The 247106-nt window shown below is 41.6% G+C and overlaps 5 protein-coding genes and 1 long non-coding RNA gene across 18 annotated transcripts; 5 read left to right on the top strand and 1 right to left on the bottom strand.

Annotated features, from left to right (window-relative positions):
* The first annotated feature begins 12208 nt into the window (after positions 1-12208).
* Positions 12209-91761, top strand: TMEM131L (transmembrane 131 like). 5 transcript variants are annotated; one of them, XM_088056998.1, is made up of 35 exons: positions 12209-12358; positions 12637-12707; positions 19839-19882; positions 46009-46080; positions 46996-47119; positions 48186-48302; positions 50324-50434; positions 56409-56486; positions 58321-58474; positions 60517-60575; positions 60931-61039; positions 61999-62104; positions 62723-62876; positions 63541-63711; positions 63977-64046; positions 66044-66161; positions 66742-66880; positions 67884-67993; positions 69602-69674; positions 71708-71850; positions 72475-72617; positions 72942-73128; positions 74210-74395; positions 75271-75423; positions 75970-76586; positions 78696-78850; positions 80065-80189; positions 81737-81894; positions 82765-82950; positions 83963-84041; positions 85097-85179; positions 86572-86692; positions 88807-88895; positions 89729-89871; positions 91349-91761. In XM_088056998.1, the coding sequence occupies exons 1-35, from the start codon at positions 12235-12237 to the stop codon at positions 91625-91627; spliced, it is 4851 nt and encodes a 1616-aa protein (XP_087913124.1). In that variant the 5' UTR covers positions 12209-12234; the 3' UTR covers positions 91628-91761. The 5 variants fall into 5 exon arrangements, with proteins under 5 accessions (XP_087913124.1, XP_014116296.1, XP_087913123.1 ...); XM_014260821.2 differs by having other exon boundaries at positions 85094-85179; XM_088056997.1 differs by having other exon boundaries at positions 66739-66880.
* Positions 91762-95853: 4092 nt separating this feature from the next.
* On the top strand, positions 95854-115174 carry LOC102104379 (toll-like receptor 2 type-1). Of its 7 annotated transcripts, none has more exons than XM_014260837.2 (4): positions 95854-95962; positions 107503-107786; positions 110556-110627; positions 112423-115174. In XM_014260837.2, exon 4 carries the CDS (start codon positions 112427-112429, stop codon positions 114806-114808), a length of 2382 nt encoding a protein of 793 aa, XP_014116312.2. In that variant the 5' UTR covers positions 95854-95962; positions 107503-107786; positions 110556-110627; positions 112423-112426; the 3' UTR covers positions 114809-115174. The 7 variants fall into 7 exon arrangements, with proteins under 7 accessions (XP_014116312.2, XP_087913125.1, XP_087913127.1 ...); XM_088056999.1 differs by having other exon boundaries at positions 110265-110627; XM_088057001.1 differs by lacking the exon at positions 95854-95962 and adding an exon at positions 96286-96357 and having other exon boundaries at positions 110265-110627.
* Positions 115175-116371: 1197 nt separating this feature from the next.
* On the top strand, positions 116372-124350 carry TLR2 (toll like receptor 2). Its single transcript, XM_005517567.3, has 2 exons — positions 116372-116551; positions 119702-124350. The coding sequence occupies exon 2, from the start codon at positions 119710-119712 to the stop codon at positions 122059-122061; it is 2352 nt and encodes a 783-aa protein (XP_005517624.2). The 5' UTR covers positions 116372-116551; positions 119702-119709; the 3' UTR covers positions 122062-124350.
* Positions 124351-133373: 9023 nt separating this feature from the next.
* LOC148184159 (uncharacterized) lies at positions 133374-138023 on the top strand. The gene is made up of 2 exons (XR_015772752.1): positions 133374-133511; positions 137378-138023. It is a non-coding gene; the product is annotated as an uncharacterized LOC148184159 (long non-coding RNA).
* A 15946-nt stretch (positions 138024-153969) lies between these two features.
* On the bottom strand, positions 153970-158223 carry SFRP2 (secreted frizzled related protein 2). The gene is made up of 3 exons (XM_005517568.3): positions 157608-158223; positions 156898-156978; positions 153970-155499 (listed from the first exon to the last, which is right to left on the bottom strand). Exons 1-3 carry the CDS (start codon positions 158098-158100, stop codon positions 155195-155197), a joined length of 879 nt encoding a protein of 292 aa, XP_005517625.2. The 5' UTR covers positions 158101-158223; the 3' UTR covers positions 153970-155194.
* Positions 155658-161378, top strand: LOC148184158 (uncharacterized). 3 transcript variants are annotated; one of them, XM_088057122.1, is made up of 5 exons: positions 155658-155902; positions 156960-157030; positions 158400-158512; positions 160029-160135; positions 160252-161378. In XM_088057122.1, the coding sequence occupies exons 2-5, from the start codon at positions 156985-156987 to the stop codon at positions 160508-160510; spliced, it is 525 nt and encodes a 174-aa protein (XP_087913248.1). In that variant the 5' UTR covers positions 155658-155902; positions 156960-156984; the 3' UTR covers positions 160511-161378. The 3 variants fall into 3 exon arrangements, 1 of the variants encoding a protein (XP_087913248.1); XR_015772838.1 differs by lacking the exons at positions 155658-155902; positions 156960-157030 and adding an exon at positions 157815-157944 and having other exon boundaries at positions 160029-161378; XR_015772839.1 differs by lacking the exons at positions 155658-155902; positions 156960-157030 and adding an exon at positions 157824-157923 and having other exon boundaries at positions 160029-161378.
* Positions 161379-247106: the final 85728 nt, after the last annotated feature.

The following is a 247106-nucleotide window of genomic DNA, read 5'->3' as shown; positions in this document are numbered from 1 at the left end:
TATAGGCATCCACTGCTCAGTAAAATTCCCTTTTTGCTTGAACCCTGTTTGCCTCTAGGGAATCGGGATTCTTATCTCCATTCACCTCCACCAAGTGTGCTCAAGGTTTCACCCCTGCAATTTCCTTCTTCAACGCTGGAATAACAGAATAACTGTTTTTGGAGCTGACAGTAGTCTCATGTCCTTTTCCAGTTTGGGGAATCTGCTTGGAGACTGGCCCATCACCAAATCTCATCCACATTTAATATTTTTGAAAGATGGATGCATAACCTTCAACTATTTAAAGCAGAAATTGAAATAAACCAGATTTCAAGTTTAATCCATTACGCTTTTCCCCATGATTTCTTGATTGGAATGGGAGTGTTTCCCAGGAGACTTAGAGGTGAGTTAGCATTATTTTCCTTGAGAAAGTTGCATCAAGCATCCTCTGTTTTCACGTACTTGTCATGCTAGATATAATAAAGAAAATCTTTTGAATTTTTCCCAAATGGCTAGAATTGGATGCTTAGATTTGGATAATGCTAAGGAAGATAGCCTAGCTCTCCAGCTGAAGACTGATGAGTTGGCATAAAACCTAGATGAGTTCTTTTGTGGATGGAGTTAGAAGTTTGTATGGACATAGTCTAACCTCTGATTCTTAGGACTATGAATTGTGGTGAATATAAGATTCTGGCTTTTTACTTCATGTTTTTCTGGTTACTTGCACAAAAAAAATGACCTTTTAGAAATATCAACCTGTCCTCCTTGGTACTGTATGTCATATTAGAAAATAAATATATAAATAACTTCAAAACATTTTCTCCTGTGACTTTCTTTTTGGTGTTTTGTTGGGTTTTTTTTTCCTGTTGCTAAGGTGATTACTTAGTGAATGCAATTAATTGATTTTGATCATCCATAATTGTATGGCCACAGACAAGTCCAAGCAGTGAGGCACCAAATCAGAAGTCTACATTGAGTAGTGATCTGTTTCTTGATATGCTCAATTAAGAGCAAATAAAATACGCCAACAGACAATGTAATTCCTTTAAGGAGTATTTCTAGCTTGAGTGGTAACATGCTTTTACATCTGTGTGATTTACTGTCCCTCTCTGTCTGTGTAAGCCCCTAGTTCATGCTCTTTATACATGGCAATTACTAGACCACAAACCTATTTTCAGGCTGAACCTTTCACCCTTTTTTTTTGCTGTACGAAAAACAGTTGCATCCCTCCTTTTGGTGTTTCAGGGAATCATGATAGTGATTAAATTGCCTCTTGAGATTCTTATGCTACCAGTTTCTAGAATATCTGTAAAACAATATTCTTAGCATCAGTTCTACTTATTTATTCAAAGTCTTCAACCTAATTGTGAATCAGGGAAAAAAGTCAGTTGGTAAGGTTTTGGGATTTTTTATCATACTGATGAGTGCACACATGTTCTTCTGGACATTAAGAGCTTGGAGACTGAGAACGAGGTACTGGGGTTACCCCATGTGTTTGCTTTCAGTACCTCGACCTGGGAACGTCAGGTTGATGAACCCTTCTTCCATAGCAGGAAACATCTGAAGGAAAAACGTGGGCAGATGTTGGCACTGTGGTGTTTGGGCTTCTCCTCGAGTCCGATATGGGGCTCTGTGTGGTGGTGCAGGCTGCTGAAGCAATGCTGGATAATGCCTGTGGGGAGTCAAACCATCCCCTGGGATTCTCTCCTGGTTTTATTCTTCTGGATCTTAGATTAAACTACTAAACCAAGCAATATTAGTGGTGGGTGAAGAAATTCCCTGTCCCACAGGCTCCAGCACGCAGGTCTAACAAGCCTACACTGTATTTCTTGCTGTATTTATTTTGAATTTGCTGCTCAATTTTAATGACTGAATAGGTCTCAAAGTCGGAACAAGCCTGCAAGTGACAGAGCCCTCAAGGTGCCCCAGAGCTTCAGCAGCAGTGCTCATCCATGGCCTCTCACTTGCCAGCTGGCTCCCACGTGGCCCAGGGGCAGGGTAGAGGGGACTCCCACCAGCAGGGACTTGAGACCCTCTGGGACCTGCAGTGGGAGCATGTGCCGTGTGTTGGCAGGGCAGGAGCGCGCACAGCCGCAGGAGGCTGGCCCATCACCAGGCAGCCTCCACACGTACATCTTTCTCCTACTTCTCCAAAAGTTAATACGCTCAAAAGCAGTTTAGCTGCAGGGATGCACTGTAAATTTCCTTAGTTTAAATGAACTGGTGCAGGGACTATATCCCCAGCTGGGGTTAAACAGGGCATGTATTGTTGCCTGTCTTTTTACATCTGGGAATAAGCTAGTAGCTTGTTAAAGGTACCTTTAAGAAAAGTGGCCTTAAACCTGATTCTGGCAAGGAGAAAAATCAAATGGAAAATATGCATTTTTAATATGCCACTGGGTAAGTATATAATAGCAGAACAACATTCGTTGTAACCTGATATCCCTCAGGAACGAGGGGAAAGCTGACTGCTTGCTCCACTGAGCCAAAAAATAAGAAAACATGTAAGTGCAAGTGTGCAGTCAGCAGCATAAGGAATAGTGCTTCAGAGAGCTGAGAGCAAAGCTGGAGTTCTGAATGCTAAAAGGCTAACAGTTTTACATAGCAACACAAATTATTATTGGTAACCTCTTTGTAGGGCAGTCTTCAGTGTCCTAAAGAAAGTCTGTATTCTTGTGCATTTATCCAGACATCAGATAGCTGTTATGGCAGAATCTAAGGAAATATTTCATGTTAGCCATCTTCTGATTTCTTGCTGGAAACTAAATGGATTTTGGACATAAAAATGTAATTCATTACAATAGCGAAAATGTATTTCCTAGGGCAGATATGTTGTTTTCAGAGGTCTGATGTTTTATCAAGGCCTGTAGAGGAGCACTGTAGTTGCATTTCATTTGAATGCCACTCAGAATATACCATAGGTTTGGAAAAGCAACCCTGCAGGCCCTTCAGGCACCTGGCAGAGTACTTTTTTGGCACAGCAGGCAGAAAATGAGGCATCCAGCTCCTGTGGCTGACAATGTGCACGCCTTCTCATCCAAACTCTGCTGGAGCTGTACTGCTTCCTGTCCAGCTGTGAGTGCCATGCCACTGAGAATAGCTGGTGAGCAAAGGGCCAGACCACAGCCCTTGGGATGTCAGTACAGCAGCTGAATGCTTGCACATCCCAGGGGAAAGGGCAGAGGTGCTGTGAGGTGAAGACCTGTGCACTGAAAATATGCTCCCCTAATGAACAGAAAGTTCCTGCAATTATTTGGAAGAAGGCTGTACAAGTGTCATTTTTGAAAGACAGTGATAGAAATTATAGTTGCAGGGAATTGCAGATGTTCTGTGAAAAGAAGTGAACAAGCCCAAAATTGCTCTCTGGAAAATAAAATAAGACTTCAAAATGTCCAGATCACCTGATTTTTCTCCAGCACTTTTCTAGGCAGCATTTGAAAGTGGATTAGAAAGTTGTAAATATCTAGGCTGATTCCTGACTATAGGAATAAGAGAAAAAAATTCCTCTTTCAGCTCTTCCCAGGACTGCCTGGGCCTCCCTTCTCCCTAAGATGTTCCGGAGTCTTCCATAAGACAAGGGCTTCTGCAGAGACTCCTTCAGCAACCAGACCATTTCAGGAGAGGGGAGTCATGTGGCTCCCATCCCAGGCCAAGGCATTGCCTCCCCACCCGTGGCTGAGCTGTCTGTGGGTACCACTCAGTTCCAGGTCAGCAAGGTGGACATTCATGTATGTTTTGTGCCTTGGAGAAAAACTTGTCTGTAACTGGGCACCCATGCCTGCCAGCCCTGAAGAAGCATCCCACATTTACATGTGATGTTTGACTTCGGTGGTGATGATCCCTGGAGAGGACTTCAGTACTCTGTATAGCAGAAATGCCATGAGATACTCAGCTCCTGCCTAGGATTCTGCTGTTCTGTGGGGTAGGTATCCACAAAGGACTGTTCGTGCTGTGGGTTGAGTATGGGAACCATCAGTTTTCTTCTCTTCATGTCGTTTGAATTGTACTGCTCTAAGTACCCTGTCACCCACGCCACTGCTGCCCATGCAGCCTGGGTGCAAGGCAGTAATTCTCCTCATCCCACATTAAAACCTGACACGAAGCTCTGACATGGATGCTGTTAAACACCAATGCTTTGGGGTGGTCAGAAAGGCTTTGTAATAGCACCCCTTGTCCTCAGGGAGAGATTTGTTTTCTCCTTTGTTATACTGTGGCTTTTCCCTAAAGCAGGAAAGGGCTAGGTGCTGGGGGAAGGCACTTGGTGAGAAAGTGGTGGCTGCAGCTACACAAGTTTTCTGCACATAGGTGAACCGAGAAGTCAGGCCATGCCCAGAGGTGATCCCTCCTCATGACAAGTCTCACACAGCAGGCAGGAAACCCGGCTCCATTTGGAGAGCTTGACCTGTGTGTGCATCATGAGCCCTGGCACTGAGCTGGGCAGCAACCCTGGATTCTTTGGGTGTGTAAAAAAACGCGGTGTCCTTAGGTCTGTGGCATGAAAAATCCCTGGTACTTCACAGACTGTGCACATTATGTTGTTCTGGGTTACCTAAATTTCCCTCTCAGTTTTGGATGGAAGTGAAACTCTTACGTGCTGTCAAAACCGGCAGGGAGGTGGTGGAGGGGGGAGGATAATTTTGCACAGCAACATCTTTTTTTCAAACAGATTATTCAATCAAGTAACTGCAGCTCACAGGTTTCCAATTGCTCCCCTAACTGCCCTCTGGCCGGTACCATGAAAGAAATAAACACATTCAACTTCTTTTTGTAAAGGGAGAACATCTGTGACCCATTAACATTGGATCCTGGGCTGTACAGCCAGTTCTGGAAGCACAGCTCTGGCAAATTTGCCATTCACTTCTCCAGGAGTTTGGCATTGCTGTTCTTTTGTATTTCATCAGCATGTTTATTTTTGTTGTAGTAACACTTCAGGCCTTAAAAAAAGAGCTACAGCAATACTTTACTGTGTTTTCATAAGCTTCTAACAGTACTGTTTCCAATTTGGGTGTATTTTGAAACATGTTTTACTTTTGTGCTATGTTTTTTCAATGTCATTCATCAGTGCATCTTCCTCTCTCAAGAGTCTCTGCACACATGTGGAAGGGCTGCATTCTTAACAGCTATGCTTTTTTTCTGACATACTGTGGTACTAAACTGATTCTGGTTGCTTTGCACTTTGTCCAGGGTTCAAGCCTTTGAGCTCAAATCTCTCATGCCCATTATTTGCCTCCAACTAGTTTATGTTCATTATTTTCAATTGCAGTGAAAAATGGCTCCACTGCACTGAGGACTGAGGTTAAATAAGACTACATTTTACCCCCATTAAAACCTTCTACAGCTATTGAAATTGAAAATTAAGCACGTGGTGACTCTGCCGTGGCTCATGCCATGTCCTTTTCCAGCCCATCGAGCTTTGCCTGCAGCTGTGCCCCAATGAAATACTGTGGTCTTAGGAATGAAATGCAGCCTGCAAGACACAACATGGCTCTCTGCATGCTGCTGAGGTGTGCTCAGCTATTAACTGAACAGCATCTGACATGCTGTGAAATCCTACTTTACTGTTTTATTTCTAAACCTGCTCAGGCACCATGGCTTTTTTACAAAGCTGGTATTTATTACACCTGTTTGCTTCAGACTATCCTTTCAATCTACTTACGGGCATCCTGTACCTGACTCGATCCACAAGGTGCTGTTTTTACATGGATCATTGCAATCTTTGTGTGTGTCTCCCTGTCTTCGTCATTTTCCCTGGTGATCAAGAGCACTGGGGGGTTTGGCAGGGAAGCCTGACAAGGCAGGTATGGGGAATTTATGCCACTGCAGCCCAAGAATACCTGTAACCTTCACCAACTGAGTGAGGAGGCATGGGTAGGGTGGATGCTTATTTTTGGGATTCAAGAGGAGCTTTTCCTCTCACCTTGAGATGTTACCAATGCTGTGGTAATACAAATTGCATGCCCTTGCCTATAAATGGTGACAAGCAGGGCTGTACACTGAAAAATGAGTGCCTGTTTGGGAAACCAGAGTTTTACTGATGCCTGTTTTACTGCTCTTTCCTTTAACCTGTAGGTAGTGTAGTTCTGCATTAAATGCTGCCTTTTGCACAGTCCAGGGGTGTGCAAACCGCTTAGACCAAAAGCTGAACATCTCGTGGAAGCATGGCTGCTGCATCCTCCCTTGTTTTTATTGTGTGGGCTCTGGCTGTTGTTTTCTTTTATTCATAACAGCTTAGAAGCACACATAGCAATGGCTTAGAAATCATTCCAGAGCAAGAGAATAAATATGCATAGGTACAAATCTCAAAGGCAGAAAAAAAATATAGAATGCTTTTCTTCCCTTTGGTCCAGGAGTGACCTTCAGTGGTAGAAACTCAATGTGCACCCCTGATTTTCTGCTCCCCCTCCTCTTTTGTGCCTAGGTACTGCCAGGCTCTCAGAGCAGCGTGTCATGTTTTCTACATGATGCCATCACTTCAAACCGTGCAGTGAACTCATGGGTTTAGGGAGTCCAGCGTCATTGTCTCTGAAGCTTTCAAAGCTTCGCTTTAGTTTTAAATGCCTCTTTAAGCACAGACAATGCTCCAACAGGCTTGCTGAAACTAAATGAAGCTTATAAAGCTTTGAACGCTATTGTAACATGGTGGGTCCCGCAGGAGACTGCAAAATCCTGCTGTGTGCAAGGATCCACCACGCTTTCAAGTGGATGCAGTGTATGTGCTAAAAAATGTAGGCAGAGCAGGGCAAGGAAAGGACAGAGCACGTCAGCATATTTTTTTAATTACCTAGCATTTGATTGATATCACAATGGTAACATTCCTTTTTAAAATAAAAATATTTACTATCCTTTCTTCTTCATTACACAGAAGAGTTTGGGATATATATATATATATATATATATACTTGAGATTCCAGAGCAAGCAGCTTTTTATTAATAGATCATTTAGCCATACTACTTTTCTTGTCAATGTTTCAGAAGTTGCACCATTAAAATCACTTAATATTGTCCTTTGTTCATCAAGTCTTCTGTCTGATAGTATAGATGCTTGTTTTACCATGCAGATTTTTTCAATCAAAAATGCATGAGAAGAGGGAAAATGAAAAAAAGTAGGCCAGGTAAGCACCCTATTTTTCTGTGTGTGTTTAATCACAGCCTAGAAAGTCAAAGCGAGCTGGCAAAAATTCTGCTTAGAAACAAGATGTTTGTTATCCGCGGTAATGAGTGCGGTGTCATTAACAGCTTATTGGGGCAGTGCCGCTGCCTGTTCGCTTTCCAGTCCTCAAAGAGGCGATGGATGGGCTGCTGACCCAGATCGGGCGCGTAAGACGAGAGCGATTCCTCCCTGACAAGCCCCAGCAGTGACAACTGGTCATTAATTGTAAAAATTCTGCCAGCGTGTGGTTTTAGAAACAATTTGTACTTCTTTAATTACGCTGTCAGGGCAAGCTTTGTCCCAGACACTCTTCAGGCTGAATTAGTCTTTAGAAGAATTAGGCTCGGCTCAGCTCAGCTCGGGCTGCACTCACCATCTTCGCTAAAAATCTTTGCTAGGAATGGGGGAGCGAGCAGCGGTGGAGAGCATGGCAGTAATTGTCACCAGAAGGACGAGAGAAACTCCCGTTCCCGTGCTGTTTTATTATTCTAATGATGCAGAGGGGCCCCGGCGGAGCTCGTAGCCCCGCTCTGCTGGGAGTTACACAAACACTGAGAGGAGGGAGAGTGCCTGCTCCCAGAGCGCTGGCTGGCTGAGCAGGGCAGCGGGGCGAATGCCAGGGAGAAAAGGGAGGGCTGCTTATCTTCAGCTGTCACGCGGGCAACCGAGTGGACATTTATGGCTGTACCCTGCCAGGTCCCCTCTCGCCAGGGCTCTTCCCCGCCTTGTGCATTCACCCGTGAGCACATGGTCCTACGGCTCGCGTTTGGAGGACCTGGCCTTCCCCGAGTGGGACTGAGCCCTCGGTGAACTGTCTGGGTGTTTGGGGAAAGGCAGCCCCTCTGGGGAGGAATGAGCTTAGCTGGGCGAGGAGATGGCCCGAGGCAAGGCGTTATCACCTCTCAATCTCTCTTTGGGATTTGTAGCCTTATCAGAGGGGGCTGCCCCGTGCTGCACTTGCTGATAGGGCTGGCCCCGGGCGTGAGGAGCGGGTGTGGGGATGTACAGCCGTGGGGCTGATAAAGAGGAACTTGGCAACGGAGGGAGGCCACCGGGGAGGGTGAGGAGAGGCCCTGAGCTCCTGGAGCCTGACACAGACCCCAGGATGGGCTTTTGTCAGCTCATTCCAGTGGGGCTTATCACTGCCGATTTCCTCGCAGGGGATGGCAAGGTGAAGGTAACACTCCAGAGTGAGCCGACCACTTTCCTGGGGCTTTTAAAAGAAAAATGTCACCTTCAGTGCATACTGTCTCTCAAACTGCACCTAATGGAAATACCTAAATATGCTCAATTTATGTTAAGCATCGACAGCTTATGGCGCAATACATGGCTGCAAATGATATGATTTCATCCTATAAAGACTTCCACTGGGCTCAGTTCCCCCAGAAATTAATTTTGCTTAGTGTTTCTGTAAAGTCACATCTCTTTTTTTGGAAAGGCAAGTAGCTATTCCCATGCTGCAAGTAATAGGGATTTGTAATGACATTTAGGGCTGGATTAATTTCTGTGTGCTTTATGATTTGCAGAAGTTTACAGCAGTATTTCCAGACTGCTGTAGGTAAAACCCAGCTCCTTTTCCTTGTAGTTCAAGGACAAGGCAAACAGTAAAAATAAATATTTCAGCAGCATATCCTACTCCTGAAAAAACAAGTCAAAGATTTTAAAGTATGACAGTGCAGGGATTTGCTTTGCATGAATACTAAATGTGTCTACAGCCTCCAAAAAATTTTTCTCTAGCTGGAAAACAGCATCATCAATAGGTCTGTGAGCTTTGAAGAGCACTGTCACATTTGCAGATAGCAGCGGGTGCTGCACCACCACACCAGGTTCACAAGCTGGACCATGCCCTCCCAGTGCATCGTCCCAACAAGTTCCTCATCCAAATATTTTAGCAATTGTTTGCTTTGTCCGGTGAGTGGGCTGAATCCATTCGCTCCCGATTAGTCAGTAGTTTCTGAGGAACAGAAAAGTACCATGATAGCCCATCAAAGAGAGCCGGCGGGGACTTGCCGGCAGCCTTTGTTTCCCCTTTCACTCCGAGCTCCTTCTCACCGATGGGTCTGCAGTCAGACTAGAGGAGCGAGACTGCTCTAAATAAAATGGAGCTGTGACAGCAAGAAGGTGTTAAATGTAGGTCGGATGCAGTTGGAAAGCTGCTGGTGGCGGTGCCGATGTGCACACAAGCAGAGGGCGAGGGATGGGGTGTCAGGGATGTCCAAGCTGCCTAGGGAGCAGGGTTGCGTGTCACATGCCCGCTCACTGCAGGCAGCGCTGTGGATGAGGAGGAGCACCGCAGCCCCCGCCAGGTTGGGACTGGCACCCGCCATGCTGGAATATTCTGTAGAGAAGAATGGGTAGTGAGTACTCTGAGACACGGGGCTCTCGAGTATCCCACTGAGCACCCGAGGCCAAGAGATGCAGGTGTTTCAGCCTAGAGGAGCCCAAATATCCTTTCTCATGGTTACTGAAGTTACTTGGAGCCTTACCTGGGAGGAAAAGCTTCCCCCTCTGCTTCCCTCCTGCTCTGCCCACCCACCCTGCCCTGCCCTGCCCTGCCCTGCCCTGCCCTGCCCTGCCCTGTCCTGTCCTGTGCTCTCAGTGGTTGGTGACATTCCAGGGCTGCCTGAGGAGCATCTCCATGTACATGGCATCAGTTACATCTCATCTCATCTCATCTCATCTCATCTCATCTCATCTCATCTCATCTCATCTCATCTCACACGTGAGGAACAGTCCCAGGCATATTTTGCTGGTAAAGGGATGCACAGAGGCACAAGAGCAGCAATATAATTAGGCTGCCTGCTCCTGTCTGATGTCTGTCACACAGCATGTATCTCCCCGTGCGATCGTAACATCTGTATCATGGCCCTGCTTTCCTCCCAGTCTTGCCCATTGCATTTGAAAAAGCCTCCAGAAAGCAAAGTGTTCAGCTGTGCTGTTTGGTAGAAGTGGCTCTACCACGACTGTAGAAAGCCTCACTTCCCCTGCTCCCCAGCCCTTTCCAAAACTGCGAATGTTGCTTTACACAGAGGAAAGGGCAAGCATTTCCAGGGTGAGTCTGGTCCCAGCCTGGACTGCAGCTCAGGCCAGCTCTCTCACCTGACATTTTTAAACCTGCTTAGCTAAACCAAGACTGTCTAGGAGTTTCCCTCTAAACCCCTACCTATGTCCAGCCCCCTTCCTGCAAGCACTGAAAATTGAGTTGACTTTAAGACAGGCAAAAAATCATCAGCTCATGCTGGCATGATGTCTTAAAAACCCATCAAGAAAAAGCTAGTAAATGAGAACTATTAGTCTACAGCTCTAACTGGTACTCCAACTGGAACCAGTTGCAGAAGTAATGGGAACTATTCCCTACTGAATGCACATGCATGGTGCCATGCAGCTCCTGGGTGGGGTTGTCATGTAAAGTTTTCGCCACTGTAACTCTCTTTTCTCTAAAGCACGTATTCAAGTGTCTGTCCAAGCGTAGACACTTGTTTGTCGACAGAGAAACATCCAACCATTCCTATTTTGAAAGGCTGTGTTTCTCTGCAAGCCCTGGGGTTCTCTGGGGCACAGGTGGAGAGGTGCCACAGTGTTCCTCTGCCCATGTGTGGGAAAACCCAGGCAATGAGATTAACGACACAGACAGCATGGAAAACAAGACCCGTCTAACCATTAAGGAGCAGGAAAAAGAGAGAAGACAGAAAGAGGAGGATGCCGACAGGAGACAAGGCTGCATTGCATTACTTTAGCGGTTGTGCAACACTGAATGCCAAAATCTTCTCCTTTAGGAAGGAAGTTAGCACCTATTTTGTAGAGACCCACCTGCACCTCCAGTCAAACCTGAATGGCCTCCGGATGGGAAAAGCTTTTCCAAGTGCTGAGCAGAAAGGGCATTGTGTAGGTGACCCACTGCCGCTGGGGAACAAGGTCCCAAATGTCCTCATGTGTTGTCTCGATTCAGGGCTAAAAATGGTTTTTGTTGTTTCTTTGGCTTTATTTATGAGCCTTTGCTGACCAAGTCCCATGCTGCCAGTGTTTATGTGAGTTACTATGTGTGATTGGTAAGGGGAGAACCAGATGCAATTTGGGGGCTGTGCAAACCTTGTTAGCAGAGTATTCGCTTTATTTTTCTCCTCGAGGTTTGCAGAACTGGTTTAAAAACTGTTTTTTCCTGTAATTTAAGCATTTGAGGGGGCGCTTGCTACTTTTTTTTTTTTCATAAGCAGAAGGGACTTTTAAAAAAGCACTTTAAAATGCAATTAGAAGGGTATGTGAGATACATGTTAAAACCGTGCGACCCTCACAGCTATCTCTGGGCTCTGTTCTGCACTTCTGTTTTACAAACGCCATGTAATTCCCTGACAGATCCAACGGGCACCTGAAGAGTTGCTTAAGACTGAAACGCACCTGAACAGCAGCAGCGACCCTCAACATACAACGCTGCCAAGCAGTCAAGGAATACTGAGGCAAATTAACCAGACTGGTGGTACTGGAAGAGGGAGATCGGGGAGTCACCCCTCTCTAGAGACCTTCAAAACCCATCTGGAGGAGTGCCTGTGTCACCTGCTCCAGATGACCCTGCCTTGGCAGGGGGTCGGATCTCGACGGTGTCCAGAGATCCCTTCTCTGTGTAACGATTCTGTGTGATCTGCAGTAGGACCACCAGATCGCTGGGACTTTGATTGTCTCCCCCCCTACGACACTCCCCGCCTTCCTCGCTGCGCTCTCCCCTCCCCCTTCACGCGGCAGCCCGATTTCTTCCCTTCGCACTCTTCACGTTTTGTTTCTAAAAATCACCGGGGAGCCCCGGGCCCGGCGCGGTGACATCCCACACGGGCGTAAGGGCGGGCAGACCGCGGTCCGGCCGCACAGCCGAGCTAACAACACCGACTCGCCTATTCCCCCGCTCCCGCCGCGCCTCCCTCCCGCGTTGGGGAGCACCGTGCCGGGCTCGGGCGGGCACAGCGGGGCCATGTGCGCGGCTGGGGCGGGCACAGCGGGGCGGGGCGGGGCTGGCGCAGCCGCGCTGCGGGTGGGGGCGGGGCCCGGTGGCCGCGGGGCCGCCCCCCCCCCCGCCCGCCCCGCCTCAGCCGCAGCTCGGCGCGGCGCGGCTCGGCATGGCGGGGCTGCGCTTCCCGCAGCACGGCGGCTACTGCCGCGCGGCCGCGGCCATGAACCTCCTGCTCGGCGTCTTCCACGTCCTCCTGCCCTGCTTTCGCCCCGGGGAGGCGCAGGGACAAGGTGAGGGCACCGGCGGGGCGAGGCGGGGCGGGGGTGCCGGCGCTGCCCGCTCCGGGCTTGAGAGCGGAGCCGCCGCCCCCGCCGCCGTCCCTCGGGCGGCTGCCGCGGTGGCAGCCCGGGGACACAAAGGGAGCCGGGACGCGGCTCCCCTCTTCCCCCCACTCCAGTTCCCTTCCTCCCGGCCCCGCGGTGCCCGCCGGGCCACGCGTCTGTGCCGGCCCGCCCCTGCGCGGGGAGCCCCCTGCCCATCCGCGCTTTCTCTCTCTCTGCCCCCGCAGCCATCGAGCCCATCCCCGGCGTGGTGGAGCTGTGGCAAGCCGAGGAGGGGGAGCTGCTGCTACCCGCTCAGGTGAGGGGGCGCGGGGGGTGGGGGCGGCGGAGGGGTCGGGGGGCGCTGCGGGGCTGTGCGGGTGCGCTGGGGCCCGGGCGGCGGGCGCGGGGCGGGGGCGGCCTCGCCCGCTGCTGTCACGGTGCAGCCCCGTCCCCGCGGCCCCCCAGCCTGCGCCAGCGGCGTGGTTGTTCGGCTTCATTTATTTTCTGTTTGGGGTTTTCCTCCCACACACCCCCCCGCCCTTTTTTTTTTTTTTTTTTTTTTTTTAACCGGTGCATTTGTGGTCGGAACGCATTAGACGTGTGCCTGTCGTGAATATGCATATATTTATATCTAAGGCCTACTCAGGTGAAGCCATTTTCCCCCCCCTCAAATGACACATCATTTATGGTGCCGTTCCTCTTGTTCTAGCGCAATTTTTTTTTATTTTTTTATTTTTGTCTTGTTTAGCAGCTTTTATTAGGCAGTAACAAGGTTTGATAAATTCTGTGTTGGTGAGAGAAACCAATATGGTCCACTGCCCGGCGGGGCTGGTGAGTGAGGAGGGGCGCTGGAAGCAGGGTCTGGAGTTTATGGCATTTGAGGCAATCATTTAACTCGCACTGACGGACTCTGCCATATGTTGAGCTCGGCCTTCTAGACTTCAAGGCACCAGGCTCATAAACGGGAAGAAGCAGTCCTTAGGGAGATCATCTTATACGAGGGGCAAAAGCAGGTAATTTATTTGTCTTAAGCCCATATATCATTCTCTGTTTAGTGCTCGGCCATTGACACCCATTAATGTAAGGAAAACCAGCAGAAGTGCTGTTTCTTAGCTAGCTAACAATTGATGCTGCTTACCAGGACCCAGCATTTTGTACTGTGGTGTAACGAAAGTATTATCTATTGTATGTCCAGATAATTTTGTAAGATACATTTGTTGTATTGTACATTGAGATTTTGCCTGTTGCAGATGTGGTAGTAGCTAAGGAAAGGTGTAGGGTCACTGTGCAGAGATGCTTGAGGAGATCAGCCTTTCACGTCTGCGTTCTTTACATTGAAGATATTAAGATGCATTAGATGTAGAACTGTGTAATGTAGTTGTTTATAGTTGCTTCTCATAGCGAAGCTGCAATTGAGTGATGATGACGTGATGTTTACTTCCTGAGGAGATTAGATCCTCTTGGAAAACACTTTGTTCTTGAGCATCCTCATAAAAATAAGCTTTAGCTTGGCTAAAGAAAAACCAGGCATGAATGACCCATGAATTTGGCATAGTTGAGCGCATGTTCTTGCGCAGTTCTTGCAGCAGTGAAGATGAAGCTGAGCCTGCTGTTCCTCCATCAATTCCTTAGAGGCTATGTTAGTTATGCAGGAAAGAAAGAAGTCTTCTGGCTTCAGCTGTGACAGAGTGAGAAGTAAATCGCAATAGGCTTGCTGATTTTAGAGGTTAAAAGTCAGGTGAGCTGGTCTCTTGGGTACTACTGGTTCATTGATTGGTTTGCATGGTTTTCCCTTCTGAGCTTGAGGACTGCAGCAGTATCTGATGCATCAGTGACTACTCAAGCTGAACAAAAGGACCTGGGTTCCTCAAATGGGTTTTAAGACCAAAAGTTAGTTACAGGCCCGACATTTGCTCTTTCGTTTCCGTGTAAGCTTGGGCTTTACCCAGCTCCTGTTGGGCTTGGGCCCTGTGGCCACATTTGAAACCACCTTTTCCATTTGTTGTGGTGAGGAGGCAAAGCGGCTTCCCTAAATCCCTGCGGATATGGTGAGGGACCCTTTCAAACCTCTTTTATGGAGTGGTGGCACTGGTCTCTGGTGGCTGGTCATGGCTCTTTCCTGGATGCCCAAAGAGTTGAGGGTTGCCCATCCAGCCGCGATCCTCTGCTGTGTTTGTGAGGTCCTGAAGGCATGTCAGCATGTTGCACTCCTGGGTGACTGCTGGGTTGGTGAGGGGCACCAGTGGAGACACCAGCATCAGTTCCTGAGATCTAGAAAGTTGCTACATGTGTTAATTTCTAACTGCCCTTTGGTAGAGAGATGCTTAAACTTGAAAGAGATTTATTGCTTGTTGATCACTTTTCACTTAAAAAAAATGGTCTGACCTACTGCTGCTACAAGGATGTTTTCCATGCTCTTGTTCTTGCAAGAATAGACTTTCTTGGTTAAACCCTTGATGAGGGTTGTTGCCCAGTGTTCATGTATCCCAGCAGTGTGATGTGATGGTGTAACAGGAAGAACTTCCTTGCTTTTGAGTGGATAATAAATGTTGTTTGGTAGGGAATATCCAAGAGTTGCTTCATTCCAGTGTTCGGAGATGGGTCTTGATGAAGACTTTGGGAATAGGATTGTTCTGGCCCCTTGATTTTGTTTTTCCTGCTTCTTTTTGGAGGGAGTGTGGCACCAGTGAGGATTTCACCTGCAGAAGTGAAAAATCCAGGGAAGGAATTGTGCACAGTCCTCTGCCAAAGCACCTCCTTCCCACTGCTCTCAGCAGGAAAATGGATTAGGTTGCCCTGTCTGCCAGCCCTTTAGCCTGTTTCTGGCGGGTTACCAATGCTGTCTGATGGATGTTTTTCTCTTTCTGTCATGGCTTTACACTATTATCTTATTTTTCATGCATCATCAACTGCCTGCCTGTGACAGAGCAGTTTTGAGCATTCCTTGCTGCCTGCAGAATTTGAGGATGAAAGTTGGGTGGATTGGTAACCCATTCAGCCATCCAGCTGCCTGCACATGCTTTTGTTCCAGGAGCATGTAGCGAATAAAGACATCGCTTTAAGGGGCGAGGGAGGGGAAACAAAGCGTTTTAATATTTGTAGTTGCTTTCTGGGCCTTTCACAGCATCGCTTTGTCTACGTGAACTGCATGAATTTGCATGCTGGAGCGCAGCCGCCCAGGGCCCCCGCGCCTCCACCCCGCTTGGTTGTTCTACCTTCTGTTTCCTCTTGCTTCCCTTTCATTGTTTGTGCTTCTCGTGTGCCCCCTCCCAGCTTCCCTCTTACACATATTTGTGCTTTTCCTTTTTTCCCCTCCCCTATAGCACTTGTGGGCTTTGGATTCTGGCTTCCTCTGAAGCTGCAGAGCTGTTTGGGGATGGCTCACCTACTGCTCTCGCTCCGCAGCCGATCCCGAGGGGTGCCCGGAGCGCTGCAGTTGGTGAGGGTGTGCGTGGGCTCCTGCGCCGGGGATGAGGGGGAGCTGGCTGTATCTCGCCAGCTGACTGGCTTCCACTGGTCTGCTGCTTCCTCCAGCATTTCAGTGTTTCTTCCTGGATTCCCTTTTTAGCTCTGAGACCAGCTGGTCTTCCCAGTCGGATGTGGTGGCTGTATTCCCTTGTGGCCGTTTCTTCTTTCTTGGTGAAGGTGGTGTGAAGTGTGGGGTAACCACGGAGCACCCACTGACCTTGCTCACCTTGCCCTTAACCTCCCTTTTATACCAAATGTCCCTGGCATTTTGGCAGCTGGATTTTTCTTTGAAAACCAGTGGGATTTTGATGTGGAAAATCTTGAATGTGAGAGACTTGATTAGAGCAGTTGTGGTTTTTATAGACCCCTTATAATTTTGTGGTTTTGTGTGTTTGTTTGCAACTTGTTAATACTTACTTAAATAAAATGCTTGGGAGAAAAGCTCCTTTATGTAAGACTTGACACCCAAGCCATTCACCACTGAAGGCTGAAAAAGCTCCAAATATTGACAGCCAGGTTGTAGCACTTCAGTGCAAATCTGAAAGGCAGTTAGTTATGTTTTATTTTTGCTGAAAAGGAAAGAGTACAAGGAAAAGCACAGTAAGGGTATCAGGCCAGCTGTTTGCACAAGTGTATGAAAGAAACACAAATGACAATTGTTGTTCATGGCCTACACTGCTTAAAAGAGGTGTCAGAGGGTCATAGTTGCCTGTTTCTGTCAGTCAGAAACCATGTAGGTAGTTACTGGGAGCATCTGAAGGCACAGGCAGGTGGGTTGGGTACCTGCAGAGCACTTTCCCTTCTGCCCCTTCAGTTTGGAGGGAGGAACTACCTTGAAATGACATAATGAAGGTTAACTTGTAGTTCTTGTTATCACAACTGAAAATGACAGTAAGTCATCAAAATCAGTGTAAACCAAACTTTATTTTTATGTCAGTGCAGTGTATGACTGATGTGATGGGTTTTCTGCTGTTCCTGTGTCTCACATGTAGGAGATGAGCCAGATGTTTCTTTAGAGGAGCAGCTAGTGAATGTTTCAAGTTGCTTGCAGATGTTAAAGAGGTTACAGTAACTTGTTTCACTTTACTGTGACAGTGTTTCAGGTGCTTGAATTTTACAGAAAGATACCACAGTATTTACTGTATCATGGTTATTATAGGCACTGGACAAATACAGAGCTGCTGCCTTAGTTTTCACTTACAAGGCTCTGCTCGGGTCTGAAATATTTTATTTTTTTTCCTTCTCCCAAGTAGTAGCAGCTTGTCTTCAGTTTCTGTTCTTCAGTGCAGCTCAGGGGCTAATAAGGTTAATTGTTCTACTGGTTTCGAAAGCCGATGAAGACCTTGATCTTACATATATTCATCAGAGATACGCGGCACTGCAGTGTGTCATTAACGATCCCATCAGCTGTGCCCAAATTAAATGTACAGAGTCACCTACTTCAAAGCAGGGTTTGTCTGAAGACACACAATTTGAGACAGACTTGGGCTGGGAATTGTGTTCCTCTTTGGGCTGTTAAAAGGCTTCTCCAGACTCCCAGCTGAGCTTCTGGATGGTGCTGATAGGACTTGGGGCTGGTTGGCCATGCAGATTATGCAGTAGCTGTCAGCTCAGGCTCTTGAGACTTGTGTGACACAAGAGGGGCGCTTTCAAGGGCTTTCCAACACAAGATAAGCACCTGCCCCATTTTCAGGATAATGTTTGGAGGAAGGGGATTTTTTTTCTTTTCATAGGTAGACTGCTGGGAATTGCATTTTAACTTTCAGGAGGTGTTCCTTCCCACTGTAGTCCTGTAGTTTGAGAATGCTAGCTCTTTCTTTTTCCTTTATTTCTTTTTTTTTTTTTTTTTTTTTTTTTGGTAAATCCTCAGTGTAAATCTGCATGCACATGTAGCCTGGAGCACACAGAGGAGTGAAGATAGGAGAAAGCTGGACAGGGAGGTCTGTGTGTGAGAGTGATTTTTAAATTTTTGTTTTTCCTTGCATAATTGAGATGTGCCGTGGCTGCACTGTAGATTGGGAAGTTTGCTTCATTACGGCTTGGTGAAAAGTGAAGAGGAGAAATAGTAAGGTGGCTAGTGTTAAGGGTGAGCACAGTGTAATGACACAGACCCAGGGTTCTGATGCCTGGCAGATGCTAAGCCATTTAAAGGAGGAACTAAGCCATTTAAAATGAGGATAGCATGCTGTCTGGCTGTGGCAGAGGAGCTGTTTCTGGAGAAGATGCATAAAGAGTCCTCTGGTTCTGCTTGGTATCATACTGAGGTCCTAGAAGTAAAAAAACAGCTTGGAGAAGCTGGAAAACATGATGGATTTGTATCATGCCGTCCTGTTGGGGTCTAACAGCAAGACTTAGCAAGGTCTCTAGAGGACATGACTGGGTCTTCATGGAGGCTGGGTGCTGGGACCTCTAGGTAGATCTGTGCTGAAGAGCTTTGTGGTGTACTGCAGATCCTGGACAATTACATGGTGTCTCCAGCCTCTGGGCAGGCATACAGAAAGATTGTCAAGTCCTCAAATTAACTTATACTTCCCTGTCAGTCTTGTTCCAGATTTGGTTATGTTATGGTGGAGGCTGTGCTGCTTCCCTTGTAGGAGCTGCTTGTGACAAAAGACAGAAGTTCAGATCCATCTGGTAGCTTTTGGCAAGATCTGTATTAATATTAGCCATAAGGTCATTATTTTAGACACGATAATGTTAATTATTAGTATTAATGTTAACTTTAGTCATATTTGCTGCCATAGTGGTTGCCATTTTTCCTAACATCGTGAAGCTCAGGTCTTCAGAAATCCTGCTGCCTGTCCCATTCAGTAGGCAGGTAGGGCTGCCTGATCTGTGTAAGCATCTGAAGCCACTAGAAAAATGTTTAGTGTTTACAGGTGTTTTTTTTTTCCAGTATGTAAGTCAAAGCTGGTGGCTTGGGGCCTGTTCTTTGGTATGCTTACGTGGGAAACATGTAGGAGGGGTGGTGGAAAGTACAGTCTTTTAATTTAAAAAGATTTTTCCCCCTTACCTTTTCATTGCTAAGGTCTGTAGTTCGTGTCTTGTAGAACCATCACCTGCAGAAGGAGAAGCTGGGAAAACTCACCAGCTGTTCCTGGCAGGATGACTGTGACCTCCTCCTGAAAAATGTTAATCTCCCTAAAGTTGTCCCTGGTTTCATCAGCAGGGGTTGAGTGGCTGTAACACACTTCATTTTTAGTTATACCTAAAGCTTTCCTGGAGATCTGGACCAGTTCAGAGTTGCTACCTCCTTGTTTTAAATGGATTTCCTGCAGGGAGCTCATTGAACCAACAGTTGAGTTCATTTCTGTAGACAGGTCAAAGTGGTTTGTGGTGAACTGCAAGCTGACACAGTGCAGCTGCATGTCTTGAAAATTACCTGAGTGCAGCAGCTGAGCTAAGATGATGTGTTCAGAGCTTCTCTCTCTGCTTTCTGTGTGTGCTGCTCATCAATGGTAGGATCTGGGTTTGGGACCTCACCATGCCAATTGGAACGTGATACTTTGCCTTTGCTTTTGAGATTGACAGGTGATCTGCATTTCAAGGCATTCTGCATCCTATTTCTTCAGATACTAGCTATTGAAATTTACTGGTGGGGCAGAAAATTTGAAAGTGGAGGAAATAGTCTTCCTCTAGTTGGAGGGCAATTGATTGCTTTGGGTAGAAATTCTGTTTGTGAGTGGATTTTGTATAGATGCATTTGCATAAATGGAAAATGAGTCTGTTCAGTCAGCATTTGGGAAGGAGCAGCAGAGTAGCCAAGTTAAGTCACCATTTATCTTTTGCTAGATGAGCCGAAACCTCAAATGGGATATCCATCAACCACCTTACCTGACTCATAAAGGAGTTGTAGGAATTTTAGATTTCTGAATTTGTTTTGCAAACAAGTCACCTGATAATCCATCTGTGATTGACTTGAAAGTGATACATATGTCCAGTCCTGAGATTCTTACATGGTATTTTCTCTGTTTGTCAGGCTGATTCGGAGGAGGATGTGGAAGAGCATCCGCAAGAGCAAAGGTAAGCTAACCTCAAATGGAAGCAAGAGGTCCTTGAAATGGACTCAAGTTCATTTTGGTTTTTGCTTTAGGAAACACCAAAGCGTAATTGGGCAAACTGCTAAAAAATTACTGTTTTCTCCTGCATGTTAAATTGTTTTTTCTTACTTGTGGCTTACAATTTTCTCAACTTAATGTTAATATTGATTTATTAGCAAAATCAAAAAATGTGTGCTCAGTGTATGCAAGCACAAAATACCTTCTTGCATCTCTCTTAATCCTGTCTCTAAGATGGATTTGCTTCTCATTGCTTTCACACACACAAAAAAAATGTTTTGTTGTATATTTTGTAATTGTAGCCACAACTCTGCTGTTTCTGTTAATATCAGACCTTCTGTATTTTGAAAAGTTGGGTAAATAGCATTACAGATTATTTTTTAAATACACATTTTGTTTCCTCTGAGTGTCCAGGTTAAAATGCTTGGACATCTACCAGGGAAACACTTCCTTCCTTTGGTATGTGTTAACGTAGTCACGGCTTTCAGTGCCATGCCAGCCAGAAAGATCACAAGACTTAAAATAAACATGTGTAACAGCACTGTTTTCTGATGGCTGCAGTTAGCCACAAATGCTTTTCTCATCTATCTCCAGTCTTTGCCTTTAGCTAAGGTTTGAGAGCAAATAGATCTGATAAAACACAAACCTTGCTGGGAGCTGGCAGAAGGAGTAAGCCTGGGGGGTGGGAATGGGATGGTTATGATGGGTCAGTCCTGCCTGCAAGGCTTCTTCACATGGCTTTTCCCCTTCTGTCCCATTGGGAGCCTTCTCATCTGAACCCAGCATCACATTGAGGCTCCTGTGCCTCATCTCTGTGGGAATTACAAAGATGGTTTGGAAACAGGATGTGAGAATTACTGCGGCTGCTGACAGCTGGTGCTGATTACTTGTGCTTGCCTAAGTGCCCCAATTCCTACCTGCAGAGGGGATTTTTTTTCTGCCTCCTCTTGTGAAAAGAAGTGTAAACTACTGAAAGCTGTATTTCCCTGCACAAAAAAAAAAGGTTCTGATTTTTTCATCTGGGAGCTATTATATTTTGGATGCAGAATCTTTACTGTGTAACTTTATTGCCTGCATGCTTTCTTTATTGAGAGGTAGTCAGAAGGAAGTAGTCTCTTACGCTGTTCTTTAAGATTGTTTCTGATTGTTTCCTTAGTAGGCAGAGAGATATAATTTAGGTGAAAAAAAAATCTCTACTTGCCTATTTTTCTCTGGAGGTGGCTACTATGGCAATATTAAAAATATTATTGAAAATAATTAGTTCTTGAGACTCAGAGAGGAAAAAGTGATTTGACTGGAGTTTTTTTTAGGTCATTCAGGTGCTTAAAATTTTTTCTAGTAATTATTCATTTTCAGAAATGAACTTGCTTTTTGGGAGTAAAGTTTGTAGAGGTTTCACATGCATGGTGGAAACATCCTTCTATTGTTATACTGAAATGCTTCAGGAAACTTGCCTAAACCAATTCTGGCTTGTGTGCATCTTCTAGACTGTTTTGGTTTGCTGCTGTATGTAAACACATACATAGACCTGTGTGTGCTCTATATATTGAAGGAATGTTATAGTGTAGATTTCATGAGGAAGAGCCAGCAAAGGTACATTGGAAACACTAGAATTTATTAGTTTATTTCCAGATTAATTTTCATTCCCTTGGCTTACATTACTATATGGTGAAATCATGGGGATTTCCTTTTCCTGTAGCAGCAAAACCTGAAGCTTGCAGCACCTTCATCTCATTATCTGACTGCATGCCCTGGGGAAATCAGTTGAAGCTACTGTAATTGGATGTGAAGCCCCTAGAAGCAAAGCACCTTAATGTAGGGGTATTAGCAGAAGTTAAAGGAATAGAGAAATCAGAAATTTCCCCAGAGATGAGGGAAGTAGAGAGGGTTCGTCATCTTGGGGCATAATGGAGAAAGTCTCTTTCCAAAACATTGTTTTATTCCGTTTTTAATTCTAGGTTAGTGGGTTCCCTGGGAGCTTGATAACCTACTTTGAAAAAACCAAACACAACAAAAGCAGTAAAGTATTAACAGTTTTCTAACAGACTTCCTGTGCATGTGCATCATAAGATCTTACTTTTGGGGTGGTCTTCTTGGTTTGCTGTTCTTGTGGCAAGTGCACAAGGGAGCTGGATGTGGTCTTACAGTTTCTGCCTTAGGGTTAGCTTTAACAAATAGAGAAATTTGCATGGAGGTAAAAGACAAAATTGTCAAAATAGCAATTTTTGCGATGAGCTGTTTCAGAGGTGAATGAGAAATGGTTGATTTGTAGGTCCATGGGTTTGCAGCTGCCCCGAGTGTGGAGATCATTATCATCCCCTTGATTTCTACCCTATGATTCCTGCTATTCTGATTGCTTGGTTGCTTTGTGCTGTTTTGTGTCTCTCTGGCTCAGAAAATAAGAAATACAGCACAGTAGACACTCGAATACTGCTTCAGGCCACAGACTTTGAGAGAATTAAAGTCATGTGTATTTGGACTAGCCTATTAAAAAGCTTCCAGTTTCCTTAAAAACTTTTCCTTACATTTGGAAGTTAGGAGTGAAAAGACGCCTTTCATTACAGTCCATGACAGGTGTTAACAATAAAAGGTTTTGTTGTTGTGTTTGGAGGTTTTTTTTTTTTTTGTACTTTTGCCCCTTCATCCTGGTGAATCCTTTGGTTGCCACAACTGGCAGTAGTAGATTTTTAAAGTTTAGGTGCTTGCTGAAGCAGCATAATGAGTCAGCACCCAGGGGAATGGCCTGAAGTTGTGTTGGGAGGTTTAGGTTGGATATTAGAAAAATTGTTTTTCACCTTTTCTTGTTGGGCACTGGAACAGGCTCCGCAGGGAAGTGGTCACAGCTCCAGGCCTGGCAGAGCTCAAGAAGCATTTGGACAATGCTGTCAGGCACATGGTGTGACTCTTGGGGATGGTTCTGTGCAGGGGCAGGAGTTGGACTTGATGATCCTTGTGGGTTCCTTCCAACTCAGCATCTTCTGTGGTTCTGTGAAATGCAGAAGTCTGGCACAAATAGAGACAGTACTGTCAGGTGATGTGCACAAATCATGCTATCAAAATTATTAGCTTTCTACTTCAAGGAAGTAGTCATTGGGCTACAAAAAAAAAAAAAAAAAGGAATTTCACTTGTATGACATTAATAGTACTTAGGTTTTGAGGGCTTCTGCAGAGAGGCCTTTGAGGACGCAGTTTTGCAGCTGGCACTTTAAGGAACATTTGCACCAGAATAAACTGCTGTACTCAAGATGTGAAACATATATTCTTAATATGAGATACACAGTGATTGCCTATGAGAAAGGAAATACATAAAATACTAGAAGGATGGAATGAAATTAGCCAGGAATTTTCCAGCCTTTTCCTATGGTGAGGCATATTTTGCTTTGAGTAGATAGGTATCAACGGCTAGGAAAATTCTGAGTGCGATGCAGTTGGCTCAGTCAGGCATTTCTGCTGAACCTTTGATCGCTGGAGAGCGTTTGACCCTGTGGACTGGAGCTCTTGGGGCAGTAGATGGTATCGTCTCCCTGTGGGTTCCTGCTAGGGTGTCAGTGCAGCATGGGAGTGACAGCTGATGCCCAGCACTTTGACCTCTCCTGATTGCTTGGTGGAATTACTCCTAATCCTATTGTTTTTGCTGTGTCTGTGAAATATTGCTCCAGATGTGGAGGAGGAATTGAAGGTAGAGGCAGCAAGGGAGTAGCTTACTAGCTGCCTGAGAAGAGAGCAAAGCAGCTGAGGCGCACAGACTGCAGAATTGCTGGAGGGTTTAGGGAATACTTAAGAGCTGTAGTTACAACATTGGCTTCAGGAAGAATCCAGAGTGGCAGTGGGAGAATGAAGAATGAGCCTGCTCCTCATTGCGAGGCTGTACATTGCAGTTTCTCCCTGGCCATGACTTTGTCTCCAGTCAAGAGGCACAAATGAGGGCTGGCGCTGTAGATGGAGTATTAAGACACTTTAGAGTTGACTCATCCTTCCAAAAAGCCTTCGGTCTTAGTGCCATAATTCTTGACAGTCCAATTGGAAAGTAGTGGCATGGGACTAGTGGTGTGCCTGCGCACCAGATAGCTTGCTTGGGTGGTAGCTAAGGCAGGAAAAGAAAGATTGAAAAATAGGTTAGGATCAACCAGATTTTCTTTTTCCTTCTGCTTTTTTTTTTTTTTTACTGAAATGAATAAAAACTGATTTTGTGCCAGCAGAAATGTCTGAATATTAAAAAAAAAATAAGTTTGTTGCATTTATTTTTAAAATGTCTTCTATTAAAATCAAAGTGAGTATCCATTGAGAAAACGTTTCAAAATGAAAAGCTGAAAAGTAGTTCTGAGAGTGTCAGTGAGTGCTTAAACTATCTGAAAGGAGCTATCTTATTATTTTCAATCTAAGCTTGTATAGAGTACCACTGATCATTTAAATTGTTACTAAACTTACCCCAAAAGTAATCCTAGAATATGCTTGGTCTTGTAATAGTGAAAGCTACTTTTATTAAGTTTTAGTGTTTTTTAAAAATTTTTGTTTTACAAAAGAATCAAAAATCCATGTACATGATAGAAAAGAAAAAGCTGACTTTCTTGGGAAAAAACGTTTTAGTCCCTTACTGTAAGGACTTTTAGTCCCTTTAGTCCATTACTATGCTTGTATAAGATAGCAATTTTTGCAATATGCGCATGTTTTTAGTGGTTAGCACTAAAACCTTCTTCAGTATTGGCTAACTTGTTTTTAGTTGATAAGTCGTGGCTGTTGTGCCCCACTTCCACTGTATCTAGATCACCAAGGGACTACTAATTTTAAATTTTACTGGATGCCTAAAGAAATTAAATTTACTTAACATAATCCTTAGAAGTAAAGGAGGAGAATTGAGATGGACACACCCACCTGTAACACATGGGTGAAAATCCCTAAGGAAGCACTGTAGGGAGCACAGGATATTGTGAAACTGGACTAAAAGCAGTTTACTGAAAAGAATTGCAAGAGGTCAATAAAATTGGAAGTTCTCTTGTAGATGAAGAAACAGATAGTTCCTTCCAAAATAATCAGTTTTACTCTTCCTCTCCTTCCTTATGCTTTTGCCAGGCACAACTAGGGTGGCAGGCTGAACTCCTGCCGCTTTAATTGTTTATCTCTGTTTTATGTGGCAGTTGATTCACTGATGAACTTTGCCTCGCTGAACTTTGTATTAGATGCTGTTAGGGACAGCTCTTCCTCTGTGTGCATTGCTTCTTCCAAAATACTGGTCCTTTTACAAAATTACATTGCTTGCTTGATGGTAGAGGGAGTAAAAATGCTTTGTTTTTTTCCCCGGGACATTGTATGGCAGTGCTGTGTGCTAACAAATGTTTCAGCTGTTATTTGTTTCTTTATTTCTAAATTGTTTTTAGACATTTCATAAATGAGAGAAGTTGCCCAGGCCTGTGTACAGCAAACTGAGAGGTGACCCTGTGATCATGACATAATGGCAAATGACAGTCTTGCACTTGTTTGCAAAGAGCTGTCAAACTTCTGTCCTCAGTGTATGTCCTACTTGACCATGATGGAAATACTTCAAAGGTGATGTGTGGCCATATTTAATTACTCTTAGACTTGCTGTTGCAGTCCCACTCATCATGAAAATCTTGTCTTTTTGCACTGAACGAGCTCTGCTGGAATGTGTATATTTTTCTCACTTGTGTGCGCCCTCTTGGGCTGGAGGATGTTCATGGTTGAACCAGAGACTCTTTGAACTGTGTCAGCTCGCATGCTGCCTAGAATGCACTTTCTCATCTGTGGCTGACAACTCAGCTTTGAGAAATGAAGGCAATCTTGGTATGGTAGTTGCAAATTGGCACTTCTGCATTCATATGGCTCACGGTGCCTTGAAAAGCCACACAGGCTTCTATGGAAACAGCAGTTTCTGTACTGGTAAGAATAGCAGGCTGGGGCTGTGAGGTCATTGTTTGCACAGGGATTAGTGTATATGGAGAAACTGTGTTTGTGGTTATGTGCTACTGGAGGAAACTTTCTCACATGTAATGACCTGTTTTAAAAGGACAAGTAAACTATGCTTTACATTTTGGTGCCCTATGTAGTTCTTTCTTTGTCTTCCTCTGTTAATTTCTTCACTTTCTGTTCTCGATATCTTCTGCAGATATCTTGCTTACTGTCTTATGGCATCTCTACTATTTTTTTTTAAGCTTCTGTCTGGGCCATGCCTGAAATGATTGTAGTTTCTCTACTGCCAGAGGATGAGGATGTCTTTCACTCTGTTGCCTGGTGCTGTCCCCTGCCTTGTGCAGCCCTACAAATTCTCTGGATTAGAAGAACTTGTTTTATTGCCAGGATAACATTTACTTGTGGTCATTGTTGGTTTGGTTTCCCTGTTGCTCTCTGGCAGAATCAGCTGAAAATGTGCACGGAAGTTCTCCCTCAATGTCTACAGCCTGTTGTGTGGGATGGGTGCCCTGTATCACCTGCAGGATGGGGTTTTGTGTGTTAGGAGTAACGCCTTTGGGGCCGTGGCTGTGGGGTGGGAGTGGGGTAAAGCATTTGCACTGCGATGATAGCTAGCCTGGGGGACAGCTCATGGGTTTTGGGTGGATGGCATGGCGAATCACTCAGTGGCAGCATTGTGTAGACAGTTGCAAGCTGGTGCACACATGTGTGCATTATTTGTTGTGCAGGATTTTTTCTTTGGCACTTGGTAAACTCCTCATAGCCTGTCCTGTGCTTTGGGACAGAACCCACCCAGAATGCATGGCCTTTCGAGTCAGGACAAGCCTGGTCTGAACAGGTGGGACAAGGACATATGGTGTCTTATTTCCCATTGTGTTTGGTTCAGTACTGGCTGCGGAGGCAGATCTTGTGGCACAGCCTGTTGGTGTTTGCGTTCAGCAAACACATGGGGAAGGTCAGCTTTTAATGCCGGGCCAGTCGCATGCTGCGAGGGCTGTGCAAGCCTGCTTGGGAACAGGGCATTTTTCTTGTTAAACTTAACCTGACTTGTTTTGAAAAAGGGGATGTTGGGACACATTTTGTGTGTTTAGAGAAGAGGGGGGAAAAAAACCAAAGAAAAACAAAAGTAAACATCTGCTATGGCATGTTTGTCCATGTTCATTTGTAAACTTTGTGTCCCCCTAGCCTGCACCTGCTGCTTCTGTAATATAAGTAGTTCAGAATAGGAACTTTCTTCTTATGCTTTTACATTTTAATACACTAGTAATGGATTTCAGATGTCTGTTAATCTCCGGCTAATCTCTGATTTGTGGGCAGTGGGACACAAAGCATTTAGCCTTTGGTCTGTGCATTTATTATTAATAAATTATTTTCACCTCCATAATAGCTGTTTCTTAGTTGCCCATAAAAGGACTCAATTTGCAGTAATGTTACCATTTTACAGTTAAACAACAGACATCTGAAATTGTAGACGAGTGTCAGCAGTCTGAAAAATTGACACCCTGTAAGAATTCAGCTTTGCAGTTTTTCTACTGTTGCAGATTGGCAAATTGTGACAAAATAGAAGAAAGCTTAAACAACAGTTTGCTCACTTGTAGGAATTTGTGTAGAGTCTGCTTCTGAATGATCAACCCCACAACTCTGGTTTGATTATTATAAGCAGAGCATAAAGTATCCTGAAATCTATCTAATGCAGTGTAATAAAGAGCTATAGGTACTGCTATTACCTAGCTCACATCTTCGTAGATACTCAAAGGTGACATAAACCTAACTTCTAATGACTCACATATTTTCATTTGATGAGGAAACATGCTCTAGGAAAGCTCTGCTCATGCCCTGGCAGTGGCTCTGACTGCATGACTTGTGGGCAAGTAGGTGAAGGAGCCTTTTCAGTAGTTTTGGTGTTTGTCATAATAACGTAAGTGAAAAGATGAACAGGAAAACAACATCAACACTGCTTGTAGTTTAGTACTGGTTATAAATAATAAATTTTAAAAAACATCTTAGATTGTCTTAGACATCATTCTTTATCCACTTTCTTCAGTATCTGCTTTGGGAAGATACTTTTTCTTTTTGGTGGTTATTGCAAAATGACCAACTCCCTTCTTCATCAGGACAGAAGGGCCCTGTCCACTTCAGGGAGGGGAGCAGTATATATAAAATATTATTCTAGCATGTGGCAACAGTGTGTATTAACTCTTTTGCAGAGTTCTGAGTACTCACCGCAAATATTTGCTTTGTATTTGTAGAAGGGTTTGCTTTTATCAAACAAGCTAATCACCTGAGAGAAACATGTGATCAGTATGAATAATTCAGGTGTCTGCTTGTTGTCTCAGAGGTCCACGGTTCTATGTTATGTCCAGGCTGCCAGCTGAGATAAGGAAGATAGAGAGCAAAGCTGGTGGTGTTGTCACCTTATCTTCTTCTCCACCTCCTGGCCTCAAAGTGGTGTACAAATGAAGCTGAAGATTATTTTTTCAGGTTTTTGTGCGCGTGTGTGTGTTTGTTTGTCTTAGTAACTTTTATAAATAGTAATGGAAATATAATTAGACAAGGATAACTCGGGATATTTTGTGTGTGTGTACAAAACAGACCTTACTTTCTGTAGAACAACTGGACTTTATACAAACATGGGAATTTCTCACAGACAGTGAAGAAGCTTTTTTTGCTCAGAATTATGAGGAAAAGAAAAAAGAAAAAAAATATTTTCTGAGAGGAAGGTGAGAACTAGGTCTCTGTTCTTACTGTGACTTAAGTTTTCATCTTCCCATGTGTGCTTCAAGATGCTGTTGCAGAGCTCTAGCTGGTTGTTTACCATCTGACCCACCTGCATACCAGAACTCTGCAGATGGCAAAATCAAGAAATTTGGAGTGCAAAATAATGCTTTTAGTTACTGCTTGATAAAAGCCAACTTCAGCTTTAAAACTTTGTGAAGACACATGAAGAAGCTGTAAAGACTTGGAAATAAAAAAGGGAAAGTTAAGATGGTGTATCCTGTTCAGTGCTATTGAAAGCATGAGCTGTGTTGACTGGTTCATGGTCATATATATATGAGTTATATTTTATGAGAAAGAAAAAGTTCTGTTTAAAATATTTGTTTGCAACAGCATGTTCTGTAAAAAAATATGAGAAATGTAGAAAAAACCTCAATATTTATTAAGCCTAAAACTGCTTTTTTGCCAATGTGATAGTAACAGAAAAGCAGTAACATAGCTGCACTTGCATTATGAAAGAACTCGCTTCCTTTGCAGTACTAAAATTTGAAACTGATCTGGCTTTTGGAGACACTTGTATATCAATAGCATGATAATTTGACACATATCAAAATGCTTGGGAAGACTTCCAAAAGGCTGGATTTTAAATGTATCTATATCTATGTACATAAGTGTGTGTGTGTGTGTGTGTGTGTATGTGTGTGTATGAAAAAACAGCGACCTTAAGCCCAAATTGTTCTGGCATAGATTTTTGCTAACTCCTTTGCATATAAAAGTCATTATATATTGCTTTCCAGGTTTTTTTTTAATTGCTATTCATTATTTTAGTGTTTCTCTCTGGATCCTGTTTATTTTCTTTGAAGCATAATTCTTTTGTTACAGACATATGCACCTCTCAAAACAAAAAGCTAACTTTGAATTAAATAGGCAGTCTCAGCTTTACAAAGTAGATAGAGATAAATGATGACTATCTGCCTTGTTGGTAGCACATTTACATTTATCTCCTGAGGAGAATTTCCCAGCTATTTTTAATCATGTGAATGCTTATATCTGATCTAATAGAAAGTTATTAATCTCTCTTTTTTTACTGTTCTTTGTTGTACTCTGGGACCCCTGAGTTCTGCGATGTTCTTACAGCCTGTTTCCCCACCTGAATTAATGGAGGGCTTGATTGAAAAGCTTTTGCGGGTCCCAGAAGGGAATTGTGATAAGAGACTCAGATTTCTAGGAGCTCTAGGGACTGGTGTTGAGTCACTTCAAGTGCTGCTGTTGACTCCTGCACACTTCTTTCAGAACTGATAGTGGCTGTCAAGCAGTGAATCCAAATGTTAATACTTAACACTTTTTAAAGCTTGTTGGTGCACTGAGGTCTGGCCTTTCTTGTGAAGCTGCTTCAATTATTTCTGTGATTTCTGGTTATTATCAAAATTAAAAAGAAAAGATCATCCTGCTTCCTGCTGGTATTCTTTTTCTGGTGAACGTTTTCAAAGAGTTCCTCTGTGGGCAGCATGTGGGGTTGGTGACGAGGCAGCTCCTTGCAGTCCTTCAGCTGCAGGTATTTGTTTCTTATCAGTGAGGACAGAAACAGGTTCAGCAACCACGTGTAAGACCAAAATTGTGCTCATAAATGTGTATGCACTTTAATGGCATCTCTTGGCATTTGTTGGAGCAGTGTGTTGGGAATACACTTGGAACAAAGTGGGACTTTGGAGCCTTCTTTGACTCTGAGCCAGCAGTCTCAGTATGATGTGTTTAGCACCGGAGAGAGAAAAAACAGATGCATGCTTGTTTTTTTTATTATTTGTGAGGAGGATCCTTTGAATGGCTTCCAAGGTCTTGAGGTTCCTGCATGTTGTGCTGCCTTTTAACTCCATGGCTGTAGCGCACTTGGACGAGAGGTGCAGTTTACACAAGCAATTGAAATCGCACGTGCACCGGATTTTTTAGGCTCTCGGACTTCCTCGCTGCCTGTGTCAGCGTGCCAAAGTGCACCGTGTTCTCAAGGCTTTTCTGGGTGGGAATATATAAGAGCTGTCAATTACTCCTCTGTTCCAGGCTGCCTGTTTTATAAACAGGTGTGGTCCATGGGGACATTTCCCTCCTTTAAAACCCATCATCTTCATTTACGCTTTAATGTTAGCTGCTGTCATTGCACAACACAGCTAAATCCTGAGAGAGTTGTATGATAAAAAGCTAAACTAGGTGAATTCTACTGAATTATCTGACAATACGGTTGCTTAATTTTCTTGGAGGATATATCACAGTGATTCATTAATAAAATGTTGCATTTGGTAGAAAATAAAAACTGTAATTTTAAAGTTTAAAGTAAGGACTTGACTACTGCTTAGAGTATGAAGAGGTACATTGCATGAAATGTCATAGTTGTAGGTACTAGGTGTCCTGAAAGATTTGGTTGCCTTTGCAGTAGATAATGCAGAAATTACTGTGTAAAGTTGTTTGCTGTCTACTTGAAACATAGGGACAGTCTAGCAAGGATTATTAGAAGGATTCAAAATTAAAATATAAAAGGTTTGTCTTTTTACCTTGGAACTCTACCAAAGTTACTGACAAGTGGCTGTCATCATGCACAGAGATGGACACTCATGGTTTTGGTGCAGTCTGGGCATCAAGCACCAGATCCTGGCTGATACAATGCCATAGCAGGCCAGCTCCTGCACCATGCAGTAGCCACAAACACTGAGCATTTTGGAGTAGTGATGCTGTCACTGTACATGAGCGCTGCCTAGTGTGACGATCACACCGGTGTCTTGATATTAAATCTCTGGGTGGAGGGGGCAGTGGGGTTTTGCGGTGGGATGTGGCAGGAGGAGAGGGGTGGTTTAGTTTCCCCTCATTGAGTTCCCACTGTCTGGCTAGGTGCCTGTCAGCGTTTGTCTCACAGCAAACTGCACTGTGAGGTTGCACTGAGTATAGTTTGTTCCCCTTTTCATCCCCTCTGTGCTCATCAGTTTGTGTTCTTTGGGGGCAGAGGCTGTGGCTGCACCTTGGGTCCCACTGGACTTTCTGCTGTAGGAACAAAAGGCACTCTGCAACTCCAGGCCTTTCTCTGGGAGGGCTGCTTACAGATCATATCTTCTTTGGTGCACAGGGCTCTCCTCTTTAGACTGATGCCTCTTACAAAGCTCAGAGCAGTGTGTTGGGTAGGGCAAAACTCAGCTGAAACAGCATGCCACCATCCATGCACGGTTGCCTGGCTGTGGGGAGAGGGGCTGGGCAGCCAGCAAGTTGCACATGGCTCTGGGAACTGCTTGGATGTGATGCTGAACATGTCTGGGCTAGAATTTGGCAGCAGGGGAAGGACAGGGTGTAATTGCCGAAAAGGCAAAGGCAGGGGCAAAGTATGGTAACAAGTGAAAAAACGCTAAAGATTGTGAACAGAACAAAGAAAGGCAAAAAGCTGTGCCCTGATAAAAACACGAAGTGAACAAAGTTACTGGTAGGTAGGGAACAAATGAGAGCTTGCTCATTTCAAGTGATTGGCAGAACTGATACGGGACAACAGCAGATTTCCATCTTAACAATGAAGGGAAAGATACACAATAACAAAAGGGAAGTGCAATGAGAGTAAGGAGGGAGTGAGTGATTCATAACTGCTTGCACCTTGGGTAACCACCACCTCTGTTCATGTCAAATGATTTTAAAGGTCCGTGCAAAACAGAATCAAGTCTCTTGACTGTGGCTGGCAGATGTGTGCAGCAGTCCTGCTGCACACTCATTTGGTGTCAGCTATTACGCAGTCAGCAAGTCAGACCTCGCTAGTGACATTGTAGGTCACCTCTTAGATTTTGCCTACATAAAACATTTTGCCTATATTTTGTGCTGAATTACATTGTCCTATTGATTGCAGTTGTGGGTTAGCATTTTAAAGTTAAGGTGTCTGCACGTCAGTAAATGTACAGCAGTAAAGACCTGAACACAGCGCTGGTAAATGCACACACCATATATGAGCAAAAATAGTGTAATTCCTGGTTTTTTGTTGGTTTTGTTTTTTAATGAAACTGGAAGAACAAGAAGCACTGTGCTGCCCTCAGCAAGTGTGCAGCCCTGTAACACTGTGGAATGGATTTTGCAGTTCCTTGCTGCGTGTTGGATTTAACATGCCTGCTCAGTTTCTATGCCTGCCTGCTGGTGCTGTGGGCCATGTACATCTCTGGTTTGTGTCTAAATCTTGATTCCTGGCAACTGAAGAAGGGTAGAGAGCTGAAGGGCCTGTACTTGACCGACTCCTTGACCCGTGCTTTACGTGCTTTGTTACTATTAACTGCCTTTCTTCAATAGCTATTGTCTGATTTCTGTCTTGGTGTGTTCTGTTTTTTATTCGAGGCCTTTGCTGCAAGCCTGCTGCCTGCAGCTCACGAGGTGCCTGCTGCCTGCTTAGGTATTTCTGTGGCCTGTCGCTGACCCAGTTTCTGCAGTGTTTAAACTGCCCTTTTGAAAAGGGGACATTTCTGGCCTTTGTGAGCATTCTCAGTGTTGCTGGGATAATGTGGCTGATCCCGCAGATGCGGGTAGTGGCTTTAAAACAAACACACACCCCTGCCCTGGTCCCCATGCTTTCAGTCTTGCTTGGATTTTTTTTCTCGCCTTGTAAATAAAAACAATTATTCATGCTTTCTGGTCGTTGAAGCGATGGGCTGTGTTTTGTTGTTCCTGAAACAATTACTGAAACGTTTGCTGTGCAGGGAGGGCAGGGCAGTGCCCAGCTGTATAGAGTGTATGCTTCCAGATTTTAAGATGAGAACCTTTGCCTTTGTTCCCAAGCTGAGGAAGCTTGTTTGGGACTTGGAAAACTACAGGTTGTCCCATGTCATCTGTGACTTTCCCATGCTGCCTGACTTGGAGGTTAAGTCGTTCTGGGTGCGTGTTCTGGATTGGGGACAATGACACTAGGTTTGAGCACGCAGATCATCTTTATTTTTCCTTTATCCACTGACAGCTTTCAAGTTGTGGAAGGGTAAGATCAGGTGTTGAAAATGTGACTTTGTGGTAACTGCAAATCCGTGTTACCTACTTCTGGCCGTCATTTGGGCAGCACCTTGAGTTTCTTTATTTCCTCTGTGTTTTTGCCATATTCCTGCCAAAAGCCACATCTTCCATTTTGTCGTCATCGAAGATCTGCCTTACAAAGCCACGTTGCTCCTTTTCTGGTGTAAATTATTGCCATGGAGTGACAGAAGGAGCCTCTTCAGAGGCTGGATGCACTTTGCCAAGCTTTGTCTTGCTCTTGGTTCAGATGCAAATCCATCCACGTATCCAAATGCTCCCATAAGAAGGGGCAAAGTGTTGTGTGTCAGTCCTACTCCTCATTCCACCTCAGCTGCCCCTCTGCCTATGAGAAGCCCGTCTGGCTTCAGTGGGACCTTTCTGTGGGTTCCCATGTGGGACCATGATATTTATTTGCTTATCTTGAAGAGCGAGAAGTATCCAGAGATGTATGGCCAAGACCAGATAAATACACCTTTGGGCTGCAGAGGGTTCTTAACCATTTCTGGAGGAGCTTTTCTTCTCATGGGCAGCTTGAGAATCCCTATGTGGGGCATGCAGAAGCAAAGTGCATCCTTCATTGCAGTGGAAGCAGATGTCTGGTTAGAGGCTTGTCAAGAAACTAAAAATAGCATTAGTGATGCTTTGCCTTTGGTTTTCACAGGTGAACATTTCCAGTTGGTGAACTCTGATTAGCTTCCTAGCTTTTAAATAAAGGAGGAAATGCAAGAATCTAGGGGAGGTGGAGTTTTGACATTGTATTTAATTGCAAATAGTTTTTTTAGCGGATATAAAATAATCAAAAGCTGACTTCCTGCTGGTTTTTTTTGGCTAATTTTCCTCCTTTTCCTTTCCTCACAGCTATCCTGCTGAAGGAAGCAAATGTTAACCTGTGGACTTTAGGTGCCTCTTGCTGGAATTCAGAGCCATAACATACCTGAGGTTTCTTTGGTGGTAGACATTTTGTTAATAAACCTGTGAAACAGGGTGTGTTTCATATGGTTCTGTTTCGTATAATAGCAGGACGCTGCAGCATTTTGTACATCAGAAGAAATTGGCTGAGAGCATATGCTGTGCATTGGCTTCAACAGATCCCAGATGTTTTGTAAGGACCTGGTGGTTTCTGTGATAAGTGTTGCAACTGCTAATCCTGGTAATGCCAATTTTTTTTTGTCGTCATTTTTTTGCCAATTTGAATTTTCTGGTATAAATTTTTTCATATCTGCGTGTTTCCTCTAACAACGTAATCTAGTGAACTATAAATACACAGTGGTACTTAGGAGTAGGTCACAAACACACCGTGAGCATGCTTGTTTTTATTAATAGTCACTAAGTCATGGAACTGCCTTTCCATTTTGCACACCCCAACCCAGAGTGATGAGTGACAGAAGACAGGAGAGCTCAGCAAGCTGCGCTTTTCAAAAGGGGCGGGCAGGGAAATTTTGCAGGCTGTCTGCGGTGGTGTCACCATGGGGGTTCACTGGCTTTAGGTGAAAAAGTGGAAATGATCTGACTGATTTGGCTGTGGAGGATTCCCCTTTCTTTTTCTGACTGCAGGAGGGGATGTACTTTGAAGTATAACCAGTTTTGTATGGGAAGCTAGAAGACAAGAGCTCTTCATTTGAGAGTAGGTTTATATGACTGTGCTATTGAAGAGCAGAGATGATAATGAAAATGCACAGTGCTGTCAGGTAATAAAATGCCAATGAACATTAAAAATAGTCTTCGTTTTTTTTTTTTATTGCTATTTTTAAGAGGTTCTTCATAAGGTTCTATATTTTGTGTCCTGTCTAAAGAAAAAAACACACATCGCATATGCCATAGATTCAATGAATTAGTGCACTAGAACAGAAAGCTTTGTCTAATGATGCTGAAACATTTGGAGGAGGCCTAAAGAGGTTGTAATACCTCCCAGCTGGGAGGGATGGAAAACAAGAACAAGAGATTGATGCCCCTGTGAGATAGTGGTGGTGGTTTGGGGTTGAAGGTACCTTTTCAGTGTTGGTATTTGGGCTAGTGACTTTAACATTTCCTCCTGAAGGTTGGTAGTGGCCCCTGGGGCGTGGGGGAGCAGCTCAGTTTCCCTGCTGTGCATAGGATGACTGTGTGACCACAGCTTCCCCCTGCAGCACCACACTTACTGTACCTTTAAAAAAATTGTAGCCTTGCTTCTTCTCCTTATATTTTTATTTGCATCATATTTTCACATTCATGTAGTACAGCTTGTGAAAATGCTTTTCAATCACATGAAAAACTAGGTATCTTTTTAGAAAACTTATGTAGTTTAAGTTTGTGGTAACAAATTTGAAGCATTGAAGACTTCAGAAAGTCTTGTATGAAGTTTCATCTGCTAGAGGAGATAATTAAGTTGTTAATAAATTTGACAATCAATAGTGGCAATAACTTTTGTCCTTATGAAACTGAAACAGCCCTCAGAAAGTTGGTCTTGGTCTATTACTCAAGCAAATGCTTGGTAAAAAGATTTTGCAAGTGGTGCATAGTTTCAAGTTTTTGAGGGACTTCCCCAGCATCTTATCAGTTTGTAAAATAAATTACTGCCAATGCAGTGAAACTGTATATCAGAATGTTTAGCTTTTTTTTGTATTGTAGCATTTGAGGCTACCTCTTAAAGTACTGTGGAGGTAACTTGCACAGTTTTTGGCACTGAGCTAATTTTGGTTGTCTGTCTTGACACTGGCTTGAACAAGGCATGGTGTTGAATGCTCATGGGTGAGCGAATACTATTCTTAAAGGCTGGCGCTCAAAGGTTATACTTTGCTTTTAAAAATTTGGCCTGAAATTCACAAAAGAGGAAAAGCGAAGTCCAGATTGATGTTTTTTGCTATTGGGTATTTTCTTTAGCTTTAAGAGGTGATCTTAGTGACTTTTCCATAACTTCTTTTCAGGGAAGCACTACCTAGATCAAGGGGAATAAATTAAAAGCAGAAGTCACTACTTTTAAAATCCTAGGTCTGACTTTTCTTGTATTTGCTTGGCTTCCTTTTTAGTTAGCGTGTTGGGGTTTTTTTGGTTTTTTTGGGTTTTTTTTCTTTTTTTGTTTGTCTGTTGTTGGGTTTTTTTGTTTGTTTGTTTGTTTGTTTGTTTTTTCCCAGGGAGGGGCAAGGCACAGGGAAGGATACTGGGATTTTTGGCACTTAATGGGTTCAGTGTAAGGTTTCCTATGGGCTGCTGAGCTCCAGCAGGCAAATACATGCTGTCCTACAGGCCTATACTCTTTCATTATAAAAAGAAACTAAAAGGCTTGGATTAATGTAGAAACAGCAAAAGGCAGCTCCCATAGGAAGATGATCACTCTTAATTACTGTAGGAAGATTATCACTCTTAATAATTAAGCAGGTCAAGCTTATCAGTGACCACAGAGCTCTTTCATGCATTTTGCTGGACTCCTGTTACTTAAAATGGTTTCTGTCAAGATAGAAATTTTTGGCTGTGCCTGATGTAGAAAAAGGAAATGCTTGGGTGCAATGAAATTTGACAAGAATGTAACTTCCTATTGCTGTGAGCTTTGCAGTCCCACAGTGCTTCCTGTCTATGTGTCCTGCTTTTCTCAAGGCAGAAGCCAGATTCTCAGAGCTGGAGGAAGACTAGTTTCCCTGGCATGTGAAAGTGAAACACTTGACGAGGGAAGGGTTGCTACTTACTTGACAGAAGTTGGCCCTTTGCTCTTCAGCTTGGGGAGAGTTTTTGAGTAAACCTGGGTGTGCTTGATGAAATGAATTTTTATTTTTACTGTGAAAACCAGAATTGCAGTTGGTGTGTGTAAAAAGGTGAGGTCTTGGTGAGGTCACTTGGATCTCTTCTTTCTTTACTGGTAATTGTTCTGTAGACACGCTGCAGGAAAAGCAGATACGTTCATTGTTACTTTTGTGGGAATTAATTTGGTTGAGGCAGGTGTGATAGAATTGCTTCTTCTGAAATACCCACCTCTTGTTTTGTTCGGTTTGTGATTATGTTAGTACAGGACTGTGCTTAAAAACTGCCCTTCCCACCTAAATTTTCTGCTGTCATTTTGCCATTGCAAGGACAGCAATGAAGGTTTTGCTACCTAGTAAGTAAAAATAATTGTGCTCTTCTTAGGTAAAAGGCAGGTGGATTTGTGACCTATCTTCTGACTTTTTAAAGGTTCTTTTATCCAGTCTCTTTCATGGGGCTGTGCTGTGAATTTTGACTGCTTTCAATAAAAGGCTATGAAAACTGTGTGTAGGGAACAGTAATTTAAATTTCATGGTATTTCAGCTCAAGGCTTGCATTAGTGCTTTGTTTTTAGCCAGAGAAGGCAGTATGGTGACACTGTGGAAGCCTTTTCTCTAGGTACTTCTCTGTGTACCCTTTCTTTAGGGTTCACGTTTTCAAAGTTTCTGAAAAGGCTGTGAGCAGCACATCTCACTTGAAAATATTTTATTTTCAGTTAAGAGATGCTGGGCAGGAGTGTGGCTGGAGGACCCAATCTTTCAGAGGTGTGGAGACTCATAGCTTCTCTTGTAGGGGTTTAGAGTTGGGAGAGGGAGAGTTGAGCAGCATTCTTCTGAAAGCAGCCATTTCTGTACATGTATTAAATAGGCCAGGGTGCTTCAGGTTTGACTGCTTTTTTTCATTCTGGTTAATCGAGTGAGATAGGAAAAAATTAACATCTCAGCAATTATTTGTGATCTTAGTGGCAGTTTGTGAAGAACAAACCTGTGTTATGTAGGCAGTTTAAATGTTCTTCGGGGGTTTTTTGAGGGTTTGGAAACTTGAGGGTAAGCAAATTAAGCAAAAACAAGTGAATTTGGCTAAAAAGTTTTGAGGTTTAAAAAGGAAAAAAATAGCATGAGCTGCCTTTGTGATTTTTTTGTTTTATTTTGGAAACTCCTGGGCTAGAAGCAGTCTTCAAAGAGACATGAAATGCAGCATTTTCTTAAAACCCCACAAGTCCAGGACCTGGTAAAGACAAAACTTCAAGAATACCAAGGTGTCTGATGACGCCAAAGTTGTGTGTCTGTATCAAGCAAGTGGCTCTTTTAAATTTGTCTTGGTAAGAACTTAAGAGCAAATTGTATTGTTTCTGCATTTTTAGTTTTAATGGAAGATTGCTGATTTTTTTTAAAAAGATAAATTGTAAGGAAGCTTAAAAAAGAGAAAGGCAAGCTAAAGGTTTTATTTGAGAGGAGTTATCAGAGTTTACCTTATGAAGTATTGCAGAATGTAAAGGCAGTTGTTGAATTACATGAAGCCAAAAGTAAAATGAAGGTAAATGTTCTGCCTGGCAGGATATTTGGGATTTGCTGGCAGCAGCAGAGGTACTTCAGAGGAAAATGTGTTTGATGTACATTTTGGACTAGTGGGCCCTGTACAGTCATCCAAAACAAGTAACTTAGTTACTTAGTCTGTCCAAGATGCATACAATATACCTGGCACCCCTGGAACATCTCTAGAGAGTGCTGTTGTTGCTTGAACTTCAGGTGAGTAAAGGATCTCAAAGAAGAGATTTCAGAAAATAATTTTAATTTAATTCAAGTCATTGTGGATTAATGTCTTAATTTACTACAGATTTCAGTTATTTCAGAAGTTGGGGACTGATTTATGTGAGGGAGTAATTCCACTTTGCTCTCAAACATGCTTCATTGTGCTGTTCCTGCTACTAAAATGCAAACCACAGCTGCAGCTGGGGAAGAAAGCCTTTTATTTTTGCCAAGATGTTGAGTATAGCACTTCGTCTCCCTACTGATCATCACTCCCTTAGATTTCTTTACAAATCTCGATCTCATTTTTATTGTGGTGTGCATTTAACTTCTTTGGATTTGGTTGTGAGGGTAGAGAGAAAAGCCGGTTTTTAAAATTTGTGTCCTTCCATTTAAGCCCCACTGAGAAAAGTGGCTTTAAGGCCCATAGGGTAAGATACTCTTAAGTTTGATCATTGCAATTTTGTTGTTTTTTTGTAATGAACAAAACTGAAGTGCTGCTGGCTTAGGTAAATGCTGTGCAAATGGTGTTTGTAAATGCTATTGCAGAACTGGGTAGGGAAGGGCACGACCACAGGCAGTGAGAGGAGAGAAGGTTGCCCAGGAAGGCCACCTGTGCCTGTGGAAACGCCAGGGCTAGAGTATGGAGCAGAGGAGGTTGCTGGAGAGGAGCAATGCGTGAGGGACCAAGTGGAAGTGTCAGAATAGTTTGTTTTACACAGGCTAGGCTTACCTACCATTTTATTTCACTGCCTTTGTAAATAAGTTATCAGCACATCGAGACTTTTGTGTGTAGGTCTTAGCTATGTAATCCTTTTCCAGCCTCAGTAGTTTAAGAAATAAAAAAGAAAGAAAAGGTTGGTAGACCTGCTTTCCTCTTTTATGCCATAAATGATGGGGCTTGTTTTTAGAGAGCTTGCCTCATCCATTTCACTGGTTTCTTCTGGTTTAGCAGCCCTTGCTTATTTTCCTGTAGCCCAAACATGTGAAATAGCAGGTATGCATGCACATGTAAGTTGATAGGTAACACTGTTTTGGCCCTTCCTGCTCTCCGCAGTTTGGGATTCTGTCCTTGATGCACGTAGTGTGCTTCAGAGGAAATAAAGGCAACCATCCTTCTTACAGAATTACAGAGTGCATCAAAAGGGACCTCAGTCTAGTTCAAATACCCCTGCCATGGCAGGGATGCTTCCACTAGACAGGATTGCTCAGAGCCCCTGTACATTCTGGCTGTGAACGCTTCCAGGGATGGAGCACCCACAATTTCCCCTGGACAACATGTTGCAGTGCCTCATTACCCTCACAGTAAAAAAAAAAATAATTTCTTCCAGGAGCAGCACAGCTCTCTGGTAAAGCATGTAAGTGAATTCCTAATGATGGGTTACAAATCCCAAGCATTCAGAAGCAGTGAGTCAGTCCTCCCTCTCTTCCCTAAAAAATGCGGTGCTAAAAATAAGGGAGAATGTGGGACTTCTAGGTTTCCAGTGTTCAAAATTCTCATTTGTGTCCTTTTATGTGTTGATCATTCTTTTTCTTCAAAAAGTTAAAAAAAAAAAAAAAATCCAGAAATTTGGAATGGTTCATGTGTTGCTGCAGGTTGGTACAGGGCTTCAGGAGAAGTCCTGTAAGTCTCTGGAGCTGAGGTGGTGAGTGTGACTGCTCTTCTGCAGGTGCCAAAGCTCCACAGGGATACACCATGTACAGCTTGCCCATGAACAGTGCCAGGGGTATTGCAAGCTGGACAATTTCCTGGTTTCTGCAGACTCTTTCTGTCTCTAGGAAGGAGGTAAAGGTTACCACCCCCCCCCCCCAAAAAAAAAAAAAAAAGAAAAATTAGAACTGTTTCTGGTTTTGGCAGGGTTGCCTTGATAGTAAACTCACGTTTTAATTTTGTATTTCCTGACACCTTCATGATCACCATCAGAGGCACTGTGTCTCTTTCAGGAGCTGCAATTTAATGATCCTAATACTGGTTTCTGCATTTACTGCCTTTGGTAAAGGGGAAGTTAAGAGAGGGATGTGACAAACCAAGGCTTTGTATTAGCTCTATGTAAGACTTCGATTCAGCCGCTTTTTCTATGTCTGTTACCTCTTAATTACCTGCTTTCATTTGTCAAAATAATTTCTTTTCATCAGTTGCAATCAGAACGATTAAAAAGATCTGGGGGGTGGGGGGGTGGATTTGGTTGTTTCCCTATGTGCTTCATTCTGTGTTTTCTTTATCAGGTGTAGTCTAGAGGAATGAATCTAAAATTAGTCAGTAAATGAGGGGTTTTATTTCCTTTTCTCTATTTAAATTTGCATAAAGAATGTGCTTTCCTGTACAATACATACACACTTCCATATCTCAAAACCTCATCTTGTGGGTTCATTAACATCACTGCACTGGTGCTGCAAAGTTCCAAAGTGCTCAACGTAAGTAGAATTTTACTTTTATCAGTATCCTGAGAAATAAAACAGGACTGCCTAAACAGCTACACTCAAAAAAGACCTCTTGTATGTTCAAGAATCCAGTCCTTTTTGCCTGCTGCTTCCAAGCTGTTCCCTGCAGCCATAAAGCAAAAGACCCAACAATAAAATGCCTTTCCCTGACTTGCTTTTTTCAGCATATGCTGTGAACAAAGCGTACAAAAAGGAAGGAAGAAGAAAGGGAACCAAGTAGCATTTGTGATTATTTTCAACTACAGATGTTGCTATCTGAATCATCAGATAACATGCATGCTAAGATAGTATGAAGTAATCAATTCAAGTGAGAAACTAAAGATACAAGGAAGACTTAAAGGAGCTAATAGAAGAAAAAGTAACATTGAGATAAGCTTCCTTCCAGGAAATGTCCTTCACTTCTGGTCAAATGCAGTTTATTCTGCAGATGGAGTGGTTTTTTTGTGTATAATCTGATGAATTAACTCAGTTGTAAAATTTAATTTAAAAAAAAAAAAAAAAGCACAAAACCAACAAAAAACCCCAATGCATTCTCCAGCAATTTATTCTGAATGCTTTTTTGTTCGGGTTTTTAGGAGAAAATATTTATTTTGTGATTTTGACCAGTGAAGTAGGAATAAATGTCCTGTTTAAAAAGATCTGTTTCTGTTGGACTTTGGGGGGAAGCATAAGGCTTTTGCGTATTTCAAACAAATGTTTGTAATATGCATCACATAAAAATATTAGGGTTTGGGACTGTGAATGCTGACCTGGTTGTTTACCTATGTTTACTTCATACATCACAGACTAACAGAACTGAAAGAAGCAAGGGCAAAACAATTTCAGTGCTATATTTAACAGTGCTCTCAGCATCCCTGTATTAGCATATCCTTTCGTTAGTCCCACATCAACAGGACACCAAAACGTTCTTTCCTGAAGCGGGAAACATTGTGAAAGGATGGAACTTCTCCATGTTCAAGCACCCCTGGGGCTTCTTAGTGGATGGAATATGGTAGCTTAACATTTTACAGCTCATGCGCCTTTTAAAAAAGAACAACAAAATCCCCTAAAAACGCTGCCCTGGAGTTACGTGTTCCTCTGCTTGCACAGTGGTGCTTGCCTTCCTCCATCCTGCTCTTCTCCCTTGGTGTCACTCCTCTTCCTTACCCCACCTCCCCTCCAGCCTGCTTTTTCCACTCCGCATCCACCTTTCTCCCCAGTAGGCATTCCTGATGGTTGTGTGCACATTTGGGATTTGTCTGTCTCTCTACTGGGTGTTTTCTGCAAGAGGGTGATGAGCTGAGATTTTCATGGGCTCACCCTCACCTTGCCTGCCAGAACCTGTCCCCAAATCTTCCTGGTGCTCTGGGTGACCATGTGGTGTCCTCCCCAACCTGCTCAGTGTTTCCATTTTTCTTACTGTTTTTTCCTGGAAATGGATGATGCAGGGTGTCAGGGTTTTAAATGTATTGTGTGGACAGAGAGGAGGAAGGGCATGGAATTGTTGGGCTGGGAAGTGATAACAGCACCATTTAAACTAGGTTTTTGATGCATACTGAGTGTTCAAAGAAATTGCCAAGAATTTCCTTCCCCTCTTCTATTTCTTCTCCAGTTCACTTGTGCTTAAAAGTGTCCTCTGAAATGTTAGAATTGAACTACTCTATCAAAATCTGCCACTCAGAAGATGTTCAACTGGTCTGTCAAAAAAAAGAGATTCCATGGAGCATGGGTTCCAGCTGTGTTAGGTGGCATGCTTAATGGGATGTTTAAATATTTTAAAAGCAATGGAAGATTAGCTGGAAACCAGGCTTCCGTTGTGAAGAGGCCTGTTTCTCCATATTTGTTGTTTCAAGGCTTCCATTCTTAGGCATATATTTCTGACTTTCCAAGCCTATGACATTCTCATGAAAGGATCCGTGTACATTTTTTGGACACGTCATCTGTAGCTAAAAGAGCAATTTTGGCATAATTTGAGGTGAATCTACTGGTGAGATGATGTTTTCAGAGAAAAAAAAATAGTTTTTTTTGTTAAAAGTGACTTCAAATTTTAAATGTCTCAGTAAATTGCTGTGGTGTTTATTTCAGTGTCAGATTCCTCACAGAGATCTGAATTGTGTTTGGAGCGCAGGGATGCAGAATGGTGTTCTGCCAGCTTCCTACTTGAAGGAAGTGTTCTTGCCAGCCATTTAGAGACAGTAACTGGAGAAGTACACTTCTAATGTAGATGGGCCTGTCTCTTTCTCTGTACAGCAATGCACTTCAAAGTGCATCCTAGTTGTTTGAGTGTCAAGAGCAGAATGTTCTCCTGCCCGTTCCCTTTATTCCAACCTGTCATCTTTTCCCTTGGGGGAAGAAAACCAACCCAAAGGTCTCTTTCCACCAGTTCTGTTGTTGAAGAGTCAGCTCTCAGGTTATGTTTTGGCACTGCTTCGGCGCCACTGATAAGCGGTGCAGACGCCCCGGAGCTGGACAGTGGGCTGGGTGATGGGCAAGATGCCACAGGAATGTGGCTGTTCTCCTTTTGGGGCCAGGCTGGAGCCTGAAGTGATTTGGCAGCTTTTGTGGGGTGCAAAGCAGAAGCTGGATGTCTTGTAATCACAGACCATTCCTGGTCAAGCAGGGATGCTCCAAAGTTGTCTCCATGCTCAGGAGCCAGCTTGGAGCCTGCACAGGTCATTAACTGAGTCTTGGCTCCAGCCATGCAAGATCCAGGCTGCCTTCTCCAGAAGGAATAAATGGCACCCCTGGGATCCTCCTGCTGCTACTCTCATAGGGCTTTTCCCATTTTTTGACTAGTAGAGGGTTGGTTGAACAGCAATACATTTTTAAGAACCAGTGCTACAGGAAGGCTATATTCACCTAGAACAAATGAAATGCAGTCTCCTACATCCACTGCTGGATTTGCACCCAGCTGGTGCATTTGGTACCTGTTGGAAAGAGTGAGAATTGAGAGGAAAAGAGCTGATACTGATAGAATTCCTCAGACTGAGGGTAAGTCTTGGAGAGCTACTTCCAATTACATGAACTGGCTGAGAGCGGCACTCAACTTCTTGCTGTTGTCAGCAAAAATTTTTCTGGTGAGAAAAGGTAATTCAGCAGTACCTGTAAGATGCTAGAAACTTAAGCAGTGGTGAGATTCATGGTCATATTGTAGTGCATTAACCAGTGGCTTAACTTTTGTTCTGCTGTTTATGTGTATGCATACAATAAAAGGATCTGAGATCCTTTAAGAGACATGTCTTTCTCAAATATCTGTGGCTTTTACTGTAGTAGTAATCTCAATTTGTATGTGATTACAGAAGTACTCAGACTTAACTTCAGGGTATGTACCTGAGGCTGATTTTTGGAAGGGGAAGAAGGTGCTTGTTGCAATGAAGGTGCAATGTTTCTAGGAATGGAGCAAGAGCTGGCTGCTGCAGAGACAAGGTGGTTGGAAGGAGACTGTCACTAGCAGCTCCTCAGGAATGCTACGTGGATATATTGCATTCCACCTGCTATGATAGTGAGAGAGTTCTCTCTCCCTTCTGTGATTCTATGTTTTCGTAAGAGTTGTTGGTTTTCATGATAATAAGCATTATTTTTCCTGACTGGTAATAAATTATGATGTCTGTTGCTTTGGAATACAACAGCAGGATTATGTACACACTAAGAGCTGTTAAAGGTATAATGTCACAAAGCTACATTTTAAAATTGGGAACCAATTGACTTACTACCACAAATTATGCAAAGCAGCCAGATAACTAATGAGACCACAGTCCTTCCCTCCCTTCTAGGACTCATCCTTGCTAGGATGCTTATTAGCATTATCCAGTAAAGATTAAACTTTCTACTCTTGGTAGGTTCTGGCTACTCAACGTGCAGACTGCTTCTGGGGAAGCTTTTAACAGAGTAGCACTGGGTATGCAAATAAAATAAACAAATGCTGGGCTTTTCTTTTACCACTGTGGTTTTTGAGACTTGTGGAGGACAAGTCTTAATTGAGAAAATGGTGAAGATGTAATGTAATTTTATGTTACAGGGTATTGAGTCATGTTGAAATAATCTAAAAATGTGCTAGAACTGATAGGAACTTTATTGTTACTTTTTGTAGGGCAAAGGAAAGATGGTGATGTATGTGCTTCAGAGTATTTCTTACTCTCTTCTGCGCAGAAGAAATGAGCTGGCTGTTGCATTAAAGCCACAGCTATACAAGCACTTCTTTTGATCTCTGCTTTTGCCCAAGCTGCTGTTTACTCCTCTACCTCTGCATCTGTGTGTGCTCGTACCAGTGCTTGCATAGATACCTAATTGGTGAGCCTGAGGATCTGCTGCATGCTGATGTAGTTTTCATTCCTCAGGACTCTTCCCAGTTGTTTTCCCTCTCTACTCCACTGCACAGCCCCATCTCTCTACTCCACTGCACAGCCCCATAAACAGACGTGCCAGCATGACTGTGGAGACCTGTGCAAGGAAGGGAGGTTCAGAATAGAAGGAGTTAACAGCCTGTAATGTATCTTCCTTCCCTGCAGATTGTAGCATTGTGCCCACTAAATATTAATTGTGGCTTCTTTTCCCTTCTTTTCAGCTTCTCAGCAAAGATGCCTCCAAATGGGAAGGCCTTACATTTTCACCCATCAGTTCTGCATTTTGGAATGCAGTGAGTATCTTGTGTTATTTTTATTTTGGTTAATAATGAAGTGTGGAGGAACAGCTATACTGGGCTCCATTTGGGTGAAAAACATTAGCTGGGATCATGCCGTCATCTGAAAAACAGAGAAGTAGTAATTGCCACAGAGCTGGAAGTGCATTTCTTGCCTTGCAATGTTTTGTAGGTTAAAATCAGAGTAGTTCTGAGAAGGAGGAAAAGCTAATAGGGAATATAACGCTTTCTGGGTGTACATTTCAGGTGATTCTGCATGGATGTCAAATAATTGTTTCATGGTGGTTGTTCATTATTTGAAAGCTTACCTTTCTAGTGGAGGAAGAGCTTGCTGTTTCCTTGAAATTCTGATAACAAAATCCAGAGAGTCCCAAGCAAAACATACTGGTAGAATAAATTAGATTTTTCTTTGTTCAATTTTAAGGAAACTTAAAAAATTGTTCTTAAGTGATAATTAGCCTTCAATCTATCAATAACCAAAAAGAAACACAGTCTCCTTGTGAGTTAAAGGAGTATTTCAGAGGATGCACTGGAGGAATGTCTAAGATGTTGGGATTTAGGATGTAGTAGCTTAAGCAAAAGCCTTGAGACAATTGTTGCTTTAGCTGACAAAACAAGACTTCAGTTATATAAGTCTTTTTATCCAAAACTTTGTGCTTTGTAAGAGTCATTTTTTTCTTTTACTTCTAGTTACTCCAATGGGTTTTGGCTAAGTGTACCTCACATCACAGTGTTACATATTTGCCTTTGTACACTAAATGCAAAATTTATTTGGTGTGTTTCCACAGATTAATTACAACTAGGTAATTGTCGATCACCATGTTTTAGGGTGATTTGTGTTGCTTCTTTCCTGTGTTGCCTGTGCTTATAAAGTGAATAATGATTTCTCTTTTTTTTTTCTCCCTGCTTTAGGTTGCTGGGGTTACCCAGAGCTAAAATGCTGCATGCCTACAACCCTAGTAGAGATAGAGATGTTGTAGTCAATTCAGTGTTTACAGCTACTAGACAGTTTCATGTGTCTCCTGCTCATAGCCGGGTGAGTGTTGATGTACTTTTGGAAACTATGTAATGGCCCAGAGCCAAGCCTTCGTGCTTCCTTTGGCATAAGCTCTTCATTCTGTGTTTTATTGCTTTTTTGTAGGACCTCCAACTCTTTTTCTGTTTTGCTAGTGTTTTTTTTTGTTCACTTCTACTTAGACTTGTTTGGGAGAAGCCATCCAAAACCTACAGTAGGAAATGTGTTTGACAGTAACAGAGGAAGAGAAGAATTTTTCAGTGTTAGAGAGGCTGTTTAAATCTCATTCTGCTTTAAACAGTGTTATGCAGTAATCCACAGGCATGTGGGTGTTCTACAGCTATGAATTTTCAGTCTTTTGAATGGTCTTGCATATTCGTCAGGAAAACCTGCTGTGAAATATTTTATGTATTTTGTATTGCAATTATGGGCATAATTGCCTTTTATGATCTAAGACCATTATTTTAACTCTGATTTTTTTTAACTATGTACAGCAATATAATGGGTGTTAAGAATAAATTGCAGTGATCTCAGTTGGATGAAGCCCGTTTTTTATCCTCCGCTGATGCGCAAAGGGGTTTTATTATGTTTCCGTCTTATTTTTGCTTTTACTATAGCTGAATGGCTATTACTGTGCAGACATAAATGTCATTGTTCCTCCAGCCAGACTATTTAGTTACTGAGAGCGCTGCCCAAGTTCAGCTTTGACTGGCTGGCCTGTGTATCACAGGGCCACTGATTCCCTTTGCAAGAGCTGTCTCTCTCTGTGCGGGGAAGTGTTTCTGTGCACTCGCAGCCTGTCGGTGCTGTGTGGTTAAGATCTTGGGCAAAAAGAAGCCTTGAGTGGTGAGGCCCCATGCTAGCTGAGAAACTCCAGCCATAACTTGGCAAGGTGCTGTGTGATCTCAGCTCTTTGTAGTAAGAGTTGAGAGCTGTGCACAGATGAAACTTCTGAGTGCTGAGGTTCTGCATAGTGGGATTTACAGGCAGGGATGTACCTGTGGAAGTGTCGTCTGGGCCCTGTGACGGAGTGGTGAGTGTGTGATCGCTGGCACAAAGCAAGCAAGCTTCTTTGTGGTCTCTGCAGGTGATTCCAGCGATGGGAAAGATGTCATTCAGAGTACTCTTCCTGCCCACAGAAGAAGGCAGTATTGAAAGCTCATTATTTATAAATACCTCATCTCATGGAGTACTTTCGTATCAGGTAACTGCTCTTATTTTTCATATCAAGGCATTACTCCTATTTTTAGCTTGGGTTTTGGACTTACTTGTGTTTTAAAAATTGATTTTCATAATTTTAGGGTATCAATAATCAATAATATTTGAATTCCTGATACAGATCAGGTGGGGTAATATTAACGGTTCATCCCTTTTACTAGGTAGTGCTAGTGTCATGATCACATGCCTGTATGAGGTTAAAATTAGTGCTGTTAGTGGGGCTAGTTGTGGTAGTAAAACCAAGTGTATTTGTATGTGTGTAGTTAAAAGATCATGGTCTAATTAGTTTTATATATTAGTGTAATTTCGACTGCACTGTGCTGAAATGCATTTGTTGGGGGAAACCCACTAGGAAATATTTCAGGTGGTTTTCAGCTACTCTTCAGGATTTTATGTAAACATATTGGGTAATGAGAGGGACACAGGGTGAGAGGTTTAGGCCCTTAAAACATAAAAGTTGAAGTAATGGTTCTGCCTTAAACCTGTCTGTTTTCTGACTAACTGGTGAATTCGGGCAGATCTTTAGCTTTGAAAAATTTTTATAAGGGACACTATAATAATAAGCCAAATTCTTGGTTGTTATTTTGATGAAGAAATTTCTTTACTCTGAACTTAGTGATTTAAAAAGTGATGGCTTTATTCAATCATCAAACTGTTTCATTCCTATACTTTGATATTGTGCTGGAAAACAAAGCTTCTTTAATAAAAGATTAGGTAAGTTCAGTTGAAATACAAAGGATTTTAATACAAATGTTGCATTTATCTAGTATTTATCAGAGCTAATGCCACATTTGGCAGGAACATTTCATCAAGAATGAGGAAAAAGTGCATTGTAGAATGATTGACCATTTCTTTTTGACATTTCACCCCTCTCTGTGCTGTTCATTTATTGCCCAGTCAGCTCAGCCTTTTATCAGGAGGTTTCAGGGAAGCAGTTGTCAGTGCCACCTCAAAATTGGTTTGTTTCCTGTTGGACTGATGCAAAAATCAGTAGCAGAGAGGTTTACATGGACATTTTCACCAGCCACCTGAGACAGAGGAAGTAGCTGTCCATGTTTTCAGCTCGCATTAGGTTTAAGAGTTTCAAAAGGAGGCATGACTTGAGTGTTTTATGCACAGTTACAGTCCTTTTGAGAACCCCAAAGCCTTGAAACATCTGATGTTTCTAATGTATTTATGTAAGAGTATGTACAGAAGAATCACCCAAATGGAGATCAGGTACCATTGTATTAAAATGTACTTTATAAAATACCTGCATAAAAAAAATAAAATATGTATATATTCCCTTTGTTCTGGTATTTTCTATATGTAGTCAGAGATGTTCAGGAACATAGAATGCATTTTGTTATCCTCTTAATTAAAAAGATGTGGATTTTTCCTATTAAAAACAATAAATCTTTGCATACAAGTGAAAAGTCCAAAGAAATTTTAATTAGCCTCTAATTATCCCTTGTCTCCTTGATCCCTCCTGGCTCCAAAGCCCCCACTTATTGTGGATCTCATTGTCATAAACTAATCTTGGTGGAGCAAAATATGAATATGGTAGAGCCATCAAAATTGCAAATCTTAGTGTTCTGAAAACCAAAATAATGAGAAAATATTTTACTCAATTTTTAAGGCAGAGCCATTGAATTCAGTATTCAGTGGGACTAGTAACAAAAGTTTCTCAGAAATTACCATGCTTCCAAATGGTGATACGTGCATTGTAATTGCCTGGAGAATCATAGGAGAATGTAGATACTTGGTTTTTGGGGTTACCTGATGCTCTGCTGGTGAGTGCTTTGTTTTTGTAATAGTGCCTGAAAGAGTGATGATTCTTGAGTGCCATTTATGTCTATGATAACTTTCTACATTGGAACTTTATGTTTATTGTCTTTTAAAAGAATTTAGCGTGAAAAACGGATTTGTTTTTTGAGAAGCTTGTTGTTATTAGCAATATAGTTTTGGAAGTTGCTGTTATAACTGAAATTCTAGATGTTGGTGTAATGACCTTTTTTTTAATACCAGGTTTTTGGAACAGGAACTCCGATGTCTTCTCCAGAAGAACCTAAAGTGCAGCTAGCAAATGCCTACTTACTGCTTCCACACATTCAGAGCATCCAGGCATCACACACACTGGTACAGTATACATTTCAGGGGGAGAAACCTAGGTCTGTTTAACCACAACAGGCTTTTGACCTCAGGTTTTTGGGATGCAAGAAACATTAGCAAAAACTCCAAGTACCAGTTACTGCAGGAGAGAGATTGCAAAATACAGGGTTATACTGTGATCAGCTGCTTTTGTGAGACAGTCTTTGGCATTTAAACTATTCACACTTGTTCTTCCTTGTGCCCCTGTGGCGGGGTGCCCTCTAAATTTTGCTGGCAAAACCATTTGTCAGGTGGCTGTGCTCTGGCTGAACTTGAGAATTGGTCTGCCTTAAACAAAAAAATAAGCTTTATACCATAAAATTGAGAAGGGCAGGAAGCTGTATTGGTTTGTTCTGTTTTTTACTTGGGGCCAACTCCCCATGTGAGTTTACAGCAGGGCTGCACCAACAATTAGCCACAGTTAAAAAGCATGGCTTGCTGCATGGATGAGATTGGGAGCTGGGAGTCAGGCTGCAGCATCCCCTCCTGCCCCTGTCAGTGCTGAATATACCAACTTTGCTTACCTGATCTTCACAAGGAGCTCTGGAGAACACAGCAAGTTGAATTTATGAGGAGTAAATATTTGAGTTGAAAGAAGTTTAATGATTGCTGTCATTTGTTTGCAGTTGCGGATATTTTCATAGTCTTCCAGTCCATACGGAACCTCTCAAGTGAATAACTAATTTGAAAGATTGATCTTTCAGATTTCCTGTCGTATTATGCACAGACATTGTTTTTCTAAAAATGTAATACCTTAGCATGTAACAGAATTTAATACTTTATCTAAATGTAAGCTGCATTAATTGCCTTTGTGATGCCTTCTATTCTACCTGAGAAAAATACCACCATAGATTGTATTTTTCAGTGTGCTGTATGTTAGGTTAATCTTACCTCTATCCAATGTTAATGCACAATTTCCTTCTCTCCCTTTCTTTTCCTCCATACCAGTCTCTTCCCTGTAGTCAAACGGTTGAGCTTACTTGTGGACATACAAAGACAGACTCTTGGAAAGGAAGCAAAAATCTTCAGGTTTTGTAATTTGGGGTGCTAGAGGTAGAACTGACAAGGGTATTTTTGATGCTGTTTATGTCTGCATCTTCCCATCTAGCTCAATGGGTTGTTGTCGGGTAGTATCTGAAAATTGCAGACATGCTTTTTTGCAGTTCAGTCTGAATTCTTGAGTGGAGAAGTTTTGGGGAACATTTGACGTTTTCCTCACTGTAGAGTGACAGACATTATCGTAAGCTTTATTTGTGTGGAGTACACGTTTGAGGTCATGTTAGCAGGGCAGCATGGTACCACCTGGCACTAATCTTGTAGGACATGAGGTGGGAGAGGGTGTTGACTCAATTCTCCAAGCTCTGGGTGTAATTTTTTCTGTGCTGTGCTGTAATTGAGGAAACACTCTTCATTGCATGCTATCAATTTGAGCAGAAATGCTTCAGCAGTGGGATGGGCTCCTCAGCTGTTGAAGGTGATAGACAAGATCTAAATACTGGAGAGGAGTTTACGGTTTGAGTTTGGGTTCCTCTCAGAAGGATGTTTCTCTGCAGCTAGCTGTCCTCTCCAGAAGTGCCTTCTTCAATTCATCTTCCTTATGTTCTAATTCAGATCTCATTAAAAAAATTGTATCATTCTGTGTTGTCCAGTTTCTGTTTTAAGCTCTGAAGATGTTGAATTCTGTTGAATTCTGTTGAAGATGTAAAAGGAAGGGACGTTGATGAGGTTAAAGCGAGTGACTACACAAGGGCAAACTGAAGGATACATAGCTATTACACATAGAATGGAGTCTTGTAGTGAAAAAGCATTTAAAACAAACCAGTCATACTCACTTAGCTGTGCACATTTATTTTCCCCTGTTTATTTTTAACTGACATAAAATACCAGGATAAAGTCAGGATAGCATGAGCCTCATTTGTGCATCCATTTTCACCTTGGGATGATTGAGTTCTAACCTTGGGCGACAGCTTTTAGTTTGAAACACAGAAGGTGTCCTTCCCTGTGAAGTCCACTGATACTGCTTGGAAACCTCAGACAGAGAGCTACATGCTGTGTGTCTATTTTTTGCCTTCTGTTTTAAAGGTGGTTGTGTTTAAATTGTTCAGTAATACTGACATCCTTGGTCGACAAGGCCAAAAGAGCTTTGTCATCGTTTAACCCCATCATGTGCCAGTAAAGTGACTTACCAGAATTGCTGGAGGCCTTGTTACCCCAAATACTTACTCTTACTACTTTGATGGTTGGAAACCTACACCTGACTTCCAATTTAAATTGCTTTGTGGCCATTTTATATATTGAGATTTAATTTATGTAACTCTTCCTGCTTCTGATGCTTATACTCAGAAGCATTTGTAGGTGGCATCAGAACTTTCAACTTCCACTTTGCCAAGCTGAAGACTCCATGCTCTGTAGTATCTAATGTAAAGAGCTGTCCATTTCTTCACCAAACTGACGACCCCTTTTTGTAACTTCTTCAGTTTGCAAACATTTATTTGGCTAGAAATGTAAATAGGGGTTTGGGTAAAATTGTGCCACTGTAGGCTATTTGTGTTGGAAATAAAACATTTACCTGGGGATTATAGATGGAAGTTTACTGTAGTGTTTCCCCTGGAAATGCAATATGCAACAGGTTTGTGTTTGAATTTTTTGTGGAAAATTAACTCCCGTGGATTTCGTGTGTTGTTTTTATCTTATAATGAGCAAAGCACAAAAGCCTTTCTTTTTTCTCCTTCATTCCCGCATGTTTTTAAGCAGAAACTTCTGTGCTTAATAAGAAAAGAATAAGGCAAACCTGCCTTTCTTACTGTTAAATGTCTCCATCTTTCTGTTACTCTTTTCAACATTTCAGCTTTTGAAGGGTTGGGATTGGTGTGCTCTCTCTGCCTGTGGTCCTGGATCCCAGGATTTCTGGGCTCGTGGCTTGCTCACTGGGAGGAAAGAAGAGCTGTGTTGCACACTGTGAATTCGTAGTACGTCCACATGGCCACTCATCTGTGGCTAGTTACCACTAAGCCGTAACAGATGGTGGAGCCCATATAGGTCATCTTTGTTTACCCAGCTTCTGGGTGTAGTCTTCACTATAGTTGCCTGGTTTTTGGCATTGTTTAGTATTTGGGCAGCTACATCACTGCCTCTCTGTGTTCAGGATGGTGGAAATGTCAGTGGAGGAGTGGCATGCAGGGTGGAGGGTCTTATCGTAGGAGACACAGATACTGCTTTGCTGACTTCCCAGAGGAGTTCAAAGTCTGTGAACTGATAGCTTGGGAAATACTGCAAGTACTGGCAGGAATGTAACATTCCTGAAGCTATGTTTTGCACTGGTGGGCAGAGGATCAGAGAAGGAAATGTGCCCAAGTGTGGTGCTTGAGTGTGGAGAAGGAAAGAAGACAGTAGAGCTTTCTTGGTGTGCTATCCTGATAACTGCCTAAAAAGAACCTGATGAGACTGCTGAATCGTTATTACAGGGGCAGCTTATTAACAGCACTCAGTGTGGAAGTACCACTTTAGGGCCAGGGTCTGTCCAGGACAGGAGCTTTGAGGGATCAGCCTACAGAAAGAAGAGGAGGCTTGTTCAGTCTTGTTCTTTTTCGATGATACTGTAGCCAAACTCCAGGAACTGATTTGAGCTCTAAAGTCCTGGTAATGATGCAAGAATATATCCAAAAATCTTTTAGAGAGCCATGTATGATTGAGATCTCATTGATGGATGAATTGTTTTCTAAATAATTGCCTACTCTGCTGTCTCCAGTGAGCCCTTTACCAGGAGTGGATGGTTCAGGATTTTATGGTTTTATTGGAAGAGGCCTCTTATTTCTTTAAAATTTAAACTTGAGAACTTACCGAAGCTGTCAAGAATTTGTGTGGCTTCTATCAGTTGTCTTTGTTCAGTTCAAAGAGGATTTGTGACTGCTGAGTGCATGTGTACATTCAAGTATGTATGCCTGAGTACCTAATACAAAATAGAGGCACCAGGTAATTAAGTGGCAATGCTTTGCAGAGCTCTTTCTGAGATTTCCCTGCTGTGCCTCTCCTTTTTAATTTGCCTCTGGTTCAAACATTGGCTGCATAACTCAGCCCTCTGCTCTGATTCATTAGCAGTGATATTTACAGTATAAACAGAGTGCTTGCACTGCTGGGAGATGGTCCTGGATTTGTCTGATTGGAAACTCTGCTTCTGACATTGTTTCCTTCACAGATGCATTATCTTGTCTTTACGGTTAACTCAGAGCCATCCTGCTGGCACTGTAAGATACTGGGCATGACAGTTATGCATTATTGTCTGTCTTAGAGAAATGCAAACCCGTTTCCTGTTCTGAAGATAGCTTCACAAAGAAATAAAAATTTCCCCTAGAAAACAGATCAACACCAAATACACCCCACTAGCATTTTTTTTTCCCCCTTCTGTACATTAGAAGCTTCAATTTTAACATGACAGTAGTTCCCGTGTTAGATCTATGCCAGGTCAAGAAAAACAAAGGCTGGAAAAATATCATGTAGCGGATTTCTTTTAATAGGGATGTAGGGTCTTAAATTTTAATTACTTTAAATGACAGTGGTATTAGATAAGGGCTAACAAATCCTTATTTAGGACCATGAAAGCAGTACTGTTCTTCAAGAAGTGCTGAGAAGGGAAGCCTAAGCAGCAAGTTCTATCTGATCAGAAAATTACCTCAAAAGTTGTAATCTTACTGCCTTGTTAAAACTCCACTAGCAGTCATGTGGTGTTCTTTTTTGCTCTCACAATTTGATACAGACAAAAACATCTGTAAAAAAAGGAAGTACTTTGCAGGGGTTTGAGTCCCCCAGAAAGCTGTGTTGGGGACAGTGTTTGGGTTGCCACTAACCACCTTTGCAGGGCTTACATCGCCCTCTTGCGTGAAGCCTCTGTCATTTTGGTATGAAATCCAGCTGAACTGGGAATGCAAGTATTGTCTTCCTTTTGGCAGTGCTTTTATAAAACTGGACCCCATGAAATGCCACACATGTGCTAAATTTCTCTAATCACATGCCCCTGCCTGTCCCCTTTTTCTTGTCCTAAAAAGGTATGAAATAGCTAGATACCATCCAAAGTTTCTTCAGTTTTGCTTTTCAGCATTGAATTATTGCAATTGTTCAAAGTCTCATCAACACCTTCAAAAACCTGAACCTGCAGATTCCCTACTCAGATACTTCAGTATCACAAGCGAAATGGAGGGCAGGGGTTCCACATCAGTCTTAAAATTAGCATGAAATTTGGCTGTAAGAAAGGCACTGGCAGAGTGACAGGTCTGCCATTCTGATTCTGGCTGGTTTTTGTTTTTAATTTTTTTTTTTTATTTAATTCAGAACTGAGATATCCTGGCTGTGCAGTTTGTGCCAGTAATTTGGCAGTGCAGATTTCCAGATAGCTTTAATGAACTGTACTTGGCTTTGTCAGTGCTGTTTCCCCATTAGATTTATGAGTGCTTTACAAGCTGGCACAGTCAATGTCATCTTTTCTTTTCTTTTCCCATTCTAGTCGATAAAAAGGCAAAACAAGTATTTTCTGTCTGTCCATTTTGGCATGAAGCCTACGTATCAGACCATGTCCAAGAAGCATTATGTTCTTGGCCTAGATACTGTATTTCAGTATCCAATCAGCAAAGAAAATACACAGAAAACAAGGAAATAAGCTTTTATACTGCACACAAAGGCCCTGTTAAATACAGTTTTTTGGTATAATTTGTTAGAGTTCTCATGCTGATGCTGTATAAATATTTAATAATCATGTGTAATAATAGTTTGTTAAGTAGGTAGATACTGATGGAGTCCTGAGATTTGGAGATTGATTACTGGAGTAATTGTATGAATTAAAATTTCCTTACATTGCTGTATTATGTATATGAAGAAGCAGATTATCTTTATAAATCATGGCGTGTGAATTGGATTTATATAACATTTAAAGCAATGTGTTTAATGTTTTCTTCACTTTTCTTTCTTACAGACAGAAACAATGAATGCCAGTCTCTTACGGGTTCACCTTGAATGCAGTTTACCTAATGACACATATCAGCTAGTTAAGGTATGCTTATTATCATTTAATACCTATGTAACTCTTCTTATTTTAAACCAAGCTTAGAGGGACACTTTCCACAGCTCTAGAAGTTTCAGGAAAAAATGTGGTTTCAAGTGTGTCAGTTTAATGGGGAATTGTGCTTTTATAAAACTGTACCATATCACACTAAAATCTTCAGGAGAGAAGGAGGTGAAAAAAGATACCCAGCACCCCATAAACCTCCCAAGAAATCAAACCAAAACCAGTCCCTCAGGCTACGCATTCTGATGTGTAGGTATTGCACTACTGACATGGGGCACAAGAATGATAGATTTCTGTAATATCTTTCCTCCAGAAACTTCTCAGGAGTGTCTGGTTCGCAGTGAGAAGTGATCAGTGAGCTGACAGGCTGAAGCCTGGGCTGCTTGGGCTGTTTCTGAGGGGAGTGTGAGGGCAGCCATGGTGCTGGGCAGAGCTGGGGTGGGGCAAGTGTCTTGGCAGAAATGCTCCTCTGAAAGCACTGAGCCTTCAGGACTGTAGGTTATCTTCTTGTCCTGAGTGGTGCCATCCGAGTCCTCTTGCCATTTGTTCTCCAGTGTCCTTACACGGGGGGTGGGTGTTGCTCTGTGGTCACTCCGTGGGCGTAGCGCTGTGTCAGACTGAGACGGCGCTGTGGCTGACGGCACCTCTTTCCCCAGGAGTGATGAGGGCCGGGCTCCATAGCTGGATTCCTGTATGGAATACATGTTGCACACAGCAGCATTCCTGTGCTGCTTCGCTTCCCCAGTTGGTTCTTGCAGTGTGTTGAGGTGCTTGAGGTGAACATTGGTGGCTGCGTGGAGTGCGGCTGTCTGCCCTTTCGCCTGAGCTTCCCAAGGGCACACCGTGCCTGTGCTCCAGGCTCCATGGCAGCCTCCTCTCCTGCTCCTGGCAGCCATTTCAAGTGCTGAGCGTCTCTGATGCTATGTGAGCTGGCATCCCATCCTCAGGCTCTTCCCCACTCCTGCTGTACTTGCTTGTGTGACTTGAGATTAGCTGGAAGTGTTCTGCTGCACTTCAGAGAGCACTTTATGTGACAGTTTTCTCATCCTCCATCCGGGGCAGATTAGTCCCCCTGATAGGGCATTGGAGCCTGAATTTAGTGACTTTTGTGGTTTGATGCAGAACTAATTTATGTTATTTGCTGTTGATTGTCTAGTTCTGTTTTGCTTTGTTGGCTTTAATTTTTTTTGTGAAACGGTGTCTGTGTCTTTGTAGTTGCTATGACTTAGCTGTGTTAACAGGAGCCATTACTTAACAGATAGAAATAAGATCCTATTTGTATTTTTCTGAAGTATTCTAGCCAGACAACAGTGTTTTCTATTAAGAATTGTACATGTATGTTTGTTTTTTTAAAATTACTTCAGTGAGAAATGGAGACAAAAACACAGGATTTGGAAAAATTAACTATAAACAGATCAGTGAACATGAACTGTCTTCCTACCATTAAGACACATGCATCAGTCTGTTTATGGCACATTTTATTGAAGGCAGAGGATTTAACAAAGGAAACTGTTTTACAGTCCCTGAGGTGAGACTGACTAAGACAGTATATAAATTTGCATTCTCTCAAGGTTCAGTGTCTTTTTTAATTGTTTTTGTCTTTGTTTTTGCTGTGCTTTCTGTACCTGCACTGTGTTTGGTTTCTGCTGAGATTTTAGCTAAGGTCCTAATTACTTCTGTTTTGCCAGCACTTTGGTGCTGGAAACCTTGTCTCTTAGATAATACCTTTGATTAATTTCTCAAAGTTCCTTAGTGTAATGAATTTCTTCTGTTCTGTCCCCCATCACACACACACCATTATCCCTTTGTCTTGCTCCAGAGTTGCTGTTTTATGTCCGATGACCCAATGCTGCTAGAAATGAGCTTAACTGTAAGAGTGGAAAATGGCCAGCAAGATTTTGTGGAACACAGACAATACTTACTGGAGAATCTTTTTATAGTTTATGTAGCAATGGAAAGAACAAAGACCTCAGGTAAGTCCTAAATCTACCTGTTAAATGTAATTAAACTTTTTATACGTGTATAATACATAATATGTAATTTGGCATCCTAAATTGAATCAAATTCAGCGACAGCTTGAAGTTTCACAAGTAAGGGAAACCAAGTAAGTTCAGTTAAACACAGCTTGCAGAGAATTTGTGTTGGGCAGAGTTACCATAAGCAGTTTTCTTCATAAAGGTAACAATTGTGAAGTCGTAAACTAGATCTCTTTCATTCTTTAGTTCCCCATGCTTACGCATCTGCTTGAACAGTATGGAAAGATGACATGGTCCTTTGAATTCTACAACTGCATTTCTGGTTTCCCATTAATTAAATTGACCGTAATGGGATTGTGAAGGCAGAGTGGTTTATACAGTACTGGGGATAGTGGCCATTATGGAAAGTAGGGTAATGAGATAATACAGATGTGCACATTATTTGTTCTTGTAAGCTAGAATTCCACAGGCAAAACAACCAACTCCTTGCAGTTTCTTTATGCTGCAAATCCTCTAAATCCAGGGGATTTTAAGTTATTTATAGAGCCTTGCAGTCTCTTAGAACAGCTTTTTTTAGACATTTCTGCCAGTTTTCCTTTCTGATTGGAGAAGAAAGTGCTTAAGAATCCAGATTAAAATAATATTTCTTAACATACTTGTGGAAAAGGAACATGACAGTTTTGTCTTTCGAGAAATTAATTTCAGAATTTAGTCACAAAACAATAGGTACAATATACACAAAACAATATCTACAATATGTGCTGTTTCCCTTGTGCCTGTTCTGTGATTTGGTATTTCAGAGCTGAAACTGAAATACCCACTGTAAACCTAGTTTCCCTGCCAGTGAGATGCCAGGGCTTTGTTATGTTGAATTGTGGATGTACATTTATTCTGAGGCTGGTAGAAAATTGTTCCCATCTGTTCTGTCAAGGGTGCTTGCTGTTAACACTTTCGATGGTTGAAGTACTAGAGTATCTTCTAGGACTGTTTTCTGTTAATTATAGTGCAGTTGTAAATCCTGTCTGTGCTAGAGGTTGGTCCTATAAGCCTTTTGGATTAGCTGCTGGTGGGAAGTTAGCACCTGGAGTGGGACAGGCAGGGTCTGCACAGGGGAACTAACCAGCTGGAGGAGAAGTCTGCTTTAATCAGCTGTGGGGTATATGGAGCTCATAATCAACACCTTGAACACTTTTGGGAGTGAGCAAAGCACACACATTATTAGAAATCGTGGCTGGTCAGGTGGGAGAATGTCCTTTCATGTCAGCCTGCATACATTAATTTAATACAAGCATAAGCAAGGGCAAAAACTCAAGTTATCTTCCTCATGGAAGGACTGTAGTATGGTGGTCAATTCTTACTCTGTCCTGTTTATTTTGATCCTCTACATCTTCCTACTGCCCTGTGGGTGAGCACATAGCTTTGCCAGTGACCAAGGGTGGCTCCCCAACATAGCTGTACCACCTTACCAGCAGGTGAAAGCTGTGATTCCCCTGTCTCCTGCTGATTGAGGCAATGGTTTGCTACCTGCCAGGTGACAAGACCATAACTGATTCAGCCCTAAGTGCTGAATCTGACTTCATATTATTTCCTGGGAATGCTTGCATTTTAAAGCAGGTGAGACAGGATCTGGTTCAGCTGTGTGTGATACAGAACAGTTTTAACTGGACTCTCTCTCCTGCTATTGATAGACTGGCCCTTAGAAAGTTACTTCATAGTCAGCTGTTTTTCTTCCCTTCAGCTGTTAACTCCTGTCTCCCTGCCACTAGGAGGAGGAGTTGTGTGTGGTCTATGATTTAGGGGATTATGAAGGTTCCCTCTTAAAGCTTGCCTTTTTGTTTGTGGCTAAAACTCTTGTTGAGTGGATTTTTACTCCTCTCTCAAATGTTTGCCAGCTCAAGATGTGAATAGTTCCTCCTGTTTACAAGGGTATCTGTCACACAAAGATTTTAAAATTTAAATGGGGATTGCTTCTCCTATGAGGACAAAACAAGTGTTTCTGTCCTTGGTAAATTTACCTTGGTGTTTATTCTTTTGGACAGGTCCTTCATCAGTAGATATGTATATCATGCATTCTGGAAGCAGCCTTGTGCATATACAGGTAATTGTGGGCTTCAGGAAATCATAATTTAGGGTGGTGAATTTGATTAGAGAATTATCTTTCTCTAATGGCAGATTGATTTTGCTGGTGGCAAATGTCACACTTATAAGTTTTTAAAGTGTGCCCAAATGTCTAATAGATCCTTGAGATGACATGTTGTAGTTCAGTGATGGATTTTTTTTTTTAAGATGTAAATACTGCAAACTTGAATAAAAATTCATGTGTTGATTTAGAAGATATGAGAAAGTGGCAGATGGTGACATGCAAATTTGACAAGAAGATAGACTAATACAGGAGCTGCAACACTAATAATGGTAGTACTGCTGTAAAGATCATTTGTCTTGTCTTCATGCAGGAAATACGGCAGTTGTCACAAAAGGACACATCAGCTGTGGAGTTTGAGCCAGTATTGTTATCCTCATCATCTACTAACTTCACAAAAGTTGCTTCTATTTCTTGTAAAGGTACGGGTTACACATATTTAGAGATATGATTAAATAGGATTTGATTGCTGAAAAAAGGGTATTTTTTTCAGCAGAGACCCTGAAAGATCTCAAAATCAGCTTGTCTAGACTTTATTGAGAAAGAGGATGAATTCTTTTTGCTAATAGTTTCCATCCTTTTTGTGTGTATGTGGTTCCTCTTATGCTGGTGAAGCCTCTAAGCTATACATGCTTGAAAAAGGGGAAAAAAACAGTTGCTAAAACGTTAGCTGATTTTACAAAAAGCATAATTATTGAATATGCTTTTTCAACATCCTTTTATAGTTTATGGGTTTTTTTTCTGTTTCAAATATGTTTTCTAAAAGGCTATTGTGCTTGGGTGGTCATTTTCTATGACATTCCTTGGCAGACCAGTGAGGAGGTTTGCCTGAAACCAGACATGTTTGTGGAACAGCAGAGAGTGGCATTTAAGCGTTCCTGACTCCAGCCTGTTTCCTATTCTGACCACTAGACTGCACTGTACAGGCTTTAAACATTAATGAAACAGGCTGTTTTCACAGTGATATTAAGACATTTTTTTCCTAGAGAAAATATGGATGAGTAAAAAGAAAGAAGGGACTATTACGTTAAGTGATTCTCTTTTTCAGAGCAGTTTTTCATTTGTTAAAAGGAGGCAGCATGCTCTGATTAGTAAGAATGCTGTGCCAATAACACATGGTTAAAATTGGTCAGGCTGCTCTTCACAGCCTTTATTGTGTGTGTATTTTTTTAAGGTGTTCAGCATTAATGAATACTTTGTAAGGCAAGGTTTGAAACCTCTGAAAAGATTGAATCTTAGGATTCAATTAGATGCTTTACGCACCTGTGTGAGGATTGCACCAGGAAAGGTTCCCCTTTTTCGTGTTCTTGCAAATCTTTAGATGAAAATAATTTTGGATATGCTTCTGGCTGATGTATTCCACGTGTTTACTCTTTTCTAGCTGCATCCCGTGACAGTGAAAGTCTTTATTCTGACAACAACAAGAACAATCTTTTGAAAGGCACTACAACACTCAAAGCCTGTCTTTTCTGTCCTGTGATGGAAGGGTAGGTTGACAGTGGAGTTTTGTTTGTTAACATTCACTGATACTGTAATGAAAATACTGTACCTTACTTCTAAGAGATGAAGTTAACTTCCTTTGTCACTTTGTGATTCCAAGGTCAGTGAAGAGGCTTCTTCCTACTGTTTTGGTGCCATTTGCCAAAACAGACCTGTCACATTTAAAGTAATAATTCTGTATTTTATCCCAAGAGGAATTTTAGGAGCCAGTAAAAAGATAGCAGCTCATATTGTATAAATGTTGCTCAGTCTATGATAAAATCTCCAGCACCTTTGTTAATGCAACGCCAAAGGTGGATAGGCTTAGAAAAAATGTGAAGTCTTTTCTTGCTTCAGTCATCTTTTGCCAGTTTCATCCAGCCTGCTGTATCACAGAGCATATGTTATGCTATAGCATAACATGAGGGTAGATACTTTCCCTGTCTCTTTTACATGGTTCTTATGAATTTTTAATCTCATATGTAATTATTCCCAAATAAATAATTTGGTTTTTTCTCTGGGAGACCTTTGAAGGCCCTCATCATACAAGAATGCTATGGTATCATCTCTTGTGTACTCAAGGACAATAGAAGGTATATATGCATTTTTTCTGTATTTACTTATAGGTATTTTGATGTAGATCCTTCTGCAGCACTGTTTCATATAGAACCACATCATAATACTTCAGGGTATTGGTCCATATGGTTTACAAATAATTTTTACTTCAGCATTGAATTGAATGAGGTCTTCGTAGCCAGAGAAACAAAGAACATAGTAAAGGTAAGCTTTATTTCTTCTTCATACAATTTTTTGTCTTTGATTTGAAGATTTGGACCTTTGACATACAAAATAGGTTCTTTGAAGAACTCTGTGTTCTTAGAGCTGGCTGGAATCAGTTGTTTTAGAAAACAACTTTAGAAAAAACTTTCTAAAAAGAAAGTTTTAGTACATTTGTAACTATTAGGTTAATGTCTCAAGAGGCATTATTCACTCTCCAGCTTACTTTTGTGTTGTTTCATTGACAGCTGCTCTTTCATTTGAGTTGCAGCTAAAGATGCATCAAATTACAGACCATTGCTCTGTTCTCAGAATTGTTGAATGTGTGTGTTTGTGCTCTCTAGGATTCAGCATTTCTTCATAGTGGAAGCCTTTAGTACATAGATGAGCTTTAAAGCCAGTAATTTATTGGCACAACTCCTTGGTTCAAATCAGGCAAGTCTGGTTTATGAATGAGCACATGATGTAGGCATCTAAATGGCTCTTTTTATGTTTTGATATTGAGATTTTCATAAGTGCACTGTATGGATTAGGTATGAGCACAAATGACCATGTTGTAGTAACAGCAAAAACACAAAGGATGAGAAAGTTTGCATTTTTCAAGGTACCACCTGCATCAGAAAGTGCTGTACCAATTTTAATTCAGCTGTCATTTGATTCTTTTCAGATCCTGAACTTCGCTGAACCTCTGACGCTACCTCCAGGCTGCTGGAATGTATTTTCTTTGAAGCTCAGTGTGAAAGACACTGTAACGAATGTGCTCTCTAGTATTTGTTTGTCCACAAATGTGGGAGTGATGTTTGAAATACCTCTGCAGATATATTCGACTGTGTCCAAGGTATTGTGTTCAATTGTGTGTGTTGAATTATTATTAGGCCAGAAATCTGCTCTTAGTCCTGAAAGAAAAGCTCAGTACCCAACCACTCTGTTAAACCATTGTGTAGCTTAAGTCCCCAGAGTTGAACAGCAATGTAATTATAGTTCTCTTGGAACTTAATTCTCTTAATTCAAGGCTTTAATTCTCTTATTTGACTCTGAAATTATGCACTGGGAAACTGAAATTTGTTCTCTCGTTTTGTCATATTTTTATTTTATTTTTCCAGCTAGGAGACCTTAATTTTGAAGCAATTGCCCACTGTGATATCCAGTGCTACTTGGGAAAGTCTGATGCAGGTAGGCTCATGTACAGCTTTTTTTGGCTTCTGACAGTAGTTTTATTGTAGAAAATTCATTTTATATAGCAGGACTTGTAATAAGAATATTGAGATTGTTCATGCAAATACTTAGTTTTATGTTTTTTTAAAAACATCCACTTTTCTGGGGGTGAATAAATGGCTGAGTACACAGTGCAATATTTCAGACATCTAATTCCATAGCACATGCTAAGCTATTGTTCTGTCTTGAAACATGTTTTTTTAATTTTAATATTAAAGACTCTCCTGTAAGTTCTTATTGGTGATGTATTGCCCTTTTCTTTTTCCATACACAGTTCCTTGAGAGATATTGAGGTAGAATGGTAAAACTGTCCACTAACTCAAAGTTACTAGAAAATGTGCACAACCTGGGCCCAGATCCTGGGAATTCTTTGATGAAAAACAAAAAGAAAATGTTGACCAATATCTGCCTGTGTCCAGAGTTAAATTTGAAGGCCTTCTCTTTACCTCTTTCCCACAGCAATCATTCTATAGATTTCAGCAAAAGATGGTTTATCAGGCTTATAGAACAGCATCCTTAAAACTGTATCGTATGAAACAGAAAGAAGGGGTCTCATTTTTTCTGGAACTGAGGAATCTATCTCCACATACTGTGACACTGGTAGCTGTTTTAAGTACCTGGCTGGCATTTACCAAAATACAGTGAGCTAGGTATCACATGGATGATACTGCTTAAAGAATATTGAACCTATTAAAAGCTGATTCAGAATAGTTTTTTTTTATTCTCTGTGCAGTAAGGAGTTTCAGAAGGCAGCTGGTATCATAGGCTTTAAATGTTTGAGTGCTCTCCTGGAAATGTTTTCAAGACGATGTTTCATAAAATGTATTTTTGTGTGAGGATATGAGGAAGGCAGTGGTAGTCAGTCAGATATAAAAAGGAGAATTGAGGTGACATATAGAAACATGTGACTTGAACAATTACTGAGACACTTGCATGCTAAGGTTATGTATCCTAGAAGGAAATGTTTGCTATTTTTTATTGTTGTTTTTTTTTTAAATCTCAGTGAAGGAATATGGCTGATACTACCAAATAATTGTTGCTTACTTTATTTTCATTCTAATAATACACACAATGAGATCTGTACTTACAGGTATTCTGCCTTCTGCTTTAGGATACTAGTATTTCTTATGCAGAAGTGTGTAATGCATGATCCTGAAAATACTGACGTAAAGAAATTGTAGTTGGAGTATTCCAATAATCACCAATCTCTATTCATTACTTTAAACATTAAGGATTATGTAAAATAAAGTACATACATTTTCAAATTAAGTAATTTTTGTTTCCTTTCTAAAGAAGTTTCCTTTTCTAACTACTTTCTGCTGTGTGAAAATACTTGAACCAATATGAGTGTAACTTGCTAAATTGCACTCATCTTTAGACTGATGTAAAGCCTTGCAATTCACTGTAAGAAGAATTTGAGAAAATTACCAGCATCTAGAAAAGCAGCTAAAATTAAGACTGTTTTTGCCAAACTGTGGGAATTGTTCTGTTCCCTGCTGTGCCATGCATTTTTGTACCACTATGTAGTATATTATCTTGATGCTTTACTGCCATCAGTGGAAAGTACTGTGTAGACTACATGGTTACTCTTCAATGGCATCTATTAGAAATAACAGCAGTAAAAACAGCTTACTAGGGCATACACAGCCTGTGCAATACCCATTCTCTTGTTTGCATATACAGTTACTTTGGTTTTGCAGATGTATTTCTTTAAGCAAATCTGATACGGAAAGTAATATAGATATAAAATAGATATAAGATATATATAATATATAGATATATGTAATATATATATACACTTTTGCATATTCTCACTTTGAAGGGGAAAAGTGGGTGGACTTTTTTATTTGGGGTCTGGACAATTTGCAGATACTGATTACTCATGTTCAGAAGTAGATTGATGGAAGGAGCAAATATTATCTATGTAAAATATGAAAAATCTATTATCCTTTTAGCAAATCTGCTTTGGCAGAAGAGTCTCTCTCTGGACCGTTCTGCCTGGGATGTGGATTCTGAGCTTGCAAGTGACCTTTATGAAAGATGGCAAAAAATCAGACGTGGGGAAGCATGCAGGTCTGTACAGAATCTCTTGAGGTTCTTAGTTCAAGCCAGTACAGTGTTGTAAGAAAGACTATTTCTGTTCTGAAGTATTCTTAATTAGAAAAAAATATCTTGGACCATTTTCTGCACTTTAGTTCTCTTGAGGTACATGGAGTTTCAGAGCACCCCAGACACCCTCAGCTTTCATTTCAAGGCACTGCCAGCCACGAGAAAGCTTTACAGCATAGAATGTAAATAATATTCTGACTGTAGTTATCTCACTGGGGCTACCTGGCATGAAAGCAGTCCAAGTATGTTTTACTAGCTCATTTATGGAGTTGCCTGAATCCTTCATCAACAGGTCGTGTAGCAGTCTTCTCAGGGTCTTTGAATGGCTTTCAAGGTTTTTAGTCCCTGGCCTACACACATTCACAAGTTATGCTGACTCTCTGCTATTAGGCTACAGCTTTATGGACTATTTTGTAGAGACCATTTTCAAGGAAAGATAAGTTGATGGAATTGTAGGTCCTGGCAAATCATCTTGTTGTTGTTGTTCTTTGTTTGAAAGAAAAAAAAAACCTAACTAAATTTTCTGCTTTTGTCAATAAAGCAGGAAAAGTATTTTAGGATCATCTCGCTTTACTCAGCAGAAGAACTCTGAAGAGGAATCCTTTGCCTTTTACTTGCCACGATTGACTGCAGAGCCCAGCCTTACACTCAACTTTAATGCCACGGCTGTTAAAAGTAGTATGGTGAGGATGGTTGTTACTACCCTTTTTTCTGAGTTTATGTATGTTTAACTTGTTTAAGTATCAAAGTCTGTGGTTAGTATTTGGTGCTGCTTAGCATTTTCATACTGCTTATGAACTGGTGTTTTGGTCTCAGTTAAGACACTAAATTTGTATCCCTTTGGCTAGTTGATAACTTTTCTAGCTTCCTAGTTGTAATACTTTAGTACAAGGAGAGGAGTAAAGCAGTGTAGATTTTAACCAACCATTTTTTGTAGTTGTTAAAACTTTCCTTGTGTTCATTGTATAAGTTACATGCTTGTGGTAAAATAATTGAACACGGGACTAGGGGTAGGGGGTGTTGTCATTAGTGATGCACGTAGGGCTGCACAGGATGACCTTCCTCATGCCACTGCCTTGTGTAACAAGTGTGTAAAACGTTTATGATAGAAACAACACTTGCAGAGCAATGTATCTTCCAGCCACACTGACAGTAACTTCTTCCTTGTTTGTCAGATTTAGGTCTCTACTAACCAAGCCTAGGCCAGAACCAGTCATGTGGAAATAGTTTTCATATGCACATATTGTGAATTACCTTAATATTCCATTTGTCCAATTTAATTGTTAGTCATTTCAAAAATTTTTATAACCTGCTTGCATTCAGACTTCTCTAAGAAGGGGTGGCACCTCACTAACTTCACTTTCTTCTGTGCGAGAGCTTTGTTCACATCCTCCTACATAAATCAAAACCCAAATGAAAGGGTTGTTTGGGGAGTGGGGGCAGTCTGTATTTTCATACATGTGGTTCAAAATGCACTCTTAGCTGATTTTACAAATTATGACATTGTGGTGACATGTCCTGCTGTTACACGCAGTCACGTACAATTATGATTATCCTGCATTGAGACAGCAGCCAGATTGAAGTCCCTTGAAAATGCAGATTGTGTTGCCAGTGCTGAATTATTTTACCAACCAGTTCTCAAATATGTAGTTTTTAACTCTTTCTTTTCCCCTCCAAACTATTTAGGTAAACTATTTCGTACTAAGAAACCCTTCATCCTTCCCAGTTACGTTGCAGCTTCTGCCTCTTTCTTACTACCCTGATCCCCAAGCTTCACTGAGTCTGCTGAACAAATGGTAATAACTATCTCAGGATACTGTTTTCCCTTTTAAAAGGTCTTATTTGCTATGCTTTATGATTGTTACTTACTGGGTTTTATTTAGTTTTTCAAACTGTAACTTGGGGATTATGTTCTGACCCATTTTGGAAGATACAGCCATGTTTGGGGCAGCTCCCTGTATGGTGCATGCCTTTGTAATGTACCTCATCATTGATAAAACACAAATTGAACATGTTTTAAGCTGGTTTGTGTCTTCCAGATATAAATTATAGTTTGTCATCTTCTAGGCTCTTAGTGCAGGCTGCTCAGTTGAGGTGAACAACTTAGAGTTGGGGTTGTACATCTCCTCACAGTGCTAGTTGGTATCTGTAGAGTCTGTAGACAAGAAAAGAAAGTATCTGAACCATTCCCACCTGGAATGGTTCTTAGCCTTTTCTTAGGTAATTACCCAGGTTGAAGAGGAAACAGGAACCAGGAAGAAAAATGCAGGTCCAGAGGGAGCCTCTGGACATTGAACATAAATGTTTAGAGTCAGCTAAATAAATGTTTCTGCATTGTTTTAGACTTTCTGTTTTAGAATTGAGATAATATAATGAGAAATCTAGAGAAGAGGTATTTGAACAACAGAGGGACCTGGTGATTGAGCTGAAGTTCACCAGAATAAGCCCTGTCACACTTACGTTTGAAAAACTGTAGTTGGTAGGACTGTGTGGTTAGAGACAGTGGGATTACTCCTGTGGTTAGGTGTAACTTGCTTATTTGGGGTCCCAGTCCCTGTGTAATTGCTTCCTTAACCTCATTTCTTTACATAGGTATATGCCTGTGCATATATATGTCTCTGTATATATATGCATGCTGGTAACTTCATCTGTTTGCATACTAAATGATTTCCACATAGACTCTTTCTAGTGGTTTGCAATTACATTTTCTCTGTATTTGCACACTTTAATTTCTGCAGATCTTGTAAATTCACCAGAAATCACATCCATTAACTTCATTTTAAGCTAATGTCATTGACAGTTGTGACAAGTGAGTTTTCAGTTCAGTGGCTGAAGGTCCATTAGTCCTCTATAATCTACATTTTACATATTGGTTTTCTGATGTCGCTTTTTAATACCTAATGTCAAACGCATATAATTTGCATTTGTGCAAAAAAAAATCAATTGCTTTAAGTGAATTTGATTTGCAAATTTTGTGATGGAAAATAGGAACTTTTCCCAAATAAATCATGAGCAGAAAGAAGGATATTTGAATAAATTATATGAGATTTAATAGTGATTATTTCCTAGCAGTTATGTGAGCAAAAAGAGCTTCAGGGAATCTGTGTTTGTGTGGCTTAGAAATCCTATTTCTTGATTGTGATCTTTTACAATAGTCTACACAGACCAGCCTAAAATGCCCAGCCATTTGTCTGTTTTACAAATGCATGGAATCCACATAAAACTGATTTGCAGTGTATTCTGTTGAAATGCAGACCCACATTTCCACCATATTTCACATTGCCAAAATGCAATTGTAAAAGTAGTCCTTTATTTAAGAACAGGTGCCAGCATGTAAAACTAAGTCAATGCAGTTCTGACAGGTTGGGTTTCAAGTGCTTAACTTTTTGTTTTGGTTTATTTAGGTTCGGCATAAATGTGCAAGCTATTAATTTCACCACCACCGAATTCAGGCTAATGGATGAATGTTCTCATGGGGTAAGATGGCTAATTTTGGTAGACGTGATCTGACACACTAGAGAAAGAGTTTTCTAGCTGTGCTACTTCTGGGTTCTTCCCAAACGCAATTTAAAGCAGTTTCATAGTGTTTTCTTGATTCTTCATCAGGTTTGTATCTTTGCAGTTAATTATTTTCAGAATTGGAGTCAGTTTTGAATACAGCTGTAGGGAGAAAGTGCATGCATGCCTGCAGGTGTGTGGGTATGTTTTTGGGGCTTCACCCTTGGCTCCAGGCTGACCATGGAGGGTCAGGAGCTGGCTGGTTATCTTCTCAGTAGAGGGAAGTAGTGTTGGGTAGTTCAAGGGAGGAGGAGCCGGGATTTCTGCATCTCAGCTTCATGCCATTGCAACTTCTGGATTCGGATTGCCATGGTGCTCTCTGGTTCCCACTGCCTAATTTTTGCGTGAATGTGGTAACTCTTGACTGTGGCACACCAGTGCTGAGCTGTGCTTAAGGCCTGAGATGTTGTGTCCTGGATAACAGAGGAAGTGCTGTATCAGAGAAGCTGGCATATTCTGGTGACCAGGGTACTATCCAGAATACCTGGAGAATTTCTTCTTAAGACTTCTGGTTTGTGCAAGAGCCCAGAATGAATGTATTTTTTTTTGCTGTTGTGGCATGCTGCATCTTCATCTTTAATGTCCTGTGTAGATATATGTTTCTGCACATATACTTTAAGATCTTAATGAAATATTTGTATCTTGTAAAAAGAAAAGATTGTTTGCTATGCTAATCAAAGCTGACCTTTCCTTTCTGGCAACAGTTGTAAGAGTTATTGTAAAAGAGAGGAGACAGCAGTTCATAAATCCTAGCCTGTAGGCATACTTTGGAAAAGGGAAGGTTAGCACAGGGCTGGGAGTGAGCTTCCATAATCCCACACACCATACTCTTGGCCAAATGGAGAAATAGCTGTAGATCTTCACTTCAGTATGTGCAGTACATGTTTTTCATTAGATTTGAAGAGCTATGGGAAGTATGCATGGTTAGCTAGATTTTCATCCAAATGAGATGGATCTTGCCTCGTTAACCAAATCAATAGATGTTACTATTTCAATTTCTGCTTGGTCATCATTTCCCTAATCAGTTTATGTGCAGTGAATTGTTTGGCTCATCTTTGTAGGGAGTGACATGGGGAAATTAGCAAATGCCATACATGGCTTGCTTTTAATAAATGTTGACGATTAAATGCAGGTTCTGATAGTTTTTGTGTGTTATTTTTCATAAAATAGACTAAGAATAAAAAAAATTTGAACTGAAAAAGATCAGAAAAGCTGTTGTACAACACCCATAAACTGAGAAACAACCAAGTGAGAGCCCATTTTGGAATGTTTTTGGGTTTTTTGACTGCTGTAGGTGTCTGATCACCCCTTTCTAAGAGGGGACCCCCACTTCTGGAAGAGCAAGTTACAGGACTATTTTCATTTTTCAGAGGCAGAAAGAATAAACAACAGTATTAAAAAAAAAAATTACATTATTTCCAGACTAAGTGAACTTCTGGTAGTTGTGGTTTTCAATTAATGTAGTAGAGAATTCTCTTTGGCTTCTTTCCAGTGGCTCAAATGATCAGCATATTTGCCAGCAGTCGCTTTCTCACTTCAATCAAGTTGTAAGTCATACTCTGAGGCTATAATGGTTGCCACATTTCCCTGTGCAATCAGTACACTGTCAGTTTTTGTCTTCTGAAGTGTTTCAGGATTCCTTGAATATGAAAGATGCTATATAATTTCATTTCCATCTGAGCAAATAAAAGCTGTTTTGAATAATGAAGTAATACATTCCTCATAATAAGTGCAGTAATATGAACTTTTGTTCAAATAAACAATTTTATCTGATGTTTTATGTTGTCAAAAGGAAAGACTATGGTATAACAAGTTAGTTAGCAGTTTCTGCAGAAATGTTTCTTGCCAAAAATATTCTACATGGTGCTAAGTAGTGGTACAGTTCTTTCTTGACTGACATCTTTAAACACACATGTTTTCTGTGAGTAAGATGTGCATTTTTTGTTCAACAGAATGCACATCAAGAGGACCTCATCAGCAAGAAATGCAGTTCTGAGATGCTTTGGTTAAGTTTACAGCCACTGGAAACCAGGAAAGTTGGTGTAATTTTTACACCTCTTGACTACAAAAGAGTAGCTTCCCTTATTTTAATCAGGTAAGCCAAGTTCTAGCTGTAAGTGAGAATCAAGCAACTCAATGTAAAAATGAATTTGCAAAGTCCTGGCACATAGACAAACGGTCAAAATTTGGAAGTCATAATACGTCTGGTTTAATAAAGAATGTTTGAGCCTTATTTCTCAGTCATTAATTTTCTTGATATGTGGTCAGAGGGTTATAAAATGCATGTGGCTATACTGAGGCAATTTTAAGAGAGAAACACATTGCATGGCTTTGCTGTTTTCAGTCTGACTTCATAATGATAGGAGTTATGGATCCATCCAGTGAGTCTTTTAGGCAGCCAAACATTGGTTACCTTTGTAGGAAAAGGGAGTTCATTGAAGAAGCAGCCATTCTAGGCTGCTTCTAGAAGCAACTGAGTGGTGCAGTTGTTATCTGGTGGCACTGGTCGCTAGACTTGCCTCCTTCACTGTGTGAAATTCACTACTGTCTGGTCCTGGAGCAATCCTGTCTCTGTTTAGGGGAAACCTGTCCAGGTTTGGCCACTGATTCTGTTCCTGAAACGTTTTTGTCTTGGTTTGGCACCTAGAGAGCAAAACCATGATTTTTAAACTTAATTTGTGCTTTAGTGGCTGATTGCTTGATTTTTATTTTATGGCAGAAACAACTTAACTGTTCTGGATGTGGTCAATGTAGAAGGCTTTGGAGCCAAGGAATTGCTTAAAGTAGGGGGAAGACTGCCTGGTGCCGGAGGATCCCTTCGATTTAAGGTGCCAGAAGCTACACTAATGGACTGCAGACGACGTGAGTAAGGAGACACAGGTCTCTGGTTGTGCAACTGGCTGCTTTGTTCTGCACTGGTAATGATACACAACATTAATGTTACATAAACAGAATGGTAAAAGCTGAAGAGCTTGGCCATGAGAAGTGTAGATTCTGTTTTGTCAAAACTCTGGAAATAATTAAAAGTTTTAGAAATACACTACTGCATGGCAGTCTGTATTAAATCTTGGTCACTTACTTTTTTTTTTTTTTTATTCAATTGAAAGTAAAAATATAAATTTATTTATGAATATAAGAAATCATTTTATACATTGTAAAATAATTGTTCTCTTTTTTCCCTTTAAGAACGGAAAGACAGCAAACAAATTCTATCCATTACGAAGAACTTCAAAGTAGAGAATATTGGGCCTCTTCCTATAACAATTTCATCAATGAAAATCAATGGTTACAGTTGCCAAGGATATGGATTTGAAGTGTTAGACTGTCAAGAATTTTTCCTGGCTCAGAACTCATCACGAGAAATCAGCATTGTGTAAGCACTAACAAATTTGTTGACAAAATAACTGAAGTGGAAATTCGAAATAATTAATTTCAGAAACAGGCACTCCAATAGCATACCACACACAAAATTTTGAATAGAAATTTAGTAAGCATTTCCCTCAGGATAATACTAACAAATGGATAATACAATACTGGTTCTTAATATGACCCATTATTTTTAAAAAGCAGCATGACGTGCTTTTATCAGTGCATTATGAAGTAATAAATTAAAACAAAAGAGTTGGCACAATTTATTTGCTTGTTATTCTCTAAGCTTGTTCCAAGTAGCCTGACAACAATCGAGTCATGTTTTCCCAACATTGCACATAGTCTAAAACTATCCTTGAGTGAAAGATATTGTGATGTAAACAAAAGTAAAGTAAATGTTACTGTATTCAAGTAACTGTGATTTCCCATACAACAAATTTCACCTCTACTGATTGGAAAGGCAAGTTATACCTTCTAGCAATCAAGTAGAATAATGAGATGGGTCAGGGAAGTGGAAGAAGAAAAATCTGGTGTTTCTTCTGCTTTCTGCATCTTTCCAGTACCTTTTTGTATCCTAGTACCTAGCCCCTTCTGAAATCATGCTGGCTGTATGCTAGACAGCTGTGCTTTTGTTACTTAACCTGAATTGATGATGTGCATTTCCTTAATAAAAGGAAAACATGTCACAGAGTGTTGTGAGTAATAAGAGTATTGTGAAGAGTAACAATAAACCCACACATTTTGCCAATTTAAGATGACCTAATGCCACCTGCACAGTTTAAGCAGATAGCGGACTCTTTAACTGTGCTTGAAAAAATATTTTAACATCATATTATTTCATGTAACTCAACTAACTAAATAAATTTATTATTAGATGACTAAATCAATAATTCATATTAATAATGAGGCGATATTTTAGTAATTTTAAGAATAAATTAAAATATTGGTAAATGTTATTAAATTAGTTTTCATACCTATTACTATTGTTGTCATTCTTTTCATATTTTTTGGTATCAGTGTGACTTCAGAAAATAAAATTCAGCCCAACAATGAAAAAGTAACACCACCTCTGTTTTTCCTGACAGATTCACCCCTGACTTTACATCTTCATGGGTAATTCGTGAGCTCACACTAGTGACTGCTGCTGATTTGGAGTTCCACTTCACACTCAATGTGACTCTCCCTCACCATCTGTTGCCTCTGTGTGCAGATGTGGTGCCAGGACCCAGCTGGGAAGAGTCTTTCTGGAGGCTCACTGTCCTCTTCGTAAGGTAGGGCTTTCCTCACAGCACCCTGGAATTCCTGCAAGATGCAGTGCATGTGAATGTTGTGGTGACAATGCACACATGCTGATGCATCCCTAACTGAGATCCATCCCCATGCACACTGTGCTGCTGCTTCCATGGTTTGGGTGCTGGAAACAGGGCACAAGTGAAGCAACAGCAGTGGCCACTTTGCCTGGTTCTAGATGCAACAGAAGAAGACTACAGGGTTCTGAAAAACCAGGAATTTTTCATTCCGTTTTCCTGCTAACAAAATTTACACTGTGTGATTGAGAAGGTGGTTTGATGAATTAGAAAGATTTTTGTTTTGATCCATATATGTTTGATGCAATTAATACACCATGGAGAGAGAGGATATTTTGCATCTACATTTTTAGTTCAGAAGTGTGATGGCATTTGTAGCTCATTGTATGCCAGCATTTTCTCTAGGAAAAGAGACAGTATTTAATAAATACCAAAATAAAGACAATGACTATCATAAATGAACAGCAGGCTGATAGGTATTATATTATGATATGATGTAAGACTCACTACAGCAAAGTTACTTCTAAATTATCTTCAAATCAAGGATTATCTCTGTTAAAATGAACTTTTTCTTTGTTCTGTTTCTTTTCTTTGTAAAGTTCATGACTGTATTGTTTTATAGAGCTAAGAACTAGTAAGGGCTATAAAGAAAAACAGGAAAAGAAAATACTATTACAACTATAATTTTAAAAGCTGTATTTTGAGTTTCTTGTCTGTTTCTTTACTTAGAATTTACGAACAAAATATTTGAGAAGTGTATCTTGTTAGAAGCTTTTTACCTCTTTCACTGAATATTCTTGGAAGTTGTAGAAACCAGTATCTGTTGTTTTCTTTGGCAGTTTGTCCCTGCTTGGAGTGATTCTGATAGCCTTCCAGCAAGCCCAGTATATTCTAGCAGAGTTCATGAAATCAAGACAGAGGCCCAATCCTAGTGCTTCAGTGCCACAGCAGAACAGCAGCTCTGTTGACGTAATCAGCTCTGATTCCTACAAGTAAAAATATTTTTTTTTCTTCTTTTCTACCCTGTTTATTATGGAGTGGTGCTTTCTGTCTGTATTCTGATATTACTGTGGGCTGGTTTAAAGGAGACAGTGTTCCAAGCAGCCTCTTTTAGAGAACTTCCACCTCAACCTAGGAGGAATGGAGGAACTCGGGGGTTTATTAATCTTGAATATTGCCAGTAATACATAAGGTAAAAAATTGCATGATGAAGGTAAAGGGTATACCACATGTGGTAGCCATGGAAAGAACGGAAAATACACTGGTGGTTCTCAATCTGACCCTCTTGAGTGGTCAGTTAGGTGCTTTCTCACTGAAGCATGGAAGTGTGTTGAAAGTCTGAGCAAATACTTAGTCTTGCTGCATTCTCACTGAAATCAGAATGTGCTTAGCCGGTATGGTAAATTGAAGACCTAAAGCAATTTCATGGCTTGCGAATATGCCCCCCTTTCTTTCTTACAACAGTATCTCATAAAACAATTCATGATGGCTTTGTGAAGAAGAACAAATCCCAAATTATGATTTTGTTTTTTCTTCAGGGGAAGCTGCAAGACATTTATGGATTCCTATAGTTCCTCAGATAAAGGTAAAGGGAAGGGCTTCCTGTCTGTAGGCACTTCTTCCAGCCGAAGTCAGAGTGCGGCCAAGAGAAGTCCTGCAACCTACAGCCACTCTCAGAAGAAACACAAGTGTTCAGTTTATTACAGTAAGCAGAAGCCAAACACAGCAGCTGGCAGTGCCATTGCAGCTGCTGATGAGAAGCAGAATCAGATTGCAGAGAACCAAATCTCAGCACCAAAAGAGGACGTTTGCACTGATGTTGTCAGTGAGAACTGGGTAACTCTGAAATATGCAAATGGCATAAATGTTAACAAGAATTTAACTCTTCCAGAAGACTTTCTGGGTAAAGAAGAAAGTACACTGAAAAATACAGTTCTCATTAAAAATACTTCTTCAGAGTGTGATCTGAAGGAAGATCTTCAAACATGTATGTTTCCTAAGGAAACTAACCTTAAAACTTCAGAAAATCTAGCTGAGCTCAAAGAACAGGACTTCTGTTCTGTGAAGATGTCCAAGAAGCTACCTGAAAGTCACTTGTCCAGAAATTCACCTCAACAACAGCCGGAACTGCAAGAAATTTCTAGGAAAATTAGTGGTAATTTTTTTCTCAAATTCTATCAGTCTAATTTACTAAGTGAAATCTTCTGATGAGTTCACTGTGATCAAGGTTTTGTCTTTTTGTGTGGGACAAGTGAATGCGGTGTTTCTTATGTGTTCACTGTGATTTGTATGTTTACATTCCAAAGGAAGCAGCTTACATTTAAAGTTGTTTCATAAATCATAAATTTGCTTGGTTTACAGATTTCAAGCTTGTTGCTGTAGCATTTTAGCTGTTAAAATAATTGATGTCATAGATCTGTTTAGAAGACATAAATTGCCCTTGTCAGATATTCAGAAGGATCCCAGTTTGCTGTTTTCAGGTCCACTGGAAATATGGTGCTTGAATCAATAAGCAGGCACATTCAGAAGCAGTTATATAGAACTCCTGTGATAAAACCACCCAAAATAACAAAAACCTGACATCAGGATGTGAATTTTTATTTTCTAGGAATCTGCAAATCAGTGTTTTCCTTAGTAATTGCATAGCTATATTTTTTTATCTTGTTTTCCTTTTTTTGAAATAGAGGGGCTAAGCTGCCTGGGAAGTCTTACCTCTTAGCTTCACAATTCAAAATTTTAAGAACAGGAGAAGAACACCTGTGAGAAATCAAAAGCAGGATAGGAGAATGTATCCTCTGGAAGCTTGGCTATACTGAGGCACTTGGCAAATTGAATTGTGAAAACTGGCATTTGCTATAGCTGTGGCAGTTTATTTAGGGAGCGAGCCATCAGAGAGGGATTTCAGGCCCTGCGTGTAGTTGTTACCACAGTCTTGTTGCTTCTTGTGTTGCTATCTGTGAGCTATAGCAGGTACAAGTGTGCAATATCAGGTGAAGGCAAGATAGTTTCACTCAGTCTTACAAGATATTTTGAGATTCTTCATATGCTCCTAAAATGCACTGTTGCTTATTGTTTGGTTTGAATTAGATCATTCAGTGTATTTGGTAGTAAAGCACTAAATGTAATCTCCCTTGTTGTCTCTTAGTAGTTGTGGTTTTCTGCACTATCAGGCATGTGAGTATTTCTGTATTCAAAGATGTTTAGTAGGATATGATAAGCATGAAAAGTACCATGTTGCACTGTTTGCATTTTGATTATAGTTACAGACCTGGTTTTGTGCAAACAGGGAGTTTTAGGACCTCTGGTACTCCCATGCTGGAGAGCAACACAGTGTTATTTAGAGCTATGTCTGTCTCCCTTGCCTGGTGTTTCATTTTCATGTGCTCCTTTTGCAGTCCTCATGGCTGCCTGCTCCAGAGAGGGGACAGTGTCTGACTCAGAGCTGGGATGTTGTAGTTGGTTGGTAGGAAACTAAAATGTTTGGGTGTGCCTTTCCCCATTGAGAAGGCCAGTTCAGTTCAGTAAGTGATGACATTTCTCACGCAGAGCAGCTGAGAGCTTCTGTAGCAGATCACTGTGGATATAGTGTAGATCTCTGAGATACCTGGAACCTAATTAACAGAAGTTAATTCTGTCCTGGCCCAGGCAGAGGAATGTGACTCATCTGAGCAACTGAGCTAGTTGTTGAGGCTGGCCTCCTCTTGAAGCTTTTGTCTTTCAGACTCTTAGATCAAAATAATTCTTCTTCCTCACAAGCCTCTCAAGTAAAAACTTTTAGTGTGGAACCCGTGCTAAAGAAAGGATGGCTTCCCTTTGTCTTCATAGTGAATGCAGAGGACACTTCAGAGGTGTCAAGCACCAAGTAAAGGCTGTCCTTTCTCCCCATCCAGCTTGCAGGGTCTTTTTCTCTTTGTTTTTTAGCCCAGTGTTCTCTAGCTTCAGACTCTACCTTACAGACCCATGGCATTTGAGCCCCAAGTAGCTCAAATTCAGATGAGATGAGCAAGATTTGGGTAATCTGTGCATGTACTAGGAGTGGTGTGCTCGTGACCATGAACCAACACAAAGCTACTTTTTGCAACTGCTGTAAGAATTTTTACACAGCATTAGCTTTTGATTCTGAAATTTTCAGTATTATCAGCCTAAATGTTAGTCTTGTAGTGTTTTAGAAAGCAACACAAGGCTGTTTTTAAAGGAAGGTATGTGGTTATGATTGGGATCCCCTTCTCTTCCCATGCAAACTGTTGTCACTGTTTAATTGTAGGGAACAGCCAGCAAGTGCCTCTCAGGAATGAAACAGAAAATTGTGAGACTTTAAAAAAGCAGATCAACCTAAAGCCTTCCACAGAGAAAAAGATAAATAAGGGACCTAAGGAAGAGACTCCATGCTGTGCAAAAGAGGAGATTACTTCTTCTGAGGTTGGTATTGTAATCTTTCTTCTTTTCAAAATTAAAATTATCTTTTTATACTTTATGTACATATATATACACATACAGGTATGTATGTATGTATATGTAGGGACTATTATGTAGAGTCACAGGTCTGAAATACCGTAAATCAGATGAATGAGGAAGTTCTACTGATGTATTAGTGCTGCTTTATGGAATGGTGAACAGTGGATAAAAATCAAGACAGCCATATCACAGCCAGAGATTGTTACTGTCAGAGCAGGCAGAAGCATAAAGATGTGGGAACATTCTCTGGAGGGGAGGTAGGCTTATCAGGCCTTCATTTGCAGGCCTGATCTCCAAACCTGGGGCTTTGCATGAGAACCTTGAAATTGAGAGTGCAGCAGGGAGAAGCTCTTTAGCAGATCTTTAAGTTGCTGAGAAGGATCATTCTTCACCCCTGGTTTCTGCATATGATAAACACATCGGACTGTACCTTTGTTGCAGGCAGCAACACTAAAAGAACTCCATCAGGCAATTAGTAAACCTAAGAATTTGGGTTATGTTTGTATTCTGTCTACTGGATAGAAATCCCATGGCAAAACAGTGTAAGGAAGGATTGCTTACATTTCTTGGTGAATATATCAGAAAAGACACAGTCTAATCTTGCTTTGGGAACTGTTGTTATAAACTTTCCATGTGTGGCTAATGGTGCTCAGTTTGTTTCTTGCATTTTTTGAAATGACTAGAATTTGTTGGTAACTTACTCCATAATTTCCTCAGCTGTAATTCAAATGAATGCCTTCCCCCACCTCCCCCAGCTGCTGAGGAAAGGGAGGATTTATTGCTGCTGAACTTGCACACCAGCTGATCATAAATCTGGCAGATGTTTTTTGTTTTTAGCACATTGGGAATTTTATTGACTGCTTTACTTTTTGTCTCCCCCCCATTTTTTTATTTCCCTGAAAGTCAGAGCTAGATGCTGTGAAAGGGAAAATGCTAAGTTTGGGAATTAAAAAATTTCTCTCTCATTGTCTCTTGCTGTCTTGGAAAGGCTGGTTGAATTGATGGTGCTGGAAAGAGGATGTGCTATGGAAAGCCACTAAATCATGAAGTAACTATGTATTTGGATTGGGTCATTTTGTCCAGAGAAATTTAGCTAGGAAAATCCAATGGAGTTCATTGACTAAGTTAAGTTCATTTTATAACGTATGTATTATCTCAGCTTGTATTTTTGCCTTTAGCAAGAAGATTCATATAGGAAGAAGAAACCTCAGGAGAAAAAGGAGGTAAATGTACCAAATATGAATTGGAATAGAAATAGAACATCTAGGAAAAATAAGAAGAAGAATGTAAATATATCTACAAGGTATGTATTGCCTCACTAAATCATGAAAAAACCCAGAGTTGCTGTAATGTTTCTGCAGGTTTTGCATAGTACATTAGGCAGGATTGCTTTATCTATTTAAACAAACACACTTTAATCCTGGCTTGTGAATTTATTTTTAGGAATGTTCAGTACTAAGTATCACCAGCAAAACAAAGAATTTAAAAATATTCAGTTTGTAAATCTGCATGTGTACAAATGCAGCCCATTCTGCATAGCAGTGGTAGCTCTCTGGTAGAGTCAGGAATGTGCTGTCTCTGAAGTTCAGATGGTTAGCTTCCTTCCCCTTGTGTACTGTCTGGAGAAGTTGCAATCGTGTATTCTCTTCAGCGAAAAAAGGAAAATAAAATTGTTGAAATGATTCCACCTTCAGGACAAGGAGAGTCATCTGCTATATTGAGTAACTGGGGGAATGTTGTCCTCTACTAGTTTTGGAAGAGAAATGTGTAGAAATGAGACAGAGGTTTGAATTTTTGCTGTAATGATTAAAAAAACTGGAGCAGCACTAGATTCTAAAGAATATTGAGTGAACACTTTCCCCCCCCGCCCCGAGAATTGTTTTAATGCATTTTAAAGTCAGTTGTAAATTACTTCTAAATATATATATTTTTTTTCATATATTTTAAATTTAAGTTGTTTGGATTGTTAAAAAATACTGGTTACAAACTGCTTCTAGAATAGAAATACATCTGAGGAAAAAAATCCTAATTCTTCCCTTCCCCCAGCCCTTTGAATTAAGGTCACAATCCTACAAAGCCTTCACAGACTTAATTTTTATTGCGAGTGCTTCTACTGAGGTCAGTGGACTTTAAAAGGAGACTGTAAATCTGAAAGGGCTGTTATAACTCATTGTGCACAAATTTCTATTCATTTTGTGTGAAGTACATGTGTAAATCTTTGCTGGATGCACACCTTTATTGGTAGGAAGGGTAAAAAACAAGCAGTGAAATACTGAAGTTCAGTATTTGTTCCTTGGACCAATTCAGCAGTTGCTACTTTCTGAGTTAAAATGGAACTGTTCCATTTCTGCAGAAATTTGACAGCTGACTTTTAATAATTTTTCCTTAATACTCTCTGATTATGACATTGGATACAGACGTTTCATTTCACTTGTACTAGCAAAAATTTAAGATTGCTTCAAATTGTGATTTTACTCTAGTTATAATTATGCCAGTGAAATGAACACAGGGCACATTTTTCTTTGTATCTTGATCTTTGTACACTGCTAGACTGTGCTTATCACTGCAACATCTGATTTTCTTCAGCCAAGTGCATTAGAGAATGGATTTAAATATGCACATCTCATTTTGCCTCTCCCCGTGACAAGTAGTAGTCTGTGTGGTAGGATATTGCATTTTGGGAAAGGTTTTTTAAATTTCTGTAAAGTTGGGGAATAAGATTCCCCAAACTTACTGCTTCCTCTACTTTGCCTTGATAGCTGTGTGAGTCAAAGTGTTTAATGCCTGAAAAGGAAAAATGCAGATGAAATGTAAAATGCAAACATGTATTTTTGGGTGTGGTTCTATTAGGGTTCCTGAGCAGAGTGAGTTGAAGCATATGTGCAGTGAATTTGAAAGGCCGGATCTGAGAGCGAATATTGGAATAAGAGCTTGGTGTCCTCAGAGTAATGGGGAAAATTGTAAAGCAGACCAGAAAGCTGGGAGCTTGTCCATACAGGGAGAAACAGGTATGCTATCTTAACTGTCTTAAAATGGGAAAAGAAACACAATGTGGATTTTGTGGCAGTAGAGCATTCCTTGCTTGAGAGACCTGTGCTTTTTTCCATTTTGAACTCTGATGTGCAGATGACAGGACTGGTATGATGCAGTGCCTGAAATAATAGCTGCTCACTTCTGAAGGGCTCTGCATGCTTCTTCATGGGATTGGTTGGCGGTGCAAACCAGAAAATGAATCAGTCTGAAGCAATGATCCATCAGTTCTTGGTTGAAGGAAAGACACACTGATAGTCTGCTTCTGTGTTGAAAAGAAAGCCACTATTAACTGAAGCAACTGTATCACTTTTAAAAAACACCACTAACTTGTGTACCTACTTTCTGTCTTTTCCATCAGGATTTTAATCATTTGTTTTCCCTGACTTCAGGAAAGAGGAGATCTGAAGAAAGATACCAATCTCTATATGATTGTCCTTTGCATCTCTGATGAGATACTAAGAAAAGAGAATCTAACATTCATGAATTCATCACTTGCAACATTTTGTCATTGCTCTTAGTATGCATGTTTCTACAGCCAGGATATGTTTCATGCTTGAAGTATTAAGTGTATATTTCAAAGGACAGTATGCACATCCTCTTTCAGCCTATTACCTATAGCAGCACTGTATCCTCACTTGCATTAATTTTACTGGGATGTCATGTAGGTCAGAAGCTCTGTGTGTTAGAGGCTGGTTTAGTTACTGAAGCTATCAGTAAATTCTTTCTCATTTCAGTAAATTCAGAGAATTCATGTAAATTCATGATTCAGATTACTTTTCCCTGACAAAACTTTCTTAAATGTTGTGTTGGTTTTTTTTTTTTTTTATTTTACCCAACTTCTCTAGAAAACTTTTATCAGCGGTCCAAAAAGAAGTGTTTGGAGAAGTTTTGTTCTGATTCAAGCTCAGATTGTGGAAGTTCGTCAGGAAGTGTTCGTGCAAGTCGTGGGAGCTGGGGTAGCTGGAGCAGTACCAGCAGTTCAGATGGAGATAAAAAGCCAATGATTACTACCAGGCATTTTCTTCCATCCAGTAAGTTTTGCAAACAGCACCTCCTCACAGTAGTGGGCAGAGTTTCAGCCTCCCTGCTGAATGGAAAGACCTGCCATGGCATGGGGCACATAACTTGTCTTTTGTAGAGCACCTCTTAGACACACAAGGAGAGATGTAAAGAACTTGGTACTTGACAAGAAGTACCACACATTTCGTGGAGATGAAGATGACTGTGAGGCTCCTCAATGAGCAATATGCAGAGTTAGTTGTCATGGAAGGATGGGAGAACTGAGAGTCACTAGCCAAAGCAATTTTTGCCTTCAAATTCGTTTCATCACGTTGTTTGTTTTTTTTTAAACATTGCACCAGTGAAGAATATGTGAAAACAGTAGAAGATCTGAGGATGCTGGGTTTGCATGGGTGTATTTGAGGCATAGGTAGCCGGAACACCTGAGCCACTTGACTAGTGTGAGAAATGTTAGCTGTGGTTCATTACTGCAGTTCTTGAGTACCTGAATATCGCTAAAGTACTTGAAACTCACTACCATAATTATCTGGAGAGATGTGGCACTAGAAGAAAATTTTAAAGTGCTGAAGTGACACCAGCAAACTCAACTTTGGATACCTGCAAAAAGATGGCTTGAATTATTTAAAAATATGCAGAAACTTTAATGTGTATTTGTGTATGTATAAAGCTTTACATTACTAAATGCTAGTGTCTGATCTCTCTGAATCTGTGGTCTAATAGATAACAAATAGTGTGTTTATATGACTTTCCTGTTTGTTCAAATTATAATGCCTCTTAAAAAAAAAAGAAAAGAAGTAATTCTAAATTCAGACTTAATTCGATAGTAACAAGGAACCTCTCTGTTAAGACTGTGGTAATCACTTCTAAATCATAAAATACATGTTAAGACTATGGACTAGTGATAATCCAGTGTGAGAGAAAACTTGATTAATACCATTGCTGATTCTATTTGTGTGTATGTATATTCTGTGCGTACTTCTTTTTTTAAGGATCTTTGATTTTCACAGTCATTCTTTTCTTTAGGAGAGAATATTTCACAAAATGATTTTCCATCTGAAACTCCTATCACTCTAAATCTGTCTCATAACATCTGCAATACCAGGTAAAAAAATTGAATCTACACCTGTAAGGCATTAAAGAAACAGCATCAACTTGAAGTCTTGTCTCAGTTTGATAAATAATACCTACCTGTTATCTTGTAACTTTTTATGATCATCTGATTGTACTTACTAGTTGGAATAAGAATCTTCTTCAGCACTTGAAAAGATATAAGCAAAATAGATTATGCTGCATAAGTACAATAAAAGCTTCCAAATGGAAAAAAATGGAAATTGGTTTTCCCCTTTCACTTCTTCCAGATCCTAGCAACTTACTACATTTACATTACTGTTTAGTTGTATTACAGTAGTAATGTTTCGGGTTTTTTTTAAAAGGTGAGAATAAGACTTTCAAGTTGATGTTATTCTTTTAATGGGAATAATGTTCTCCTAGGGTACACAGCATGAAAATTGATTCCTCCCTCCCCCATATTCTTTTCTCCCTCTTTACTGTAGTAGAGATAGCATCTACAATTTTTATTACTATGAATCCTTATTTCACTTCTCATTCACCACTCTCTGTTTTCACTAGGAGAAAGAATCCAGTCCTTTTTCTTTAGGATTCTGGTGCTTGAAAATGTTTCGTTTTATTCATTTTTACTAGTTTTTTTGACGGGTTTTGATGAATATCAAATTCATGCTCATGTGTGTCTATGTGTCTTCATGGACATAAAAGTAACATAAAAGTAAACAACCTGAAAGTTTTTTAAACATTATAAGAGGTCCTTACTGATCTTCATGAACTATAGCTTGTTTTTCAGTTTTAGAGAAGAGCAGTTGAATTAATTTGCAATAGGTTGATACTTCAGTGATAAAAATAGGATAATTAAGGTGTATTAATTTTATTTATTTTGCATGTGTGGTAAATAGCTGGCTTCTAATTGGGAAAAAAACTTTAAAAAATTGCACAGTAGTAATTCAGAAATAGGAAAAATCAGGACAGTGGGAAAGCAATAGAATCATGATGGTTGTTAGAATATTTTTTACATCTCTGTATATTTCCTTTGAAATGGTTTGGATTATGAGATTTAAGAAATTAAATTTTCTTTTCATTCAGCAGAGACATGAACAGCATCCCCCAATATCCTGAAACCTTATGTCCCAATTTCACTGACATAGCTGCAGATCCTGACAAAAATAAAGGTCAGTATTAACAGCTGAAGCTGTTTCTTTTGCATTTTGTCAAGCAGTTTTAGTGATGTTGCTAATGACCATGCACCAACTTGATAGACACATCGTTACTAGAACTTGATTTCCTTCGAAAAAAGGCACAAAGTTAGCAAATTTAAGCAAAATATAAGTTTATCTATATTACAAGCAAAATATAAGCAAAAACCTTGACAGTTTTTGCTTATTACCTTTATGATTTTTGCTGCATCTTCTCTTGTGTAAAGGTAGCATTTAGCTTTCAACTCATGTTCTAGGTATTCTTTCTTTTTTCATCTTCTTGCTTTGCACAGATTAATGTCCAGAAGCAATGCAGCTGGGAGATCAAGAGCACTGCTTGCTGTGTTAAAGTGAAGCTTGGCATGAAATCAAACATGACCGTTTTTGTCTCTAAATTTCCACAGTTGGGACTTGCTCTCTTTGAAAGTAATAATGAGTGAGGTTGTGTAGCGCTGTTAAAATTGTTGAATTTTCATAGTTTCCATCTCAGAGGGAAATAATACTAGCTTTTTGAGTGGGATTCATAAAGGCATCATGCTACACTGTGAGGTGGAGTTTAAAAGCTGGTCAGGACACATGATTCTTTGGGCAGCAGCACTCTCTGCCTTTCTGCTGTAGGTTTAACCTGTGTCTGATAGGATACAAATGGTGATTAACCTTCTTCCATGGTTAATCATTCTTCCAGCAATATTAGTATGTATTATGTGAAATAATGAAATAGAGCCAACTTTGCAACCCTTATCTCTTGGAAATTGCTAGTTTGGAATTTGGATTTTTTTCTTTTCTCCAGCTGCCCGTTCTCATAGAGTTGATAGGAACCAAGCATCTGTGGACAGTCAGGACACTCAGTCCATGAAGGGCAGCACAATGAATATCTGCCATAGAGAGTAAATTCAGAATTTAATGAGTTCACTAATTATCTTGTCAGGAATGGCTCCAGTGTGTTAGAAACCTGACCCTGTTCTTGCTGGGTTTATGTAGTTGAACTTCAGAGGTGGTTACTGACTGAGGGATGGGGACAAGGAGGCCAGTGGGGATTGCATCCCTGCTGTCTGCCCTGCTTTGTGGAAGGATGCCACCTTGGCACTGGCAGCTGAACACTTAAAGACCCTCAGCTGGAACTTCTTGCCCTGTTTAATTGAATTCCAGTTTATCAGTTCAAGTCTTATATGTATCTTTTTTAAAAACCAGAAATTTTGAGATGTGTTTAAAGATGGGTCTTCATCACAAAAAAAATTGCTTAGTAACTCTGGATTTTTTGCTCTAGCAGACAGTCCTTATTGGGGATCTGAGAATAAAGTGTCAGTGTGACCGAATCTGCAGTCTCCTTCCTGTTACTCTGCATTTCATGCCCCTTTCCTTTTTTAGGTCTTTACCCAACAGGAGACTTGTGGCCTGCCCAGCCGGTCTGTGTGACAAACAGCTTGAACTACAACCTTGAGAATAATATACCATGTATGATCCAAGAAACCCCCTCTGTCCACAACAGGCAAGTTATGTTTTGTGTAAAAAGTACAGTTAATGCTTTGTTCAGGCTTCTGTAATGCAGAGGACTGTACTTCACTCATGATATTTGTAAAGACAGATGATAATTAAAATAAAAATCTGCCACTTCAATCTTTAGTTGTTAATGCTCTTCCATGAGTACATTCCTGTTTAATTTTACTAAGACAAATTCACTGCTAATGTATAGATATTCTAGAACTTTTTTCAAGTTTAATGAAATACTTTTTGGAAAGTTATTAATTCCTTTTACTTCTTTTGCAGGCAGAGGGCCTGGCTCTGAAACCAGTTGCCCTCTTGCTAAATGCATAGCTTGTGTACGCCACATGGTGTATTATGCAGTGTGTACTTGTGTTAATTGGCAGGAACAGACATTATTATAAAGACAAATATTCCAGTATAAAGGTGGTTTAGAGATACAAGTTGGTATGTTTCAGGCTCTGTGTATATCTGGGTTGATCTTCCCTTAGTAATGAACTCGGTTAGTTCTTCTATTTTACACTGCTCACACAGCAAATTTCAGTAATGAAAGATGTGCCGCAAACTACTGAGTAGAAATACTCTGCCATCACATAGCAGTGAAATATGGCCAGTTCTTCAGGTTGTATCCTGTCATCCAAAATGATGGGAGAAGGACCTGGGGGTCCTGGTGCACAGCAAGCTGTCTCTGAGCCAGCAGTGTCCTTGTGGCTAGGAAGGTCAGTGGTATCCTGGGATGCATTAGGAAGAGCAATGCCAGCAGGGAAAGGGAGATGATCCTGCCCCTCTGCTCAGCCCTGGTGAGGCACATCTGGTGTGCTGTGTCCAGTTCTAGACTCTACAGTCAGTGCAACAGAGATAGAGAGCTCATGGAGCACGTCCAGCAAAGAGCTACAAAGTTGTTTAAGGGTCTGTAGCATCTCCCTTACAAGGAAAGGTTGAGGGAGCTGGGTCTGCTCAGACTTGAGAAAGAAAGACTGAGAGGGGACCATGTCAATGTCTGTCAGTATCTGCAGGGAGGGTGCCAGGAGGATGGAGTCAGGCTCTGCTCAGTGATGCCAAGCAGTAGGACAGGAGGCAGTGGGCAGAACCTGATGTACAGGAAGTTCTACCTGAACATGAGGAGGAACTTCTTTACTGTGCAGGTGACCATGCAAAATGCATGGGAATGGATGGCCCAGAGAGGTTGTGGGGTCTCCTTCACTGGAGATATTCAAGAGCCCTCTGGACACAATCCTGTGCCAGGTGCTCTGGGATGGCCCTGCTTGAGGAGACTGGACCACTCTGGTCCCTTCCAGCCTTACCCATTCTGTGATTGCTTTCATACACCTATCTCGATTTGGATTTCATATGCAAAAATACACACACATCCATACAATTATTTATTGATATTTAATAGTGACAAGATAGTTGCTTAGCTGAATAGTAAAATTGAAGTAAGGCAGCTTCACATGAAATCCTTTTATATGTCTACCTTGTGCAGATTGATCCAAAGCTGGGCTACTTCAAACTTGCTGTATAGTAGGGCCTGTTTTACTATGTGTCTTCAGGAAATACTTTTGAAAAAATCTTCTTGGAATTCCGAAATTATTTCAATTTGAGAAATATAACCCCTAGAAATCTATGTGTAGCTTAGAAAATTCACTGTTTAACAGAACTTTAGCACATTTGGTAGGGAAAACAGAAATCTCCATTTTAATTGCTATGCTCAAGCAATTAAATGTATTATGCCTTCTTCTGCTACTTCAATACTTCATGTATTATGCTACTTCATCTGCTACTCAATTGATGCTACTACATCAATTATCCATGATTGTGGGGAAGAAGTACAGTTATTTTCTTTTTGCAGGGAAGAAAGTTGAACCCAGTTAGGCATTGCAGGATTCTGGTAGCATCATTACAAGTTCATTTTCCCAGAGGAAAAAGAGCTCTGTGAGAGAGATTGTTGCAGTTATGTAGTGGTACAGAGTAGATACCGGCAAAATTGACAAGTGGAGTGTGAAAAGCCTCATGATCAGTCACAGGCATTTTGCATGCAATAGCTCTACATTAAATAAGTATTTCTAAATAATTTTCAGAAGTTCTGCAAGTTGTTTCAGACTCTTGTTTTTCTTGAGACAGCTTCATTGACTGGAATGCAGCTTGTGACAGCCAGTTTTCCAACATGTATTGTCCACTAGAGATGAATGAATATGGTGCTTTCCCAGAAGGTAAGATGAAATAAAGCTTATTAATTAGAACAGAGCATGGTTATTTTCCTCACCTTTTATAGAACAAAAGGCTGAGCTGGTCTGTACACACACGGGTGTTCACTGCTTAAGTGGACTTCACGTTTTCCAGCTGAGTGCTCTGTTGTAATAAACAATGGCTGCATGTGGTGGATGAGAAGATTGGCCTTTGTATAGACTTATTAAGCCTGAAAGGGCAGTATGCAGGACTCTCAGAGGGAATAGAGAGAAATGCTTGTGCCTACAGTATTACACATATCTTTTTGCACAGTCTTCCTTGTTTCCCCTCTGGCAGGCTTCTGCCTTCCAGTGTGTGAAATACAAGGTCTCTTGTGACCAATTACATTTCCAGGCTAGAGTTTCTTGGCTTGGGAAGCACACTGGCAGCAATCTAGAATTCTTTAGCATTACCTACCTAAGTAATAATGAAAAGTCAGACTGCAGTATCCCAGGCAGTGCACTGATCCCTTGGGTGCTTAGAGCTGAGACATGTTGGCGGTGAGGCCTGGGGAGGTTCTGCCGTGCATGCTCTGTCTAATAAAGACTCTGTTCTTCAGTAGAGGGATTGCCAAGTCTTTATCCTGTCCTCCTGGTAACAATTTGTTAGTGGGTCCCTAACAGAGAGTGGTAGTCCTGTTGACAGAAATTGATATGCTTCACTGCTGTGCTACCCTGACGCTGCATGAAGTCACTGAAGGATTAGGTCAGTCCCAGCTGGGCTCACTCTCAAGAAGATTGTGTTCCTCCACAGAAACGTTAGTAGTGTTTTATGTTGTAAAAGCCTTAGTTTGTCTTCCTGATTTTATAAATTGCAGAAAACATGAACTACCCCAGTGGCTTCCCAGGTACTGCAGCAGTGCAGAATACAGCCTTCATTGACCAGAACTGTCCCTCCACCTGGAATGCTCCTCCCAACATGCCACCTGCCTGGGAGCCTGCCAGCTATGTCAACTCCACAGTGAGTATTGTCACTGTGAGGCACTGCCTTTGCATGCTCTCAAAACCTTCCTAATGTATTCCTGTCTTTTCTCTATGTGTTGCTTACATGAATCTTCTAAGCAGTGTGATGTATGTGTTCAATGCTGGCCTTGGTAGCCCAGGTTTTTCCCAGCTGTTTTTCAAGGATGTTATCAACCTTGTCTGCAAAATTTTAAGATGATCCTTTTGCCTGAAAATTGACTAAAATCAGCTAACATATGGAAAAATGTTTGGGGTTATGTAGTCTACTGAGTCTCTTTTCTATCAAAATCAATGTGTGCAGTTGAGGGCTAAACACAAAAAGTGCTGACAGGAAAACCCAGAGAAATTTGAAAATTGAAGAACTGAATGGGCAGCTGCTCTCAGTGACTTTGACAGGGATTTTTTTTTTGGTAGGAAATCCAAGTGATTTAAGCTGGATTTGTGCAGATTTCAGAATCCAAACTTTGACCTGTTATATTCCAGACTAGCCATGTTTATGTCATCCCATAGTGCAGTGTAGTAACTTCAGTTCAAGGTGGTCTTTAATTGTAACCATCTTCTTTCTGCTCATATTTCAAAATCCTCTATTTTAGAATTTTGATTTTTTTTTTTCATTTACTGTAGGTTTATTTTGAATAAAACTAACCAAATAAAGTGAGAAATATTTTCAACTGTTAAAATGAAAATTCTTCTGTGTTAAAAAGTGGCAAAACTGGTAGAAGACTTTTTCCTAAAATAAACATGGCTTTATTTCATATTTTATTCAGGAATGCCAGGAAACACAGAAGGTAGAGATTGGAAAATGCATTAGATAATTCAGTTCATTTCCCTGACGAGCTTTTCTCCACAATACATTTCAATGTTTCATTCAGTTTTAAAAGTCCCAAGACTTCCATGACCTTCGCTGGGAGATTTCCTTGCAGACTAACACATCTTGCCCTCCAGGAGGTTCTTTATAAGCTTTCAAAATTTTCTAGCTAAATTCCCTAGCTCCCAATTATAGTCTCATTTTTCACACTGAATATCCCTTTCTGCTCCCAGCATGCACAGTCTTTCTGGACTGACGCATAGTTCAGCCCTTTTCTTGTCATTTCTAGGCATCCTTCTCTTTTAATTTTAACTCTCAAAGTATGCATGGTGATCTTTGTGTGTCTTCCATTTCTCCTCTATTTTCCTCAAGTCTGACCAGAACTGAGTAGTATATTGTTGTTAGAGTAATATCTGTGCTGTGCAGGGAGGGCTTCATTCAGTGAAGGGCCTTCTTTCACCCGCACCCACACAAATTAATGCTGCTGTAATATTTTTGACAGCCATATTTCTTTGTAAACTCCTGTGTAATTTTCTACTTGTGGATTTCTTAAGTCTCTGCATAGATGCTGCTCCCTCCCTCCCATTTAGCACTTAGCATTTCCAGATTTCCCGTGGCAAATGGTCCGTGTTGCAGTTTCCCATGCTGGTTTTATCTTGCTCTGCAGCCCTACCTCTCAAGCACCCGAAGCTTGTCTCCAATGTCTGGACTTTTTGGTTCCATCTGGGCACCTCAAAGTGATGTTTATGAAAGCTGCTGCCCCGTCAGTGCCACGACTCAGCATTCAACCCATGTGGAGAACCAGGCAGTTATGTGTAAGCAGGAATATTATCCGAGGTTTAACCCTTTCCGTGCCTACATGAACTTGGACATATGGACTACAGCAGCCAATCGAAATGCAAATTTCCCACTTTCGAGGGACTCGGGTTATTGTGGAAACGTGTGAAAGGAATTTGATTTAAAAATGTGAATAAAGATGCTTGCAATTTTGATTACTAGAGTAAGCTGGTTGCTGAATAGATTACAATGTTGGTGAATATTTTGGCACTTTTATATTGAAAATAAATTTTTTTTACTGAAGTCTGAGCATTCAGTGCATTTTAAAAAGCACAGCATATTCATGATGCTATTGTCAGGTGAAGGCTATAAATTTAAAATTAAAATTTTTTATCATGATTAAGGACAGTATTAGTTCTTAAGAGCATCCATGGTCTGCGCATGTTTCTTCTGAAGTTTACATTCTGTGATATAAACTACGAGTGGTTTAGCAATTGTAGGTGCAAACTTACATCCATAAGTAATTGCATCTGTACCAAATAGTAACTGGGGACCTACCTGTTGATGCAGATCAGAGAGTTCCAAATGGTGCCACTTCTAGTGCTGATATAATTGTTCGTGAGTTTGCAGACTTCTGGCAGTAGGAAAAAGGCTGAATTGTGGCTTGTTTATCTGACTTCAAAATGCAAGCTGTCACTTGAACGATGTTACGCTCGTGCAGTGTGGGTGAGTGGGCATTTCTTCCAGGAGCTTTTCTTGTGAGTGACTCCTGGCATTTTGTGTTTTTATTTTTAGCCTTTGTGTTGCAGTAGCATTTTCAGTGCATTTAACTGCACTTGTTTAAAATGCCAAAGCTTGAACTGAAAGAAATGTTATTTTGGGAGCAGAGTTCACACCACTCTCCAAAACAGAATGATATTGTGCTGGTTCATGTTAGGAGACTAAAACTCTGTAGTGGGAAAGGTAGCTGAGGAAGTGCTGCCACCCATTTCAGGACTCAGTCCATCATGCAAGATGTCTCCTCTTACCCTTCCTGTAGAACTTTTTCTTCTGCATGGCAGAGCATGTCTGGACATCAAAAGGAGGGGGAGGCATCCCTTAGGTCAGAGATATCCTTGGCACAAGGGCACTTGTTAGGCCTGAATAGAAAGTGAAAGCGGTTCCAGTAGCAGTCTTGTACAACTGCTTAAAGAACAGCCATAGAGATGGCAGAACCAAATTCTGTGTTGCGGTGGCCACAGGCATTAGGGCAAGTGGCAGTGGTCATGGATTGCCACGTGGGAAGCTGAACGTGAAGAAAAACGTCATCCCTTGGAGGGTGATGCTGCAGGAGAACAGGTACCTCAGCAGGTGAACAGATCTCTGCTTCATGTTCGTGGCGTGGCTGAATGAAGCCACACGTGATCTGCTGTAGTGGAGGTGGCAGACCTTCTCCTCATGGGAGGTCAGACTGGAGACCATCCAGGTCCAGACACTATTTTGAGGATTCTGTGAGCTTCAGCAAGTTTCTTACTTTTTGCTACTTAATTTCCTCTTACCCTTTGTTCACAGAGTGACTAGAAGTCAAGAGCTGTTTGACAATAAGAAATCAAGGCACTTTTTATTTGTTTTTATTCAAAGGCAGAGGAGAAGAGACACTGCAAGATAGTTCATAAGACTGCATGATCAGTAATCTGAGCTCTCAGACCTAAATTCTGGCCCTGCTAGTCTCACCACATTGCTGAGCTATCAGACCTGCTCCCTTATCTTACTGGTTTCATCCAGAAATACCATTCCATGGCTTGAAATATTTTAGCAGAAACAGTGCAAAAGATTTGTTTCAGCAAATCAGCAGTTCCTGCAAAACAAGCTTTGCTGAAAGTTCCCCTGCCAGCTGTGCTTTCACATATGTGTTTGGGTTAGCTCAGAAGGTGGCCAGGGACTGATTGGGAAACTCAAAAGCTGCTACATTTACCTGCTCTAATTGCTCAGAAAGTGCTCCAAAGCCTTCCCTTGGTTTCAATGTCAGAAAAATGGGATCATCACTGAATGCTTCTCTGAACTGTGTTGTTTTAATTGCTTGATCAGGAATTAGCACCTGGAGTCTACGGCTGCTTTCCATGATGTGTTGTGCTGGGCAGGAATCTGTTTGACTTGAATTTAATCGTAATTGCACGTGATTTTGAAGGAAAGTTCACATGTTCCTATGAACTTTGATGCTCCTGAAAATGGTACTAAGCCATGAGAAGTAGTCATAACCACTGATGTGCTTTCTGTGCACCTCTTGCCTATGGTAGGAGACTTCAGGAGGAATAGAGTGGGAGTATAAACACAATAAATACAGACTTTAAAAAAAAGTGATCCTTTGGTTTGAAATTGAATGAAGTTCTTTATTCCCTGGATAATATTGCTTGTTGTATAGCATGCATGGAGTTTGGATAAAAAGGCGCAGGACAGGATATGGAAAGCTGTGCTTAGTTTTCTTACTTTACTCTGTTAATTCCAGTCAATGTTTCAAGGAGATCCTTATTTTCTGTGCAGTGAAGGGAGGGCTTTCCTCAAGTTCCAGTGTAAGAACATGGATTTCTTATATCTGCAACAAAATGTAACAACAACCTCAAAATCCCATGGAGCTCTGATAGGCTCCAAGTCCATGTTGTAAGTAAAGTATATGTTCTAAACGGTGTCAATCACTGGAAGAGAGAGGAAAAAGTATGCAATAAACCTAGCAGAGGCACTGGAGAATTCAGGGAGAGCAAAACCAGATAGAAATGTTTGGAAAAGAAGACCTGTGTGAAAAATTCAGTCAGACTTGTTCAAAGTGCCAACAAAAGACAAGGGGAATAAGCCACAAAGAGCTTGAGAAATATTGCTAAGAAAGGAAACAATCATTCCCTTTAACTGAACCAGAACAGATCAAGAAGTTATTCCCTCAGGAGCTGTAGTATTAGGAAAAATTTTTCGTGTAACTTTTCATAACAATAACTAAGGAATGTAACAAGCTTGTTAAGGTTACTAGAAATAATTGCTGCCATCAGGAGACAGCTGTAGCTTAATTAGCAATCCCCTTGAAGCAAGTGGGATTTGGGTTTGGGATCAGTTAAAAATCTTTCCTCCTACAGTAAAGGGAAAGATGGAATAAATAATTGCTTTGTACTAAAGTGATTATAATTCTGCTGGAGTGAACTGGAGGGGCTGCTCTAAAGACATCCCATTGTCATGAGCAAAGTAATTTCTAACTTCTCACCTTGTGTCTGTAGCAGCATTCAGAGCTTCATTGATCTCTCTGGAACTGGTACTGTTTTAAGAGACTTCAGCAAAAGTTCTTCTTGGTTAACCAAAGAAATGCTTCAAATTGGAAAGGGAAGACCAAAAATACCAGTATAAAAGAGCAGTAGCTTGCACAGTTCTCTAGAATGGCTGATGATGAAGTGGGGGAAAAAACCCTCATGGGTGCAATTCCAGGCATTCAGTATTGACTTCTGTCACCATGTGAGCACTTCACAGTGTCCAGGCATTGACTGTTTTCCCAAGGAGAGAACTGGGAAGAAGTGACCGCCACCCCTGCTTTCTGCTCCCGGCAGGTTTGTGGATTACATGTGGATTGTGAATTGGGGAGATACCACTTACCACTGTCCTTGATTTTCACAGGGTATATTGGCCAAGCCTTCCTGCTTGGGCCAGTATTTCCATTATGGAGCCAGAGAATATTCCTGGCACATTTCCTGAAGGTTGGTACTGAGAGACAGCACTTGGACAAAGCCAGAATCTGTGGTAGAGCATTTGCCTGCCCTAGCCTTGTTGGGCTGCAGCAAGCCCCTCACAGCATTATGCTGCAGAGCTGTGGGAAAGGGAACATCCAACGCAGCTTCCCTGTAGGAGAGAGGGGCAGTGCCCTGCTGGGACCCTCTTGGTGGTAGGTGGGGCTGGTACAGTGTTGAACTTGCAGGGTGGGATTTGGAGAGCCCAGCAGTCTGGCTGCCACAGGTCCAGCCTGGGAGCCTGGTTTGAACTCCATGGGAGCAACAGGTGGGCTAGGCCAAGCCGCAAGTACCGCCTGCAGGGTTCAGAGCTGTGGGGACACTGCTGTCCCTGAGTCGGGCCCAAATGAGGAGCACCATCATTACTTGCTCATCTGAATTTGTCACAAGCACGGTGGCAACTGGCAGATGTGGCCTGCAGCTGTTGCAGGTGGATCTGGGTGTGCAGCACTACTGCTCCAGCAGCTCGAAGAAGCCAGGACTAGCAAGCAGCAACGCTGGCAGAATGAGCCTGAAAAGCTCAGAGGGCAGGTGAGAGATCTGATTGCCGGGGGGCAGATGAGTTCATTGGAGAGCTGTTAACTTAATCTTCTGAAGAGAGCGGAAGGGGAGGAAGCAGGGGAGGTTTCCACCACTTACACTAGGGCTGACAGTGCCTGCAGCTCCACCACCCAACTTCTTTCCGCCTCTGGAGAAGCCTTGGTGACTCCTGGGAAGTCGTGGCTTTCACAGCACCACAGGTCCCTGCAGAGCCGTCCTACCAGGTGAGCTCCTGGCTGATAGGTTGGTTTTTCCTTTATGGCATTTGTTTTCTTCACTTTCATCCTTGTGAAACACAATTGTTTATTTTTCTTAGTCACTGAGTCACCTCCCTCTGCTTTTGCCCTTTTCACATACTTGCTGTGCTTTCAGCAATTACAGGAAGAAGTGCACAGTGGCACTTCCCTGTCACCATGGGCACGTTTTACTTCTGCCTTTGATTGCCCTGTCCTGTTGTTCAGTCTCTCTGACCACTTCTATGGAGAAAAAGGCTCAGGGCAGGGCTTATCAGGTCTGCAGTACTCTGGGTGGAGCAAAGGCTCACTGTCTCCCCAGGACTACCGTGCTGCCGTGGCCCTACCCTGTTCCTATGGCAACTCACCCTGCCTTTCTGACAGAGGTTGGTGTCCCAGCGGGAGAAGGAGGTCCCTGGTGTTGCTTGGAGCAGTTGCCCCATCCTGCACTGGAAGAGGCTTTGCTGGGCAAGTCCCAGTGACGATTCCTGTCTCTGCAAGCTGAGGGATGCGGAGGAGTGGAAGACAGTGGGTGAGCTCTGCTCTGCTCTTTTGAGCAAATGACAGAACAGAGCAGGGGAGAGGATTTGTCATTCCAGCTCTATAAGGTGGTATTGTATCTGAGGTCCTGGGGGCTTGCACCCACCTCTGCAGCTCACTACTGATGTGTGGATGTAGGCACTCCTGGCCTGCTGCGAGCTGAATCTTGCTGTTCCCTCTTCCATCTTCAATGTGGATTTCCCTGCAAAATCTGTCTTGTCTGTGCCAGCTTGACAAAAGCACCTCTTTTGTAAATGTGGGCCACACACTGTGCAGCTCACTTTTTCTGCTCTGCTGTATTTCCTTTCCTACTGAGTTCTTCAGCAACAGCAGCAGCACAGTCCCTCAAACAACTTTACCCCTGGGATCGCTCTGAAGGATTTTTCTCCTGGTTGTATGTGGGAGTTACTCCTGGGCTAGGGTTTGGGGTTTTAGCAGTCTAGTTTAGAGGCAATGGAGGTCTGGGTGATTCCATATGGCCCCCTGCACCTCTCTGCAGATTTTATTGCTTGGAGGCTGCCAGCAGCCTGCACATGCAGAGACCATGCTGGCTTGTGATGCAGGACCTGCCCAGTGTACAAACTAGTGCCAGATGAACTTCTCTGGCTTTTGTGGACTAGCTTCTCATCTAACATGAACTGGTTATTTAGTCACTATTTTAGCTGTCAGCTAAATTGCCAGCAGCCAGGCTTGGCTTGAAACTGAGCACAAGTGTATGCATCTCTTGGAAGTACAATGTTACCCTCATGAGTGACCAAAAAGGCCCCATCCTCTTCAGTAAACTCAGCTCTTCTGCAGGGATTTTGAGAAGGCAACAGATCATACCCATGACTGTGCCTGCCATGTTCTGGGCTATGACTGCTGAACCCATGGGCTGACAGGCTGTATTTGACAGACCTCTTCTCCAGCCACTCTGGAAAAATGCTCCATTTGCTAGGAGCCATTTAGTTTTAATTTTGACTGGATGTACAATTTGTGAAGGAAAGCTAATGCTTTCACACGTCTTTGTTAGCACAGATGTGCAGGGAGCCTATGCTTGGACCCTGCTCCAGCTCTCAGAGACAGCAACGTAGAAGGTGAGCTGCCTTCCCTGGGCTGGGTGTCAGCAGGTGCTATTTCAGTATTAGAAATAATAATCAATAATAGTGTAGGGCTATTTCAAAATCGTAAATAACATTTTCATGCAGTGCTGGGGTGCTGCAGCAGTGCACTTGTCCATCAATGCCTTACAAGAACCTGCTACCATATCTGGTTCTGATTTAGTGTGAAAAATGTTTCACTTCATTCACTGAACACAGCCTTGTTAGATGAAAGGTGATGTGCAGTGTGGTGTAGGAGATGCTGAACAGTGCAAACCAGATGTTGAAGATGATAAGGGAAGTTTGCAGAAATGTCAGGAAATGCTGTACCATTCCCGCCACTCTCCTTAGACCTGTGAGACAGTGGAGCTGTTTCCTCTCTTATCAGCTGCATTCACATGAGAAAGGCAGCATGCCAGCAGTGTTCCTCCAGCTGCTTGCAGGCAGGCTGGCTCATTCTGCCCCCACCTCATCTCACGATGGCACGTGCACGTCCTGGACAGGGCACATGACACTTGTGAGGGAATGGAAAATTACCTCATTGCTGCCCTGTTTCCAAACCATAGTGGGAAGCACTTGCTCCTCCTCGATTTCCACCACACTTCTCAGCCACGTAACCCACAGTCTGTGGTGTGAATGGCTTCTGGAGCTCAGTGGGAGTTTCATACTGATCAGCTCTTTCCAGAGCTGCCTGCAAGTCAATCAGTCCCTCTGCGGACAAGCAAGCAGCTGTTAACAAGAGGAGATTACCACTGTTGGTAAAAGCCTCTGCTTAATCCCAGATTGTCTTCTTCCTTTGGTTATTAGCTTCAATTAGGCACCTTCCAGTCCCGCCTGTTGGCTAAGGACATGGGGCATTCACTGTACTTTATTTCAGGCTCTCCCTGTTAGCACGGTGTACAGTTTGGGCATTTGCCAAATGCATACCAGATTTCAGTTTTTCCCATCTGTATGTCCCTGTAATGCACTGCACTTTCCAGGGTTGCTAGAAATCAGACCATAGATGTCATTTGCTTAATCAAAGCTCAGCTGTCTAATTTTCCCACATGGGCCCTCTGGTGAGCACAGATGTGGCTGAGCCATTTTCTCCTGACACTTTGCTATCACTTTCACCACTCACACCTCACAGCAAGTGCAGCTGATCTCCCTGTCTCAGCTTGCAGGGTTTGCTTTTGCTTTTGATTGCAGTCTGGAGCATCACAGCTCGGCATGGCCTGGCCTGAGCCATCTGTGGCTGGCAAGGTGGGATGCTCCTGATGGCAAGCAGAAACTTGGGACACAAAGACCTGATGGAAATCCCTGGGGGTGGACAGCCTGCTTAGCTCACAGTGACACAAACTTTTCTTGTCTGTAAGTACTTCTGCCTTCTGAGTGAAGTTCACAGGCAACATTGAGTTTCTTTTGTAGCAGGTGAATTTCATGACCCAGTTTGATACCTCACAGTAATGTGCAACTTGAGATTGCCCTTAATTCACAATAGCATTAAGGAGAGGTATCTTTGTGCCTTTTATGGATGACCTGCATAGTCACTGTTTGGTGGAGGGTTTGTTAGGACTTGTTTTAAGAAAGTAACATTTCTATTTACTTGAAAGGTTTTTAATAACAGTTCTGTTTAAGTACTGATAAATTGCAATTAGTTGAGGACCAAATAATGGCTTATACAAATGCTTCACAATTCTTAAGTGAAATATTTGTTTACTCTTTTTTATTAGTTTCCTTAGTAAAATGTAAGCCTGGGTGCATCTTCCAGAATGGCAGATGTGACTGATGCTCAGTAAGTTGCAGGTTTGATTTTGGCTGCAAGAACCTCATGTGTCATTTCCTGTAATAGGAAAATTTAACCAGGACAATATTATTCTTTCTGAAGAGCTAATTTGATGGGTGAGTAAAAGGACATGGCCTTTGTTTTGTCCTTCTCCTTGCTTCCTCTTGTCTGAGTAGTCCTATGTTAGTTGAACAGCCCCATCAGAGAACCTGTCAAGCAGAAGTTTAGCTGTCTTGGCAAGAGCATCATTCATATTTCATACAGAGAATTTGTTAGAGAAGCCCTCAAAAAACTGAGTACTGATTTCTATGAATAAAAATAGGAAACAGATGGCATCAATTCCAAGTGGTCAAGTGGTTTTTAACTAGTCCAGTAACTCATGTTCTCAAATGCCTACAAAATATTACAGTTTTATCTTAGCAAAGATCAAAATAGCAACTTTAAAGCTGTTGCCAGGCATACACAGCCATGTGTTCTAATAGATGATAGACCAAATATATCCTTACAGCAATGGGACTGACTTGCCAATTTCAAATTCCCCCTTGTACTCCTGCAGTGAATAATGCCTAATGACTGCTCTGGTTGGGTTTTTTTTATTATTATTTTTATTACTACTACTGTGGACCCAGTGTTGTCTCAAACATGCTTCAGGTATTAAGAGAAGTCTGCAAGTCTGGGATCTGAGAGAGAGCCTGGTTAGGAAGCATTTCCTGAGAGGAAGGAGTAGGAAGCCTCTGGAGCCTCCCAGGTCTTCTTAAGTGTCTGTCAGCATCTACTGCTGTTTATCAGTCTGCTTACTCATATGTATCTGTATTAGCTCTTAGAAGAATACAGGGAGAAGACAGACTATAGCATGCCCAACACAGATGTGCACAAGCAGGCTCTGCACTGCAGCACAGTCTCTCAGACGGGTTGTATATATGATGTCTAAGATGACTGAACCCACGGGAACTGCAGCACTGCCTAGCAGCAGGTGGAAATGTTGTGTGCCAGCTGCTGCAAACTCCAAAAAAAAGCCTCAGCTGTACAATTTTTTCTGATGGCAGAGGATACCATTTGTCACAGGCTGGAATAAACCTTTCAGAGTCCACACTGTGGAGTTACAGTTGAGCTAATGCTTGCCCTTGTGCAAGATGCTGACTTTGATTAGTTTGTCTGCACAACAGCTGCTTCTGCTTTCTGCAAACACTGCATGCTGGTTTACAGTCTGTCTCTCTCTGGTGCCTTGCTGTTCTGCTCTGAGAGCCAAACTCTGCCAGGGGAGAGGCTGGGGAGTGCTGCTGTGTGTGCTGGGACTCTTTCGCCCCTTTTACCGCACTGAAACTTGCCTTCCCAGGACATGGGCTTCTCTTTTGTTTCCCTGGTTTGTGTGTTACATGAATCGTTGTTCTTAAAAAGTCTAACCTTTTACTTAGCTTGATTAAAAAGAATATTTTTGGCAGTGGAGATGGAAATATAAGCACACTTGAGAAATCTCTGGATCTGGTAATGGTACCCCTTCCCTGCATTCCCCATCAAAACAGCCTGGAGTTGAAGCTTCTGTGTATGAAACTGAATGTCAAGGTCACCTCAGAAAATTATGCAAAAAGTCTGTAGCAGGGATTTTTTTTCCTTGAATTTCATCTTAGCCATTAGACTTTAATGTATCTCCTGAAACAAAGAGAGAAGGAAAGAATGTCAGCTCTCTTCTGGTAGGTAGGTGTAGGTTACAGTAGATATATCAGCAAGTCACAGTTAGTGACATTTGTGCAGAGTTTTAAGAATTAGAAATCAGTCCTACCACAGTGACAAGCAAGAGAGAGACTTGAGCAAAATTTGGGATCCTGCTGCCTCTTTAGACACATCAGTGTTTAGCTTTTGATTCTTGGACGTGCCATATTCAACCAACATTGATATCTGGAGACCCTGGAGTTCGATTACCATAATTCCTGTTGGATTTCTGTGTCTGCTTCTGAGTGTGCTCAGGATGTCTCAGCACAGCTGGTACTCTGACAATATCATCCATCTCTTGACAGTATCCTGTGGTTAGGCACTCACTCGTGTCTTCTTTGCCCACATTTTCTGCAAGGCTAAATCCAGTTCCTAATCACCTGCCTCCTTCAGAAAGCTTGTCCAGGAGAAGCACTCCTTTTGTTCTGTATCTCAGTTGTAGCAGCATTTACAGAGGTTTAGGGAGTCCATAAAAAAAAATTCCCTCTCTCTGCTATGAAACTGGAGCAAAAGTCTTCCCTGAGTGTCCTTATTGTCCTGCTTATTGCAGGAAAAGGAGCAGTGGTGGCAGCTTATCTCAGTGATTTCCTCCTGCCACAGGACTCTTGAACAGAGGGTTACACCCTCCCAGAGCCAGGCAAAGCCAGTCCTCTGTGTGCAGGAGCAGTCCTCTCCTGCTGCCTGCAAATGTATAGGGTAGATTGTATGTATGCAATTGTAGGGACCCATCTCTCAGCTGCTTCTCCACTGGTGGGGACTGGGAATTAGAGGATCTTGTTGCCCTTCTGACTTTCCACCCTGGAAGAGAGAACAAACAAGCCCAGCTCCTCGACAGGTGGCCCTGCAGTGCCTCAGTAAGTTCACTATCTGATTTTCCCTCTAAAATGTGTTAGGAGTTCATCTAATTGCAGAGTACCTGCACTGCTAAAGGTGTGGCTTTATCTACAAAGTTGTTTTCTTGCACACCAGAAGTCACAGGGAAAAGCAAAGGTTGGAGAGGAAGGAAAACCCGTGGCTGAACTCTGGTGTGAGAAGCTTTTTAGGACAAACCAGCTTTGAGGCACCATGGGCTTGCCACTTCTCCATGCCTCCAGGGCAGCTGGGTGAGGCTCTTGTTCTGCCTGTGATTTCCAAAGGCCTGGTGAGCCGGTCCTAGCATGGTTGCATGAGACCAGCAGCTTCCCTATCCCTTCCTTCCCTGCTAGAGGTGTCCTTCACGCCTGATAGGTTACCAGGGAGGTTTTACTCCTCTTTGGATGGTAAGAACCTGATCTGAGTAAGGCAGATCCTTGGAAAGACAAAGCAAAATTAATCTATTAATCATCATCCGTTTCTTTATTTTGGGCATTACCTGGTTTCAGTGTTGTACAATGTTTACCAAAGACGAGCAGCCAAAGTAAACCACACAAATGAAAAATTGCAAATGAAAGAGGCAGCCTCACGGCACAGCTGGTCCCATGCCTCCAAAGGCTTCAGTCATTTCAGATTAGGTGCACACTTGGCATTCTCTGGCAAATATGCTTGTCATCCTGGAAAAAAATCATTCTGGAAAAAAACCTGCCTCCATGCACAGCGACTGACAGAAAGCTGAGGCAGGTCTGGAATGACTCTCTAGCAAGAGGAGGGATTAATGTGTCTGCTTGTTAACTCTGGCAGAGTGTGCAGTCGTCATTGTGCCAGAGTTAGGGAGAGCAATTGGAGAGGGATTATTTTATGACTGGTGGCATTCCTGGGGGATGGGGAATTTATTTGGGGCCTTCCTGCAAGGAGTAAAAAGCAGAGGGGAGCACAAAGCAGTTCCTTCACAGATGGCAAGCTGTTTCGACATAAGGAGCCAAAACTGATGGAAACGTTCCCTTCTCCCTTAATCCAGTTGCAGACCTGACTCACCCTGACTGAGTTACTGGTATCAATGTTGTCCTGTTACACAGTGAGAAGTTATGAGCTCATGGATTTCTTGTCCAGCAAACCAGCTTGCCAGCTCCTTGCTGAGTTCCCCCTGAAAAGGAAAGGGCTGCCCAGCCTGGAGGCAGGATTTCTCCACCTGCAGAAACAGGGAACAAGCCAAACTCATTCACAGGCTGTGCTTCATCACAAGAAGTGTGAGAAATACTTATTTTACAGAAAAGTTTAGACCACTGAACAGTAGGGGAGAATAATCTGGCCAACCTTTACTTTATCCATCCCTTCTCCCATTACTCATTGCATTTTTGTTAGTGACTCTTGAAAAATTCTGTTCAGCTGGAAGATCTTGCAAATATCAGAGAGGACACTGTCACAGGCAAACATGGAAATACCAGAGAGATTACAAAGAAAGATGCCTCTCAACAGAGGGTTGCACATCTCAGTATGTTCTGCCTGGCCTTTCGGTCCCAGATGTGAACTGGGAACAAAGAGTTCAAGGAATGAATCCCAGAGAAATAAAGTACTCTAAAGAACAGATTTTAGAGAAATTTCTTGACACTATTAATCATGGAACATTCAGGAAATTAATTTTAAATTATGTCATAAAAATAGCACATGAAAGAAGTGTAAATATAACATAATTTCTATAAATAGAAAAGAATATTTATGCTGTAAATGTATGTGTAAATTATAAGCTGTAAACAAACCAGGCGGCCAGTCTGCTGGGTAGATACTATATAGTAAGACCCAAAGAAACAAAGATCTTCTGCCCACAGGTGGAAACTTCATGGTGAGTTAAGTGTTGAAGGAGTATCACCAGATTGATACAAGGTAGGATACTGCATCTAATTTGATGGTCTTTCCCCTGGTAGAGCAGATGTAAGGTAGATAAATTCTATTATGGTATGGCTATCTCTCAGCCAGCTTACTCTGATCCTTTACTTCAGACCAACGGAGATCTGGCTATGGAGCTATGTAGTTTCAGCTACGGAGATGGAGTTTGGATGTTGTTTGCTGGCTTTTTACCTATATTTTCTTTGATTCCTCTTCCTTTGACAACTCTTCAGTCCAAAAGCTGTGAAATGCAGAGCAAGTTAATTGAAAGCATGAGTTACCATACTTTCTGTACTTACTGAGATGTACATGAGTCTTTTTTTGGCATTGCTACAACCCTCTCTTGCATTGCATGGCACTCCCATGCTCTTCCTGGCACATCCATGTAACTTGGGATGCTAGAGAGGCATTCAGCTCAAAGTTTGTAAATACAGGTATTTCACAGCTGTAGAAAATGCCTTAGTTTTGAGGTTGATTATCTGGTTTGGTGTGTTTCTTTCTGTAGATCCTGTGATAAAGACAGAAAGGCATCTGGCAGTGCAGGCACAAGTGACATGGTCTTTTCTGAATCTGTCATTACTAAACTGGTACTGTTACAGTCAAGAAAACTTACAGAAGACCAAGAAATGCAATCTGAGGATAATTTAGAAGGAATGATTGAAATAGCTGAGTGTGTGCTTGAAAATCATCTTGGGCTGTGTGTCTACAATCATATTCAAATTCAGAAAGTCAGAGAATGGTCCAACACTGGAAATAACCTATTATTTGAAGATGGTTTGGTGGCTCTATCAGAAACCACACACACTTTTAAAATACTTACTGACATCTTTTTATGATCAGGCTTCTAATTTTCAGAAAAAATTATGTTTTCATGCATGTTTATGGCTCGGATGAAGTCAAGCTTCTAAAAAGTTTGTTTAAAAAATTATACAGTTGCAAAAGAGGACAATAGAAACAATCCCTGCAAGAGATTCACAAAACATGTTATTTTTCCAGTGAGTGAAGAAACTCTAGGAAACAGTACCTTAGATACTTCAGTATTTTTAAAAAATGTGGACTTTTGATAGGCTATAAAACAGAAAAGCACCTATGCTCAAGACAGAACTTCTGAGGTCTTGAATAGCTGAGAAAAATAGATTTGGAATTGACTAGTTTTCTCTTCCTGAAATCCACTGTCATGTCTGAAATATTTTATGGTATCAGATACAGAGGGAGTCAGCAGCTGAATGCAAAGCCTGAACTACCTGTAAAAAATACATCCTGACATTCTCTGTTTTGGAACAAATACAAAAATCTTGGTTTTTTTATGGTACTTGATAATGATCATATCCTGCTCAGATTCTTGCCCAACTGTTAAACACAATTTTTTTTCTATTGTATAACAAGCAGTTAAATATGTATCTCTTCATCCCAGCAAAGTGCTTTCTACCTCCATACAGGAAACAAACTCTAGCTGGGTCTGCAATGACTTGGTCCTAGTCCCAGGAATGTTTCCCTTCCATTAAAAAACCTCCAAGAAACAAAAACTCAAAACAAAACAGGAAAAATAAAACACTTTTTTCAGCCTATTAGCACTAGATATGCATAAGTACAAAAAATGTCCATGCATTCCTTTGAATGAGGCAAGACAAGGTTTGCTGGACCTTCCCACTCTGGAATGCAGCAACATGCATGTCCCTTTGCTCAGCCTCTCTTGAAGGACCTTTTACTTGGAGCTGAGCGAAGCGTTTTTCCTCCTTATGGGAAATTCCAGTGCCAGGATGTTAAACCCTGACTTCCTCACAACAGCCTGCCAGTGATGACTTGCACCCGGTGGGCTGTGACAGGGTATTTTCTCTCCTGGTGAGATGAAATGAAGCAGAAGCTGTCCAAACAGTGAGCATAAGAGGTCCCATTCCTCTTTCTTCCTGAGCCTGCCTCCCTGGTAGTGCAGCCTGTGCTGGGAACCTATAGCCATAGGTGTTTGTGGCTCTGTCCAAAAACCTACAAAATCCTTGTTTGGAAACAGGAATGGCATGTCTTTTTTTAAAAACTGGAAATGTGGCTTAGATGTCCAAATACCATTCTGGGCAGCCTGTAAGAAATTATCTCTGTCATATAGTCTGGGATACAGCAAAGCAAACTGAGAAAAACAAGAGTGAGATAGATATGGAGCAAAGAAAAAAGTCCTTCAAAATACTCCGTGAGTGGTACTTGGGAAAGCTACACAGAAGTATTTCCTGAAGATCTCTAAAAAAACTTAAGGACCAGCTTTGTACTTTGATAATGCTGAACCAGTTAACATTTTGAAAATTGTAGAAAATATTCTAAAAGAAAATATGATTTCCAGATTATGTCAGTTTTTAGGGGATGTATCCCCGGGGCAGTGAGCTGGGAGCCTATCTGCCCAAGTACTGAACTCTGAGGTCCAATACCATGTGTATGTTTCAGGTTTCTGAGTCCTGCAACCTGAGTAGGCTCTCCCTCTGGCACATCTGTGGAGGTCCAGGGTTGTGAATATGGCATGTAAAAGGGCTGGTGTAGCCAAGCTGGTCTGTCAGAAAAGCTGAGGTCAGGGCTGCTCTGAGCAGCTTGGGTTTTGGACACCTCTCTCCATGTATGGTTCCCATCCCCACATCTTCTCTGGGAGCTGAAGATCCCCCTTTCACAGGGATTCAGGAAGCTCTGGGAGGTGCTCAAGGAAGTTGTACTCAACCAGATATACTTCCAGACAAACCTCTCCCACATGTGCATCAAGGGAGATCATCAGTTGCTGGTATCAACTTTATATTTTGCCTTTCTCTCTGCAGCATGCCAGGAAGCCTCATGCCAGACATGGGTCCCATTGTCCCCCCTGTATGTCCAGCATTTGTGTGTGGCTGAGCTACTCATCAGCGCACTTGACTGGTGTCCAGCCCCATGCAGGCTGGGGGAACAAGCAGCAATGTCTGGGGGGACCTGTTCCATGTGAGCTGCCTCAGAGTTCTCATCTTGGAGTAATAAATTTGTATGGTGCTGTATGGTGATAACAGGATTTTGTGTGCTTAGCACGGTCATCGTCAGAATAGGGTATCAAAATGTGCCTTTTTTACTGTGTATTGCTGGAAAATATGTATTTGCTGTGTATCCTAGTATTCCTGTCAGAAAAAAGATTTTTCACTGTACCTAAAGGAACAAGTAAGAAAGGAGCTGTGTTGTCCATGTAGGCTGTTTCCTGTTGGTGCAGTTTCCTTGGAAGTCAAGAACTCATCAAAAATACTTTGGCAGAAATTACATATTTTCTCTTGTTGAGTCATGCTGTTAAAATTATTCTAGAAAAATTAAACTTTCCATATCATTAAGATAAGCTTTGATGTCTTAGCCTGCAAACTTCCCTGCAAGATACTCCTCAGTTAAGGTAGCAAATCAGTGTTGTGTTTTCTCACTGAATGCTTTCGGAAAGGATATGACAAAAATAAATCCACGACTCTGCTTCCTTGGCAGAGGCAGTGCTGTAGGCTGGCTGCTGAATGACTAACCACTTATATATCATTATGCTCTGCCACAACTGCAGGGTGAGGATTGCCCAGAAAGAAAACAAAGGTAATGGGTAACCTTTGCATTTAAACTTTCAGTCTGAAGTTCTAAGGGATTGAGCAGCTGGCAGGGTAGGCTTGATATGGAACACAACAAAGTTAAAATGGTTTACTTTTTTGTTATCGTGTACCTTTTTGTTGTAGCTTGAAGATGAATACCTGAAGCACTGCAAGACAGATTAAAGCACAGGCACCAGGAATGCATGCAAAGAATCTGTTCCCAGGACCATGAATGGATGCCAAGCCACTCTGTTTTCAATTACATGAGTATTATACCTCCTGCTCCAAAGACTGCAAGGACAGATTTGACTTTTGGCTTTTCCTTGCCATCCTCTTCTGGGGGCACTTAGGGTAAGAGTATCCTGGGTTCAGCCTGCCTGCTACTGCTGTGGCCAAGCTAACATGCTGGCACACCCTGGTTTCCAGTGGTAAGTATGAGGAAGTAGTTTTGTGCTGTTTACAATGATTTGGAAAGTGTGCTTTCTGCTTGTGTCACAGGCTGGTCAATGGGTTCATGCCTCCCTCCCTTTTCTATTGCTTCTGCTTTTTCTTTGAGGCAGGGATCTGGGCAGGGTGTTGCTGGGGTTGGGTCCCTTCTGAACTGCTCACTTGTCCTTTCTCAGCAGAAAAGCAACAAGCAGCTCTCAGAGTGGACACTGACATACAGAAGGAAAGAGAGGAAGGGGGGATGGGCTGCAGGAGTCTTCCGTGAGAGACTGGGAACGGGAAGTGCTTAAAGAGTGCATCACACCCAGTTTGGGTACTGCTTGTGCTGCTGTTGGATAAATGGGAACATTTAAAGCAAGACAGCTTCACAAATAATGACCACATCTCTATCTTATCCCCAGCCACCCGCTGGTAAAGGCCTGTGTGGTGTCTTGCTTGGAACATCTGCAGTTACAAAAGCACAGGCTTGTTGCAGATGCATTTGCTTCTCTTAGGAAAGTGTAATGTAGGTGAAGGCATGTGACTTGTTTTAAACAGCATAAAAGGTGAAGGTTAATCATGGCTTAAACTTGGAAGAGGAAAGAAAGCACCTACAAGGTCAAGAAAGCATCTTTGTTCAAGGCTAAACATGCGGTTACTCTGGAGAAAATGCAGTTGAAGAATATTCTCATCTAAAAAGAGAGCAGCTTTCTCCTACTTCAGAATCTTTGATTTCAAAAATTGTTTTGAGCCATGCTGAAGCTCAGTTTGAAAGCTAATGCTCTGGGAGACAGGTGACTGGTACTTTGTGTGTGGAACAGCTTGTGGAGAGCATTTTTACATCCTCAAACCTTCCTGAATCTGAATAATGTGATAAACCCTGACAACCACGCCCATTTCTAGGCATTTTAAGCAGCTTGCTGAAATGGACTGCTTAGTTTGTGAACTGTGGCATGGTCACACCAGTCCTCTCTTCCTGAGAGAAACCAGAAACTTGGCCCAGTGTAGATCCATCCATGATGAGAGCTGGCTGAGTCTGGATGTTAGAAGATAGTGATTTCTTCTGAAAAAACCAGCTGGTACCTACCTCAATTCTCCACAAATGCATGGTGATGAAGCTGTAACAGACAGAAGGGTGTGCCCATTTCACACTGAATTATGCACGTGGTCTTGTTCCCCAAAACTCTTCCCAAATTAACTAAATTTTTTTATTGTATCAGGGAGGTACAATTTTGAAGACAAAAATATACAGTAGCAAGTCTCATTGAACCCAGAGTTAATATTTTGAAAACTGAATTCTTCCCTATTGAAGAGCAAGAACCATTTCAGCTGAGAGGTGCTAGAGGGAAGAGGTAGCTTTGGGGAAGCTGACGACATCCTTTCACTAAAAGACTATTTCCCTTCTCCGCTCTGCCCCACAGCTGCTATGTTTTTATTATATATTTTTAAAATCTAATATATTAATTATATTCTATTAATTATATTATATTATATTTTCTATTTTACAATGTTATGTTTATCAACTATCCTCTGTAGTAGACAGAAAATACAGGGGTATCTCAGTCTTTCAATTTCTTTTTCTCTCAACCTAATGTGCAATGCTAATGTCAGTGCAGTGGGACTGAAGGTTGCTATGAGGTGTGTTTGGGCTCTCTGTGGACTTTGCCACCCTTGATCACACAGATGCTGTGTGGGCCCTCTGACATGTGGCAGGAATCAGTCTGTCTGTCTGCTTTCAGGCAGGTACTTCTTTGTGCAAGATGGCGGTAAAATGTGACAATTTCTGAACACAGAAAAAAAAAAAGGTAACTGCAGTAGGAATGTTAGTGTTTGAATTTCATGGGCTTCCCTTTCAGAGCTGGTAGTCCCTTTATGCAGGCAGCATACTTGGCTATTTGACCAACCGTGTATTACTTCAGTCAGGTTAAAATGAATACCATCAAACCTCCTTTCTCAAAATTGCCTTTGATGTTTACAGAGAGATACTTTGCTTCAGGCTGTGTCTTGTGCTTCAGACAGAATATAATTCCCATTCTTATTCGTTTTCTGTTGACAACATATGACTGTAGTGTGCTAGGAGACTAAAGGATGCTGAGTGTTTCTATAGTACTCTCCTTGACTAAACAATTTGACTCCAACAGTTAATATATATATCACTCTATATATTGACAATACTTTACAGAACTTACATAATTTGATTGTGCTGAGATGTTCTGTTTCTCAGCAGAGTGAACAACCCCTAGTGCCTACCAGACAAAAAGTATAAAAGTAGGAATACAGGGAGGTAAATGCAGTTCTGCCTGGGAACTATTTCTGCACTTAATAGTGGAGGAAGTGATTATGAAAGAATGTCTTGCGCAAAATGGTTGCATCAGCCTTTCCACAATGAGAGTTGACTGACTAAAAGAAGGGACTGACACTAAATTTTATCTCTCAAAGAAGAGTTCAACCACAACCTGTTCTCATTTTTGTGTCCCCAGTCAGCAGCAACGTTAGAATTGGTTGAAATGTGATTTTGAAGGGTGACCCATACAATACTGGACGATCCTGGACTCTTCAGAAGCCATGGTTTCCTCAGGGGAGCCACCACTAGGGAGAAAAGATGCAAACTGGTATGATTCACTGGCTGCATAGTTAAAGGACACTGGGAAACTTGGAACATGAAGTTTTGTTTGAAGAGAACAATATTTTCAGGCTGAAATATTTTCTTACTTTGGGACTCTCACCTCATCAGACCTGCCAAAAATTTCCAGCTTTTGTTGTGCTTGCAGGTATGAGGTGACTATTCAGATGCCATGACCAGCACACGAAGAGACTGAAACACAGCATTGTGTGTACACAAGGTAAGTAAGTACTTAACCTCTGCTTATTCAGGGTTTACGGGTACTGTTCATCTGGAATTGTTTATGGTTCAAACTTGAAGTGTTCTTTGGCACCTGTGCCAGGAAACACAGCCCTTCTTTACATTAAAGTCAATATTATTCTAATTACATCCACTGTTTATATGGTGGCGGTAACATCCAATTCCCGTTGATTACTGGTGTTGTTTTACAGAAAAGTCTGATAGACTTCATTGCATATCAGCTTGTTCTGCCTTTCCAGTAAAGCACGTGAATTGCTTACACAGTGTGCAAAAGGGTGTGGCAGGAGATCCGCTTTTAGAAGCACTGAGGCTGGTGAGACTCCATGCAGGGGACCCCCAGATCTCTTCTAGGAAAGTTTGTGACGTTGGAAACCTCAGCCCACTGGAAGGGCTGAGAGCGGGGAACAGGCTCTGTTTGGGCTTCTGCCTGCCACCATGTAGCCATACAGAATGGGCCAGCTGACACTGCAAAGGCTGTGAGTGTTTGTAATCATAGAATTACAGAATCACTTTGGTTTAAGACCATTGAGTCAAACCATTAGCCAAATACTGCCAAGCCTGCCACTAAACTATGTCCCTAAGCACCATGTCTGCATGTCTTTTAAATACCTCCAGGGATGGTGACTCCACCACTTCCTTGGCCTGTCTAGCCAGTGCTTGACTGCTCTTTCTGTGATTTTTTTTTTTTCCCTAATATCCAATCTAAACTTCCTTGGTGCAACTTGAAGCCATTTCCTCTTTTCCTATGACTTCTTACCTGGGAGAAGAGACTGACCCCCACCTGACTGCAGCCTCATTTCAGGGAGTTGTAAAGAGTGATAAAGTCCCCCTCTGAGCCTCTTTTTCCTCTAGGCTAAACAACTATAGCTCCCTCAGCTGGTTCTCCTAAGACTTTCATTATAAACCCTTCCCCAGCTCTGTTGCCCTGCTCTGCACATACTCCAACACCTCAATGAATGTCCTTCTCAAAGTGAGAGGCCCAAAACTGAACATAGAATTTGAGGTGTGACTTCAGCAGTGCCAGGTACATGGGGACAATCACTGCCCTGCTCCTGTTGCTCTCACTGTTGCTGATATAGGCCAGGATGCCATTTGCCTTCTTTGCCACCTAGGCACAGCTGTCTCGTGTTCAGCTGCTGTTGACCAGTGCCTCCAGATCCTTTTCTGCTGGACAGCTTTCCAGCCACTCTGACCCCAGCATTTGGTGCTGGGCGAGGTTGTTGTGACCCAAGTGCAGCACATGGTGCTTCATTTTGTTGAGTCTTATACAATTGGCCTCAGGCCATGGATCCATCCAATACAGATCCCTCTGTAGAGCCTCCTTACCCTTCAGCAGATCAACATTCCCACACAGCTTGGTGTTGTCTGCAAACTGGATGTGCACTCAATCCCCTCATCCAGATCATTGATGGTCTAACTATCTTCCACTACTTGGGGCTGAAACATCCAGCTGTAGCTTTTCTGCTGAGAGGAGACATAATGTAAGAGATGAAAGAGGTGAGAGCCATAGCCAATGTGCATATAAAAAACCAGGACACTAAGAATGGTCCATGGTGGCTCTTGACAAGTGATATGGCTGTACTCCAGGGATGAGCAACACACCGTGGTTACAGGGTTGAGAAGCTCATGTAGGAGAGGAAGACTGACATCACAGAATAACATTTTTAAAAAAAGTAATCCTAGATTACGAGTAACATGGTGCAGGATTTCAAGAGTTTTCAGCTGCTGTTCAAAATTAATATTCAACCCTACCTTCTGTTCTTCGTTTCCTACAGCAAAATGTCCTTCCAAGCAAAACACAAATCAAGAACTATGCACACCTGGCAAGCGTTGGCCATCTACATGGTCTTAGCTGCAAACCTCTCCGAACAGCAAGCACTGAAGCAGGCTTGTCCTTCATGCGGTGCCAGTCAGCTTTGCCACTGCTCCTCCATGAGCTTGGCCTTCATTCCCCCTGGGCTCACGGCCAAAATCACAGTGTTAAACCTGGCCCACAACAGGATAAAGCGCATCCAATCCCAGGACCTGCAGCAGGCTGTGAACCTGAGAGCCCTGCTGCTGCAGTCCAACGAAATCAGCTCCATAGATGAGGACTCCTTCCAGTCCCTGGCAAAACTGGAGCTCTTGGACTTATCAAATAACAGCTTGGCTCACTTGTCCCCTATGTGGTTTGGGCACCTTTTTTCACTCCAGCACCTCTACCTTCAAGGCAATTCCTACAGAGACCTGGGACAGAGCTCCCCCTTTTCTAGCCTGAGGAACCTGAGTTCTCTCCACCTGGGCAGCCCGCAGCTCTCCGTGATAAGGCAAGGGAACTTTGAGGGCATTGAGTTTCTGCACAGGTTGTGGATTGATGGCAGCAATCTCAGTCAGTACGAGGAGGGAAGTTTGAAATCAATTAAGGAGATAAATCACATGATCATAAACCTAAAAGATAGTAATATATACTCAGAAATTGTTAGGGACCTTCTGCACTCTGTCACTTGGCTGGAAGTGACAGAAATCAAATTACCAGTTGAAAAAAAAAGCTTGGTGCAGAATTCTACATATCCTTTTAGGTTACAAAAACTTACGGTTAAGGAAGCTTTCTTCACAGATCAAACGATTAGCCAAGCAATAGTGTTACTGAAGGAAATCACCTCTTTAAGACAGTTAGAGGCAATCAATTGTGTGCTTGAGGGGAAAGGAATATGGAACACTGACGAAATTGCAAAGAGTGGGGAAAATTTTGTTGAAACAGTAACAATAATAAAGATAATGATTCAGAATTTTCATTTGTTTTTTGACCTGGAAGGCATGGAGTCACAAATAAACAATCTAAAAAGACTCACTATTGCAAGCTCTAATGTCTTCATGGTGCCATGCAAACTTGCAAGACATTTTTCATCACTTCTGTATCTGGACTTTCATGATAATTTGCTTGTAAATAAGCGTTTAAATGAGACAATCTGTAGAGGTTCCTGGCCTTCATTGCAAACTTTAAATCTAAGTCAGAACTCTCTAAAATCTCTGGAAGAGACTGCAAAGTATACATCTCGTCTACCCAATTTGAATAATCTTGATATTAGCCAAAATAATTTTGGTGAGATTCCAGATGCGTGTAAATGGCCAGAAAACCTGAAATATTTAAATCTGTCCAGCACTCAAATTCCTAAAGTAACAAGCTGCATTCCTGAAACGCTGGAAGTTTTGGATGTTAGTGGAAACAACCTGAAGGAGTTTGGACTGCAGCTCCCACTTCTGAAAGAGCTGTACCTCACAAGAAACCAGCTGAAGGCCCTGCCGGGTGCTGCACCCATTCCAAATTTAGTGGCCTTGTCCGTCAGAAGAAACAAGCTGAACAGTTTCTCCAAGGAGGAGTTTGAGTCGTTCAGGAGAATGGAGCTGCTGGATGCCAGTGACAACAACTTCATCTGCTCCTGTGAGTTCCTCTCCTTTGTCCAGCACGAAGCCGGGATAGGCCAGGTGCTGGTGGGGTGGCCGGACAAGTACGTGTGTGACTCTCCGCTGGCGGTGAGAGGGGCGCAGGTTGGCGCTCTGCACCTGTCCCTGATGGAGTGCCACAGGTCCCTGGTGGTGTCGTTGATCTGCGTGCTGGTGTTCCTGGTGATCCTGCTGCTGGTGGCCGTCGGCTACAAGTACCACGTGGTCTGGTACCTGCGGATGACGTGGGCGTGGCTGCAAGCCAAGCGGAAGCCCAAGCGCGCCCCGCCAAAGGACGTCTGCTACGACGCTTTTGTCTCCTACAGCGAGAACGACTCCGACTGGGTGGAGAACACCATGGTGCGGGAGCTGGAGCAGGCCTGCCCTCCCTTCCGGCTCTGCCTGCACAAGCGGGACTTTGTGCCTGGGAAGTGGATTGTGGACAACATCATCGACTCCATTGAGAAGAGCCACAAAACGCTCTTTGTGCTGTCCGAGCACTTTGTGCAGAGCGAGTGGTGCAAATACGAGCTGGACTTCTCGCATTTCCGCCTCTTTGATGAGAACAACGACGCGGCGATTCTTGTCCTCCTGGAGCCCATCCAGAGCAAAGCGATTCCCAAGAGATTCTGCAAGCTGCGGAAGATCATGAACACAAAGACTTACCTGGAGTGGCCTGCTGGGGAAGAGCAGCAGCAGATCTTTTGGGAAAACCTGAAAGGAGCCTTGAAGTCATAGAAGTCAACAGCCCCCATTTCTACATATTTCCACAAAAGGCCGTATTACACTGTTTCTTGCTGCCTGGAATATTTTCTTTCTTATTTTTCTTTGTAACTGCAACTAGCTTTGTTGTGTATAGGGATAATTGCGATTTTACCAACTGGAAAAGACCCGTTTTAGGCTTTCCAGTGTTTTGATACTCTGGTCTTTAAAAGCCCCTGCCAATAACTATGATATTTGGAAACCGTGTTGGACTTTAAATACATTTTACTGAGGGTGAGGTATTTCTGTACTTTTTACTCTTGTTACTATTATCCCAACTAGTTTCTAACAATGCCGTTGTAATTTGCAAATAAAATTAAAAGCCATGGGCTTCAATCAGTATTTCCCTGTGTCCATTTCTTCCTGGGAATGCTTGTTTGTGTCTTCATGATCTCCACCATTTCCTTTCTACCCACCCACAGAAATAGGTGAAGCCTTCTATTTTTGGGTGTGAGACTGTGTTTCTAATGCATGGACTAGATGGTGTTGTAGACTGGCTCAGTTCTTGGTTTTGTTCTTCTACTTTGCAGAGCATATTTATGTAATCACTGGGCCATGCACCTCTTACAGCTCTACTTATCTTCCTTTGTAGTCAGTGAAGGAAATCACAGGGATAAGAGGCAGTTCATCTCTCTGCTTCAGTGTGAGGTATCTCCCAGAATTACATATTGCTCTTCACTGATTGCAAAGGGAGTCTAAACAAGCAGGTAGATGTTTATATTAAGGTAGTTAGTCCCATGCTGAGTGCTTGGATTTCTTGGGTTTTAGAGGTTCTTATGGGAACATGAAATTGTCTCTGAGGGGATTAAGTTGTGTGTTTTCTCTAACTCAACATTTTCATGTTCCCCTTTGCTTGTTTTGCTGGAGTTTAAGTACAGAAGAGTAGGTCTTGATTAAGTTTTAACCATGAAATTATTTTATAGTGAAATACTAAAACCTTGGCAGATGGGCTATTTGAAAATAGCAAAATTTCTATACCTTGTCTGTTGCTATATTTATACATCTTCATCTTCTTGTACATATATACATATATATATATATATATGTGTGTGTGTATATGGACTTTTGTAAATATGTATCTATTCACACTCCTGTGTATGTGTGTGTTTACATGTGTCTACATGAGATAATTTCTGTAGGTGCAGCCTGCAAACACCACTTTCAGTTCTGTTTTCTTATAACAATGTTAGCTCCAGGGCTAGTCCAAAGTCTGCTACAAAGCAGTTTTTCTATTAACTCTCTTGGATAAATATAGCTCATGGTTTAATCAAGGCTGAACTCCAGGTAGGTGCGGAGTGAATCATCCGAGAACAAAAACTGAGCGCTGATAAAACAAATTAGGAGAAATGTGTGCCTAGAGGTAAGAGAAGAAATAAATTTTGCCAGTCAAGAGAGGGTCACAGAGAGATGAAGGAGAAGCCTTAGTTTTCACACAGTACATTCTTACCCTAGACCCAGACTTTTGTGTGTTGGCACATTTAAAATTACTGATAGCATTACTGTTCTTATGCCAATCAGATCACCCAGGTGGGAATTCCCCTACTTATATTGTCAAGGTTGAGAGGCTAAGAGGAAACAAAACAGCAGCGTGAGAGGAAGCTGGGCAAAGAATGATCAGCAAGAGAGAGACGAAACACAGCATAGGCTAACTGGCATGCAAGCACTGAAGCTGCAGGTGGCATCTCTGGGAATCTTTTCGGCGCAGACGTGAGTTTTCAGGTAGGTGAATGTTGGAGATGCAGGAAAAGGCAGTGGAGCTGCAATGCCAGAGCAAGAAGCAAATAGGGGGCCCTGAGAAGAGGCAACCTAATCTTTGCCATCAGTCCTCCTCTGCATGGGGGATTTGGGGTGCTCAAGGCTGCTGAGCAGGAGTGTGGGGTGGGGAGGGATTTCTGGCTGCCAGCAGAGGTAGAGCAGGAAGGTGCAATCACAGGCATCTGGCAGGGATGCATGACAGGCAAGCAGCAAAGGAAAGTTCTCCTGGAGAGCTGTGATATGCTGATGGGACCAATGTCCTCTGAGAAATGGGAGAGAGGAAAACCGCAAATGAAAAAGAGACAAAGACTGTGCCATTTCTGCTCAGTCTCCTCGTGGGAGGGTGCCTTGCATGTACTTTATCCTATTTGAATGTCATCTCACCTGGGTGTTGATGGCGACTGCCATGGGAAGGCTGGGAGTGAAGGTGGGGTGCCTTGGTTTCAGGAATTTGACCAGGAAAGAGCTCACTGAACAATGGCCTTGGGACATCAGCTGCGTCCTCACCTAACTCTGACCTGCTGCACATCCTCTGTGTCAGAAACAAGCAGAGGCATGGCCATGTGGATGTGTGGCTGTGCATACATGCTGTTAGAGCAGTGCTGGAGGTGAGAACTAGGACATGGGCAGCCCACACACTGCCGGGTGCAGAGCAGCAGCTTTCCCCAGTCTGCTTGTGGTTTGACCTTTTCACCAAACGGTGGTTCTCCCTCTGCAGGCTCCACAGCACTGCTCAGATTTACCAGCCCATATTTGGGTTGGTGCTCCCCAAGCTAGAATCAATTTGCACACTACTGGAATGCTTTATTTTAGCCCTTACATTAACCTTCCCCATTTGTGAGCATTTATAGAACCTCATTCTGTTGTCAGTCATGGTTTTGTTTGATAATACGTGCATGTTTCCTCAAATACTTCTACTCATGTGGGCCAGGGAAAATAATCTTGAACGTGCCTGATGTCTTGGACCCTTTTTCCACAACTCAGAAATAGTTTGCATATCTGGTTCATCACAGCACCTTATGGTATAAGGGCATCTGTGCAAATGTATGTATTTTTAGTTGCATTTCAGTTTAATTTTCTTACTGTGTCTTTTTAGTCCCCAGTACAACAGGGAGAAGAGATTTCTTGATAAGACAAAGATATCATGGACTGGGGCAATATTTCAGAGTGGGTGTGGAGAGGCCTGAAATGACCTTGTAAGGGTCTCAGGCAGGATCATTAGACAGGAACTGGAAGGGGAAGAGAATGGCTGAAAGTGAGTGAGGGTGGAAATGGGATTCCTCTGAGTGTTCAGATTACAGATGAACAAAAAACCTGGAAAGTAAGCATTCTGAATCACCAAATGCAGTTCAGTCCTGCAGTCCCTGAATGGTTTCAGGTTGGTGAGGTGGAGAACCATTAGGAATTTCCTGTGCAACACCTGCCCAGTTCCCTTGTGTGCTGCCAATTTTCCACCTATGAATAACCTGCCTATAGACAGCTTTTGATTGATCAGGTTGCCTGTTTGTTTCATCTTCTAAAAGTAAGTATTTTGATGACAAATTTAAAAATACCACCTAAATCTGTTGCTAGTGAAACTAGCAACACTACTCCTAGATTTACTCCTTTAGCCTACAGCACTGCATTATCCAGTTATTCTTGGGATACTAAAAAGCCCTGCAAAAGAGCCTTATCTGGACAGCAGATGAGTCAAACTACAGACAACAATTTTTTGTTTGGGATTCATGTGGACAAATATCTGAGTATCTGAACTGTGATACTCCATTTTAAGGCAATAGGATCATTTCTCTTGGAATCATCACATCTTACACTGAGCATCCAATACACACAATATTAATTGCTCCTAAAAGATGTTCTTTCTCTCCATTGGCTTTGGAGGACATGGTGGATGACCAGTTCAGCTGTGGGTATCTACAGACAGGGAAGAGAACCTTATCCTTCAAGATCCATGGTCTACATCAGAGACAAACAGAGATAAAAGGAAGGTTACACAAGGGATCAAAATGTTTCTAGTCCTGCAGGTGGGAAGAGATGGAATGACTGAAAAAATTATCCATAATTTTTTCTTCCCTCCCCATATGCCCAAACCATCTCAGTCAATTCTGCCCCTTTTGGATAATCTTAAGCAGTTATGACTAAAAATAATGCAACTGGAAATGTGGGATTTTTCTGTATCAACTTGTATACCTGGGTCAACTATTGTAAAACAAATCAGAATATGGATTCAGAGTAGAGTAGGTCTTCTGCACAGAGTCTCAGGGGGATGACTGAGGGAGAAAGCAGTTCTCAAGGAGCCAGTCTAACCTGATTTACCTGATAGAGAGCCCACAATGATTTTGTGAACTCATTGATTGACCCCTTTGGGCATTGTTCACTCTTTCCACCCTCAGCAAGATACCTACTGAGGTACTTGGGTTTTGTGGCACGTTGGGGAAAACTACATTTTAAAAAAGCTCTTTGATCCTTGTCAAGAAAGGTTATATTTCAATATACAGTAAAGGTTTTAAAGGGAAAAGACCTCTCTTAGGCTTCAAAAATTGTTCTTCCAGCTCCTCAGAAGGACAGAGGAACTGAAGATATACTACTGAAAGTAAAGACAAGCTGGATATTGCAGGAAGCTTTTAACCCTGTTCACAGGACATTTACAGTCGGAGTAGGAAAGGCAGATAAAAAGAAGAACGGACTGAAACAAATGCATTCATTTTTGCCCTATTTTCAGAATAGAGATTAGACATATGCTTGAAGTAAGTATTACACTTGAATGTTACTATTTAGTGTGAGGTGCTGACCCTTCTTGATGTAACCAGGACTTGAAACACTTAGAGGAGACTCCCTGTGGTAAAAAATGAATATGCAAAATAATATTCAGATTCAGAAGAAGGAGACCTGAGGCGAGATTGAAGTATGAAGGCTACTTACTAAACAGGAGAATCAGAGTAATAACTAATCTGTTTCAACTCTGAACTGTGTTAAAACAAAATATTTTAACAGTGCCTTCAACAAGACAGAACAGTAAAAATAATATTTTAGATTTATTCAAAATGTACCTTCTTCAAAACAAGATATGCATCTTATATTTGCTCTGACTTTCATATTTCATGTTTCATATTTTAGGCAATATAATGACTACGCCCACCTGGCAAGCGTTGGCCATCTACATGGTCTTAGCTGCAAACCTCTCCGAACAGCAAGCACTGAAGCAGGCTTGTCCTTCATGCGGTGCCAGTCAGCTTTGCAACTGCTCCTCCATGGGCTTGGCCTTCATTCCCCCTGGGCTCACGGCCAAAATCACAGTGTTAAACCTGGCCCACAACAGGATAAAGCGCATCCAATCCCAGGACCTGCAGCAGGCTGTGAACCTGAGAGCCCTGCTGCTGCAGTCCAACGAAATCAGCTCCATAGATGAGGACTCCTTCCAGTCCCTGGCAAAACTGGAGCTCTTGGACTTATCAAATAACAGCTTGGCTCACTTGTCCCCTATGTGGTTTGGGCACCTTTTTTCACTCCAGCACCTCTACCTTCAAGGCAATTCCTACAGAGACCTGGGACAGAGCTCCCCCTTTTCTAGCCTGAGGAACCTGAGTTCTCTCCACCTGGGCAGCCCGCAGCTCTCCGTGATAAGGCAAGGGAACTTTGAGGGCATTGAGTTTCTGCACAGGTTGTGGATTGATGGCAGCAATCTCAGTCAGTACGAGGAGGGAAGTTTGAAATCAATTAAGGAGATAAATCACATGATCATAGGCATAAGAAATATTACTGTGTTCTCAGAAATTGTTAGGGACCTTCTGCACTCTGTCACTTGGCTGGAAGTGAGAAGAATAGCATTTGGTATCACTGCAGAAATGCAAGCACTGAGAGTCATGTCTTCATCTTTTGTAAAGAAGCTTTCTTTTAGACAGATCTTACTAACAGATGCTACCGTGCCTGAGATTGCCAGCATTTTAGAAGACATGCCAAAATTAGCAGAGCTGGAGCTGGTAGACAGTAGACTCTTGGGAACCGGACAATGGAAAATGCAAATTCAAGTAAAGCAATCACAGACACTTAAAGTTATCACAATAGAGAAATTATCTATAGAAGAATTTTACTTGTTTACAGATCTTCAGCCAGTGGAAGGTCTACTATCTCTTTTTACAAGAATCACAGTTTGGGAAACCAAGGTTTTTTTGGTACCATGCAGAATTTCCCAACAGCTTCTGTCATTAGAATATCTTGACCTTAGTGCAAATTTGCTTGGAGACCAGAGTTTAGAACATTCAGCCTGTCAGGGTGGTTGGCCATCCCTACAAACTCTAAATTTAAGTCAGAATTCACTGAGTGACTTAGAAATCACAAGTAAAAGTTTGTCTCATCTAGGAAACCTAATTGTTTTAGACATTAGCCAAAATAATTTTGGTGAGATTCCAGATGCGTGTAAATGGCCAGAAAACCTGAAATATTTAAATCTGTCCAGCACTCAAATTCCTAAAGTAACAAGCTGCATTCCTGAAACGCTGGAAGTTTTGGATGTTAGTGGAAACAACCTGAAGGAGTTTGGACTGCAGCTCCCACTTCTGAAAGAGCTGTACCTCACAAGAAACCAGCTGAAGGCCCTGCCGGGTGCTGCACCCATTCCAAATTTAGTGGCCTTGTCCGTCAGAAGAAACAAGCTGAACAGTTTCTCCAAGGAGGAGTTTGAGTCGTTCAGGAGAATGGAGCTGCTGGATGCCAGTGACAACAACTTCATCTGCTCCTGTGAGTTCCTCTCCTTTGTCCAGCACGAAGCCGGGATAGGCCAGGTGCTGGTGGGGTGGCCGGACAAGTACGTGTGTGACTCTCCGCTGGCGGTGAGAGGGGCGCAGGTTGGCGCTCTGCACCTGTCCCTGATGGAGTGCCACAGGTCCCTGGTGGTGTCGTTGATCTGCGTGCTGGTGTTCCTGGTGATCCTGCTGCTGGTGGCCGTCGGCTACAAGTACCACGTGGTCTGGTACCTGCGGATGACGTGGGCGTGGCTGCAAGCCAAGCGGAAGCCCAAGCGCGCCCCGCCAAAGGACGTCTGCTACGACGCTTTTGTCTCCTACAGCGAGAACGACTCCGACTGGGTGGAGAACACCATGGTGCAGGAGCTGGAGCAGGCCTGCCCTCCCTTCCGGCTCTGCCTGCACAAGCGGGACTTTGTGCCTGGGAAGTGGATTGTGGACAACATCATCGACTCCATTGAGAAGAGCCACAAAACGCTCTTTGTGCTGTCCGAGCACTTTGTGCAGAGCGAGTGGTGCAAATACGAGCTGGACTTCTCGCATTTCCGCCTCTTTGATGAGAACAACGACGCGGCGATTCTTGTCCTCCTGGAGCCCATCCAGAGCAAAGCGATTCCCAAGAGATTCTGCAAGCTGCGGAAGATCATGAACACAAAGACTTACCTGGAGTGGCCTCTCGAAGAGGACCAGCAGCAGATCTTTTGGTTTAATTTGAAAATTGCTCTAAGATCATAGACAGGGAAATTAAGGAACAAAAATGTAGTGAATCTAGTCTGGATTTGTTTCAGTTGCCTGGTTGTCTCATTACTTATTTTCATCTCACGTACAGAGAGCTGGGCTATTGCAAATTGTAACAGTTGCTATGAGATAATTACTTTTTGTAGCCATTGTTCTGAATAGTTGTACAGGTTTGGGCTGGAATACAGTCAATTTTGTTCAGAGCTCCTTCTGTGGTGCTGTGGTTTGTATTTGTGGCCAAAAGAGTGTCCATAACACAGGGGCTCTTTAGTTATTGCTCAACTGTGCTTGCACAGCATCAAGGTTTCCAAAAGCACAAGCATTTTCCATTTCTCATGCCATCCTGCCTGTGAGCAGGCAAGGGTTGTATCATAATTTGGGAGGGGACACATCTAGGACAGCTGATCCCAGCTGACCGAAAGGGTGTCCTACACATAATGTCATGGCCCATGACAACATAATCAGCACTAAAAGTTGTGTGAAAGAAAGAGAGGATGTTTGGAGTTAACATATTTGCCTTCCCAGGTAAAAGTTCTGTGTCATGGAGTTCTGCTTTCATGGCAAAGGCTAAACATTTTCCTGTTGATGCAAATTAATTCCTTCTGGTTTGCTTGTGAGCACAGTTTTTACTTTACCTGTTGAACTGCCTTAATGTGAACTCCCAAGTTTTCTCACTTTTACCCTTCAGATTTTCTCCCTGGTTTCACTGAGGGGAGAGAGAGAGTGGATTTGTGGTGCTGAGCTGCCTTCTGAGTTTAAACAGCAATAGTTATCTGCACATGTTAATCAGCAATACCAGCAAAAGCTGTGTCATTTAAATATTTAATGATGAAAAGTCGAATAGATACACAGCTATGTAGTTTATATGTCCTCATCTTTGCAAAGGTTTCAGGACAGAACCTGCCTAGCCAAGGGTTTTTCTGCATTCTTTGTATAAACTACTTCTTATCAAATGCTATAAAAGTCAGTTTCTGCAGCAAAGAATTTTGTCCTAGCGCTCCTAGTCAATGGATCTAAGGACTGATTCTCTGTATTTCATTGTTACAGAAAGTTTAATTCCCAGATCTCCTGAAAATCATGTCTTCAAGTCTTAATGTAGAAATATGCTTTCTCACTGCATTTCTGTCTGTTGTAGCTTTTAGGTTCTATAATTTCCTTTATGAAAGACATCTATGGAGGATGATTTATGTCTAATTTTGTTGTACTGTATGTGGCAATAGATGCTCCAGAGTAGGGTTCAAATACCCTTCTGACTAGCACAAGCGGAGTTTAAGCTGCTCTCAGCTACAGTGTGGGAAACACAAATATATTGTCCTTGAATCCAACACTATGTTCATCCCCTTGTTTAGCAACCTTAACATAGTCATGAAAAGAACATTTCCTACCTTTTACTCTCTCTGTAAATGTAGTCCACAAAACCAGAGTGGGTGGAGAACATCCCACATAGGATATTGTGTTTGCTGTGAGGTGGGGTTGTGTTTTCCTGAGAAGGTTACTGGGACAAGGGTCCTAATTGGTGGAAAAATTGAACAAATGGAAGACTGTCGCCAGATTCATCCTTCAGAGCTGATGTAAAAAGAAAGGGATGTCTTTGTGATATTCTCCTTGCAGCCACGTAAAATTTTGGGTGAACTCTAATAGCTTGATTCTGGTAGGCCAGAAGGACCATGAACTTCTGGATCAGTTCAGGACTTAGGCACAGCCATTTCCAGGCACATACTGAAGTATGTAGTAAGTAGGTCTTAAAAACTTTCAAATGGAATCACCTACAACATTTGGCTGTACCTGTGATGAGACCATGTCCAAATTAGTGGTTTTATTACTGTTTTGATCTTGGGCATCTAATGTGGTACAAAAACCCTGTTCAAACACCTCACTGTAACTGAGTTGATTGCATTGGAAGTTTCCTCTCACTGCTGGTTACTTGTTGTGTTACTCCTTTTAGCCACTCCTCTGCACAGCCAAAGTGTCAGTGAGAGCAAGCTATCCCTGTTTTTTGCTAGTCATTGAGAGAGCTGAGGATATACCTGCTTCCACAGGTGTACACCCACAAGCAGGCAACTTTGACAGCACATTGAAAATTAACAGTTTATTTATATGCATTTTTGCATTTATTAATGCAGGCATAACACATAGTACGGATTATTAACTTTGTTACTTTATCTAAGCTAAAAAAGCCACCTTCTTTCTATTTATTCAAGATTTGCTCTTTCTTTCATTTACTTTGCTTTTTTCTTAAGCACATCATTTCCCATTTTTAGCATCTAGACCTTATTTTCACCTATAGATGGCTTCGTACAATATCTGCTTTATTCTTATATATATTATATATATATTAGCATAATAATTTGTATTATATTATATTATATTATAGTGTAGTGTATCTTTGATTTCTAATAGCAATGTAGAGATTCTTAAAATACTGATCATGTTTAATCTGAATTCAGAAGCTACTTCTGCTATGTATTTTTTCATTCTAGGAAATCTATTTTTTTTTCTAGCATGAACTTCCCATTAAAACCATCAATTTATTTTAATTCTTACTTTGAGAAAATATAATATGTTTTCATAGCAAGCTGCATAGCCTCACTGTACTGCAAAAAGAGGCAAAAGTGTTTCTAGCATACCACAATTCCACCCATTGCTACTTTTTCTAGTCTTGTAAAATTAAGTACAGAATATGCATATTATTGTAGAGAGGTAAATGTCCAACACTTTGAATTCTCGCCAATAATCTGCACCCTATTCTAGAACCAGTGAGTAAGTAATGCCTTGAAGGATGCCTGTAACAATTGACTGCCAAACCACCAGATAGCAGAGACAGTCCAGAAGTTGTCATAAAATATTTGGGTGTTCCCATGCAATCTGTTCATAAGGAAACTGGAGAGAATATCTGCAACAATAGGTAAATCTTTTATTTATTGTATGTATTGTATAAAATCTTGTATTTTTCTTAGTCAGAATAAAAGATACAGTATTGGGTTAAATTTTTGAAATAACATTTTTTTTTTAGTGCTTATAATTTACTTTCTTAATGCCCTTAATTTACTTTCTTTCTTTCTTCTTTTTTTTTTTCTTCTTTTTTATTTTTTTTTTAGAGGTAAGGTTAAAATTAAATATCCTACGGTTAAAATAGGCTCCAAGAAAATAAGCCAAACCTTGCTTGCAAAACTCAAGCAGTTTTCTACAGATACAGCAGCAGATCTTAAAGTATTTTTTTACTTGCTAAAGGAAAAATCTTGTTTCTTAACTACTAAAAGGGAAAAGATAGCTTGTTCTGGAAGTGCATTACATAATTTTTTTAAAAAAATTTGTTAAAGAACAAAATGCACTGTATGGTCTTTCTAAAATTGTGATTTATAATGTTCCTCTCATTATAAAAATTAATTCTGGATGTCTTGAGATCAAGAAGCAAAATATATATGTACTTTTCCTAGCTTGCTCAGGGTCTTAGATAAGGTAAAGGCAAACAGAACTATCATCTTCCCTAAATATAATTTTTCCTTAATAATAACAGGTTTTCCATTCATTTAATGTGGCCATCTCATCCCTCTGCTGCAGATCAAAACAAGAATTAGTAAGCAATCAGGCTCTGGTTTACAAAACCCAGATGAAAAGCACACTCGTTACACAGAGGGTTTGGGTTGCTTAACAACCCCTTCAAATCAGCTTTCTCAGGGCAGTCTGGGCAAGTTTGGTTCTTTTCAACAATGCACTGGCTGTGGATGAAGGATTCATGAAACCCACTATCAGGTGTATTGTTAAAGCATCTTTCAAATGCAAAAAAACGCAGCGCTTACATCTGCAAACCTGGCCAAAGCATCAGCAGATAATTTTAAAAACTGAGTGTGGACACTGCCTGGTTTTATAACCAAGCAGTTTCAAATCACTTAATATATTTGGACTATTTGGAGTTACTGTAAAGCTGAATCCAAAGTTCTGAACATCCAGACTGATATTTGTATTTTCCAGCTCACAGGGAGCCAGGATACTTTTATGACGTGCAGAAGTGGGTGATTAGTAACATTGTTCCAGCACATATTCAATACTTTTCATTTTGATTTTCTGAAATGCCAGGTGTGGAGTTGTTTGGTATCCCTGGGTCACTGGCTCTTCTGTCAGGCTCTAGGGTACAGGACATTGGTTGAGAAGGGTTCCATATCTGCCTTAAAACTACCTGGCAAACTGCCCCAGGCACAGCTGGAGGAAATCCTCTGCAATACACAGGAGTGGAGCCTGAATTAGCAGACCTGGGTCAGCATGCCTGGTCTAATGTCCTGCCAGGCACACCCACAAAGGCTGCACACCAAATACCTGCATGGTGGATTTTAACCTTGACCCATAGGATTATAGTCACTCTTGCATCAGTTTGTCAGCCAGAAATCTGCATGGCCTCAGCTAGTGTTACAGAACTGAAAAACAGTTTGTGTTCCTATTTTTACCTCTGCACAATGTTATTTCTGAATGTGGTTTTGGTTCCTTCTTTTTCTTGGTATTTATTGTCATCATTATTTTTTAATACAACATAAAAGAGGAGAAAACAACGGTTTCATAATTACATGGAAAGGACGTCCATGATTACAGGACAGCTGTTAGGTATTTTCAATGATCCCTTCTTTTTTTATATCCATGAGGATTTTCTTGACACAGACTGCACAGATGTCATTGGACAAATTCCTTGTTGGTATGCCACTGATGTTGTAAAACTGTCAAGATCAAATTTACAGGAAATAAAGAAGCCAAATATTTGCTTAGTGTCAAGGATGCATAAACACATTTCAGCTGCCATCAGAGATAAGGATAGCATGAAAATGGCTACAGTTGTCTAGGTTTACTAGTGCCAGGATTCACAGTTACCAAAGAATAATTAAAATCTTATTGCTGATGCAAGAATTTTAACAACCATCTGCTTGATGTTAAGTAACTGGACGTAAGGTGATTATGTCAGCATAATTCCCTTATTTGAAAGGGGCAGATAGGAGCTATAAAAAGGAAAGGACAAGAAGAGTCTTTCACAGACTTTGGGGAAGGAAGAAACTTGCCTTCCTATGGCCGTCAGGAAAATTGTGTCATTTCTTGCACATAGAGATCTGCCTGTTGGAAGCCCCAAATCCCCAAAGGCCTAGTGCATGTCAGTGGCTACTGAGTGCTCTCCTAATCACAAGATTGATGAGGGAGTTCAATCATTTGTATGTGGCAAAAGAACAGCTCTTCTCAAGGAAAAGAGAAGTTAGTTTACTGCAGGAGTATCCAGTAGACCTTATTCTCATGAACCCAGGGGCAAAAGTGACTCAAGAGCTCAATTCCGGTCCTTGCCAGTGGTATTGGGGGTGGAAGCCATGTAGGCAGGACAAAATTCCCCAGTCTCTTCCCATCACTCTCATAGTACAGTACATAAAAAAGTAGTGTCATGGCAAAATCCACAGAGTCATCAGACTTTTCTGTCATAAGACCATGAAAGATTACTCATGTCAGTCTATTCTTCACCAAACACCAGAAGTTCTTAATGCACCTAGAAATTTTACCTGGGTAGAATTTTCTTTATGTTTGTCCAGAATTTCTGCATCCCACTCAGAGCTACTGTGCTGGACCCAGCTTGAGCTGCTGTCTGACCAGAAATTCCAGGGATTCCTCAAGTAGATCAACCTCATAATACATCTGATGTAAGTCCAACACTTCTTGAAGGGGTTGCAGATATTGCAGCCCTTGTTCCTTCAATCATCTGTTCCTTTAAGTCTCAGAACTATTGCCCATACATTGTGCGGTTGTAATTTACAAGTACATAGCTCTGATGGAAAATTCTTGGCAGAAACTTAGCAATCTTGTGTTATCAGTACTGTTCAGTTTTATTCTCTTGAAGTGTTTTCTTTAGCTAAATTCCCCCACCAGTGTATTTTTAAGACACAGGTACAAAATTTGTCAGTTCTTATTTAAAGGCTTTTACTTTGTGTCCTGTAGCAGCTGAAATGACAAGTCCTTTTTAATGTTGAGAAGCTCCAGTTTCATGATATTTTGTAGCCAGGTTTCAGTCTCCCAAGACCTGTTACACATAATACAGTCTCAGAGAGTTAACATGGGACATTAACATTTTTGCAGACTCTATTGGGCTGTGATGTTTGGGAGTAGGGGATTAGATACCACTTGCTGCATTTTAGCAAAGATTTTGCTCTGAGGAATTTATATTCAGTGGACTCTTTCACCTACAGAAACGTAACATTTCTTTGACTGGCATGTTACACCTTATTAAGATTTGGCTGATTTTGTTGCTTCTGCAAAACAGTGAAATGAATCAAATTGTTCTGTATAGTAAAACTAAATAAAGTCTCTTTCTAAAAGAATATGTGTCAGCTTGACCTACCTGCAGCGAGTAGCTGTGGCTCTAAAAGTAGTTCATAACCTACTCTCAGCATTGCTGGCTGTCAAGCATATTCATACTTAATGTGTTAGGGTGCTTGCTGCTGCAAAACAAAATGAAAATTAGCCCACAGTTTGAAGGAAGCAGTAGCTCACTGGAGTAAAAATCTTTGGCAGTAGTCAAAAATAGAGAAGATTGGCAAGCAACATTTAAATGTGGTAGAGTAGGAAATCATGATCATCAGAAAGAATCCCAGTGTACTTTTGATATGAATGTACTTATTTGTTTTTATCCATTATGTCAAGCCTTTTGATGTCTCATCACCTTTGGGTGCATAAATGGAGGACTGAGGACTAACTCAGAAGTTAGGGGATTATATAATTGAACACAGCGGCTGTACAAAGTTGAAGGGTTTTCCCCTGCTCTCTTCACACCACAAACACAAGTTGTAAATAGATTTAAAATCAAACTTCAGGTCAGCTATGCAATAAAAAAACCCTCAAGAAGCAGGAGGACCTACATCTCCACAATGCAAATGGGGTTTCATATGCAGAAGTGGCTGGTGAGGACAGCAGCCTAGAGCAATTTCTCTGCATACAAAGCAAAATCTATCAAATAGAAAATCATAACTATTGCCAATCCCAATTTTACCTGAAGTTACTTACCTAAAGAATTAATTAAATCCAAACACAATAAACATTAACCCTCAATCCCAATTGCATTTATGGATTGTGAAGAGCAATTTGTACACTAACATAGAAATAGAAAAAAAAAAGACTGCTCAAGACCTTGAGTATTTTGTGGAGTGGCACAGAATGATACATGTGTAGCTTCCACTGAAGTATTTATATAAATTCAACAAGTTTTACACTTCTGTATTTTGCTCTTACTTAAAGGTGAATAAAAATGTATGATACAGGAGAAAGTACAGGAATGAGACCACATCAAACCCAGTTTGTTTTGCTTCAGTCTTCACAAAAAATGGTAATTGTGAACAGATTGCTAACATAATTAAAGCTTACATTTGGAATTGTGAAGTTTGGAATTGTGAAGGAGGGAAACAAAGGAGGACTAGAAGAGGTAGAAAATAACTGAGGTAAGTTAGATATAGCCAAGTCACTATACCATCTATGAAATTTATCTAAAAAAAGCCCCAAAAATCTAAAAAACAACAAAAATGGGACATCCTGTGATGTTCTTCCCAAGAGAGTTTGCCCTGAAAGTGATGTAATAGTAATAACTGTGAGCATTCCTCACATGGACAGGGTTTCTCACCAGCAAAGGTTGATGGTGAAATAAAGAGAAACAACACACATAAGCAGCAGTGGGACTGTTGGCAAAATTGAGACAGTCATTTCAAAGTAATGACATCCCACATTTCCATTGTGTGTGCTCAGGTTTGATTAACACACTGTCAAACTCTAAAAATTAGCCATAAAATGTTACTTGTACAATATCTGACCCAGGAGTGCCTTTGACTCTAGAATGTTAGTCTGACTTGCACCCTGTAAATAATCAGTAAATCCAATTTTTGGTTATAATAACGAGATACAACTCATCAGACCCCCCCTCATATCATATGCTTAGAATCTAAATTGTCTATTGGTAGATTTATTTTTACTGGAAGAAACATTAAAGTTTGTTTTAGAACTCAAATTAGGTATGGTGACCACAAGGTTAAAGCTTTGGGAGCAAGTTTTCTGGAATCAGTGGAGGCAATTTGCCCTTTAATCCTTAGAGCTGCTTTTAGGAACTTTCAGATAGACACTTTTGGCTACACTGCTCTGGGGGGTGCTGGGGTACATAACCACACTCATGTAGGCTTTTCCTAAAACCTCTTTCTTCAGCACAAAGTGCCATGTCTTGAAGTTTTAAATGCTTTTCCTAAATGAGATTTCATCAAAATCAATACATATATTAGCTTGAGCTGCCCACAGTGATGAAATATTCTATTTCTTTTCCAATAAGCACATATATGTCCTTTTCCAATCAGCTCATATTTGATACCCACTGAAGAGTTAAAAGCCCTGTAATGTCAGTTTTCTCTGTAGTCACATTAATAAACCATGGATTTGGGATTGTGGAAACCTGATGATGGCCAGGATAAAGCAAGACTGACTTTAGTATGTGTTTGTAGAGTTAACTCCTGGGTCCTTACAGAAATGTTGCTAAAAATAAAATCCCCCAAAACTGAGTGGAGACAGATTTAAAATTTATGTTTCATTTGGTGCGGGGGGATTCTTTAAAAGCAAACAAAAAGTACAATTCACCTAGAGTAAAAGGATATTTCTGTGGAAGATGAATCTCTTGCCTTAATCCAAATAGTAGAATTCTGAAGGAATGTGTGCTACACATTACTTCAGAAACTTGAAACAGTTTTGCCACAGATTTCAGCTGTAGGAGGACTCTCTTCTTCCCTAAGAAAAAAAGGGGAACCCTTAAAAATAATTTCCCCAAGCCCCAGATAGCATGGAACCCTTGAACAAATTGGTATTTTACAATTCAGGTTTAAATAAATTAAGAGATAGAAACACCTGTAGGAGATAACAACACAGCATCACTAGATCACATCAGTGTTAGGCCTTTCTCCACCCTGCAGCCCTGACTGTAGGAGGGCTCAGTCTGCTGCCTGTGACCATAAAAGTGACAGAGCTCCTTCCATGCCCTTCTGACATGCCACAGGTGAGTGGCCTCTACTCATCCCTGACTGCAGATCCTGAGGTTTCCCAGCCTTCACCAGAGGCTACCAAAGGTTTCCTGTTGCCTGCCTGGCTGCTGTCCAACACGAGCCCTCTCTGCTGTGCTTGTGAACTGTGGGTTGCTTGTTTTTGTTTTCCAGTAAAGTTAAGTTTGAATTTAAGTGGTAAAGCCAAAACTGCTTGACTACACATATTCAGAAAATTGGCTACTTTCTAATACAAAATTGTAATGGAATTTTGTTATCATCTTAGCTGGACAATTAAATGCTAATTAATTAAAAAATGGTAGCAACAACCTTCTCTTGGGTGATGGCAGTTATCAGATCAATTGATATATATTACTTTCATATATATATATATATATATTATATATATATATATATAATATATATTACAGTAATTGCTTCAATTTTCTTTTTTGATTTTTATGTCTTCCAAATTGTTAATTTTAATATTATTAGCCTCTACATGAAATGCATGAGTATTTTGTCATGTAAATGAGAACAAAGATAGGAATCAAGTCATATAGATGTAAACCCCAGTATTGATTTATTATTAATACTGGAAGGTCACCATCTGGACAATACCATAAAGTAATACATCTGCATTGCTGCTAAATAGGAGCTTTAACATCTGGATCATATTATTCCAAATTTTCCTCATCCACTCATCATAGAAAGAGGAATTTCCTGACAAATTAGATTGCTGCCCAAAGGTAAAATGTTTTTCTCATTACCATACTTTAAACGAGCTCTAAAAGACCTAGAAGTGAAGTCAGCATCAGCGTCATAGACAACTTTCCCATTTTCTAATTATGCAGATTAAATAGGTCCTACAAGCACCAACTGAAAAACATCCATCCTCTCCTTCCCTCACAATGCTCTCCCCCACTCTGAGGAAGTAAGAATGACTATCACCAGGAAATTCAACATAAGAGCATTATCCCACTATCCTTTCCATCTTATAGCATAAGGTAAAAACTGTATATATAAAAAAAGTAACTGTGTAATAATTAGATTTATTGTAAGAGATTGCCCTTACCATAACTTGTTAAGACAAGCTAACTGGCTCCCAAAAATCTAGTTTTTGATGTCGATAGATTCAAATACCCAAAAACATATACATTGAAGAAAGAATAAATCAGGCTGTTTGGGGTTTTTAAGGTTTAGTTAATATGAGTATATTTGACAGCACATTGAAAATTGGCAGGAATGTCTATTTTAAGTAAATCAACCAACCTTATTTTTTCTAGATTTGCCTCATTACTCAGGTAGAGAAATCAATGCTGTCATGACTATGCTGTTTCATTTTTCAACTATATTCCCAAGTAAGTTCTTATTCCGTGACTGCCACATGATACAAGTTATATAATCAGTAAAACGGGCAGCCACCTATGGTACCAGACGCAAGGCTTCTGTGTTTGATCTACCTTTCTATCTGAGATGTTTAAAATTAGTTATTATGCCAGTAGAGAACAACTTTGTTCCTATATATCATATTTATTTAATTTTCACCAATGGACAGCTTCCAATGGCAAGCAAATTGCATTATAAGAATCAGTAGAGTGACCTGATAGTCAGAATTTCCTTTGGGAAAATACCAAGTCAGAATACTAATAAGCTTTTTCCTTCCTTCTCCATTTACTATATTAGATTTCTGCCTTTATGTTGAGAAAAATTGATAGGCTAGGCTAGGACAGGATAGAGTGTTTTTTCAAGGATGGTAATCCTCTAATATTCTTTGTTGCCACCCCACATCCCAGAGTACATAATACAGTTGCAAGCAGTTGCCTGCACCTCATTAAGTGCAAAACTTGAGAGTAAAATGGAGAAGTGAGTGTTATTTGAACACATATGCAAACCCACTGGAAATCAGGTTTTTACAAGGTGAATTAGCAGAACACAGGCTAAAATACACATGTTTGTTTTTCAAAATATGAAATAACAAAATCCTCAGAAGTAGCTGGGAAACAATAATTTTCTCTGATTTTCTTCCTTTTCATGTGGAGGTTAACCCCAAATTGTCAGTTACCACCTGGAGGAAAAAACACAGGTATCAGAATGGCCTACATTTTATTTTAGACCAAGACTTAATAGAAAAAAAAATAAAAATAAAATCCAATTCCAATTTTTATTTTTTTTTTTCCTACCCCCTTCCTTTGTACTACTACTTTATATGTGGCCATCTGGTGAAGGGCAATCTCTTCCCACTTGCCCAAAATTATCTACAGCTGAACCTTGGTTGCTTTGCTGCAACTTTTTTTTGCTCTGGCCTCTTTGAAATAGGAGCCTTCCCCAGCATGCCTTTTTTTTCAGGAGACGTTTTACATTCTCGATAAGCCTGGATAAGGCTCTTTTGGAAGGTACAGGCTGTTGCTGTTTCTCTTGCATCTAGTAAGTAGTTGCTGCTTTTTATTTTTGGTTCTTTTTGAGTAAGCTAATGAATGCCCTTTCCACTTAGGGCTGATTTTATGCTCCCTTTGACCTTCATTTCCTTTTTCTTTCAAAAAGAAACCAAGCTTTTCTTTTTTCACATGTTTGCAAAGCACTTTGAAGGGAAGGGTGGGAGTCAATCATTGCAATCCTTTGCTTTATTTTTCTATTAAATAGAAACAAAGGAGTGTGCAATTCTCTCTGGGCTCTTACTATATCTGCAAATAGCGTGACTATCCAGAGTAGGGATGTGTGTATGTGCAAAGACCCACCATAATCTCAGACACAGACAGAAAGTTTTGCCAGCTGATGCTGTCTACCAAGCCATGATATGCAATAGAGGGCTGGCTACTTGCTTCATTTGGGATCTTGGAACAGAAAATGGAAAAGAAAGCAGCTTTTGATCAGATAAAAGGAGCCCTAGGTTTACCCCTCCCAGTAAAAATAGCGTGTTCTACCTCTTCATCTGATTTGCCTTCTGTTTTTGCTCCTAAGGATGCAAACGTTGTTATGGGCAGAGGAAAGTGTTTGGTGTCTTCTCTTACAGTATTAAACACTGCTGTGTAACCTGTAAGTGAACCATACAGGCATAAACCAAGCAGGCAAAGGCTGGGTGGTAAGTAAAAAACAATCTGCAAGCAAGCAGAAGCAGAGGGATGTTTTTAATGAGTATGTGGTTGTTTTTCAAATTTTGACTTATTTCAATGTTTCTCACCAAATCAGACTAAAACTATATGCACATGAATGCAAGAATAATAATTTCCACCTGCAAGAACAGCAATGCAGAAGTCTAGACCTGCCTGTACTTAGGGGAGCACTAGATGTTTTTTTTTTTTCTCTTTGTTTTCATCTCAAATGTACAATTTCCTGTATGCATTAACCAAGCTGTTTAAATCCTAAATATGACCATCATTGCATTTTCTGCTTCTGAATGAGAAGGCTTCTTATCTGATACAAAAATGTATGCTAGTTATTTTTCATTTCTCTCATTAATCATCCAACTTTGTTTCTTACTGTTTGTCCTATTTGCTAGTCTTTGAAATATAGGGATCAGATTTTGGCAGTTACTTCATGGGTAGAAATTTTTAACTTTAGCATTACTTTATGGCATGGTTTTAAAGAAAGTAAGCTCATGCAATGAGTGTGTTAGAAAATTATACAGAAGTATCTGGATATGAAATATTAGGGCAGTCATTACTTAAAACACAAACTTGGAAGTTTTTTTGGTGACTCTTAAATTATCTAACATGGAATAAATGCAATAAACCCTCCACTGGCCGAGATGGTGACCAGTGTTCATTATCATAAGGTAACTTCATACACTGATAGATGGTAGATGTGAGAAGACATTACTCTCCCAGCTAAATAGGCCATAAAGCAGAAGTGAGAAAACTCAGTGCAAAGTGAACTTCAGTTTCTGGTGATGCTATTTTTACAGAAAGAGGCTCTGCTTCAGTTCTCTTTTACTGGAGAAGGAGCCTTTGATGCTATCATGCAGCTATGCACTGGAAATTGAGGCCCCAACATGTTTCTGGTTCAGATTTTTTGTTTATTTTTAAATGCAATACAAAAGCCATCTCAAAATCTTATTAAAGCATTGTATGGTTATAGTCATTTGGGACCCTCCCTAAATTAGATTAAACATATTTAAAAATATATTTTTTCCTGTATTGCTCATGTCACCTTGTTGGTGTGACTGGCTCCTGTAAAGTAATGGCTGGGAATGAAACTTCATTTGCTGAAGACTGAGTTACACAAGTGATAGAGCTGTAGGAATTGTAGGGTATAGGCAGTTTTTTTGACAGTGGTTGATTCTCTGTAGTACACATACTTAACTTTAAATACAACTGAGGAGGATAATGCCAAGGCAACACTGAGTGCATGCTTTTTAGAACTCCCCCAGGCTTTCCCAGGCAGACAGGAACCTTTCCAATGTGTGCACTTTGAATTCAAGTGTTCTAACTCTGGTTCAATACCAGCTTTGTGCAAAATCTTTTCAATGGAAAACGTACATGGATGATATGAGTGACCTTAGCCACTTCAGTGTTGTGCTCTCTATTCTAAATGTCTGTTAAAATCAGTAAGGCAAACATTCATAGAAAAAATCATCTTAAAAAGCTGAGATGCTAACGTGAACATAGAATGATTAAATCATACAGCAGACTGGTCCAGGAGAGAATTAATGGGAGCATAATGATAAAGTAGTATTGTATATGATTATACTATGAGCTCTCAGGAATTGTGTGCACTCAGGGTTAGGAGCTTGTGTTTGTTAAGGTGGGGAGAGTTAGTGACATGAGGCTAAAACCCTGAATGAGCTGCACCATATGTGACTTTATTTGACCTGTGTATATGATGCTGTGACAAACACTTCCTCACTTTTCCTAAGTCTGTACAAACCAGCCTGTTTCACAATCTCTGCATTAAAATTTTATGTCACAGTGGAAATCCCCTAATAGTTAGACTGTCATAGATCAGGATAGTTCTAGATCTTATACTGAAATGGTTTCTGCAAATTGGATCAAGGTTTCATGCTTTAGAGTTTTGCAGACTTGTCACATCATGGGGTATGATGCTTCAGAATCTGAGGGGCAATTGTCAAGAGATAAAATACTGATCATGTAAGTTACTGATATCACAGTTTAGGAAGATCAGTTAGCAAAAACTGGATTTCAATCTAGAGATGACTTAGGACACTTAGCAGCTAATGAAAATGGAAAAACAAAGAAGTTACTTGAGCTCATACAATTCTGCCTGTGTCCATCAGCTGTGTAATCCCCATTATTTATTTAACATTGCCTTAAAACTCATAAATTGCTTTCTAAGGACTAGTCCTTTTTGAGATGCCTTACCTTTTTTTTTAAAAAAAAAACAAACAACCAAACTATTGAATAGGGAAGTCAGGTGTGGAAAACATATTACTCTAGTTTTCTCAGGTTTGCAGATAAGCCAAGCTGTGGTAGAGGGAAGGAAGTGAGACAAAGCACCCTGAGCCCCAGTTTCAGCACCTTAACCACAAACCAAGCTTTCTCTCTAATTAGGCATGTGCCTGAGTAACTTAATGAATAGGAGTCTTCAATTCATTCAGTAAACCCTCTGTAGCAATACTTCATCTGGAAAAGGATAGTGACTTTTTTCTCCTATGCAGTCCAATATTAGACAGTTTGAAAGCTCTGAGTATTTTCTTTAAAAATTTGAACCTTCTAAAGGCTGACAACAGCATCAATGCACATACACAGAAAATAAAACATATTTTATGTTTTTCTTCCTATATAAAAGCTGTTCTCCACCTGACTGAAAGCCATGGCTTGCTGCTTTCCACAGAGGCTTGGTTGTCTGGCTAGATGAAACCCCTGAGGATTGTGTCCTGACTCCCACCCGTAAACTGAGAAGGATGTTATCTTAAGCAAGACAGCTCCAAATCAGCTCTTTCTGACAAGCCATTCACATTGTAGGACCAACAGTGGCTTTGTTTCTACTGAACAAGCATAATCTGGGCAACAGCCAAGGCTGCAATACCCAAAGCAAATGGAAACTCAGAAGAGGTCTTAAAGGCCTGTTTCTGCTTCCTTCTATATAAAGTGAGAAGTGTAAGGGATATTTCTCTCCCTTCTAGAGCTAATAAAAGTTTCCTTGAGCCCCTAAGGAAAGAGGGGATTGTCTTAGAGCTATAAATCAGGCTCACTTCATATCTAAGTAAGCTTCTGTGTTAGATCAGAGTCTCATGTTCTTGTAGTTAAGAATCTTGTTCTTCATCTGAGCTTGACTTAAATTAATCTGGATGTTAATTTCCCTCTGACTCGGTGCCTTCTGGGCCTACATTTCAGGAGTCAGCAGCACCTCCTTGCTTACAGATCTGTGTGTGCATCGACTGCACCTCAACTGCAACTTGAAATCAAGCTGAAGAGACTGACATGCACTGTCTCCATTCCTGGAAGGGAGCTGCAACATTCCATGTGATGCCTGCCTTGGACTGAGCTGCAGATCCAGACCTTGTGTCATGGTGGCCGATGGGCAGCAGCTTCTTTGTGCAGGCACAGGCAGTGTTAATCTAGTTGGGATCCAGATTTGAGCGAGCAACCAGGCAGAAGCCAGAAACCATTCTTTGTTGCTATTAGTTACCATCTCATGTTAGCCAAAGTTTGCATCCAATTGAAACTTTTGACTCTGCAGAAATCTGGATATGGGTTTTAAGCATGTGGCTCATTTCTTGATGTTACACTTACAAGGACAGGAAGCATTACATTTATTGCATTTTAAGGAAAACATTGTACTACAGCAGCAGTCTCCATAATGAGCACTGTAAAGCCACTCCTTATTTTGTTTTTCTGAGGAACTGATTAAACAGACATGATAGAAATTCCAGTACAATTTTTCAAGAAAAGAAAATTCCTTATTAAATATACTTCTGTGAACAAAATGTTAAATGTTTCTGGTATTGCCATAAATAAAGATACAATTTGATTATCAAAATATTTGCAAGCAATATTTGTTAACTTACTTCCATTGTTCCTCTGCTGATAATAAAGCACTTTCCTGAAATGCACTCAAAACAAATACTACAGCTTCACATTGAACTGCAGCCTGATGGGGGTTTTCTTCCCTTCACCCTCACCACCCTCTTTGTACCATGAGTTACTGGATATTTTGCTAAGTTCCCTCTGCCCCTCTTGCATGGGAAGGGCTTAGGAACTTGTTGGGAATAGTGGTCATGCAATTCCTTCAGAATGACTGACCAACTGGGATAATGGGATATTCTAGAGACCTACAGTTATAGCATGACTTCCACCAAAAGGGACCTTAGCAGTTGTCTGGACTAGCACAAAACAGAGTAAGGACATCAGGTTGCTCAGGGCTGAGTCCAGCTGAATTATTAAAATCTTCATGGATGTGTATTTCACTGCCTCTCCAGGCCTCCTGTGGCAGCAAATTCTGTTACTTCAATACATGGGGGCAAGATCACTGCAACAAAATTAGCAAGCAGGGGTTTAAATGAAGTGTCTTCTAGGCTTAATCAAAAATGTTTGGGTCTGGTCTTTCAGATGCTTTAATCCAGCAACTGTACTGGTATACTATAAATTCTGTGGTATAGCTCACACAGAAAGAGGCTGAAAAGTGGACTTTGAGAATCAATGAAGTCTAAAGACAGTACTTCTGCTTCCAAACTGAGTTAGAGAAGGTCATTATCAAAGATGGCCTTTGGTTCTACTTTTTCCTCCCAAAACTTCCAATTCTGTAAATGTCTTTAAATTTTCCCTAGAAATTATTAAACTGAAGGGGAAATTTTTTTCTTATTTTTACAAATATTTATTGTTGGGGTATTTTTTGTTTTGTTTTTGTTTTTTCAGTTGCAATGTCCATATGTGGTGGTGGCTGTCATGGTTAATAAGAATTGAAGTGTGCCCCTTTTAGCTGTTTTTTGCCATATATACCTTAGTCCTCTGGGTGATGTGCCCTTGAGTTTTGCTCCTGAGTACTGAGGGATATGCTACAGTTTTACCATCTGCCTTAAAGAACTGCAGGGCATGTTCTACTCATCTAAGGGAGAAGAAGGGAATCTGAGTCACCATTCACTTGGGGAGAGATGTACACTCTTAGAAGGATTTAAGTATCAGAAGATATAGCTTCTCCTAGCAGGAACTTCAAAGCCATCCAGGTGTCCCACTGCCATTCTGCTTTCTCACCTCTTTTTGCTGTTTCTGTCAGAAAAAGTGTAAGGTAAGAAGCTCCTGATCTCATGTCTTTTGAAGGTCATGAGGGTCAAATTGAGGGAACAAGGGTAAAGAAAACATTCACTAAACTTCTGCAGAGTCAAGAAAAGGTGTTGACAAGTCAGCAAATATGATAAAACAGACTTGCTTTTGGAGTTCAAATGTATGGTAATGTATCTTTACAAAAATACTGGATTACACATCCGCAAACTCTAATCTCATTAGAGCTGAATTAAATTACAACAATTACATTATATAGCTCCAAGTAGAGACTTGTTTCAATTCACACTGCATAATTTATTTGTTTACCAGCTAGCAAGTGATAAAAGACTTACAAATTCTGAAAACGCATTCATGTCTTGCTAATTAAATCTGATGTCTATTGTCACTGTGCAATAAAACTGGAAATTGCTTGGGATAGTTTAGATCCCACTTTACTGAGCATTGCACACCAAAATTTGACTCTAGCAAGCTAGGGACTAGCTGAGAGTTAGCTTAACCCAGTTAACTGGGTCTTAATAAAATTAGTTGTATTTCAAAGACAGATCATTTGCTAGTGTTTAATGGTATTGTATGCTCCTTTCCAGCTTATTGAAATGAGGAAGTTATAGAAAATGCTGACTTTTTTTGTTGTTTATGTAGTTTGTTGTTTTGTTGTTGTTTCTTTTTAACCCTACACATTTTGATAATGATATCTTTTCTTCATGTATCAGCCTATTTGTGACAGAATTTAGATGTGACAGTGAATATTTTATTTGTTCTCCAAGAAAATAATGGATCCTGGATGCAGCAGGGATCTGTTACATCAGCATGCAATGGATGATCAGTGAATGTATGGCCATGTGCATGACTTGCCCTCACCAGTGTCCACTCAGTAGTGCCAAACTGACCTGGAAAAAACGGATTTGCTGTAAATGCTAAACTCTCCTGTAAACAGTGTCTGTCAGCAGCAGACTCGGATAAAGACTAAGATACCCTTTGTGCAGTCAGAGCCTCTCTTCTGGTGGCTGAGTAAAAAGTACTCGCTAATGAGGTGTGAATGAACGTTACCCAAAAATTGTGCCTGGGCTTTTTGATACTACTACAGTTGTGGTGAAGAATGATAGTGATTAATAGAGTTATTATGCACAGAACACAGAGAGCTGCCATATCACCCTTGCCAGCTGCTGTAAAGTTCTGTGAAAGCTGTATTAGGTCAGGAAATAGTTGAAAGTCTCTTGAAGGGTCCATTCTCCAAGAGCAAAGGAAAAGTTCATAGAGGCAAAGGGAGGGCCTGACGGTCCCCAGGAGTGAGCTGGTAGGAGAGTGGCCAGTCCTGTTGGGCTGGCTAGGAAGGATGGGTGATGCTGAGCCCGTGGGCTGAGAGCAGGAGCACCCCTTTAGGAGCAGGAGCACTGGGTTTTTGTTTAGAGGTGCAGGCTTGTCTCTGCCTCTTCTTGCAGACGCCTGGGGTGCATCTGACCTCCCCCAGGACCCGTGCTCCCTCCCAGCCTGTGGGACACTAGGGCTGAACACGTGGCTTCTCATCACACAGTCAGCACCACCTCTTAGCCATGCACCTGCATATGCACACAGCCTGCACACACATTTTCCCTTTCTTTCTATAGTGTTTTAAGAAAGAGGAGTAGGCAGCCAAAATGGGACTGGGTAATAGAGGAATGTTTCTACATAAACCAGCAGCACCCAAGCTCAGTCTGTGCACGCTGTACCTTGTAGCACCTACCAAACAAGAGAGTCTGAGCACTTGGTAGAAATCTAATCAAAAGCAAGGAGCTGTGTAAGATAGCCTAAGCCAAATTTAAATTGTGTGCAATTAACATCAGGGGCTCTGTTTTTCCATCCCAATCTCTTGATGACCAGGCAGCCCTGTAAGTTGTAATCTTTAACACACCAATCAACAGAACACAACAAACACTTTAAATTTTATTCTTTGAGCTTTTCTCTGAAGAATGCTATTCTGGATTTATCTCTTTTCATAAACCTGATATGCTTCAAAGGCTTGCTTTAGCCTAACAAGACAACAACTTTTTCTGACTGACTAGGCTGGATTCTGGGGCTCCTAGGAAGTGAAAAATAATGGATTGTTTTTAATTCTTGGAACTTTTGTGGCAATGTCGGAGTTGCTGAAGCTCTAGGCCGGGTCTGTCAAATAACTTTGTCAAATTCTCAGTGTGATTACTACAAAACAATACTGTACCAGAAAAGAAAACTTATTAGGAAAATAATAGTAATAAGTTTATTTTTTTATCTCATGATGCATACAATTTACCAAAAAAATAAAATAACAAAAATATTCACGGGATACATTTATGGTCAAAGAAAAAAGCAATACAGATAAGGCAAGATGGAGATCAGCTGGTTTCACTATAAGCTCAAATTACTGAAATTTTTTTCCCTCTACAGGCAATAAAATTTTGTTTTTCTTACTACCTTATAAAATGCAAAAATGGGACCTCTTTTTGCAAAAGCTGAAAGGCTATTGCTTTTAGTTGTCATTTGCACTGGTTAAAATTAAAAGTGCAAATTTCTATGCACTGAAACATGCAGACAAACACACTGCTCTGTACATTGTCTATTTTATGTCCAGTTTCTGGATATTGTCAGATAAAAGAAGAACACTTTTAGCTTGTGAAGGTGTTCTTAAAAAGCAGCAAAACACACCAGACAATAAATAGTAAATTAATCTGCCAAAAAGCAGGACATTAAAATGTGTTTTCTCCTCATACCTGCAAAATTTAGTGAAGCAAGCCTCTTTACTTCAAATAATGAAAATTCAAGAACCAATCCCCTTGTTTCCCCAGTGATGTGACTGGTTTAGGAAGAGAAAATTTTCTGTAATAACAACATGTTTTCTCTTAGTAATTTTTAATTTTTTAGATACTAGGCTTCTCTGTTTCATTTTTGTTGTTGTTGTTTGAAAAAGGAAATCCAAAAATGTGCATTTTTTAAAATGAAAGCAGGTGAGATATTTGTCATCCCAGAACCCTGAATCTGTGCACCCCTAAAATGTTCTGAAAGACTGGTTGTGGACCATGGTAAATGCAGCACATGCAGACTTATGTTCCACACCACCACTATTTGGCATCTCTCCCACTGCAGAAATAGGAGGTGGTGGTCACAGAGAAGTAACATTAACTTTTCCTCTGGTGGTGTTTATTTTGTCTAAGGCACCACTGAATTGGCAGATGGTAATGGAGAGTGCTGGAAGGGCCAATGGACAGCATGGCCACTGGGACCATGATGCCATAGCCTTGCAAACTTAAAATCTGGTAACTGAAGAGGCACAGAGCTGCCATTCAGGGAAGCTCAGGAAGGAGCAGGAGGGAAGAAGCTGAAGCTGGATGATAAGGTGCTGGACTAAATAATGAAGATAACAGAGCTGGAGGATAACAGGTGTATTTCAGCCAGAGTTTGGCAAAGAAATGAGTGATACACATGTACCCTTAATGGGGCTGATACCTGGTGCAGCTCTGCCTGAAAGGCACGGCTAGTTCTCTAAGGCCTTTATGTCTGCTCAGCTGGTGGTTCAACATACTGTGTCTGTCACCTCAGTATATAAACCCCTGGTGCTGCTATCACTTGCTGAAATGCAGCGTTGCTCCTGCTGAAGTCAACAGAGTGAAGCAATGTGGCTGCAAAAGCCTTTGTGGTGCAGGCATGGAGCAGCCAACCCATGGCGCACTGGGGAGGCAGCTGCTGAGCAGCCTGGTGTGTGTGCAAAGCAGCTTCCCCAAATACAACCTGACAACTGCAGCTGCTGTGAGGCCTCTGGAGCACTGCTGTATGCCTTCCATCCTGCGTCACATGCTGAAATCCATGCCACGAAGCAGTCATGTGCATGCTTTAGTCGTGTGGAAGTCAAACAGAATTAAACACATCTTCAAAGTTTGGCATGTGCTGCAGCACTCCTTTGCACCGGAGGCACACGGTCATTATGTGCCTTGCTGCAGGGAGGTGCATTTCTGTCTCACAACAGCTTGCAGACAGCAGTAAGCAAGTCAAGGGCTCATAGGGCAGCATTTTAGCTGTGTTCAGAAGGGAGCGCATTCCATCTGAATGTGTATATAAGGTTTTACACCTCAGAGCAGCAACTGCCCGAGAGCTCCCAAATTTTCAAAGAGTTACATGGGGATTTATCCAGCCAAATCCCATTATAATCAATAGGAGCTGGGTGAATAATTACACTGCAGTTCTTTATAAGTAGTGGGGAAGGTTGCCAGTTATTGCTGATTATGATGCTGACTTCTTGTAGATATAGATCAGCATGTCTGTTGGGAACTGCACTTAGACCACCAGGTTATTTCACGTATTGGTATAGTTTCCGTATTTACTGTGCATATCACTTCAAAGAGCTGAGGTTGATGACTTCTGGTCCACTGTGTTAGCAGTCTGTCTCCTCTCCATCTCCCGTTGTTTCCTTTCACAATCCGAGTAACAAAAAATGGTGGCGTAAATAGAACTCCAACAAAGAGGTCTGTTGAGCCTGTAATGCTGCCCTGAAAGGAGGCTGTCTAGGGGATGAATGGAGCAGCCTCAGCCGAGCAGTAGTGGGGAAATAGATGACTTGGCATTGGACAGTGGCAGCCAGCAGGGTGCATATGCCCAGTGTAGTGACAGATAATGGTTAAGCTAGTCAGTTGGAGGGTTAAATGAGAGTACATTGTCTAACCCTGTAACCGTAACTAAATTGTAACCTGAAAAGGGTTTATAAACATCTGGCTGCTGGCCCATCTCTAGAGCTTAATAGCTAAATCAGAGGTGCAGAATTCCTTAAGGCTGCTAATCGTTATTGGAAGTGTTACTGTCTTTTAGCAGATTAATTGAATTTCGAGATAATAGAGAGTATTATTAAATTGTGAATAAAGCATCTCATTTATGATTGAAGCTATTTCCACATGGAAATAGACATTCATTTGGAAACTAATTTTGGTTTCATGATATCTTGCTATTGTTATATCTGATAACTCTGCTAAGTATTTCATACAGACCTCTTGTTCAGTGGTACACCATAACTTCAATAATTAATATGTTCATGACTTTATCCAGATCCTTATCTGTTTAAACTTGAATGGAGTAAGTGAAATCTATATCTTTAGATTTCTCACAAAATTAGCAGCACAGGAGCACATTTCCCTGTATGCTCCTATTTTATTTTAATATTCCTATGCAGTATCAGTGAGAAGTGTATACTGGTTAGACTATTATTAAGCATGTGACCTCCTCTGCAGACTAGCTTTTCAAGCTTTTTGTAGCTTCCATTATTAACAGGACGGCATCTATGTGCACCAGATTTGTGTTGCAAATACTTACAATAGTTGAAATAATTTTCTAATTACTTAAACAATGCACTGTAGCAGTACCAATTGAAATTCCTGTAAGCTACAGGCTAGCTAATTGTTTCCTTTAGTAAACCTAATTTATAGGCCTGTGCAAATAGTTGCTGGGTTTAAAGTATTTTGGCAGCTGAGCTGCAAAGAAAATGTTATGGACTGAATGGAAACTTAATTTCTTTAGAATTGTTAGCACAGCACAAGGATTGATTTGAGGTTATAGAAACATTTTTTAACACCTGGAAAACTGTTTCATTTGGTTTTCATGTACATTTAATAAAAGGAAAGGATTGGATCATAAACATGAGAGGCAAGTAGTCCTAACTCTCCCATTTTATCTGCTGATCGCGTGAGTAGGGCAATTTACCTGGGATGTTAACAACTTAAATTCAAGACTTCAAACTGTTTAAAACTTTTTACTAAAATGTTTGCCTAACACTTGGATGAAAGTCTTAAAGCTGGAAATAAAGTATTCTGCAGTGGGGCTTTGTTTCTTTCCTAGGATGCCTAGATTTAAAAAAAATAATCTAAGTGGATCAAGCAAGTAAATCAGAATTTGTGTGTTGGGTTTCTTGCGCTGAATCTTCCCTGTTTGTGAGTCTGATGTGGGACCATTGCACAGAGGCAAGAGAGAGACGAAGGATCAGGGAAGGGCTCTGACCCTTCTACTTCATGTTCTCTCACTGCTGTGCACAGTGAGTAACACAGTCATCAGGCCATAGGCTTATTCTTTCTCTTTCCAATTTATTCTATAATTTTATATAATTTGGAGCATACTCCCCATTCGAGTTGTGTGGTTACCAAATTCTCTGGTTAGAGGTTAAGGTCTCAATGTGCACTGAGCCATGGAACATAGAGGGGCAGAGAGGACAGATTTGAGCCTGGGTCTCCCATGGCCTGGACAAGTGTTTGCCATCTTGTCTCACTTAGCTCTTTGAGAGTGAATGAGTGAGTATAGCTCATAACAGCTACTGTGCAAATCTGTTACCAAAACTGAAATATATAGTTTCAGAAATGTCCACTGCCAACCTTGGAAATGAAAGGGAAACAGCACTAGAATTTCCCCAGTTTATTTGAGTCATCCAAACCAATAAACCATATAATGAAAAAAATGTTCAGCCAGCTGTACCTGATTAATGAAACTTTTCATAGTGTGAAAATTGACAAAGACCTTGGGTGTTCCATTTATCTGAAATTGCTATCAATACTGTAACTTTTATAATGCTTTTTGCTCTGGAAAATCTCTGAGCAATATTGTACATTTGGGGAAACTTGTTTAAAAAAACTTGCAAAAGGATTTCTATTTTTTGTTGTTTTCTAGATTTTTTTACTGGATCTGATCTGCAACTAGCAACTAACAAGGTTTTAATTTTCAGTCTCTCTGAAGACTGTGCATTTTTTCATAGACCTTGGGTTTTCTTCCTGTTCTTTAACACACTTACAGTTTAGCTACCCCAATAAAGAACTTTTGGGTCTTTTTCCACCTCTGTTTCTTGCAGGACCAAATGAGATTTACTTGAGGACAGGTCTGCTATGTCTTCGTTGCTTTACTCCAAATGTGTCTAGAGGAACGTAAAATACAAAAAGAAGGCACTTTGCCAAGGTATGGACATAACTGTTCTCATTCAGGTTCTCAAGGTCAAGTCTAACAAATTTAACTCTTCTCAAAGACGAATATTTTCTTCCCCACACCCCTTGCTTTCTTCCCCATCTGCAGCCTCCCTGCTAGCTGTAGCACTTACACCATAACACTGAGAATGAAATGCCACACTAACAATTCCTTTCTAGGGTTAAGCTAGTGGCAGATGGCTTGAGGACCATGCAAGGCCTTGCCCCAAATTGGGGGTTTGCAGTGACCTTTTGTATCCCTATCACTAAAGATAAACGTGAAGAACCAGCCCTCCTCCGCCTTCCCAGGGATCTGCGCTCTTATCTCTAGTTGTTGCTCACCAACACTTTTATCTGTCAAAACCCTCTCTGCTGCCCTAGCAACAAGCATCCAGGCTCTTTTCCAGCTGACATAAGCTTCCTGCCACCTTTTGATGACAAGTGCTTCCAACATTTCCAGCTGTCAGGCTTTCAGCATCTGCTCCACATGTCACTGGGCTGACTTCACTGAACTTTGGGCAGCTTTGCACTTAGCCAGTTGCCTGACACTATACTATGAGAATGACTTTATCCTGACCACAGTTACTTCTCCACCTCTTTATATGCCCACACAATGACAATCAGGGTTGTTTTTTCTTCCCAATAGCTTTTGCTATTGCATTTGTATATAAATACATGTTTTATTTGGACTTAGTGAGCCACTGCATTGTAGCTATCAGCTATATTATAGCAGTGGCTTCAGGAGGGCTCCATTAAATCTACTCACAACGTTTCTCTTCTACTTGGAGTTTGAGCAGGAGTGGCTCTTCCAAATACTTGGTGTCCTTGACTTGTACATAGCATGAAAATTGGAAAATGTATTCTCTTGCCATTGAACAGTCAGGCTCTTCAAAATAGTTAACGCAGGAACCTTTGTTTCTATTAATGTATATGGAATTTTACTGCTTATTTCCCTAGGACCAGCTCTAGGCCATCATTTTACACTTCATTAAGTCCACCTAGAATATATGTTGGTACCAAGTTCCCTGGCAAATTTTGCCCCCCCTTTTTTTTTTAACCTCTGTCTCTGCACTATCCTTTCAATAGCGTGTCAGAAATGAAATGCATCAGCCAGACGAGAAACTCCCACTGAAGTAGATTGTGCCATTACAGTATTCACCAGCACCTCTTTCTTATCTCTTTTTGGAGTACTGCTGTGTGTAAAGTTTTCCACAAGTTCTTCTACATTCTTTTTCTCCTTGAGAGGATCAAAGATAGAATGAGTGTGAGAGACAGACAAGCAGGAGGAGAGTTCAGCTGGCAAATGCTGCAAACCTGGGCCTCAAGGTGCTCAACCTTATCAAGACTCCCATAAGACTGAAAAGCTGTATTTTTCCTGTCCAAGACTCAGGTGTGCTGAGCCCTGCCCTGCAGATGGTCTCGCATCTCCTGCCTGCTGCTCACCTGGCTTGTGTGAGCTCAAGGGCTGGAACAGCACCCCAGCCCTGGCTCCTTGTCATGAAGAGCAGGACACTTAAATGTGCTCCAGAGACAGGCTATACCAAGATGAAGTTGATACTGCAAACGCTTCAGCTCCCCTCACCAACTTACCTTGGTGCTGGGCAAGCCACAGCAGCAAATCAAGACTGAGCCTGCTGTAATATACTAGTTTCTTTGCAAATATCTGGGCTGAGGGCATGTATTTGAGGTGCACTCTATGTGGCCTCCCTGCACTTGGTCCCCATGCAGACACAGAGATGGTGCAGCCATGGTAAGTCCCATGCTCAGCTGCCAAACTCCTCACAAGCCACTGTGGTATCTAGCTGTTTTCATTCAGGGCTCCTTTGGGGCTGGGTAAAAGAGCTGAGCCCACACACTGTCTGCCTTGTGTGATCCAAGAAGATGATGGGAGCACACAGCAGTGGGCAGTGGGGTGCAGAAAATGGTTGTTCTGTGGGGCAGCTCACATTTGGATACAATATGCAAACAAAAAGTGTAGTTACTGCTGGGTGAACTTCACACTAATGTTGTGGCATGTTACCAGCATAGATATTGTAATCCATGTTCTAGATGTCTCTGGTGATCCTTTTGACTTTCACATGTGAGTAAATGCTTCTCTTTCATCCATTTTGAGTTCAGCTCAGCTGGTTAGAGCATGGTGCTAATAATGCCAGGTTCACTGGTCTCATTCTTATATGAGCCATTCACTTAAGAGTCAGACTTGATGATCCTTATGGGTCCCTTCCAACTCAAAATATTCTGTGTACTCTGACTATACTTCTGACTTTTATACCACTCCTTGCTATGTACCAGTGAGTTGGAGCAGCTGCAAGTCAAGTCTTAACAGTTAGTTTAGTTTCCAGCTGTGTTGTGTTGTAGACAGAAGTATTTAATACAAATCTTTTCTTGTTCATCTACTTAATGCAGCAGTACAAAGTTGAGAAGGATGCTAATCTTTCTAGCGAGGTTTCTAAAGCTTAGTTCTGAATTGAGGGACTAATTTCCATGCAGTGTTTTCTTGTGAAGGCAGAGCTAGCTTTAGAATTCCAGAGGAACCTTATGAATTTACAAAGTCTGTTTCTGTGGGGAAGCAAAGATGTCTTATTTCAGCTCTTCGCGTAAGTATCATATTCTAGTCAAACTTTGAAACGAAAGAGTAAAGACAAATTTATCGTATCACATGTGTGGGATAGATTATAATACCACTACTTGCTAATATTTTCAACAGTCTTGGTCCTATTTCCAAAATCCCTGGGTGCCAGGTACATTAAACTCTCTAAGGATGCCTTGCAGCCAGATATTTAAATATATGTGGGTACCTCAAGAAACAGATAAGCATCTGCAGGCATCTAAGAGGACTTTAAATGCCTTCTTACATTGTTTCCAACAGTTATTTTTTTCCTCCTTCTGTTGTGTAAGTTACTTTAAAAATCAAAACCTAAGAATACTTTCTTTTGAAATCTTTGAACTTGTGCTTCAGTAGATGCTTTTGAAAATCCATCTCTATTTAAAACTCCCGATTGTGTGAAAAAAATTCCAAACAACCCGCCATTCATATCACTGGGATGATTGCAGTGCTACAGATCACAGAATGTAAATGAGACAACTTTTCCCATATCAAGGAATTCAGCATCTGAAAGTAAAAGGCTGTGTGAGGCAAATAGATTATTTTTCTTCCCTTGTTGAAAACAAGTGATTAAAGCTCCTTATTCTTAAATTACAGTGTATTTTCTTGTCTCTCTTGATTCTTTTTTTTTGGCAGGGGGAGTTGCCCTAGTTCCTGAAATTCTACCTCTCAAAACGCTTTTGCCTTACCTGTTACAATTAAGCTATTGTTTTGCTTAGGAAAGTGGCCTGACTTAATTCAAGTTTGTGCTCAGAGTAAACTGAAATGATTAATAGCTCTGCGTGTGCCTAATGATGTGAGCCCTGCAGCCACTAAAGCACCTGTCTCAATGTGTAACCCGCCAGGGCTCCCTATGGTGCATGGCTGGAGATTCACATAACAAAAAAGGCAATTAGACAATGTTAGGGATTTGAATTTAACTAACAATGCAGGGAAATTGCCAGGGAAGGATTAGTTATCTCTTGCCTGATAAAAACAGGTATCACTGGAAAACTCTTTAATTGTCTTTCCATAGTGGCTCCATATGGAAAGTTTCATGTCTGATGAAGACTGTCAGGATTAAGCTCTGAAAACAAAGATCTGGAAAGTTGAAAGTATTCTTAAATTAGCATTTCTGCTACTTTCCTAGATCAGTCCTAAATCTGCCAGTTCCTGCTAGTTTTGGCTCTGCCTCTAAAGGCAATCTGCTGTGTCCAAACAGAAAATTCTCCACAATTCTAGCATCACTTTTGTGGTCTGAAAATGACTCCAAAAGGATGATCTGCAGCATCTGGGTTTTGAGAGAGCTGCATTAACAGCATTGCCTTATTGTGAGTCTTAGAAGGTATATGTTTCTTGTGTCTGTCCTGTAAGACACTGAGCATACCTCTAACTTGTGCTGGTCCTTCTGGCTGGACAGCTGCTCTGTCTGTGTGGGGATTGGTTTTGAAGTTTGCTCCATCAGCTGCTCCACAGTGCAGCCTTCTGTGTTGGTTGGTTATTTTGATCAGTTGTGAGAGCAATGGGGTGGCTGGCTGATTGCTGAGGTGTTCCTCCTGGCTGGGTGACAGGCTTGCTGGCTGACCCTGGCCAACTGGCTTGAACTCCAGTGGGGGATAGCGGCTAATATTTTCCAAGGCATCTAGGTGATTTAGGAGCCCATGGCTCACCCTGAAAGCAGTTGATGCATTTGGAAAATGTTACTCTATTAAACTCACCCCAAAGGGATATAGTGTGGGCTAATTTATGTTTGTAAGAGAGCCTGGGGTCTTGGATTCCTGTGATGTGAATATCTTGCACTCTCCTCTTTGTAGAGGCAAACAAGATCCATTCCTGTGGTTGTTTCACCAGACAGTCAGGCTGTACTAAAACTACATCTGCTGATAAGAAACAACTTCTAGATAAATCATATAGGCAGGTCTCTGAAGCCTAGAAATAGGAACTTCTGTCTCCAGTAACAAAAGCCTGGCTGTCCAGCCTAAGGGAGGCTGCCTACTGCTCTGGTAGCAATCAATCCACTGCCCTTCCTCTGGCACTACCAACTGTGGCCACATCACAAAGGCTGCCAGAGCTGGTAGGTTTGGTGAGGATGGCAGTGGGCTGCCAAAGCAGCCAAAGCTGAGCTGCTCTGCTGGCTGCAGGGGGGTTGTTCATGTCCCATGGACACCTAGGGGATAAAGCGGTGGTCCTTTCCTTGGTCTTGGTGGCTCTGGTCCTGGTTGATACCCTTGAAGGCTGAAGAAAGGTAGTGAGACATCTGAAAGATGGTTGAGAGAGGTGCTTCATGGTCCAAGACTGGAGAACAAAGGGTTATAACAACAAGGAGATATGCAGCAGACCTGGTCAGCAAGGAGAGGTGTGTCCTACCTGTTTATTCTTCATTCTTGCTCACATATTCCTTAAATATCTTTATATTCTCGTCCTGTAGAATAGATATAGTGGCCAGAGCCAACCAGCATGTGTCTGTGATGTTCCTTGTGGCATCTAACTGCCCTCCTGTCCTCAGAGAAAATAATTAATTAAATTTACATGTCTCTTGCTGGATTTTCCACATGGGTCTTTTTAAGTCTTGAGCCAGTCACTGGGATTTTTGTGGCTTGTGTCTGGTTATACTGCATGAGTTCTTTAATAAACCATTCTGAGGGCAAAAGTGTCTGTATGAGAGCGGTGAGAGAGGGGTTGGGTGGCTTCTTTATGGGTGTCTGAAGTGAATGAGAAGTGAGGGAGAAAACAGGATTAAGAAATAGTTAAAGAATAAAGAGAACTACCAATAAGAAAGAAAGGAAAGGTCTGTGAGGAATATTGCTGATGGGTTTTAAATTCGAATTTGGGCAGACTTTTTTTTTTACACACTTGAGGGGAAGAAGTTGGAGGGAGCCTTGGTTGATATTATGCTTTCAAATTATAATCTAAGTGCTGCCTTGATTATACGTCATTCTGATTGCTGTGGGCTAGTGATTAGAGCATAAAACTTGGAGAAAAATAAATACTCTGTTTTTCTTGACTGTAAAAGACTTACTGGGTGGTTTTGAATGAGTTATTTCACTTCACTGTGCCTCGTTTTCCTGATCTGCAAAAGAAGGATATAAATGCCTATTTTTGTGAAGGCAGTCTGAGAAACTAAATGGAAACTTCTGTATAAATGTCAAGTATCATTATTATTGTTCTTAAACTAATCCATTGTAGTCAGCTGCTTTTATAGTTTTTATGAAAGCAAATACAATGGAAGCTACATAATTGGCTGCATAAAAACGTTGTTTTATTTAGAAAAAGACAAAAAGTGTCTGAAAAAATGCAGCAGTGGGTTGCCTTTTTTCATCAATTGCAAAAAAATCTTTGTTAGGAGTGAACCAATAAAGTTACTCTGAAGTATATGCAACACAATTATGAGAAGTAACAGGCTCTGATAATTTTTATTATATGTTTGGCTCACTATTTTCCTGGCACAGTCAAAGTTTTTCAGTTATTTTTGAGCAAGTAAGAGTAAAAATGCATGTGTTTACTTCTTTGCCAGTGTCTGAGAGGTGAAGTTTCCTCAGGCTGTGACTTTAAAATCCTAATTTTCAGTTGAATAGTTTGCAATGTCTGGCTTTTACACCACTAGAAACAGTACAACAAACATTGACACCTCTTGGTGAGGTAGATACGACCCATCCTTAAATACAATGCTGTTAGAACAAGGTAATGGAAATTTGGGAAAGGGTGAATCCCATGACTTCACATTTGCCTAAATCCTGTTTGTCTGAAAGGTAATCCTACCCTGTCAATTCACCTCAAGAGTGGATGGTCCCAGTGATTCAGCCAGGGGCCACATGCAGAAGGCTTTATTGGTACAGCATCTGTATGGCAGGGTGCTCTTAATCCAGGACATCGATTTTATCAGCAAAATTGATTGTTTGCCAGTTTAATTGGTTCTTCTCCTGAATTTGTCCCAATATAAACAGGATTTTGCTGGTGTAACTGTTTATGTTGTGATGGAGGAAGGGGAATGTGGTGTGGGGTTTTGCTTTAAGACAGGGCACTGTTGACCATAGGTGATACGTCTTCATACATCTAAGTAATTTGGCAAATATCTGTTATCTGGTCTTGGCTTTAATATGACCCCAGAGTGAGTAACTGTGTGTGACCTGTCTGTCCTCATCAGCATCAGTACTGCTGCCTTCTAGGACAGCCCAATTAAAGATAATTTTATGACTGCTGTAGGACAACTTAGTATCTTTAAGGCAGGCTGTGTGCAACAGTCCTGGCTGTTCATTTTCAGTCCCCAGTGACTGCTGCATTGCAACAACTGCCTCTTCAAAGTGCTTTCCCCCACGGGGCACATATGCCTGTTTCCTGCAGGTTCATCTTCAGACACCTCCTCTAAACCCAGGGCTGTTCAGGTACTGGCATTACATCATATGCTGAGCAGAAAGGGTAGAATGATAAAACACCTGAATGCAAATGGCTCTGTAGGATGATGGACAGAGTGCTAGTGTTAAAATAATTACACCAGAACACAAAAAGAGTCAAATCTCTTTCCTGGTAAGCCAGGTTCATTCAGAAGAAAGGTTTTTATGACTTTTCAGCAAGGTATTGGCCTTTAAAAATGGATACCATTTCACAAAATAATTAAGAGCCAGTTTGAAATGGGGATTTTGTTTGGTGATTGGTTACTTTTTTCCCTTTTAAAAAATTGTTTTAAATTCTTGTACTTTTGAGGACGTTTGTGAGGATTTATCTTTTCTTGCATGGTCAGCATCCTACCAGGTGTAGTTAATGCATTAAGACTGTGGGAGAGGGCAAATAATTCATTTTTCTAAAAAAATGTACATGTTGGGTCTTTACTTTCCATCTTTTGATCCTGATGATGAAAAATAACACTAAATTTATGAAAATAACCTGTTTTTTTTTTACTTAACAGAAAAGTAGAGTAGTGTTTGATTTGTATTCTGTCAACATAAAATGTTGTTCTTGGGAATATGGGACTGCTCATCCTGTCAGTGAAGCTAAGAAGAATTCTCTATGTGTAACAGCACCAGGATGCAAGACTATTTTTCAGGGTAAGTACAATAAAATTCAGGTAATATGCTTAATCAGAAAACATTTATAAGAAAACTCCTGAAAAACATTCATTTAGTTACACTATTAGGTAGGTTTTATTTTCTTTCTCAGTAAGAATAGTGAGTGTACATACATATAAAAAAATGCTTTGCTCTACCATTATTCTGAACTGCAAGTTGCAAATGACATTTTTCTCCTTAATATGTCTTTTCCAAGAAATGGAAAGATGGATTTAATTTTTAAGACAGTGGTCTCATTGCAATTCCATGTCAGGAGAGTCCTCTGAGAAGATGAGAAAATGCAGGCAGTCAAACAAAGGAGCCTCAGAAAAGAAGCCTCATCTCCAAGAGCTCAAAAGACACACATTAAAATGAGCTGACTGAACCTCAGTCCTGTGTCTTGTGGGCTCATCTTCAGGGAAATGAGGTCCACTACAGATTTTCTGATTGCAGCACTAGAGGCTTCTTTGTGCTTCTCTACCGGCCACTCAGGGTGGTATGACAATTTCCGCTTTGCCATGACAAAGATGTCCAGTTGGACATCTTTCTCCCAGCTCTCCCAAAATGGATTAAAATGAATACAGACAGAGACAATGAGTAAACTATGATGTAAAGTTTATATACAAGAATATAACATTTATCTGGAGTATTTACAAGGTTAATTAAAGCAATATTTTACAACTCTTTCAGATTAACCACTAGGTATATTACAGTTAGGCTACAGATGGTTTAATTTGCAAAATAATTAGAAAAAAGTTGCATTCAGATCAACTGGCTCCAAAACTTGTTCTTTTTTTTTTTTTTTTTTTTTTTTTCTTTTCTGAGAGAGAAGGGCTCAGACTTGTGGAAAATAAAATGTGAGAATGGTTAATATACTCTTACTGGTGCCTATGTATCACATGCAAGAGTCATAATGTGACCTTTATAGTGTTAATACAGACGGGAAGCCGTGTCACCTCAGCGGAAGCGCTGTGCCCGTGGTGACAGGCCATGCTTGGCTTTCTCTGCGTCTCCTGCTGTGGCACAACAAACATGCACGCATACAGAGAAGCGGCAACATAAATGAACCAGCATTACCGAAACGAAGAGGGAGAGACCTCAGACCAAAGTCACGTTTGCAACCATAAAAAACCCCCAAGCTTTAAGCGAGATACTTTAATACTTCCCAAAAATAGTCATTATTATTTTTTTTTTATTACATTTTAACCTATGTACAAAAACGGAGGGGTTCTTCCCCTCCTGGAGAGCGGTCGCTGTGTCTTGTGCCCACGGCATCTCGAGGCTCACAGGGGCCAAAGCAGGAAGGTGCGGGAGGCCCAGAGAGCTTGGGACAGGGGTGGCTGCCGGAGGACAGCCAGGGATGAAGCCACTAACACTGCAGTTTGCGGATGCTGCGGGAGAACCGCTTGAAAGCCCGCTGCCCTTTCTGCCACCGCTTCAGCGAGGTGATCACGAGTTCCCCAGCTTGCTTCTGCCCCATCACCAAGTAGGGGACGTTGATGTCGTTCATCTCATCGCAGGTACACTGGAGGCCACCTTTGAGCCAGAGCACTATCTTCCTCAGATCTCTTTCTGTCAGCCCATTCAGCTTGTAGATGGTTTTGCTCTTTGTTTCGGGGGTGATCTTGGTATCCCCATTGATGTAGGCAATCTCCTTCACTTTTATCTTCAAGGCTAATAGAGCGAGGGGAGGGGGAAGTGGGGAGAGGGAGAGAGATTGAGAGGTTTTTTTCCCATTAGTGCACATAAAGAGGACCTGGGGAGGGAGGTGCTCTATTGCTAATTAAACTGTCAGGGCTGACAGAAGAGGCAGCAGGTGGCTCCATTTCTAAAGCCACAAAGGGCATGCAAGTCATTTCAGTTTGAATCAACCTTAGGGTTGAGGGTTTTTGGACTGCTTTTCTCCTCTCTCCCCTCCCCCTCTTTTCCCTTCCTTTCTAAATTAATATTTTTTCCAGCTTTTCTCCTGTTTGCAACAGAGAGAGGGCACGTTTGCTACACTAAGCAGAGCACCATTTTTTTTCTGCTGGGAGAGGACAGCCTTCCTGAAAGTAGCGTTTGAAGGGGAGGTGGAGAGGCAAGTATCTAGACCTAATCTGAAACCTGATCTCTCCTGCAGCTCAAAACTTCTACACTTAATTTATTAGGCTGGAGAGGATTTTAGGCAAACCTGTAAGGAAATGATATTTCACATGCATTGTTTTTTTGAAAGAATAGATCCCATGGAGGGCAAATTGGTCCAACAGCTGCATTCGATTTGGTAAAATAACTAGGAAGGGGATACAGAGCCCTCTGAGAAGCTGTGGGGCATGTTTAGCTTTAGGAGGATTTATCTGAGTGCAATTTGCCAGGCCAAAAGTATTGATTTTTTTAGCAATTATGTCCCACAATCATGGTTTCAGGTTTTGGGTGGGTTTTTGTTTTCTTTTTTTAAAGAAAGACTTTTGAATTGTTGTAGATACTTACACTACAAATCTGTTTCCAGGTATTAAACACTGACCTATTGTAAAAGGATTCCCCTCCTTATTCCCTTTTGCTCTTGAAATGCTAATGTGTGGATAATGTGTCCTTCAGTTGTCTGTGTTGAAGGGGCTTTCTTGTCCTCCTCTAACCCCAGATCTTCCCATTAAGTTTATATCCCCAATTGTCTGTGCATTACCTTCTCTGTCAAATGATATATAGAGCTTCATTCTTAATCTGCAGAGAGAGTCTTTCTTATGATACACTGAGATTGGTCATGCAGCTCTGTCTCAAACATCTAAATGAAGCTTTGCTCTACTTCTCCCCAGGCAATAGTCTGCATGAAAGATTCTCTTTTTTTTTTTCCTCTTCATTTTACTTTCTACTGGGCTCGCCAGCAACATCCACATAAAAGAGCACTACTTCAAAACAGTAAACAGAAAAGAATGATAAAAAGGGCTACTTTTTACTCCAAGGTGGAATTTTGTGTTTCATGACCCAACGGTCAAAGCCCTGCCTTTATTCAGGCACATCTCTCACTGACTCCACTGGGAGCTGTACCTGATCCTCTGCTCTCAAGTTTCAAGCCAGAGGAGCTCTGCTTCCACTTACCAAAGTCGTTTTTGCAGAGGTTTTCCACGATGTCATTATCATCTTCATTTTTGTTTTTGCAGGCATCACAGACCTTGGGTGCTGGAAATGCAAGCAACAGTCCCCGTCAGACCCGGGGAGAAAGGAACAGCAGGTGGCGTTGGGAACCCTTTGGGAAACGCCAGCTTCCATCCCCTCACCCCGGAGCCTGCTCCTTCTCCCCCCAGCCGCGGAGCTGCCCGGGCACTTTGTGGCGCCTTATCCTGCTGCAGACCCGCTACAGGGGTCACGGTGGGCTTCTCACGCCTCAACCAAAAGTTTTTGTTTTAACGGGTAAAAAAGTAAAAGGGGACTGGGGAGGGAGGTCGAAATACAACACGGAGCCCCCCAGCTCCGCGCTACAGCGACGACTCTTGTACAAGGCGATCCACCCTCTGGATGCCGCGCGGTTTCAGTGCCGAGTCCCAGACCTTTTCTTTGAGGATGGAGATGGGCGCAGGCCGGTGACAGCTCCCCGACTGCGGTTTCCCCGGCCCCCTTGAAAAAGCCTCCCTGAGCCCGGTCTGCGGCCACCTCCCCGGTCTCCCCGTCCCGGAGCAGCGGGGCGAGCTGTAACTCAAGGCTGACGCCTTCCATCCCCCGTGGAAAGCCGCGGAGGGACCCCGCTGTCGGGGCGCCTCTTCGGGGGCAGATGCTGCCTGTCCGGGGGCGACCCGGCCGCTCCCTCTTACCTTCCCTGGTGACGGGGAGGATGTGATCGCTGCTGGCCAGCGGGATGCAGAGGTCGTTGTCCTTGGGGAAGCGGCTGCAGTCCAGCATGTCGGGCCAGGGGAAGCCGAAAGCGGACATCACCGGGGCGCAGCTCTCCTTCACCTCCTCGCAGAGCGAGTGGCAGGGCTGGATGATCTCGTCCAGGTCGTCGATGCAGACCGGGGCAAAGAGGGAGCAGAGGAACTTCCTGGTGTCGGGGTGGCACTGCTTCTGCACCAGCGGGATCCAGGTGGTCGCCTGCTCCATCACCTCCTGCACCGTCTCATGCCCCAGCAGGTTGGGCAGCCGCATGCTCTGGTACTCGATGCCCCGGCACAGCAGCATCGGTGCGGGGATGGGCTTGCAGTTGGAACGCTTGTAAGAGAAGTCGGGCTCCCCGAAGGGGAAGAGCCCGGCGGCCGAGCCCATGCACTGGGACGCCAGCAGGAGCAGGGCGTAGAGGCGGCGCTGCATTTTGGGGCGCGGAGGAGGTGGAGGGGGGGCTGGCGAAAGGCTCGGGGGGCCGGGGTGACGGGGCGGGCGGCGCGATGCTACCTCAGCCGCGGGCAGCGTCCCCCAGCCCGGGCTCCTGCTGCCAGGCGGGGACTGAGAGTCTGAGCGAGATGCTGGGGCAAACGGGAGTTTTCTGGATTTTTTTGTATGCAAATAGCAGGGGGAGCGGGGGCTGGGAGGAGCCTGGTGACAGCCATCCAGAAAGGATTGGTCACTACTTTCTCGGTCTGCTTTTGCTCAGGGGGATTGTCTTTTGGCAGGAAATCCTTGCAAGGAACATTACCGTGCGAGCACGGAGACGGAGGGAAGGATCCCGGCGAACAAAGAACCCCGAGGAGCTCTTGTGCCGGGCAGGGCCCGTGGGGAGTTGGAGGTGAGCTTTGCCTCAGGCACAGCTGCTGCGGAGCCGCCCCGCTCCCCCCGGCACCCCCTGCCCACCTCTGGAGTTTTCGCTGCCAGCGGACGGGAGATGTGGCAGGGTCGGTCCCCAGGCAAGGGGCGAGGCTGGCGGCTCCCTCATCCCTCGGGGGATGTTTGGCACCTCCGGCCCCTCCCTGCGATGCTGGCAGGGCTCGGCCCGGGGCTGGAGCGGCAGGCAGTACCTGGGAGCTGCCGGCACTGCCCGCCCCAGTCCGGCCCTGCCCTGCCCTGGGGACTGCTGTCAGGCCGGGCCCTCCTGCTGCCCCCCAGCCCCTCCTGCCCCTGGCCCTCCCCTGCCAGGAGCGGGGTCTGCAGCAGACCCGGGCTCTGCAGCCCCTGGATGGACCCCGACTGCCAGTGGGGGATTTCCCCGAGTGGAAGAATCCAAGTGCTTTCGAAATACTAGCACGTTTTTCTGAGGCTAAAAGCACGGGCCTGGCTCCGTGCAGCATAGGCACATCCCTTCACTCCTGTCTTCACCTAGAAACTCCCTTGAAGAATTGTGTTTGTGTTGATTTAACACCAAAGGGAAGACAACAGGCAAGGCGCTGGGATCACAACTCAACTTCAGTGTGCTTTGGATAATTTTTGGATTTTTAGTAATATTATTTATGGGGTTATTATTGAAAAGAGTAGGCCTGTGTAGTATCATTTTGTGGTAAACCACATTCATTAATCAGCTACTGAATATTTCTCCTTATGGAGATGTTTTATGGGAAGCTGGCCTCAGCCATGATGACTTCTGTAAATTGCAGGATCCCTGCACATCCAGTTTCCCTACTGGGCTTTCCCAGATATGTGACTCATTGCTTATGGCATAGGAAAGAGATGGGACCTGCAGCATTGCATGGCACAGGTCTGCCATGCTGGAATGGCTGCAGGGCTGCCTCAGGCAGGCTGCTGTCACATGGTGAAGCCAGTGCCAGCTCTTCCAGAGGAGATTCCAAGATCCCTTCCACTGGACCAAGTTTATGAATGTAATCTCTCTGTAGGCCAGCATGTCTCCTGAAGTGGTTTGATACCTGGAAAATAAACATCCTAACTCTAGTAGTGTCTAGTATCACTTGTGGTAAGACATAAAAGTAGTTTATTTCTTACAGCACCACTTATTCTTGCCATTAATAATTGCCTTTAAACAGAGCACATATAAGCTGCTGGCCTCAGTTCCATAGGACTGAGCCCCACTGATGGCTTATGGTGCCCATTTTAAGCCTATTTTGCCAAGTGCCAGAGGCTGTAGCCCTTGTCATTTGCCAGGAATGTCCCTTCCAGTAGAACCAGTGCTGGTTCTACAAGTCTCCGTTCCCAAATTCCTGTTTGGTGGAAGGAAATCTACCAACAGGTTTGTTCTTACCCTGAATGGCCAGGCTATTCACTAGGTCTTTGTAAAATGGACAAGTTTGTAGTTTGTTTTTCTCTGTCTTTTTTTCACTGCTTCTAATTTTTTGGAGTCATTGATATACCCTCAGGTGGATTTCAGCACGATTGGAAGAAAACTTGCCTGCTCCATAAATTCCCCGTACACCACTTTCCACCGATGCAGCCAGCAAGGCTATGTGGAAGCAAAGACCCAGATGTGAGCAGACTGTTTAGACTAGAGATAATAACCATTCTCTGTGGTGGAGGATGAGACACTTCCGACAGAAACCTGCTCATTCTTTTCACCAGACTTGTTTGCTTGTTTGTTTCCAGCTCACAGGAAATAAGCAGAAAAACCACACGTTTTCCTGGATTACGCCTTGATGTGAAACAAGGTTTTATTGAGACCTTATTATTTCCATTTTTAATGACCCCCGGTGAACTCATTTACTCTAAGTTTAAAATGACCCGAGATCACGTAAACAAAACCAGCCTGCAGACCCGAGCAGTCTCTGGTGTCCTCGCAGGTGAAAAGCGCCAGAGGGCGAGGCTGTCTTCAGCCCTCCTCGCTGCCAGCTCGGGCACGGCCTGAGGACCCGAATGCTGCTCGCCGTCGCTGCAGGGCAGCAGGGCCCGTTCACCGTGAGCCCAGCCGCCTTCCCGGGGTGCATATGATGCTCGCCCCCTGCTCCAGCACAGCCCGGCGCTGCCCGCCGGCTCTCGGGGCGTGGGATGTGCCTGAGAGAGTCCCCGGGGGCAGCTCCGGCCAATAAACATCCCCTGTCTCTCGCTTAATTGGGAGCGGAACTCGGGAGCGGGGACGTTCAGCCCCGGCTCTCCGGTAGGTGTGGGGCCCGCTGCCGCCAGGTAAGGCGCTGGCATCCACCTCCCACGAAAGCCATCGGGTTGGAGGCTTGGGTGACCTGGTACTACCTGGCAGGAGCCAAGCAGGACAGCCCTCCTAAAATATAATGATGTTATAAGGTATACCTCCTTTTAAAAAAACTGTATTAAAGTTTGCTTGATTGTTTTAAAGGCAGTGTAGGCTTTTGAGCATCCGTAAATTCATCAAGTGCCATGGATAGTTAAGCCACTTTAAAGCCTTGAAAGTAACATAGGCGTTTAAGCCACTTTAGATGTTTAAATCTGTATAAGCTGTTAAAATGCCTTTAATCCTCAGGTGCTTATATCACCTTAAATCTTGGGAGTTAGGTGGGAGAATGAGCTGCCTGGAAACACCTCAGCTCCAGTTCCCCCCAACCCTCAGTTACCTGATGGATGGTGGTGAAAATGAATGAACTGTGGGGAAAACGACAGGAGTCCTTGGAACTTGCACGGAGTTCAGTGTTGCATTGTGTTCTAAGGAGTGTGTCTGTTCTGTGCCCTCTAAGTTAAAACCGTGGTGCTGCTTCCCCTTGTTTTCAAGTCTTGATAAGAACCATGAACTTCTGTACATTTTTCTGGCCAATCCTGACAGCAGAGGTGTGGAAAAGCAAAAATGTGTTGCCTTGCCTCTGTGCTAAAGAATAGGCAAGGCACTTGCTTTAACACAGGCAGCAATAAAGAGTGTGAATTTGTTAATCTGTGTCATACTTTTCCATGTCTTCTGCTTTGAGATCACTTGGTCCCTTCCCTGGCCATGTACTGTATGTGGGAGGGAGCCTCTTTGCTTCTCTCTTCCCCCAGCCCTAGGAGGTGCTTTGGTGATGTGATGAGCTTTGAGGCAAAAAGCTGCCACCACTGATGGCTCCTCCAGTCAGGGCCTCACATTTCTTTGCCACCGACCTGAAGGTGTCATGGTCCTTTTGGGCTGCAGAATCATGGGATAACAGTGACTGGAGGGAACCTCTAGAGACCATTTAGTCCAAATTAATGCTTCAAGTCCTGGGTTTAGTCAGACTTGCAGTCTGACACACCTGAGATCTCTCTGGGATGCCTGCACCCTCACCTGGGAGGTTTAATTCAAGGTTGTATCTCAACCTCACTCCCCTTCCTGGAGAAAATGTTGAGCTTTCAGCACCTGGGAAGCCCACAAATTAGTTTTCCTTTGTGGGGAGATGGTGAGACTAGGATGGATGATTTGCCACTTTGAGAGCAATGATTTGCCATGGCACAAAGCACCCAACTTCCCCAAATGTCTGGGTGACGCTTTCACCACTGAAATGAGTCCAGCCCCACTGACTGGTGAGAGTTGCCAGGCCAAGCAGATTAGGGGAATGCTGACCTCAGGGGCTTTCTAAGCAAAACCCTGGGGCTTGAGGGCTTGCCCTTAACATTGTAGAGGAATTAAAAACCTGTGGCTTTTTAGCTCATTCTCTTCAGCTCATAAAAGGGCAGTGATAAGGACAAAACTGGTTTTCTCACCACGATGAAAACATCTGAAAAAAATTCTGCTTACCTTTAAAAATGGTCTCCAGCATCACACTACAGAAGTATTATTACTATTTGAATCTCACAGTTGAATTTGACAGGAAAAAAATAGGATTGCATAGGTTTTGATGTGAGTCAGTTCAGCCACAGATCCCTCCTGATGCTGTTTCGGTGGCTGATAAGGTGGAATTTAACATTTTCCAGATCCAGACTGGGCAGCAATCTTATTTTTTCTGTTGCCACAACATTTAAAATTTCCATTGTCAAAAAACTGTACGTGGTGTAAATATATCTTCCCCTCTTCCCCCGCCCCCCTTCTTCTCTGGAAGGAACCCTTAAGAAATAAGTTATCCTTTTCTTTGCTTTCCGTTTGGAATGCTCACAGAAAATGCAGCAGGGAGCATGCTCGAAAGGTGTTGAGGATGTGCCTGAGCGGCACAGGGGGAAAAATCTTCCTTGGGCGACGGCAGAAGAACCTCTTGGTGGCGCTTGTGCACACCATGTCGTGTTTTCCTCTGCCCAGTGACACGGGGGGATCGATCTTCCCCATGGAAACACGATGCTCTGTGTTTCTGCTCGCTGCCATTCTTCTCTAGGAATTCTGTTTAGGGACTGAAACTCCGGGCCATGTTTAGTCAGGGTTTGATATCACGGAAGGGAAAGATCAAACTGAGGCTGATTACTTTCTAATGGAAATTAAACCAAATGACACAGAGTTTTCTAGGTTTTCACTTTTATTACTATTTTGGTTTTAGTGGTCATTCCCTCAAGAGCTTCCTTGCATTTAGTATCTTCAAAATTTCAGATTTTTTTTTTTTCCCCCAGTTTGGAACATTTTCTGTAAGAACATTATTAAATGTTACTCCAAACCTCTGCTTTTTAATGTTGCCTTGTACTTTCTATATATATGAAGCAGTAGATATAGGTGCTTAGATGTTTTATTATGCACACACACACACACATATATCTATAAATCCAGATTTATTTGTATGCTAGTACTTCAGTAAGTTATGATCCTTCAAATTTATCAGACATGTATCTATATCTGGCTACAGTTTTTGTCGTAGTGAGCACTTTTGCTCATGCAGAATTTCTGTTCGTAATTACCATTCCCTTTACTATCTATCGAATCTAAGTGCTGGATAGCAAAGGTAGCAGAACCATGCCCTGGAGGACTATAATTGCATGTTACCTGGTTTTCCTAGTGTATTTTGTTTAAAAAGCTGTAATGTAATAAATCTTTCCTTTCTTTCCCCCTAGCTGCTATTTGCAGCCTGGTAGTAGCTAGCACCTTGAGCAGGGCCCCACGGTGTGAGCCATACAAAAGGACAGGGTGTTTATCCCAAAATGCCTGGGTTCTGTGTGGGGCAGGGGTGCTTTGGGTGGGGAGAAAGGAGAATTGCTGCCTCCATCTGGGCTCGATGACAGAACTACTGCCATCATAAGCCACCGTGTGAGCTTTGCTGTTGTTACTGTCATGAGGGGTCTAGCTCCAAATTTTACTCCCTGTTAGGACTTTGGCATGTTTTGGCCATCTGTGTCCAAAGTTGCCATTAGTACCACCCCTGATGAGTGGCTGAAGCTGTGGACATTGGTGAGCTTTGGTGTGGATCTGTGTGCTGGGGGTCATGTAAATCTGCAGATGTATAGGAAGAAGTAGCCACTGACTGCTCTGCATCTGCAGTGCTTAGCAGAGAAAACAGCTGTAAATGCGTGTGTGAGTGAGGCAGGGATAGAAACTAACTTCTAGAACTGATTGCTTCTCGCAGGGAAATGGTCAGATTCGCTGTAGATAGCTAGTGTAATGGCCTCAAGGTTTGACATCTGTTATTTGTCAAGGGAAATTATTTTAAAATAATAATAATTTGTAATAAATACTTTTAAAAAGCAAAATCAAGAGAACCTGTCCCCCAAAGGTATGCTATTTAAAATAAAGCAATAAAACAGTGATGTCAGATTGTTCTAATCAGCAAGCCTCTGTATTACATTGGAGTTAAATTACGCAGTGATTCACATAATCAAACTAGTAGGCACATTATCAGTAATTTAAATATATTTGCAGACTCTAGAGTTGGTATTTCCAAATAATAATAAAAAATTCCGGAAGTTTGAAGTAGCTAACCCAGAAGCAGTCTGGATAACATGGCTTATGATGTATTGGTACTGCATTTGTAGTTTTCATAAGTTCAGAAAAAATTGAGAAAAAGCGAGCAACTTTCATTCAACCTGTATTGAAAGAATATATTAAAACTTTTGTTCAACATCTCAAATTTCTTCTTTCCTCTATTATTCTGCTTTCAAGCTAGAATTGTACCGTTTTACCTTCCTGAACTTGGTGCAGAAAAGTAAAGCTGAAGAATATTGTAAAGGAACTCCTATTTGAAATACATTATAATTGTGTTCTTCTCCACACATAGTTTTCCTTTCTCAGTACATGCAAATGCATACTTGTCATATAAGCTGAAGTAAGTTTTAGAACTCTCTAGCCCATTTATTTATTATTTTGGTGGATTTTCATACTTTGAATTATTAATTTGCTTCTGTCATTTTCTATGTTTTCAGTCTTCCCAGCTGTCTGCTGACTGTGGGAGTAATCCATCTTAACCGCCTTCTACCCAAATAGTTTGTTGTTGCTTGGTCTTCTGTTCAGATTGGAACTGCTAGTTCTGAGGGAAGTGAGTGTCTTGCATCCCAAATGTTCCCAATTGACATGTAGTTGTGTTGACTTACTTTGTGCAGGGAAAACTTTGTTTTTGGAAAAAAAAAGTGAGAATGTATTTGTCTGGTTTACTTGTGCAGTATTTTTTTCCCTAGAAAATTTCACAGCAAACAAGGTTTGTTTAGATCCTGTAAGCAAAGTTATAGCAGAAAGTGTGTCAGGGTCATTTTAGAATTAATATTTGTATCTGTGAATAATTTGTGAAATCATATTGTTTTGAGTAGTTTTATAAACATTAAAAATAAAAGTTACCATGGTTTACAGACATGTATGCTTTGCTACTTAGTGTATAGAGTTACACATTTGGGAGTTGAAAGAGTTCACGCCGGAAAAGATGAAGAAAGCTGAAACCATGTTGCATTGTCTTCACTTGGTTTGGTTGAAAATGGTGAAGTTACGTTGAAAATGATGCTTGGAATATCAGAGTAAACCCTTAAGAATGGCAATACCAATTCCCTTTACCCTGGTGTGCTATCACCTGTGTTTTATTCTTTTTTGCTTCTCTTTCCCTCACAACGATTTGCCCCTGTGAACACTGTGACTTTACCTGGCACTGTGTTGCACAGTCTGCCTGGGTGCACCCCTCATTAAGAGCTCCTAATTGTGGGCTGGGGTCATTAGCCAGTTCAAAATTAGAGCTTCTTACATGGCCAAGCAGGCAAAGAGCTGCCATTCTCTCCTCCCACCCTCAATGTTTGTAATTCTGACACCCTATGTGTACAGCAGTTTTCTGACAGAAATCACTTGCTGGTCGAGGGAACCATGAATCCGTGGAGAGCTTTCCTAGGGCATCCTAGGAATCCTTCCTCACCCCAGGGAAAGACTGGGAGTGTGATGTCCAGCTACTGAAGGTGTCCTACATAGTCCTCTGCTTGACAGGGAGCTTGGAGGCACAATCCACACACACACACATCCCCTCCTCATTATTTCTGGTGATGGGGTCAGTGACCTTGTCCTACTGTTGTGTCATTTAATCAAGCATCTCAACAGGGATGTTTCTCTTCTGCCACTTCAAAAAAAAAAAATCTCCTAACAATTTGCAATTGTCCCTTCCCCACTGGTTCCTGCCTGACCACATGTTTTGGGTTTTTTCCCCCTGCCTAGTGTCACTGGACATGGGCATGTTACAGCACTGTTAACCTCTCCCTTTTACTGTAGAAGTATCATCCTCCAGTTGTGGTTACTAAAATCCAGAATGCTGTGGTCAGAATGGAAAAAAATGAGAATGGGAACCTTAGGGGATTTCAGGCCCTGGTAAGGGGTGCTATCAGTTCATGTGCTCCTTGGCTCCTGCTCTTGCACTGTGGACCTGGCTGTGGTTCGCCTGAGGTGTAATTAGACAGACAAATGAGAGGCAAGATGGAAGGAATGTATGACATCTGCATATATGTGTCTGTAACTTCAGTTTCCACATGAAGATGTGCAAACCTCTGCCTGGACCAGGGGAATGAAGCACAGTTCTACGTGGGAAATGGAGAAGATTCTAAATCACATAGAAAATTGCTTTTGTTCTTTGGCCATACACCAGTCTCCATCTCTTTGGAAGACACTTGCCCTGAGATTCTGAGGAGGGCTTGAGCATTAGATCTATGTTGTCTGGTATAATTGTACTGGCTATTTGGATATATTTCTTACTCGTGCTCTGGCCACACCAGCAGGGTTGAAAGGATTTTGAGTAGCAGTTCTGACAGCAAAGGGAGAATAATCATCTTTACAGAGTAAACTCATTCAATATATTCTTCTGTGCTTTTGAACTCTTTTGACAACAAATCTCCCCCCTTTGTTATCTACCAGAGTCCCAGACAGCTAAACCTGCTCCTGCTCACTGAAAACCAGAGCAGCTCTGCAACGCATTTCATTAAGGGGAAGGGAAGGATCAGGTTAACAACCCCTCCCCCCAAAACCTAGTATAAATAAATATGTATTATAGCTTTGAAAGCATTTTTTTTCTTCTTCTTCTTCTTGAAGTTTTTCTTATAACAATTATGTGAGAAATTCATTATATGTGAGGATTTTGTAATAGTAAAGTGAATTAGCTGTTTGCGGACCTGTTCCCCTCTGTAAATGGGAACATGCCATATGATAGTGGGCCAGATTTTACTGTTCTAGGCATCACTGATATAGCTGTTTATTCTCCAAGCCTGGAAGAGATCCAGCAGGATTTAGTTTTATGAGGTTTAATGTAAAGGTGTTGTATTTCATGAGATGAAATCATAACACAGTGGGTTTGCAAGAATTCTGAAAGATTATTTTTTCAGAGTGTTGGCAAGCACGATTCTCCTGTGAATTATGTGTCTAAAAGAGAAATATAGATCTTCTTTCATTGGGTTGAAATGATAACTAATCCTTAATCTTTCCTAGATAGCCTGTGTCATTAATGCTGGCTGTGCATTTAGAATGTGTGCAGGTAACAGCTTTGATTCTCTAAAGCTATGCAATGCACAGCTGTGCTGTAGCCATAGGGGCTAGCCACATATTTGAAACTCCTGCTGTTGTTTTTGGGGTATGTCTGAATTTTGGATGGTTTTTGTTTCTTGACTTTGTGAAGAAGAGAGAGAAGCATCTGGCATCTCTCACCTATTTACAGTTGTAGAAGACCTATTAGTGTTATTACCTGTATCTGCAATATGTCTGTGAATATTTACCTTATGCTCAAGCAGATTTTCCTTTGGCTATTTGCTTGTAGAGAATAATAACTATTGAGCAATTTCTTGAGGTTTCTCTTCAGATCTGCCTCGTATATTAAGCAGATGAATTATTTAGCAGTGTCAGTTCCCAGCTACTTTTCTCTGCTTTACAGAAGTGTGTGTATACACTATACACTCCCTCTTTACTTTGCCTTGTTCTGGGAAAGGAGAAGAGTGGCTCTATGAAAGAGGTACAGGAAAAAAAAATACTTATATTTTTAGCTTTGCTTAATTCAGTGAGATTTCAAACAAATTGTTGCAACTATCTGTGTAAGTTTTACTTTCTAGAAAAAGGGGGTTTTGACGTTTTTAGAGTCAATCCACTAGTACTCCAAGGCCCCAGCACTGAGCTCTGAAAATTACCTCATTATTTAGCCCAGCCCACAGGGATGCTCAGCCCTGCCACCAGTCTAAGCAAGGCTAAGGTTTGGCTATACGAATGTTCATAGATAAAGTGAAACCCCTCAGTTGTGACCTTATAGGACAAGATGTCTTCTGCTTATGAGGGAGGTTGGCATCTTGCTCCTTGCAGTTAAATATTTTGAAATACATTATAGTAAATATACATGATTTTTAAATGTGCTTAGATATATTTTTTTATTTTTAATTTCATAAAGAGGGGACAAATTCTGGCTACTTTGGCTCTATTTTTTGGAACTATTTCAGGAACATTTACAGCATAATGCATATTTGAACTTGGGTCACTTACTGGTAATATCATGCTGTTGGTTTTGCATGTGGTGAGAAGAGGCAATACACCAGTTACTTCCTTGACGCTCATCAGTTCCTTTACTCTTTTGTTCATGCTGAAATTGGAGGTGATAGAAATGCACAGCTATGTGTTACTTTTTGGGTTAGATTTGCATAAATCAAAAAAGGGCCTGACTTACTGTGACGGCATTAACAAGTACAGCTTTATCCCCATCTGTGGCTACCAAATCAGGACTGTTTTTTAAAAGCTATTCCCTTCTCTAAATTGGCAGTTCATTATGGGGGATGCTGTTCAGTATTTGCAAACATATTCCTTTGGAGGAGGGGAACTTATGCACTGCAGTATTTATGCAATGGCTGGGAGCTTAAGCACAAAATATCTTCCAGCCATGCATCCATAAATCAAGCTGTGCTTTTGAAGGTATAAGTCTGGATATCCCAAATTGTGACTTACTATATATGATTTCAGCTCAAATGTAGTCATAATTATTGTGTGCCCTTTAGCCTACAGATGAAATGGCTGGAAAAAAGAGGATGGGCTTGACGTGAGGAGCTTCTTCCTAACTCAGGTTTTATTTTGGTCATATTTCACTGAAAAACCATTGCACAGAAATGCTTCCAGAAATGTTACAAGCCACAGGCTAGTGTGAAGCAAATAAAATTTTTAACTGCAACCCCCTGATCAGGAAGGAGGAGGTGAGGCTTTCAGACAGCTGGAAGAATTCTCCAGGCCCTAGTTCTCATGGCAGGCTTCAGATGCCCCAACATCTGCGGAAGCAACAATACAGCTGAGCACACAAGAAACACAGGAGGCTTCTGGAGCTCATTCACGGTAATATCCTGATGGAGTGGGTGGTGAGGGGAAACGCTCTGTGGAACCGGCTGGGAGGCACAGACCAGGGGCAGCTTTGGCTGTCTTGACTATGAGATGGTGGATCCTGAGATGAAGAAGCAAGGCAAAAAACAGGACCATAGCCCTGGACTTCAGGACAGAAAACTTGGGCCTGTTCAGGGTCTTGTTTGGAAGAATCCCATGGGATATAAACCCAGAAAGATGAAGTGTCCGGGAGATCTGGTAGTTTTTTCCCCAGGATCACTTTCTCCAAGTTCAAGAGCAATCCATCATCCTGAGGAGGAAAACCAAGCAAAGGCAGCCTGGTTTCCTGCTAAGAGACCTGCACTGAAGAACAAGTTGCTTTTAACTAAATTCAAGAACAATGGGCAGCATGCATGAGGTAAAAGCAGGGACAGGTAACTCAGGAGGCACAAAGATGATGTCCAAGCATGCAGGGATGAGGGTACGAAATCCAAAACGTATTTGGAGTATACTCCAAGTATACTTGGAATCTGACATAGGACATGAAAGGAAGGGCTATTACAGCTACATAGGCAGTAAATGGGAGACAAGATAAAATATGTCTCTGCTTCTGAATGGGACAGAGGATTTGGTGACAAAGGACACAGAAATACCTGAGGCTCTCAATGCCTTCCTCATCCAGGTCTTCTCTGGGGCCAGTTCTGTTTAACCTCTTCATTAATGACCTGGTCACTGATACACAGTGCACCCTCATCAAGTCTGAAATAGAATGTATCATCATCTCAGGTGGCACAAAACTCAGGAGTGAGAGACCAGATGATTGTGCTGTCATTCAAAGAGACCTTGATAAGCTGAAGAAATGGGCCATAACAATCACATGAGGTTCATGAAAGCAAAATGCAAAGTCCTGCACCTGAAGCACAAACAACCCAGGGCACCAGTGCATAATGGGGATTGATCACCTGGAAGGTGCCTTGGGACCTGGGGGTCCTGGCAAACACCAAGCTGACTGCTGTGATCCAGCAGTACACTGTTGTGGCAAGAAAGGCTAACAATTACCCTGGGCTGTTAGGAAGAGGTGGCCAGCAGGTGGAGGGAGGTGATCCCGCCCCTCTACTCAGTAGCAGTGAGGCCTGAAGTGCTGTGTCCAGTTTTGGGCTTCCCAATGAAAGCAAGATGTGAATTTACCTGAGAGAGTCCCCCTGAGGGCACCACAAAGATGATAAAAGGATCAGAGGCCTCCTATGAGGAAGGGCTGGGAGAACTGTGACTGTTCAGCCTGGAGAAGAGAAGGTCTGGGAGAATCTCAGCAACATTTATAAACACATGAAGGGAGGGTCAAAAGAGGATGGAGTCAGGCTCTTTCCAGTGATGCTCAGTGACAGAACTGGAAGCAATGGACACAAGCTGAAACACAGGAGGTGCTGTCTAAACAAAATATAGAATTTTTTCAGTGTAGGGGTAGTCAAGCACTGACAGATTGCTCAGAGGTGTTGTGGAGTCTCTATCTTCAGAGATATTAATATCCTGACCGGACATAGTCCTGGGCAACTGACTTTGTCCCTCTTTAATCAGTGGGGTTGGACCAGGTGACTTCCAGAGGTCTCTTCCAACCTCAAGCATTCCTAGAGTCAGTGCATTTTGAAAGCCACAAGGAGTATGGCTGTGTGGGACAGATGGAGCCAGCAGTACCTCTGCTGGAGAACCTGGTGGTAAGGAATCTAGAGTCACCATTCTGGAGCACTATAATTGACTGTGGGTTTTGAGGTTTTGGAACATCATGAGTACATGGGCTCATATTCTGAGAGCACATAAAACATAGCACTAGGCATCCCTTGGTAAAAATAAAACAATCAAGCTAAAAGCCTGCCTTTCTCATAATAACAACATGACGAAACATGAAATGTTCTTTTCCTTGGAATTCCAGTTTTCTATGATTTATTTTGCCAGACTGTAATCAGAAATATATGTTCCATCAGTCTGAGACAAGTGATGTGTGAGCTGTAGTCCAGGAGAAATTCTAAGTTCTCAGAATAGAAAACATGGTGTAAATAAAATATTTTATTCAAGACAAAGAGGAGTTGCAAATCCTTCAAATTATGGGTTATAGGGGAAAGTGAAAAGGTGATTTCTAGAAGGTAGCCAATGTCAGAGCCATTATTTGTCTCTACTGGCCATTTAAAACAGAAAATTATTGTTGTCTCTTGCTAGGTTTTTTCAATTTTTCCTGATTGGTATGTAAGAAGATAATGAATAATGAAATTACATTAAAATGAAAGGTGTTCATTTTTTTGCTAATGGGCCTGAGAGCAGAACATGGCTGTGAAAATACTGGGAGAGTACAATACTTTTCAGAAATTAGATTCCTCTCACAAAAATTTTACTTTTAAAGTATGGAAAAATATTGAAGCTTCATCTGCTTTGGGGATGAAATATATAGGGCTTCAGAGGAGATGAAGCCTTCTGACTGTGCCGAATGCAGTCCTTACCCCAACAAATCTTCAGGTCGTTTGTTTATACTGTGTGCTCCAGCCAAATCCCCCAGCTCCCTTGGGTAATGGCACCCTTTGGATACAATCTGCCATTCGTTAAGTGCTTTGCTGCAAGGAGCCCTTTTTTATTACACTGAATTGCTCAAGCTTTGCTGGAAATCCCAGGTTTTGTCTGTGCGCATATGCATGGATATACTTGCAATGATTGCTGTGTTTAACTGTTCCCCTGTGAGTGAACATTGTGTGTACTGCATTCTGTGTGCTTTCACACATGTCTGGGTTCTGTGGGTGAGTGTGTATTCTGGCTGTGTGTGCAGGCATGTGCAAGCACGCACACACACACACGCACACACACACACACACGCACACACACACACACACGCACACGCAGAGGAAAGACTGTCTTCTTGCCATTTCACACAGCCACAAGGCATGCATTCTCCCATGACAATGCATCTTCAGAAGTGTTTCTCTTCTATTTTGCCAGAGGGGAGAGGGAGATTTTTATTGCAATCATGTACAGAGGTCTGCTCCTGAGCAGTGTAACCTGCTTTCCTACCAAGTGTCCCACATCTGCTGCTGTAATCCCAAACTGTGGATTGCACACCATCTCTCGTCTCTCCCTAGACTGTGGGAACACTGCTTTGGTTTCTGTCCCCTGCTTAGCTGGCAATCTTCATACAGAAATGTAGTCTCTTGGCTGCTACCCTTCTGTCAAATGTTAAGCTATTGGCCAGTAGGGAAAAAAAGAACAGGGAGAGGAACTGGAGACACTTTCTCTAGCACCATGTGAGCCCCACCTCTTTCAGAAATCAGGGTTACATCTAGGGATTCGAGGTAGGAAGGTGAAGGGGCAGGTGGTGTGCTGGCATAGAAGACATCACTACTGTATGAAATATAGAAACAATAATGACATTACTGTTTGCTCTTTTGATTGCTTTCCTTTTTTTTATCTTTAAATATTTGTTTGCTTGTCCTAGCAATGAATCAAAGAAAATCAGAAGATTAAATAAGCGACATATGTTTTTTCTTCTGTAATTCATCAGCTTTTCCATTGCAAGAATGTCCCAGACTTTTGGAATCCATCTGTTCGGTTACAATAAACCTGAGTTTCAGCCTCCTGTTGTCATAACAGCTCTCTCTGCAGGAGCAATAGGAGCAGGAGTGATTGATGAGATCTCAACTTACCATCCTCTTTCAGCCCAGGAGGAACACAGTGCTGGGATAATTGACCCATTGTTTCAGCTCAACATGTAGGTAGTCTAGCAGATAAAATGCACTTTACATTCTTCCAGCAGTTTGTCTCTGGTGGAGCTGTGCTGACTTGAAGCTAGGTTTATATGGATGTGGATGGGAATTCAAAATCAGCCTGCTTTATTTTAACTGACACAAAAGAAGGGGAGAAGTTGCTACAGGCAATCATACCCTCTCAAGTTTGGAAGTGGTATCTTGGATAGTTTCTGTGGAACAAGGGAGAAGTCCCTACTGGACAGGGACCTTTTACGCCAAGGTTTAATACAGAAATCTTTCTGACTGTTGTTGTGCAAGGCAAATGGGAGTGGATGTACTCAAGAAAATATTTTATTCCAATAGCAATAGTCACATCAGACAAGAAGTGGCTGAAACATCTCTGCATAACAGGAGATGATGAAGACACTGGAAGTCTCAAGTCCCTCTCTTGCTTATTAATTTCTTCTTTTTCTTTTGAGGTTATTTCCCTTTTTTCTCCAGCCCTTTGCCTTAGCCTTCTTGGCTGTTATATGCAGAGTGTATTAACTACTCTTTTATACAAAGAAGAGCTCTCAAGCCTTCATTAAGAATATCAGTTGCTCTATTCCTGGTCATTCCTCTGCAAACAACAACTAATAAATCCCCATCACTGAAAAGTGGCATTACAATGCTGTGTGGAAGTGTCTGGGAGGTTTGATTTTGATCTCTTAAATTTGCATAGTGACACAAAGGCTACAGGGTCATCATATAGTCTGGGAGGTAACTGTCATGGGAGAGTTTGGCTCCTGAGTTCCTATATGTCATTTGAGGTGGGTGTTCCACAAATCACCAGCTGGCATCACAAAGAGGTAATGGTAATGGCAAGCAAAGCATATCCATAAAATGCCATTTCCCCCAATCTGTTCTCTAGCAGGATATCACTGGCTATTACTCTACCGTGCTCTGGGGGACCTAAAATAAAGGATTTTAGATCTAGTCCCAAATTCTGTGTCTCATGACAAGGAGAAGTGGCCCTTCTGTGTGTCCAGTTGTGCTGGACATCCAAACTGGTGCTAGAGCTTCACAGAAAAGGTATTATGCCTTTCCAAAACTATTTGGTGTAGATCCCGTACCTCTGCAGACATTTTGGTAGAAGCCAAAGGAGCTGCCTGTATTGATTTACTCATGGGGCTTGGAGAAAGCTGTGAGAGAGTGAACCTTCACTCAGTAATTTCTTGGACTCTGTAAGGGAATGTATCTGCCTGAAGGGAGAGGGAAAACCAGTGTTTTAAGGAAGATCACAATCTGACTTCTCTTCAATCTGTGAAACTAATACACTTCTTATGCAGAGCACCTCTAGCTGTGGGGTTTTCACTTCCTGTGAAGATGCATGGAGTATTTGCTTTGTGGTACAGCCTGGGAAAGGCTCTGTTGATGAATTAAATAATGTTCAAATTTTATGTGAAAATTTGTGCAATTATCTCTCAGAGCTAAGGGGAAGGCCAACATGCCCGTCTTTGATCAAATGCACATGGTTTCATTTTCCTCTCTTCTGCACGTGCAAAATCGAATGTTTTTCTTAATTGCAGTTGTGTAGAGGGTGCTGTATGCACCATGCAAGCTTTTTGGTACATGAGAGTAGTACATGATCCAGTGTGAGCTGTGAACCACTGATAATTTCTGTAATTTTTGATACAGAGACTAAGTGCCATGCCTTTGGAAGCATGATATAGCTGCATGAGTTTAAGTTTTAGTTTCCAAAGTGTGCTTATAGAAGATTCTTCTAAATACTGGAGAATACATCTTTGGCTAGCAGAAATTCTTGAAACTGATTTCCCTTTGCAAGCCCCATTCTAGTGATTCAGACCATGCTTTAAGCCTTTTGTCTGTAAGGTACATGTCTTATGTAGGTTTCTGTTTTAATTTACTGCACTCCTAAGCAGGTTTTTCAAACTAGTCACAGTGGTCTCTTATAAATCATAAGAAATAGTTCACCCTCAATACCCTTTCCAGTCCTACCCAATGAGTCAAGGCTTGTCAAAGACCATTTTAGAAATCTTGAATAAATCTGACATTATGTTGAGACAGCTGTTAAATATATTTATTTTTCCCCCCCAGGTTTCCTTTCCCTCACTATGGACAATGCAATTGTAGTGCTATTTTTAGCCCAACTTTTAATTTCAGTCATATATATTTCTACCTTTCATGCACACTTAAGTCAATTTATTCTAACATGAAAAATACTGGGAGAGTCACTAACCCCCACAAAAAGTTTTTACAAGCTGAACTGGAGGCTAGCTGTTGCTCATATACACTCCAGATGCCCAACCCCACCATTAAAAGAGTAAAATCAGATTTCAGGGTGCAGTCTGACTCTTACGTATGTCTTCCCTGAAAACAAATGTCTCTTCAAAGCAAAAACCTCAGCAGCGGTACCTAAAATAACCTTGTGTCTGAGGGCAGTTTACTTCAGTGTGGAAAGGAGAGTGAAGCCTGTTGATCTTCCTACTAGTTTAATAGGGTTTTACCTAGGAGGAGTGAGTAGGGGTATTGTGGGTTTTTTGGTGTGTTTGTTTTCACTAAGAAACCTGATATGGAAAACAGAAGTCTGCTCCTTCAGCCTTCCTGAAGTTGTTTGGTATGTTGGTGCTCCTCAATCATACATGGATCACTCTTAGGTTGGCAACCATCTTCTCATCCCCTTTTGCAAGTGCCCCTTTCTGCTCCTGGTTTTCCTTTGTTGGCTGGCCTGGAGGTGAGAATTTGAAACTAGTATGGTGTGCACGTTAGGTGAGATCCTTGCAGTCTACCAGGGACTTTTTCCCAGCTCCCAAACACTTGTATTCTTCAAGAGTGATCAGGAAAGATGCACTCCTGCATGAGGGCAGGGATGCATCCACTGAGCTCAGCTGGTTGGGCCAAGAGCTGTGTTCCCCAGAGATGTGCTGGGGACAAGAGCATCACTAATGGTGACTTGTAGCGAGTCAGGAACGGGGCAGATGAGGTGGATAACAGTAACCTTTTTGTGCTGGTAGTTAAGTGTGAATGGTATGGTTTGCTTTCAGCTTCTAAGTTAAGGAATAACATCACTAGCTTAGGAAAAAAAGTGGAGAACTGTAACTCCTCTATTGTTGCCTTTCCAAAGGGGATTAAATAAGACAATAACTAATAAATAATATAGAGAACTTATGGGTCTGTCTTCAATCAGAGTTTGAACAAAGAGGTCTGGGCTTTTTAAGTGCCTTCTCAAATGTTCAGCTTTCTGGAAATACTTCTTAACAGAACATCCCTGGCATCACAACACAGACGGTACTTCCTCCCTGAGCAGTGGTGGCCGAGCCGGGACAAGCGAGGGGAATGCGGGGCTGGTGGTGACACCCTGGTGCTGCTGCACCATCCCCATCACAGCTCTGTGTGTGGCCAGCACCGTGTGCGTGCTCAGGGGCTGCACGTGTGTGTGGTGTGACCCAGTGACACGCTCCTGGGACACCTGTGCCCTCAGCTGCTGAAGCCCAGTCCTGCTGGCTGGAGCCCAGGCCCAGCAGCCCAGCAGCAGCAGCACCACTGGGGTGTGGAGAGAAGGAACCAGGAACACTTGACTGCTGGTCACTGGAGGGAATCAAAAAATTAGAGAATTAACCAAGGCTATATGTAAAAATTAGGTTTTGTGCCTACTCTGGGCATTGAGGGGGGTTCCCTGCAGACCAGAGAGGGGAGTTCACCTGTTTTTATTCACTGCCACCCTGCTCTCTGTAACCCATTAGGAGGGGTGGAAGACTTAGATTTTATTCATGTTGTGTCTATGGCCCTCACAATTATAAACTTCCTGAGATCAGAGGGAATAAATCCTTGCCAATTAGAAGGTCTTTTAATGTCAAGTTGTGACAAATAAACATCTGAGCTGCAGATGTGGTACTGTAGGTGTACCTGTTGCCTCAAACTTTTCTAGCGTTAATTACTCTGGTGATTGCAGGTCATGGTTATGCACCTTAGGTATTTCTGAGGATGAAATAATGCATTTTCTCTTTGTTCCTTGTCCATTTGTGCAATGCAGAGATGTCAGCCCAGTTAAAAAAGCAAATTTCCATTTCAGCCATAATTTTAAGCTGTGTTTACAACTGCAAAACAATGCTATTTGCATACTGCATGCTTTTTAAAAGTGTGTTTCTGCCGCCACCATCATCAGAATTCAACATCTTAACTAAGGAAAACCTTGCCATTGGGTAAGAATGAAAAACAGAATGAAAAATGCACAAAACCACAGCTTATACAGAACTCAGGTGGATTTGGATGCCAGTGGGTATCAAGGTCAGGCATCAGTGCTCCTGCGATAAAATTAAAACTCTTTTTTCCTATGTCTAGAAACAATTTTGAACATAATTGGAAACTCTGGATCCTAACTCTGAAATCTGAGACTGTCTGGCATCGGCACAGATTTTAATGACTTGACATCTCTTTGTTCACACCAGTATCCCAGGGCAAAACACCCCCATATGAGGCATTTTTTACTCCAAATTCATATCTTAGTTTCATGGCTGTGGTAATGACAGAAGTAGTTGATTAGAAATGGCCATCCCCTTTCTGCTTCCTCTGGCCTTGTTTCTCTCTTGAATAGTTTACAAATTTTTTTTTTCCTTTTCATTTTGTTTTCCCTTGTCTTTACAGTAGTACTGCATCAAACATTACCCATAATCTTTTGTCCTAAGCATTTCAAATGCCTTTCATGAAGCCAGGGCATCCATGCTGTGAAACACTGACCCCACTGTGATTCCATTTGCAATGTGGTTTCATCTCTAACAATCTCTTGCTCTGTGTTTCCCCACTGCCTAGCTGGGAGGTGAGAGAGGAGACAGGGACCATTGCTTGAAATCTTTTCTCTCTCCTAGTTTTCTCCTCATCAACCCACTCCAACTTCTTAAGTGCAAAATTACCCAAAGCAAACCAGCACAGTATAATGGTGCCTGTGAATGAAACCTCACCTTTTATTAATGTTAAGTATTTCTCTTACTATGCTAATGTCTGGAAAGTATTCTGCAGATAGGCCACAAATTTCTTTAGAATATTTTCTTTGTGTTATTTTGCTCTCTGCCTTGGATCGGCGAGAATATGGTTCAAATATTAATTTTATGGTGTGTCTCTCAAGAGTGGAGTATAATGTTCAATTATGCATTCCATCTGCAAGGCACTGGATGCGCAATCCTGCATTAAATAAAAAACCTGACGTGATTTAAAGAAGAAACAGAAAGAAAGGATATGGCACATAAAAGCAATGGCAGAAGAGCCTTTCATTATGTTTGCCTTTGTGTAAAATCAGAGGGAGTTGTGTAAACCAGACAGAAGTCAAATGTCTTAAAAACAGAGTTTGTACATGACTTAGATTATGTCATGCTATTAAAACCTTTCTGCAAGATACAAGTTTAAAAGTTGAATGATGCCTCAGATAAATATAGTGGAGACCTTACGACCTTACGATGCGCACATTTCTCACACTCCTTCCACACACCCGTACGCATGTGCGCATCTACTTTGCTCCCTAAGTCGCTTAAAGCTCTGCTTCTGGGAAGCATCCTGTCAATGTGGGCAGTGGGAAGAAGTACTTTAGTGCTTGCAGTGGCCTTCTCTCCTCCTCAGGGTTTTCCCTACAGCAGGAAAACCTGAACAAGGCTATGGCTTCTGTCACTGTCCAGAGACATAAAAGTGTAATTATTTTGAATCTTTGTCCCCTCACTCAAGGTTGGTGATTCAGGGTGATATTTGCTTTGGAGTCAAATAGCTATCTTTGTGTCATTCAACACAGTGTAAATCTCCCTGATGATGCTGCTCAAATTCGGTGTGCCCTCTCAAGAACATCTCCTTTTTTTGTCACTATGATTTTTCATGTGGACTGTGATCTTGGTAGTTGTGGGACTTCTCCCCAGAGGAGCAGCTGGAACCATGCTTAGGACTTGCATTTAGGTAATGAGGAGCCCTACTGAAAGCCCAGAGTTGAGCAGCAGGGCTCTAAAGCACAGCTGACTGGGGCAAAGGCAAACACAGGGTATCGGATGGAAATTCAGCAGCCAAGGATGTCTTCAAAGTGAGCCCAAGCATAGAAAGGGATGGCCACTCTTCAATGCAGATGCTTTGAATGCCACTGAGAATGGGGCAGGGCAACTTCTGGAGAGGGAGAAACCTGGTGGAGCCTGTTCTCTGCTCTCCCTTGGGATAGCAGCCCAAGTGCTCCTCTGTGTGGGTGCTCAACCATTCAGGTTTACTAGAAGGAGTATTTCAAGTATTCCTCCCCAGAGTGTCTGCTTTTTTCAGGAAAGCGCATTGCTTCTTTCTTTGGCACCTCCCCAAATGCTCTTGGCAAAGCTGTCAAATGTGTCATTGTAATGGGAGGCCTCTTTGCAGCAGTTTGAGCAGCAAGATCTGGCTGGAAAGTGCGGGGCCGGTCTGAGGAGGACTGGTTGCAGAGAGCTCTCAGCGGAAATCCTTTGACTCTGGAACTTGTTTGCTCTGGCAAACTCCCTATGCCTGTCTGGACATAAAGAGGGTTCAAGACACATGGCTTTTGTTTGGTTTTCCTGGAGGGAAGGCTTTGCTTTTCATTTGGCTGAATTTCTGGGTGGTAGAGAAAGAGGGAGAGAGAGAGTATGTGTGTGTGTGTGTGTGTGTGTGTGTGTGTGTGTGTGCTTCAGGCTGTATCGATCTGTGTCTTATGCGAGGGAGATACCGACGTTTGCAGTGACCTTTTGCTTTCTGAAGCAGATGTAAGTACAACAGAGGCAGGCTCTTCATGTGCCTTTGATAATGAAATAGATGTTAAATTTCCCATGAAGGAAGGTCTCTCTTGTTTCTTAGCTGCAGGTGGAGATCAGATGGATGCTCACTCTGTAGCTCCCATCAGCCTCTGGCTCTTTTTCTGCCATCTCTGGGTCTTCTGTCACAACCCCACATGGCCCTGACCCACCCAAAGAGCTCTCAAGAGGTTAGGAAAGGGAATTCATCAGGTGTGGTATGCAGAAGACCACAAGAACTCCATGAGGAAGAATTACCTGAGTACAGGGAAAATCACTGAAAGAGGACAACATGCGGTCTCTAATGTATTGTTTAAAAATTGGTGGTGTGGAGGAAAGTTTTGACTTTGCCTTCTAGAAAGATTTATTATTTATTTGTGAAATATAATCACATGAGGCAGTGCTTGTAATTGTAGACTTGTTCTGAAAAGATAAGACACAACATTTTGCTAATCCATGGATTCTGGAGAGACTCTAGTTTTTAAAAATGCTTTGAAACCCTGCCATGCATTGAATGAAAAGGCACACAAACTGAAACACAATTTAGCAGCAAGTCTGATCATTTTGCCTCCCCAAATCCAATCTGCCAGATCCTAGATCACTGCAGTATGTGTTAGAGGCCATGTGGCAGGGAAAACAATCAACTTGAAGAGCACAAATAAAGTGATGTTGCACAGCCCCTACGAGCCAGGGATATTGCTGAAAAACAAATAGTCAAGAAGTGTGTTTTCAGGAGCATCATGTGAAAGGCTGAAGGTTTTTTCCTGTTCTGAGAAGGCTGCAAATGTACAGCTTGTAAACACTGACATGAAACAGGAGTCCTGGAATTTGAGATTTATTTTTCCCCCAAACCATTTTTAGACTCTGGAAAAGAACTTCCAAGAAAGCATCAGCCTCGAGCACTGAACACCTAGAATTGGATTGCTGGCCCTCTGAAGGCACAAACTGGGGGATTTTTTCACTGATTTTGTTTCACTATGGGCAATGCTCCTCCAAATTCTCATAAGTCAGATAACAGCATGCAGTAATTGCACCTTCCTCCTTGTAATAGCTAGTGTGATTTCTAGCAAGTTGCACAAGCTGCTTTAAGCACACCCCTGTTTCCCTGAGCTACACTGTGGTTTTGCCAGAAATGTCTAAGTTAGATCACAGCCCCTGCTGAACCAGTGGGTGCTCCCAGTGTGCTACCGCTTCATCAGATAGTACAGAAAAGTCAGAAAAGTAGGAAGGGATAAATTACACCAGGGAAAGATGTAAAAGTGCACCTTGCATCCTGTGAAACCAGTCGAAGGAAAAAACCCAAGTCTCAGTAGTGCAAAGGGAAGTCTTTAGAAGGGATTGCTCACTAGGAAGTACAATGTCTATAATAACTCTTAGAAAATATGTTTAGCACAATGCTTCTCACAGAAATGAGTATGTGGGAACTAGGCCACATTTTCAAATAAGCTGCAGTTTTCTTAACTATCTCCCCACAAATACATGCCTGGAAAGTGCATTAGATGTCTCCCTGCCTTTCCTCTTATCACAGTACTTTGCAGGTCAATGTCTCTTGGAAGGGCTGAGGTTCCTGGTTTGTGCAAACATGGAGTGAGCTACAGGTGCTGCTCAGTCCTTATCTCCCAAAGATATTTCTCATTGAGATCTTGACAGGGTGAGGGGCATAACCTGCATCATGCTTCAGTATCCTGGCTCAATTCAAGTTTAAGGAATTCCACTCTGACTTTTTTGCAAGGTCATCCTGCAGAGGTATATTCCTTTTCAGGAGAATATTATTTACTTCAAATGTAAAATTCATGCCTCATGTGTTAGTGCAGCCGCAGTATTTCAGTCTGTTGGCAGAAGAACAATTTCTGTGCATGAAGCCAATCAGTGACCCAAATCCACAAAGTAAGTGAGGGATACTCCTTCCAAAAGCAGCATCTTTGCACAGAATCTGTTATCCAGGAACCTCTCAGAGTTCAACCAGGGGAAGTGCAAATACCTGTACCTGGGGAGGAAACCCCCTGGGAACTGGTATGTATTGAGGGCCACCCAGGTAGAAAGCAGCTCGGCAGAGAAAGACCTGGGGAGTTGTCAGTGTGTGCTTGTGGCAAGGACAACAAAATGTACCCTGGGCTGCATTAGGAGAGGGATTGTCATCAGCTCAAGGGGGTGATCCTTCTCCTCTACTCAACACTGCTTAGGCCTCACCCTGAGTGCTGCGTCCAGCTCTGGGCTCCCTGGTACAAAAAAGTCATGGACACACTAAAGAGAGTCCAGAAAAGGATCATGAAGATGATGAAAGGACTGGAACGCTCCTCCTGCAAGAAAGGGCTTAAAGAGCTGGTTCCGCTGTTCAGCCTGGAGAAGTTTTGGAGAGGACCTCATCAGTACTTGAAGGGAAAGTCCGTAGAACAAAGAGACAGGCTTTTTCCAGTGGTGCCCAGTGACAGGACCAGAGGTAATGGTCACAAACTGAAACACTGGAGGTGCTGTGTAAACATAAAAATAAGCTCTTCTATTGTGAGAACGAATAAGCACTGGCAGAGTTTGCCCAAATGGGCTGTGAAGTCTCCATCCTTGGAGGTATATTCAAAATATACTGGATGTGGCCATGGGCAACCAGCTCTAGGTGGCCTTATTTGAGGAGTGGGGTTGGACAAGGTGACTCCAGAGGTCTCTTCCAATAGCAACCACTCTGTGATCTAGGACAGTTCTTGCTTTTTAAAAAATATTTTCCTGAAGTGCTTTGAAACAAAGCCATGTGAAGAATGGGGACTAGCAGCTAGGAGAGCAATTTGACATCACATTTTTTTTGTTCCCCTGTTTTGACTCCCCAGCTGAGATCTGCCAGATACACTCTTCAGTCTTGACTTTCTGATCTTCAGTAGCACCAGAACAAGAAAGAAGCTGCCAAACAAATAATTGTGGAGTTTGGCTGGCTTTCCCCTGGTACTCAGCATAAGGGAGGTTGTAATGCTCTCTTCAGTCTTTGATAGAAAATTGTGAGTGTTGCAGCCTGCCTGTTCTCTTGGCATTCATCTTATATGCCTGAGTCTGAGCTTGCCTGGTGTCTTATTCAGTAGCCAAATTTTTAATTCATACTGTACAAAGCAGACAGGTGTGTTTGGTCTGTGGTGGCCTTTTTACTGCAAAGAGTCCACCTGGATTGTGAGTAGGTCCTGATTATTGTCTATATTGAGAGTCTGATCTTGAGAGTTATCTTAGAGGATTTGTTAGGATGTTCTAGACAGAGCTAATGCATCTTGTGATCTGCAGGGTACAAATAAGGAGGCAGTCAAACCCCAGCCTCCTGCTTTAGGAACAGAGGTCTCTTCCAGCCTCCTTGGGTAGGGGTGAAGGGAGTTTTAGGCTCTACAATCTGCATACCAGTTAAGCAAGGAACCTTCCTTCCTAACTTGGACACAGTAAAGGCAAATGCATTCTGGTGACATGATTTTTCCCTGAAGCAAAATACTTTCAGATCTTCACTGGCCACATGGAGCTCTGTATATGCAGTTTTCCATGAATATTGCATTAATCCATATTCCAAGTTATGAATTGCAATCAATCCATTCTTGCGCTAACCAAGCTACAGCTGCTCCCAGCTGAAAAGTCTTTTGAGCTCTGCCAGACAAAATATTCCAAGTCTCGTTCCAAGGTGCAGTAATTGTCATTGTGGTTCTCAGGCTTTCATACATATTTAATTTAGAGCACATATAGAAATGTGCATTCTGCTTATACTGAAGCTGGTGCCAGTGCTTACAGTGATGTCTGAAAACCAACAAAAGACCAAAATTGCTTCAATACTTGTAGTATGTTGATTTCAGCTTTAGTACAATTAAACTGTATTGGTAGTAAATAATTCAAAACCCAAAGTGAATATGCTGCATGGTACTTTAAAGGAAAGCATCTGCTGCAAAATTTCAGGGTATATCTGGGTTTCCTCTATATTTGTAATGTTCAGAGCTAGGAGACAACTTTGCCCTCTTGCAAGTACAGGAGCCATTTTTGAGTGGACATGATAACTGGGATCTAAGTTTTCTGGTGGTTCCCATGTAGTCCAGTTCTGCCTTGGCTTGTTGCTAGGAAAGAACATCACTTCTGATGTGTAGACTCTGGTGATCTCACAGGGGATTCAAAACAGCTCTTTTTATTCAAAGGTCTAGGTTTTTTAAAATTATTTTTTATTATCTTAATATTAGTGAATTATATTTAAACTCTCTAAATTTGATGATGTAATGTGGGAATTCTCTTCCATTTCATTGAATGTGGACAATGTTATGTTATTTGTATTGAATCCTCTTTCATGTAGACGGGGACAGCAGGTTTTCTTCACTTTATCAGCTCAGGACCCTGATGTACTGACAGCTGAGTACCAGATCTTTCAATTTTTTGGCCACTCAGTGGGTGAGTGTTAATTGTTGTTTGAGTGCTAATTGTTTAACATCAGCTGGAAAATAAATTCTTAGTACCTTATGATTGTTTCTTGGTGAACTTGTGCAGAGGTTTGAAAAGTATTGAGCCTGATCATGTTTTGCCAGTAACTCTTATTTCTCAGCTAGTGGGACTATAATGCAATTTGATTAATTTCAGTATAATACAAGGGTTTAAAAATAAGCAGTTTGGGGATTCTATAGGTGTTCAAAACTCAGTATTCACTTCCTCTTCCTCATTACCTTTACATTTCTGTGTATGTAGAATCTTTGGTATATGTACATAAAGATACATAAAATCAAGTGGGTTTCATCAAAAAATTGTAAAATGGAAAAGGCCAAATCAAACCTTTCCAGAGTAGTTTTTCTGTGAACTGCCATTCCCCACTGGAAAACAGAGGACAAATGCCAAGCATCTCTCTTGGTCATGCTGTAGCCCAGCTCCTGCTCATGTGGAAAGGGGATGGGGATGGCAGTGGGACAGAGGTGCCAGTAGACTTGCATCAGGTGGAGGCTCATGTCCTGAATTTCTGGTGTGTTTGAAGGTGCCTTGCATTTCAGATGATTTTGAAACTATTAGAAGCATCTGAGGACTGTCCTGAAGGTCAGAACTGAAATGCTTATTGAGCAAAATTCCAGAGGAAAGGATAATTAGCTCCTACCCCATTTCTGCTCCTCACATTCCTTTGGATGCTCCCAGGAAGGACAGTCCATTTGATGGGAAATGCTGAGACAAGAGGCATTTTATGTTTAATCATAAAATGACATTTCTAACCATATATTTGTGATTAAGCCATTGTTTTTATTAGTCACAAGAGATAATTGCATCCAGAAATTCCCAAAGAATAAGTTATACTGGGGAAACAATATTACACTGATGTTTCAATTATATGAGTAATTTTCTAGCATAGATCAGCAATAAACTTCCCTAAAGGGCCTATTTAACAGGAAGCAGGAAAATGGAGATGGGGTAGTTGCCAGACATTAGTGTGCCTAGTACTTGTGTGTCAGTTCATGCCCTCGCTCTTTTTGTCTTTTAGGCATTGTCAAGCAGTTGGCAAAATCCCTTGTCACAGGTCTGTCCCAGCAGGTATGCATGGGAAGGCTTTTTTTCCTGGAGAAAAGAGACTGCTGGGGCTTGGATCTATGAGTCCCTGATTCCTTCCCTGTTCAAGTCTATTTCTGAATCTCCTTGCAATGGAAACAAGGATGTTCTGTCTTTCAATTAACTTTGCTTGTTAATTGGGAGAATACCTGATGGTATACAAGATACCAATACAAAATGGGAGTGCTGTTCCTAGGGTGGAGTCTGGCACGATGGACAGCAGGCAAGGTTCACCCTCCCATAACTGAGGCACCAGTGCTCCTACAGATTCAACCCCTTTTGAAATACTACCTCAGGAAGCAAACAGGAGTCAAGAAGTGCCTTAATCACTTGTCAGGAGTACCAAGCACTGGTTTTTCCATTTTAATTCTTCTCTTAGCTGCACTGCCATACAAGCCAAAGCTGTACCATAAATTTCCATTATCCTCTCATAAGACTGTTTTTATTAGTGATGGCTTATTTCACACAGTGACCTGTTTTATGGTATTCTGGCAAAGCAAACAATCCATTAAGAAGATTTTCTGAGAGGGCTGTGGTGGAAAAAAAATATACTACTAATATAATATATTACTGTGGTGGAAAAAAAATATACTACTAATACTAACATTTCCTAATACACAGTGAGGCAGAAAAAAAATGGTCCTGCATCCCTGTGAAACCCAGCTCAACTTGTGGTGCTTTCTGCTGTGCTGTCTGTGCCTGCAGAGCCCTCCTCTCCTCCACAGGTTCAGAAAGTCCCTGCAGGAGCAGAGGGACTCCTCTGCAAAGGTCAGCAATAAGAGTTTCTAAGGGGTCTGTCCAACACCAAGCAAGAGTTCCAGGGGTTAGTCCCTACTGTATCTCATGATGGGGCAGACAATGATTAGTGGTGGCACAGGAGATGCCATAGCTGGATATTTGTGCTGGGTTATGCCAAGAGACACACCTGTGTGCCTTAGTACAGAGCTAAGAGGAGGTGCTTGAGCTGCCAAGGATGCTGGAAACAGCACAGCTTGATGCGTATGGCATGGGCTGATGTCTCCTCATTTCTCCCTCGAGAGGTGGTGGTGAGGGTTTGCTTCAGAATCTACACAAGGCAGAATGCTCTCTGCACATACTTGGTGAGGGAGCTTGGAAAAGGGTTTCTCCCACTCCCTCCTGTGATGTCCTCTGGAGAGAGCTTGGCTATCTAGCCTGCCCTCCAACAGCCATTGGATGGATGACCTCATCTGTGCCCTGGAGTGCCATCTTCCCCTAATATCAAGGTCAGAGCTGTATTTTTCTTTTTTCTTCTTTTTCTTCTTCTTCTATTGTAAATGTTTTTTAAAAAATAAATAATTTATTATTTTTAAAAAAAAACTTTCCCACTGTCAAGTTTATGATTTTCCCACCCTATTGCTTCACTCCAGCTCATCCTCACAGCCAAGGGCAGGGCAAAAACTGCTCTAGCACACTCTGTGTGGAGTTGCTCAGGCACTGCTTATCCTGGAGCAGAGCTCACACCAGGTTTTTTGGAGGGAGAGGGCAGTACACTTGAGGCAGGAGGCTCAGGCTTGCAGACAGGTCTCCCCTGCCCAGCAGGTCAAACATGCTTTTTTCCAAGCTATGTTCAACACTCCTCTCTCCCCCTTATTTTTCTACATTGTTTTTCCTTCTTATGCCTGTGTTTGAGTTGCAAAAATCTGCTAGGAATCAAACTCTGTGCTCTCCTGATTTAAATACAGGCACATTCTGATTAGCTTCTAGCTCTGCTTTCACTTCCCCTTCAGTTCCTCTCAAATTAGCCTCTAATTATCTCAGTTGTAATCACCCAGTGTGATAAAGTTAAAGTAATAATGATTCTTTTTGATAGTACAATGTTTTTTCTCAAAGTTTGATAGCACAATGTTTTCATTCTCAATGAATGTTGTAGTTAATAAAGACAGAATGCCAAGCTGCTTATGGGAAACAGATTTTTACAGATCCTAAACAAATGCCCTGCATAGTTCATGTACAGATAATAAAAGAACAAAGTAACCATTCTAAGAAAAATATATATCTTGATTTAAAAAACCCTATCTATATATTTATGTTCCAAAACACTGCTTTTAAAGGTCCAGAACCTAATGTCAGTGCTTGAGGCCAGAGCTGGGGACTCAAGATCAAGATGTTCAGGCTTCTGCACCTCCATGGCTCTTGGAGCTGGACTACAGCTCAGGCCATGAAGCTCTTCTGCCATGCACTGCTGAGGGAACAGTTCAGCTTCTCTCATGCCTTGTCCCATATGATATCCAGACATGCTGTTTTTCTCCAGGACCCTCAGTCTAGGAGGTGCTTTTAAGCACGCCCATCGTACTGTGCGTTCACAGGAGCATTTTGCTTTCAGAAAGGAAACCAGTGTGTCTCAAAACTGAACTGAGCTGTAGCCACAGGGGATGGGCTGTGTTGGGGCACAGCGTGGGGAGTGTGACTTGCAGCTCCTCCTGAAGCTGTGTCATGTCACATGAAATAAATCCCATTGCAAGTGGATGGGGTTGCAAGTGTGTGTGACTTGGTACTGAGTGTCTAGGGCATTCAGCTGGGAAAACATGGGTACACGTGGGGAGACAATTCTGGATTGCAGTCCACACATGAAGAATGGCTTCTGCACTTTGGGTTAAGCCAGCTCTTTGTTAGGACACCTGGACAGAACACAAAGGCCCCTCTATGTCTTCTTTCTTTTTCCTGACCACAGTCATCATGGTGGGTGTTTGTGCCTCCTTTCCCTTTCCCAAAGAGCTTTTAACTCTCTTTTTAAAAGTTTGCAGGTGTAATTTTTTTAAAAAAAATAATTTCTTAATTTATTTTTAATTTTTTTTTTAAAAAAATTTATTTTGCTGGGTCCTTTTACCTATTCAGCTGTAAATTTGTATCAGGTGTGGGAGCCATGCCTGCTGCTTTCACACTAGATTTCCTTGGGTAACACCATCCAGTGGAATTTTAGAAAAGAGGCTTGGGACATTGAGCAATCAAATGGCAGCTAGCATGTGGACTCTCTTCTTGTCTCAGCCAGGCTCTTTCTGCACCTGAGGCACTTCATCCCCTCTAGACTTTTCACACTGATATGCAGGGAGGGGCTAGTGGGGGTATGTATGTGCAGTTTATGTTATTTGTCAAGTGTTGCGTGATCTACAGCAATGTGTCCTCTTCCTGTAATAACACCAGCACTTTCCTGGAAATCTTTGGACAAATGTGTTATTAGAATGGACTACTGTGATTAGAACCTGAGGTTGCACAGAAGCTTTGGGCTAGGCATGTGCTATGTATTTTTCATCATTGAATTGCCCCCTCTGAATGCAGGGAGCTGTGAAGGCTTGGGTGAAAGGGCTGCCACAGGCAGCATTTTCTTAGAAGCAGAAAATCCTTGATAAATCTTTAAAAGAACAAGCAGGAATGGAAGCAGGGTTTGATGGTTATTGTCTTAGTGGTGTAAATACCACACAAAGCAAAATGAGGAGAAGAGAGGCCTTGGCTTTGAGCTTTATATTATGTTATTGCTAATGTAATTAAAATATATAACTGTTTTGGTAGTTTCCCCTTCACCAGCCTCTTGATTATTTAAATCAATGGGCACATTTTTATATTGTTTAGTGTCCACTTATCTTATCAGTGATTAGAATGGATGTGATAATAAGCACTTTTAGACTGGGTGCTACTGGTATCTTTTATTCTAACCAAGAAAAATCTTTCCACTTCAGCATCTAGGCAGAAAAATGGCCAACCTAATTAGAGAAAGATTTCTCAAGAGCGGGAAAAGTATTTCTCACTTTTTTTGGCATGCTGCAGTATCAAACTTGTGAATTTTATGTAAAACATTCAGGAAAGAAACAGCCGTTACGACAAATATTAGTTCTAAATTAACATAAATTAAGCTATTAGTTCTAAATTAACATAACTAATGAGGTCTTTAGTTCAGTATGAAAAAAACCAATAAAGTGCTGCAGTGCGTAGTAGCATTGTATTACTCAGTCTCTTTCTTCACTTGAGCAAACTTCTGCATGGTAAAACATTAATTGAGTGCAGGACCTGTATATAAATCCTGAGTGCAGCTCAGGGCTTGACTGGTGCCGCCACTGCTCATTCTTAGCATGTCTGTAATTAACTTTCTGCATCTTGAAATTCTCCATGGAATGAAGGATGGTCTCTGTTTCAGAGAAGCTTCTCTGGCCTAAAGTTAAGTGACTGAACTCCCACTGTGTCTTGAAGTCCTTACCTGGCTGTGTGGGCAACCAGGGAATAAGCCAAAAGTCTCATAGGATCAGTCTTCTAGGTAAATAACATGGTAGGCAAGAGGAGGATATGAGGTTTGTGACTCTCCATAGGTTATTCCTTATGAAAAAATTTGGTACAAGCTCCACTGATCCCTGCTGGAAGCATCCAGCGTACTGTCAAAGAAGAGCCTGGCTGCTATGCACAGTTATCTATGTAACTGTGCACTGGCACACGTGCAGTGAATGTAGGCAAGTTAAAAAAAAAAATAAAATTAGAACTCTTGTTTTGGTTTTTGCCTTCTGGTGAATAATGGCAGTGGAAGGAACGGGCAGTGGAGGGAAGGAGCAGAGGGGAAGCCTGGCACTGGGCAAGGCTGAGGCTGGGGCAGCAGCAGGAAAATTTGGTGGGGAGAAGAGTAGCAGCCCTGGCTTGGTTAGTGAGCTTCTAGACTGTCTTTGCTGCCTCTGAAGCCACAACCAAATTCCTCTTCTCAATGTCTTTATTTTGGTTATTGTTTGAAAGAGTCTCCTTATGCCCATTTTCCAATCAAAACATCATGTATTCCCTTGAATCTGAACATACTGCACTACAGGGACTGAGGCCTACCAGTCATATAACAGATGAATGCCTTTGAAAAACAAATCCTTAATCAAAGTTACGCTCCATTTGTTTTTTAAGTTTTCATTTTTCCATTTAAGTGGAAGCGGTTTCATTGCTATGAGAAACATTAAGAGTTTTCTCATATTTTTCTTCTTTTGGGTCTTTTAAAACTGAATGTACCTTGTTATTAATGTCCTGCTGGAGGATATTTTCACTTATTAGCCCAGTACTTGTAGCTTGAGTCCAAGATTACCTGTGGAGGGTTTTGGTGTCTTCATGCAAAAATTTGTGCATAGTTGTTTTGACTATTTGAACACTGTAATGTTTCTTTCTCACTATACTGTTGTAATTATATATTAAGTTAGCTGAAGGCAGAAATTATTTTTCTTCTGTTATGTCTTTTTTGTCAGCCTGCAGTTAATTCAACATTGACTTATAAAACAACCCCAATGAAATTATAGTTTCAACTACATTGTAACTCCTTTTTTGCAGTCACAGAAAGAAAGTAAAACCAAGTTGCAAAATGTAGGCAGGTTGAAAAGGTCAATTTCAACATGAGAAAACTGCAGATAAGATACCTATCCTCAGAAAAAGATACATTACAAATGCCAGCAAGTCAATTATTTCTAAACAGGTGCTGTCTTTGGTAAAAAGAATGAAGAGGTCACTCTTCTGCTCAGACTTCCTCCTATGAACATTTAACCAAGGTAAGAAAGTCACTACTGCAAATTACCTCTGACACTCATGCAGCATTTTTCCCTGTGGGATAGATACTCCTTCTGTTGAGTAGGTATTTTTTAATGAATGAGTCACTGTCTCCAATGATAGTCAACTCCCCAAATTACCAGATGAGCTTTTTGAAGTTTGATGAGAAATATATTTTCATTCCAGCATAAGTTTCTTCCAGAGCAAAACAAGACTTATGGGAAAAGCTGGGCTTTTCCAACACTTCACCTCCTGAAAATGTCAGCAGTAATTTGTTTTGAAACAGTGATTGGAACATATTCAAAGCAGATTATCAAAATATTTTGTCTAAAAACCCCCAACTATAACTACTTTTGATAAAAGACCATTTCAAAGCATGACTCGACAAACACACAAACCTCAAACTTTAGAAAACAGCAAAAAAAAAAATAAATTCCATATTTCCCCCAATAAATATTGTTTTTTTAAAAAATAATACTTGCCACCTGTCAGCTCAATAATCTACTCAATGAGATAAACAAAGGGTTATCTCTGGAAGGATGCTCACCTCAGCTGCTTCTCTGGATTCCCTCGCTGTTTCTTGGTACCATCTGGTTTTGGGGGCAGCTTTGCTCACATCTTTTCTTTTTGGATTTGCAGATCTTCCAGCAAGCTCTTCCATCCTGCTCGGTCTCTGTGTCTGCTCCTTCCAGGCACGTGTGTGTCAGGTTCCTCATATTCATCCCTCTCTTGGCAAGCCAAAAAGAAATCAGTAAAAGAAGTAATTTAATCCACTGCTAGGTGCCATTGCACAAGAGCTGGTCAAGTTCCTATGGCAAATCACTCTGGAAGCACAGCATGCTTGCCTTTTGCCTTTTTTATATTTTCCCCTTGACAAACACCAGGGAGAATTCAGTGGTAGTGCAGCTGAGTATTTCTTACAAGTTGAGAAAATAGAACTTAGTATTCAGTCCCATCCTCCTGCTGGCTGCACAGGCACGTGCAGGTGGATATTGCTGCATCCCTTCAGACAGAGACATGAGTGCCTACGCAGTGCTACATAACAGAGAGGGTTCATGTGTACTGGAAAGCTGTGAAGAAAGTAAGCAGGAACTCATATGTCAGGATAGGACAATGGGGTTTTTTCTTAAGAAAATCTGAATGTATGCTTAAGCCCTTCCAAGGTATCACACAGGTCACTGTTACATCATTGACGATTTGCATTTTCTGCTCTGTATCGTTTTCTATTCCTGGCTTAGAAAAGCAAGTTAAAGCTAGATAAATGCTGGATGTATTCAAACTGGATTAATTTGGCTTCTAATAGCTTAATAACTACTTTCTTCTCTCTCATTTGTCATTATTATGTGTCTGTTAACAAGAAACTGTTCAGCAGAGTCACAGAAGAGCTGCCTAAAGTTTTACTACCAGATTTGTGAGAAGGAATAGGATAGGACAGTGAGGAATAATTTTTAGAAGTGAGGAATAAACAGAGTCTTTAAAATTTAATTTCTAGCTGTCATCATCCTAATTAGCAATGGGTCTATTTGATGTCTCACTTCAGAGAGTGAGAATAGTGCTGTTTTCTATCACAGTGACTAATGTCTTTTTTGTTAATAACCCAGTAGCACATACAGAGTCATGTATTGAATCTACAGAGTATGCTGTCCCAGAACAATTATATGACATATACTCAGTGACATCAGTGGGGATGTCCTCTATTTGGACTGCTGAAAAAGCAGACTGATGACAGGGTGTCTGCTGAACCAGAATTTTCAAGTGACTAGGTAGAAACCATAGCCCTATGAATATACACTGCATTTAATAATAGTTTTTTACCTTCTAGCCCCTACTCATTTTGGATTGTTTTCCCCATCACAGGAGCCAGCTTCTCTGCATGTTCCACAGGGCAGCAGAAATGGGAGGACAATAAAATCACAGCTAAGTGCATCATATTCATCATGTAATATCTTTTATCCTTTCCTGAAACTGGTAAGAGAAGTGGGGTATATCCCACAGAATTCAAAATGTGGTTTTGCTCATATTACATGAGCAATAGTTATGAAAGACAGATATTAAAGCAAATTACTAAATTCATATTAATTTTAGTGGGATTTTGACCAGCCCTAAGCAGAAGCGTTTGGTTTGAGGAATTGATATCTACATTTTCATTTCACTTTTAAATAATTTCAAGACTCCCAGCATTCATTTCTTATATTGCAGCAACCTTTTTCAGATGTATTTTCTCATGCTATGCAAAGTAGAATGTGGCTGGGAGTTCCAGAAGCAGATGAATGAGATCATTATCCACTTTTTTCCTATAGGAATTACTTCTTCAGCTGATCTTATCTTGAAGAAACATTCAGATTTGCATTGTTTGTGCCTGTGAAGGAGACCAATCATAATTAATGTGGCAGCTCACACTAAAATACTGTGCAGTATCTTAGTTTTTGCTTATTCATCGAATAATTAGTAGAGAGTTAAATACATAATTTGTAACTTGCAAGATGCAGTAGATAATTCTCTGACAGACAATACAATTTACACCAACAGCTTTCCTCTAACCAGACTTGTATGTCTAGGTTTCATTTTGAGAAATGTAGCACTCTGAAACAACTGGAAAGTGATGCCAAATATTCCCAGTAAGAAGTATTGAAGATTTATCATTTAGAAGGCATCACCAACACATTCTTCTCTTTTGACTTACAGGTTACAGTAGTTTAGGGTTCTTGTGAGACTATGACACCCTCACACTGAATATAATTCCATGCTGTGTTAATGAAAGTCAGTGTTAATGTATTTGTGTGGTTAGAGTTATGGGATTAATAATATTTAAGATTTTCTTTCTACACGAGTAGCTGGAACACTAAGCTCTTTAAACATTTCTATGTATTAGCTGGCATGCATAGCCTCTGTTTTGAGAAAATAGGGAGGAATTGGGTAGTCAAGATCTCATAATCTCTGTAGGAAAGTCAAATACAGATTTTGATTCAGCTGAGTCCTTAGTGCATTAACCCCTGCAGAGTGCTGTTTTTCATTGATTTAAGGGATACATGTGAGCCGTATGTTTTCCCTCACTCAAGGATAGTTGTTGAACTTTCTGTACATGTCTGAAGATGATGTGACATGAAAGGGTGCAGGTTTGCACTGATAGCAAACATCTGTACTGGTTTTGTTTCCATATAAGGGGGGCATGCACAGGCTTCTGTGTTACTGCTATGTGTTAATACACTGTGTGCCAGTAACTCTTCCTCAGAAAACATGCATTTTGACTTTTCCACAATATTTCTCAGGCTTTGGCATGCATGGTTTCGCAAAACTGCCTCGGTGACAGGAATGATATTTTGATCTGCTTCTGGCAGTGGACTTACTGGAGCCTGGAGATCGTAGTGCCGCTGGAGCAGCACTCTTTTAGGAGGAGAATGATGTTTGTTGTGTTTTGTTACTTTTTCCCCTCAGTGAACCATAGACATGCTAACTGTAAGGTATGTATGGCTGGTTAAAGGAGAAGATAAGTCCTGCTGGATGTCCTTTTTATTTCCTTGTCTGGAAGTGGGAGTGTTGTGTAGAGCTGTGGATGATTTTGCTGATACATGCATAGTACGTACTCAGAAAGGTTCATTAGAGCTGAAATAAGCTCTCCAAGTCGACTGATGTGAGCTTGAAGATCTTGAAGATTCTGTCCTATCTGCTGCTGATTTTCCAGATTGGATACACAGGGTTTTTTAAAGACCAGTACCATTTGACTTATCTTTGCAGATTATTTTGAAAATCCCCACACCCTCAACTCTAAAACTGCAAACTACTTGCTTCTTATTTTTATTTTTACTTTGGTATTTGGTATGTTCAGTCATTACAACTTAGTCTCACTGTCACTTTTCACAGATCTGTGGCAAAATGTAATTTTTTTGTATAGCCTATGATGTGGTAGAACTGATGAGGTTTACTTTTACCTATTATTTCACCTGTTTAATTAAATAATTAATTGTGATTGAAAATTCCGCAGAGACACACAGAAATTCTTGTTCTCTCTGAAATAATTGAGATAATTCATTACTTGCCATCTCACCCAATGGCACTTCATCAACTAGTCTTTTTTGAATATAACATTAATGCTGTAGGTTAGGAAACCTATTTCATATGTTCTACAGCAGCAATTAGTTTCAGAAGGAGGAAATACATCATTCAGGAAGCCACCATGAATTGTGAGCAGTGTTGACTCCAAAATATAAAATTTTTGAATGGTTTAAGGGATAGACAGTTTCTCCATGAATTTAGTAAATGACTATGTAAATTTAGTAAGCTGAATTTTTATGTCCAAGTCACCTGAGAGTCTTGGCCTCAGACCAGTAAGGCAAGATGGAAAGAGAGAGAGTCAGTTGGGTTTTCTCTGTGAGCCAGAGGATGATGTCTCAGTTTAAGGACAAAGCAGGTTTAGTTTCTGTTGCTGCTCCTTCTGTGCATCACAAACTCATTCCTGGACATTAACATTCTTTCCTCACTCTGCTCGGTGCTGTGGCTAATAACTATTTATGGAATGAATGCAAGAGGCCGAGTCTTCTGTTTGACTGATGGTGGTCTTAAAATGGAAGGTAGCTTAGCAAGCTGATGATATCATTGCTTTTGTGCTGGTGAGTGGAGCTAGCCTTGTACTTTAATAGCTTGGTGAAGAACAGTTTAAAAACAGTTATTTTGGCTGATCTCTGGGTGCCATTATGAACTTACTTAACTTCTATTCCCATTTCCAGACCATTTAGTTTTAAGTCTCTCATGTGGCATTTGTTAATCAGGATATATATAGAATCATAAGCAAATGAAAATTAGAATAATGAGAATGGAGTACAAAAAAAAAAAAAATCTGTGATTTTTCTGCTCGTACATTTTCATTTTTATTACAGTATTGAAATGCTTAATAATGTACTCTTCAGCTGGTGTAATATATCTTGAGATGGTAGAATTAGTGCATATTTTGGAAAACCTCAATGACAACAAATGGATACACAGTTTTATGACTAGGTAGCAAACTGGAAGATCACCTGCATGCTGTGTGCAGCTAAAATAACCTAACTAATGAGATAATATGTGGTAACATATGGGAGTAAACAAAAAGGTGTTGGATGGGTGAAGAAATGCCATAAGTTAAGTCCATATATAGTTCAAAAAAACACTGCAGTTGTGACTCAGGCTCATGAAATTGTGGAAAGTGAGAGTTAAGGCTGCCTCTCTGTACTTAATATGCCTTGGTGCCTTTCCAGCAAATTTTTTATTATGTGAGCTGTCCCAGTGATTTTGGAATATGTGAAGCATTGTGGGCATCTCTGAGGGTTTGACAGTGAATTTTTCCCATAGATCTACAAGCAAGGACAAAAGTCCATAGAATGGGGAGAGAGACTTCTCCAGTTCCATTTTGGGTCTGTTGCAGGCAAATAACCTTTCTGTACAGCCTACCCTCCTCGTATTAAGGCATGACTGAAATGCTTTATTTACAAATTTGGACTGTGGTTAGAATTTGGACAGAAGATCTTCATTTTATGTCCCCAGAAAATGTTTTAGTCATAGAGAAAGTTACTTCTACCCCTTCAGCATAGACTGTCAGGCAAACCTGAAGTCAAAGCTCTCTTCTTTTTGACTTGGATCAAAAGCTTTCCCCTAAAATTTTTGAAATGGAAGGGTGAACTCAATGTAGGATGGTACCCCATTACTGAGTTAGTCTGACATGATGCTGTGAAAATCATTGTTTCCCTCTCCTATGAGATAAAAGCAACAATCAAGGCTTTAAGAGCTGGCATATAATAAAATGTCTGGTCTGTGCTTTGGATGGTTATGCTAAAAGAGGATGAGGCTTTCAGTCTCAGCTCTTACATATTCCTCCTTTCTTCAGTATCTGAGCCTGTTACACACCCTAATGAACTGGTTTTATAGCTGTCTATTTTAGAAATGGGAATGTGAAAGTGGGGAAATGTGTTGCAGAGCTGGAAGCTGATTCCTCTTCATGCATGTACCTCATCCAGGGCAATGCTCCCAGGGTCTCTCTTCCCATAGCTCCAACTCTTCTGCACACAGCCAATTGGGTTACTGATTCATACAGCATTTCCTTTAGGTTGCCATTTTGTTCCTGCATGCTTAGGATGTCCATTTTTATCATTAACATCAAGAGGAATAAAAATAACCCCCAATTTCTTTAGTTGAATTGAAAGTAAGAAGTACAAACCAGTCTCCCTGGCATCACTGTCTGCTCTGTAGGGGTCAGAGTTGATATCTCTTCAGTTTAGCTGTTAACTGTACTCTGAAAACAAATTCTTTTGTTTTCAGTTCTCTTTCTCTTCTTAGGTTGAAACAAAATACCTTTATACTTACCACCAATATCTCCCAAGACTTAGGGAAAATTTGCAAGGTTATAAAATCTACAGTGTGTGTGGTTTGCTGTTGCAGCTGCACATTAAAGGAAAAGTAATATACTCACTTGTCCTCCTTAGAAAAGCATCTATAAATTAGCACTCTTTGAAAAGTTCCTGGTGCCTAGCACAATTTCTATATGTTACATTCAAAATGTGGGCATTTGGTTTTTATCACTTCAATCAATTTAAACAGTCTTGCCAAGATCTGAGTGGTCTCTGCTCCAACCTTTTTCTTTGTAACATTTTCTGACCTTGTCTCTTTCCTCTAAGGGTCAGAGAAATGGGATGCCTGTGAGGTGCGGAGTCTCCACAGTGACTCAGTGCTTTTGCACGGGTTGGTGAGGCCAGCAGTCCATATGGCAAGGGTGAGTGTGACCTGGCTGGATATCCTGCATCCTGAACTGCTCCACCATGGCTGGTCAAGCTGAACACCATCATGCCTTCAGAAGGGATGAGACTGTCTCCTTCTGGGTGTCTTTGAAGGTTTTCTGCCCTCACTGGAGAGCCAGCATCTCTGTTTCCATCCATATCACTGGAATGAGTAATTCCTGTGCTGTAATAATTGTTTATCTGAATCTCTTCAGCTCAGTTAAGGGGTTAAGGGCATACTTCAGCATGTTAGAGCATGTTACTGCCTTATTGCAGTACTAAGAAAGAAAGAGAAAGAGAAACTTTAGGCAAGTGAGAAGGATTTGTGTTAACTATGTTGCCAAGGAGTTTTTCTTAAATTCTCACCTTCCATAATAACTGAGTAAAAATAATATTGAATCTATTAAACCTTCAAGTATCTTACTTTTTCTTCATCAACACTAGGATAAAGCAGTTTACAGTCACCAGAAAAGCACATGAGTGAGGCAGAGATACTAGAGTTGTTCTTGTCCTTCCATGCCCTGTCCCCTGTGTTTCTTAATCTGCATGTGCAAATTAAACCGAAATTAAACTCTTAATTTATCACCATGTTGTGGTGACAGCAGGCAGGATCAGAACACTTTAAAAACACATAGCAGCACATTAACATCAGAAACAGATTCTTCCCCAGAGAGGAGAGAAGACTTTAAAGAATGCAGAAAGATGCCACAGGGCCGTAATCCCTCTCGCTGCGCAGAAAACAAGTGATTGTTGTCGAAACACTTGGAGGGGAAGGTGGGTCCAATAATCTGCAGAACATATGTAGGATAAGACTTTTCCGCTGGAGATGAGGACTTGAAATAAACAACATTAGAGAAAAAAAACATGGCAAAAGAAAAAAGGGAGGAAAGATGTTATATATAACTCAATGTGACTGCCCAGAGAAGTGAACTGGTCCAAGGAGCATCCCTCTGGATGCAGATTGTCTTTGCTACAGAGGGCTGCAGACTCTCCCCACATCCCCATGCTCTTTTTGCTTGCCATGGTATGATTTTGCAGGGCTGTGAGCAACTTCTTTGTCCCTTCATGGAGTACTAGCAGGTATCCCAGGATCTGTGAGGGCCATTTGTGAAGACAGCCTGTGGTCCAGGTTTAGTAAAGCTCTTAAACACGTGCTTAAGGGATTTGGTGATTTGAATGTTGCCAGCTCTGCTGGCTCCCTCCACGTCTTCTGGCTCACTGACTGTTTGGCTCTGCAAGTGCTTTAGGATGCTCCTGACATCGATAGATGGGTTCCCTCTTCTCTGCAGCTTAGAAGTGGGGCAGGCATGCTAGCCTTGCTTCGGCAGGTATGTCTTTTCTCTGTTAATTCATGGTGGGAAATGAGATTGCTGGTTCCACGTTCATCCCAGCAGGTAAGAGCATGTTGCGGCATGTGGGGCCACAGTGGATATCCTGTCCTGCTGACAGTCCCATAGAGCATGGTCCCCAGCCTTCTGCTTGCCATGTGCCTGCCAGTGGCACTGCTCTCCAGGGGGTGACCACCCATCCCATGGTCTCCACTCCCTCCCTGCTCAGAACAACCTCCTGTTGCAGAGGGTCCCCTACAGGGCTGTGCCTTCTCTTGGTAGCAGTGAGGAAAGGCATGGGAAAAGGCTTTGGTTAAGTGATTGTGCTTTAAAGAAGTTTCTACCTTAAGCTTATGGCATTGGGGTGGGGTAGTGGGGGTGGTGTCTTTCCCGCAACGGGGGCAGGAATGAGATTTCAAACCCTTTGCAAATATGATGGTTTTAAAGCTTGCTGTCTGGAAGAAGGCTTTAGACATCACTTTTAAATGCTGAAATTCCCAATCTTTGAGAGCACCAAAGTGATTTACAGCCCCAGGTCTGAGGGCATTGGCAAGAGTAATTTTCATGGTACCTAAGTCACTGTTCTTTTAAATTAAGTATTACTGCCTTAGGATCTTTTCAATATGTTACTCTTGTTTCTATATTAAACTTCAGATTACAAAATTTTAAATGTTTGTATTCCCACAGAGACTGCGTAAAATGAGTTTATTTTTTTGATCCTCCTTTGCTTCATCCAAGAGACCACAGCTGAGAGAAGTTGGAGATCCCCATTTGTTGTTTTGTCCAGTCCAGAGGTGCCCCTGCCTGCAGCAGTGATTCTCCTCAGGGAAATGCAAACTTGTCAAGCTTTCCTTACCTCATCCCAGCATGTGGTTCACCTCACTCAGAGATGCACAGCTGTGACACACTTTGGGGACTGGCCAGGAGAGATGCATTGCTTGGCAGAAGCAGGACACAAATCCCTCCTGCACTGCTTGTGATTTGTGTGCCAGGCCAGGGCCCCCTCAGGCTCCTTTGCCGACACAGGTGCTGGTGTTCTTTGATACAGCCCCTGCTCCTTCCTTCATGGGAACAGGGCAAGAGCAGAGCCTGTGACCATGCCAAAGCCTCTTTGGAGACACCTGTACCAACAAGCCGAGGTGCAGTTTTATTTTCTCCACAGGGATTGGGATCCACACAGACTTGTGTACCCATGGCTGAGCTGTTGGTTCACTGCATCCAGACTTCCACTAGGAAAACCTGTGTTTGGAGAACCTGTGCCCACAGGCTAGCACTGGGGCCTAATATGCCTTTAAAACTGGTGTTTCAGGCCCCCATGAAGAAGTTAATAAAGAAGTCCGAAGCAGTGGGATTGTTTTGTTTGGAGGTTTTCTAATAGGGCTGAGGAACTTTGTAAAGGACTTCCTTTAAATCAAGCCTCATATTTCCATTTTCTATCAAACAGTGCTGGGGCAGGGCAGACAATACAGGGGTAAGTTCTGCAGCTGGGCACTGTTCCCCTGCACACTGCTGCATTGGAAAAGCGGGGGAGCAGAGAGAAATCTGTGCCTGAAACTACTCTGCAAACCAACATTTCTGCTAATTCACCTGCAAGAGGCAAACCACTTCAAGGGCTTCATTGAAGAAAGAAATATATTTTCCCTTAAGAAGCTTTAAAAGAAAGGGCCCTCTTGACAGAAAAGAAATGCTGGTGATTCAGCTGAGCAGAGTGCAGTGTACTCAGCAAAAAAAAGAAAGAAATGAAAGTGTTAGCAGAGCCTTGATTATTGGTGACAGAGGAGCATTAGCCAAGTTATAATGGATTGCCAAACTTCGTTCATGTTTGCTTAGTCTCCCAAGTTCTTTGCACTGAGTCAACATCTAGCCATCTGGGATGGAAGGTGGGGGAAGTAAGTTTTTGTTTAAAAAAAAAAAAAGTGAAAATCAGTTGAATTTATGTTTCTATTTTAACGGAAGAAGTGTTTAAAAGGAAAACATACCTTTCAGAATGAAGCATTTGTTTTTGTTCTCTACAAGTGCTTGTTTGAATTCGTGTTTGTTAAAGGGCTTGTAGTTAGTAAATCATAGAGGTTTCCCTTGGTAACATAAAAATAGGTGTGATCAGAAAATTTGTGGCAAGAAAATAAAACTACCTTTTACCCACTTGCACTTCACTTGACTTGGTGAGATATTTGTAAACCTGGTTTGACTTAAAAGTATTTTTTTTAAAGAATAAAAGTATCATTAATACAGAAATTTTCCAAGAAGACACACAGAAGTTGCAGCAACAACACCATGAATCATGTGTCCACCCAAGGACACAGCCATTCCCAAGTGGTGGTGCTTACTGATGAGGGAAACACAAAACACTTGAGTAAGAAAGCAAGAACAGCTTGGGAAACAAAGACAGATTTTTGTTTAGCACATATAATTTAATTTGCCAGCCTTGTCCTTCTGCACACTGATTCAGCCACTTCTTACATTCAGGACCCCTTGGCTTTGATAGGCACAGCTACGGTGACCTCTTGTCATTGTATTTGTGTGTGAAAATAACTGTGCCCAGCTGTATACCACACAGCAACCTGGGCTGGTCAGAAGCCCAAGGGAGCAAACAGACAGACGACAGCCAGCTTGAGATAGCTTTGGGTCAGGACCTTGTGCTAATGAAAAAAGGAACGATCCGTCTGAATGCGAAGTTTTGCCCTTGTACTGCACCGCTCCCTGAGGGAGCTGGGAACACTGCAGTTATTTTCACACACTGACAGGAGTGTACAGGTAAGGGGAGGCAGGCACAGCCACTGGGATGGAGATTTGACTTTAGCCCTCCAGTCTCAGCTGAGGCTTTTTGAGGGCCAGAGGTTACCATGGATGACTCTGCAGCACAGCTGAGAGAAACATTCCACTGAAGGTCCATCTGCTGATATCTTCAGAGACTTCTATGCCTGTTGGTTTCATTCAGATAAACCACCAAGGTTAACTGGTGGGAGGGGTTAATCCCAAGGGATTTCCTTGAGAGTCACTATGCTACTGCATCTGTCTAATTTTGAACAGAAAATCCTGCTGGTGACAGAGTCCCAGCATTTTGTGTTGGTGTTGTATATGTGGGAAGATTCAGTGACTTGCAAAATTCAGTACATCATAATCAGTTTCTGGGTCACTAAAGAGACTTGGCAAATTTTGTTGTACTTTGTAATGTGTTTTTTTCTGTTTTAAGTCAAACCAGAGAGAGAGCCTTGACTTTGAGTGTTCTGATTTATTTCATCTGCTCTTAGAAGGGAACTTTTGTTTTGTTGCACATAGAAAAAAGATGACCCTGGTGGAACATAGCAGTCATAAAACAACAACAAAAAAGAAAAAACAATTATGAAACAGGAATATTTGAAGACATGGTATGTCAGTCATTTAATTTGCATCCAAATTAAACTATTTTTTAAGTAACATATTCTTTTGAATTCTGATACACTAATAAGAAAGGTTTATTCAGGAAGGGTTAACTTTCTCTTGTGCACAAGGATCTAATTCATTTAAATCCCTGTTGAGTTTTCAGCACACAAATGAAGTGTTATGTGGTTATGCTGGAGCAGTTGGCATTGGGTGAATTTTTCCCATCGTAACGTTGACTTACTAGACATGTGCAAAGCCTGTCCACCTCGCTGTGCCTGTGTAGCAGAAGGCAGCACTGTAAGCAACCCTGTAAGTAAAGCCCCAGGTAAACTTCCATAAGGAGTTTACAAGTCTTTCAGACCGGGGAAGACTAAGAAAATGCTTGTGAAATATAAACAAAACTGAGCATCTTCACACGGTGTAGGTAGGGTCTTTGGTAGCTGCAGGGACTTTATGCAGTGATGTGTTTTAGAGTGATGACACTCAAGACCAGGATTGCTGTTCTAAAGTAGGATAACAGAGATTCAGGGGTAATACCAAGCCTAGGGCTGTTTTGTAACACACTCTTGCAGTAACTGAAGATGAGAAGTTGGTGTTTGCATGGTGCTTGCATGTGGCATGTTGAGTCTTATCCCTGTATATGACATAGTAATAGAAATGTAAACAGTTCTGAAATGACAAGGGTGTATGTGGGCTTCTTGTTGTGAAAATACACAGTATTGTAAACTAATCCCATTGAGTGAGAAGGGAGGAAACACTAATGCTTCATATTCCAATAATACTAATAGCTATTCAATATACAAAATTATAAATATATTATATTTATATGTTATAAAATACAATAACTAATACTTCATATACCAACACTGGCCTTGTTTTCATTTACCAGGCCTTCTTTGTCCTTTGACCTTTACCTTTTGGCAAGGTAAAAGTCTTTGTATGGTTGAAAACACTAATTGCACATTAGAAAAGGCTTTTTTTACAATGTCAAACTAGTATAAAAGAGACTTGGTGTAGAGAGGGCCAGACTTATTGTTTACCTTTCCTTGGCCTTTTCTCATCAATACAAACCAGCTTGCTCTGGAACTTTATCAGTTCCAGACTGGAGCTATAATTTGGTTTGGACTATTATTTTTTTGGAAGAAAGTGGTAGTGTTTCCAAAACAGAGTGACTTTCTTAGGGTGTTGAAGCAACATAGCGCTTATCTTGTATGATGTTCTTTATAAATGTGCAACCAGGTAATTACAGTATCTGTGCCTAGCAAATATCTCTTGATTGGGAAATTTTTGCATACATGGTTGTGCTACAGGCATAGGAAATCTTCAAAGATGTTAGGTGTTAAAAAAAAAAAGCCTTGTAGTTTGTGAAATCAATATAAATATTTCTTCTGGTTAAATTTTATGTTCTGATAGTTAAATAATTAAGACAAGGTGGTGTTAAGTCATAGGTTGGACTTGATAATCTCAAAGATGTTTTCCAGCCTAGTTGATTCTGTGATTCTGTGAAGATTAAAAGATAGTTTTTTGAGACAGTTTTAGGGTGGGTCCCATGTTCATTGCATATTCATTTGAATATTCAATAAACTGAATTTAGCCTGGAAACCTATCCAGAAGTGTGATGGGGATCTAATTCTCAGTGGTAACATTGCATGCAGGAGTAATGTGTAAAGTAAATGGAGTAAGTAAAAAGTAAATGAAGGGAGTAAAAATTACATCTGTTTTTGACCAGACAGTTCTGTGTTTACAGCTAGTCACTCTTCATACTTGCATTTTCATATGTTTTGTTTTCAGTGTTAACTTGAAAGAATATGAATCATGCAGAGGGCAAAGACTGAGGCAATTTTCCTAACACTGAGTATTTTACTCTAGTATTCACAGACCACTTACCCTCAGCAGTATGAAAATCTTCTCATTGCCTTTAGGCTGTTGTGTTGTGAAAGGTTACCGTGTAACGCATGTATCCTATGTCCTGATTTCTCCATGGAGTAATCCAAAAAGTCCTTGAAAATTTAGAATGCTCCCTTTTAATTGTCACAGTACTTTGAAGTCACTGTCTGCTTGATAAATGTCTGTCCCTCCCCCCTTACTGATAGATTACCAGTGTTTGACATTAAAGTACACCTTAACTGTTTTTGATTCCACTATTAGGCTATGGAACAAAAGGAGTGATGGTTTGGATGTGGAGCAAAAAAAAATAAGGACTAGAAAATGCTTTGACTTTGATCATTATCAATGTTATATGACAATATTCACCTGTTTCAAGATTCTTATGTACAGTGGAAATGAAGTCTCTGCCAAGTGGTCAAATCTTCCCTAGTTATGTAAGATCAAAACCTGTTAGAAAAATGAATGGCAGCAAGCAGCCCAACATTAAATTACCTTGTTGATGGTGAGGAGGTTGCATCTAGTTTTCTTTCTCTAAAACTGAACTGCAAACTGATGTACTATTTTAGCCACTGAAAGCTTCTCTGAGCATGGCTTATCACAGAATTATTCTTATTTTCAATTCAAGCTGCATTCTCTTCTGAAACAGACTTATATGTAGATGAACCTCTTTGGCTAAGGGTATTTACACCCAGATCCATCAGTACTTCAGTGCTCAGTATCTCTACACCTGACTTGTAAGCTCCTAGCACAGGAAACAAAAAAAAAGAAATCCAGCTTAGAGACTTTAGTTCCATTTTCAGTGACTAAACAGAAATCAGCGTATGGGAATGGGATAGGTTATTACAAAACGTTGTCCATAAATATCAGTAATGAGAATTGCTAAGAACTACAAAGAAATAACAAATACAAACAACGTAGTAGATGGAAAACAGAGATGCTCTATAGACATATCCAGAAGGCTTAGATTTTGGAAAAACTTTGTTGGGAAGTAGCCAAATTGCTGTCACTTAGGTCTTTCAAGAAGAGATTAAACAATGTAGGAGGGACAGTCTGGGCACATTGGACCTTGATTCAAAAAAAGGCAGCACACATTTCGTGGGATGAAATCACAGAAATATCATGCTGGAAAATATTTCAAAAGATAAACCTCTTTGGTCCTGCTATAGATATACTGACAACATGGCTGTAGTAATGATTGCCTCTAACTATTTTGTGAACATGCTGAGAGATTAGAAATCCATGAGAAATTCAAAATAATTGTGATGGTTTTGAAACCAAATGTTGATTTTGTTTTCTTCTGAGCTAAAAGACTAATATACCGTGAATTAGTGGTTAACCTCTTGCTGTACTGTGCCTTGTGACTTTTGATGTCTCTAAACCAGGGAGGAGAATGCTGTCTTAATGAACTATTATGTAAACAATAAATATTAACATACATGAAAACATTTACCAAATTTATATCTACAAAGGTATAATTGCAGGCTAGATTGTCCTCAGCTTGTTGTTATGGACAGAATGTCCTCTTGCAGCCCTTTTAAAATTAGTGTGTTTCTTTTTCAGCTGTATGCTTCAGATGAGTTCCACATGTACTCCAGATTTAACAAATTTATCGTTGGTGTCTTATTATCACTTGAAATTGCTTCACAGTTAGGTTAGATCCAGAATTCTCATTTGTTTTTCATAGCATGGATCACTTTTTAATACGAAGTGTCTCGTGTATCTCTCCTTTTCCTGTTCTGCAGTTGTGAAACACCCTTGTGGTATGGATAGTTATTACATCCATGGAAAAGTGAAGTTAGGAAAGTATTTCATTCAACTTTAACTTCATAACAGTTTAACAGCTGGGACTGGGGAGAGCCAGGACTGTGTGTGACTGGCCAGTTCTCCACTGCAGGCCATTTCTGAGAACATCTGACAATATAATTTTATAGTATTTCACTTCTAACTTGTCTGTCTGAGTATATTATTGGTTTTTTCTAAGGATTCTGCCTTCCTTGAGTGCTCTATCCCATTCCATCTCTCTTGCCCTCTCTGCTGACAGGACCAAAGCTAGAAAGCAGTGTGAAAGGCAACACCCTCCAAGTCACAGGTTACTGACAGTATGTGTGAGTTCAGGGGCAAGAGGAGAGAGGCCACAGGCCAGCAGAGTCTTTTCTTCCAGGAAATTGGAAGAAGGTCTGGTCAAGTATTCCTCACTATCCCTGCTTTTTGAAAAAGGATTTAATTTTCAGCCAAACACCTACCTCTAAGGAAACTGGTTGTTTTATCTGGAAATTACCAGTACAGAGCAGGAGCTGTACCTCTGCCTGTACTGTGGTCCTGCCTGCACCCCAAGAGAGTTGTTGGTGAGGGAAGATGGGGTACATCACAGGAGGAGAAGTCTTCAGGGCATCCTTCCTCTGAGAGACTTCAGGCTGGTTACAGCAGCGCTGTGCAGCCCCAGGGGATTTTCAAGGGTGTGTAAGGACCTCCCTCTTCCTTTCCATCCAGTTCATTCTAGTGGGTTTTCCACTCTTTTGAAGATGACTAACAACATGGGAGACTCCCTCCATGCCCACTTAGAGCCATTTACTGGCTCTGTTCAATGAAAAACACTAGCCAGAATGAATACATTTTAATAAGCCGATTTAACCTGTGGAGTTTGGGTGTTCATTTAATGTTTGTCTCCTTTTTTCCTCATGAAGAGGTGCTGCCTGCTCATTGTTTGTAACTAGAAAGACTCTTTGAGGATGGCTTAAGGGATTAAACTGACAGAGTTTATTTTGTTTAGTCATTAGGATTGTACAGAACACAATATAAATGTGTACATTACCAATCCAAAATGGGTGTTCTGTTTACATGATTACAACAACAGGACTTGAGTAAGCTCTGCCAGATATATTACTGCATTTGTATCTGTACACACTTACTTATGGTATAGCCATTGTCACAGATAGATTGCAGGACTGGACGGATGACTGCTTTGGCCCCAGAGAGCATTTCTCATATGCCTGCCTTAAAGCCCTCAGAAGCCCAGGAGCATTCCTGCATGGCTTGTACCAGGGCATCCCTAAGCAAAGATGCGCTGCCAGCTCTACTTCAGCATGTAGCGTCTGGGAACACCACCATGCCACTGTCAGGTGAGGCATCTCTCATGGGAATATGGTCCACAAGCATGCATTTTAATTGAAGTATAAAACATTATGGACGCTGGCTAAAAATACAGCACTTTGATCAATATGTTACAGAGTTTGTATTGGGATGTCTTGCTCCCTCAGTCTTTCATAAAATCTCTATAGGAGCTAAAAGTAAAGGTTCTCTTGGAAGTGTGATGTGAGGGGAAAAAAGCATTCTGCATTTCAGCTGTTCTTTAATGTGGATATTATGAGAGGAGATGCCATTGTCAGTTGGAAGGTTCTTAGAAGGCCAAACCCATTGTGAAAATCTGTTTCAGTACTAACATGGAAGCATGAATTTGCTCAGTGGTTACTCACCAGTTCTGAAAAAGCACATGGAAATTGTTTCAAATTAGACAAAACAATGTGAGCTCTCTGACACACTGGACTTCGATCTTATGGCAAGAACCACCAGTTTCTTTGGCAGTTCAAAGCAGAGCTGTACAGTGCACTGAAAGTTTTGTGGCAGCTTCATAAACATTCCCAAACTCTGCAATATATTGAGCAGGGAGCAATTTGATTACACATATTAAGTGGATTGAAATTGCTCCTTGTATATAGCTTAAATGAGGCTTGATCTGGGGTTTTGGCATGGTGAAGATGGAGGGAGCTTGAGACAAAAAAAGGAAGATCTTCTGTACAGATTGAAGCCAGAGGACTTGGAAGAGGGCTTTTGGGGATTTAATGAATACAAAGTCCCTGTACTTTTTCTATATTTGCTGTGAGCACTAGTTTTGTCTGCAGGACGATGGTTGGGCAAGAAGTGTAGGGTGTGTTCTGGGTGAGCTGGAAGATGACCGAGTGCTCTGCAGAAACTAAGGGTTTGGCCCAGGCACGTCAGATCCAGATGGGGCTGTTCTACTTGGATGGATCTCTTCTGGGATGTGTGGCACATAAGGTAAGGTAGTCATTGAAGCAGTTTCTGGGCAGTGTTTGCTAACATAGATACTCAAAATGACAAATATGTTGAAATCTGAAATTTGTATTGAAATGGTTTTCTTCTCTCTTTTGGATCAAGTGGGTTTTGTAGATGATAACTGGCATATTAGCCAGTGCAATTCCAAGGAAAAGAACTTTCAAATTTGATTATTTCTAAGTATTGGGACCTTTCTGTCATGTAACTCAGAGCCATCAATGGCTTATCTGAACCTATTGTTGAGGACAAGAGACAAGACTGTTTTCAAACTTAGTATATTTCACCTGATTAGAAGCAGGGTCCAAAAATGTCTCCTCCACAGTCAAATAAGGAGGGGATGAAGATTTAAAGCTACTCCAAGTATTATCTCAAACTAAAGAATACTTTGCTTTTGTTTGATAATGAGACTACATTTTGTAAGTCAGACTATGGGAACAAAAGTAGTCAGGAGTAACTGAGGAAGTGCAAATAAGTGTGTCTGTGATTGAAGAGTAGCTGGATAATGTCCATTTCATAATAGTCTGAGATATGGCAGAGGAAATTGCGAGTCTGGTAAAAAGGATTTTTCATGACTTGTGAACTCCAGCACTTTTTGGCTGAGGGATAATGCCTGTAGCACCTTCTGTTAAGAAAAGGGAAAAATAACCTGGGCTGCTCATTTGTGTCAGCTCAATTGTGTGTAGAGATTTGAAACAATAGAGAACAAAGGCAAGTGGATAATGTAAACATTAAAAGCAATAGGAGTTGTTCAAAGGTGAATTGTACCAGGTTAGATGATATTTCTCTTTTACAAGGTAATTTCTCTGCAACGGAAGTGAAGCGTAGAGATTCAATATAGCAGGGCTTCAGTGCCACTGAGCTATGCAGGAGTCTGAAAGAACCTGAGGGAGATGGGATTTGTAGGCAGATTCTCAAGTGGTAGGGAATGGTTCAAAGAAGAGGCCACAGAGCCACCGCCTGAAAGGGCAAGGGTTGAGCTGGAGGAGGCACAGTGTTCCTCCTGTAGCATCTGGGAAGTGTTCCTGTCTAATTGTGCCATTGATGACTGTCACCAGAAGTCACAGCATGCTAAAGCGCAGGCTGAAGTGGTGGTGGTAGCTGGGCGGTGTTGTTGCCTGCTGAAAGAAGGTTTGAAATTATTAAACAGTCTTTAATTAGGTGATCCCCAGCCATTGTTTCTCACAGCATGTCAACTGAGTTTCAAGTGAGGTTGTCTGGAGTTGCTCCAGCAGCTAGAGGTGGATCAGGGAATTTGTTCTGTTCTGGAGGACACGTGCTTTTCTTCTGCAGAAGTTAAAAGTATGGATTGTATGAAGGGCAATGCAGAAAGATAATGCTTAACGCATATAAACACTGTTGAATAGCTACATTGAGAACAGGACTTTCTATCTCTGATGGCAGCACTGTTTAGGCCAAAATTTCCATTTTGGGAAAAAGAATAACAAGGACTTTTAAAAAATTCTATGAAATTCTGGAGAAAGTGAAATCTGTATTTGGGGATGTTTTGATTGGCAAAAAAGTTTTGGTCGTTCTATTGTTTCCTTAAAAACCTGATTTTTTAAAAATTAAAATTTCTAGATGTCTGGAGGGTGGATTAATAAACACTGGTAAAAATATTTCAACATTAAAAAATACGATAGTCTTATCTATATGCATACATGCTGGATTTATATTGTTTAGTTAACACTTTTTGAAGTTAATTGGAATGATGATAAAGCATTTAATATTATCATGTCTCTATTCTCACTCTAGCACAGGAGGTTTTTAGAGATTTTTGAGACCTACCTTGCAGTGACTACGACAAGTTAGTGTTGGGCTGGGGAACCACTTAGAGAAAGTTTTTGAACATGGGTCACTCTAATTAACTTATAATTCCAGATTAATGTGTCAGCTTAGGTGGCATATGTTTCAGAGAGCCCAATCAGCCAGTTTATACTGGCTTTGGGAGTAGACATACATTTTTTTTTTAAATTAGCAGATTTAGCTGCTGAACATCAGGCATCTGAGTTTGAGAAAAAATAATACTACTTTTAATCTGTTTTACTTTAGTCTCTTCTAAATGTGAGATCCCAAGTTACAAACCAAGATTATCTTGACATTTTCCTCTGCCTTTTTCAAGGAAAAATCTTGCTGGCTTCCATTCAGCAGAGCTTTGGACAGAGCAAGAGCTGAGAATAGAATGATTAAGTCTTGGTCAGAACCTCTCTTGCTTCTTTGTGACTTCCAGAACTACATTCTAAGTCACTCAGATGCACCTCCAGCACCAGGAATTAATAATCTGCTGACAGAGGGAGAGTGAAAAGCCATTAGTTTTATAGGAGCTTTTCCCCCTTGAAATTCCATTGCTGTTTGACTCTTTCTGTGAGATGATGTTGAAACTGAGGATAAATTCAGTTTCAGCATTTTAATTTTCTTTGCAGTCACTGCCAGGAAAGTGCTCAAGTCTTATGCAATAATGGCCTGGACTCTTTTCAACGTTTGCTGTGGTCGTCACAGCATTGTAATGATCTCAGCTCCATACGTCCCAAGTGCTGGATGCAATCTGCTTGGAGAGGCTTCTCCACATAGGGCTGAAACTTCAGAAGCAGTCACAGAATCATAGAAATCCCTGATCTGGAAGGGACCCATAAGGATCCTCCAGTCCAGCTCCTGGCCCTGCACAGAACCATCCCCAAGAGACACACCATGTGCCTGAAAGTGTTGTCCAAACACTTGGTGAACTCTGTCAGGCTTGGAGCTGTGACCACTCCCTTGTGGAGCCTGTTCCAGTGCCCAAACACCCTGTGGCTGTGAAACCTTTTCCTAATACCCAATCTCCCCTGGCACAGCTTCATGCCATGCCCTCAGGTCCAGTCTATGAGTGGTATTTTCAGGAGCCCTCCCGTGTGGCGCTGGACCAGATGGATGGAGCGGCTCCATGTGCAGCACAGGTACGGCCGTGTTCCCACCCTGAGCTGCCCTGCCTGGCGCTGGTGGCAGCCTCGCCCAGCAAACAGCGCTGCAGGCTGTGCACCCCAGGTGCAGCAGCCCACAAAAGCTTGCTCATGTGCCTTCATGTAGTGCAGCCTTCCTTCCCGCCCGCTGTCCTGGTGCTCCTGTTGATCCTGCTGCACACGTGGGCTTTTTGTACCCCCACAGCTCCTGGGAGAGGCAGATGCCAAGAAACAGCATCTTCTTTCATGTGTTCCCCTCTATTTTTTAGAGCACCATCTAAGCACCTGACTGGTTTTATTTCAATGTAGAAAGATCTACAATGTGTTCCAAAATTCACCTTTGGCTCTCCAGTTTTTAGGGAAGACTGCCTTGTGTAAAAATTTTCAAGAAGTTCCAGTGATTTCCCCATTCCCCTCAGACAGCCACGGTACTGACTGCTCATTCTGGGAGGAGATAAGGGCTGGAACATTGTAGCTTTGTCACCTTATTAATAGCATCTCTCTCTTACTGTCCATATGACCTACAGCATAGGGGGCTAAGTAATTTCATTTTTACTGTCTGTGAAAGAAGGTTAAAACCACCAACTTTGTGGGATGTTGTAAAGCTTTAGTGGCTGAAAAGTACTTTGAAATTATCAGGTGAGTGATTGCAAATAAATGCCGAGACAGTTTTTAGAATTCTCTAATTCTCCTCTGATGCATGATGTCTGGCTACTTTGAAGTATCCCTTCTGTGTTTGTTTGGGGTTTTTTAGTAGCTAAATTGTCTTAGCATGGAGAAACAGGAATAGTTCGTGCAAACACAAAAACCCCTGAAGATGGAAAGAAACGGTACTTATACGACAGGAAAAGAATGACTCAGTAATTAGTTTTTGGAAGAAAGCATTTGGTAGGGAAAGTGGATAAACTTAAAGGTCAGTTTTGGTTACAAAATAATATTCAGATTACTTAATATAATACCAATTTTTGTGTTATTTCATCCCTATGAGACAAAATGCTTGCAGTTATTCAGGCAGCACACTCTTCCCCTAAGAAATTCAAGCAATCCAAAGCGTGTTGGCCTCTCACTGAAGGCATATTTCCACAAACTCTCACCTCTCTCTCCAACCTCAGGGTTACTACATGGAGATCGTAATGAGGAGGAAACTTGATATAGTCTTCGTCTTCAAACTGGTAGAATTATGATACCCAAAGGAATCAGTACTTTGTGATTTATGACTCCTCTATCTTGTTATGAAGAAATGTTAAACATCTTTAATACGTTAAATATCATGTTATCCAAGTTTGGCTGCTGATTGCAACACGCTCGCCCTTTATTCTCAAGAAGAATTTGCTGAATACCTTTCTGTAACTTTCCACATTGCTATCAGCTTTGCAGTGCTGTGTCTTATTTGTATAATTGGAAGCTTTTTCAGTTGTCTGGGTAATTGTACCATCTGAGGGACATTACCCTGCTTTGTAGTATGCAGATTCTTCTGAATAATTTGCTATGTTAATAAAGACTTTTATTTTTGTATTAAAAAAATCTCCAAACCTGATTTAAACTAAGTGCACAGTATGTTCTTCTCCTCTCAGAGGGGTCCCACACAGCCCTTGACTGCACTTCCATTAACACCAAGAAAAATCCCTTTTTTGCTTGAAAGGGAGTAAGTGCTAAAGTGCTAAAGTGCTCTTGGGGTGTTGGTGATAGTATCAAGCTGCACAGCATTTTTAACAGATAATACTGAAACACGAGGAAAACCTAAAATAAATAAATAAATAGAGAGAGAGAGAGAGTGAGTGAGAGAGAGAGAGAGAGAGAGAAAGACTCAAAATAATTTAAACTGAAATGTTGTGTAAGCCAGTGGCAGGACACCAGGCCATGAATCAAACAGGTCTGTGCTCTGTTCTGCCTTTTGCTTGGAAATCATGATCTACCCCAAGTCAACTGTTTAGCCAGGATGCAAAACAACTTTTTCCTTAGGAGACAATGAGTGAAGCTGTAACTACTGCAACTGGTTGACTGTAACAAGAATGTTACTTGATTGTCTCAAGGTGCAAACTTTTAAGCATTATCTTTACATTATCTCTAATTTAAAATGCAAAGCTGACTGGTAAAAATAATATTTTCTGCTCAGTCATGTCACTTGCTTTCCATTTCTTTTCAATTTGCATTTGGTTATTAGAGCAAAAATGAATATTTTTAGAAGTTTGGGGTGAAAACAAATAAAAAAATCACCAGGACAGTACTATACTACTGAATCATAACTTTGCTCTTCCAGGAGGGTTAGTGGCAAGAAACATACATATTACTCTGGGGAGGTGGCAGTGGGAAGCCTTTCCCCTTGCCTTTATCTCATGGAAATACACTTCTGTATGTATGGAAGGTGTCACTTTCTGCAAGAAGGAAAGAAGTCACCTGAACAGAGCTGAGCTGAAGCCTGGCCTGAGAGCATGTGGGCTTTGTGCAGCCTCTTAGCCTGAGCCCTGGAGGAAGATGTGTAAACTTGAGCCTTCACAGCTGATTTCTTCAGATTCTTCCACAAATGTAAATTCTACAGGTCAGAAATTGGAGGTCTAAAAATTCTGCTTCATTTTGCTTAGTCTGAATAAGTGATGTCTTGCTTTTCAAGAGCACGATGACTTGTCATCCCAGTATGGTAAAACATGCTGTTGCTGTTGTCTAAAGGCTGCAGTGACCCAAAGCTCAGAAGGTGACAAGTCCTATGAAAATGAAGAGGTAAAAATAACAGAGTATTGCAAATCTCCTTTTCTTTAGTTGAGAAAAAATGTTTGGGAACCAGGTGGTGTAGTAGTACTGAAGGCTTAGATTTCAAGAACAGAAGTTTTACAAATTTACAGAAACTTTCAGCATGTGCTTTTGTCCCATTGGAACAGACATTGGTATATGTGTTGAACAGGGATTGGATTATGCACGTTCTTTAAATTAAGTGCATGCTTAACTGCCTAGTTAGATCAGGGTCTTAGTGGCCTGGATATGATGAGAAGTACCTCAGATCCAAGGATGTGCAAACAAGCTGGAGAATTGTATTAAGAAATCTGAATTTAGAAAGCAACATATTAAAATTCCTCTGAAAAAAGGTATGCAGAGAACAAGTAAAAAACCAATGTGACTTCACAAGGGACTACTCAAAAAAACTGAGGTTAACAAATGAACTCTGGAAATGGAAAACAGAGGTGGCAGCTACACAAGAACATAATCTAAGTTACTGCTAGCAGGAAAAAAAGAGAGTTAAAAGCCATGATGAGTTAAAACTGGGCAAGGCAGAGCAATTCAGGGATGAGGAGGGGCATTTATAAGCATTTTAATGGTACCATGAACAAATGTGAAATGACCTGATAATCACTGAGGGAAAAGTAACCCAAAACCTTCCATGCTACAGATACTCAATTTCCTTTTCAAGCTATGTTAGCAGCCAGATAGGGTTTTCAAGTAAAGTGTCTACTGACCAAAACAGAAGAAAGATATCTCAAAACCACAAGTGCTTAAAAATCAGCAGATGGAAGTGTGTGCATCAGACAGTCTCCAGTGTACAAAGAAACAGGCAATAAGGAAAATCACGGGCAAAAAAGGGTGAAGAATACTTGTACCTTCTCAAAGCTAGGGACCTGAAAATTTCATCCAAGAAATGTCACTCCTACTAAGGCTGGTACAGCCTTCCAAAAGTACTCTTCTGCCTACTATGGCTATGGCTGCGAAACGAGTCACAAATCACTGTGGGGAAATTGTTGACCAATTGACCACTTGGAATGTGTGTCAGTGAACCACTTGTGATAGCATTTATGGCATTCACAACTCTGAACTCCCAAAGCGCTCTGAAGCATCCCTGGGATGCCACACCAAATCTCCATCCAGTTGTCTAGTTGTTTGCCTTCTCTTATGTGGCCATCAGCATGAGAGCATATTCCAGATTAATAACAAAAAAGTACATGGAGACCAGTTGGAAGAGCAAAACTTGGTATTTATAACCCTATGGTCACCAAAGTAACAGTTAAACATGCTCTCTGCATAGTTCATATGCTCTTGGCTTCAATGGAAATGTGTGTCCTGGTGTTTCTTCTCCTTTCTCTGTTCTTCAAGAAGTCTTCAGGCATGGCAACATACAGATATCCACCCACCACCTGTAAGCGAGGGAACTGGAGACTCTGGGGAAAGGAGGTGACCCAGGAGAACAAAGACTAAACAGAAGGTGGGTGAGGTCAGAAGTGGCAGGGAGGACTCAGGGAAGGGTAGGCTGGGCAGGGAGGAGATATGGGTAGGGTGGGTTGGGTCTCCACTTTAGGTTGGGTTGGGAGCCATGCTGATGTTCCTCAGGACTCTTCGATCTACACCCAGCACTGCTGGCTTGGGGAGGCCTGAGGGGCCCTAGCCAAGGAGGTGAAAGAGAGACCTGGGTGAAAGCAAGCTGAAGTACAGCATGTTGAGCCAAGGCTGTGAGAGACACCCACAGCTGCCTTAAGGGTCTGCAAAACAGTGTGATTTCTGAGTTCACAATGTCTCTGCTGCCAGCAAATGCCTGGGGAGGTCACTGGCAATTAACAGGTCCAGATCCCTGGAGAGCTCTGACAACCTACTCAGACCACTCTTTGCTTCTCCTTGCTCACATGCAGAAGGCCGGCAATGCCGTAGACAGTGGAGGTCAAGATATTTTGCTGTCATTGCTTATTAGGTAGTGCCATCCACCCTGTGTGTTGAGACACAGAAAAATGTACTATGTGGTAATGACATTCAGGGCCCATATGTCCCTGGAAGATGTACTTATAAGGGCTAAAATTAAACAGCATGGATCATTTTAATTCTGGGTTTCTTCAGCAGTGTTTTGGGAGAAACCATAATATCCTGTTTTGAACAGCAATTTCTGCGCCTAATTTCCTGGTTTTACTTCCCTGCCACACTCTTTCTGCAGGCTTCTTGTGTGGAAATATTTCCTCCTGGACTTCTTCCTTCCACTCTGCTTTGGAGTATGATGGATTCTTCCTTCTCAGAACCTGAGTCCAGCAAGAAGCACCATCAGGGTAGAGAAGACAAGGCAGGTGTGTGGTCTTGTTTGTCAGCTGTGCCCAGCATTGGCAGCATCCCTGAGCTAGCACAAAGTGGACCTGGGACAGGGCATCCCTTAGTATCTGCAATCCATACTGTTTCAGTGGTTTTCCAGTAATTAATAAGATTTGTATCACGGGAGAAGGTAGGAGTAGGGATAGGTAGGATAAATGGGAGTATTTCAACTGCAGATATATTGACTTAAGTAAGCAGGTGTCTCTTGTAAAATGCCAGTAAATGAGAATTTGTCATGTGAATCCTGATGTTCTTATCATGTATACTAATAACAGAGAAGGTCTGCCTATGAATATTTGTGGAGCCAGAAAGGGCAGGATGTATCAATTCAGGCTCTGCTGCACAGAATGCTGCTTCCATGGGCTTTTGTTTCGGTGTCACTACTCAGTCTTGGGAGTGAGCATATGGCCAAAAACTAATTTAAGAAATCTAGGGATTCATGGATCTGCAGTTTCCCTGTGGCAGTGCAGCATGGCACAGCACATTGGTGGGGACATCTGCTCTTGGTCAGTCCCAGTTTTGGTCTCACCCTGCACTGTGTGCAGGTGATGGGCTCATTCAGCTCACATGCCACCATTAGGCAGAAATGGCTTCTGGTTCTCTGCTGCAGCACTCAGTCATCTCTGTGAAATGCAGGTCCTGGAGCCTGTAAAATATAACCCTGGGTTTTATAAATTGCTGAGAGGTTTATGAGGCCATCTGTCTTGAACCAATGACATGGCACAAAGTTGTTTCTTCAAAAATTAGGCAGAATTTCCATAAATGTAACTTGTGGTATGAATTTCTGGATTTTGCTATTTATCTGTTCTAGTGAAAAACAGAAATAATTTTATATAAGTGACAATAGAAGAAAAATACAATGCCATGAATTAAGAATAGTTTTGAATTCCACTATGCCTACTGAAATGTTGTTATCTGGAGTTGGCAAATTATGGATTTTAATTTGAGGCTTTTAGTAGTGTGTTTACATGCTGTCTGTCTGTCTGTCTGTCTATCTATCTATCGATCTACCTACCTACCTAATCTCTCTATTCATCTCCAGGGGCCAAAGCAAAGCTCATCTTGTCACTGCTGATATCACTTCATTTTTTTATTTCACTTTGGTCTGCTTAGGATATCTTCGGCCTCTCCTCTTGCCCAGAGAGTGGTATTTAAAGGACTTAAGGAATATAATGTGATATTTATTCAATAAATCCTGAGAGGTAGAGTACAGTTGTCCCAGTTATGATTATGGAACTGAGATGTTTATGTAGAAATAAATGAGATTCAGGTACTAAATAGTTTCCAGAGTTGGCCAGAGAGGTTTTAGACTATTGGGACTGGCTGATATGCATGTTGAAAAGCATTGCAAGAAAGCTGTATGAGCAATGTGTTTTGAAATGTGATACTAAAAACTCATCCAAAGACCAACGTTGAACACTGCAAACATTATCCCATTCTTATTTTAACATTTCAACAGACACTGTGGTTCTATTTGGAATTTTATTTTTGGCTTTCTTTTTGGTTGGTTTTATCTTGCACTGTCTTAAAAACTATCAGCTTAGTAAGTAATTAATTCACTCAGCATGAGTGGATTTTACAGTGATAGAAGTATCAACAAGGACTTTTCTGCCAAGACTGTGGTGGTGTCAGATGCTGTGTAACTCACAGGGTGAAAGTATGTGTTGCAGCAAACTGAAAAACTGGGATCTAAAGGTAAAATTTGAGTACTTATGGAAGCATCTAGAAAGTAACCTTTTTCAGATATGCTGGATATTTTTCAAATGTATGTGATACAGAGAAACATATTTATCTCTTCAAAACCATGCACATATTACTGAGTTTACCAGTTGACTTGGTCATGTACTTGTGAGAAGAGATTGATCTACAGGTTAATTTTTTCATAGTTACTCTATGTTCATTGATAATTCCTAGAAGACCAGGAAGGAGGTGAAGTTTTGTACCCTAGGGAAAGACCACAGGACATGCCTAGAATAAGGTGGAAAATGCATCAGCTTAGAAATGACAACAGCAATAATAATAATAACAAAATGTCAAGGTGCTAACATCTTGTGGTAGTATTAAGAAACAACCTAAATCAAGACCAAACATTGATGGTTTGGGGTTTTTTTTAAATAAAATAATGCACATGATAAAGTTGTTTTCCTGTTCAATTTTTATTGAGCAGTTGAATTTCTCAGGAGAAAGAAAGCACGTGGGGATTTTGATATTGGTGTGCCAATTTAAGTTATTGATCCAGTTATAAGTGCAGTGCAAATCCGTTAAAAAGCTGTATGGACCAGCTCATGGAAAACATGTAAGTAGTTCCTTGGGAAGGCTGGCTCTTCCAGGCAGGACCAACACAACTCACAGGGATGTAAATGTGCAGCATTGAGCCATCAAAAAGTTAAGGGATTCCTGAGAGCAGCCCATGCTTCAGCAATCTGCATACTAAGTAATCCAAAACTCTTGGGCTTGCAAAAGCTACTTTTTAAAATTGGTCTCATTAACTCTCTTTATTTGCATGCCTCAAAAAATACTTGTTTTACGTGAGGAAGATGTTAACAGAGGTTCTCTTCTTTGCTGATTGCAGATTTATGATTTTGGATATATGTTACATTATTTTGTGGTTTTCTATTTTTGGTTTTTTGGCTTAATCCAGGCCAATCAACTCAGTCTCTTGAGGTAACAGAGGAACTACAAAATATCACTTAACAGCAAGCAAAATGAGTGCTATATAATACCATGGTGGATGATTTTAGTGAGTTCCCATCTATGAATTCATCAGACTTCTTGGAAGCAAAGCAAGCTTGTCCTGAAAATAAAAGTTTGTGTTCACAAAGGGAATCAAATCTCCCTAATCTAGCAATTTTAATTTCATTTTTATATTCTTAATAAATGTTCACAGAGTAATAGTGATTGAGTTCCTTTATACTTCAGACTATAAATTTCTTAGTGAGCCATTCTCTGGCAGTGTTACAGAATGAGTTTATTTTAATTGAAAGCCATGCTGGGAAGCGTGGGATGTTTATATGCTCAGATTTTCTGCCTGCAAGGAGCCTCCGTATCCTCAGGATAACCTTTTGCCTTTCTCCTTCCCCATCCCTGTGGTGGACTGCCCTCCTGGAGGTTCCTTCCCAAGCATGGGGAAGCAGGGTTGGCCATCCCTGCAGCCGTGGTTGCTTCTCATCATGGTTGCTACCCAGACACGACTGTTCCCACTCGCTGGTGCACTCCAGAGTCTCTCAGCTGCTTTCCTTGCCATCCCACTGTGCTCCTCAGGGCTCCTGCAAATGCATGGCTCAGGAGCTTATGGTATCACTAGCTGAGCACCAGGACTTCCCTGGGATTTGAGAAAATGTCTGCTTCTTGCTGAGATTGAAAATAACTGGAATAGCCTTTTGGTTGTGGTCATCTAGGCATTGCATCATCCCCTCTGGCAGGTGGAGCAGGGCCACAATGTCCCCCATGGGGCACAGATGCTGGGCAAGCAGCCCCCCCACGGCCAAGGTGGCAAGTGCCAAGTCAAAATGAGACCATTTCACTGACTGACCAGAGTCCAGTGTGACCCCTGTTGGGTTTCCTTTACTTGGAAAGGTCCTGGATCACAAGTAAATCCATGTGGAGGGAGGAAGATCACTGGGGAGTGATTCAGGCATGAGCAGGATGCTGCTGAGCCCTGCTGCAGCTTGCTGGGAGCCAGGAGCAGCCAGGAAGGAAGGATCCACACTGAACTGATCCACGGTGTGACCACCAGCCAGATCCAGCAGCTACGGCCAGGAGAAGGTAAACGCTGTGCAAAATTGCTTCCTATCTCTCCTTGTTGGTCCCAGGGTGCCAGCAGCCACCTCAAGCAGTAGGTGCCTTCTGCAAGTGCTTACAGAAAGGTACAAATGGAATGTTAGTGTGTGCAATCAGGAAACCAAATATACCAAGTGGAAACCACCAATCTCAGCTATAACCCAAGCTGGATTTCTGTTACACAAAGAGTTTTTAAATTATGGAGCAATTTCCAAAGTCAGCAATAAAAAGCCCTGCATATCAGCTGAAGAGAAGATAGACAAATTTATGGAAAATGAGGAAACCTGAGACACAGTCACAGTCTGGATTTATGTGGTTGGGAATAGATGCTGAGATATCAATGTATTGTATGATATCTGTATCACTTGTTGTCACAAATGCAGGTTTAGATGGACAGTTGCTTCTGGCTCTGACATATCTTTTTTGCTCTAGCAAAAAAACACTTGCTTCCATAATACAGGAAGAAACAATGGAATGATAAAATCTAAGTATATTGGAAACAAGCATTCTGTATGAAACTTGTGGTTTGCTGTCCATTTTGTAAGACTTAATCTTCTCTCTACAGCAGGGATTTTTTGGCAGCTCTGGTGATTCCACATTATGTTTGTGTATGTTTTGCTGTAGGGTATAACCTCATTTTGTTCCTAGTTTCGACACAAAAGATGGAATAAATAAATATGAGTGCATGTAAAGTATACACACAAAGATGTATATACATACACAAGTATATGTGTTTAGCAGGAGGTATTTGTGAAATCAGGTGGTTCTATGACACTGTGAACATCCTAGTGACTATGAGCAGCAAATTCCCAGTGTCATAAGCTTAAAGGTTTTTGAAAAAAATCTCTGGGGACTCTAACATACCATTTTCTTGTGTATTGAGTTTCTGATTAGATTTCATTGCCTGTTATTTTCCAGTGCAGCCTGCCTTATTCCTTTCCTTTCAAGCCTTGCTCTTGGGTGACAGTTAATGAAGCAGGAGCTTACTTGTTCTGGTCCATCTTTCTGAGGCAAGTTCAAAGTACTGAGGTTTTTGGTTCTGTGATCCATTCTAAACCAGTCCTCCTGCTGCAAGGATGATGTGTGATGTGGCTCTGGCCAGGTCAGCAGCAAGCAGTCAAGGATAGTATATCCTGACATGACACTTTAAGCCGTGCCTCAGGCTCAACATGAGCTGTTGGTGTCATGCCTTGGGAACAGGAGGGTTTGTGTTAACATGCCTAAATTCAGATGAAGCTGTACGCACGTGGCATAGCTGGGAGGCTCACGTGGAGAAGCAAAGGCACTGGTGTGCACTTGGAATTTTCATATAAAATTTCCTGAAAACAAGAAGTGATTTTTGGGATGAGTGTGGATATTAGAGCTGGGGAGGTCTTCTGAGATTCTAAACCTTTCCTTCCATAGCACCCTTTGGAGGATGTTTACAAATGCTCTTCAAGGAGATGCAACATGGACCTTGGTTTTTATTCTTTCTTGTTAACTCATTATATTTTTTTTAAGATAGAGATTATGAAATCGTATTGACTGATTCCTGAATATTGCAATACATGCCATTTTCCATCCAAGACAATAAAATGTATTACAAGTGCGTTTTTAATGAAAGAGAAAGCAAGACCTTCATGTCCTCCAGCATCTGCTGGGAACATAACCTAAATTGAAAACGTATGTTGTTCTTGTGGGGAGAGAGAGTGAGAGGTCTTCCAGTGACAGGAAGTATCAAAAAAAGTTAATGCTGAAATCAGTAAAACAACCATGCGTGACAGGAGGAAAATGAGTACATAAGTGGCTTTGTTGTTGTTTGTGGTGGTTTTTTTGTTTGTCTGTAGGTTTTTGGGTGGGTTTTTTTTGGTTTTTTTTTTAATGAGGTGGAATGGAGATGGACAAAGACAAGACAGAGATGGGGGAAGCAGGGAGGTGGGATTATATGTATATTGACAGAACTGTTTATTTGCTCCTGGCAGAAATAAATCCCAGCATATATTCCCTCTAGCTTTTTCTTATTTACAGAGATGGAAAGCCTAATCTATTGCCAAGACGCATTATCCTTCGACTTGAGTCAAACAGTACATCTTGCTTATTGAATAGTGTGTGTTTTATGAAGACAGAAAGGAAAAGATAAGTTTACTCTTGCAATCTTCTCCTATTTATTACTGTTTATAGTTACTACCACTACCATAATAAGAGATCTGTATTTTAGACGTAGCAAAACAACGCAAATAATATCTATTGAAAAATAATGAATTTGTTCTGTACTCCACCACTGTTTACTATGTGGGATGGCTCTGTGATGAGGAGCAAAGCATTTCTGAAACACTTCTGGTTTTGATGTGTCATCTGGTTAGCTTGATTTTACCTGTGTTAAATTTGAAAACATTTCTAAGTGTGTTTTATGCTTTGCCTGAGCTCAAGCATCTTTAAGTACTTCCAATCTCCTCATAAATACACCTTTGTATTCTGCCTAATATATAAACATCACGACCCATGTCTGAGAATGTTGGGAATTTTATTAGGTTCATAAAGTTTTAGTTGCGGTCTAGCCCAATGGGTCCAAAATAAATAAACGCAGAGAGCAAAAAGAGTAACAATTTTGTACTTATTTCTTCTCCTCTCCCCTGAGAGTTTCCCCAGTACTGGTGAAGTACTTGCAGCAGTGGTTTCTGTGGCTTGCTATCAAAGTATGTGCAAGCCAGTAAGTGAGAGAGAGATGCAAAGTGTAAAAGTAACTGGTATCTAAGTGGAGAAAAGTAACAGAAATAGACCTATTAATGCATTTCACTGATTTCCTTGGTCTCTTTCCATCTTAAGGATAGAAAGAAAGTGTGAATAATTGTGGATGACTTGTGACAGCCATGCTCCCTCTGTTGCTGCTCTGAGTGAAGATGCTTGGTTGGGACAGCTTCCTAAGCCCTATGGATGAAACATGTAAACAATCAGCATGGCCAGATGGAATTCTCTCTTTTAGCATATAGGGATACTTGATTCTTGGACTGAGATCTTCAGTCTGGGCTGGCCCTTTCTCTGGCTCTGGACAGAGAGTGTCATTGTTCCTCCATTAGCACAGAGCTGGCTTTGCCTACAGCATCCACTGTTGACAGCCAAGTTTGATGCAACAGTACACAAAAAGAGCTATCAACAGTGCCAACATCTTCACGTGAGTTATGGGTGAAGTGCAGTTTTTACTTTAAGGTGTTGCACTCCATAGGTGTTTCAGGCATCTCTCACTTGGCAGACCTACCATGCTCTGGACATGCAGGGTGCACAGGACAGAAGCTGTTGTTCCTCCCCTGCTTGTGGAAAGGTGTTGTCTTATCTTGAGATAAGCCTAAGTGTGTGTAGCCATCATGCCCTTTAAAACATTTCTGCAGTAAGCCATTAACCTGGCAGAAAAATGTAGCCCCACAAGCTTTGTAATCCCAAGAAATCAGCAAGCCACAGCTTATGTGGGAATCAAAACCATGCTTTGGGGCCGCTAAAAAGCTAAATATATGAATTTTTTGCACATCTGTTGCAGGAGCACCAGAGCCAGAAACACTACTTTTTCAGGAAGAACTGGGAGGTAAACCCTTAAAGATCAAGCCCCAAAGCACTTTCTGTTTGTTTGTATGCACTGCACTTACTCTGTTTCAATGCTATTGGAAAATTATTTTTGGAATGTATCAAATGCCATAATACATGTTACAGATCTCTTTCCTAGTTAGCTACAAAGCTTACACTGCATTTGCAGGGGAGATAGAGGCAACCTTTTATTGTTCAAGAATTTTAATAAAGGAAAAGTTTTTTTAGAGATGATAACTAACTGAGCTACAATTACAACCCAAGTAAAGACCATTGTATATTTTTTTTTCTCTACTCACAGCTGCACAGTCAACTCTTAGATTTCCTTGGAAATTTTTCATCAAGTTTTTCAATTTTCAAAATTTTTCAAAATTTTGTTGGAAACATCTACACAGCATTCATAATGCAAGTTACTTGCATTATGGAAAGGGTTTTTGAAATGCCTTGGATTTGACAGACTTCTGTGAGCTCAAAGGTGAGTTCCTGCCAGGTTTGGCCAGAGGTAGGAGTTGCCAGGTTCTTAACCCTAAGGCAGTTGTTGAGGAATCCATGTAGTGCAGGTAGCTCAGGGTGCAGCTGTGATTGAGCCCTGAGTGAGGACAGCTCAAGGCAAGAGGCTGTGACCTGGTGCTGCCCCTTTGCCCATCAAAGGGCATGAGGACCTTTGGCCCAGCCAGGTGACCAGACACTCAGAGACACAGCAGGAGCTGAGGATTCAGGTGGAAGACCCCAGGGAATAAAAGCCCAGTGTTTCCTTTGTTCAGGGCCCCTTCTCCAAGGCACAAGCTTCAGCTGTTACTCTGCTGCTGCACCATGATAAAATTACTTAAAGGAACCTGAGGTCTGAAGCCCTGCCTTGGGAAACCTGGGATTGAGCTGCTAAGGAAATCTTGTCTGTGTGAATGTGGGATGTGTAGGGAGTCAGGCAGGGCACCTGCTGAGTCATGAGACCCATCCTCTGTGATGGGGCTTTGGTCCCAGCATTTAAAGTCTCTGGGGTTGGGACTGTGAATGCCAGAGTGCTCCTGAATGGTCAGAGGGGAAAGTGTCCTTAACAGCAGATGCATCTATGAGGCAAGGGGATGTTTTAATTTGGGCTGAGGAATCCTGAGTCTTACCGTTCTGCACAGTGTTTAACTGTTCTGGAAGAAATGGGTTGTAGGGGACCAGTCTATGGAGCAGCTCTAAGGGGACAATGAAGAGACATGGAAGCCAGATGGAAGTAGATGTCTTCCTTCAAGTGACTCTGGATGTCGATTAAACCCTGAACACTCAGGTCACTGCTGTGCACTGGCTGATTTCCACTGTCTTCTGCTCATTCTGCCAGTTCCTGGTCCTCAGGTTAGCATGGGAGGGAGACAGCCTGTGCTGGATGTGGGGCAGGGCAGTGCGCTCGCCCTCCCAGGCTCCGTCAGACACGGCAGTGAGAGAGGCTGTACTCGCCTCGTCCTCGGCTCAGCTCCCAGCACGGAGGAGGTGGAAGGGGAGTGCAGCCAGTGCCAAGCCCCAGGGCAGGCAGTCCCCTTGCCCCTAAGCTTGCTGGCTGCCAGCAGTCCAGGTGACCCTGTGGGTCCAGCAAGGCTCTGGCTGCAGGCCCTCAGAAAACTTTTAACCATTGCTAAAACTCTATCTCACATCTTTTTGTTTTTTTTTAAATACAAGTGCAAAAGCCCAAAATTACTAATGTTCCTTCCAAGGCAATGACCACAAAACAGAGAATCAAACCCACAGAAATGCTTTCTTTTAGAAATTACTCACATTTCATCAAGCTTTGCTTATACTGAGGTGACACAGCCAAACCCACTGACAGTTCAGCTATGTGGCCTGAGAAACTCAACTGCATTAACAAAGCTGCTCTCAGATGTTTCATCTTTGTTAAAATACCACACTGCTACTCCATTCCTAGCCTGTCAGCATCCCTTCTCATTGGCCTTTCTGCCTGTCCCACTGGAAATCTGGCATATGTTGCCAAACTCCTTGCAGCTACATGAGTCAAATATTCACTCTCAAATGCCTTAGACATGTGGAGAGAACTGCTTCTTTGCTCTTCCTTTTTCAGAAACCTAACTAAATCTTCCTATTGTGAGTTACTTTTTTCTTTTATTAAGAACACTATATTTCATTTCGTCCTACAGTGAAACAGTTGCAGGCAGCTGCCCAACACTTGTACTCTTAAAAAAGGAAAACAATGCAAAGAGAGGATGTCCCTGGAGGAAGACCATGCCCTGCCCCAGCTGCTCACACATGCAAGACAGGTTTTTTTCAAGGACAGCAACCAGCCAGGAACATGACTGCTGTTCTTGCCCTTGGAAACACTCCTCTTTCCCTTGCAGCCCTTGGAAAGCTGGCTTTCACTGCAGTAGTGAAAGGGTAACTGGAGACTCCACTGGTTTTGAGCACTGGCATTTCAAAGGAATTATTATGTCAGTGGCCTGACATGCTCAGGGGTGGGACACATGTACATACCTGCAGTGGGAAATAAAGTTGAAGGGAAGGGCCAGTTTCTTCTGCCCTCTCCCGTCTGGAACTGAACAGTCTCTGATGGATGAGAAGGGACTTGCATGGACAGTGAGCAGGATCTGGCAAACAGCTTTGTTGTTCTGCTTTTGGCAGTTAAGCAAAAAACCTTGGTTTTTTGGTAGAAAGCTAAGCAGTTGAATACTTGCTCAACATCTGTGTCCTTGGGCATTCTTTCCTATTGAAATGGATAGTGTTTTTGAGCACACAGCTTGCATGACAGCTTGGAAAGGTAATGCTGTGGTTACTAGCAATTGCTGCAAGGTTGCTACAAAAATAATGGCTGGCCACAAAACCCAGAAACTTCTACAAATACTGCAGATAAGTGGAAGTCATTGGACACTGCAGGATGTGTGCCATGAGGACCAGAGACCATACAGGGAGAGGCAGGAAAGATGTAAGATGCTTGTCACAGCAGCTCATGACTTCCCTGCAGATGTGCTAGCCCTAAGCCTCTTAGTGCAAGATTCTTCTTTCACACAGGTGTCTTTTTAAAGAATCAACCAAAGCAAATGCACACGATTGTGTCTTATTTTAAAGTGTGCTGTAAAAAAACATGAGCAGCACAGTGCTTGAGGAGGAATTTGCATGACACAATATATTTTTCACATTGAATACTTTAGATCAGCTATGACAAGAACATATCAAAAATATCACTGTCAGAATTTTTTTTTGTTGTTATTTATTGATTAGAATCATCAAATTATAGATTGCAAAGGATGCTTGGAGATCATCTGGTCCGACCCCATGCTGAAAGCAGATCTGACTTTGAAATTAGATTATGTGCTCCAAGGCATAGTTTGGTGAAGCTGTACATCTCTCTGGGACCAGGGATGCTGCAGTCCCTTTCTGTGTTCCTGTGCTCAACTGCACCCTGTGACAAGAATTTTCTTCCTTCTTTCAAGAGAAAGTAAGAAGTAAGAAAACACCTGTTTCCTGTTTTCCAAAAAAAGCCCAGGTGTAACACTGCACTCTTTAGGCATAGTTGAGAGCACATGTCTGGAGACAAACACATTTGCTTTTCAGAACTTTGACCTGTTCTAGTGTTGAACAGTTTCTGACAAAGACTGGGAGCAGTCTCTGTGCTGATTTTCTCAAATATTTGGTGAACTTTTTCTTTGTGGTTGTGACTTTTTAATGATAATTCAATCATTAAGGTTCATTAACTGCTTGCTTTGAGGTTTTTGGTGTGGTGGGTTTTTTGATTGTAAGATTTGGCTAGAAAATATACCTGATTTTGCTTTTAACATTGACATTGGGGGGGAGTAAAATACTTTTTCTGTGAGGTCTCACAAATCAAAGACCTGTCACTGTTGACAGGCTGTAGTGGTTTGGCCTTGGCTGGCGAAGGTGCCCACCCAATAAACAACCCATACCGTTGTAGACCCACGAGTTAATTTTTCAAGTGGGACAGCACACAGTGTGATATAATATAGGAGATAGTGTAGAAAACCATTATAGAAAGGGTAGGATAAGAGGAAAAGTGGTGCAGTTATGGTGGTTTAAAACCCACTGGCTTGGGTTGTTCCTCTGTTTCAGCTGTGGCTTGAGAAGTTGTGGTGCCTGATCATCTGTTTTCCTTCCCCTCTCCCCAGAAATGCTGTGCAGGGATGAGCAATGTCCAGTAGGCAGTAGCCAGGGCCCAGCAAATTGCACAGGTGAAATGAGACTGTGGGGAAAATTTTAGCAGAATGAGTGTGAATGTTAAGTAGACAATAAATGTTAGTTTTTATCTTACATTGAATAAGAACACATATTATGATCATATCCAATTGCTTTCTATAGACTTAGATATTTTATGTTGCTGAACATGATAAAAAATGGCTATGGCTCCTTGGTGATGTTCCTCTGTTCGGGGATGCCTCTTCTTTTATCCCTGTCTTGTAGTTTTTATCAACATTTCAAGGCAACTTTTTAGAATGTGGGCAAAGAATGGCATATCATCTGAGACACAGAGGTAATTTTGTTCTTCTTCTGACCTGTAAGGGAATGGCATGCAGTACCACTTGAAGGTGTACAAACAGAAGCTCACTTTAATATAAATAAAAAGTAATGATGATAATTCCTTGAAAAACAGCATTAATTTTTGTTTTTGTGGGCATCAGTCATTAACAAGTTTCTGGATGCTACTTAAGCTGCAACACATGGGGGAAAGTTTCTTGTGTCACTTTCGTTGGCCTTCAACAAGTTATGATTGCATTGTTTTCTGGTCATTAATTTTATGATGTATAAGGCTGTCAAATATTTTGGGCCTCGGTGGTTTATGTTTTCAGAAAAACATTGAGTTTTCAGACAGCTGGATTTTTGGGGACTGGAGTAGCTAATGTAGCAGAGAAGGCACCCATTTGGGGAGAAATCTGTGAAAGATATGGTCTGCATGTGAAAAGGACAAGCTACTGGCACAATAATTATAATATTATGGATAGCTATATAAAATAACAGATGTGGAGAAGTGGGATGCCAAAAAAGCCAACAAGATCTTGGTGGGAAGCTTTTGGCATGCCAGCTTCAATGATTGAGCAAGACACCATGAGAAAGGAGAATTTTTTCCAGGAATCAAAAACCAGGGATGTGGTTGCTGAAAACAAGGATTCCAGGAGAGTGAAGAAAGAGAAAAAAAGTCAGATAGAGATATACAATGCATTGCTGGAAGGCTTAAAGCTTAAAACATTTGAGTAAAGGCATTCCAGTTTAGAAGTCACTTTGTTAAAGGATAGTAACCTAGCCAAGAGAATCACAAATAAATGGGAAGTAATTGTGTTTCTCCAGTCATGCTCCAGAACTACTGCCCTAACCCAGCAGAGTCCCCGTGGGAAAGGGGTCAGGAGGTCATTTGTGAGGAATGTGCCCAACTCAGAGGATCAAGGCAGGTATCTCAGCCTTCAGTGGGAGACTGCAGTAGTCTTTGTGTTTCACAACTACACACAGGCATAGCTAGAAAGAGCAGGATGTCTTCTGCCTGTGGCACACCACTAAATGGACATACTGGCTTACTCAGAATTCTCAGTAATGAAGTACCACGGGGATATTTTTGCTGGGATAACCATGTTGGCTCTGAAATGTTGCTTCTTTCTGGCATAAGGGTATGATTCTAATGCACTTAAGGCAGTCACTTTTCCCATAATCTTACATTGCAGTTCTACATTTTTGGTATTAACCAATCAGATGTGTTATAAGTATGAATCAGACACTGGTTTTAAGGATTGCAGACTTCTCTCATAAAGCTTTAATTTCCTCAATGATTTGCAATATTCATACATCTGTCACATTTGCAAGGTATCTGGCCAGGGTAGCGCCAATGGGCAAGACTGTGCCAGGCACAGTGCTGTGTTATGTCTGCCGATTGTATCTAGTTAAGCCCTAAGTAGGGCTTGACAAGTCACTGGCGCATGATCCAAGTCTTTCTTATTTATCAGGGGTACAAGTGGTTTGTGGTCAGTCAAAAGTTGAATTAACTCTCTGGAAGAGCTTTTTTTCTACATTTTTCACATGTTTCTTTTGCAATGAGACAGTTCTCAGTCTGCAGAGACTGATTTATATCATCAGCAACTGTCTAGGAGCCGTACATACCAGCCCCACCAGTCTGACCAGGTCGTAATGTTGCAGGTGGCTCTGAGTGGTTACAGGAAGGGAGAATTATGTGCTTCAGGTAGGGCTTCCATGCAGTTGAAAACATATCCTTATATTATATTAAAAATATATTTATATTCAATAATTATATTTGATAATTATTCAATAATTATATTCAAAAATTATATTCAAATATCAGGTGATTTAATTTTCCAGGAGTTCATTACAAGGATATATTGGTACCATTCATAACCCAGCCTTCATTTCACTTTGACATAGATTCAGGAGTTTGTATTAATTTACAATTTACCCTTCCTCAGTCTGCCTTAATGTGTGTGTTATCTCAGTAGTTCAGCTAGTTTTGATGTAGCCCAGGCTTTATTGCCTTTCAGACCCGAATACCAAGTGTCTCTGGAAATCTAGACCAGCTTTTATCATGTTTCTCTTCCCAATGGCAATAACCCAGGACTTTGTCTGTACAAGCAACTATCCCTTTCCAGGTGCTGCAGAAGCTTTGTCATTTCCTTTGGAATATATTGGGTGCAGTAGCAATGCCAAAAGGAAGTCTGTGGAAGGATTACCATCCAAAAGGCATAATAAAAGTAGTTAACTTGGCGCCATCTGGGTGTAGAAGCATCTGCCAAAAACCATTTGCGGCATCTAAAAGAGGAATAAAACTTGGGCATTCATCTTGGAAAGATGCTGTCCAGTGTGAATACGGCAGTGCTTCTCCCAGGCACTTTGTTTTGTTGATTTAGGTCAAAGGATGTGCTGACTGGGCCGTTTTTGTTAGGCCCTTGTAACCGCTGGTGAATGGCGTTCAGTGGGTTTGGCTATTTCCCTGTAACACTGAAGGGCCTGGGCTGTCTGCTCCTGCTTTTTGATTGGGAAGCGCTGGGCTGAGCACGTTGTGACTCTGTACACCCTAGGGAGCTCTATTCCACTGTGTCCTGGGGGGTGAGATAAGTCTTCCCTCCAGTGCTTTTTTGTTGTTTTCTTTAGCCTGATATAGTGATGGCATCAGTGTACTGTGTTGAACAGTCAGTGTTTTAGCCTCCAGGAACAAACACTCCCAGAGTGTCCTGTAATATTGCAAATTACTACAGACCTTACTGGCATGTATGTTCATCCGTGAGTGCAAGGGGTGGAAATGACCCAGTCACTCATTATTTGTTTTTAATTGGTTCTTTCCCACTCCTTATTTCTGAATTCTGTCCTGTGCCTTCTCTCAGGCACTTTGTTCTTCTTTCTCTTTTGCCTTCAGACCCAGGAGACTGCTTTATACATGATTATTTTTCCGCTCCAATCTCTAAAATCTGGGAGGAACTTTCTCAGCTTTCCTAACCCAACTTACTTCCCTCCGTTCCTGCTGGAGAGGACACCACTAGCGTTGTCTCAAGGCCTCTGTTCAATTAAGTTCTCCTGTATCATTGCAGAGATGCCCTTCTTTCACTAGAAATCTGTCCTAATGTAGCAGAATATAGAAGTGTGAGGGCTCATAGGATTTTTCATTGCTATGGTCACCTTAAAATCAGTCTAAGTTTAAATCACTGAAAATTGAAAATAAATCCTGAAAATGCTGACTTAAGCTCCCGCTATTATACAGAAAGCATCACAAACTCATTATTCAGGGAATGAGGCCATCAAACACATGTGTGTTTTCCCATTGTTTTCCCTGGCAAAGAATTAATTCATGTTGCAAAAAATTACTGTAAAATTTCTTCCATTTCCTCCTGTCGATTTATCCTAAAGAATAGAAGATAGCTAAGTGGTGAGTGTGCACACTTTCAGCTGAGACTTCACAGCCAGTTGGGTTACCAAAAGCCAAGCACCATCATAGTCAAAATGTGGGATTTTAAAAAATGAGAGCTGATATTCATTGCACTGCATGTCATGTGACTGGAGCAAGGGGTCTGGTTTTGAAAAACCATCATGCCCCTTTAAAAAGATCAGGGCTCAGCCTCATTTTAAAACACTTAAAATTGAAAATAAATCCTGAAAATGCTGACTTAAGCTCCTACTATTTTACAAAAAACATCACAAACTCATTTGACCCTCAGAACAGAAATTTTCTTCTTTCTCCAAGTTCCAGACCCATATCCTGCACACTTTCTTCATATCCCTCTGTTAAGTACTTCCAGTTGGACTTTGCAATGAATAAGGGAGGTAGAAGTTGACTGTATCTATGCCTGTGTGTGCTCCTATCTGTATCTGTGATCAGGACTTATGTGGCTCAGTATATATGTGTATATTCTTGTTAATTCTGCCTTTATGAGCCCACAAACTGAGATGTTTTTGTTGCTGAAACTATGAGGAAGATGAAATTACTATAGCCAAGTAGAAAACTTTCCCCCCTGAAGTAATAACATACATAAAAATATGATTCTAGAAAACAGAGGCAAAGCTAGGAAATCTAAGAGACACTGAGATACTTTTCCCGTATTTTGTGTGTTTCGTTTGTCTGTTATTGTTATTCTAACACAAGAAAAAGAAGGAAGGGAAGAAAAAGTGGCTCATTCCCGTTTGTGAAACTCATAAATCATAGGACTCTGCACTGCAGTGAGCAACTCTGAGTGCAAAGTGCTGTAAGTAACATAAAATATACATTAAGAGAAGTGCGTACTTTTCGGGTTTTGTACATTTCAAAAAACATCTATCATTCATTTCTATTTGCCTATTCTACACAATTAAAATTGAGAATTAAATAAGCAGAGAAGAATTAATAGAATAAATGCCTCTTTCTTTTAGGAGATTCTCTTGGTAGAGTGTGATTGCATCATGATTTTTCACATCAATAACAAGCAGTAGGTTTTTCCCAGAAATTCTCTTGGGATTAGAGATGAGATTATTTTTCCCTCTGATCCCCTTTGATGGGTATTTATTGCTCAGATGAGGGGTGGTTTTGGAAGAAAGCCCTTAGTTCTCATCTTGTCACAGTGGCAGTTAATCTTAGTATCTATAATTGTCTAGTCATTTGTATTTGCCATATGTTTTCCTCTTTAGCTCTAGTGCTAAACTTTTGAGGGGTCACTGACTCTGGCACACACGCTTTTTCATTTGACTACACCTTTGATTATCAGGAGTCGGTGTTTCTAAATGCTCAAATAATTTAAAGATATTCAGATTTATAAATAATTGAAACAAGAAAAATAACAATAAAACCCACCAAGATACTTTTTAATGATGCTTTTCTTGTTAATGACTGTCTTTGCAGGTACAATAGCCCTCAGCACCACCCAGAGAGGCACTGCTGCTGGGAGAAGCCCTGTGCAGATGGAGGCTCTCTCCAAGAGGTGGTGCTAACCATTGCCACAGTCAGAATAACATATTTGTAAAATCTCTATAATCTCTTTGCAACTGTAATTAAAGGTTTTATGTGGACATGTGTGCTTGTGCAGTAGTATGGCATCCTCCTATTTACGAGCTGTGTAATCGTACGTTTAGTCCTTTTCTGGTGTAGGAAAGCCGCACTATAATGTGTAATTATAACCTTGGTAAGTGTAACACCATTAAAGTTACAGTAAGTGGTGTGCACGGCAGAGGAATGATAGGGTGATGACAGAGTGACATGCCGTAACCAGCGTGGCATAATAAGAAGAGTCTTGTTGATCCTGCTATTAAAAAGGCTGTTCTCTGTAACTTTGGTTCCCCAGGAGAAGGGCAATGTTGCCAAGCCTCACAGAAGCACTGGCTGTGTCTGTAGCTGTGTCCTTTGCTGGATACTTACCCCAGGCTCAAGGACCTAGAGGCTTCAGGGGGTGTCAAAGCCTCAGGGGGTCCTGGCACATGCTGGGGGAAGCGGCGCTGGCTGTGCCATGGGTGGACCTCGCTGGGGTGCTTGCCTCGGGGTGCTTGTCCCAACCGAGCCCTCCCTGAGCACGGAGAGCCACCTCAGCCTCAAACCAGAACATGCCCCCAGTGCAGCAAAAAAGCCTTTTTCACAAACCAGTCTGGGGCTTGCTGGCTGCATCAGGTGCAGAAAACTGTCCTTCTCTCTGTTGTCTCTGTTTTCCTATAGGAGGGGGAGTGAAGCAGCAGGTGTTCAGAACTGCAGGGTGCAGGAAGCTGTGGCAGGCACTGTGGTGGGAGTGGTGGAGGACCCACCAGTGCCCCATGTCACTGATGGATGAGGAGAGAAGTGATGTTGATATCACAGGGAAGATGTCCAGGAAATGCTGTAGGCTGCTCTCCGATGTGTCCTGTGGGTGGAAACAGCCAGCAGCGTTGTGAGAAACAGCCTGGGGGAACTTTGCCAAGAGAGCACCAATGTTGCTTGATTTTTTTTTAATATTGTTGCCAGCAGTAAATTCTATGCTCATCTCTGTGCTGGGAAGTTTCCACTGCTCTTATACCTGTGGGATGCTATTAACCACATTGGAAGTGCGTGCCGATTAGTATCACTGAGGAAATTGAAATTCTCAGTGTGCGTATGTGTCTTAAACTACACTGCAAATTGAATTAAATTCTCAAAAAGTCCTGCCAGAGAGGACAGTATTTTATTAAATCCCAGCCTTGCAAGCACTTTTATATAGGGTTGCAGAGGAAAGCCTTAAAATGGTCCTTATGGCATTTTTAATAGAAGCAAGTCCCAGGGCTGGTTCAAGGCGGCTGGTCCAGCGTTTCTCCGTTTGCACTGGCAGGAGTACATCACTAATCTGAAAGCTGTTGAGAGTCTTCTAGTGATGCCTTTTTTCCATGTTTGTGTTTTGTATTTTCTGGCTGAGTTAGACCATATCCTGTAAACTTACTTATTGTGCTTCGTGTTCATTGCAATGACATCTACTGTGGAAGGGAGGGAGAAAGTTTATTAACCACAGGCTCGCCTCCTGCTGACTGCAGTCAGAGATGGCCTGCCACTTTCAGCAGATGTTTCTGCTTTATAGATCAATGGAAACTTTACAGAGATATTTCCCTCTTCAGTCCAAAAGCAAATGCCAGCAAACTGAAGATCCACTAACTTTGTGTTGGACAGCAATCATTTATTTATTTTATTTTTTTAGTATTTTTTATATACACACGAGGTAGCTACCAAAAAGTTGTCTTTAACATTGTTTTAAATGGCACCTCTTAGAGCAATAAAGCTTCTCTTATCCACTTGCAGGGAGCAGTCTCTCTGTCATTGCCTGCAAATGAAACATCAGTGTAGGCTACAGCCTGGCAGAGACAGGCATGCACAAGGCACAAACAACCAGCCATCACCATGGGTTTGTATTTTCTAGTTCTGAATCTCCATGGGGTCTGTGGAACAAATATGTACTTCAAATGACAAAAGAGAAATATGCCATTTTATCCAAACAAAGGGGGAAATATATCTTTCTTTCTGCAAATTATCTTTTTGGTTTGTCAAGGAGGGGCTGACAGGGGAATAAGGGATATGGATTGGAGGGAAAGGGAAGGCTTAACATCTGTGCCCACTCATGAATCCACAGGGATGGGAACACAGGACCCCTTTCTCAGCACAGCACTCCTGTCTGCTACAGCTTCGGGTGCAGTTGTTCCCAAGCAATTGCAAAGAGGAAATAAGCACTTTTAATATTTTGGCCAAGAAACCTCATCTATGGTTTCAGGTCACCAATGTGAAACCAATGTGAAATGAGTACCCTCCAGGACTTCTGTTTGTCTCATACTTTGCTGTTTGTGTAAAGGAAACCAGATAATTGTGACTGAAGGAGCTGCTTCGTTTCCATGTGTGTGTGTTTGCTGCAAGAGTGATGGCATCTGTGGGAAACAGAGACTCTCATACATCCCACTCCTGTGTTACAGGGACAGGGGGGACTCTTGGCTCTACAGATGTCTGTAGGAAACTGTGAATTCAGAGACACATCTTTGGATGATGGAAGCCTCAGCTGTGTTGCAACTTCAACTGATATTTCAGTAGAAGAATTGTCAACTGTCCTGTCAAGAAAGACAAGTTGCTGGGAATATTTTTGCAGCAGCAAGTAACAAAATAAGCTCCACTGATTGGTTGTCATAAGGCAGCTAGAGATGTCCTCTGACTGAAACAGGCCATAGCTGGAGATATTCAATGTTCCTTTCATGTTTAGGAATCTGTGTATTTGCTGGGATATCTGCATGAAGAAGCTGATGGGGTGTCTCTGAGCATCATTTTTTCTCAGACCCCAGAGGCATGTGCACAGACAGCACAATAACAAGAGTTTCCTATGATTCAGTTGGCATTTCTGTGTTGGGTCAAAAAGCCCACAAGGCTGTGAAGTTTGAGAGAGATGATTTCTTTTAGTGACTGACATTTAAATTCCCACTGTTGTGTAACACAGTGGTCAGTCCAAAGAGGTCGTGCCAGAGGCTTGTAAATGCACAGTTGCCTACCTTGTCCTTACCCAGCTAAGATTCATTATTCTAACAGCATTTAGTAAGCAGCATTGAGATTAAAAAGGAAATGAAAATCTTCTCATTTGCTTGTTAATCAAAGTAACCATGATCATCCAATTTACTTTCTGCCTACTCCTGGCTTCCCCATGAACATTGGGCAGAAGCAAACCATTTAGTGCTGTGGGGAGCTCAGGCTACTGCAGTCATCCTTTCTGGTCAACTCTGTAGACACATTTCTCATCTTCCTCCTGCCTAAGGTCTGGATAAGATGCTTGAGACAGTTATTTTACAGACGTGCAGAACCACCTCTGGTTTCCTGTACAGATGTACAGCATCATTCCCAGTGCACAGCAGCAGCTTTCAGGATGACCAATTGTGTTTTATTATTGGCTTCTCTTTAAATATTTCTTCATGCACCAGCAAATTCCTGAGCTCACTTTCTAATGGCATAGTCAATCTTGATTTCTCATTTATTTTCAAAAAAATGGCTGCAGCTGACAACTCAAATATTCTCTTTGTTATAATTTGAGAGTACTACATATAGATCTGATTACCTCTCTCACCTTTGTCAATAGGTGCTTTATTACATTGATGGCCTTGCTCAATGGCCCATCATGCTGGTATAAAGGGGACTTTGCAGCCATGTGTCTGGGCTTTAACTTCACTGCAATTTATTTAAAACTATGGATCACTGGTGGCTGCAGCCTGTGGTCATGTGCCACTATGTGAAGAGTGACGTGCTTAGTACAGCAACCCCTTGTTTAGTGGTGTTGTCTCCTGCTAATCCTCTCTCCAGGAATGAAGGATTTTGAGCTGTATGAGGAGGCACTGAGCCTCTGCATGCTCTGTGCCAGGAGCTGGACTCTGCAGGGGCAGAGCTTGGAGTAGGTCACTTCCCCAGGCTGGGGCTTGAGGTATAAAAACAGGGCAAGTCCCCTGTCCCTGTGAAAGTTGGTACCAAGAGAGCATCCTAAGGATGGCTGGTTGATCTCCTCTCCCTGCCTTTCTGGGAAGGAAATGACAATTTTCCTTGTAACATGAAGATGTGTCTCTTGCTCCCTTTGGCCTGTACTTCAACCTTTGGAGGAGGAGGACTCATCTTTTCCATTCACTAGAGGCCACTGCAGCATCACCCACCTCTGGTATTTTCATTTGCATTTTAGAGTGTTCCTCTAGAGACTGTGTTTCTGACTTTGATCTCTCTTCTAGGTTTTTTAGCTGATATGCTAATATTCTCTCTTAATAACAACAAAATCTTCACCATTCCCAGGGCAAGTTTGTCATGCTCCTTTCCAGCTGTAGCAGTAGGTGACATAGTGTCCTTTCCAGCTATTATAAGCAACCAGTCTATGGAGACATGAAACCTTTGACACTTAAATGCCATAGTCAAACCTTGTTCTTTTAAAATACACTGACACTTTTATTAGACTCTGTGAGACTTCAATTCATAAGGGAGGACCTCACCAATACCTCTCATGGAAGAGTCCAAGGGCTTCTCTGTTTTTCATTTACTGTTTTAGCAGCTCAGGGCTGAACTTCTCCAGTAAAGTCCTCTGATTAACTTCCTCAGACCTTCTGATGCTACCTGCATTTTATGGTCCTGTCTGCACAGATCCATTTTCAGACTCTTAGGTCAAGTGGATTAATCATAAATTTCTGTTCTTCCTTTGTAATTTTGAGGTATACTTGTCCTTTTTTACCTGTCTCTGCTGGTGTAACTAGAGTGTGATGGTCTTTGTCCTGGTACCTCTCTGGCCCTTTTGCTCTGTACATTTTTCTCTTAGGAATATATTTATATTACACATATAGGGTATTTTAAAATTTTCAGCTTTAGGCCAGCACTCTGTTTCTTTTCAGTCTTGTGCAGTGCCTCTACCCCTGGTATTTTCCCTCTGATCAAAGCTTTGTTTATGTAAACCTTTGCAGGCTTTCCCCCATCAAAAATGTAATGTGTTCATTCAAATCATCAAACCACTGAACCTTCAATCCCTGTAGAGTAGAGGTCTTCTCCTTTGCTACATGAACACAAATCTGTGCTCCATTTGTGCACTGGAACCTGCCAAAACCTTGGATCAAACACAGGGAAAACATTTGGCAACAACCATGTCCCCAAAGACTTCTCCCCTGAGAGGGGAAAATTCCATTTTTCTGTGTTACATTCTGTCAATAATCTACATAAATTAGACTTCTAAAGGTTTGGCCTTGTTTCTGCCCCTCTGCAAAGTCTATGCATTCACTGTTTCTGCTTTCTCTCTGCCTCCTTGCCTCTCCTTTCTCCATTTGGTGAGACCTGTGCTTTCACAACTAACACCCTGTTTCCTGTGGTTTTCCTTGTAATGTTAATGTTAATGTTACTCTTCCTGGCACTAGCCTAGTCTAGAACCTGAATGTACCAAGGAAATCTTACGATGGATCTGGCCTCTTTATCCAGATGCCAGCTCTCTGCTTAGTTTATGCCATAGAAAATGGATCTCCATGCACAATTCCTTCTGAATTCAGGCTGTGCATACCTTTCTGACCTGAATGTCTTCAAATGGGATCTGTGGCTCTCTGGTGTGGCCAGAGCATTATGAGGTTCAGTCTTGGAGAATGCTGGGATCCCCAAGTGTCCTCCTGTGGTACTCCATTCCCAGCTTGACAACTTAACACCTCAGACACCTGAGAATATAAATGGACATTTTTCAAGTGGACAGGCTTCCAGCCTTATCTGAAAAAGTGTGGATTTCAGTACAGGACTGAGCATCTTCAACAAGGATTGTGCTTCTGGCTCCATGACTGTTCATTTTTGGATATGACACCACCTTTACCATGGCTCAGCTGCCCTACCCATAAAATGAAGGTAACAGTCTTCATCTTATTTGTACAGTGTCCTAACCAACAAAAGAATTGTGGCACTGCAGAGCTAAGTTGACTGAAATGGGTGAGTTATTTTTGCTGAAGCCTCTAGCTTCCCAAAGGCCTGAGCTAACTGAAGCAGTAGTTAGACAACTGGAAAAGTAACTGGGTCAGGAGCTCTATTTGTGAACAGCAGCAAGGGGGTATTATATCATGTGACTAATTCATCTGACAAAGACATACAGTTTGCATCATTTTCTTAGAACAATGGACTGTAAATATTGCAGTCTGCTGAATTATTTGAGGGATGAGTCAATGCAATTTAAGATCCAATTATTGAATTATTGAATTCCTTACTCCCAGACACTTATTTGAACAGCACCAGCTGCTGAATGAGGAGGTCCACACTCACTCCAACTGGAAGATGCCTTTGCAAACTGGGTTTGAGTACCAGCTCAAACATGGTTGACAGAAATCTGGTCCTTCAAGGATCATGGGCTACTTGGCTGCTGTTGCAGCAGTACCTCACCAAGTGTTACCTGTTGCAGTAAAACTTGTTTTAAAGAGTGGGGACTTGTGGTAAAACCTTGCCTTTTGCTCTGTGTGGCTAAGTGGCTCTTGGCTTGGTTTTTGTATGACACTAAAGCTCAGGTATGTGCAGTAACTTTTGCTCACATGAACATTTCTGCTCACAGTGAACTTCTATGAACTTCACAGCAGCTAGCCTTCATAATGGATCATTTTTAATTTAGCTTAGACCCTTGAAAACTTTCAAACCCTGCGTTTGTTGGTTCCTGGATCCTCACTGTCTTTTGTTTAAATAAGCCTTTGTGGCATGAATAGTGCTCCATAGTATCTGAATGTGTTTGAATGAATGGCTCTATTAGTGTCTGAGTGTTATTCTTTCGTTGATAGTTGCAGAAAAGTGTCTGTATCTCATGGGGACAAAGACAACCACTCCCCTCTGTCAACTCCTCTCTTCTTCCATTTGATTTCACAAGATGATTTGAGTCAGTGCACTGAATGGCCATCTGGTTTCTGTAGGACCTGCTGGAAGTGGCTCATAAGACTGGGGTTATGCTGAGTGAATTCTCTGGAGGGGAAAACAGCATCACTGGTAGATAGAACCTTGCTGGGGGCTGCTGCAAGATGTGGCTCTACATTCTGTTTTGTTTCTTTAGAGAGATAATGTTCCAGTGAGAGTAACTATGTCTTGTGCACCTCAAATCCCCTTGATCATGATCAGATCTGTGCTTCCTTCCTACTCAGCAGATCAGAGCTCCTCTTTCACCTGGTTGGTTGAACTGCATGGTAGAACCCTCACAGCTTGGGCAGATCCACCAGATCTATTTGTTCACATCCACTATATTGTTATCAACTTCCTGTTTGGACCGCCCTTCAGACAGCCGGGAAGGCAGAGATGGTGGTCCTTACCAGAGAGGGAGAGGTTGAACTCCCATGGGTTCCCTCAGCTGGGAGAGGAGTGCCAAGCAGATAGTTCAAATGGAGAAAGTAGCATGGGATGTTCACGAGGAGAGTGAACTTCTTAGAAAAGAGAAATTCCGTCAGATAACAATGGAAAAAGAGACTGAAAATAAAGAAAAGTTAAGTGTCAGAAAAGGAGGGGGTAAACAACTTCTTAAATGCAGCTAGCAAGAGTAAAGACTCTAGTGTCTTCCCAGTTCATTCACAACTTTTGTGTTCATCCTGGAAGTAATTCCTTTATGGCCCTGGTTTTGGGGATTAAGTTTTGGTGTACTAGATTAAGATTTTTCAGACCACCTTTTTCATCTCTGGGTTAAATAGGACACAAGACATGGTCTATTATGTAGCATTTGGAGTTAGGGAGGAGAAGACCCACAGGGAATCGTGGGCTGCTTGCACTGTTAATGTGCTGCCCCCTTATTTACCCACGGACTGTCAGTGAAAATACTGGTATTCAGCCCTGCCATGGCACGAAATACGGAATTTCAGAACTGAAATTACTGTCCTTAAGTGAACACTAACCATGTGACCAGACAAAGGAATGCACTTGCTTGGTCCGTAAACATCTTTTTAAGGGCATTAACATAATTAGGCTTCCAATTTCTACTCACCAGGCAGATTTTATTTAGTCAATACCAGAACTATCTGGTAGACTGTGCTGTTTATTCTGCACAGGACCACTGTTCTCCATGTTATTGTGCTGGAGCTCTTCTTCGGGGTGCTTCAGGACAAACTCAGGCACAGGGCATGAAAAAGCTCCGCTGCCTTGCCGACACTGTAGCACCCTCAGCAACCTACTCGGAAAGCTTAGAGCTGACTTTGCAATTTTTGGCCTTGATCTCTGGCACTACACTTAATTGGGATAATTCAGAGTTCACACCCATCTCCCTGAGGGTTTGGTTTAAAAATACATGTAATGTGAGTTTTAAAATAATTTCTTTTGATTGGAAGTATTTGGAAATGTTTCTCTCCACTGGTTTTAAAAGGTGTCATTTTTTTATGAATGCTGAGATGTTGATTAATAAAATTCCGAAAGTATTAACTCAATTGAGTGAACTCCAACTTTTCCTTTTTTTATTGTTATGATTTGTGAAAATAAATGCAATAAAAAAAAATCCCAGCAGCTCTGTTAAACTGTATCCTCAGCAGTCTCCCTCCTGATAGCCTTACCAGATGTTTTACGATGTTAGACACAGGGCTGTTTGCTCTTGGGGGAAGGTTGAGCAAAGCCTTGGCTCAGCACCATCACGCTTCAGCTTGTGACCCTCTGTCTCAGGCACCTTGGACACCAGCCTGTTCCCTGCTTAGGAACCAGGTGGTTTGGTCTCCCTGCTTTAAGGACTCCTCAGGGAGGAGCAGCTACCTTTGGTTGCTCTCTTGCACCCTCCACATGACACCTTATGGTGCTCTGGTCCATCTTCCTCATATCCCATAATTTCTGAGGCTGGTGGATGGAGGCTCTGGCTGTATCAAGTCAGGGCCACCTCCCATGCAAGGATGGCTGTGGCCACCCAATGCTAGGAGACCCACCAAGGGATACCACTCTCCCTGGAGGCTGATCTTCTGGTTTTCTTCTTCCCACATCTACTATGAGTTATGCCCTCTGAATGGAGCTGGAAAGGCCGCAAACCTGTCTGTTTGGAAGGGTTGAGGGGGGCTGAGAACTGGGGAGGCGGAGGCAGGGATCGCTCAAGCTCCCAGCTGCTGGCCAGGGAAGGATTTATTGCCCTGGCTGCATCTGGGACACAGACCGCTCAGAATAGCCATCCATCCTACATGTCTGAGTGAGCTGCCATGGGAGATTCATTTGTAAGCCGGCCTTCCTTCTTCCTGAAGTTTCTTTCTCCTTTATACTGCATAGGCTAATATATCGTTCAAATTAAAGCAGGCCTGGGGACTGAAGACAGAGCTGGTTATTGAGTGGAATGGACTGATGAGGAGTGGGTAATATATTTAAAGGCTGTGTAGGAGCCACCAGGGATGATATAGTCTGATTTATATGATTTAGCGTAATTTATAGTACACTAGACTATGTTGTGATTCTTCAGGATTTTTATCAGGAAATTTGCATTCAATATTTAAATATCTCTGGGCAAAAACATTCTCATTCTTTTATTATTTTGGCTTTAAGCATATCATATACCACAGAAGAATTTATAATTTATGAAGGGATTTAATAAGTTCAGATAGAAAAGGAAAAAAATTTGAAATCTAAGACCAAAAAGGGAGAGGGATTCCTGCTTCACCATTTCCCAAAGGCATGGGTGGATTTGTTTAAAGAAGGCTACACTGTATCTGCATTAATTTTGATTTTTTTTTTTGTCATTAGGATAGAGCCAGCCTTGGTAGAGTCACTGACATACAAAAACTAGTGTCTCAGCTGGTGTAAATGAGGACTGAACCTCTCTGCATGTGCCCACTAAAAAACACAGATAGGGTCTGTAGTGCACCACATTCTTTTCTGAAATGTTCCTTGATTTTTGGGCTGTAATTTTGCTTAGTTTAATTAATGCTAGTCCATTTCTTTGATGCTCTAAGCATGAATTTTACATGGTAAAAACATGGTATTTTGTAAGTTAGTCTTTTAATAATTTAATCCCTTTCAGAGAAGATCAATAAATGAAGATACCTCAGGTGAAACTGGGTATGTCATTAGGGCAGAAGTGCTGAGGCACAAGATCAGGTCTCTGAGCACATCATCCAGGGAGACTCCATTGTTTTTCCTGGAAGTTTAAACTTTTCCACTGGAACTTTTCCTGGAAGTTTAAACTTTCTGTTTTCCAGAACAGGAGGGTGAGGTAGGGTGCCAGTGCCCAGTTTGTGCCTTGCTGAAATGCCTCATGATGCACTGAACGCACATATCAGCAGATGCCATATTCAAATGTCTTAAATATTCATAGAAGGATCTCATTCTTAAATTTGTGACACATCATGGTTTCAGCAGCTCAGCTGGACCTTCCCCTAATGTGATTTATTTCTAGGCACGTTCCATGTTTTTTGCAGTTTGCATCTCATTAAAGCATAGTGGACTGCAGCCCTTGAGCCCTCAGCCTTAAGGTGTTCAGTTGGGAAACTTGAATCCCTGGTGATCTGCAAACTGCAACACTATATAAAACTGTTGTTGACAGTCAAGCACACTTGAGTGTTCAAAGTTTTATTAGTCATGGAGTTAATTCTGGAGTCCACCAACATCTGCATCCATCTGTAATTTTGAGCACCTCTTACTTGGTTGATTTCATATATCCTACCTGAAAGTGTTTTTGAAATTTTGGCAGCTCCGTGTAGAGTTTCATGATTCATCTGTGTCTTCACAAACTGCTTCAGTTCTTTTCATTTTGTTTCTTACTTCTTTTCTTCACGCCTTTTCCCCGCTGGAAGAAGTTCTTAAATACTTAATCAGGGCTGTGGTTTGGAATGTACTTTATCACACACCTATTCTGTGCCAAAACCCTTTACACACTCTCTTAAGGGTAACTTTCCACATACTAATGTATTTATTTGTGAAACGGCTTTTAAAGACAGTGTGGATGGTGGAAGGCAAAGTGTGATGGGCTAAATCCACATTTGGAGGGAGCCCTGCCCCTTTCTCACAGCTCACACCCCTGCTGGGGAGGCAGGGCTTGTGATCCCTCAATCTCTCCCTCCTGCAACATGGGCAGGCCAGTGCCACACTGTTTTGAGGGGAAAAGTGATGGACTAGGACCTGTGGGGGGGTAAGGTGTGGGTGGGTGCGCCCCATTTCTGGCAGGTCTCCGAGGTGTCATTGGGCGCCGGATTTCTGGCCAGGGACATTCTGGCCAGCTGGGAGGGTCCTGTTGAGATAATAGAAGACAGTTGCCTGGAGGCAGATGGAGAACACTGAGGCTTCCAAAAAACCTCTTTGTACCTTTGCCCTGGACAGCCCTTAGGAGCTGGGCTGGGAGCCGCCGGGCTGGTTTATTGTAAATAGAAAAGTCAGTCTTCCTCGCATGTATGAATCTTTTACTTCCTGCCAGCTCTTGTCAAAATAATCCTGTTTTCCTCCAAATGTGTGAGCGTCTCTGGGCTCTTGAGAAGGCTGAGTGCCTGTACTCGTCTCTTCAGGCAGCTAGAGGTGGCGGGGGCACAGCAGCGACGTTGGCTGCTCTGGCGGCTCTCAAAACTTGCCGTGTTATTTTTATTGTTCCAGCCCCCAGAGTGCTTTGATTAGGTTGGAATCCTAGCTTTATGGTGGTTTTTTTCTTTCTTTCTTTTTTCTTTTTTTGAAACAAGTTTCTAGCTCTTGTGGCTGTGGTAAAAGGAGCTTGAAAACATGCTTTGGATGTGCTAAAATCAGAAAGGGAACAAAGAGAGCTCTGCTGGGACTGCGGAGCTGGGACATGGCTTTTTTTAAACTCCGGATTTTTTTCTCTGGCTTGCAGTAGTCTCAATCCTTTTACAAGGTTTTTACCAGAAGTGTGAGGCCATGGCACAACTTGCCCGAGGCGAGATGGTAGGAAAGGAAGTGAAGAACAAGCTCGAGGTGTCCTGGCCACATGCTGCTTCCTCACACAGGCGTTTCCCAAGGGCTAGGCTGGTGCGGGTGATGGCCGTGTTGGGAACAGCTGGCAACAGAAAACCAAAGGGTAGAAAAGGAGTGCTTGTATCTCAGGGCAGGCCAGCCTGTTTCCACATCACAGTTCCTCCCCAAAACACTATAATGGTGCATTCTTAGCTTGGCGAATTAATGTGCAGGAATTATTTTGTGAAAAATAGTCAGATGTGAGCTGGAGAGACACTAATTGTCAATAGCTTGTGCTCTGCTGACACTTGGGCTTGGTTTGCAGTATTCCTATGGCAAAATAGGACTTGTACTTATTGTACTTATGGTGGTTGATGTGACTGAGGAAGACAGCTCTTCTGGGATGATAAAAGACATTTTAAACTGCAAAGAGACAGAGTAAAGGGTAAGAAAATATACAAAGTAGAGCCAGTCCCATCTTAAAAAAATTATTAACTAGCAAAGAGTAAATTTGAATTCCTTTATATTTATCTATCAGATATTTTTCTTCTATCTGATATTTGTCTATCTGTCATTTGGTTGATACTAAGAACTGGTGTCTGCTCTCGCAGTAGAAGTATTTTATTATTATTAATAACTACTTGTTAACTCTGGCATCTCTAGTATGCCAGGCACTCTGTAAAACCCAAGGAATGCCCAGTGTCTCCCCAGAGGGTTTATGCTAATCTATTCTATTCCAACAATATTTTTTCTGTGCTGTGTACAAATCATTCTTCTAGCAGTATTTAGTGCAGAGGTTTACACTCTCCAATTTGTGACAAACAAATTTGCCGCAGTGAAAATACTATGCAGTTCAACCTAGCTGTATTTTATGTGGTTTCTTTTTGGGCAAACCATTGAAAGACATTGCTGCAGAGAGGCCCTTAACACACATTTAACTTTGAAATCTGCCTAAGCACCATTAACTTTAATGGCCCTGAGCACATGCTTCAGGCTAAGCATGTGCTGAAGTGCTCTACTGATTGTGGACAGATTAGGCCCATAAAATTTTGGTGAAATGTGGTGTAAACCATCAGAGAGATTAAAATTTCCTGGGATTCTCTGTGGAAGAGGGTATCACATCATCTGTCATGAGGGGCTGTGATCAGATGCTCCATCAGGCAGCACAAGCTGGCCCTCCCATCCAGGATCATTTTTCCATATGAGGGATACCAAAATCTCCATCAATCCTGGGGATCATTAGCAACATGGACTGTGTTTTGCTGTGTGGAGAAGTGCTGTAGTACTGCCCCACGTGTAGGAGAAATGACTCCTAAGAGAATAGAAGAAATCATGGTGGTCAGTAATGTGAGACAAAGATTTGAAAAACAGCAGACACTCATTGAATCTAACTGGACCTAAATCTGTAGTTAAATAAGAGAATAGAATGAAAAATAAGGAAGAAAAAAAAGATTAAGCATCCTAAAGAAAGAGTGTCATCCAGTCTCAAGGGGAGAATAACTAAAAAGCTATAGTATTGGAATAACCTAAAAAAATAAAGTAATGCCTAATGAGGTCTATGGGGACCATTAATGTAGACTGCATGAGTACCTTGATTCAAAAGGGTGCTTTGCCCACGTTCAGAGTCATGTCCAGTTCAGTCTTATTTATTTAACACCTGAAGCCAGCTTGCATCCTTTGTTGAACTGCCATCAGTGGAGATGTTGTACATCAGTGGAGATGCCTGATGCTGCCCCCCTGCCTCTTTGGGAATCCAAATACAGTGGATCCATGGTAACGCTTGCCTGATGGCAAAGACTTTTCAATTCTTCGTTCGGTCACTGCCTCAAAATTACCCCATGTGGACCTTTTGTGAGCCTCTGGGGGGTCAGAGTCAGAAATCCTTCCTAACACAGAGAAATATCTGAGCTAAACCTCTTTTTCCATGGTGCAGAAAAGTTAGGGAGGTGGGGGTAGGAGCAAAATCAACCACAAGCTCCTTGGCTAACTCACCACATCTCATATGTCTTCACCCTAGATTTCTAAAGAGATACCGCTGACTGAAGGGATTTTTCTGTTCTTCTACAGTTCCAGACCTTGTATCTTGAAAATAAATTTGAGTGGGCTTTGGTTTTTCATTATAGGGAGCACAGACAGAAATGGACTGTTTCTTAGGAAACCATCTATGCTGTGCTGGATGTTATGGAAAAACAATATAAACCAAACCGTAGCAGATTCTCTTTAAGGTTTATGAATGACTATTTTTTTGGCTTATGCTTGAGAATTAGGTCAGGTTGGCACAAACTGTTCACTGAAAACTTTACTGACTGCATCAAAGCCCTCAGAAGAGAAAGACTGCTGCGAGACTGTGGCTGAGACAGGTGTGTGAAAAAGGAATTTCTATGCCTCTGATATAATTGTTTTTATGTAAATACACATGGACATAATTATAAGTACAA

The sequence above is a fragment of the Pseudopodoces humilis genome, chromosome 6 (genome assembly GCF_049639895.1).
Source record: "Pseudopodoces humilis isolate 2021_Gansu_Grassland_sample_001 chromosome 6, ASM4963989v1, whole genome shotgun sequence".
NCBI lineage: Eukaryota > Metazoa > Chordata > Aves > Passeriformes > Paridae > Pseudopodoces > Pseudopodoces humilis.
The sequence above is the reverse complement of the archived record's forward strand: the minus strand, read 5'-3'. Positions and strand labels throughout refer to the sequence as shown.

Excerpts from the sequence above, each read along its gene's own strand:
- TLR2 (XM_005517567.3), top strand. The coding sequence starts at position 119,710 with ATGACTACGCCCACCTGGCAAGCGTTGGCCATCTACATGGTCTTAGCT.
- TMEM131L (XM_014260823.2), top strand. The coding sequence starts at position 12,235 with ATGGCGGGGCTGCGCTTCCCGCAGCACGGCGGCTACTGCCGCGCGGCC. Across the intron at positions 62,877-63,540 it reads AAACAAAGAACATAGTAAAG|ATCCTGAACTTCGCTGAACC; the intron begins GTAAGCTTTATT and ends GATTCTTTTCAG. Across the intron at positions 82,951-83,962 it reads CAGGCATTTTCTTCCATCCA|GAGAGAATATTTCACAAAAT; the intron begins GTAAGTTTTGCA and ends TCTTTTCTTTAG.
- LOC148184158 (XM_088057122.1), top strand. The coding sequence starts at position 156,985 with ATGCAAGCAACAGTCCCCGTCAGACCCGGGGAGAAAGGAACAGCAG. Across the intron at positions 158,513-160,028 it reads GGGCCCGTGGGGAGTTGGAG|GTGGATTTCAGCACGATTGG; the intron begins GTGAGCTTTGCC and ends ATATACCCTCAG. Across the intron at positions 160,136-160,251 it reads GTGGAAGCAAAGACCCAGAT|CTCACAGGAAATAAGCAGAA; the intron begins GTGAGCAGACTG and ends GTTTGTTTCCAG.
- SFRP2 (XM_005517568.3), bottom strand. The coding sequence starts at position 158,100 with ATGCAGCGCCGCCTCTACGCCCTGCTCCTGCTGGCGTCCCAGTGCATG. Across the intron at positions 156,979-157,607 it reads CCTCCCCGTCACCAGGGAAG|CACCCAAGGTCTGTGATGCC; the intron begins GTAAGAGGGAGC and ends TTGCATTTCCAG. Across the intron at positions 155,500-156,897 it reads CCTCTGCAAAAACGACTTTG|CCTTGAAGATAAAAGTGAAG; the intron begins GTAAGTGGAAGC and ends TCGCTCTATTAG.
- LOC102104379 (XM_014260837.2), top strand. The coding sequence starts at position 112,427 with ATGTCCTTCCAAGCAAAACACAAATCAAGAACTATGCACACCTGGCAA.